The sequence below is a fragment of the Hibiscus syriacus genome, unplaced genomic scaffold (genome assembly GCF_006381635.1).
Source record: "Hibiscus syriacus cultivar Baekdansim isolate YM2019G1 unplaced genomic scaffold, ASM638163v2 tig00110279_pilon, whole genome shotgun sequence".
In the NCBI taxonomy this organism is placed as follows: Eukaryota; Viridiplantae; Streptophyta; class Magnoliopsida; order Malvales; family Malvaceae; genus Hibiscus; species Hibiscus syriacus.
Window position 1 is genome coordinate 221,850 of NW_024062659.1, and position 242,786 is coordinate 464,635.

A 242,786-nucleotide genomic window follows, 5' to 3' on the forward strand; every position below is an offset into this window, starting at 1 on the left:
AACAAAATCAACCATTACATTTCAATCAATTAAACAAGCACAAATAAGAATTATGTTCACATCAATTAAACAAATCAACTTTTACAAATCATCTTTTACAAATCAATTAAACAATCAAAAAATAAGCAATAATTCTTATTTCCTCATCTACTATTGAATCAACTTTTGCAACCATACATCATTTTCACGCAGCTCACTTCTGAGATTAACCTGCAGAAACCAAACATTTGCTCAAACAACACTTTCTACACATCTAAACCTACAAACAACAAATTATTGAATTCTAGGTACTTAACCAAACATTTTCAAACCACAAGCCTATAAACTTACCAATTGTTTATGGACATTTTTATAACGTGGATGCAGGTAGGCAGTGTCTCGTATATATCGATCTAGCCATATAATGCCGAAACCACAAGCCTACTGCAGCTCTATCTCTATCGGTGGGAGGTAGATACTTTATACTTTCTGTGATCAAACGCTCCAATGCCAAGCGTACGAGAGGACCACAATCCCCTCTGGGTCCTTTCGTTTATTGTGGTGCGGTCTCGTCTCTGCTAATTGTAATATTGAGCTTCTTTGGCTTCTTGTTTCCAGAACGAGTCCAATAATTTATCGCATCCAAGAATTTAGCCAAATGAGAGCTCCATCCCTTAATAATATCTCTTAAATCAGCCAATGATATGTAATTTATCATGATGACATATACTATTGCCTTAAGGGATGGGAGCTGAAGCTCGACGAGAAGCCAATGTTTACGTTCCAAAACAGGGATAAACACCTGCAATCATAAGTAATAATTCATTCATTTGCGCACTTATTTATGAATACCTTTAAACTCAATCTAAAATAAATACTAACCTTATCGACCTCCCACCATGCAGGATAAAGTTTAGCTTGTCCATTGTCCAACGCAAATGATTCATCTCGTTGATTCTTCAAGTGAACGGCGTTAAAAGACGTCGACATAATTGTATATTTCTTTTATTTTCCTTAAGTTTCCTAATTATTAGAAGACGTGACACCCACGCATCAATATACTGTTTTACAAAAAAAGACATATATTAGTAACTTACATAAATTTAAAAAAAATAATCAAATTGAAATATAAGAAAAATATAAGACTTACCCCTCCATCGAAATAGCCATTGTCTTCGACCCCTAATAATACGCCCCACCAAGACCGATCAAGTAACAAATAGATATCATCGTTGAGCTTGTATATGTCAGTGAAACACCCCTGGCTCCTCTCATGTAGATAAAAATCAACTGCGGTCTTAGCCCAAAGGGTGTTATCCAGAATTGTGTCTGGTAGTTGTCTCCTCTCCACTTCAGATACTGGTATGGTACTGGCCGGTAACTCATACGAGAGCCAACTTGAATCCATCATGTCCGGCACGTCAGAGGGTTTCTCAAGAATCTTACATATGACGCCATGTGAATCGGGCTCTTGAATGGTGGGAGGGACCTCTTCAACGATGACAGTGGCCTCTTGAACGGTGGGAGGGGGAGAAGGAGGCTGCTTGGAGCAATACGAGGGGGCGAAGGCGCGATTGGAGGCTGCTTGTGAAGTGAGGAAGAGGAGGATGATAAGGCCGGTTGTTAGTTTTAGGGATTGGGATTCGAATTTGGAAGTGAATTTGATCATAGGGTTGGATATGGGGTTTGCATTGTCTGATTTCATCAATATTCTTCAAGAAGAAGGAGCTGATATCTTAAGTGCAACTTGCCATCATGTTGGAGATAGGGCAATATACACAATCCTTTCTCAGGTACATGCACACACATGAATGCATGCATGCATATTAAGGTTTTCATAAAGATTTGGTTAAAAAGATTTCACAAACTCTGCAATTCATTGTCTCAGCTTGAGATCATGTGCATGCAACCCTCCTTTCCTTGTTCACTATATATATATAAAAATATTTTTTTCAAAAAACTACTTGAGATTATTTTATCAAACATTTTAACCTAATCTTCATGAAAACCTCAATATTAATCCATGTTATATATATATATATATATGGATGGACCGACGGGTCGGGTGGGGCAGACGTCCCTCTGAAAATTTCAATTTCTCATATATTTTAGATATTTTCTTTGTATTTTCTATTGATAATTTATTTTAATCACCTAAAACTTTATAGATATGTCCTTAAAATTTTATATAATTTCATTCTCATAACATAAAATGTTAAGTCCGTCCTTGTTAATATAACATATATATATATACTATGATAGTGTATTTGAGTGACTATGCACCTCATATTAATGTTTTCATAAAGATTGAGTTAAAAAGTTTGATAAAATAATCACAATTAGTTGTTTTTTTTAAAGGGGTAAGTTTCCATAAGGAATTAATATTAAGTGTTGTCAAATACCTCTTTTTATCTTAATCTCAAACCCTAAACCTTAAATTTTAAAATCTAAAATCATGAACTCTTAACTCATCATAAACACTAAACCTCATATCATAAACCCTAAATTCTAAAACTTAAATCTTAAATCTTAAAGCCTAAAAAGAAAAAATAGTATTTTATTGCGAGTTAAAGAAATATTTATTTATGAGTTATAAATTCAATTAAATTTAAGTTTATTTATCTATTTAAATGATCATAAATTAATATAAAATTTATTAATTTTACATAGCGTAAGTGAATCCTAAATATATATATATATATATATATATATATAATTATATAACTAATGTTATCTGTGTGATATAATGCATGCAAACTTTCTTTTTCTTGTCCGATCCTTATATATATAATATGCGAAAGCTTTGTCAAAAATGAATCTCATAGGTTTTGCCATTTAAATCCTTGTTTTGCAGGCTATCTATCCTAGAATTGGTATTGCAACTTCAAGTGTGCATGAGAGGTTGAAGAGTTTAATATGTTGAAAATATATATATGGATGGATCGAAGGATGGATGGGACAGACGTCCTCTCTGAAAATATTAAATACATCATGTTTAAATATTAATGTTATTCTCTAATATCGTACGGAGTAAATGTTTAATTAATACATTAATAATATATAATTTTATGTAATGTCAATAAATCAGATGATAATATGATGATGTTTGATCTTTTGATTTCATTGACGGTGCATAAAATTATATTGTCGGTTCATCAACTATTGATCCTTGTAGCAGAACAAGCATCTAATGTAATTGATAGAGTATTGGAATGGAGAATGTTTTGTTTTTCTTTTTTGGTGCAATATCAAAACTCTTAACTTCACAATGATAAATATCATTTATTTCCTCTTTACATGCCTTAGTTTATAGTATTTTATATAAAAAATTAGGGTAAGGTATACAAATGATCCCTTGATTATAGAGCGGTGTTTTATTGAGTCTCTAGACTATTAAAAGTTACAAAATAATCCCTCGACTAGAGAATGTTGCTTTTTAGTCCATCGACTATTAAAAGTTACAAAATGGTCACCCAACTATTCATTATGTTTCAAACTCGTCATTTTTCATTAAAAATGATGACAATCTAAGTTGGAAGTTAACATGTTGACTATGATATGATAGTCTGTTTGAGATTTTGGATCAGATTTTATCATATCTCAGTCAGCAGATTAATGTACAACTCAAAATTGCCAGTAATTTTTTAGCTAAAATGACGAGTTTGGAACACGATGAATAGTCATGTGACCATCTTGTAGCTTTTAATAGTCAGGGGATTCAAAAAAGCAACATCCTATAGTTGGGGGTTATTTTGTAACTTTCAATAGTCGAAGGACTTAATAAAACAATGCCTTCTAATCATGGGACCATTTGTGTATTTTACCCAAAAAATTAATATATGTGTAGTTCCCTTATGGACTGACATTATGATTTGCTTTAGATGTTATGAAAATAACGTGGAGGGAGAATAATAAGAACTAAAATATTGGAGGTGATGATCAATCATGTTGGATGAGGAGGTAACGTAGTTATCGATTGTTTGACGTTGATGATTTATAAGATAATACATGTTCAAAGATTATTGATCATTTTATAATAAATATTTATGTTTTTGTATATGTAGTGTTCGAATCCGAGACTTCAGTGATAATAGCAAATCCTTTAATCATTCAAGATTGCTCGATTCGTGCTGCTACCTATATTCATTCAATCGATTTTTGGACCATTTTATCCAGACTTTACGAGTAAAACTTAAAAGACTTCATGCACCAGTAAAATTTAAAGATTTCATGCACCCTTAAACCACAAGTGGTAGATAATTTATGCATATGATTTAGATATTAACCTTTTCATTTTTATAATTGGATTTCTTATTTTTTTTTGCTGTCAAATCACTGATTATGCCCTTACATACGTGGTTATTAGATACCCATGGGGAGGCCCATTACAGTACTTGTATGTTTCTAGCCAAAATTTTATTTAAAATGGGAGCATATGGATTAATTCGTATCAATATGGAATTATTACCCCATGCTCATTCCATATTTCCCCTGGTTGATAATAGTGAGTACAATACAAATAATTTATGCAACTTCAACATTTCTTGGTCAACGGAATTAAAAAAAAAAATAGCCTATTACTCCGTATCTCATATGGGTTTCATAATTATAGGAATTGGTTTTATAATTGATACGGGACTCAATGGAGCTATTTTACGAATGGGAAGAAGCACAAAAGGTGAATATTGATATGCATGCTCCATAAAAAAATTTCTTATTCTTTCTTAATTAATCGTTTCTGATTCACTGTCTCTTCGCTCTTTTGATTGAATGATTGAAAGGGAGCAATAAAAACATCAAGATATTACAAAGTTAATGGAATTTTCTATTCTTAATTTTTCAATCTTTCTCGATTAATTCTTTTCTATTTACAATCCGTAATAGTGCGAAAGGAAAGCATTGCTCCAAGTTGTTCAAGAATAGTGACATTGAGTTTCTTGATCCTTTGACTTAGGATTAGTCAATTCTATTTCTTGATGAGGCAAGGAAGGGATATAACTCAACGGTAGAGTGTCACATTGACATGATGGAAGTCATCAGTTCGAACATGATTATCCCTAAATCCAATGTGAGTATTTTTATTTTGCCTTTCTCACCCGTCGTGATCAAATAAGAATGGATAATAGGCTCGTGGAATTGTCGTGGGGGGCTTAAAGGTCAATGTTGTTTATATAAATAAGTTCAATTTATCATTTCGTCATTATTATTATTATTATTATTATTATTATTATTATTATTGCATTAGTTTAACCTTCGCTAAACCTTAAACCATAAATCAAGAATCTATTGTAGCCCTTGATAAGATTCCAATGACAAAGGATTCATTAAAATAACCTGAAATATCCTAAACATACCCAAACAACAATGATATAATTTGCACTACCACAATAACACATGATTCATTACATTTACCTTGAACTCTGAACCTAAGGCTAAGTTACTCCTGTGTCAGTGTCAGCTCAGCTCCCACTAGTTCTTCACCAGCAAGTAAGCAATTTCCAAAAAAAGCTTGCTTTCTTTTCTTTGATCTGATCATAATTTACAGCTTAAGTCCTTTGATTTTACATTGTTCTTGCAGAGATCCTTTATGGGGTTTTCTCTAAATCTTTGTCTGCTTCCATGAAATGGCTATGGTCACTCAAAACTACAACTTATACAGGTCTTTTTTTTTTTGTAGATCTCTTTACTATTAGAACCTACATTTTCTTTCTGTTTTTGGTGTCGATAGGGTGATTTGCATGTGATTTATGTGTTTACAGCCATTACTGGGCGTTCAATGGTGAAGTTCGAGAGTGGATACACTGTGGAGACTGTGTTTGATGGAAGTAAGCTTGGGATTGAGCCGCACACTGTTGAGGTTTTGCCTAATGGGAGCTTCTGATTTTGGACTCCGCTAATAGCAACTTGTATAGGATTTCTGCTTCTTTATCTTTGTGTAAGTGAATTTCTTATTTCTTTGTGAGATTATCTCGGTCGAATTACGATCCTAGTCTCTTTACTATGATAAAATTCTGAATTTAATCGAAATACTTTGATTTATCCTAATTCGGTTGTGTTATATTATCGGTTGGACTTGATTGATTGGATTTTCACGATGGCCTTGATTGTGTGCTTGGATGATAGTTAAGAAAATTTCATTTCATCGGTTTAACGGTAGCGGTTACCAGTGATATCGGTTTGGATCTACTAATAACATTATAAAAGCATAGGGACTAAATTATGACAAATTAAGATATAGGGGTTAAACCTTAAATTTCATCATAGTTATAAGGACTATGTATTGTGTCAATACTAGTATTGCCCTGTACATAGATTTGTTCAATTTGTATTTGGAGGATCATATCTCTATATCCATGTCGATATATGCATCGGAAACGAGTGCCGTAGATGGGTGTATCGAGGCAAAACGAAGAGTCGGAGCAACTTAGGTTTTGCCTTTTGCTGCAAATAAGATGGAAACGAATAGATCTGTGAGTTAATGGAACCTCAACTACCTCAACTTGTTGTGCTATTGCTCAATGTTATTCTTAGTTTTTCATGCTTTATTTATTCACTGTGATTCTTAAGCGAATTTCGCTTGGTCCGTGTTACTCTTAATCGGCTTAGTGCATGGTTAAAACGTCTGGTAAGATCGATCACAAGTAAAGATATAAGTATTCACTGATGCAATTCTATAGTTGTGCTATGATTTGATTTTTCCCTGAGAAACTCTTTTATTGTGATTGTTTTATGGGAGAACTGCAGATACTAGACCACGGCTGGTTGCGGGATCTCCAGAAGGATACCCCGGACACATAGATGGGAAGTCCCGAGAGGCGAGGATGAACCATCCTAAAGGGTTAGCTGTAGATGACAGAGGGAACATTTATATTGCAGACACTATGAACATGGCAATAAGGAAGATAAGTGATGCAGGTTAGCAATGTAATCACCGAGTTATCCGTATCCTATGTTCTTTTTTTAAAAGTGTGAACGAGAATCCTTCGGTGAGATTAGCAGCCATCATATGTTGTTGATACGAGCGGAATCGTCTTCAGGTGTTACGACAATTGCTGGTGGAAAATTGAGCCTTGGAGGGGGACATGTAGACAGACCAAGTGAAGATGCAAAGTTTTCTGATGATTTTGATGTGGTCTATGTCGGAAGCAGTTGCTCCCTTCTCGTTATAGATAGAGGAAATCGAGCAATCAGAGAGATTCAACTACATTTCGACGACTGTGCCTATCAGTACGGAAGTGGTTTTCCTCTCGGTAAGTTGATCCCCTCGAGTCGATCTTCATTTATTGTCGGTATTGGAGCTTTACACTCGATTTTCTTTTGTTCCAGGAATCGCTGTACTCATTGCGGCTGGATTCTTCGGTTACATGCTAGCTCTGCTGCAACGTAGAGTGGGCACCATCGTATCGTCCCAAAATGTGAATGTTCGGCGTTACTATTTATATACTCTTCTGCTTTGCCCGAACGTTGCATGTAAAAGTATTTTCTGTAGCTGCGTATACTGGTATCCGACACTCGTACTCGATTCCAGGTAACTTAGTTCTCATTGCACAATTCACCACTGAAATGAAATGTTTAATTCCATGGATCAGGGTTCAGTTCAAGTGAATGCTGCTGTATCGAGTCCGAATCAGAAGCCCGTGAAATCCGTCAGGCCACCTTTAACTCCAACAGAAGATGAACACGAGAGGCAAGAAGAAGGCTTCATTGGCCCTTCGGAAGCTTGTTCTCAACGGCGGAGTGTCGGTTCTCAAATCATGGGAGGAGTATTTCCTGGTTTTAGAAAGAAGTCACTGAGCCCACGACCTCAACAACCGATGCATTCGACGCATTGGCCTGCACAAGAGAGCAACGTGATACCGGACAAAGACGAGCCCCCCACTCCGCGGAAGACATATCCTTTCATGTCCAAAGATGCAGAAAAGATCCATCAGTTGTGTCAAAGTCGGGTCTTCTACCACGGATGGGATGCCGATGTGCAGCATCAGGATCACCTCCAGAAGCAGCATCGCTATCAATCATCCGCCCCGCATACTTACTATGAGCAGAGCCATGAGAAAACCAACGAGGTCGTTTTCGGGGCAGTTCAAGAGCAAGACAGGAAGCGCGAAGCTATGCTGAAAACCGCCGCTGACGGTGACAACACCTATGATCGTCACAATATTTGCTTCCAATCGAATTCGAGTTTCCATCATGGCTATAAAATACACAACAGAGATAAATTTGGGGTAGAGAAAGTATTATTGTAAATGTTGAGAGTCAAACTCTAAACTTGGTAGATGATTATATAATCAATTGATTTAAATTTTGGATTTTATTGTCACCAAAGTTTCGTTCACAAATGAAATGAGCGTTCGTGAACCATGGTCATTGTATGTGATAATAATCCGTACATTAATTTTTTTCTTTGGTTCAAGTTAAATAAAAACGGCAAAATGACACCCGTAATCCTCGTACTTTCAAAAAGATAGCCCTTTAATCAATGTTTTCCGTCATTGATCAACGGTTCTGTTAATTCCTACTGATGTGGCATCAAGCAGGCCAATGCTAGTGCCTTTTGGATTTATAAATTGGGTAAATTGCACATTCATACTAAACTTTAAAAAAAATCAATTTAATCACTCAATTTTTGAAATTCTCATATGTTAATCATCATGACTTATTTTATTAATATTTATGTATGATGCGTCATTTATTATTTTATTAATATATGATTAAAATAATATTAATTAAATTAAAATTTTAAAATTGTATTTAAATCAAAAATATATTCTCCAAAATCCCAAAGCACAACACCACCGTCACCCTCACCCTCATCGGCCTCTCCAACCAGGGACAGATCTACATGGTGCCTGGGAGAGCCAACACCTCCCAAAATTTTAGTATAATAATATTTTAGGTTTTTTTAGTTTAAATATTAGTTGAACAAGCCTTTGTCCCTCAAATTTTAGTTTTAAATACTTAATAGATTATTGTTCTTCTGATATAAAACTATTATTGCCCCTTAACATTTGATCCTGGTTCCGTTCCTGTCTCCGATCAACCTCTTCCTTTCTGACTGCCATCCAAAATAGGGTGTCGTGTGTAGGGATAGAGCTCTATAGGGAGTGGGAGGGCTATTGTCCCTCCAAAATTTTTGATTTAATAGCATTTTAGGTCTTACCAGTTTAAATTTAAGTAAAATTATACTTTTGTCCCCCAAAATTTTAAATTAAATACATAATAAGTCCTTACTATTTTGAAATTAAGTACCTTGCTCCTCCTAATATTTGATCCTGGCTCAGTTCCTAGTCGTGTGAGAGATGTTGCAACTCCTGCAATATCACTAATAAACACTCATATCCACCACCATTGAAAGTAGAGGTGCTTAATGAGTTGACATCTCGTGAGCAACTCGAACTCGACTTGGTCAAAATTCGATAAAAGCTCGACTTAAATTGACTCAACTCGAACTCGAGCTTGGCTCGAGACCTTAACGAGTTGAGTCGAACAAACTCCAACTCGACTTGACAAGTTCACGAGCAACTCGTTAATTTTTTTATAATTTTTTAGTAGTTATCTTAAAATATTATTTTATTCAAAAAATTACTAATAGTTAATAAATGACTAATCTATTATTTTTCTAATAAATAATTAAAATATTAAATTAATATTATTTTACTACACCCAAAAATCAAACCCTAATTATTATTTTAATGTAATTGTGGATTGTTATTTTGGAGTTTAGACTTTCAATTTGTTTTATACACTCTTTTAATAATTTTTTTGTTAAATTTATTAATTTATATTAAGCTCTATATAATATTAGTAGATTTTATCTAATGTTAAAAAAATAAGATAAAAATTTTGTTGAGCTTAACAAGCAATAAGACGAGCAACGGACTTAACGAACTTACAAGAACGAGTTGAGCAACAAATTTTTTAACGAGCACGAGTCGAGTAAAATTTTAACGAACTTAACAAGCACGAGTCGAGTTGAGCAATAATTTTTTTTAACGAGCACGAGTAAAGCACTGCCCAACTAACGATCGACTCGCTCGATAAGCTCCCTAATCGAAAGTGCTGTAAAAATCCATTTTGTTATCCTAAACTGTTGTATTCTGAATGCAGACATGAAAGAATTCATTGAAATCTTAAGGTCCACATTAGGGTTAAAATGACATAATTAGAGACCCATCTCTTGTCCTTTTCAAAATAAATAATCATACAACTTTAGCACCAGAGCAAATGACCGAAAGCACCCTCTCAACGGCTACTCTCACATCTCAATCACCTTTAAAAATAAAACACAGCCATCATGTATTTGTTGTGTTTTCATTATTTTAAATGTTATAGTTGTGTACACTTGTATACTCGTATAAATGGTAAAACATCAATAAGTTAGATTTTAGGGTAAAGTACCTAAATGGTCCCTGACTATAAGTATTATTTTATCGAGTCTTTGTTTATTAAAAATTACAAAATGATCTCCCGATTGTTCTTTTTTAAATCCCTTGATTATGAAAAGTTATAAAATGATAACGCAATTCGAGTTGGACGTTAACTTGTTGATTGATATATGATATAATATGATCTCAGAATCTCAAACAACTATCATATCATAGACAGCAAGTCAGCGTCTAACTCAAGCTACTATCAATTTTTAACAAAAAATGACGACTTTGGAACACAATGAATAGTCGGGTGGCCATTTTAAACTTTTAATAGTTGAGAGACTAAAAAGTAATATCTTATAATTAGATTTTATGGTTTAAAATTTATACTTAGATTAGGAGTGGACAGAGGCTCTACCTCCTATTTTCTTGGAAAATTAACATTTAATCCTTTAAAAAAATTAAAATATATTTTGGCCCCTTCAAAATATTAATTTTTTTATGTTTTAATTTTTCTAAAATTTTAGTAATTTATCTCCTATAACTTTTGAAAGTTCTCATTAATCACACACTTTTTGAAAATTTAACCACCCCAAAACATGTTACCAAGATTTGTCATTGACTCGAGTATTATGTTCGTTGGATATATATATATATATATTTCATATAATTAGGGTAAATTATGAATTTAGTACTTAAATTATTAATTTTGATTTATTTTAGTACTTAAACTTTTAATTTTTTCAAAATCATGCCTAACTTTTAATTTTTGTTTCATTTTAGTATCCACCATAAAAACTTAACGGACGGATTCGTCGGTTGTCACGTCTACTGTCGCCGACCATCGCATTCGTCGATTGATGAAGCCCAAACTTTTCCACCCACACCTTTTTAACCCTTCGTTTCATCGGAAAATCTCAATCTCTCCAAATCGATGATGGACTCTTCGACTTCTTCATCTCCAATCTCTGTCGTCAATAGTTTGATGGGAATGAAATTTGACTATGTTGGTCGACTCATCATTCTCTCATGGTCCATCGTTCAAATTTGTCATCCGTCCACTAAAACTATACCCCGTCAACCGTCTGTTAAGTTTTTAACGGCGGGTACTAAAATGAAAAAAAAAACATGTAAGGTATGTTTTGAAAAAAATTAAAATTTAGATATTAAAACAAATTAAAACTGATAATTTATATATTAAATACGTGGTTTACCTAAAATTATACGATCAAATCGATCGGATTTGGAATTATGGGTTGTAATCAAATTTAGGTAGGGGAAGAAATACCAAATTCTATGTTTCCTTTCAACAGCATTTTCTTTTCCTTCAAGTACATCTCTGTTCGCTGTTGCTGTGCTGTTTGAGTAGTTTCTAAATCTAACCTCAATTGCTTAACACGTACTCTATACGAGCAGATTCCTCGAATATCTCTTCCCATTCCTTCATATATTCTTCTCCAGCATCAGGCTAAGAATTTGATCTCTTTTTTCACCTGTTCTTCGTAACCAAACTCATGCAGCCCAACTGTTCGACATATTGCCCGTGTGATGTAATATAATCTGTCTGGTCATCAGCACGAAGGATCGATCCGAGGAAGCTTAAAACGATGCCTTTCGGGTTAGTTTCGGCTTGGAACAAGCGACGGAGAAGCAAATCTCAGGATCATACCGACCCATGTACGTTGTTTTACTTCATGCGATGCATATGTGTATGTTGATGATTATGTTCATGGGGTGTAATCAGACGATGGGTCTGTGTTTTTAGGCTCCAAACTATGTTGCATGCCTTCTTTTTCAGGGGTTTATAAGCCGGTTGAGTGCTGGCAGATTGAGGAGAATCAGATTCCCAGGCCAGGAAAGAGACGACAGGGATCATCGGTGTTCACGCTCAAGGAGATGGAGGAAGCGACGCGTTGTTTCAGTGATGAGAATCTGCTTGGGAAAGGAGGGTTTGGCCGAGTTTATAAGGGCACTCTTCGATCAGGAGAGGTATTTATAAACTTGGTTTAAGTATTAATAATTATTTTGGATAAAATACGACATGATTTTTTAAAAAACAATTATAAGTTTTGATTTTTTTAGTACTTAAATTTTAATTTTTAAAATTATGCCTAAAGTTTTGTTTTTGTTTCATTTTAGTATCCCGTTCAAAATTTAGCATTAAGTTTTGGAATTTTTTTTGAAATTTTAGGTACTAAAACATACTAAAATTGATAGTTTAGATACTAAATGCATCAAGTTTTTAACGACAGGTACTAAAATGAAACAAAAACTAAACGTTAGATATGATTTTAAAAAATTTGAAAGTTTAGGTACTAAAATGGATAAAAACTGATAGTTTAAATACTAAACATGTAGTTTACCAAAAAAATTTGTTGGATGAGTTTTTTATGGGTAAATTACACGTTTGGTAACTGAGCTTTATTCTCTCTCTTATTTCACCCATTATACTATCAATTTTTTTAATTTATTCACTGAATTTTATAGATTAATTTTTTTGTCACTCTGCCGTTAAATAATTAAACGACATTAAGACATTGCAACTTACATCAAAACGACGTCGTTTAGATTTCATAAAAAAATAAATTTTAGACTAAAATGTCATTGTTTTGATTAAAATACAACCATGTCATAATGTTGTTAATTATTTAACGGCAGAGTGAAAAAAAAATTTAGTCAATAAAGTTGAGTTAGTAAATTGAAAGTACAATAAGTGAAATAGAAAAAGAGTAAAATTCAGTTGTCAAACGTGTAGTTTACCCTTTTTTATCCTAGCTATGACCATCTTTCTTTTACTCTTTATATTTGACCGTAAAGATTGACAGAAAAAAAAATAATACAAATTTCACCTTTTTCTTGCATTCCGAAGGTTGTTGCAATCAAGAAGATGGATCTTCCGGCATTCAAAGAAGCCGACGGAGAACGCGAGTTTCGCGTAGAAGTCGATATCTTAAGCCGACTTTACCACCCGAATCTGGTGTCATTGATAGGTTACTGTGCAGACGGAAAACACCGGTTTCTAGTCTACGAATACATGCAGAAAGGGAACCTGCAAGATCATCTAAATGGTAGAGTTTTTGGAGTTGAATTTTTTTTAATCAAATCCCACATAGAATCACAACATATACGTATCGACTTTGAAATCGGTTTGAATAGGTATCGGTGAAACGAAGATGGATTGGCCTTCGAGGCTGAAGGTGGCCATCGGAGCAGCTAGAGGGCTTGCTTATTTACATTCCAGTTCTGCTGTTGGGATCCCTATTGTTCATAGGGATTTCAAGTCTACCAATGCTCTTCTCAATGCCAACTTTGAAGCCAAGGTAAGTCAATCTTAGCTACTTTCGCATGAATTTTGATAATTTAAGTTGTAAATATGTTTGGTTAAGAAATTAGATTGAATCGGTTGGGTCGAATTGAAAATAACCGGAAAAGTATTCGGGGACAGAACTAGGGTAAAACTTTAGGGTGATAAATATAAATAAAGTAAAATGATGGTTAGAGTCTAATTGATAAGCTATCAATTTAAAATTAAGAAATAGAAGTATAGGATCAAATTTATTTAATTTTGAAATTGAAAGGACCTAAAAGTATTTAAACCAAAAAAAATATAGGCCAAGGTTTAATATGTCTAGTTTCAAACCTAAGAGGACCTAAAAAGTAATCGTACTCGAAAGGGGCTAGATCTAATTCACATAGTTTCAAAATTAAGAGGGACCTATAAAGCAATTATATCCAAAAGGGTGCTAGGATCTAATTCACGTATTTTCAAAATTAAGAGGACCAAAAAACAATCGAATAAAAGAAATTAGAGGACAAAATTTAATTTGTCTAGCTTTATAATTAGAAGGATCAAGAAAACAATTAAACCTATTTTTCCTTGGAGGTTATGACCCCTTCTCCTTTCCCATAGCTTTGTCCTTGATTACTATATTAAAATAATTTATTATATTAATAAAAAAATAATTTATTATAACCTAAAGACGAATTAATATAACTATAATAATAATTTATATTTTAGTCAACCATCAATTTTTGCCTTTGTCACAAATTTTCATTTCATAAAACTATAAATTGATCTTTTATAATTAACAAGAATAAAGAACGCATGTAGTACTTAAACTATTAGTTTTAGACTGTTTTGTACTTAAACTTTTTTTTAAATCATACCTAAAATTGAGTTTTTGTTTCATTTTAGTACCATGCCGTTAAAAACTTAACGCGTTTAGTACCCAAACTATCAACTTTGGTCCGCCTTAGTACATAAACTTTCAATTTTTTCAAAATTTAATGTTAAATTTTGAAAGGTGTACTAAAATGAAACAAAAACTAAGAGGGTGTTTGGATGGAGGAATGTGGGATTCCCATGGGAATGAAATCTACATTCCCCTGTTTGGTTAGCCCGGGGGTAATGTAAGATTACCAATAGTGGATTTTTTTGGGTATATTACTGGGAATGTCATTACCTCCATTTCCTTAGGTATTGTTGGATTCCCGGCGTTTTGGACTAAAATGCCCTTAAATTTTTTTTAAATATATTTTTTCTGTCATTGAATAATAAAAATTCTACGAATGTTAAATTACAAATTTATCCTTAAATTATTTTAGATTTACAAAAAAATCTATAATTAAAATTTTATATGAAGTTCAGGGGTTAAAATAAAATTTTACCATTTCATTAAACCTTTTTATATTTTCAATTTTGTAAAAAAAATTATATAAATTTTATGAATTTAATTTTTTAAAGAAAATATATAAATATTTTCCACCTTGTTAAAAAAACAAATATATAATAAAGACAATTTGGTTAAATATACATTCCAATAATCTTTTATTCTTTTAACCAAACACGGTAATCTTACATTCCTGCGAAGCCAACCAAACACAAAATACAACATTCCCAGTAATCTTATTCACTGGTAATCTTACATTCCCATTGTTTATCTTTCATTCCATGAACCAAACGCACCCTAAAGGTTTTAACGGCAAGTTGCTAAAATGAAACAAAAACTAAACTTTAGGTATGGTTCTAAAAAAGTTAAAAGTTTAGGTACTAAAATAAATCAAAACTAATAATTTAGGCACTAAATGTGTAATTTACCCAATTAACAAATTAGGTCACTTCTTTTAATTCCATTGAATACTTTTAATGTAAAACTAAGACCCAATATTGCTATTTTTCCCACAGATATCTGATTTTGGATTAGCCAAACTGATGCCAGAGGGTCATGACATTTATGTGACAGCCAGAGTTCTTGGTACATTTGGCTATTTCGATCCCCGAATACACTTCGGTACGTATTTTTCGTCAATTTTATAATTGTGATTAAAAATTGTCATATATTTTAGGATAAAATATAAAAATGGTCCTAACTATATGATATTATTTTATTAAGTCTATCGACTATTAAAAGTTATAAAATGGTCACCCGACTATTCATTATATTCCAAACTCGTCATTTTTCATTAAAAAATTTAACCTCGTCTAAGCTGGATATTAACATGATGGCTGAGATATAATAGTCGTTTGAGATTCTTGGATCGGGTTTTATCATATCACAAGCAACATATTAACATTCAGCTAAGGATGTCGTCAATTTTCTAACGGAAAAGGATGAATTTGAAATATAATGAATAGTCAGGTGATCATTTTGTAACTTTTTATAGTTGAGGGACTCAACAAAACAACACTCTATGATCAGATGACTATTTTATAACTTTTAACCATCAAAGGATCATTTGTATACTTTATCCTATATTTTATTTATTTAAATTTCCTTTCCTAAATAATCGTGTTTTTCATTTATCTTCGACGACAGACGGGGAAATTAACTTTACGAAGCGATGTTTATGCGTTCGGAGTGGTTCTCTTAGAGCTTTTAACCGGACGCCGAGCTGTTGACATAAACCAAGAACCGAATGATCAAAATCTTGTCCTCCAAGTAACTTAACGTTCTTCCTTTTCTTCATTTCTCTTCAAATTTATGGGTAATTTATGAGTTTAGTACCTAAAATCTTAATTTTAGTTTGTTTCAGTAATTAAACTTTCAATTTTTTTAAAACTATATTTAAAGTTTAGTTTTTTTTTCGTTTTAGTATCTGTTCAAAATTTAACATTAATTTTTGATTTTTTTTAAAAGTTTAGGTATTAAAACCGACCACAACTGATAATTTATATACTAAATGCGTTAAGTTTTTAACGGCGGATACTAAAATGAAACAAAAACTAAACGATATGTATGATTTTGAAAAAATTGAAAGTTTAGATACTACAACAGATCAAAATGGATAGTTTACGTACTAAATGCATAGTTTACCCTAAAATTATTTGTATCTAACACTTATTGAGAATAAATTAATAAGTGGATGATACATGTTTTAGGTTAGACACATATTAAATGATCGGAAGAAGTTACAGAAGGTGATCGATCCAGAGATGGCTCAGAATTCGTACACCATCGAATCCATCGCTATGTTCGCGAACATGGCATCCCGCTGCGTCCGTGTCAAGAGCGGAGAGCGACCATCGATGCCGGAATGCGTGAGGGAACTCCAACTGGTTTTTTGCACAAATGAAAAAGGCATAGGCATGGGTTTTAGGATGCGTTAAGAGTTTAAGGAGTTGGCAGAAAATTGTATCATATCAACAATAAAGATGCTCTGAATCACGAGTAAATCATTAATACGAACTCAATTCGATAAAAGCGGTTAAAGAAAATACGAGTAGAAACTGTAAACACATGTTTTTTGTTTGGAGTCATTATGGAGATGATAATATATCTTGATATGTGTAGGCCAAATCTAGCATCACTTGATTGTTTGCTAATGGTTTTGCCTATTGCAACTAATCCTATGTGTCATAACCATTTTTTAAAAAAATAATTAAGTTTAAAAATAATTATGACTTTGAAAAAATTTGATGATTTATGAATTAGTTTGAATTAAATTGAAAAGAGTCGCCATCGACCTTTGGGTTAAGTAGGTCGAATAACTAAAAACGTCTTTTAAAACAATTTTAAGGAAAAATTATTTTTTAAGACAAAAATTAGTATGTGTTTACCAAAAACTCGATTTTAACGGGTCCGGGAGTCGATTACACGTGGGGAAGGATAAGCAACCCCACAGCGCCCAAAAACTGGTACTGAATCTCTTACACGTTGTCGTAAATGGTAGAAAGTATGAATCAAATATAAAGTAAAAATATTATCCATTTATTAAAGTGTGATTAATTTGCTCTGAATTAACTAGTTAGAGAAAATTCTTTAACTTAAAAAGAAATATCGAGATTTGCAATCCTCCATCGGGAAAGTTATCTTGTCTATTTCTTATCTGTAAAGAATATTCTCTCCTCAATAATTATGCGTATTAAATACAAACCGGAAATTAACATTTGCGTAAAACAAAATAAATTGCTACATAAAACGCATTGAATCGTAAAAAATGATAAAAAAAAATAAGCAAGATTTATTTCAAGTTCCCATTTTGTTCGAATGTCGTATCAGATTGTACTACTTCGATCAAGTGATACTTTTCACACCCATTCTACAAATATCGTTCGCGAAACTATTCGAATAATATTAACAGCTAAAAAAATACAATGGAAACAAACACAAATGGAAATATGTGAAATAAAACATATACAATAAATAGAGTCAATAATATATATATATATATATATATATATATTACAAATAACTACATAATATGCAAAACATATTCATACATAAATGACTAAAATAAAAATAAGTGAACATTACAAACCAAAATACAAACAATAAAAATAAGCACATAGGTGATTTCAGGGACCAAAATGGTACTTAGCAAAAACTTGAAGGGCTAAACAGTAATTACAAATAAACCAGAGCCAAGATTAGATAAATTAAATAATACAGGTGCTGGAAACGAAAATAACCCATAAATACTATTAAAGACTAAAATATAATGAAAGTAAAACATAAGGAAAAATTCAGGATTTAACCCAAAATATAGAACATTGACCAAAATGTAAGTTTCACAAACATCGATGACAATGTCTAAATTTACAAAATATTAACAAAACAGTCAAGTGACCAAGATACAAGAGTTATAAATGTGATGCATAAAATATAAAATGATTAAAATACAACAAATGATTATAACATAAGGTTACAAAAACTCAAGACCCCATTACATGATTTACCCATACGCTAAACTTACACTCAGACCCCTATCCAAACGACACTGTTTCGATCGGGGAATATAAGCCCAAAACATGGGCTTTTCTTTCTCATTCTCTCATTTCTCCTTGCTTTGAAAAACACACACAAAGAGAGAGGGTTTAAGAACTCTCTCAACTCTCTCATCGGGAAAAAGAGAGACCACCACCGCCGGTGGCGCTCACGGTGGCCGGAGAGACCTCCCCCCAGAATGCTTCTCTCACCTTACTCAACTCGAAACCCAATCCCGTTTGGCCTAAAAATAACCCTAGCTCCCTAGATCTAAAGGTTTACCATTCGAAACAACAAGGATTCGACGACCTTAAAGCTTCCCACTGTTCCTCCGATCAAATGTAAGGGCTTCTCTCTTTCTATTTTCCTTTTGATCTTTTTCTCTCTCCCTTGTTTCGTGTTTTTCCTCTGTTTTTTCTCTTCTAATATTTTCCTAAATAGTTCTCTGGGTTTTTTTTTCTGGGCTCCTTCTTGTGTGTCTTTTCTCTTTCCTTCTATGCTTTTATGTTGCATGTGGGTTTGGTGGTGATTGATACAAAATAAAGCTGCAACTGAGATATGCTTTTGACAGATTAGGATTTCCTCGGGATATCATTGATTTTCTTCTCCATTTATTTTTATTTTTTTCTACAGTGAATTGTTTTCTTTTAAATGATGGTGCCTCTGTCACTGTTGATGACAACATCGGGCGGTGGGACATTTAGCGACGACTCAGGAGTGCTCGGCGATGGCTCACGCAGCGAGGGGAACGAGTGATGGAGTCCACGCGCCAATGGGAGTTGAAACATTGGCAGCGACAACTATTGATTAGGGTTTAGAAACCCTAATTTGTTTGGGTTACAAACAGGTTGGTTCAGGTCGGATTTGGGTTAGACCTTGGGCATGGTACTGGGCTTCGGGTTGTATCTGGTTTAGGCTTGATTTGTTGGATTGGTAGGTTTGTAATTGAGTCTGCTGAGTGGGCTTCGGGTTTGGGCTTGTTTAGGTCTTTTGTTGTAACATGAAAAATGTAATTAAAATAATTAATAATAATATAATAATAATAATAATAATATTTTTTAAGATCCTGACAAAAACGGGTGTCAACACTATGCAATGCATTGTTTGTATAAACATTGTGAAATAAATTAAATTATGAGTAAATTTGCATATTTAGTCCTTTTAAATGTTAATAATTTCATTTAAGTTTTTCTAACATTTATGTTTTATTTTTGCTCTCAAACATTTCATAATTGAAGCTTAAAATGGGTAATTTTGTTTTAATCTTAATCATTTATTTATATTCGTTCAATGGTCATAATTTTGTATAAAATTAATAAGTTTTACATTGTATAAACGAATTTTATTTCATATAAAATTTTAATACTCTAAAGATATAAATATGACATGAAAAATAATATAAAAACACAATATAAATACATTCATGTATCAATGATACTTGAATTAGAAGGATGTTATTAAGAGAGTCTTAAAATTTTTAGTTGATGAATGACCTTATAAAAAGTAAATGATTAAATTATATTAAATTAAAGTATGGAAAATAAATTTTAAATTTGAGCATAATATAAAGACCAATATATTATTTGGTAAGTGATATTGAATGATACTTATTTAGTATAATCACCGGTATCAGATCTATTGACTGACTAATCCGGATCAGGTACTGTAGTGGCAAGGGCGATCATTCCAACCCAATTTACTCCATTCACAATGACCAGGACTCGAACTCTTGATTTTACTTAAGTGATCTAGTATCTAATCATATTAAGCCAACTGATAGTTGATATTGAATGATATTTATTATCTGTAAATATAATATGCAAATATAAAATGATGTTTTGTTGTTTGTTAATACAACACAGATCAATATGAACTACTTGTTGTTTGTATTATTTGTTTTTAAATTCCTAAAATAAAATTTAAAGTTGTTTGTATTCGTTACTCGCTTGTAAAATGTATATTCTTATTAAATTAATATTCTTTAATATTTTGTATTATATTCCTCTATTTACAAATATTGTGAAGGTTTCAATCATTTGTTTCAGATTAATTTTCATTTGATTATTATATTTAATGTTTGAATAAAAAAATTTTAGACATATTTAGATATTTCTTTAGATTTTCTTTCTGTAAATTTCAAGATTAATTTATCACTATTGATATAAGCACTTAACCTATTTGTATTGCTCGATCAATTTTTTATATGATTCACATGCTCTTTTATTTTTCTTATTGATTATTAATTTTATTTGTTAGTTTGAATTTTTTTAGATAAATGCTTATATTATATCCAAAAAAAAACTAAAGAAAATTGTATAAGAATTATTCACAAATCATCCATTACTTAAAACACACAATCTTCAATTCTTATATCAAGAATGACTAATCTGCCTAACCCTCACACAATTCATGCTCTCCACCTAAAGTCTAATTAATTTCTTAAGACGACACAAAAGTCCTCCTTCAGACGTAAATAACTCACAAAAAATCTTGTAATTTTTTCTTTTCAAAGCAACATCACACAACAATTTCAAACAAGCTTAAAGATAAAGGAAGGCAAAGACTTACCTTTTATATTACTTCACGCACACTCAAGTTCCCAATTCTAATACATAATTGGATTCATTCTTTTTAAGAGTTTTTGTTTTTTCTTTAAAGTAGAAACTTTGATTCATTCCTCTTAATTATACTGAGTTCAACTCTTATAGTCATCAAATCTTACCTACTAATTATAAACTAGGGAATATAAAATTACTAACTAATGGATAAGTGATCATAGTCTATAAATAAGTAATGAGGGCAGTAATATAGAGTATAGGGTGTAAGAGTAGGTTTTAGTTATCTAGAGTATAAATTTTAGGTTTGGGATTTGAATGGATATTATTTAGGGTGAATTAGAGGTTTGAATGGTATGAAATAGGGTTTGTGATTTTGAATTTAAAAGTATTTATTTTAAAATACATTTGGTATTAAATTATTATAATAAAAATAATCCTTTTCACAAAAAATATCAAAACATAAATAATTTAAAGTTTTGATAATTATATTAAAAATTTTATATTTTGATAATTAAGATGAGAGTGAAAAGATAATTAAATAATGAAATTTACCATTAAAAATCATATTACCTTTTTCATCCCTCAAACATGCAGACAGCCATTGATCGAACAAGCTTTAGAAATAGTCATGGAAAATAGGGTAGAGGCGTCAGATATCAACACATGTTTCAATTTCCTTAATCCAAGTGTTGCCATAAGCAACAATTTGATTAGTTAGCTATATCCACCTTCCTTCATAAAATTAGATTCCTTTTTTTCATCTTTGTTTCGACTCAAAACCCTAAAGTTACAACCTTTAATCCTCTCTCCTCTTTGTTTCACTTCGGGGTCTGATTCAAAGAACACATTTTTAACAAGCTGACTTGAGCCAGAAGAGCTCACCGAGTTGAGCAATGGGGGTGACGAGTCCACTCAAAGGCCATTCTTACCCTCATTCCCTCGTCAAGAAGCTTTTGCCTTGTTCTCTTTATCCCCTTTATGTTCTTCTTCCCATGGCTCTCTTCAGCTTTTGTCTTCACGTTTTTTCATCTACCCCGAGCCTCATCCATTTACCTTCCTCCAACGGTAACACAATGACTCACTGACTCACTGACTCAAATTTGTGATTTTGTGTCCTTTGATATGGGGTTTTGTATTGGATCATGGGATTTATTTGTTTTTAATTTTGCAGGAGAATTGATACGAAATGGACGATTTTGTAACTACAACAATGGCAGATGGGTACATGATAAGATGGGGCCTTTGTACAATGGCTCCACCTGTGGCACCATCAAGGACGGCCAGAATTGTTTCTCCCACGGAAGACCTGATCTTGATTACCTCTATTGGCGGTGGAAGCCGAGGCGATGCCGGCTGCCGAGGTTCGATCCCGGCTCATTCCTGGCCTTACTTAGCAACAAACACATAGCTTTCATCGGTGATTCCATGGCTAGGAACCAATTGGAATCGCTCCTATGCATGCTCGCCACTGTCTCCGAGCCTAACTTGGTTTACACGAGTGGCGACGACAATAAGTTCCGGCGGTGGCATTTCGCGTCTCATAACATCGCTGTATCGGTTTATTGGTCGCCGTTTCTAGTTAGGGGCGTCGAGAAATCGAGTTACGGTCCAAATTACAATGAACTGTATGTGGATAGTGTTGATGAGAGGTGGGGAGCTGATTTGGATCACATTGATATGATTGTACTATCAATAGGTCATTGGTTCCTCCATCCAGCCGTTTATTACGAGGGTGGTTCGATATTAGGTTGCCATCACTGCAAGGCATTGAATCATACCGAGACAGGGTTCTACGGTGCGATGAGGAAGGCCGTAAAGACGGCATTGAAGACGATAATCGAGAGGAAAGGGGTTAACAATGGTAACGGAGTTGATGTGTTTTTGACAACGTTTTCACCTTCACATTTCGAAGGAGAATGGGACAATGCCGGTGCTTGTTCGAGGACGAAACCATATAGGAGAGGTGAGAGGAGGCTCGAAGGAATGGATGCGGAGATGAGAGCTATCGAGGTCGAAGAAATGGAAGCCGCGAGGCTGAGTGCTAAGCAGATTAACGCCCGGGTGAGGCTAGCGATATTGGATGTGACCAAATTGTCACTACTTAGGCCGGATGGTCATCCGGGGCCTTACATGTACGCATTCCCGTTCGCTAACGGGGTTCACGACCGAGTTCAAAACGATTGCGTCCATTGGTGTTTGCCGGGTCCGATCGATACTTGGAACCAGATAATGTTACAAGCTATCAAGAGATGGAATGCTCGTTCAAGGATAGTAGTAAAGCTAATACCATAAAAAAAACCATGCCATATTGCTAGGTTTAGATGATTGCTTTAGGCTGCCATTGTGTTGGAACATAGTGTGGAGTTCCTTTTTAGGCTTAATATTCAAAATTTTCCCTAAAATATACTCTTTGATACCCAAACTTTTTTTCTGTTCATTTTGGTATATAAACTCTCGATTATATTCGAGGTTAAGTTAGATTGATTTTCTAAATAAGATATTTATATATAATATTCGAGGTTAAGTTAGATCAAATTTCTAAATAAGAGATTTATACATAATACTCGAATTTGAGATTTTCTATGAGGTACATGCATTAGTAACACATTAGATAAACTTTAGGGTAATTACTTCAAATACTACCAATCTTTAAGTGTTGACTCATTTATACCACCAACTTTTCAATAATGTCAATTTTAACACTAACGTTTACTTTAAAGTGCAATTACGTCACTCCGTGTTAGTGATTTAATGACATGATGACATGGCAGCACCCTAACGTTGTTAATGTGGATGGCTTACCAAAACGAAGTCGTTTTGACACAACTGTTTTAATATTTAAAAAAGTCAAAACGATGTCGTTTTATTTTTAAAAAAAATACTTCTTGTTAGATTTGAATCGTAAACGAACCAATTCTAAGCACCCAACCACTAAACTAATTTAAGGATTTATTATATTTTTAACAAAATTAATATATATTTTAAATAGTTGATATTCCATTCCAGTGTCTTCCCACTATTTACTCCTACCCAAACGGTTTTTTCAATCGGTCTTGTCGTTGGTTACCATTGTCTCCTTCGCCAACGACGCTCAGTCGAGGAATGCGGTGTTGAAGAAAGTCGCCGCTTGTCGACCTTTCGTTATCCAGAAGAGTTCGTCGGGGCGTTTAAGGATACGCGTGTCCGATGAGTTTATACGGACGTTGATGGAAGAAGGGAGAGTGAAAGAGGAAACGGAAGAAGAGAGCGGCGGGAGTAATAATAATAGACTATGCAGCACACCGCAGTTGCAGAAACAGTACACGCAAGAAACCGAAGCTGGAGACGATATAGGAGACGGAGAAGAAGAAGAGGAATATTCTGTCGTCTTTCAGAATGAAAATTAAGGCGAAAAAATCACAGAATTCGCAGTCGAAGAACAACAACGTAAAGGGTTCATTCATCTTATAGATCTAGTGTAATTAGTAGTGCCAACATTCCTCCATCTAAACCAAAGATTAAGATCATTAAACCATCAAGAAAATGATGAGAAAAGTTACAGTGTTTTCTATTTGATTTTTTTTTATAAACAGAATTTGAAAATGGCCTAGATTTTTGGAATCAATGAAACGGTTTTTAAAAATGGCTGAGCAGGAGACTTTCGGAATCCGAAAAAGCTACAAAGACATTATCTCTAATGAAGGAGATTACTCAATACTTCCATGGGAATTTACAAAAGGAAGAAGCTCACCCATTTAAAATATTTTTGGCGGTGAGGGATTTCCTTGGAGTTCCGGTGAACCCAATGATGCAACATTATTTCCCATTTAAATATTTTTTGAGAAGATAAAAAATATATTTCGTAATTAATTTTATTAAACCATCATTAAAGGAGATCAGAGTATTAGAACATTAAATCCCTAAATTTATTTTTATTAATTTAAAGTGAAATTCGTAAAAAATTAATCCGATGAGAAGAAAGACGAATGAATTGAAAATATTTTGATATCAATATTTCTACGAATGACAATCAGTGACAAACGACAATTAATCAACAGTGATAATCAATGAAATTAATAATTTTCAACATAAAATAGAAAAAAGAATAATCTCGTTGATGATTGATAAATAAATAAAAAAACCAATATTGAAGTTTTTTAAGTTCGGTAACAAAATCAATATATACACTTAATTAAGTGATCCAGTTAAAAAATAATAGATTAATGGTCAGATTAAAAGTTCCCATAGTTGAAATGATCACCCATGTAATTTACCTAAATTTTGTGGAAATTTTCATAAATTAGATTTTCACCTACGGTGTGGCTTTTTCTGTTATTAACAGAGGAGTGATTAGAAAATCAAATATATAAAATTCAGTGATTAAATTTATAATTTACCCGTTAAAATGGAAAACAAAGTCCTTATAGAAAGCTAAACCCTTCACAATCAGTTTCTTTACCACAAAATTGATATTCACCACCACTAAACTCAGTTTCCTTGCCCATGAGCATGTCTAGTGGGAGACCTCATCGGCCAGCCAATGCGAGAAGGCGAGCCTGGAGGGCTCCCATCCCGGCTAGGAGAAAAGAGGCTCAGTTCCACGAATGCCTCAGCTGAGGTCTCGTCTCTTAAGAAAGTCCGGAAAGAAATCGATCCACGCTTAGTAGAGGCATCGGAACTCCACTCGAGGCTCGTTGCAACGCTTCCTTCAAGATGAACCCGGTTAGCAAACAGCGAAGCAGTGTCATTATGGTCGTCGAGAACAACCCTTCTCCGGGCCTCCAAGTCTGTAAGATTCCCAAGGGCTAGACAATCCGCCACCGGGCAGTATACAAGTATGACAACACAGATCACAGCAGAACATAGATGGACAAGAAAAGATGAGAATGCAAGAGCTTCGAACAGAAATTGCTCTGGTTTAGAAAAAACAGACAAACCAAGTAAAATAATCCTTAATGGGAGGAAAGTCGAAACCGAGAAAATTAATGTATAAACTCTCTTCTGCAAACCCTTATTGATAACCAATTTCAAAATTCGCCTTCCGAGCCATAATAAATAGGCAGTCAAGACGGTGGCAGAAAGTCCGAGAAGAATAGTATTCAGTAATGGGTAAGTGCAAAGAGTTATGTCATCAGAATTTTGCATCCCTGGGGTATCTACTCTAGTGAAATACGGCAGTAACTCTCTCCTAACCTTGTGTAACTCGGGTCCAATCAAAATGAGAAATAGTTGAAGAACAAAAAATGGGAGGCAGAAGAGGAGAACACAGCCTGCTGTTTTCCCATTCCAATTTCGGCTGAGGATTCCTGTGTCTACATTCTGTAAAGGTGCACGGAGAAGAAACACAAGAGTGAGGAAGAGGCAAGGTTCCGCAAAACCTAAATTTGAAATGATGTAACATCTGCAAATATTTTCTTGCCATTTAAAATCGAGTTCATTAAACACTCTTCCTTGCCTCCTTAGAAAATTTAGCCGTAGAATTTCACCGAAACCCCACCAAATGGTAAACAATACAAAAGTGATTCTGATTATCCAAGGACCACTGAAGTAACTGAGCTGATTAAATCCTTGTCTAAGAACACGCGAACGCAAGTAAAATGTGTATCCGATGCACACCAAGCCAAGAAGAATCAACAGAGAAACTAGACAAATTGTCAACACACCGAATGCTTCGGCAAAAATTCTCGTCAGGGGCATTACCCGAAACACAGATTCCACGCATTCTCTCTGCTAGCACGGACACAAAGGATCTCTGACGTACAAGCAACCTTCTGAGAATTATATCTAGAAACTACTACTGAACCAGTACTGGATGACTACAAAGATTAACCACCTAAGAAGAATAAGCAGCATAATCGATAGAACTTATCTTCTTGCTGGTTCAACAGATCCATGTGAGTCAAGCATTAATCAACTCAAAACTAACAAATATCACACGTAAACAGCTGTTTCACCAACTAACCTTCATGTTTTCGCTCAGGCTTCGATTATTTGATCCAAGAACCTGTGGAACAAAAAAAAAGAGTGAAATCTATAACAAAAGAAAGATTTCAAAGTATGCTGAGAGGTTAGATGAAATCTATAATGAAACAAAGATACACTTTCAGATGCATATGACCACGAAGCAAATCAGTGAGACAGAGATGCACAATCACCTAATACACAAAACATCCTCATGGAAAAAACTTCAAATGTGTTAGATGATGGCCCAAGTAAGATCACTTATATAGCCGTCCATATGTGAACAGATATGAATTGTATTAATTACAATTTGTGGCAGAAACGCCTTACAGGTCATGTTGCACTGGCAAACTAATCCAAACTACCATATAAAAACGTAATGCCTATTTCATTTATACAAAGAAAAAAATAAGAAAACATTACCAATTTTAGCTAGTACACAAGTATTCTTACATGTTTGCTAAATTAAAAATTTGAGACAACAACCAGTGACAGTTCAGGCCATAAGTTACCACATCAAATATTAGCAAAGGTAACGCATCAACGTTAATGTCTATGTCAGCATGACAGCGAATTCCAGCATGTCATCTTAATTATACATTCGAGAATCGTGACCACAATCAATGACAATACAGGCCATACGTTTCAGCATTAGCATAAGAAAAAGTAACACCTCACTATTACCGTGTCATCTAAATTAAACATTTGAGACACCAATCAATGGCAATACAGGCCATATGTTTCCAAAAAGCATAACCAAAAGTAACACATCATATTGACTAGACCAAAAAAAACAGATATTAGGTAAGAACTTAGATATTCAAGTAAATAATCACTGTGTAAGAAAGACAAGTTCTTACAAGATTAGCAAATCAAAAGCTTCACTTTACATCATTTAGAGAAATATACTAAAATCAATCCCTAATAAACTATATCTGATGTTCAATCAAAATATCAACATAAGTATACAAGCAAAAAGGTTATAAAAACTTCAAAGGGAATGATCAAGTAACAACACACAGCAAGCAGCTCCATTTTTATCATACAATAATCCTATTTAACACAATATGGAAAATATCCTACGCATGCCCTTGACGACAAAGAAGATGAAATATACATAGCCCTAACATATCTTCTAACATTAGCATACTAAGCACATTATACTTAATGCCCCCTTATAGAAAATGCCCACTGTAATAAGACAGCAACTTAGCTTCTCACAGATAAATGTAGACTGAAAGCTCTCCATTCTTTCTTTATGCAACTAACCCACTGGAACATGTATGATTTCTTCTAAGCTTAATATAATTCTCAAGGATGAGTTGCAAAATCTATACATTTATTTCCTGTTCTTTTCCCTCCGTTTGTCATCAACTACAAATTATTCAAATAAATCCCAAATTACTATCTTTAGCAAAAACAATCCAAATCTAGGCATTCTTTTTTTCCAAAGAAAGAATGAAATACACAAACTAAACGTCAAATCTTCAACATCCATTTCCATCAACGGTGCATGCAGTATAATCATTAAGCTAAAAGTCCCATAAGATTAATAAAAAGAACAGTAACTTCAATAATACCGTAGCAAACTCCAAACGGAACCAAAATGAGTGAAATTTAGGTCATCGGAGAGCTTGCGAAGCGGAGAGTCTTAATGCGTCGAAGTCGGGAGACGAAATGCAGAATCAAGCAAAGTGAGATCGAAGGGAAAAACCCTAAAACTGGATGTAAATTGAAAGCCAAGATGCGGAGAGAGGAGAGAAGTTAGGGGAATAGGTGAGTGGGGATTTGTTGGTGACAGGCTGTCTCCAGCTATGTTATCCGAGCCACTTCCTCCGTGAATTATTCGTTCGGGATTAGGTTCGGTGTGTTTTCCGAGCCTACGTGACTTTTTCTTGTATTGCGCTTCAAGGCGCCGTATTCTTTTTTTGATCCTGGGTTAATTCAATAAAACATCCCGATACTATTGTACGAATTCGAAATTGGTCTCAACATTTCAAACTTTTAAATTAAGTCTTCAAAATACGACTATATGAGTGTAACCCTTAGTTGCAATGTTTTTTTATATACATAGAAACCGTTAATTTTATTAAAAAGATAAAAGAATCAAAATTACAATGAATGTTTACGATCATAAAAATAAACTAATCACATAATTATGACATTTTCTTATAATCATTAACACAAAAACTAACCATTTAAGATCATACAATGACCATACAAGGAAAAGGTTAAAAACTTGACCAAAGAACTCAAACAAAATATAGATACAAACAAATTTGAATGCATCGACAAAATGAACCACAAAAAGAGATAAATTATTGAGAAACCACCGACAAACTGCAAATCAGAATCAAGTGAAGTAAACAAATTAGTCACGAACGCAAATTGCGTATTCAAATCCAATCTGAGGGTCCAAAGCAAGAGAAATCAACACTATAATAAATAAGTGTCATATTGATTAATCATGAAGATGTCAAATTCAACCATAAAACAAAATATAAACTAAAACAACTATCAAATGACCGAAAAACGTGCATAAAGACTGAAGACAGATAAAAATATACCATAAAGATAGAAAATATGTACCATAAAAACATAATTATTAAAAAAAAAACTGATGGTTGCAGATGATATGCGACTAACACAAGGCTACCATTGACATTACACCCTACTCGAATATGAAATATATTTAAAGTATTTGAATTAAATAATACATATGTACTTATTACATTTATAATTTCTCATGACACATGATAGGCTGACATATAAATTAAAAATGTATCACATCAAATTCATAATAGTACTAAATCATTAAGTTAGTGAATTTATCGGATGATTTGGTAGTAAAAGAGAATGTTATTATCTCTAAAGAATTTGAATTTAAGTAGTTGTATCTACAAGATGTGTACGTATTTTTAATGAAAATTTTGAATACATAATGCATATATTGCATTGTAATCTCCTCAAACTATTTTAAAAAAATTAATGAAAGTATTTAATTGATATAATATTAATATTTTAAAGATTTAATTAGAATATTTTAAATTTCATAGACCACTTTTAACTTTAGGTCATAGTTTAGGGATGCTTGGTGAATTAACCCTATTTTCTCTCCTCCTCCCCTCCTTATGTAGAGCGTGATTTTATTTTAAGTTCTTCATAAATAAAATCAAGATTTTCGTTTTCTTCTTTTGGTATGTAATCTGATAAAAGAAAAAAAAAGAAGCGATAAATTATTTACTTAATAAGGATATATATATATATATATATATTATTAGGGTAAATTACATATTTAGTATCTAAACTATCAGTTTTGATATAGTTTAGTATCTAAACTTATATTTTTTCCAAAACCATGCCTAATGTTTTGTTTTTATTTCATTTTAGTACACCGCTATTAAAAACTTAACGAATTTAGCGTCTAAACTATTATTTTTTTCAAAACTTAATGTTAAATTTTGAACATGAGTACTAAAATGAAACAAAAACTAAACTTTGGTATGATTTTGAAAAAAATTAAAGTTTATGTATTAAAATAAACCAAAACTGATAGTTTAGATTCCGAACAGACAATTTACCCTTGTTATTATACATACGAGTACAAATCATGTTATAAGGGGATGATTGTTATCTTTATATAGTGTTTAAACGGATAATTTGGTTAATTGACCGAACTAACCAAATTTTATTAATCGATTTTTTTTAACTTTAATCGTTAATCTAACCATTTTTTTAAAAAAAAAATTAACCAAACCGAACTAATTTTGATTCAGTCGGTTAATTCTATTTTAACCAATTAGTGGACACCCCTATCTTTATAGATTACATGTTCAAGTATTAGTAAGAGTGTTTAAGTCTTCATTATCAAATTATCGATAATATTTAAAACACATATTATATTGTAATCATCCTAGATTAATTAAACATTATTATATATAGAAAACACTATATTAGTATTTATTATTATTATTATTATTATGCATAAATCAATATAATTTAAATACGAACTAGATCGATTTGACACAATTGAAGAAAAGTGGAAAACCTTGCATGGATCGGTGAAAAGATAGGACTATTCCTTTATGCCAGCATGGTCATACGTTGAACAAGCTTCTTCACGTAGGAGGTCTTAGCCCTGGAGTCTCATCTTGTTCTCCTCGACAAGGCTGGAAGTGTCGCCCTTGATATATATATATATAGTTATGCAAAGACAAAAACCCTAATTAATAAGTTCAAGTAACAAACAGTTTGATGTGGTTTAAGTAGGTATCGAATTTAAATTTTTGCATTTGTAGAAAATTCTCGTTGGAGACTCATCTACCAAAACAAGATATGCGACCCGGATCAATCTAAATTAATTAAGACAAAGCCTTACAAACTGGAAGAGCCACAACCCGAAATCGTGTTATAAACTTTTCAAATCAAACAAAATTCGTATTATAATCTTTTCAAATCAAACAAAATTCGTATTATAATCTCACCATTATTAACTAAAAAAATCCATTAACAACAAATGTTATCAGTTCAGCATATATAGCTGGCAAAACAAAGTTCTGGTTAATTTGTTCTTGCCTAGGCTTTTTTGTTGCATGAACACTTGTTTTTCATATCCTGTCTTAAACAACAGAATCGTAACATATTTTTACCCGAAAGAAAGTTATCCATTTCGTTTTATTTTTCCATTTATGGTAAACTTTACCTGCAATTTAGTTTCGATTTGTTTTGGGGTTCCATCATTTGGTTTAAGGAAGACTATTTTCCTCAATTTCCATGGATCCGTGTTCTTGTCGAAATGCAGTGTAAGTTCATCGTCGAACGAGGCGAATTCGCAGTTCGTGAAATTTCGGACCATGGGTTGTATCTGTTGGAAAGAAACTCAATCGAATGGACATGTCGAGGGTAATAACCATGGAGAGAGAGAGAGAACATATTAGAAGAGTCCAATGAGTTGTGTTTCCCGGAGAGCGACAATGTCAAGGCGGAGGCGAGGGTCGCTGCGTGGTTGATATCGAGCCAGCAGCCGAGTCAGAAGTCCGGTTCCGACGACGAGGAGAACAAGATGGAATTGGCGGTCGTCGAGAAGTTTAAAAACACCCCATCACATCTTCAAAGGGGACAGTCCTTGGATGCACGGGCGAGGGGTGGACAAGGGCGGCAGACGAGGTTTTCGAGGCTCCTCAGCGTGACCGGTGGCGAGAGAGGTGGGCAGATCGTTGCCGGGTGGCCGTCGTGGTTAGTATCCGTCGCCAGAGAAGCCATCAGTGGGTGGATTCCTAGCAAGGCAGACTCGTATGAACCGTTGGAAAAGGTTTGTTTGTACCATATTTATATCCCAAATTTCGAGCTTTCTTATGTATGCTTACTTTGGAACTTATATCATACATGCTGCCTATTCTTGTTATAACTATATAGATCGGTCAAGGGGCTTACAGCAGCGTGTACAAAGCTCGGGACGTTGAAACGAACAAGATCGTCGCATTGAAGAAAGTTCGATTTGGTAATATGGATCCTGAGAGTGTTTGATTCATGGTGAAGGAGATCATTATTCTGGGCAGGCTCGATCACTCGAATGTTAAGAAGCTTGAAGTTATAATCACTTCTAGGGTGTCTGGAAGTCTGTACCTTATATTCGATTACATGGAGCATGATCTTGCAGGGCTTGCAGCAATGCCGGGGATTAAGCTCACTGAGGATCAGATATGTTCGAGTGCTTAATGTGCACAGGTTATTCATGTTTGTTCGAGTGCTGAAATTTTTGAGATTCCGGCGCAGATCAAGTGTTATATGCAGCAGCTGCTCAATGGACTCGACCATTGCCATAGTCGAGGCATTCTGCATTGTGACATCAAGGGCGCAAATCTCCTGATAGACAATAATGGTAACCTCAAGATTGCTGATTTCGGACTGGCAACTTTTTCCTGTGCTGATGAGAAGCAGCCTATGACGAGCTGCGTCGTAACTTTGTGGTACCGCCCTCTGGAGCTTTTGCTCGGTTGTACAGACTATGGAGCTGCCGTTGATCTGTGGGGCGCTGGTTGCATTCTTGCAGAACTATTTGCTGGAAAGCCTATCATGCCTGGAAGAACATAGGTACTTGTTGCTCTGCCAATAAGATGTTTATTCGAATTTTTGTAGTACGTCGTCTTACGAGGTGTGATGATCTCTGGATTTTATTGCAGGTAGGTGGAGCAACTGCATAAAATCTTCAAGCTCTGCGGATCGCCTTCCGAAGAGTATTGGAAGAGATCGAAATTACTGCACGCGACCCTTTTCAAACCTCAACGACCATATAACCGTAGCATTAACGAGACATTCAAGGACTTCCCTGCTTCTACTCTGGCCTTGTTGGATGTTCTTCTTGCAACAGAACCTGAGCTTTGTGGAACTGCAGAGATAGGTAATCAATCTCTCTGTTAGTCCAATTGCTTCTGTTTATGTCGATTCCTCGAAAATCGACATGTTGCTGAACTTAACCAGATTAGTTGCATATGGCTTATCCAACTTCATTTTGTTCACAGTTCTTTACAACAAATCCTCTCCCCTGTGATCCATCAACTTTGCATAAGTACTGACCTAGTAAAGAGTTCGATGTCAAGCTTCAAAACGGAAAATCTATAACGTATTTTCCGGCTTGCGGGAAAGTTTGCGAAAACAATTCCTTTATAAAGCTTTCCAGAGAATCGACAGCGATTCTTGATCCCGAATTCGATGCCAGGTTGCAGCCATCTATTCAGGTACCTCTTAAGCTGTAAGATTTATGTACTCATGCATGTTTATTATAGTATGTTAATGTATCTATGGTGCTTGATACAGAACCGGCAATGGCAGTTGAATACTGAAAGTTTCATTGAAGTAAATCGTCGAGGCTGCCCTACCGAGCCTCCGAAAGGAATGCCGAGATATGTATACTCTCATTCCAGCTTGTCAATGCACCGTGGTAACTTCGGATCATCACCGATTATGAACAGAAACCAGATCCCTCTATCATGGCTAGTGCTCGACAATTCGGAGCAGCGGAATTGTCCTGATTTTCTAACTCGGTTGCTGTTAGAGGCCATTCACGGTTCCATATGACCGGTCCACAGTGGCCCGAAGGGCATTTTAAAGACGGATTTTGCCATCTCGATAACGATCAACCCTCCCATCGTTTATTTAATAGGCCAAACGCTTCGCACCTATCGTCCAAGGAATCGGCGATAAGGTAATGTTATGTGTTAGCCATCCATGAAAAGTTGGTACCATATGCTAACAGTTCTGTAACACAAACAGGGGAAGGTTTATGCTCCGAACGAAAACCGAATCCATTGTTCGGGGCCATTGACTCCTCCTGGTCCCGGAGAAAACCTCGACGAAATGATGAAAGAGCACGAGAGACAAATGCATCATGCCGACCGCAAATCTCAGTCGGAAAAGACGAATACAATAGCAGAAAACGAGTTTGACCATAACCGACGGACGGAGTCGGTAATTTGCCTTGCAAGGAAAGAAAGGTGACAACACAACCGGTTTTGTTATCCGGTGTTTTGTGTCATCCCAAAGCTCAGCACCAGCAGGCAAATGTATTACATATTAAACCTTGTAATGTTTGTTTTCTTCTTCAAAATTAATATAATTAGAAAGAGTTGGATCTTGTAATACAATAAAATTAAAATAATATTAAATATATATTACTTTTACAAAATTGCATGCTAAAATTTTATAATTTTTTATATATTTTTTCATCAAGTATAATTTGAATTCCATTTTGATACTAATTTTGCCGCAAAAGACGATTGGAGTTTGGTTATCGACGTAGGTCGAAAAGTACAATATCAAAAAATAAATTGTTTAAAATTTTATTGGTAAAATCGAGACACTCCTATAGTTTAGTGTTTAAAAAGATGTTTTAGACATTAAAACAATCACACCAAAATAATATCGTTTTGGTGTGATAGACCACGTCAATAACTGTTATTCATATCATTGTTCCAATATTGACTTGAGGATAGAGTTACATAATTAAATATAAAACTAAAATTCAGTGTTATAGTTGATAAAATTTAACGATATAAACTAGTCAAGGGACAAAATTTAGTGATATATGATATAGTTTAACTTTAAAACAAAAGGGTAAGTTATGCATTTAGTACATAAATTATAAGTTTTGATCCGTTTTAGTATCTAAATTTTTAATTTTTTCCAAACCATACATAACGTTTAGTTTTTATTTCATTTTAGTATCTCACCATTAAAAACTTAATGTGTTTAGTACTAAACTATCAGTTTTGGTCTGTTTCAGTACCTAAACTTTATTTTTTTTTCAAAACTTAACATTAAATTTTGAACATGATACTAAAATGAAACAAAAATTAAATTTGAAAAACTGAAAGGCTAGGTACTAAACGTAACAAAACTGATAGTTTAGATACTAAATGATTAATTTACCCAAACAAAACCTCTATTAGAATCCGTACCCGTTTGAACTCCTATTGGATCCAAAATGATTCTCAAGTATATACCCTCTTCACTCTACAAAAGCCCTGGTCGTCTTCCTTAATTTTTCCTCTTTTCACACTCTCCTGGCGGCTTCTGTAATATTATCTCTCATTTCTCTTCCTCTAACGCTTTCCTTTTAGATTATTACTCATAGATTTTCGTTTTTTTTCGTTTTATGTTTTCAGTTCTGAACTCCGAATCTCCTTGTTGTCAATCTAGCCATGGCTTTGGTGAGTTTTCTTTTCCTTTTTTTTCCTCCTTAATTCATCGAATTCGGTAAGTTAGCTGTTAAACAATAATCGGAAACGAAGCGATTACGAATAAGTTGGAGACTTGATCTTCGATTGGAATTCGAAGTGCAGAAAAATTTGAGTAGCATGTTCGATAAAAATGAAGTAGAAGATTGAATATAATTTTTTACATTATTTTGCTCGTATTCGTAACTTAGTGGAATAGTTGACGATTTTGGCTAATAGTAATATCGTTCGCAAATGGATTTCAACTTCACGGCTTTCCGTTTCCATTGAGATTGATTGACTAGCAACAAGAAACGAGTCATACTGCAGGGAGTTGTGTTAATATCGACAGTGATAGGTTAACTGTGGATAATAGATGGAGATGCTAAGTATTATTATCAGATTTAGAATGTGAAAATAGTGAGATCCGGGCTCAGATTTTATATGATTATGTATTTGAAAGATTTAACAATATCTTCAAGAATTTCAAATCTACTACTAAATTCGCATTGAGTACATCCATAAATGTCAGATTTATACTAGATATGTTTTATTTTGCAATTGATGCTTTTTATGATCCAAATCCATTTTTTGAAATCCGATTTAAAAAAACACTACATAAAAGAATTCATGCTAAAGGAAAACCGTCTTTTGAGTGTGGTGTTGGAATTATTTTTGTGAACCTTGTAGATATTTGATTTACATGCAGGTCTTGCATGCTGGAAACACAAACAAAAATGCCTTTAAGGCCCTCATTGCCGCAGAATACAGTGGCGTGGAGGTCAATTTGGTTCAGAACTTTGAGATGGGCGTCTCGAATAAAACTCCCGAGTTCCTCAAGATGACCCTATTGGAAAGGTAAATATGTTTATTGATGGATTAAATTTTCAGAGAATACTTTTGTATTTGTAGGTTGTATTATTTTTCTTTGAATTCTCTGAGACGAATATCTGTGACTTTTATATAGGTTCCTGTGCTGGAAACACCTGAGGGTCCCATATTCGAGAGCAATGCTATTGCTCGTTATGGTTAGAGGAGACAAACTGACATCTACATTTTCTTCTGGTGATGATTGTTTACTTATTGATCTCCTTCCCTTTGCAGTTACTCGCTCAAAGGATGACAACCCTCTATTCGGTTCTACATTGATTGATAATGTGAGTTTTCTCACAACTGGTACCATGATCTTCTTGGTCTTTTGGCATCGTTTAAGTTTAATTTAAACTATTATGCTTAATGCACATACATATTTGCTTGATTTTTCTCAGGCTCGTATTGAGCAGTGGATTGATTTTGCATCCATGGAAGTTGATGCTAATATTGCGAAATGGCTCTATCCAAGAGTTGGTTTGTCTGTCTACCTTCCTCCCGTAAGTTGTATACATAGTAGCTTTTGAGACAATTTTTCTTCAGGTTCTTCCGTCATAGTTTCTTGAAATGAATGAATCCAAGTCATTTTGGTTCAGGAGCATCCCCGTTGGATTGACTAAGATGACTGTGTCTTTTTCTTGTTTATTTTGAAGAGATTAAGCTGTTTTCTATCCAATTCCTTTGATGCTGTCATTCTTACCCGTCTAATTTTAGCTGAACTCATTTATTTGAGTGATGTAGGCCGAGGAAGCTGCTATTGCTTCATTGAAGAGAGCACTGGACTCATTAAGCACTCACCTTGCTTCTAACACCTACCTGGTTGGGCACTCAGTCACCCTTGCTGACATTATCATGACATGCAATCTCTATACGGGTTTTTGCCATATAATGACGAAGAGTTTTACCTCGGAATTCCCTCACATCGAGAGGTACTTCTGGACCATGGTTAATCAGCCAAATTTCAAGAAGATTATCGGTGAAGTAAAGCAGGCAGAGACCGGTCCACCTGTTGCATCAAAAGAAGCTTGCAACTCAGCCAAAAGAGAGTAAACCAAAAGCCAAGGCCGAACCAAAGAAAGAAACCATAAAGGAGGCTGAGAAACCGCCGTTGAAGGCTGAGGCTGCTGAGGAGGAAGAGGCACCAAAGCCCAAACCGAAGAATCCTCTCGATTTGCTGCCTCCCAGTAAGATGGTACTCGACGATTGGAAGAGGCTGTACTCCAACACAAAGACAAATTTCCGTGAGGTTGCAATCAAAGGTATCCCGGTTGATTTCATCACTCATTTTTTTCGCATTGTGATATCCAGATTCTGATTTATTTTCTCCCGTATCTATTACAGGATTCTGGGACATGTACGATCCCGAAGGATACTCACTCTGGTTCTGCGACTACAAATACAACGAGGAATACAGTCTCATTCGTCACCATGAACAAAGTAGGAGGATTCTTACAGAGAATGGATTTGGCACGCAAGTATGCATTCGGGAAGATGTTGGTAATCGGAGCCGAGCCTCCATTCAAGGTCAAAGGATTATGTCTTTTCCGCGGGCAACAAATTCCTCAATTCGTCCTCGACGAATGCTACGACATGGAACTGTACGAGTGGAAGAAGGTCGATATCACCGACGAAGCCCAGAAGGAACGGGTGAGTCAGATGATCGAAGACTGCGAACCTTTCGAGGGAGAGCCTCTGTTGGATGCCAAGTGCTTTAAATGAGAAGTTAGCAATCTCTCTTCCCTTTAGCTTATATTTTCTATGGCTATGATATTTCAATTTTTGGTAGACTCGTGTGTCATTACAATCACCTCGCCGGGTTAGCTCAAACCCATTGATTAACGCACACTCATCTTGTAGGCACATGTACATTCATCCTACACGTGTAGTTTCGAAAACAAGATCTCAAAGAGACATCTTTTGATCACTGACATCTTTGATCGACTGAAAAATTACTGAGACCACTCGACCCTCTTAATTACTGAGATCACACGACGGGTTTGTTCATGAAACTACCAGCATTGAAGAAGTTTACCATGATCGAGGCAATATTATAAGACGATTGTGAAAAGTATACACCAGTAATACTGCTGTGTAATATTATATATAAATTTTGATTTAACATACTTTTATTTTTAAGATTTTAATTTTATTTAATTTTCATACATTTAATTTAAATATGTATTTTTATTTAAATGTGTATAGTTGAATCAAAATCAAAGATTCATATATACATTTAAGTTATAAAAAAAATATTATATGTATATAATAATATCAAGTCAGAATTTATTTATCAAATTAACAATTAAATATTATGTTAAAGTTTATATATCAAATTATATATTTAAATAAAATTTAAGAAGATTTTATCAAACAATTTTAGTGGTTAAAGAGGCTTTTTTCTATAAGTCCGGGTTAAAATAATGACATTTATAGGATGTATGTATGATTATTGTCAATTGGTTGAAAGAATTTTGAACAAATAGTTAAATGTGTTAATATTTTTTAAATAAGTAAATATGTTATTAATTAATTAAACAGAAAATATAATTATTTTCTTAAATATTTAAACAAAAATAAAATTGATCGAAAGCAACATGAATAAAATGGATTCTTTGGTAAAGAAATTTTTGTTATTCCTTGAAGACCCGAATTCGAGAACTATAGATTGAGTGTGAGCCTTCAATCTTAAAAGTTGCCTACTCGAGTGGCTCACAAACCTAATCAAACTTTTCGAATTTAATATAGATACTTGGGTAAATTATATATTTAGTACCTAAATTATTAATTTTGATCAACTTTAGTATTTAAACTATTAATTTTTTTCAAAATCATACCTAACGTTTAGTTTTCATTCATTTTAGTACCCCGCCGTTGAAAATTTAATGCATTTAGTATCTAAATTGTCGGTTTTAGTCCGTTTAGTACCTAAACTTTCAATCTTTTCAAAATTTAACGTTAAATTTTGAGCGGAGTACTAAAATGAAACAAAACTAAAGTTTTTTAACGGTGGGTGCTAAAATGAAACATAAACTAAACCTTATGTATAATTTTGAAAAAATGAAAGTTTAAGTATTAAAAGGGACCAAAATTGATAGTTCAAGTACTAAACTTATAATTTATCCTATATTTTATATTATTAAATTATATTTCTAGCCTTATTGTATATATATTATTGGATATGAACGAGGTTAATCAAATTCAAGCTCGAGCATTTAGTACAAAAATATGATAAATGACTTTTAGTCTGTTATTTTTCTTTCTATTGACATATTTTACCAATGAACAATGATTTTCTTATTTCTGATTCAATCAATCGACCGATCTAATTCTAATAACACTCGAGTTGGAAGGAGTGCTTTTAAGGGGGAAATCACATCGACATTGTACCCGCAACAATTTAAATTAACTAATAATATTATAAAGATAGAGGGCCAAAACCATGATTTGACCAATTATTAGAATAGAGGGTTCGATGCATGGTTAAATCGTTGCCTTTCTTAGGTTAAATTACACTAATGGTCTCTGACTATAAGATATTGCTCTATCAGCTATTAAAATTTATAAAATAGTTAATTAGCTATAGATAGTTGTTTTATTTAATCCCTTGACCGTTAAAAATTATAAAATAGTTACTCAACTATTCATTATTTTCCAAACTCGTCATTTTTCGTTAAAAAATAATTATTATATGAGTTAGACGTTAACATGTTGATTGAGATATGATAGTTGTTTGAGATTATGAGATTGAATTTTATCATATCTCAATCAGCATATTAACGTACAACTCATATTATTATCAAATTTATAATAAAAAAAAGGACGAGTTTGAAACATAACGAATAATCGAGTGACCATTTTATAACTTTAATAGTAAGGAACTCAATAAAATAACTTCCTATAGTCGGGGACTATTTTATAACTTTTAACATTAAGGAACTCAATAAAAAAATATCTTATAGACAATGACCATTTGTATATTGAGAAAATAACCTCAGTGACCGAAAATGCCTTATAATATACGATTTCAACCAACTTTTTTGGATTTGCCAAAATGATCAACAAATTCGCAACGCGAACTCCAATTTCGCAACCCAGTTTCCAATTTCGTAATGCGAATATGTAAATCGCATTGCGATTTTCCAAATTCGTAACGTGAATATGTAAATCGCAACGCGAATTTGTAAATCGCATTGCGAATTTGTAAATCGCATTGCGATTTTTCAAATTCGTAACGTGAATCTGTAAATCGCAACGCGAATTTGTAAATCGCAACACAGAAGTCAAATTCGCAACGCGGTAGTCAAATTCGCAATACAAAAGTCAAATTCATAACGCGATAGTCAATTTCGCAACGCGAAAGTCAAATTCGCAACGCGAAACACAATATTAACACAAATGTAAACAGTATTATCACAAATTATAACCTAAAACCCTAAATCACAACTCAGTCTCATCTCCATCTCTCACTCTCTACGGCGACATCCGTCCCCATCTCCGACGGAAATCCGTCTATCTCCATCTCTCAGAGCAACCCTCACAACCATTCACGGTCAGAAATGGAAAATCAACCACCGAGGGTTAGTTTTTTAATCTCTTATTTTTAATTTGAAAATTTTGTATTATTATTAGATTTTTCTTATATTGATGATAAATTTACTGGTAATTTCAATATATATAAAGATTAACCATTTCACCGAGATTGCTTAGTAAATTCATTCGGCTGCTGCCAATACTGCTAAACTGTTTAGTCTTTAACCCTGTGAAGTTAGTATTTGTCTTTGTTTTGTCTTTTTGTTGAAGAAATGCAATTCATTCAAGTTTCAATTTGCAGAAGAATAGTTTTTGAAACTTAAATTCGCAACACGAAAATGAAAATCGCAACACCTGCGATTTTCATTTTCGCGTTGCGAATTTAAGTTTCAAAAACTACTATTATTCTGCAAATTGAAACTTGAATGAATTGCATTACTTCAACAAAAAGACAAAACAAAGACAAATGCTAACTTCACAGTGTTGCTAATTTAAGTTTCAAGAATAAACTACTACTCTTTATGTTGTCCTTGAACCTGCACTAAACATATATGTTGTCCTTTTAAATGTTTATATAAGTGCTTACTTCTGGAATGTTATTTGATGCATTTTGTGAACTATGATGGAATAATGATAGCATGTGAATACCGTGCTAGTTTGAAACATATTTGGCTTTGTTTTCACTGTTTAATATCATATATGTTTATAATGTATAATTTGTAGTTTTTGGTATATCTAACTTGATATGTTTATTGTTTTTGTAGAAATTTGATTGGGATTTGGATTAGAAAAAGGTTGTGGGTTTTGAGATTGTGTTTGATATTGTGTTTGGTATTGGAAATGTGGTGAAACAAAATTTTCTTGGTGATGAAATTGTGGTGGAACCATTAAATTTTGAGGTTGATAACAACGTTGTACATTGTGAGCACCATAAACTGGGGTTGAAGAACTTAGTTGATTAATACCCGTTACTGACCTAACTTCACTACTTCTAGGTTCAACAACATACAATGTAACATCATCTTCTTGCGAAACACTAATGTAAGCAATGAATCGTTCAACATCTTCATTGTCGGTTAACAAATAAACTTTACATTTTCTCTGATAAGATAGCCTAAATCCACTTAGAGGCTCTAAATTCAATTTCTTTGCAACACGTAACATTAGAGTTTCATAAGTTAACTTTTTTAATGACAGTTTTAGTTGAAGATTCATGGGTAAAGGCATATATTGTAAAACACCATGAACATTCTCCCATGACCCTCCAAAACACGAATCTATCCAAACATGATCAACATTAGATGATTTCATTCTACAAATTGTAAATTAATTTACTAAACAAACGAGCTATAAACTAGATATCATCACTAACTTAGAGAAAAACATACCTATATTAAGTTGATAGTTGATAATTTGGGAGAAAAATCATTGAAAAATTATATAGAAATAAAATTATGTTAAAAAAATTAGAGATGAGGAAGGATGTCGTTAGATATATGAACGGATGTCGCCGGAGAGAGTGATAGATGGAGATGGAATGAGTTGCGATTTAGGGATTTAGGTTATGAGTTGTGCTGCTGCGTTGTTATATACCCAAAATATTTGTGTTGCGAAACTAAAACCTGTTGCAAAATTAAATTCGTGTTGCGAATTCGAAAATCTAGTTTCGAATTTGAAATTCAGTTGCGAATTTGAAATTCCGCGTTGCGAATTTGAGTTTTGTGTTGCAAATTTGACTATCGCGTTGCGAATTTTACTTCTGTGTTGCGATTTACAAATTCACGTTGCGAATTTGACTATCGCGTTGCGAATTTGACTTATGTGTTGCGATTTACAAATTCGTGTTGCGATTTACAGATTCGTGTTGCGATTTACAGATTCGCGTTGCGAAATTGGAAACTGGGTTGCGAAATTGGAATTCGCGTTACGAATTTGTTGGTCATTTTGACAAATCCAAAAAAAATTGATTGAAATCGTATATTATAAGACATTTTCGGTCACTGAAGTTATTTTCTCTAATATATTTTACCCTTTTTTGTCGTATACTATAGACATCTTTTCACTCCATTTATCAATGTACAGGCTTTTGCACTTTAAACTTAATATCGGTGATATTGTGTGAAATTCTATACAGAGGAACCACTGATTCTTACAAAGACGGAATTAAGGAGAGATTCTGTTCGGACGACGAAAAAAAATATGTTTCTTGGATTTCGAAGGCCGTCGTAACGTGGAGTTTAATGTGATAGACAACAATGGCGAAGTGTGACCATTTAGTTGCTGTAAGAGGAAGAAGAAAACTACCCCAGGCTAGTTCTTAGCAAGGGATGGCTTCGATTTGTGCAGTGTCGGAAGCTGGAAACCGGTGATAAAGTGATCGTTTATAGGCAGACGACGACGGGGACGAAGCTGGTAAGGGGTTCTATACAATCGAAGTTGTAAGGAGAAAACATTTACATCTAGTTTGGAACCATGACGCTGACAGAGCCATGGCGGTAGCAAGCTACACTGATGATAAAAATGAGGCAACCACACCATCTGACAGCATCGAAAGAGCCAGGGCAGTAGCAAGCTGCACAGACGTTGAAGAGGAGTTAACCATGACCTACGATAGCACTGGTCAAGCCGTAACCTATGATCAGACTGGAGGGCTTCATAATCAACCTGGTTTCATGTCTGAATTTATTAGCCTGAAGCCAGATATACCAGTTAGTGAACCCAAAGTAAACTTGTCGGAATTAGGCTCACAACAATAAAAAGAAATGGATCATCTATGCATTCCAACTCTACAAAACAGTAGCACAGATGAAATTCCAGTTACCAGTTCCGTTGCTCCTTAAATTGAGTTCCTCCGAAACGAGAGTTGTAATTCCCTAAGGATTTAGTAAAATTACCAAGCACACGAGTTTTATCCGAAGAAAAGCTAACATTGTACGTTCGACCAGCGACTGTTTTTTCAACAAGTGCAAACTAGTATCTATACAAATTATTCCCAGTTATCTTCTCACATTCACATACAACAAGAGAAACATGTTCTCTAAATCATCATTATGGTTACAACGAGGATCACAATATCGGAAAAGGGAAAACAGATAAAAGAACAAGAGGCAGGATACAAAATCTTTGGAGGTTCTTACTCTTTCCGAAGTAGTGTCCAATCCACCTTGGTACCTTAAAGGCTTAAAAACTTCTGATATGAAATGCAAGTAAACCATCCATCGTACCCATCGTAAAGGACTAGAGACCAAGCTTTGAGAGAAGTTCCCTCCATCTTGGGGTCTCTTCATCAAAAATGTAGGTCAATGGAGAAATTAGCACTCCACTTCCTCCAATCTGCACCAGAAAACATTCAAATTCACAGGTTATGATGTGCACTGGTTAAACCCTTGTTCTTATAGCACCCCTCTGCTTTTCTTTTTTGGTGGGGGAGGGGGAGCGGACTGTTATATTCAACCATGTAACTGAGTGTAACTGAAACCTTAATAAATAACTTCTGGTGTCCAATTGGGTAGCATTGCCAAAAGCAAAAACAAAAATCCAACAAATTCTTATTTTCATGTTGGTATGGGCACCGGGAGGCAGGAAAGCGAAAAACAAAAGATGAGGTGGTATGCTCGTTAGAATACAGATCACACTCAGATTTAAACCCAAAATGATAAATTGTGATACGGATAAAGTCATGCTGCTAATAGTGCAAGCATGAAAAACCACAGTTTCCATAACATATAGGTAGTATTTATTACAATTCTTCATGACTCACCGCTCTCAACTGTTGCACAGATTTATATAGAGCTTTTTTTGGCACGCATATGACTATTGCATAGAAGTCCGCAGCTACTTTTCCACCGTGCCTGCTAAAAACTGGAGATATTGTGGGCCCCTGTAATATGCAAACATGAGGAATTTTAAGAGCCTTCTTAGATTTTGCAACAGTGTTTGGAAAATATTTAATTAATTCAAATTAAAATTTGTAATAATTTCATCCAAAAATGAGGGTCCAGAGAGCAAAATCATTTCAAACCTCACCTGCAAGCCAGACAATAATGGCTGGCTCAGGACTCGCTCAGCCACTTCCTCTGCGCTACTGCCCCTCATATTCGCAGTTACCTGCCGTAAGAGAATAAGAATGACGAATGCTGGGAGGAAACGAAAAAGATAACCACAAAGAATAAGAAATATGCATACCGTGAACTGACCAACTGCCCTCAAATGAGCCTCAAATCTTTCCAGGATCTCGTGTGTCGTGTCTAGTGCTCCCTTCCTCTGGATTAATGCTTTTCGGCTTGCAACTAGAACAGCCTGAAGAATAATGGACTAGAGATCAGGCAAGATATTCAAAAAACAAATCCTTTTAAAATGGCAGACTCCAGACAACAAGATACATGCTTGAAAATTGCAAGAATAAGAAAAAGACATATCGGTTTACCTGGCTTTCCAATACAACTCCACCTTCATTTCTTTCAAGTTGTTTTCCCTTAGTGTTGTCCCACTGCTCACAAGGTCCAAGATTGCATCAGCTATTCCCATCTATATTAATAAGAAATGGAGCGTCAATTTTTCAAACTACTTCACCAAATCTAGAAGTACTACACTCTTTCAAGTTCAATTAGGTTCAGTCAATATCAATTGGTGAAAGACAGAAAGGAAAGTACGGAAGGTAGAACATTGCACAGTACATTTAAACTTGTAAATTGAGAATATCTTCATATCCTCAACTTTAAGAAAAGGAGCTGCATTTGGATCAACTAACCAACTAATAAAGGCTTCCAACATGCCACCCTCCAAAAATGAATAAGAATTCATTATGGAATTTTTAGTTAGGCACCACCTTTTCAATTATTTGTTGCCTGGTAGCTTCTTTCGCTGATCAGAATCATAGTTTCTACACTAGTCTCATTACTATCTTCCTTTATTATTTATTCTTCCTTTTGCCATCTAGACGGCCACACTTTGCTTCATTAACTCCTTATATTTATCATCCAACCCCACAACAGAAAGAAACAATTTTTTCTCTCATTGCCTATCAATATGCATGACTATACCATTTAAATTATAGAAAAAAAAGAGAAAATAAAACAAACCCAAAGAAGAAAGAGAACCAAGCTATTTACGGTTTATGAATCCCGGAAACAATCTTAAGACTCTTAAGAAGTGCACCGATAACATAGATATTAACTGAAATGTATGGACAACTACATTCGGAAGACTGAAGTTTCAAGCAAAAGTAAGTTTCAGGAAAGCAATAATATGCACGATAAGAAGTATTCAGTAAGGTATAAAAAAACATTGATACACATAATTGTAGGAGGATGAGCAACTCTTTCATTCAATTTTTAACTTCAAACAAAAACTAAACTACAGGTACTCGAAGAGACTTTCACTCTTACCGCAGGAGCTGCCTCTAAGGCTCCATCAGCAGTTGAAAATATAACATGCTTCAATCCGTTTTCTTTCATAAATTTAGGACCAAGCTTTGTAGAAAGAACAGAAAAGAAAATAAGTCAAATAGAAGTGGTCAAAAATAAGTAATAAGCTAACCAAAGCAGATGGTACCAAAAAGAATTTCCAAAAATCAACAGGATTGTAAACAATTATTGCAGAAGATATCATACATAGGTGAAGCCAGTTGCAACTCTTAGAGGCCTATCAGCCGTCCACTGGGGCATCTGGGCTAGCTCCTTCAGTGAATTGATATTCTCAAAGATCCCATACCTGGGAATCTGAACAAACATATGCAAATCATCAATAGTGAGGATATCAGGAAGAAGCAGCCGGATAGGTAATAGTAACAAAGGGTTTGCTTACTGCAATGGATAAATAGCATTCTCCATACTCAAGGGCATCATGAACAATGATAAGGTCTTCGTCACCCTGATAAAAGTATTGAAACAATAAAGCTTTATTGTGCATTCATTTCTTTACAAGACAGACTCTTTTTGCATATTGGTATAAAAGGATAAGTTCGGTACCACCTACAAGGTTAAGTCTATACTCAAACGATAACATATAACTAGTCCTAAGATGGCATGCAAAAACATCTGCAAGGCTGGAATTCTAACATATTCACTGCATAGAATTAGACATTTGGATTCTAGTAACATTTTGATAATGACGACCAATCCAAAGAGTGCCGTTAGTGATAATGTCCTACACTTTAATACTTACCTCCCCATATTCACTGACAGTATCGAGCCCCACGATACCAAGATCTAAATCTCCTGATAACAATTTCCGGACAATGTCTTTGGGCCGCTGAAACCAAACTTCTAAGCTGGAAAGCTGGGACAAAACAAATTGTGCATTGAATATCAATCCTCCATAAATCATATTGGGTCCTAAGTACCAATGAAAATGTGAGAGAGAAAGATAGCACACACCTGAGGTATTTGTGCAACATACTGCCTAGGGTTGACCTGTTTAACCGACAATTGACAATCCTTTTGCCAGAATACAGAATAATGGTAGGGGTCAAGAACATAGAATGTAATGGAGTTTTTTTCTTCTTAGAACAAAGGAAGGATAAAATGAGGACATGGTGCATTATATTCAAACATAAAGATTAAAATTATGCAAATTTTTATTATCCAAAAAACGGATAAATTTCACATTTACACATTAACTTTGATACAATGTGATGATACATGAACTTTGATTTGTGAAAATTATATTGAAGTTCGATTTTGATCCAATTAAAATTACCTTGAAAATAAATATAATGCAAATTATTTGCAAAAACTAAGTCAAATCAAAATTTCATATATAAAATTACACGTTATTAAAGTTTATATCACATTGGACATACATTTAAATTAATTTCTCATAAACATAATTTATTTTTAATAAAACGCATTTTTTGCACACCAAGTGTCAATTCATCAGTTTTTCAATTTCAGAGATAAAACAAAAGAAATCCGGAGAAAATCAATCGATAAACAAAAATCCATCAAGGTTGAATCTAATTAACAAACAGAGAGTTAAGCCAATACTACCTTGAGTAGATCGAGAGTGTCAGCAGCCATCCGACCTTTGCTAGGCAAACCGAGACGAATCTCATCCCTTTCAGCGATTCTACTATCGAACTTCCCGTTGACAACATCCGTTTCGGACTGCAACGAGCAGCGATAGGTGAAGCTGCGGCGAGAAACCGATACGTAGAACGACGGAGGAGGAAGCAAACTCGAGAATGCCGGCGCGAACGCGGAGGAGAATTGCTGGAAACATGGCTGCAACAGAGACATCTTCGACGGCTGCGGCGAAATCAAAACCCCAGAACAGTTACCGGATCCGACCGGCGGAAAATCGACTTCTGAGAGTGAAATAATCAGTGATGAACGAGTAGCCACTGAGCGATGAGCTAATGCAAAACCGAAGCTTACGCGCCGTTTGTTTTAGGTATGTGGCTGTTGGTAGTGAGGCTGTGATTCTATGCGGTCGGATATATTGTATGAACATACCGTTGACATTTGTTTTAAAATTATTTGTGTTTGTGTTTTTGTTTATTTTTACTCACTGATTTCATAAAACATAATATATATGATCATTTTAGTTTTTATTTAATTAGGATATACTCACTTTTATTTTTATTTAATTAAGATGATATCACTAAGGGTTAACTAGACAACGCGGTATTTGACATAATCACACATTTGGTCTCTTTTATTTACATATTCTTTTAATTTAGTCATACTTTTAATAAATTAAAATAAATTTAATCTTTCAATTCAACGATGTCATGTGTCACTGGTGTCACATGTCGTGCCACGTTCATATCCCTCATCGTCTCATTGGTTGACATCGACTCTTATTATTTTGATGCCATATCTAGTATTTAGAGTTTGTCTTCATTTAGTTCTGCTCTCACGGCTTGCATCGAAATAGTGTTTTATTCATAGATGTCCAGTCAACTGTTGCACCTCAATGCGTTTGGGGGAGAAATAGCTAGCTCTTGGTTTGAGTGGTATTTCACCTCTAACCACATCTCATTCGTAAATTCTTCAACATTAGTCAGCTCAAACCTCCACTTAAATTAAAATAAATTTAATCTTCCAATCAAATGAAGATATGTGACACAACACGTAGTACTAGTGGCACTGTGATGTAATCCGATTCGATTGAAGACTTAAATTTATTTTAATTTATTAAAAAATATGATTAAATTGAGAGAATATATAAATAACAATGATCAAATGTGTGATTATACTAAAATATTTATCAATAGATAACTCGTGATGACCGCTTCTTAATTAAATAAAAACTAAAGAGATATATTATATTTAGAGAGATTTAATTCCATATGATATTAGTTAACTTTCAAATATTACAAATGGTTCCTACGACAAGTAGTAATAAATTTTAAAATGTTTAAGAATTATTTTGTAATAATTTGAACGTTTTGATAATATTTTTATAATAGTTCGATAAATTTTAATGATTATTTTGTAATTGTTTAAAAGATTTAATGATTATTTTATAATTAACAAAATTATCAACTAGTGGATGCACCTGCCATATATATATATATATATATATAATATGAACCGTACTTTCAAATCAAAATACAAAATAATTCAAGCTCAAATAATCGAAACTCAAAATAACTCAAACAAAATGAGAACCCTAAGATGACTTGTAAAAAAAATTGAGTGATATTTGTTTCGAATTTGATGAGTTGTATTTACCCGATCTGATAGGATTGAGTTTTAAAAAGATGAGATTTGAATTGGTCAAGGGTCAAATTTTTTGAAGCGTACGATTAAGTTAAGTTCATGATAATAAAAATCTGATTTAACTCGACTTGACCTGTGAATAATAGTATATATATTTTTTTATATTAACGTATGACTAAACTTTAGGTATAGTTTTTAAAAAAAAATTATAAGTTTAGGTAGTAAAACAAGTCAAAACTGATAGTTTAGGTACTAAATGAGTAATTTACCCTAAATTAAATCTCATTAGGTAATGGAATCAAGAGTATTAGGTAGATAAGGTAAGAAGATTCTCAATAACCTTAATTTCAATGAATTATCATGATCGAATAACATAACAATAACTTCATTTTATATGCATACAACACCATTAGGGATGCTGTGGGGAATTTATTACAAGAGAATACGAGCTTTCATGGTAAATAGTGAGAGTAATTAACCATTCCAACGGAAACAAATATCATAACTGGTCAAACAGGACCGTCAGACTTTACATTCCTTAGCAGTATCCCTCATCTCCACGTATAGTCAGTTGTCAAGTATAGTCAGATTCTTTATTTGGTAAAAGATTATTTTCCGTTATAATCAGAATTATGTAACTATTCTTTTGATAAAGGTTACTAGATTCTTTTGATGTTAACTGTCATTCTCAAGATAAGATTTCGTTTTTCTTCGTAGTATCTATTCAAAGATAATTCTAAACCATTTGACATCGAATGCTCACACCCTTGATATGCTTGATGCTCGAACCCAATACCTAAAGGAATAACAACAATTACTTTACGACTGAGGTCGCTTGATTCGTACCACTAAAACCACATAAAAGTTTTATTACTCTCTTTTATTCTTTTTAAAATCCTATCATTTATTCATCAAGTATTGTAATTGGTCAAACATGGACCATCGGGCTTTACGTTCCACACGCACCGACTACAAAGAGCCTTATCCCTCATCTCTACATATATGTCGAATCAATGTGTCGTTCCATCCCACTGAAAGCTGCAGTAAAACAAGGTGTTCATAAAGATGCTCGGCGGAAACTCGAACTCGAAAGAGTTTTAGACTTTTAGTAACCGAGACGTTGTTCGCCTAGGTCGTCGTTCTTCGATTTGCAAGGGACAGTGAGATCTGTCCTGGAGCCCACATCGTTATAGATTAGTACGTGCGTTTTGTGCGGGATCAACGAAAAGGCCTCGGGCACAACTAAAAGCAAAGATAGATGGAACAAGCAGGTGAAGGGAGGAGGAGTCATTTCTGGTTTTGATGGTCAGCATAATGACGCTTAAGCTTATTATATATGAATATGAAGCGTGATTTGGTAAAAGAAGATATTCATTTGATTCCGTATAATTCCAACAGGAAATGCTTTGCAAATATTTCATGCAGAACTTGGAACCATTTGGTATAATTTATTGTAATGATAAAAGTTACAAAATAGTCCTCCGACTATAGAATGTTACTTTGTTGACTCTCTCGACTTTTAAAAATTATAAAATAGTTGCTCGACTTTTCATTATGTTCCATTCTGAGTTTAATGTTAACTTGTTAGCTGTGACATGATAAAATCTAATCTCAGATTCTTAAACGATTATCACGTCTCAATCATCATGTTAACGTTCAGCTTAGGCAACCGCTAATTCATTAATGGAAAATGACGAGTTTGGAACATAATGAATAGTCGATGACCATTTTGTAACTTTTGATAGTCGAGGGACTTAACAAAGCAACACTCTATAATCGGAGGACCATTTTATAATCGTTACAATGAATTACTCCTAATGATTCCAAATCTGCATAAAATATTTGAATAGCATTTCCATGTTGGAATTATACGGAATCAAATGAATATCTTCTTTTACCAAATCAGACACTTCCAATTCATATATAATAAGCTTATGTGTCATTATGCTGACCATCAAAACCAAACATGAATCCTTCTCCCATCACCTGCTTGCTCTATCTATCATTGCTTTTAGTCGTGTCCGAGGCCTTTTCGTTGATCCCGCACAAAGCGCACGTAGTAATCTGTAACGATCTGGGCTCCGGGACGGATCTCACCGTCCATTGCAAATCGAAGAACGACGACCTGGGCGAACAACGTCTTGATTACCAAAACTCTTTCGAATTCGGGTTCAGGCCGAACATCTTTATGAAAACCTTGTTTTACTGCAGCTTTCAGTGGGATGGAACGACGCATTGGTTCGACATATACGTAGAGATGAGGGATAAGGCTCTTTGTAGTCGGTGCGTGTGGAACGTAAAGCCCGATGGACCATGTTTGACCAATTATGACGTTTGTTTCCCTTGGAATGCTTAATTACTCCCACTATTTACCATGAAAGCTCTAATTCACATGTATTAAATTTCCCACATCTCCTACTGGTGTTGTACATATATAAAATAAAATTGTTCTTAGATTACACTGGATAGTTCTATGGGGCATGAACTTGTCTATGTTAAACTGTTGATGAGTGTTCTGAATCGATAATATTTGTTCGTTAATTCTTCAATCTTATAAATTTATTACTGTTGATTTGGTTGTGTTATGCTTATTTTCGTGCAGGGCCATACTTTCTAGAATTAGTAGTAAAACGGGTGCATTCTGCATTTTTTTTTATTTGTTCACGGCTGAAGACATGGGCATAACTCTGGGCATGACACGGTCTGACGTGATAATTTCTAGAAGATCTAATCAGCACCTTCTTGAAGGTGGACGGGCAGAGATATCTTAGGAGATTTATTTTTAAATTTTAAAGTTTGAATTTAGAAAACATTTGGAATTATCTTTAGGATTTTTTTTTTGATTTCTATGTTTATCTCTAGGTTTTTAGAGGCTATAAATACCCTCTTGGGGTAAGCCTAAACACAACTCAGAATTTACTCTTCTTATTCTTTCTAGTTTTATAAAGTTATTTCTTTTATTTTCTTTTCATGTTTTCGTTTTCGTTTTCATTTTAAGTTTTTAAACATGCTAAGTATGACTTTTGTTATGCTTAGTTAATTTTCTCATTAAGCCGAAAGCTGAAGCGATGACTCAATTTCAACGTGAGAATTGAAAAGCACTTGAATAACTTCGGAATAACTCTCTCAATCTATGTACTTATTTTCAAAAATTAAAACGGTTTTCAAAATCAAAGATTGACTTTGGTCAAGATGTTGTTGCGATTAAATGTGTGGGAGGAAGGATCGACTTATTGAAAGCACATTCGACTTCCTGGGAACACACTTGGCGAGATTGCCTTGCCAAGAGGGAATTGAGATCAAAATTAGTAGTTATTGAAACAACAATCCGAGTCGATCTTCATGAATTTAAATGGTTATTGATCTATGACAATTGATGTTGATCATATCAATTTCCGACGCCGGAATCAAAGATTGCCTTGGGTATTCGGTATGCAAAGAAGAGTCACGAGGATTGCCCTTGTAGATAAAGTAACCGACGTAACTCTCTCTAATAGAAAATCTAATTCGATGATCCGAAAAAAATTGAGTCAAAGCAAGACTTGAGACCATTTTTTCCGTATTTATTTTCCACTTTACATTCTCTATTTTCTTTATTTTTACTTTAAATTGTTTTCTCTTATTTAATCCTTTTAATCAAAATCCTTCCTTTTTTCTTTACTACTTATCACATGGTTTAAGCAATTCAAACAGAAATTTAGGAAATTTCTAAGTTCCCAAGGATCGACCCTTACTTCTATTTACTACATATTTTTTTTATTTATTAATCGAGAAGAAAGAATTTATTTGACATCAAAACGATAGTTGTCAACTGTTTTCTCCAATTTTGGTTCATTTCATTGAAGCACACAATGGAATTCTTCATACAATTTCACCAAAAACTCCTTTTTGCACATTATGAATTCAAGAGGTTATTGTAAGTAGGTATCAATGAACTCTATCATCTGATTCGTTGATTACTGACGAGTAAACGATTTCTTCATACAATTTCACCAAAAACTCCTTTTTGCACATGTTTGTTCCATTTATATTATTAAGATTCAAATCCCTTACTTTACTTAAAAGATATAGCATCTCATCCCACTGAATTAACTAGTTGTTGTAGGGGTAAACATTTGATCGAGTCAAAAAATTTTGAGTTATTTGAGTTGACGAGTTACTTTTACAACTTGAATTTAACTTGAAATTTTTTTCGAGTCGAGTTTAAGAAATTTGAGTCGAGTTATTCGAGTTTCTATGTTAATTTTATTATAATTATTTGTAGTATTATGGTAAGGATTGATTTCAATTTTTCGACTTTCTCTAACCATATAAGATATATATTTAATATTCTTTTCAAATTATAATATTACTTAATATATCAAATACAATCTAAAATTATAATTATAAGATTTATTCACAATATTATATTTTTTATTTTGAAGGTAAAATATTGATGAGAGTATAAAAGAGTCAATGAATTGATGGGAAGAAAGAATTTGTTCTCCAAGTTCCACGATCATTACATTTTAGTCGCTTCCTTAATCTTTATGAATTATTTGCATATTTAAACCCTGTTACTTTAGTTTCTTTCAATTTACTCTTTAATTCAAATGCATTACTACTTATTTGGCCACTGTTTTTACTGTTTATTTATTTTATGTCCCTAAACTATTAATGTCATGTTTTTGAGTTCTTTATTTGAAGTATTTTATAATGTAGTCCTTTATTAGTATTTATTTTTATATTATTTGTCATATTTGTATATTATAATATTATATTTTTATATAGTTTAATATCATAGTACAGTACGATTATTGTATTATAATATATATATCATGTGTCAATGATTGACAAAATATTTATTCACCCATATTTTATTATGTTATTTATTTTTGCATGAATATCAATGTATTTTAGAATTATTTTACTCTACTATTTTTTAAGAATATTCATCGTAGAGTGGGCGTGAAAAGTACAACTTACTAGAAGTAGTACGATTCGATACGATACTCAAACAAAAAGTGAGCTTGAAATAAATCGAGTCCATTTTTATGCAATTTTGTGAAACAAAATAAATTAATCAATTTTAATATAAAGGATCATATTTTAATTTTTACTCGAATTTGTAATTTCCACTGTAACGATAATGTATAAGCGATTAGGTATCAATTTTAGACGTTGTGGGGTGTTAATCATTCCCCACGCGTAATCGACTCCCGTGCCATTAAAAATGAATTTCTGGTAACACGAAGACCCAATTTTTGTCTTTAAAATATTTTTTCTCAAAATTGTTTTGAAGGACGCATTTAATATTCCACCAACCTAACCCAAAGGTAGATAGCGACTCCAAATTCAAATCGAACCAATTTCCCCAAAATAAAGGCGTATTCATTTTAAACATTTTCATAAAAAAAATTAATGGGAAGAAAAATGAATGAGAGTATAAAAAAGTCAAGCAATTGATGGGAAGAAAGAATTTGCAAACAATTGTAGTCAAAAGATCAAATTGAATAAAATGCAATGTTAAGGGTTTAAATAAAAAAGAGTACATTTTTAGTAAAAAAAAATAAGAATTGAATTTACATAGGTATTTTATAGTGGTATATGAGCACGTGGTTCAAATTTGATAAAAAAAAAGACTTAAAATAAAGAATGAATTGAATAAATAAGAAAATTATAAAAAACTAAATGACTTAGCTGAAAAATAGAAAACTTGTTATCGAAAGAGGAATTGATATTTATAATTTTTAAAAATTGACTTTTAAAAGTGGTGTAGAAACGCTTTAAAAAATATAAAATTATAGTTTTAATGTGGCCGGAGGCGGATTCCTCGTGATCAGAGAGAGTTGCCGAATCCATGGAGCAACTGGGAAGTTGCAAAAGAATGTTTCACAACCAAAGATAAGGTCTTCTTCAGCCGTCCAAAATCCTTGGCCATAAAGCGAGCGCCGCGAACGGAGGCTCAACGGAGACATCGAAGGGGACCGAGATTTCATGGATGTCATGTTGTCTATCATGGATGAAAGCAACGTTCCATCTCAAGAGGCTGATGTTACCATTAAATCAACTTGCCTGGTATGTTATTGTTAAGTAGAATCATGCAAGTTATGCATCATCAGAAGACAGATAACCTTATCAGACAATTGTGATTGCAGAGTCTTGTCTTGGGTGGCATCGATACCAATGTCGTTACGCTTACATGGGCAGTCTCCCTGTTATTGAATAACCGCGACGTGCTAAAGAAGGCCCGAGATGAACTCGACATCCATCTCGGGAAAGAACTACAAGTGGAAGAGTCAGACATAAGCAACTTGGTATACCTGCAAGCCATAATCAAGGAAACAATGCGATTATACCCGGAAGCACCTCTGTCGGTACCGAGAGAAGACATAAAGGACTGCACAATAGCCGGCTTCTACGTTCCGGAAGGCACTCGACTTTTCGTTAACCTCTGGAAGTTGCAGCGTGACCCCAGCATTTGGCATAAGCCATTAGATTTCATACCGGAGAGGTTCCTCAGTGGCCATGCTAACATGGATGTGAGGGGTTAAAATTTTGAGCTACATTTGGTCGTGGTAGAAGGATTTGTCCTGGTATGACCTTTGCGCTTCGGTTCCAGCATTTAGTTCGTCGGTTTAACGGAGCTTTTGAGGAAATCTTGAAACTAGGGAAACCACCGTTTCTTTTGATCAACCAGGGATCGACGACGATTTCTTCCAGCAGCGAATTTAACCGTCTTGGTGACCGGTGAATATCCAATCACCCAAGACGATTATAGACTTGACCAGCCCACTTTTCGCTTTGAAACCAGAAAACTCCTTAAGAGTCTTCTACACACGGATGTTCTTGCTATCGGTGCCGGTGAACAACATATCACCGGCAGCGGCCAACGAGTAAATATGGCCATTTTCTTTCACGATGGACCCCATTAGTCCAGTTTCGCGAAAATCGTTTTCAACGGCACTCGTAGTGAAGTTCCATGGTGACATGTCAGGCGAACCCTCGCCGCCGTGCTGGAGTGTTCATCTTCATCTTCCTCGCCGCACAACCACCGTTGTTTATCGCGAATAATGAGCTCAGATTGTTTGGTCGGCCATGGAGCCTGGTCTGCTGCTCCATAAACATCGTTCCACCTTCATCAGTTCTCATTTTGATCACAGAAACTGAGTATTTTGATGAGAAAAACTGGAATATGGAATGCCAAAGTTGAATGCAAATTTCCGGGGAGAGGTTATATATAGATGGAAGATTAAAGAGTAAAGTACACAAAGGTCCCTCGATTATAAGATACTACTTTATTGAGTTTTTTTACTATTAAAAGTGACAAAATGGTCCCCTAATTATAGGGAGTTGCTTTGTTGAGCCATTCAACTATTAAAAGTTACAAAATGATCATTATGTTTCAAACTCATCATTTTATGTTTAAAAATTAACGGTCGTCTAAGTTGAACGTTAATATGTTTACTTAGATATGTTATTCATTTGAGATTATGATATCAGATTTTATCATATCTCAGTCAGCAGGTTAAAGTATAGCTCAGACTGCCGTCAAAATTTTAATGAAAAATAATGAGTTTGGAATATAAAGAATATACATGTGATTATTTTGTAACTTTTAATAGTTGATGGACTCAACAAAGCAACTCCCTATAGTTGGGAGACTATTTTGTAATTTTTAATAGTTAAAGGACTTAATAAAATATTTTTCATATAGTTGTGGTCGTGGGATCGAGTCTCACGGTGGGCAATTCATAATTCTGATTGCCGGAGGTCTTCCACGGAAACTGCTCTCAACCTGACGTTGGGGGCAGCTACTACCTTACCTCTCCTCACCCCATTACATATGGGAATATGGTCATGTACTTAAAAGATTAATTCTCCCACGCTTTAGTTAATAAATTTTTGTAAAAAGGTATATGTTCATGTACTTTCGAAAAAAAATCAATACAATAATCATATTATTTTCTCTCTTAATATGACATTCCAACTTAGAAAATAAACGTAATGTGGCCCTTTGACCAATTTTTTTTGTGGTTGACCGTTACAGTGCTGATGTGACAATCCACGATGCTAGCATGACAGTCTAGGGTGACAGATTAACGCGACAAATGACATGATAGATTGACTAAATTGGTAGCTCAAACATAGCAGATGGACTACCATGTCAGCACTATGTATCATCATGTTAGCACCATGAACTGACATGCTAGTATTGTAACGGTCAATAATGAAAAATATCAGTCAAAAGACTACATTGAGTTTATTTTCTGAGTTGAAGGATCACATTAAGAAAAAATAATACAATGGTTACATTGATTTTTTTTTCAAAAATATAAGGATGTGCGATGCCTTTTTACCTTTTTTTAGAGAAAATAATCTCAGTGACAAAAAATGCCTTATAATATACGATTTTAACCAACTTTTTTTGGATTTGCCAAAATGACCAACTAAATCGCAATGTGATCGATAATGCGCAACGCGATCTCCGGTATCGCAAATCAGTTTCCAGATTCGCAACGCGATTCTGACTATCGCATTGCGATTTTCCAAATTCGCGTTGCGATTTTCCGACTATCGCAATGCGAATATGTAAATCGCAATGCGAGTATGACTATTGCAACGCGAATATGTAAATCGCAATGCGATTATGACTATCGCAATGCGATTCTGACTATTACAACGCGATTCTGACTGTCACAACACTGAATTTCAAATTCGCAACAGATTTTAGTTTCGCAACACAAATGTTTTGGGTATATAACTACGCAGCAGAAGTAACTCATAACCTATATCCCTAAATTACAACTCATTCCATCTCCATCTATCACTATCTCCGGCGACATCCGTTCTTATATCCAACGACATCCTTCCCCATCCGGCAACAGGTTTTAGTTTCGCAGCTCGTTTGTTTAGTAAATTAATTTACAATAATGAAATCATTTAATGTTGATCATGTTTGGATAGATTTGTGTTTTGGAGGTTCATGGGAGAATGTTCATGGTGTTTTACAATATATGCCTTTACCTATGAATCTTCAACTAAAACTGTCATTAAAAAAGTTAACTTATGAAACTCTAATGTTACGTGTTGCAAATAAATTAAATTTAGAGCCCTTAAGTGGATTTAGGCTATCTTATCAGAGAAAATGTAAAGTTTATTTGTTAACCGACAATGAAGATGTTGAACGATTCATTGCTTACATTAGTGTTTCGCAAGATGATGTTACATTGTATATTGTTGAACCTAGAAGTAGTGAAGTTGGGTCAGTAGCGGGTAGTAATCAACTAAGTTTTTCAACCCAGTTTATGGTGCTCAAAATTTAATGGTTCCACCACAATTTCATCACCAAGCAAATTTTGTTTCACCACATTTCCAATACCAAACACAATCTCAAAACCCACAACCTTTCCCTAATCCAAATCCCAATCAACTTTCAGCACCAAATTTCGGTTTTCGTATTAACCAGTTAGAAATTGTGAGTACTAGTCGGTATTCGAAATTTGATCTTGGTCAATACCCGGACTTTGATCTTGGTCAATACTTGGATTTTGATGATGTTTTAGAAGAAGAAACAAACCCTGCGTGTAATGATTTTGATATTGATCAATACCCGAATTTTGATGATGAAACAGCCGCTGTCGAGGAAGATGTTGCTGATGATAATGAGGAGGAAGTTACGACTGTGAATGAACATGTTGAACATCCATTCTGTAATTCATATAACCCTGAAGAAGAAAAAGAAGAAGAAGAAATCCCCAAAGAAAAGTCCCCGAAGAAAATGCCACGGGAGTATAACTGGAATATGCCAGAATTACTTCAGATACCGGAAGAAGAGTTGGTAAAAATAGCAGTTGATTGTTACATAAAAATCATTCGTATCAAGAAAGATGATTGTTTTGATACAAAGGAAGACTTGAAGATAGCTTTGTATACGAAATGTGTGGAAGATGGCTATCAACTAAAAGTTAACAAATCAAGAAAAGATCGTTTCGAAACAAGGTGTATGATTGACAAAAACTATACGTGGCGTATGATTGCAAAGAGGATAAAAGATTGCGAAATGTTTCAAGTTAGGACTTTTATTGATAAACATACATGTTCAAGAACCCAAGTTTTTCCTCACCATAGATAGGCAAACAAAAAGGTTTTGGGTGGTTTTCTGGCTGAGTTAATGTTTTTGAATGGCAGGGTATATCGGGGACATAAAATTATGACTGACATGAATGCTCGGTTCAAGATTAGTATCTCATATTCTCAAGCTTGGAGAGCCAAATGTTATGCCTTGGAATTGTTGAGGGGGTCGCCAGAAGCATCGTTTGCCCAACTGCCGGCTTATTGTCACAATTTAAAGCTGAAAAATCATGGGTCGGTAACTCATATCAAAACAGATAGAGATGGACGCTTTGAGTTGCTGTTTATCGCCATTGGTGATGCGGTTAGTAAATCAATATAATTTTGTTGACTCATTTTTGTTAGTTACATGCATATCACATTTAAATGATTATATTTCTTGTGTATATGATTTTGTAGATTCGTTCGTTTATTACTTGCATGCGCCCAGTTATTATAGTTGACGGAGCACATTTAAAAGGTCGATACCTTGGAGTAAACTTATTAGTAGTAGCCATGGATGCTAACAATGGGATACTGCCAATAGCTTACGGGGTTGGCAAATCTGAAACCTCTGATTCATGGATATGGTTTATGGGGCATCTTAGGGATTACATAGGTCCTATTAGCAATCTGACAATCATATCTGATAGGGCAAACTCAATTGACAACGCTGTTAGAAGGTGTTTCCCATATGCTTTTCATGGACTTTGTGGTGTTCATTTATATAGAAATCTAAAATCAAGGCCTACTGGTATAAAAAATCACAAATGGACATACTGGAAGGCTGTAAAAGCTTATTGGGAAGTGGATTTTAATAAGCATATAAATTGTTTAAGACGTGTTTTGCCTCAGTGTGCTCAAACACTAGAAGATGTCGGGTTTGAAAGATGGTCAAGATTACATCAACTTGGAGCAAGATATGGTTTCATGACGTCTAATAGTGCAGAATCAATCAACGCTCTAAGTCGTCATTCCCAGAAATTACCCATTACTATGTTAATAGAGTTTTTTCGAGCCTCTATTCAACAGTGGTACTACAAGAAAAGAAACCATGCAGGTATTATTTCTTTAAATTCGTAACTTATCATATATTTTACTAAGTATTATTTATTTAAATTTACAGGAACATTGGAACATCGTGTTACACCATGGACTGAAAAAAAGATAACGAACCGTGTTGTGAAGTCAACGTCATGGAGAGTTGAACCATGTTCAAACACTTTGTTTGAAGTACTGGATAATAACTTAAATGGGCTTGTCGATCTAAATGCAAAGCTGTGTAGTTGTATGAAATGGCAAACATCTGGTTATCCGTGTGGCCATGTTATAAAAGTTGCTCTTCATCTAAACCAAGATGATTCAAGCGCATATGCTATGGATTGCTACACTACAGAAGTATATCGACAGACTTATGCCGAGATTATCTACCCTATTCCACATCCTTCTGAGTGAGACATACCAGATGACTTACAAACAGTTTTGCCACCAGCCATGGACAGAAGGGTACCTGGCCGACCAAAAAGTCACGATCGTATACCGTCTAAGGGTAAAGAGAAGAAGAGATTGACATGTAGTCGGTGCAAGGAAAGTGGTCATACAAGGTTGACATGTGGATCACCAGTGCCATCACAATCATCTTTTCCTCTACCAAAATATGGATCATCATCAAAATCCAAAGCTCATATGGTGTCAAGCAAAAGGAAATCAAAATCGCAATCAAAATCAAAATCCCAATCACAACCGGCTTCACCTTTTGGGACTATTAACTTAGGTGATTTTTAAATGCAAACGTTGTATTATGTGTATTTTATGTGTAAACTTTTAACATTTTCAGTTAGGCCCATGTATATTAGTAACTTGAGTTTGAACATTGCTATGATTTGTTCAATTGTTATCACTTATTACACATTCATTTGACTATCGCAACGTGAATATGACTATCGCAACGCGAATATGACTATTGCAACGGGATAATCGCAATGCGAAAATGACTATCGCAACGCGAAAATGACTATCGCAACGGGATAATCGCAATGCGAAAATGACTATCGCAACATAAAAATGACTATCGCAACGCGAATTTGACTATCGCAACTCGAAATGACTATCGCAATGCGAATTTGATTATCGCAACGGGAATTTGACTATCGCAACGAGAAAATCGCAAAGTGTATTAGACTATCGCAACGCGAATATGATGCAGATTGAAATAAACAAATCAACTTTTACATTTCAATCAATTAAACAAGCACAAATAAGAATTATTTACACATCAATAATCAACTTTTAATCAATTAAACAAGCACAAATAAGAATTATTTACACATCAATTAAACAAATAAGAATTATTTACACATCAATTAAACAAATCAACTCTTATTATATTATTTTTCTCATCAATTAAACAAGTCAGACTTTTAAGAATCAATTACAATAAAAAAAGTGTACCCCAGACAGTTGTTTATGCACATCAATTTCACGCAGCTCACTTCAGGATTAACCTGCAGAAACCAAACATTTGCTCAAATAACACTTTCTACACATCTAAAACCAACAAAAAGAAAATTATTATTGAATTCTAGGTACTTAACAACACTTGCATTTGACTTACAAATTGTTTATGGACACTTTCATAATGCGGATGCAGGTAGGCAGCGTCTCGAATATATCGCTCTAGCCATAAAATGCCGAAACCACAAGCCTACTGTACCTCTATCTCTATTGGTGAGAGGTAGAAACTGTGTACTTCCTGTCGTCAAACGCTCCAAGCACATGCATACGAGAGGATCACAATCCCCTCTGGCTTCCGGCGTTTGTTGTGGCGCGGTCTCGTCTCTGATAACTGTAACATTGAACTTTTTTGGCTTCTTGTTTCCAGAATAAGTCCAATAATTAATTGCATCCAAGAATTTAGCCAAATGAGAGCTCCATCCCTTAATAATATCTCTCAAATCAGACAATGATATGTAATTTATCATGTTGTCATATACTATTGTCTTCAGGGATGGGAGCTGAAGCTCGACGAGAAGCCAATGAGTACGTTCCAAAACAGGGATAAACACTTGCAATCATAAGTAATAATTCAAATTGCGCACTTATTTATGAACACCTTTAAAATATTTAAACAAAATAAATACTAACCTTATCGACCTCCCACCATGCAGGATAAAGTTTAGCTTGTCCATTAGCCAACACATATGATTCCTGTCGTTGATTCTTCAAGTGAACTACGTGAAAAGACGTCGGCATAATTGTATATCGCGTATTTTTTTTTCTTCAAAGCCCTTACTATTAGAAGACGTGACACCCATGCATCAATATGCTGTTTTACAAAAAAAGACATATATTAGTGAATTACATAAATTTAAAAAAAAATTAATCAAAATGAAATATAAAAAAAAATATAAGACTTACCCCCCATCGAAATAGCCATTGTCTTCAACCCCTAATAACACACCCCACCAAGACCGTTCAATCAACAAATGCATATCATCGTTGAGTTTGTATATGTCAGCGTAACACCCTTGGCTCCGCTCATGTAGATAAAAATCAACTGCGGTCTTAGCCCAAAGGGTATTATCCAGAATTGTTTCCGGTAGTTGTTTCTTCTCCAGTTCATCTGCCGGAATGGTATTGGCCGGTAACTTATACGAAAGCCAACAGTCATCCATCATGTCCGGCACGTGAGGGGGTTTCTCAATAATTCCATATATTATGCCGTGTGAATCGGGCTCTAGAATGTTGGGAGGGACCTCTTCAACGATGACAGTGGCCTCTTGAACGGTGGGAGGGGACTCTTGAGGGATGATAGGGGCCTCTTGAACGATAGGGGAGGCCTCTTGAACGATGACAGGTGAGTCGGGCTTTTTTTTACGGATTCTTCGCACTATTAGGGTGAATGGAGACTTAATGGCACGTGCACACCGTCTGATGCGTGAACTCCATCTGGCAAGAAAAACCCGACGTAGAGCATCCACCTTAGCGGGCCGCTAAAAATAAATTAATACATAAATCAGTAAATAAACAGACATGATATTAAACAGTGAAAACAAAGACAAATATATTTCAAACTTGCACGGTATTCACCTAAGTCATTATTCTATCATTGTTCATAAAATGCATCAGATAACATTCCAGAAGTAATCACTTATATAAACATTTAAAAGGACAACATATAGGTTTAGTTCAGGTTCAATGACAACATAAAGAGTAGTAGTTTATTCTTGAAACTTAAATTTTCAACACTGTGAAGTTAGTATTTGTCTTTGTCTTTTGGTTGAAATAATGCAATTCAATCAAGTTTCAATTTGCAGAAGAAGAATAGAATCTGAAACTTAAAATCGCAACACGAATGACTATCGCAACGCGAAAATGACTATCACAACGCGAAAATGACTATCGCAACGCGAAAATGACTATCGCAACGAGAGAATCACAATGCGATTTTCATTTTGCATTGCGATTATTTCGTTGCGATAGTCAAATTCGCGTTGCGAAAGTAAACTATTCTTCTTCTGCAAATTGAAACTTGAATGGATTGCATTACTTCAACCAAAAGACAACCAAAAACAAATACTAACTTCACAGGGTTAAAGAATAAACAGTTTAGCAGTATTGGCAGCAACCGAATGAATTTACTAAGAAATCTAAGTGAAATGGTTAATCTAAGTGAAATTACGAGTAAATTTATCATCAAGTTAAATATGAAAAATATTAAACTTACCTCATTGCATAAAGTATGAACCTCATTCTGCAACGATGCTACCATCTCACGTAGAGCGGCTACCTCACCACGTAAAGTAGACACCTCAACACGCCATGCACCATTGTCATCGCGTAAAGTACCGACCTCCTCACGCAAGGCATTGACCTCATCACGTAACTCCCCTAACTCATCCCGTGGAGGTGGAGGTGGAGAACAAGGAGATAAACGTCGTGGCATCTTTGTCGGTCGCCTATCATGAGGTGATGGTGGAGAAGAGGCTCGATGATGTGACAGAATAGGTGATGGCTCTCGTTGTGGAGGTATATAGTCGGGTCGATCAGGTGATGGCTCTGGGTGAGGTGATGGCTCTCGAAGTGGAGGCTGCTCATCATCCGTGCCATCAAAAAAACGCTTACTAGCTTGCCACCAATCAGTGGAAAGCTCAACTTCCGTGGATGTCAGCCTCTGTAATGGAGTGTTGGACTCCTAACAATATAAAAGCTCAAACAAAGTTAAACGTGTACTAGTAATAACTTGTTTATAAACATATGTTAGTATTTGTGTTAACTTACATTATTTATTGTCGTATACGGCAGTAAATCTTCCCATTGCTGCAAGGTCCGTTTCCTCTTCCAGGAAATAGCCCTAGGAATATCATTAGTAGTTTTTAATGCATATGTCTGCATGGCGAGAAAGGCCTCAAATATCCAAATCTACAAACAATATAATAACAAACATTAGTAATTGTTAAATAATAATTAATTATAATTTTGGAAACATTATATAAAAATTCTTACCTTAAAGGCCCAAATAAAGCCTGACAAAGTGTATTTGGAACCATCGCCACGCAAACTTTTTCGATCATCAAAGGCAGACGACAACTTATTCCATGTAGCTTTCCATAGATACGAACCCCACGGAAACATGTTTCATGCATTTAGGTCCTCTACCAATTTAATTAGATCATTAGGAATAGGTTGTCTGGCCTCTCTGCCTAAAAAGCCGGCATGCAAAAGTATTAGAAGGCATACTCGGACAACATCGACGTCATCCATCCGAGTAAAACCATCTTTCTTATTCAATAATCTCGTCAAGTCTTCCACGTGTAAATTCGGCTTCTCCATTGACAGCTCAGGAAAAACTCGGGATAACCATGATAGACGGGTAATATGTCTAGTGTACCGACCTACATCATCGTGTCCGAAGCGTAGACCGGTGATTAAGCAAAACTCATCCCGCCCAAAACACGTATACGCCGGTGGAAAATCAAACCATATCTCTTCATCACGACGCTGTATAGTCTCTGGTAGATCGCTAGTCATGGTTTGAAGAAACAGATGGGTCAATATAGCATCTCCACCCGGATGTTGTACTTTCAGCCATGGCCCGAAGCAAGTATCCTCAAATATTTTTCTTTGTGCAGGTGAAAGCTTCGACGCAATTGTTTTGGCCAGGCTTAATTTATTTCTTAAGGTCAATTGAGCCGAATAAAAGTTCTACAAAAACAATAAACATACCAAGTTAAATATACCAAAATCTACACTGTGAAGATATACCAAGAACAATAAACATAAAGAGTAGTAGTTTATTCTTCAAACTTAAATTTGCAACACTGTGAATTTAGTATTTGTCTTTGTTTTTTTGTTGAAGTAATGCAATTCATTCAAGTTTCAATTTGCAGAAGAAGAATAGTTTCTGAAACTTAAAATCGCAACACGAAAATGACTATCGCAACGCGAATTTGACTATCGCAACGCGAAATGAAAATCGCAACGCGAAACTAAAATCGCATTGCGATTCTGTCGTTGCGATTTTCATTTCGCGTTGCGATTCTCGGTTTCAAATACTAAAATTGAAACTTGAATGGATTGCATTACTTTAACCAAAAGACAAAACAAAGATAAATATTAAATTCACAGGGTTTAAAGACTAAACAGTTTAGCAGTATTGGCAGCAATCAAATGAATTTAATAAGCAATCTAAATGAAATGGTTAATCTATTATTGAAATTACCAGTAAACTTATCATCAATTTCAATATGCAAAACCTAATAATAATGTAAAAATTTCAAAATAAAAATAATTAAAAAAACTAACCATCGGTGGTTAATTTGGTTGATTTTCCATTTCTGATCGTGAATGATTGTGAGGGTGGCTCTGAGAGATAGAGATAGACGGATTTCGCCGGAGATGGGGACTGATTTCGTCGGAGATGGGGACGTATATCGCCTTAGAGAGTGAGAGATGGAGATGAGACTGAGTTGTGATTTAGTGTTTTAGGTTATGAGTTGCGATTACGGGATATACTGTGGACGGTTCAGTGTTCCGATATATTAATATTCGTGTTTGGAATTTGAAAAAAATACACGTTGTGATAATAATGGCGCTTTGAAAATCGCATTGCGATAGTCAGCATCGCGTTACGATAGTCAGAAATCGCGTTGCGATAGTCAAAATCTCGTTGCGATAGTGAGAATCGCTTTGCGATAGTCATACTCGCATTGCGATTTACATATTCACACTGTGATAGTCAGAAAATCGCAACGCGAATTTAGAAAATCGCAATGCGATAATCAGAATCGCGTTGCGAATCTGGAAACTAATTTGCGATACCGGAGATCGCGTTGCGAATTATCGATCGCATTGCGAATTATCGATCGCATTGCGATTTAGTTGGTCATTTTGGCAAATCCAAAAAAATTGATTTAAATCGTATATTATAAGGCATTTTTGGTCACTGCGGTTATTTTCTCTTTTTTTTTATCCATCACATTATCAGCCCAGATTTACCGAATTAATCCGAATATACACGTGGATATAAAATAAAAGAAAACTTGGAGGGCAAAAGAGTCATGTGCCACATGGCTTCCTCTATATAGCATTAAACCCTATAGCGGCTAGGGTTTAAGCTTCTACCTCCATCGACCCAGACTCTAAATCAAAAAGCACAGCACAACCCAAAACAGAAGCAGCGATGTTCCCAGGAATGTTTATGCGCAAACCCGACAAGGCGGCGGCCTTGAAGCAGCTGAAGGCGCACGTGGCTATGTTTGGGGTCTGGGTAGCCGTGGTTCGTGTCACCCCTTACGTTCTCCATTACCTCTCCGATGAAAAAGATGAGCTCAAGCTCGAGTTCTAGACTCAGGTAATTTAAAGGCTTCGACTCAGCCCAATTTTGGGGTCTGGGTATTGTTTTCTATCTGGGTTTTTACTGCTACGAATTGTTACTATCTGGGTTAAATACCAATTTTTGTGTTTGTCTAAGATAGGTTTTGTATGCTTAATACATGTTTATGGAGATAATCTGGGTGATGGCAAATGGAAGGAGATGTTTTGGTATGGGTATCTTTATGGCATTTTGTTTGTCCATTGGAACAGCCATTGAACTAGGATGAACATTTGGAGGGGCCAAAAATCTTAACTTTGAAAGAGCAAGGACCTATTAAGTATTTAAACCTAAACATTGAACTGAGACTCTGAGAGGGACCTAAATTGCTATTCCCAAATCCCAAACTTTATGTGGTTTGGTCCCTTTATAGGAAGCTAGACCAGGATGCATTGTCCTATAGATGGAGTATGATTGCCCTCAAAAGGCAGTTTCAGTTCCCTCATTGTCATTTTTGTTTATTATTTGGAGTATATTCATTGGCTTGGGGTACATCGATCTGTTTAATTTCCTTAAAAGTTGGTATTATCGTCTCGTTACTAGTCGAGTGTGTTACAATAGCTACGAAATCCATTCTTTGTATCCATTTACATAAGTGTGCTTGAGTGAGTGCCTTTCCCGTGCCAAATAGTATGACAACTGGTTATTAAGTAAACCTGTATAGCTGTAAATGAATCCCCATTTTCATTTCGTTTGTCCCGAATGATATTGTTATCGAAATTAGTTGCTTCGTGTCCAGTTGTTTATGATTACATGCCTGCATCGATGACAACTTATATGGTGCCAATCAAAACAGAATTCTGATCGTGGCATAAGATGATCTGTCAAGTGCACCTAAAATCAGTGCCTTTCGATTTGAATTTAGTGGTTGGGAAAACCGATTTCAGCCACACTTGACTTATCTTTTAGATGATGAAGTATTGTTAATGCCCTTAGCTTGTGTCCCTCGTCGTTTTGTATAGTTTGTTGCTGATTTCCCCCCGGTTTATGGTGCAGTGGGTCTACAAGGAGAGAACTTGATTAGAACATAAAGGAGTATGCAAGTTACGGGTTCGTTCTTGCTTTAGTACGAGGCCGAAGTGCAATCACAATAGGTTTTTTTTGTTCTTGCCTGTTAGTCTTATATTGAAGAAAAGAAACTTGACATATATACTTGAATATGCATTTATCTGATCATCTGATAGTATTTCGGTTTTGATTATTGGTTAATCCACGTCTGTTTAGATCCGTTTATATATTTTCATTTGTCGATAGTTTTGTTTAAATCCTCTCGAAAAAAAATCCGGCCCTTGAACATGCCTACTATCTTCATTGAACACAGAAAAACCCAGAAACAATCAGCAATAACTATGTTATCACCAGAGCCTTAAATCGTTGAAACTTGAAACCTAATCGAACCCAATCTAAGAACCACTTTAAGCTTGAGAGCAGGCCACCATTTCCGCCTTGATGGCCACAACCAAACGATCATATGCCTCACCCCATGCATTATTCTTCTTGGCCGACCACATTTCCGGAACCGCTTCCTTTATGGTCTCCGACAAAGAGAACTTCGTCACCTCAAAATGTTCGTCTACTACACCGTATTTGAAGTGGGTGCCCCCAGCTTCTTCAAAGTCGTCTCCCTCACTGTAACTCTGCCGGCTTTACGGAGTTGGACTGCGGACTCGCATGTCTGCAACGTCGACACGCTCGTAACAATAATTTAATCGTTCTACTTATGATTTCACTAATTGGTCCGGTACTTACCATGACAAAGACAGACATGGCATGGGGCTTGAGCTTTGTGTTTTGCTCCAATGGAACATCCGAGATCTCATGAATGAAAACAGCTTCTTGCCTGAGGGTGCAATCTCAAAAATCCTGCACCGCTCATTCAAAATCTTAATTAAAAACAAAAGGCATAACGTTAAAAAAATAAACAAAATGGTAATTTTTGTCCTTGTAATATATTCAACTTATCACTTTTGCTTATATCGTATTTTCACATCAATTCAATCCTCGAAGTTGTTCAATTGCATCATTCTACCCCTATCTTAAAACCTTAAATTATAAATCTTAAACTATAACCCCATAAACCCTAAGTCTTAACTTAAGGCTTATAACATAGGATTTTAAGTAGGAATAAGGTATAAAATGATGCAATTAAATAACTTTGAGGATTAAATTGATGTAAACATACAATAGGGGTAAAAATGATAAATTGAGCATACTACAAGAACAAAGATGACCCTTAAGTCTTTAAAAAAAATTAGCATCTAATACTTTTTAAGACAAAAAGGCTATGTTTGATTAAATAATTACTTTCACCTTTTTTTTCTTTTTGGATTATTTTGGTTTATACATTCTATTTTAGAGTAAATTACAAATTTAGTACATAAACTATCAATTTTGACATGTTTTAGTATCAAAATTTTTAATTTTTTTCAAAATTATACCCAACGCTTAGTTTTCATTTCATTTTAATATTCCGCTGTTAAAAACTTAATGTGTTTAGTACCAAAACTATCAGTTTTTGTATGCTTTAGTACATAAATTTTCATTTTGTTCAAAACTCAACGTTAAATTTTGAATATGGTACTAAAATGAAACAAAAACTAAATTTTTTTAATGACGGGCTAAAATGAAACATGATCTCTACATTTTATTTTAGGGCAAATTACACATTTAATACATATACTATCAATTTTGGCTTGTTTTAGTATCTAAATTTCTTTTTTATTCAAAACTCAACGTTAAATTTTGAACGGGATACTAAAATGAAAAAAAAGTTTTTAATGACGGGAGCTAAAATAAAACATACTCTCTATATTTTATTTTAGGGTAAATTACACATTTAATACTTAAACTATCGATTTTGGTCTGTTTTAATTCCTAAACTTTGAATTTTTCAAAATCATATCTAACGTTTAGTTTTTATTTTATTTAGTACCAACTGTTAAAAACTTATGTATTTAGTACTTAAACTAACTCTTTTGGTCCGTTTTGTACTAAACTTTCATTTTGTTCAAAACTCAATGTTAAATTTTGAACGAGATATTAAAATGAAAAAAAAAGTTTTTAATGACGGCTGTTAAAATGAAACATACTCTCTACATTTTATTTTAGGGTAAATTAAACATTTAATACCTAAACTATCATTTTTAGCCTGTTTTAGTATAAAAACTTCCAATTTTTTTAAAGTTATATTTAATTTTCATTTCATTTTAGTACCCTCTGTTAAAAACTTAATGTGTTTAGTACCTAAGCTATCAATTTTGGTATGTTTTAATACATAATTTTCATTTTGTTCAAAACTCAACGTTAAATTTTGAATAGTGTACTAAAATGAAACAAAAACTAAAACGTTTAACGACGGGTGCTAAAATGAAATATACTCTCTAGATTTTATTTTAGGGAAAATTACACATTTAATACCTAAACTATCGATTTTGGCTTGTTTTAGTACCTAAACTTTCATTTTTTTCAAAATCATACCTAATGTTTAGTTTTCATTTCATTTAGCACCCCTCTATTAAAATTTAATGTGTTTAGTACCTAAACTATCAGTTTTAGTCCGTTTTGTACTAAACTTTCATTTTGTTCAAAACTAAACGTTAAATTTTGAACGGAGTATTAAAATGAAACAAAAATTAAAGTTTTTAACGGCATGATACTAAAATGAAACAAAAACTAACGATTTTGAAAAAATTGAAAGATTAGAGACTAAAACTGATAGTTTTGGTACTAAATAACTAAGGATTTTCAGTCATGTAGTCACATTTTTTTTCCAAAACAAAGTATTAAGGGGAGAAAATACAATAAAAAAGGATTAAGGACATTTATGATTATTATACTAAAACAAAAACAAAACAAGTAAAGAAATAATTCAAGAAAAAATGCTTACTTCAAAAAGAACTTAAGACCCAATTCAGCTGAGTTCTTCATCACAGTCCATGATTTGACAACCAGAGCTTCTTGCTCTTCAGTGAATACTTCCCCTTCATAGGCAGCCATTGTTGTTGTTCAAGCACTCTGCAGAAATGTCTGATTTTTCCATAGTTGTGATCTCTGCAGTAATTTATATACCAGTCCCTGTAAAGATAAATATTATCTTTTCAAGCCCCTGAGGAGCCAACTTCTGTTGCAAACCACCATAAGCTATGCCATAGAGTTTCAAAACCAGGGGCCTGCCATTGTTTTGGTAGCTTTGTGTTGATGGCTTTGACAATTAGACACACAAAGTGTTGTCAAATTGGATCATTCATCCAATAAAAAACGTTTTCTAGTGGAAACCACCAACATTATGCAGCCTGCATCATCATCATCAATATCATCCATAGGATTGTCCAATGCAAGCTTGCATTGCATAATCAGAAAAGCTCACCTTGAGTAACAAAGACAATCTCTTCAGATTGTGTTTCGAAACACCGTTGACCAAATATGTCTTCATGAACAAAGCGAAATCGATATTTTTAAAGGGCCTAACTCGAAAATTAAATAAAATGAAGATTGGTATGTACAACATTACATCCATCTCCAGAGAATTGCGTACATTGATCCAGAAAGCTAGCTTTTCCTCATGTTCCATGTAGCGTCAAGTTCTTCCAGCTGATAAACATGTGACCTGTAATGTTGCAGCTTATGTTCAATATCTTGTAACGTTTTGCTGTCCCTGCAAATCCCTCGAACCTTAACCATTTCGATGGTCGGTCAGCTGGATCCCTTCGATTTCGCGATGTTAAAAGGGTTATCGAATTGTAAGTTGAAGGATGAGAATTTCTGACACAGTGGGGTTCTCCACATATCCTCAACTGATGATGAATAAGACATGGGGGAGGAAAAGTTATCATGGTTATTCAAAGGTGGGTCTGCAAGTTCACAATATATGGTTGAAATAGTCCTGATCATCTCCTTGGAAAGCTGGTTCGGTGTTTCGGGAATACGATCGGAAACGAAATGGTCTACCAGGCTGAGTCCATTCGAGGTATTTGTCTGAGCATTCTGGATAATTGAATGAAAGCAAGGAAAATCAGAAACCAGAAGGAATAAACAAATGAATTGACATGGATAAGGATTACCTCCAACATGGACAAAGGTAGAGTGTCAACGCACCTTTTCGTCCTACTAGGATTCAAACTCTTAAAACTAGGATAGAATTTTACTAGGATTCAAACTCATAAAAATATGATAGAGTTCTACTATGATTTAAACTCCTAAAGATATGATCCACAAGTACTATAAATAACCATTGTAACTCACTATTGTAACACACGATTTACAGAAAAAATATAGAGTAAAACACAGAAAATATAAAGGCAAAGATATTGTAAACGATTCGAAAAAGAAATAAAATGTAGCATTTTTTTGATTCGTTCATTTATCGCATGTGCACGTTATTTTTTTGAGATTTGGTTCGAATAACCCAAAACGTGGGTTGCGCCGATGACCAAAAATGGGTGGGGTTTCGAAGTTTCGAACCTAGATCTACCCCGAGGTGTGTTCATTTTTTTATCCACCTAATGCGTAATATCAACGTTAATTGTCTTTCAAATTTGACCCCAATCTTTATTTTTCTTTATATTAATCCTTTTATTTATTGTATAGATATTTTTATTTATTTATTATTTACATTATTGTCATTATATAAATATATATTCGTATGTTTTTTTAAATGATTTTCAATTGATTTTTTACACTATATATTATTATTATATATATACATATATTCTTTATTTATTTATATTCATTTGATTATTTTTAATACTATATTTATTATTTATATATATATATATATATATATATAATGTTTTTTAAATATTTTACTTATAAGCGTATTATTACTATATATATATATATATTGTAATTATCTTTATTTAGTTTTTTTTACTTTATCATTATACGTATATATGTATATTTTTAATAGTTTATTTATAAGCCAATTATCATTATATGTATACTTTTATATTTGGTTTATATATTTATTTATTTTTGTTTTTGGTTTTTTTATTTATATTATATTATATTTTCATATTATTATTATTATTGTTATGATTATTATTTTTCTATTTTACTCATTTATATATATATATTTTAATATTTCATTTATTTATTTATTTATTTATTTTTCCTTTTATTTTTTTTACTTATTTTTATTCTTCATTTTTTCATTTTTTCCCTCTAACACATCTTATGACTTTTTAAGGGTATTTTCGTCAATTAATCAGAGGTAAGTAATTCATGATCAAATTTTACCTTTTAATTTAAAATTACAATTTTCTTAATTAAGACAACTGGAAATTACGTAGTACCGAAAGAGCGGTTCAAGGGTGCTAATCCTTCCTTGACCGTAACCGACTCCCGAGCCCGACATATTTCTGGTAAGACGCAGATCAGGTAAGAAATAGGGTATCCAATCAAGCCATTTATTTTTAAATAAATGATCGGTGACGACTCCCAATCCACATTTTTCAAGTCGAAGCCCAATCCCGGGGCCCAACCGAAATACGGTTGCGACAGCTTGGCGACTCCGCTGGGGATTCTCAAGTGAGTCAGGCTAAGGTAATTTTCTGTTGTCTTTTTAACGAAAATGGTAAGTTTAAATTTTAAGGTAACATTTCGATCCTTATTGCTTACTTTTGATTATATTTTTTCGAGTAAATAGTTGTACTAACCGTTTTCTCAATGATTTCAGCCATTAAAGTCTTTTTTCATCTAAGGCTCTAAACCCGAGCTCTGAACCCGTTTTAAGTGGGGGTGAAAGCGACACATTCGTGTGAATTTATTCACCGCATATGCCTAGCAAGTAACATTCGGGATTTATATACCTTATGTCTTCGTGTGAATTTATTCTCCGCATAGACATAAGGGAATGTGTCCTCTCGAGTTTAATTTAGTCCACACAAGCCTGTGATGAGTTTAGGACTAAGGGTCTGACAAGCCCAAGGGGGCACCAGCAAGGAGAACTCGGGTACCATTTTTTAGCACCTAAACCGGGAGACTTTGAAGAATTAGAGCCTATCCCAAAACCTCATTTCAAACCCTAGGATGCCAGAATTATTTCATGCTTTACTTTTTGTTCAAAGCATATGAACTAGACAAATATGCGGTTAGGATTTTGTTTGAAATTAGCATGCAGGATAGAGATCATGTCCGAGTAGGAATACTAAGCATGTTCGGGTAGATATCATGTGGGGGTAGGATTTTTCATTTTATTATTTTGATTTACCTCACTAATTTTTTTATTTTGTCCTCTTTTATTTTGTTTTCATCATTTGCATCATAACAAGAGGCCATTGATCCCTAAAAAGGTATTTGTTACACAAAATAATCTGAATTAATGGATAAAGGTGTTGTAATACAAGAGATTAAAAACCCCGACGTACGACTATGGTCCGAGAAGACTCAGAAGGAAAAGGGAGACAGTCTTCAAGAAAGCTATGTGTCAGAACTGGTTAGCTACGCCTCTATTAGCCTAAAGCAGAACGACATGCAAGAGCTTCGGGACATCTGGGGCAGTTGGAAGAATGATTGGAAAAAGAAGTTCAGTCAACGATATGGTGACATTGCACTTTTGCTTCATGTTAAGACCGATGAACCCTTAATCAGAGCCTTGGTTGAGTGGATCCACATAAGGAAACTAATGAATGACCACCCTGATGAATGGAAGACTATAGACCTTTTTTTGCACTAGGTATGTATGGTTTGATCATCTTTCCGAAGATTTTGGGATGCATTGATGCAGCCATAGTGGAACTGTTTAAGCAACTTCCGAAACGGGTCAACCCAGCACCAACCATCTTAGCCGAGACCTTTCGGTCTCTCAACCATTACCGAAGAGCTGACAGAGGTAGATTCATTGGATGTGTTCAGCTCCTTCAAGTCTGGATTCACAGCCACTTCTGGAAGAATAATGGGGTTGCCTACCGCCGATTTAGAACTATGTATTCACCTTTGAGAGAGTTCATCACCATGAAATGGCATGAAGGAACTTCAAAAGAGAAGTGGATGAAAGTCTTCACTCATCTATCAAGACCGAGATATTACTTGGAGAGCCCCATGGTTGTTCCTCAGTGACGTTCTTTTCCAATGTGGGGACTCTGACACTATGACCTTACCTGAACTTTGGGATGCAGTTGGGTATGCTCCATTGTTAGCACTTAGACATTATGGGGCACGTCAGTTTGTCCCAGCAACATGCAGACTAGCTAAATCAGAGTTTGAGTATCACGGTGACAGTTATAAGGAGAAGATCAAAGAGATTGTCGATTCATGGAAGAAAGTGTTACGGATGGATATTGTGGCTGCTAAAGACATGCTTACCCCAGACTATTTAGAGTGGTGAAGATTGCGAAAAAATGACAACACCCTGGTGTCAAACTGTGAGGACACACGGACCATGGAGGAGTATCTCAGGCATGTCCCTTCTGGACTTGAGATAGCCAAAATAGAGTTTGAAGCTGTGAACAATGAGCTGGGGAAGAGGATAAAGGAACTTGAGGCTGAGCGCTATCAGTGGAATCTAGATGCCGACTCTCAGAAAGATTGAGCAGACAAACTAGAAAGAGAACAAAAAGAGTCCGTTTAGAGCTCGAAGACTTGAGAAAGGGGTATCAAGATAAAGTCAAGGATAACTCCAAGTCGAAAGTGGCTTTTAAATACTAGAATGAGAGAGCTTGGAAGGAACAGATAAAGACTGCCCAGAGGCGCTTAGCAGGCAGTCAGCATCAAAACCAATAGAATCTGGATGGCTGATCTGGAGAAACAACATGAGAGAGATGACAAAACAATAGCTGAGTTAGAAGCTATTGTAGATAGGTTCAAGAAGCAAGCAAGCAAGCTTTAGATAATGCCCTTCGACGGATGTTTACAGTGGCGTTTCCGTTGGGAACAAGCACAACAAAGGGTGAAGGCCAGAGACGCAGTACAGAAGGTAGCTCGCCATCTATACGGCCTGGCAAGGGAAGCTGGAATGGTCCAACAAGGCATACAACCAGTGACAGATGAAAACAGAATACTTGTCAACCTGCTGGAAGCTGTTCGGGGTCTAGAGGATTTAGTCCGAATGTACCTTTGATTGTTTTTATGTCTCTTACAAGATAAAATATTTTTGTCGAAATAAGGATTATTTATAATAATGGACACTTTTCTGGATCAATGCCTCGAACATTTTATGCATTTTTTTTCATTTTGCGTTGTGCATCTACATTTCATTTTTAAGCATTTTCATAAACATGAAATTTCTTCATGGAGGATTCGATGAAGTGGTTTTAACCACATGACACCACATAGAAGCAAAATTGTAACATCAAAAGAAAACAAAACTGAAAACAATACAGTGGGAGCCTGATCAGCTGATTGTAGGACAAAGCCTGCCAGGATGATCTAAGAAAAGAATTCTCATATCCTAAGGGCTACGATGTTGAAGCTGTTAGCTGTTACCATATAAGAAGCCCCAAACATTCCTCTGAAAACTATAAGGCGCTTGCCGAAGAAGGGGGCATGGCATATACCATTTGCACTTAGAGGATTGTTTTGTTTGAACACGTCTTTGATCTTTCATGTTTGCTTAATCTTTTAAATGATTGAATGATGCTTTCTAAGGTGGAGCAATTGAACAAATTTTAATCTTTAGTTCTTCGAATATTAAATGAATTAATGATTCTTTTAATTCTTCAAGAATTATAGATTTTTGACATATGGAAAGATTAGACCTTTCTTACCCTGTCTCAAACCCCAGAATAAAATACCTTGATTCTTTGCCCAAAACAACTCATGGTCATTACCAAAAGATAAAATTTTGACATTACATCCTTTTGAAATTCTTGAACATTGCCTTTATCTTTTTGATATACTCATACCTTTCTTTGAGTCAATAAGATCACACCACTGTCTTTTTTAGACTAAAAAATAACCTTTCTTACCATTAAAACCCAAGGCATTGAGTTGTTCATTTTAACATGAGCATTCTTCTAAAGAACCAACTTGGAGCATCTCGCGGGGAGCCTGAACATTGAGACATCTGGGAAAAAAAGAAGAAAAATTCATTCGAAATAATTCTATCATGCATTAATTACATTGTTTTCATGTGAATAGAATTAATCTTGAAAATCTATCCCCCTGGGGATACCTCTTCTGTGAAGATTTACATGTATGAAATGATGAATGGCTTTATTTATTTATCCCTTCACAACAGGAGAAAAAATATATCCCTTGTGTCCCCTTTTGAGCCTGTAGTATTTTTCTTCTAATTCAACCCTAACCAAGGATCACCCTCCACACTGGGGCAAGGTGGAAGAAATATGCTCACATGAGCGAAAACATTGATTCAGATAAGATACCAAAAGGTGAACCAAATGCCAAGTGCGAAGATTCAATCAGAACAAAAAGGGAAAAAATAAACAAAAAAGAAGAAAACAAAAGAAAAAAGAAAGAACAAAAATCAAAAAGAAAAAGGGACAAAAAAGCACATGCAAAGATTCCCTGAAAACAAATGACGCATCAAGCTTCAAATTATGAGATTGATCAAGCACAAACATTCCTGAATCACTCAATGACTTCACTCGAAGATCATAGAGCATCAAGAGAGAGACATTTTGAGCAAGACATGATTGAAGGCATCAGAATGAATTGATCATTGGTTCAACACCCTAAAACACTTGTTTGGGCCTATTTATCTTTTTCTTTCATAACCATGAACCCTGGCCTACATTACGTGCCTTAAAAGTCCCTTCTAATCATACATGGATTTCTAAACAGAAGAGACTATCTTCAGATTTCATCCCGCCCATCAGGATTAATCTTTGTTTGCAAAAAAACAATATAATTAATGCATGGTAGAGAAAAATAACAAAGGGGGGTTCAAGACGTAAATCATGAATAATGTCTTGAAACCAAATGAGGGTTCAAGTTAAAAACATGAAAAGGTGGCTCGAATATAAAAATTGTGCAACTGAGGCGGTCACATAAATTCCTTGATACGGCATCACACAACTCGAGTGTGACCACGAAGGTTAGGAGTCAGAGAACATTTCCAGTAGAGGAGCATGCAAGCTACCCCATCAAACCATTGAGCATTAAATGCCAAACCTATGAGCATCAAATGCCAAACCTTTGAGCATCAAATGCCAAACCTTTGACCAAACATAATAACCTGAGATTTGTTTTATCCTTTCCTTACTTAACCATTTCCCAAAGATAGCTTTGATCTTGACACTTGTCAAATAGCTATAATTTATTGAAGGATTAACATTGTAATTAATTCTTTGATATCCGGTGAACTCTAGTTTTATGATTCGTCTCAATTGTAAAACCGTGAAAGGGACAATATTTTCAAAACTTTTAATTAAACATCTTTCAAAACTCTTGATTAAACATCTTTTGAAACTCTTTATTGATATTTTCAGAACTTTGAAAATAAAAGAGAATTAAAAACATTTTTTTTAAAACAAGACAATCTCTCTAGAGTAGATCTTGGTAAATGACATGTGACTTTTAGACACAAAACTCATGCTCAGAATCAATATTGAAGCAAGAAATGAGGAACATTTGGGGCGTCTTTGAAGATTCAACATCAAATATTGGGGCATTTTTGGATTCAACATCCTAATACAAATTATCAGACCTTTTTCAGGAGATAAAATATAATCAATTCATGTTACATGCATCTTATGCATACATTTTAGAGCATCATATTTATCGTTTTCCACATACATAATTTTTTATAGCTTTTAGAGTCAAGTTTCGACTTCAAGACGAAGGATACTCGATTCAAAAGCACCTTTAAAGATTCATGTTGGTTGCTTAACTCAGCAGCAAGAAGCTATACTTTGACCAACTCGACAGATTGAAAGTTTCTCTTGAACTCACAATTTGCTCGAGAATAGATTTCAACTTCACAACGAATGATATCTAGCTCGAAGCCAAACATCCACGATTTCAAATCCACGACAGAGGATATCGTGCTACTCAAGACAACACAAGTTCAACTTCACAACGAAGGGACCGCTGGTTGTCAACAAACAACTTCTCAATTTCAGAGCCAATTTCAACTTCACAACGAAGAATATTGGACTCCAGACAATGCAAGTTCAACTTCACGACGAAGGGACCGCTGGTTGTCAATAAACAATTACCCAATTTCAGAGCCAATTTCAACTTCACAGCGAAGGATATTGGACTCTAGACAACGCAAGTTCAACATCACAACGAATGGACCGCTGGTTGTCAACAAACAACTTCTCAATTTCAGAGCCAATTTCAACTTCACAACGAAGGATATTGGACTCCAGACAACGCAAGTTCAACTTCACGACGAAGGGACCGCTGGTTGTCAATAAACAATTTCCCAATTTCAGAGCCAATTTCAACTTCATAGCAAAGGATATTGGACTTAAGACAACGCAAGTTCAACTTCACGACGAAGGGACAACTGGTTGTCAATAAATAACTTCCCAATTTCAGAGCCAATTTCAACTTCACAGCGAAGGATATTAGACTCCAGACAACGCAAGTTCAACTTCACGACGAAGGGACCGCTAGTTGTCAACAAATAACTTCTCAATTTCAGAGCCAATTTCAACTTTACAACGAAGGATATTTGTAACACCCCCAACCCGTATCCGACCCGAATACGAGTCCGAGGTGTCACATTGACTTTTCAAACATTTATTCGTATAAAATAGTGAGTAATTTAAAAACTTTTATAACATTTAACTTATTCAAAACGTTTACAAAATATATATCAGAGTTCATACAATTTATATCTTTAGACTACACGCCAACTACAGTCTATATACAGTACATATATTTTCTGATCTGACATTTGGTAAGGAGAACTGATCTGTCTTGCTCCGCATTACTCTTTACTCTTCTCGAAACCTACGTGTGAAACAATCACACGCTAAGTCGTTGACTTAGTGAGGCAATAAAACATATAATATAACCATATATCATTTCATATACATAAAAGACATACATATGCAAACACTATCAATAATCCTTTCCACTTGCCATATACTCATCATATAACACATATATCACTATACCCAGAAACACACATATCATCATATAATTCATGTATGTGCATTCATATCATTGAATCATGACATATCAATATGCATGAACCTATTGTATGATAACAATATACAATCAGGTCATGCACACTTGCAACTTACCTTCTTGTATCACTTTCACTTTCATTTGTCTTTCAATTTCATTGCCCATGTATATTATTGAGAATAGAGGTATGTGAATGCATTGAGGTTGTGCACTAATGCTGTCACCACAGCTCGTATCAATTCCCTCATGGGGCACCAAACCTTAGTTCAGTATTCGTCCTGAAGGACCTTTCCAGAGGTTACAAAGAACCCCGGTAACTATCCAGAGGTCATAAAGATCCTCGGCAACTATCTATATGTTCCTTTCAACATAGGTAAACCCTCGACTCTTGGCATGCCAACTATACCTATAGCTCTCGTATCATATACTATGGGCATTTATTTATACATTTCGTATCACTTGTTCTTTCTCTTCTGTCACATACCACATGTATGTGTAACCATATATCTCATATCATCTCACATGTATTATATATACATGTATTCACGTAAATCATTTCATATAATTCATATCACATATATCACATGTGCATATAAGCTTATAGCTTCTTTCACATATACATGTAGTCACATAGCTTTCTTTCATGTAACCATGCATGTCATGTCAAATAACATATATCATATGTTGCATTTTCACTTAAGCATATAAATAATATAACATAGCATCCATCTATTTCTATGTATTAATGCATACATGGTAATCACATAACAATTTAGAAGTTACTTCTTACCATAGTAACTCCATCACTGGCTCATCACAAGCCAATGTTAATTCAATAAAATAAGTACAAAATAAATTGCACTCACCTTAGCTTTGCTTTGATTCGATTCTAATTCCTCAATTGATTCAGAACGGGATCACGTTATAAATCTACATAATCATACATGGATGTATATCAGTATTATAACTAATATAATCTAATGTTTCACTCTTTAGACTAAGAGAAAAGTCAATTTCATCTTTTAATGAAGGTATGCATCGATGCATTACTGATGCATCGGTGCATAAAAGGTATTCGATGTAGTATTATTACTGGGATGCATCGATGCACTCCTTATGCATCGATGCATCAATTGCATTCGATGTTTCATTATTAACGGGATGCATCGATGCACTACTTATGCATCGATGCATGAATTGCATTCGATATATTTATTTTAAAAGAGTGCATCGATGCACTACCAATGCATCGGTGCACATTCAAACAAATTTTTGGGTTTTAACCTTGATGCATCGATGCACTATGAATGTGCATCGATGCACTCTGCCCAGAACCTCTTTTTGAACTCAAAAATCCATTTGTTTTGGATTAAATCCTTCATGTTTAATCCCCTTTTTCACTCTTAACTCTAGTACACATCCTTAAACCAATTTATACTCATTTATTTCATCTTTAACCTTTAAATCCTATCCTTCATATGAAATTCAAGAATTACATCAATAATCCAACATGTTTGAATTCCACTTTTAACACTGCATATATCTTAACTAGATTGATGACAAGTCAAATCCAACTTTAAATTCTACTTATCAACTCTTTTCCATAATTTCATATAAAAACTCATTTTCTTTAATCTCTTATAACTTCTTCATCTTTTGATTATAAGACAACTTAAGCTTTCCTTAAGCTTAGTTATCATCTAATGATCAAAACCTAATCTTTAATTTAACAAATAACCAACAATTTAGAAAACCTTACCTTTGCCCTGCACGTTGGAGAAGAAGAAAGGAAGAAGAAAGAGTTTTCAGAAACTCTTTCCCCAACTCATGTTTATCTCTTAATAAAGAGATAAAAAATATCTTTCATGCTAAATGACCATTTTGCCCTTTAATTCCTTTGATAATTACTAATAACTTTCAGGAAATATTTCCGAACAAATCATTGAACTAATCCATTCTTCTACTTTTAATCACCAAATTTCTGAAACTTTACCATTTAGTCACTAACCCATAGTTTGGGATGTTACAACTCTCCCCTCCGTATAAGAAAATTCGTCCTCGAATTTTCACTGCACATCTTAATAAGAACATATCTTCTAATGTTCTTATGTTGCTTCCCTGACTTATTCTTTCTTGTCATCATCAGAAACTTACTTTTCAATCCTTTAGTTTTCCAACTATCTTTTTCGTTTATACATTCATCTTCTGTTGCTTATCATATAAACGATAACCCGTAATACTAATCCATTGCTGTCTTTTCTCTTATTCAATTATGCATTTCTTCTCTGACCTTTCTAAAATTCCATATAATGTCACTCATCACGTTGACAGTAACATCCATCTCATCACTCTATATCAAAAATCAATCAATTGATTTCTTTCCTCATTTTCTAATTAATTCACCACAATCCAAACTTTTACGTATTCTTTCATCATTGTCTGTATTACGATACACATAATCTCTTCATATAACCTTACATACTTTTCTTACTTTTAATCAAACTTATAATATGCACTTCCTTATAACCCTTTATCATATTTAATCATTTAAACACCACCTTTTCATTTCTTTATCCATTTATCCTTTTATTATCAAAATCTTCTTATATACAAATCATATCTTTCCTTTCATGTTCACATACTCCTGTCTTATCACCTATATTCATCTCTGTGTAACCATCTTCATTGCATCCTCATAACTTTGATATCCCTATTTCTTATACAGAACTTTATTCTTTATCATCTCTTGTATTTGTATTTTCTTCTTTAAAGCCACTTTTAAAACATACCAATGCTTATCTCTTTGCCTACATCATATCGGTATGATCAAGATACATAACCACATCCAGATTCATATCATATTTGATTAACTCCACTTTATCTTTCCTCCAATCTTATAACTCTAGCACCTTTACTCTGACAGCTAGATAATAACTTTTGATCAATCTAGGGCACAAGCCCTATTATACCAATCATATACATCCTTTCCAATCTAAATTATCTCAAAATTCGCTTACTCAATTTATCAATTTCACCTCTATTCTCATACATCCTGAAATTTCTTTTGCTCAAACTCAATATTCTGACTTCCTGTGTCCTAAAATCTTATCATCGATATACACATTCTCAAACTCTTCTTATCAATCCTCAGCTTTACTTAAATATACAAATTCTTACTTCCTTTTCCTTTACTATACCACATTACTATGATCCAAATATGCAAATGTATCCAGATCCATTTCAGATTTAGTTATCATATCCTGACAATATTTTATAATCTTATAATTCCAGTACATTTTTATCACATACTCTGATTAGCCAACGCTAACTCTTTCCATCTTAACTGCAAACCCTTATCATAAACATACTCTTATTTATGCTCAATACTATCACTTCATTTCAAACTCATAAGCTCTGACTTTATACATCTTATACACTTGTCCCTTATACACTTATCCTTGAGTTCTTCTATAAGTACTCACCACGTCATTAGATCTTTTTAACATTCTTATGGTGACACTTGTTCACCATATTCTATCTTATCCACATATTAACAAGCTTCTCAATTTAATTTCTCCACTATGGAGAAATGAACATCTTCTAGCCTTATCTTCATATCATTTATCCAAAGGTCTGTAACAACAGAGCCTTTCTCAAATTCACCCTTGAGCTCGGTTGCTCATAACTCTTTTAACTATTTTAATACATTCGTTCTATGAGTTAACGAAGTATACAATTGAAAACACATCGGAACATCATTCAACATCATGAATCATTCTCTATTCTTTTACAGACATTCCCTGAGGTTTTCGCTCTTCTCCCTGCCTGGCCAGGGCAGGTTAATGCTATTACCTTCAGGTCTATCGTCTTGTATTTCACTTTACAACTCTCATATCATTTCTTCTATCACATATCATGTGTGCATATAATCATCCAATTCATATCATATAACATGTCATTTGCATATGTTCACATATCATCTATCATATCATATAACATATATTTATCTCAGTATTCATTTATCTTATATAACATAACTATTTAACTCTATTAACAATACAGCACACTCCTTACCCTATCAGATCAGATTTTTTTTTTCCACTTTGTGTTGGCATGGATACTTTTTAAAACACTTTTGACTTCGTTTTAAGCCTAGAATCGGCTAAACCGTAGCTCTGATACCATTAAATGTAACACCCCCAACCCGTATCCGACCCGAATACGAGTCCGAGGTGTCACATTGACTTTTCAAACATTTATTCGTATAAAATAGTGAGTAATTTAAAAACTTTTATAACATTTAACTTATTCAAAACGTTTACAAAATATATATCAGAGTTCATACAATTTATATCTTTAGACTACACGCCAACTACAGTCTATATACAGTACATATATTTTCTGATCTGACATTTGGTAAGGAGAACTGACCTGTCTTGCTCCGCATTACTCTTTACTCTTCTCGAAACCTACGTGTGAAACAATCACACGCTAAGTCGTTGACTTAGTGAGGCAATAAAACATATAATATAACCATATATCATTTCATATACATAAAAGACATACATATGCAAACACTATCAATAAATCCTTTCCACTTGCCATATACTCATCATATAACACATATATCACTATACCCAGAAACACACATATCATCATATAATTCATGTATGTGCATTCATATCATTGAATCATGACATATCAATATGCATGAATCTATTGTATGATAACAATATACAATCAGGTCATGCACACTTGCAACTTACCTTCTTGTATCACTTTCACTTTCATTTGTCTTTCAATTTCATTGCCCATGTATATTATTGAGAATAGAGGTATGTGAGTGCATTGAGGTTGTGCACTAATGCTGTCACCACAGCTCGTATCAATTCCCTCATGGGGCACCGAACCTTAGTTCAGTATTCATCCCGAAGGACCTGTCCAGAGGTTACAAAGAACCCCGGTAACTATCCAGAGGTCATAAAGATCCTCGGCAACTATCCATATGTTCCTTTCAACATAGGTAAACCCTCGACTCTTGGCATGCCAACTATACCTATAGCTCTCGTATCATATACTATGGGCATTTATTTATACATTTCGTATCACTTGTTCTTTCTCTTCTATCACATACCACATGTATGTGTAACCATATATCTCATATCATCTCACATGTATTATATATACATGTATTCACGTAAATTATTTCATATAATTCATATCACATATATCACATGTGCATATAAGCTTATAGCTTCTTTCACATATACATGTAGTCACATAGCTTTCTTTCATGTAACCATGCATGTCATGTCAAATAACATATATCATATGTTGCATTTTCACTTAAGCATATAAATAATATAACATAGCATCCATCTATTTCTATGTATTAATGCATACATGGTAATCACATAACAATTTAGAAGTTACTTCTTACCATAGTAACTCCATCACTGGCTCATCACAAGCCAATGTTAATTCAATAAAATAAGTACAAAATAAATTGCACTCACCTTAGCTTTGCTTTGATTCGATTCTAATTCCTCAATTGATTCAGAACGGGATCACGTTATAAATCTACATAATCATACATGGATGTATATCAGTATTATAACTAATATACTCTAATGTTTCACTCTTTAGACTAAGAGAAAAGTCAATTTCATCTTTTAATGAAGGTATGCATCGATGCATTACTGATGCATCGGTGCATAAAAGGTATTCGATGTAGTATTATTATTGGGATGCATCGATGCACTCCTTATGCATCGATGCATCAATTGCATTCGATGTTTCATTATTAACGGGATGCATCGATGCACTACTTATGCATCGATGCATGAATTGCATTCGATATATTTATTTTAAAAGAGTGCATCGATGCACTACCAATGCATCGGTGCACATTCAAACAAATTTCTGGGTTTTAACCTTGATGCATCGATGCACTATGAATGTGCATCAATGCACTCTTCCCAGAACCTCTTTTTGAACTCGAAAATCCACTCGTTTTGGATTAAATCCTTCATGTTTAATCCCCTTTTTCACTCTTAACTCTAGTACACATCCTTAAACCAATTTATACTCATTTATTTCATCTTTAACCTTCAAATCCTATCCTTCATATGAAATTCAAGAATTACATCAATAATCCAACATGTTTGAATTCCACTTTTAACACTGCATATATCTTAACTAGATTGATGACAAGTCAAATCCAACTTTAAATTCTACTTATCAACTCTTTTCCATAATTTCATATAAAAACTCATTTTCTTTAATCTCTTATAACTTCTTCATCTTTTGATTATAAGACAACTTAAGCTTTCCTTAAGCTTAGTTATCATCTAATGATCAAAACCTAATCTTTAATTTAACAAATAACCAACAATTTAGAAAACCTTACCTTTGCCCTGCACGTTGGAGAAGAAGAAGGGAAGAAGAAAGAGTTTTCAGAAACTCTTTCCCCAACTCATGTTTATCTCTTAATAAAGAGATAAAAAATATCTTTCATGCTAAATGACCATTTTGCCCTTTAATTCCTTTGATAATTACTAATGACTTTCAGGAAATATTTCCGAACAAATCATTGAACTAATCCATTCTTCTACTTTTAATCACCAAATTTCTGAAACTTTACCATTTAGTCACTAACCCATAGTTTGGGATGTTACAATATTGGACTCCAGACAACGTAAGTTCAACTTCACGACGAAGGGACCGCTGGTTGTCAATAAACAATTTCCCAATTTCAGAGCCAATTTCAACTTCACAGCGTAGGATATTGGACTCAAGACAACGCAAGTTCAACTTCACGACGAAGGGACCGCTGGTTGTCAATAAACAACTTCCCAATTTCAGAGCCAATTTCAACTTCACAGCGAAGGATATTGGACTCCAGACAACGCAGTTCAACTTTACGAAGAAGGGACTGCTGGTTGTCAACAAACAACTTCTCAATTTCAGAGCCAATTTCAACTTCACAACGAATGATATTGGACTCCAGACAACACAAGTTCAACTTCACGACGAATGGACCGCTGGTTGTCAACAAACAATTTCCAAATTTCAGAGCCAATTTCAACTTCACAGTGAAGGATATTGGACTCAAGACAACGCAAGTTCAACTTCACGACGAAGGGACCGCTGGTTGTCAATAAACAACTTCCCAATTTCAGAGCTAATTTCAACTTCACAGGGAAGGATATTGGACTCCAGACAACGCAAGTTCAACTTCACGACGAAGGGACCGCTGGTTGTCAACAAACAACTTCTCAATTTTAGAGCCAATTTCAACTTCACAACGAAGGATATTGGACTCCAGACAACGCAAGTTCAACTTCACGACGAAGGGACCGCTGGTTGTCAATAAACAATTTCCCAATTCCAGAGCCAATTTCAACTTCACAGCGTAGGATATTGGACTCAAGACAACGCAAGTTCAACTTCACGACGAAGGGACCGTTGGTTGTCAATAAACAACTTCCCAATTTCAGAGCCAATTTCAACTTCTCAGCGAATGATCTTGGACCCAAGACAACACAAGCTCAACTTCCCGACGAAGGGTCGACTGATTGTCAACAAAATTTCATTCAGAGTCAATTTCAACTTCACAGCGAAGGATATTGGACTCGAGACAACACAAGTTCAACTTCACAACGAAGGGATGGCTGGTTGTCAACAAATAATTTCCCGGTTCCAGAGCCAATTTCAACTTCACGACGGAGGATATTGGACTCAGAACAATGCTACTTACTTGGATTTAAACTTCACGACGAAGGATATCAAATTTCAGGCTCAACTTCACGACGAAGGGGCCACCCGCGGTTTCAACTTCATGACGAAGGGAATCGTGCACACAAGCATCATCCATCTTTAGATTGGATTTCAACTTCACGACGAATGATATCCAACTCAAAGAAGGAGTATCTGCCAACAAAATTCCATTCAGCTCGATGACACATTAATCGCACTACTTTCTGATTGCAGTCGAGGTTTTCAAGTCGAGAAGAGGACCTGGGTTAATCGTACTTTAGTGACAAGCAACCATTTTCAAGCAAAAGCTATCTGTCAATGAATTTCAAAGTTCGATTCCGATTTAAGGTCTTTAAACCGAGAAGAAGACCGAAGGGCAACGAGAAGCCACGTGCTGATTCAAATTCCGAATTACGGCTTCAATTTCATATCATTTCAAGATGAACTCGGCTTCACGACGGAGGAGACATCCGTAACTCAATTCGACAGGGAGTTATTGAAACATCAGAGTCAATTTTCAACTCCACTGAACGAAAAGTGTGTCTTTTAATCTTTGCCCTATCCCCGTTACACGACTATGGGCAAAGAGGGGCAGCTGCCAACACACTTTTTCGTCCTACTAGGATTCAAACTCCTAAAAATAGGATAGAATTTTGCTAGGATTCAAACTCCTAAAAATAGGATAGAATTTTGCTAGGATTCAAACTCTTAAAAATATGATAGAGTTCTACTATGATTTAAACTCCTAAAGATAGGATCCACAAGCACTATAAATAGTCATTGTAACTCACTATTGTAACACACGATTTACAGACAAAATACAGAGGAAAACACGGAAAATACAAAGGCAAAGCTATTGTAAACGATTCGAAAAGGAAATAAAATGTAGCATTTTTTTGATTCGTTCATTTCTCGCATGTGCACGTTATTTTTTTGAGATTTGGTTCGAATAACCCAAAACGTGGGTTGCGCCGATGACCAAAAATGGGTGGGGTTTCGAAGTTTCGAACCTAGATCTACCCCGAGGCGTGTTCATTTTTTTATCCCCTAATGCGTAATATCAACGTTAATTGTCTTTCAAATTTGGCCTCAATCTTTATTTTTCTTTATATTAGTCCTTTTATTTATTGTATAGATATTTTTATTTATTTATTATTTACATTATTGTCATTATATAAATATATATACATATGGTTTTTAAATGATTTTCAATTGATTTTTTACACTATATATTATTATTATATATACATATATTTTTTATTTATTTATATTCATTTGATTATTTTTAATACTATATTTATTATATATATATATAGATATATATATATATATATATATATATATTTAAATTTTACTTATAAGCGTATTATTATATATATATATATTTGTAATTATCTTTATTTAATTTTTTTACTTTATCATTATACATATATATGTATATTTTTAATAGTTTATTTATAAGCCAATTATCATTATATATTTTTATATTTGGTTTATATTTTATTTTTTTGTTTTTGGTTTTTTTATATTATATTATTTTCATATTACTATTTATTGTTATAATTATTATTTTTCTATTTTACTCATATATATATATATATATATATTAATATTTCATTTATTTATTTATTTATTTATTTATTTTTTCTTTTATTTTTTTTACTTATTTTTATTCTTCATTTTTTCATTTATTTATTTTTTCCCTCTAACACATCTTATGACTTTTTAAGGGTATTTTCGTCAATTAATCAGAGGTAAGTAATTCATGATCAAATTTTACCTTTTAATTTAAAATTACAATTTTCTTAATTAAGACAACTGGAAATTACGTAGTACCGAAAGAGCGGTTCAAGGGTGCTAATCCTTCCTTGACCGTAACCGACTCCCGAGCCCGACATATTTCTAGTAATACACAGATCATGTAAGAAATAGGGTATCTATCAACCCATTTATTTTTAAATAAATGATCGGTGGCGACTCTCAATCCACATTTTTCAAGTTGAAGCTCAATCCCGGGGCCCAACCGAAATACGGTTGCGACACTGAGAATGGTATAAATCTACAGCTTTATCTACATTCTTTTGTGGAGAAGTAACCGAATACGCCGATCCCCGAGAGAGTGAAGAATGGCTCCGAACAATGCTAGAATCTAACAGTCTCTTAGTGCCCCAAACATCAATGCATTCCTTTGGTGGATTTTCTTTATCTGACATAATATCATCTTCCGGAACCTCAGTAAACGTTTCTTTTTGCGCCACTGAAGTTGGTTTCGGATTCTCCTCTATGGTCTTCAAACACAAGAATCGTCGATTGAAAGTTTTTCTGTACAACAAGAGCAGATGGTTCTCCAAGTAGGCAATTTCCAATTCTAAAACTGCAATGTCCTTTAAAAATTTCTTAGCAGCCTGGAATTTACATGAATGAACTCATTAAGGGATGCAACAAGTTATCTATAATGTCATTATCCTGAAAATACATGCAACATAAAAGTTGATAAAAGCCCTATGACTTGATGCCTTGTCAAATGCATGCCGAGCCGCAGATTGGTCCTGCAATCGATCATGAAGGCGTAGAAGCCGCTGGAAAAAAAAACGAAACTATTCTAACGTAGCTTTGTATGTATATCCCAAACCTGCATAATCTTTGCATACATGGCGAAATTTACCTCTTGCTTTAAAGAGTTTCGAACTTCGGGGTCGGAAGTTTGATTCTCATTTGCTTCAGCATGGCTCCTTATTGTGTTATGAGATGGATAACTATCAAAACAAAAATGAATATACCAACCATTACCAGCTGATAATAAAGTCAGGTAACTCAATCACATAACCTTTAACAAACCAGAGAGCTTCCATGAACAGTAACGGAAAATTCGGATCGGAATGCTGGTAATATCAATGACTCCCCCTAGTGGAGATTATAAAGTTCACTGAAACAGCATTAAAATTTTCTAATCCCATCAAGAAAGATAGCCAGAACTAGAAGGAAACATCCAAACTCTGCACTAATAGTAGCAGAATATAGTATGAAATCTGCAGATATATACACAAGAAACAATCCAATGGAATGAGACTACTCACACAAATTAGCATTGAAATTGAATTGATAGCACTAGTTGCATAGGTCACTTTGATTCGGCTCCACTACAAAATGCTTTGTGCTTGCAGATTAAATGGCTTTTTAGCCGCTTCACGACAGAGATATGCAACAGAAAAAGTAATAATAATAAGTGCATGGATGCATGCAAACCATCATTCCTTGACTAAGCTAACTTTTATATTAAATCTACTTTTCCATTCATGTCTGCTCAATCATTTTATAACATGTATGGCTGGTCAAGAGATTGAGTTGAGCTATGTTATTTCAACTTTTTATTATGCATCCGACGCTCATATATCCGAATGTAAGTTTAAGATACTATCTTATATCCATGTCGAACATATATTCTAATCTCATATCTGTAGTCGGATTTGAGTCATAGGGTGGTGTGTTGCCATCCCTTTAAAATAGCCAAAAGGGAAAAAGAAAACAGACCTCAAAAGGGCTGAAAGTTGAAGGTCAAAGAATAAATGTATTAGACCAATGTCTTGATATGAAATGACTGCTTTTATGGGCTCTCAAAAGGGCTGAAAGTTAAAGTCAAAGAATAAAAGACTCTTGCTTTTCTCCTTTCTTGAAGAAAAAGTTTCTTGCCTTTCCTTTTCATGGGATATGTTTGCCAAGACTATGATTGATTGATTGATTGATCACTTCAACTAATTTAATCATACAATTTTGCATTAAACTATATGGCGATAAATGAGTTGCCTGCTTCAAACTTTTCAAGGAGTCTTGACCGATGCCGAAAGCATCAAATGGAGGACCGAGCTTATCCTTGTCGGAATCCAACATCATTGCCGGCGGGAACAAGATATAACTTCAGCAAAATGGCAAACATAATGAATATATGCTTTGATCTGTCGAACTTGCAGAACCTGTGGGAAACAAAACTTTGCAGGACCTGTAGAGGCCTAGAGAACAATTATGGAATGTGTTCTCACAGCAAAGCAAGGCATGACTCGACTCATGGACAAGTAGCATTGCCAGAAACAAATTTTAAATAAAGATCCAAGCAAAGATGAGCAATGAAAAATAACTTAAAAGGAGGAAACTTAGGACAACTCAGATCTCAAGTTTGAGAAATTACTCATAAATTCAAAAGCCTAAGGCTTCTTCTGTACATTAAATTGATTTTCAGTTCACACAACCTTTGAAAGATAAAAGAGAACCTATGAAAATCCAGAATTGATCTTCCAAAATCTCTCTAAAATAGAAAAGAAGCACAAAAAGGGCGACAAAAAACATGCTAAGCAGGGAAAGTTGAATCATTTGAGCTGGTTCTATGCTCAATCCATAAAATCATCAAATCCCATTATATAATGTGAAGGTCTCCAATTAGCTCTGTACATATTTACTTATCTAGAAAAAGCCTATTAGAGAGATCAATTCCTGTCGATAACTTCTGCTGGCAAGTTCAGATCAAAGAAACCACCTCCATAACTCTCCTTTTTAGGTTGTTTCGGTGATGGGCAACCACTGTCATCTGAACTCTCAAAGCTGAAAGATCGGTCCCGTTTGCCTACATTGCAACGAGTCAGTAAAATCTTTAAAATATGTATGTTTCAATAATCTTCAAACTAAATGAGTGTGTGTTGATCTCCAGAAAGATAAGTGCACATACCACTAGTGCCACAATCGGAGGGAAGGCAATTACCAGTAGTAGTACTGGCTTTACTATTCCGACAGAAAGCAAGCTCTGATGCTTTCTCAATGCCCTTAGATTTGTATGGAGCTATATTATGAGTATTTCGTTGGAGAGAACCCAACAAATCATTCTCAATGCATTCATACCTGCAAGCAATAGCCTCAGCACGAGAACTTAAAACTCTCATAAACATCAATTAGTAGTTGAAATGCAACAACTATACTTACATTTTCTTACAAAGGTTATCAATGATCACAGAAAGATTGATTACGTGCATTCGTATCTCCATTACTTTATCATCATTATATTGATCAAAGGGCTCTTCCAAAAACTTGGACAGTTTCTCAACATTTGCCTCAAGCTGCTGCTGCTGATCCTCAAATAGATGCTGTTTTATTTCCCTTTCCTCATTTGTCATCTCATCCTTGAATAATTCCTCACCAAACATGTAAAATGCAAACGGGTATGAATATGAAAGAACCCGCCTTGATCTGAAAAGTCTAAGAAGTCCGTTATTTACCCAGCTGAAATCTCTAAGTCTCGATTCCCTCTCTTCTGAAATTGATACCTTCTCCAGTATAGTCTCCTTGAGTTTACTCTCAAGCTTAAATGAATCTGTATGAGCTTTGTAACGGTTATGATAATGCATATAACGATAGAGATCTCGCTTTGCTCTTTCAGTTTTTTTCTCGCAGTCTTCTATGTAGCGACCGCAGCTGTGACCAGCAATTCTTGACCAAGTATGGTCCCGTCCAGTAGCACCGCCACACAGCCAACTGCATTAGTTGGAATAGAGAGAAATGTGATAAAGTAATTCATATTCAGCAGTGCACAAATCATGTAAACAAACCAAGTAATAGAATATTAAATAAATTAGACAGGAAAGGAGGAAAACAAGTCACTTGTGCTCTTCTTAATGTGGCAGCTTGTGCAAGTTCAAAAGCTTTGATTTGAAATTAACATTTATGCCAAAACCAAACACATAAATATAGAGAACTAATTGTCGCCACAATCAGGTCAGACAGATTTCAGAAATTTGCAAACAGTAGTTAACAAAAAGGAAATCCTTACCAAAATGCTTGTCCACAGATACAGCTCACAAGATTACATCCACCATTCTTCTCCACAGGTTTGTGACACTTCGGACAGGGCTTTGTATGAACAGTGATCCAATTAACTGTTTCTGATTCATCTCGGCACTTCTTCATCCAATGCTCCCACATCATACACGAACACGGTGAGTGTGCTTCTGATAAGCAACTAAAACAAAACTGTACACCACAAGAACATTCTACCTCACAAAATTCATCATCCTCAACGCGAATAGCATTTCCACAATGAGGAGTACTAGGGCACCATTTAACCATCCTATTATCTTCGATGTATGACTCGAGAAGAAAACGGTCAAATTTATCCGCTAGATCAGGATGCCTTCTACCAACTAGATTCCTAACAACAGCCTCATCACAAATAGCATTGCACTTGTGTGCCATGCACCTAATGCGCTTACTTTGACCCTCATTTATCTTCACAACAAATGTTCTGTCCAACCTGGAAAAAGGAGGAAAATTATCAACTCAATAGACTAAAATGTGCAAGCTGTTACAACTTCGAATACTTTGTGCACACATTACCAAATTTGAGTTGATTGCTCATTTTTAAGGGTCAATTTCAAGAGTTCTCGCATTGTTTACATGCTGGTGTTATATGGTACACATGCATACTTTAAGAACAAACTGCAGATTAAGGAGGATGCTTACAGTCATTGCAAAAGGCATGGCCACAGCCCATTTTCGTCATCTTATCACCAGGCAACTCCTCTATGCATATGTCACACATTACTACAGATGAAGAGGACATTGGTGTTTCTGTATCCTCACTCTCAACAACAGAAACACCAGCTTCAGAAAACAAGTCCGTTTTTCCCTTCTCCACGAGTACGGCGAGCAACTTCTCAACATCCCATCGGTAATGAATCAGTAAAGTCCGAGCATGGTGCTCCCTAAGCGAGAGCATCTCCATTACCCTCCGCAAATCTTCTCTCTACCAAGCCAAAACAAAACAATCATTTCAAAACTAAAAAAATAGAACATACATGCACAGGAAACCAAAAAAAAAGAGAAAGGGAATAGTTTTTTTACCTGAGCAGCTAAAAGTGATTCTTTTGTAATAACCTGCGTAAGTACCATAAAGGGTCACAACACAATTACGCCCATTCTAAGAATTCAGTACAAATAGGAACGAAAAGAAGAAACTATGTAACCTGTCCTTTAAGGTTTTCCCATCAAGATTAAAACTTAATTCTCCCCCAGTTCTTTAAGGGGAAAAGTTCAATACATACAATGCAATATAGTATAACAAAAACCAAAAACACATGCAATAGAGAGAGAGAGAAAAACCGATCAAATTCAACGATCAGCAGCACCTGTGCTTGTGAAACTAAAGAATTCCCTAATGAGCATGCAAACAACCATATACCCTCATTCTGGAGAAAACCCAAAACCATATTTAACCAAATTAAACAAAATCCAATCTTAAACCGAAAAAGCACTCAAAAACCCAAAACCAAAAGTCCACAAATCATTGACAAATCGGAACAAGAAACGTTATTGGGGAATAAATAAACCTTGGTGGTGGGACCCTTTGAAAGGGCCCACTTTAAATCGGAGTCCTCATTCTCGAGACCGTCGAGGGAGTCTCGATCGGACGAATAGTAGTAATCCTCGTCGCTGCTCCCACAATCCTCCATCGACAGATCGATCAATCAACAGAATCCCAAATTAACCGATTCTGATGATAAATATTATCGTTCTTGCTCGAAATGAATTGAATCGATTCGTTCCCCAGCTATAATTTTACTATCGATTTGAAGAGTGCAAGAGGAGGAGGAGAAGAAGCTGGATTGTAAAACGAAGTTTATAATAGAGAAACCCAATTAAATTAGAAACCGAGGGACAAGAGAAACGTCGTCGTTTCACTTTTTGCCCTTTCTTTTCTTTTCCAATTTTATATAATAATAATAATAATAATAATAATAATAATAATAATCGAATGATCATTTCGTAACTTTTTATATTCGATGACTTAATAAAGCAAAATTTTACAGTCGAATGATCATTTTGTAACTTTTAATAGTCAAAAGACTTAATAAAATAGCATCTTTTAGTCAGGGACCATTTATATACTTTACCCAATTACAAAACACAACAAAACTCTCCAACTCAAACTTAATTAAGCAATGATTTTAAATAATTAATATCTACCTTAAAGGCAATTAAATAATCCTTTTTCACAGCAGAAATCTTTGGGATTTTGTAATAGGTAATTAAATAAATCAACTATACCGGAAAATTTAATGTTAATTTTTTAGATGACATTATAAAAAGAGTTAATTGCATCATATCTCCCCGAACTATGACCCTCATTTTAAATTAGTTCTTAAACATTTAAAAATTATAATTTCATCCTCAAACTATGATTCTCATTCTGAATTAGTCCTTCAACTTTTGAACATTCCAATTACATCACCAAATTCATTCAAATATGTAATCCATTTCAACCATAGTTTAACCTAAATTTTATATTTTTGAACATATAATAATATGGTAAATTACACGTTTGATAACTGAATTTAGTCTCTCTCCTATTTCACTCATTGTATTTTCAATTTTCTTAATTTACTCACTGAACTTGATAGATTGATTTTTGTCACTTCGCCGTTAAATAATCAAATGATGTTAAGATATGGCAACTAACATCAAAACGACGTCATTTTAAGTTTCTAAAAAATAAATAAATTTTAGACTAAATCGACAGTGTTTTGATTAAAATATGACCATGTCATAACGTCGTTAATTATTTAATGACAGAGCGACAAAAAAATTCAATCTATAAAGTTCAGTGAGTAAATTGAAAAATTTGAAATTACGATGAGCGAAATAGGAGAGAGAGTAAAGTTCAATTACCAAACGTGTAGTTTACCCATAATAATATAACTTGGCCCAATGATTTTATTAACCAGAGATATAATTTAGGATAAAATTGAAATATTCAAAAAGTTTGGGAACCAATTTAGAATGAAGATCATAGATTGGGGATGAAAATGAAATGTTCAAAAGTTTGAGAGCTAATCATAGTTTAAGAATGAAATTGAAATATTTAAAAATTTAAGGAGCAATTTAAAACGGGAGTCATAGATTGAAAATGTATGATGCAATTAAGTCTTATTAAAATAAACACTAGTATATTTTGCACATAAAACTTACGTAGACTGCTATATTAATATTATGAAAGATGTAATGATATAGTCGATGCTTCAATTAAAAACACAATAATTTGATTAAAAAGAGTAAACTACACCAATGATCACTATTGTTTGAGTAAGATTTCGTTTTTTTCACTAAAGTTTCAAAAGTAAAAAATTAGTCATAACATTATCGATTTCTAACAAAATGATCACTCCACGGTCATCTCTGTTCAATTAATGACGTGACAACGTTAATAAAAATGTTAATATTTAGTTTTACCCCTAAAATATTGATAAAACATCAAATAGGTCATTAAACAATGACTTTATATCTAATTTACCCTAAAAGCTTTCTAATTTATATTTTTTTCACACCCCGCCACCACAACTATATCCGAACTACCTTCCTTACAAAACAAAAACCACACTGCATGGAGTTTTTCATTAAAGACAAATACATGAGTATTTAAAGCTATATATTCAATTAATTTTAATGTAAAAATAATGCTTTTCGGATGATTTTCGTTTTGTAAGGAAAATGGTTAGAATATTTAAAGACAAACAAGAGTTTGTTCAAGAATTGTTTTCGTTTTGTAAGGAAATTGGTTAGAATATAATTAAGATGCCGGGGTGTTTCAAAAACTGGAAATTAGAGAAATTTTATGATAAATTAAATATAAAGTAATTGTTTAAGGACCTATACTAAATATTAACCTTTTTATTAACGCACCACGTCATCAATTTAACAAAGATAACAGTGGAGTGATAATTTTGTTATAATCGTTAGTGACCATTTTATTACATATCGATAACGTTAGTGACCATTTTATTACATATCGATAACGTTAGTAGCCGTTGGTGCAGTTTACCCTTAAAAAGGATAAAGGTTCAAGTTTTAACAAAAATTCATAGCTAAATTAATGGAAGATGAAATTTATGAAATATTAAATTTATTATTATATTATTATAGCTTTAGAATTATATAATAATAATAATAATAATAATAAATATTATTATAAAGATTCTAATAAATGTAAAGTTGAAAATTTATTAATTGAACTAAAGTGTACACATTCTAGCTTACCATGTATATAATTACTTTAATCTCTTCCATTTTCAAAGAATACCAAATTCTCTCAAAGGTTTACTAGGTATAACAATGGCAACTCCGACCACCGCGACTGCCACCAGGGAAACTAGGGGCCGTCAGAAGATTCAGATAAAGAAACTCAAGAACGAGGCATCCGTCAGGTGACATTCTCGAAACGCCGCAACGGGTTATTCTAGAAAGCCAACGAGCTTTGCGTGTTATGTGGTGCGAACATCACAATCATCATGTTCTCTCCCAAGGGGAAACCGTTCTGCTTCAGTCACCCGAGCGTCGACGCGATACTAGATCGTTACCTCAGTGAAAACCCCCTAGAAGATGCTGACACCGACATTGTCCCGTGTTTCGAGGAGTTTAACGAGGAGTGTCGGGAGGCGTCGGAGAAATTAGAGGTCGAAAAAGAGCAGACCAAGGAGACCTATTGCTATTGCAATGGAGGAGCTGAGGAATAATGTGGCTAATAGGGCTAGTTTATTGATCGGAGAAGTTTTCGCCACCACGACCACCACCATGTGGCTAACCCGAGCGGCTTCGGGAACGGTTTTGCTGTCCAAAACGGCAGTTTTGCCTTCGGAGATGGTGATTTCGGTCTCGGAATCGAAGGTTTTAATTTTGGCCATGGTCCTGACTTAGATTATTGAAGGTATGGCTACTGTTTTAGTTACAAAATTAATGTTTAGTTTTTAATTATTGTATGAACATATATTGATTTCATCTTTATGCGATCATATATAATGAAGAACTCAATTTTAATTAGTTTTTTTCTCCTTTAATTTAACCCTTAAGTTTGAATAATTCGATTTATTTATTCGAATCTTTTCAAATTGAATGTGAACTGAATTTATTAAAATCGTTGACATATTAAATTAAAGGTAAAAAGATATAAGAGGTTTTTGTATTTCTGAAAAATATTAATGTTACCCTCGTATTATTTTTTCTCTCAATGCGATCCTCTAACTCAAAAAATAAATTCAACGTGACCCTTTGACCTACGTTTTCCGTTATTGACCGTTATAATACTGACGTGCTAGTTCACGGTGTTGACGTGACAGTCCACGGCAGCCCATCCACCATGTTATCCACCACGTTAGTCTACCACTTTGGATCGCCACATCAGTACTGTAAATTGTTACGTCAGCATCGTAACAGTTAACGACGAAAAAACGTTGGTCAAAGGGTTAGATTGATTTTATTTTCTGAGTTGGAGAGCCATATTGAGAGAGAGAAAAATAATACAATGACTACATTATTTTTTTTAAAGTACAAGCACCTCTAATATATTTTTACCTAAATTATAATTGATATTTTTCATACTAATATATAATAATATATTAATTTATAATCCAAAATCAAGTATCATGATGCATGATTAGTTAAATTAAAATAAATTTAGATATATCCTACATATAATGAAACTTAAACTAAATTATAATTGATATTTTTCATACTAATATATAATAATATATTTCAAAGATATTTTATATTTTAAATTTAACATAATTAGCTCTATTTATAACATTATATTTTAAAATATTATTTAAAAAAATCTAATATCTTAATGCTCGATTATCAATCAAGGTAGTAAGTACTTGAGGTGTTGGTTAATTCTATCCGGCTCAAAATTCAATCTAATTTTTTTAGATTAATCTGATATAAATATATATAAATTTATTTTGATCAGGTGAAATAGAGATTTAATTAAAAAATATAGAAAAATAAGTATCATAGTAATTATCTCTAAATATATAAAGATTAATTAGATAATTATTTTGGATCGAGTAATTTTTACCTTAAACCTGAACTCAATCTTTATCTTTTTAAAAATATCTCGATCCAAACTTGGGTAAAGTACACAAATGATCTTTTGGTTGTAAGATATTGCTTTATTGAGTTCATTGACTATTAAAAGTTACCAAATGGTCCCTCGACTATAGAGAGTTGCTTTGTTGAGTCCCTTGACTATTAAAAGCTACAAAATAATTACTCGACTATTCATTATGTTCAAAACTTATCATTTTCGTTAAAAAATTAACGGTCGTTTGAGTTTGATATTAACATACTAATTGGGATATGATAGTTGTTTGAGATTATGATATCAAATTTTATCATATCTCAGTCAACAAGTTAATGTACAACTCATATTGTCGTCAATTTTTTAATGAAAAATAAAAAGTTTAGGACATAATGAATAGTCGGGTGACCATTTTATAACTTTTAATAGTCAAATGACTCAACAAAGTAATTCCCTATAATCGGAAATTAATAAACGAGTTTCAAACGGCAAAGGTAGAAAAGGGAAAACGACAAAGAAGAAGCATAGAAGCATCTTGTGGTGGTTGACGTAATACGTGCGCATTGTATTCCATGATCATGTCTTGGTGTATAATAATAAACTCCCATGCAGTCCCCATTGCCCAATTTTACATTTTTTTTATCTTCCATTTGCAGATATCCATGACAGGGTCAAGTTGATGTCCTGTTCTAGATTCAGGGTTTTGTCACCTTAGCACTCGTGTTCGATTAGTTGATCAGTAAATCGGATTAGTAAGGATAATTCAAATTTAAATTCAAAATACGATATTAATAAAGACTTAAATAAATCGAAAATAATCAAAATTGTCTGCAGAAATCCACCTAATGTTACAGCCTGTTTTGGCATCTCTCCAACTTTGCATTTTGCTTATAGAGATCATCACCATTGTCTCTTCCATTTTGTCAGCAAACTCTTTTTTTTTGGCTCCACAAGCGCTCGATGGATCTGTGCCCTTTTGTGCGCATCCTGGTGGGGAATTTGGCCCTTAATGTGCCTACAAGGTCCTTACTGTTGGGGATCCATGACCCTTGTTTTTCTTGTCATTGTAAGATCAAGCTCACCTATTTCCCTCATCAAGTTGCTACAATCCCTTTGATCCGGTTGGGTCGAGACATTGGCGGCCATAGCCCGGAAAACGTACCGGTCGCGGCGTGTTTCAGTCTAAGCAAGTCGCAGATTTGTCTTTGGGGTTCATCGTACAAGCTGTCTATTGAGGTTTATGCAGATGGTAATGGTTGCGGTGCTTGTGGACTGGCATCTGGGAAGTTGTTGGGAAAGGTTTCAGTGCCTTTGGATCTCCAAGGAGCTGAATCGAGGCCGTGTGTTTTACATAATGGATCGGTTCCGATAGGTCGAAGGCGAATCGGGAAGAGCAGATCATGTATGCAGTTGTGTTTAACTTTCGGGACGGAACCTGACCAGAGTGCAGTCCTCAGGTTTTTCAGGTTCAGGGCTCTTTTAAACAGGCAGTCTTCACTTGTAAGTTTGGTTTCAGATCATCTTCGTCGGAATCAAACAGGTCCAGGAACTGGCTATCTTGTCTGAAACCCGGTAGAGACAAGTTCTCGAGAGAACAAAAAGGATGGTCGATTACAATCCACGACCTATCAGGCTCTCCAGTTGCAATGGCGTCAATGGTGACACCATTTCTCCCATCGCCTGGCTCGGATAGGGTCAGTAGGTCCAATCCCGGTGCATGGCTAATTCTCCGTCCAGGATTTGGAACCTGGAAACCCTGGGGTCGGCATGAAGCCTGGTGTGAACCCGGTTTCACCGACGCACTCGGCTACCGAGTCGACATCTTCCACGATAATATCACAACCACCGTTGCCAGTTCAACCCTCAGCACCCAACTTGGCGGGAAATTCACCATGGATATTACGACAACCAACATTGCAACCCCAACCCAAACTCCATTGATAAGCCCACAAAGCAGCAGCAACTTCGGGTCGGCAGGGTCACGTTCCGTGTCAAGACCAGTGTCCGGATCAGGGTCAGACTTTGGGTTTGGGGTGTTATCCATTTCTCCACGTAGCAGTAGTGGGTTTGTGATGTCATCAACCGTGGAAGGTGCGGGGTAATGCAGTAAACCGGAAGTGGAGATAGGGGTGAAGCATGTGACATGCACGGAGGATGCAGCAGCTTTTGTGGCGCTGGCTGCGGCGGTGGATCTAAGCATGTATGCTTGTCGGCCATTCTCTCATAAGTCAAGGAAAGAGTTGAGGCAGCAAACTTAGAGCTTTGTCGTTTAACATAGGTGGGGCCTTGTCGTTTTAGGTTGTTTGGTGTAATAAACAACTAATCAGATGACTTGGTTGGATGTGTTTTTGGATTGAGACTTGATGTAATAACCATCAGTTGTACAGATTTTGAGTTAGTTTTGTTACTCTTCGAACCAACATCGAATCAAGCACAGGTATGCAAGTATGATCCTACAGTAACAATACTGGTTGAAACCAAGTGTAATGCAAGCTGAATACAACACAAGAAGAGCTCACCAATGAGGTTAATTCAAGATTCCTCACCATAAATGAATCAAAACTACTAAATTGCTTGAGAAACACGGAATGAACACGATTTCAGTTTCGAATTTTAAGACGGTTAAGATGGGCTGCAAACAGGTCATTCCATGAATCTGTAACTCCAGGCAGGCACCAATGCATGCAGTCCTCGTGTTTCTTCCCTCCGGCAGTGGAAGGGTGAGCGTCTGCTCTGAACTCACTCATACGGGTAATATCCAAGATGAGGATACTAGACCCCTCGAGGGCCTCGTATAGGTTCTGATTCATGAGCCGTGTTTCCACGTTCGTCCCGTTATTCTTCAACGAGAAGAGCTCTTCCACCTGAAAGAGGGACAACCGATTTCAACTTTGATCCCGTCATTCTTTCTCCTCGGAAAAAGATGGAAGTAGTTCAGCTTATAATAAGATGCAAGTTTATTCGAAAGGTAGAACATTGCAAGCCGGCAGTTAGATTAACAAATATAGCGTTCAACATAACTAGTGAAGGGACTCACTTCTTCTGGTAACAAAGGCTGTAACCGTTGACAAGAACCACCTTGGTCCCAATCGCCTCCTTCAAAATGCCTGGGTGATTGCGTGCGAAACAATTTAATGGCGCCTGGTCGCATGGTTTTCTCCACAAACTGTGTCTGCAGATTGACAATCAGTAAGAACTAAGACGGGATATTAGTAGCTATAACTCTGCCAAATGCCGAGTCTTCTCTAAACAAAAGTTGCATGAATGATGAATGCCACTAAATAAGCTTTGTTGTAACATACCATGTGTTTTAAAACCTTATCCAAGCCAACAACAGGAGGTATGGGAGGGATCACAGGCAGACCCTTTTCAAAGAAAAGCATCGGTGACTTGACTGGGTTGAATTTCGAAGGAGCCCACCACCTATAAAAGAACAATCGAAATAGTTAATCCAAGCCCGGATATATTCGATAACAAACTAGAAATACATGGATTAGAATAACAAAAGAAATTGTGATCTGGAACCAACACAAAAAATATAACACAATCACATACAGCTTGATCCAAAAAGCATCGATTATTGCATATATAATTCGAAAACCACGTCGAACTATGCAACTTGTCATCTCATTAAGATCCATTTTCGGTCGATTTCATTCAACACGAAAATAGGATGAAATGCTAAAAACAACTTAAGAACAACAAACAAGAAAATAAAAGGTATGCTACCATACCATTGCCACCAAATGATGTCAACAACCAACCAACATAACGTTATAACACAACCACAAGTTACACAGCTCGAGCCTAAGAGCTCTGATGATTGCACGTCACTCAAGAACCAAATCCAAATCTAATCCACTTTCGGTTATTTTCAACCACAATGAACCAACAACTTAGGAAGAACAAACAAGAACATAAAGGCGTGCTACCATAAAATCACCGGCACTAAAAGATCGCGACAAGTCACCATGAATCGGCAATCTACAATTCTACATCATGTTCAATGGAAAGAAGAAAAAGACTACCAGTGTCCTGTGTTAAAGACCAGTATATCATGGAAGCTTGGAGCCTTTTCCCATGTGCTTTCTGGAATATCGACATCGACCCTATAACCCTCTGTATATCCAAGGGCTTCTAACTGACCACCATTTGCATTAGCTGACCACCTGCATCAAACAAGCCAAAGAAAACAACTTTAAACGAAATGAATTGGAAATTTATCAAAATGAACACAAAAGAGCCCCCAACGCAGCTTACCTAACATAACGAGCCAAAAGATTAGTTCGATGATAAGCAATGGTAAAATTATAGTGAACAAAGGTAAAACCACGATCAGCTCCGGCGGGGCGCCATTTCTTCACATCATTGGACGCGCGTTTCAGAGTGCAAAACAAAGAAACAAACATGTTTCTGTTCAAGGAATCACCAATAAACCCTGCACTGTTGAAGTATCGGTTAAGGCATAATTGCTTAAATTATTATTTTTTTGGTAAACTACCCATTTAGTACCCAAAATATTAATATATTTGATATTTCATTTTTGTTTCATTTTCGAACCTACTGTTCAAAACTTGATACTTTTGATGCCTAAACTATCCGTTTTTGTACCTATACAGTATCTAAACTTACGATTTTTATAATATGGTATTAAAATAAAATTAAAATTGAGGGATAATATGATATTAAAACGGATATAATTTATTAAGTAATAACATATTATCCTTATTTTTTCTCTAGTTTCAAATCTCGTGAGAGAGATGGGGAGGGGAAGTACCAATGTTGGTGTCTCTGTAAGTGTGAAGAAACTTGATCGGATCAAACGGCGGGAGATGGCAATCACGAGGCTTCCACTGCCACTTAACGATGTCTCCACCGTTGGATTTGTTGTTCAGAATGCAATTCCATCCTTTGAATATCTCCTTGCAGCTACTGTCGTACCTGTCAAATCTCGCATCTGGGTCATAAACCCACGACCCATCGGAGTAATCGCAGTAAGAATCGCCGGCTGCAGTCGGGTCGGATCGGGGTGTGGCGATGGGATCGATGGGTCTAAATTGGATGAACTTGGGCTGAGTAGCAGAAGAGGAAATGGAGGCTTTTCTGAAAATAGAGAGGAGGAGGAAGATGGAGACGAAGCAGAGGAGAGAGAAGAGAGGGAAAAGAGATGAAAGCTTCAGAGCTGCTGCCATGGCGGTCGAGCTAAGCGGGTAAAGCCCGAGGCTAAAAACAATGGAGATCTTAGCCTGAAGTGAAAATCAAACAAAATAGAGTAATGGGTCGAGTACTCGGGTCCCGTATCAGGTGCCAAAAATTTATCTTATTTAGACAATTTATTAAGGGTTAATACTTAAAATAAGTGTCTAAATTATATATTTATTTCGATTAGATGTTTAAAATATTTTTTAATATATTTAAATATTTAACGTTACAAAATTTATGGGAATAGAGTTTTACAGTAAATGTTTCTGAATTTGAACCTTGTTTCAGTCCAACTTCTGTTTGGGAAGAATCGTCTTCGTTGGAGGCCAAAGAGTCAACGACCTCCCTGCTAGCCACGGTGGGGGAGTTCGCTGGTGTCTAGCCGGAAAAAAGTATCTTCACCAGCAACTGAGGCTCAATAAGCAAATAGCTCTGCAGTAGCTTCATCGGAGTCAAATCGGAGCGATATTCTGATCAACAATTTGAATTAAATAATAGCCAAGTTCTAGAGGAGGTTGCAAAAGCTGTTTCAGTTTTCGAGAATTGAATCGACTCCAAAGAAAAATAGGATTGCAAGACCACTGCTACAAAAACAGAAAAGGTATGTATCCTTGGCAGCGATCCATGAAAGATATTTGACAACTTTCGAAAGGAAAAGAATACCTCGCGTAAGTAGAAAGAAGAAGAAACAAGTGATTGTGGAGGGACCCTCAGAGCTGGAAGGAAGATCTAAATCGGATTCTGACATTTTAGCTAGAAGATCGATCTTGTTAAGGGAAGCAAAAAAATCTCTGGAACTAGGCAAAGCATTGGGGTTACACTTCCGAGGATCCGAAAAGGAAGTAGTCCGAGAACTTGCTATGCTGGAAGGGTCGGATGGAGAGTCGATGGCGTTTTAACGAAGAATAAGCGTTCGTGGTCTTCAGCAGTGTGGGGGCAGAAGTTAATGATGAGGATTCGGGCTTGAACATTTGAGGTATGGGTTCCATTGTTAAATTTTTAGCTTTGAGAAATCTATAATCTCGATAAGAATAGATGTGACCTTCATTCAAGAAACATAGAAGGAGTGCTTGCGAAATTTAAAATTGGGGTCTTAAGTCTTTTCTGGAAGAGCTTTGGGTGCATAGGAATATGTTGAGCAGGGTGTTAGCTTTGGTTTTTAATGTGTTTAGGATTTGCTGTGAATTGATTGCTTTGTTGTTCAAGCTATAAGTTTGTGGGATGTCTTTGATTTCATAATGATTTTGGATAGTGGGGTGGTGTTTTGATAAGCTCGAGCTTCGTTTAGGTGGCGTATGACTTTTTATTTTTTTATGGATTAAAGTTATAGTGTGGGGTGGGTCAAAGCTCAGACTATTCTGGTTCTGCATAGTGATCCATGGAGGAATTGTTTTTGCAGTTCTTGTGTGTTACTGGTTTTAGTCCATGATTTCTCATGGTCATGGTTGGGTGAATTTAATCATAGTTTGGATCTTTCTCTGTTCTACGCTTGGATCTTTCTTTGGTGGAATGTGATCTTTCATCAGTGGAGTGCGATAGTGCTTCATCTTTGAAGCGTGTCAACCATGAGCAATAGTGGCATGGTGTTCTTCTTATCTACTGCATACTCAATCAATGGAATGAATGATCCTGATGTGCGAAAGTTGTTGTTTGGGCCAACATTGGCCTTGGGGGTTGTGGATTAGCTTTGAAGTGATCGATCGTTTGGTTTGCTCAATATAGTTGCATTTTGTCGGTTTGGTTTGCTCAATATGATAGTTGCATTTTGTCAGCCTTTAGCAAACATTGTCCAAGGACATTGCAAATTCTAGGGTTCTTTATAACTTAGCAAATAAGTAACATAGTCTCATACAATTCGCGATCGAGATCTCGATTCGAACAACTAGCTACCACAACACATGTTTCTTATTGATCCATGGAGTTTCTTATCGTACTTTTTTGTCCTTGTTTCCAGGAGGAGTTCTGTAATATGCGGGCACAGTTAGGGGGAAGAACATATGTCTCACTCCTTCAGACTGAATAAAAGGAAGAACAATGCTTGATCCAACCTGAAACACAGCAAATACAGAAAATGGCATTGGTAATCCATATGTTTATATCATGTTGGCGATTTGTTCGGCATAAAATCATACATCCATCACTGATCGAGCTGTTTAGTAGGTAAACTGACCCAAAGGAGTTTAGCTGCATTCCACAGGCGTTTGGGAGAAGGAAATGGGAGTAACAATCGGCAAACACCGTGTACCGCCATGGCTAAGAGATGAAACGCCAAGCTTAACGGCAGGGGCCATAAACCGACTGCACCGCCGATAGTCCATGTGCAAATACACCGAGTCTCAGAAACCCTAAACATGCCTGCTGGATATACTCGATTGCGGGATCGGACGAGGCGCTGAACATCTTCTGCATGACATTAGCCAGTGTGTTTATTGTAGATGACATCGGCTGCAAAATTAGATCATTTTCTTCATTTTTCTTCACTTTCAAAATGCATATGTCAAACATGAAATGCAGTAGTACCTTCCTCAGCACGTAAAAAGATTCTAGGTATCCGTACGTCGCAGATGCGTCGGATAGATCGTGCAACTGTCTCAGAAGATCCCTGACTAAAACGACATCCGATAACGCAACAGTCATTCCACCACCGGTTAAAGCATGACCGCACGTTGAGTGCATCGCCGATCAGAAGTGCACCGGGAGTCGGTATTGGACGAGCAGCCATGATTTTGTTTGCCATTACTCTTATGTTATCCTTCTTCTCTATTGCAGACACAAAGGCAGTGTGCAGTTCTGGTATGACCTGAAATGTATGAACCATATTGTTAATCCGCAGATTCTACCAAATTCACGTAATGAATTAATCAGTTCCGTCTCAAATGATGTGGAGGCCCCGTGTTACTTTTTAAAACGAACGTAAATATCGTTAGGGCACGAATACCTTGGGAGCCACCAGGTTCTTCAAGTAATGGCTCATTTCACCATTGGAAAGAGAGGGTAAATTTTGACTAGGAACATCCACCATGCAACGAATTTCAGTGCTGCTGATCAGATAGAACACCATAGGTGAAGGATCGGCTATTATGACACCTCCATAATTTTCATTCGGAACCTTACAGCCGGTCAGAACTAAACCAACAAAATAAGAGGGCCACATCAACCTGCAGAAACAATCAAAGACCTTTATATACATATCATATATATATATATATATTGCGTTATTTTGTTGAGTTCCAATTACTAAAAGTTATAAAATGATTCTCGATCAATTATAGAGTGTTGTTATGTTGATTCCCCTATTATTAAAAGTTACAAAATGATCACTGAACTATTCATATGTTTTAAATTAGTCTTTTTTCGTTGAAAAATCGATGATTTTTTGAGTTTGATGTTAACCAATTGATTGAGATATGTTAAAATCATATTTTAATGATATTTACATGCACCGTCGTTACTTTCAAGTACTTGCTTGACAGAATAATGTTTCAAGCACTAACTCGATAGTAGGATATAAACTAAAAGTCGATACACAAAATACAATTCAAACAGATTTGGGATCAGATATTATCATATCTCAATAAACAAGTTAATGTCCAACTCAAACGATCGTCAATTTTTTAACGGGAGAAAAATAATTTTGAAACATATGAATAATCAAATGATCATTTTGTAACTTTTAATAATTTGAGAACTCAACAAAACAATACTTTATAGTCGGGATCGTTTTATAACTTTTGATAGCTGGGGTTTAAGGTTTATGATTTAGGATTTAGAGTTTAAGATTTAGGATTGAGTGTTTATGGTTTAGGATAGGAGTTTAGGGTTTAAAATTTGAGATTAAGATAAAAATATATTTTATTTTCCTCTGAATTAAAAGATATTTGTTTACAGGTTATAACATTTAATTAAATCTAAGTTATTTATTTAAATTTAATGATTATAAATTATAGCAAAACTTATTAATTTTACCTATTAATACCCTTTCTCTATATATATGCTCAAAGCATAGAATTTGAAGCTTTTTTTCACCTTGGGGTTGCAGAGAGATCGTCTCAGATTCGACAAATAACCGTTGCATACAACGGTGAGCGGAGCGTAACCCGGCAGCAGTCGACCACACTTGTCTTTGTAGTGCACTCCTTTGACAGTCCCATTTTCTTCGATCAGAGATGTCACTGTCCCTTGTTCTAGACTCACACTACATCATCATCATACATATCATCGAACACATGATCAATTCTCGTGACATCAAATGTCGAAATCGAATAAAGATCGAATCAAGATCGAGACGAAGAAGATGAACTACCTGTGAAGAGATGCAGCCTTGTGCCTCAACCTCTGAACGAAACGGCCATTGTGAAAGAGTCTTCCGGCCACATGGGACTGATAGTCTTGCAGAGGGAAACTTATGGGGACTTTCTTTCCATCCTTGTATAGAACATAACCCAGAATCCTCTGAGCATCGATCTCGTCAACACAATATGCAGTGCAACAGTTATTGTTAACACTCACGTTGTAACGTTTCTCGAGGTCACCACGACACCGCGAATCGGATCTCAACATTACATCGGTGCATAAGCTATTAAAATGCAGGGTTTTTCTTGTTTAATTACCCTCGAGGCCTAACTCGATCAACTTGAGGTATCCCCCGGCAGTAGAACTTCACCCATGACTCTCTTGGGCTTGTTTAAGTCCCTCTCGATCACTCGTACTCGACGTCCATCCTGCAACATGCAACCAAATAAATGTAACATATATATGTATATATATATATATATGTATATATGTATATATATATATATGTATATATGTATATATTGACATATTGGGACCTTTCCAAGAGAATAGGCAAGAGCAGCACCGGCGACACCGGCGCCGACAATGATGATATCCGTCGTCCCAACAGCCTCAAAGTTTCCATTTTTGTGTCCACAATTCTCATTTGGAACCTCCATGGAATCTGATCTTTTAAGCTTTCTCAGTCCCCTGACTCTCCCAAAAAATACAAGCTACAGCACCAGCAACTGCAGCTATGTACTCCATGTTTACATCTTTAGGGTAAATCCCGTTTTTAAACCTCTAACATTTACCATATATTTGGAAAGATCCAAATTCAGTCATGGAGGAGTGATTAATTAATTATTCCGCAGTTGGTGTGATCTGAATTATTTTGATGTGCGTGTTCTGACATTGACGATTGATTAACAAGTGGAGAATAATTTATTCAGTTCAACAAGTTAAATGTCAGAATTTATAACAGTATGGCATGAATAATAAAAATACAGCCTCAGCTTCCGATTTGGAGCCTACTTACTTAAAATAGCCATTTACAGTAATTGTCTTGGTTCATGCATGCATGGCTTCTGTCTGTGTCAACTCGAATGGTATGTGACAGATCTAAAAATATTTTTTATGTTTGGTATATATATTAATAATATAATTTTTTTTAATGAGATAAATAACATTTTAAAGTAGATACCGTCAATTAATAAGATAGGTCATTTATTGACTAATTAGTAAGCGCACACATATTGAGTATTGAAATTATTTACATGAGTTGACACAAATAAAATTCTAAGGTAGATATACGTAATAAAATAAAAAATTAATATAAAAAAATTACATTTCAAAGTGGTCATGTGCCCACCCTCAGTATGCTTTGAATCCGCCATTGAAGTCATTAATCAAAAAAAAAATATAAATTTTAAAATAGATATTATAAAATAAATTATCAATAAAAAAATAAATTTTAAGATAAGTACGCATACACAGCCGTCGTATGGCTTATCGTTTGACTAGCAAATGGCTTATCAATGGGTCTACCAGTAGGCGTTGCTTTTGACTAGCAAATGGCTTATCTTTTCGCATCAAGTTGCAACCGGCACCGTCAAGGCGGCTGCCACATCTCTGACTCGATCTAAATATCCTTTAATCAATAATTAAAAGTTAGGGTAATTATATTATTGATCACTTATTATTAATATTTTTATTAGTTTAAGAGTTAATTATATCGTATGTCCTCAAAGTATAACTCTCATTTTAAATTAGTCTCTAAATTTTTATGTGTTTCAATATCATCCTAAACTATGATTATTAATCTAAATTAGTCCTCAAAATGTTGAATATTTCAATTTCATCCCTAAACTATACATATATACTAATCATACCCTTTGTTAATAAAATCGTTAGGCCAAGTTATATTATTATACATTTGGGGGGAAAACAAAATTCCATGTTAAACTATGGTTGAAATTAATTACATAATTGGATGAATTTGAGAATGAAATTGGACGATTCTAAAGTCCGGGGACCAATTTAGAAAAAGGGTCATAATTAAGGATGAAAATAGAATGTTCAAAAGTTTGAGGATTAATTTAAAATGAGGGTTATGGTTTAGGGACATACGATGAAATTAACTCATAGTTTAAAGTAATTATAAGATAATATATGTTTAAAAAAAATTAATCTATTGACAACGTGCATACACCCTACAGGATTTTTAGAGAGAATAAATAACATTTGATAAGTTCACTTACTGTTATAATTTAAAAGAGACTGATATGGTAATTAAAAAAATTATTATATAACACATTTGATTTATATTATTCTTACATTCTATTAATTTAAACCTAATTTTAATTTAATTTAAAAAAACTTACTCTATATGTGTCATAATATGTGAATGAGAGATGAAAAAAAAATTAAAAAATGTCATCGAAGAAATTTAAATGATAATATGTGTCATGTATGTACATCCTCTAACCACTAGATTAAATCTCTCATTCAATTTTTGTATTATAATATAAGGGGCCAAACACATTTAATTAAAAAGTCGGTGATCAAAGTCGGTCATATCGAAAATAGAAAGGACTATTATCGTAGTTTACCCTATAATTAGTGGAAGGAAAAAAATGAAAGTGAAGACTCAAATTTAGGAAAATTAGGGAGCATAAGAACATGTAAATGATTAAAATAAATTTAATAGTTTGTTTATAATTGAATATTATATATTAAATTGTAGTTAATGCCATATTTAGAACCAAAAAAATTTAAAATTTGGGTAAACTACGTATTTAGTACATAAACTATCAGTTTTGATCTGTTTTAGTACATAAACTTTCACTTTTTCAAAATCATACCTAACGTTTAGTCTTTGTTTCGTTTTAGTACCATGTCGTTAAAAACTTAACGCGTTTAATACCTAAACTATCAATTTTTTCAAAATTTAACGTTAAATTTTGAACGGGGTACTAAAATGAAACAAAAACTAAACTTTAGGTATGTTTCTAAAAAAATTGAAAGTTTAGGTACTAAAAGAGACCAAAAATGATATTTGAGGTACTAAACGCGTAATTTACCTTTAAAATTTTTATATTTCTAAACAATATTTAACTTTTTTTTATTATTTTTCACATTTATTTTCTTAGGTTCAAGTTCCCATTTATTTTCTTAGGTTCGAGCATCAGAGACTGTAGCATAGATGATTAAACGTTTATTGTGAAATGATTAAAAATATCTAAAAATTTTATAATTTTATTTTTTTATCATTAACTATAATATAAAATATATAAAAAAATAAATACGGAATATAAATGCCAAATGAAATATTTGTCCTAGCGTTAATGGCCCAACTTACCACTAGGTTTTTAGGTTTGATTCTCCTTAATGCTATTTTTAATTCAATTTTTTTTAAATTAAGATTAAATTTATAGAATATATAAGTAATAGAGATTAAATGTGTTTTTATGTTAAATTTTTATTTATCATATCAATCTTTAATTAAATGTTAACAATTATTAATTTTGATTGAAATCATTTAAATAATTAAATAATCTGATTGATAAAAATAAAAAAATAAAAAATAAAATTATAAATTTCATAGTTAAATGCTTTATTTAACTTAAAAAGCTCAGTTTAACTTTTTTTTCTTCTTCTAATTTTGAGTAGGGATGATCAAAATACCTAAATCCGATGGGTTTCGATCCGATCCTATAGTGACAATTTTTTTTTTAAATAGGTAAGTTTAAGGTGAAAAATCAGAGATCCTAGTGTTAGGATTTGGCCCAATGTTATCGATATTATCCTTTATGGTACCATACTACTATGTAAAGTAGTATCGGTACCCTTTTGGGTATCGGTACTTATTTTGTATTATGGAATTTGAGCAAATTAGTAGTATCGATACTACTTAGAAAGTATCGATACTTCTCTTACCTAGGGTATCGGTACCCATGAACAATATCGGTACTATATGAGAACATTATCAGTACTTTGTACGTGAAAAAAACTTGTTTTTGCTCAAATTCTAGTTTATTAGACTTTGAATTATTTTTGAAAACTTTGAACAAATTCAATTCAAGTTAAAAAACATTTTGTCTTAATTTGTTATATCAAAATATTATAAAACATGATTCAACATAAAGCAACAACCGGCTGACGTCGTATGTCGCCATGGCGAGGACATGAAAGGCTAAGATTAACGGACTAGGCCATAAACCGGAGAGCATAGCCGATACTCCATGTGAAAATGTCCCTCCAAGTCTCAAGTACGCAAAATATGCATGCTTCACGTCCTGCATTGTAGGATCAGAGTTTTGTCTTAATTTGTTATATCAAAATATTATAAAACATGATTCAACATAAAGCAACAACCGGCTGACGTCGTATGTCGCCATGGCGAGGACATGAAAGGCTAAGATTAACGGACTAGGCCATAAACCGGAGAGCATAGCCGATACTCCATGTGAAAATGTCCCTCCAAGTCTCAAGTACGCAAAATATGCATGCTTCACGTCCTGCATTGTAGGATCAGAGGATGCCCTGAACACCTTCTGTAGGACATTAGCCAGTGTGTTGATTGTAGATGACATTGGCTGCAATGTAGTTAAATTACAAACAAAATTACGTTGTTTTCTTCGACGTCGATCGCTTTCGAAACGTATATGGAACACGAGTCTAGCTTACCTTCCTCAATGTGTAAAAGGACTCCAGATATTCGCAAACGGCAGATGCATCAGATAGATCACGCAAGGGTCTAAGAAGATCCATGAGTAAAACAACATCTGATAGCGCAACGGTCATGCCCTCTCCGGTTAAAGCGTGACGCACGTTAAGTGCATCGCCGATCAAAAGCGCACCGGGAATCCGGCAAGGAGTAGCAGCCATGATCCTCTTCTGCATCACTCTTATGTTGTCCTTCTCTACTGCAGATACAAAGGCGGTGTACAGTTCAGGAAAAACCTGAAAGGTAGAAATTTACGTCAGGGGCTGCGAACATCAGATAACACGAATCGAATTTCGAGACGTACGTGAGGAGCCACCCGATTTTTCAAGTAATGTGCCATTTAACCATCGGAAACAGAAGAAAAATTTCGACTATGAACGTCAACCATGCAACGAATTTCAGTGCTGCTAACAGGATACAAAAGGAAAGGCGAAGGCTCTGCTACTCAGCTCCTTAATTTCGCCATTACTCGTATGTTATCCTTCTCTATTGCAGATAAAAAGGATGCCCGAAGTTCGGGAAGTACCTGAAATGTACAAGTCATATTGTTATCCCACATGATGCATACAATTCGCCTAATGAATTGGTAAAAGGAGGACCAATACATGCCTTAGGAGCCATCGGAGTTTTCAAGTAATGTGCCATTTCACCATCAGAAACCGATGGTACGTGTCGACTAGGTATATCGACCAAGCAACGAGTCTCGGTGCTGCTCAGCGGATAAAACAAAATCGGTGCAGGCTCTGCTAATATAAGTTCTCGATAATGTTCATACGGAAGCTTACAGGGACTAAACCAACAAAATGAGAAGGGATGTCAACCTGCAGAAATATTCAAGGCCTTCAAACACACACATATATACACTTCCTAAGCATTTGTCACAGTCCCATTTTCTTCAATCAGAGATGTCACAGTCCCTTGTTCTAGACTCACACTACATCATCATACGTATCATCAAACACATGAATTTTTGTAACATCAAATGTCAAAATCGAATAAAGCTCGAGACGAAGAAGATGAACTACTTGTGAAGAGATGCAGCCTTCTCCCTCAACCTTCGAACAAAACGACCATTGTGAAAGCATCTGGCAACCACATGGGGCTCAAACTTTTTGGACAGGGAAGGTTAATGTGACATCTTTTCCATGTACACAAGTCCCAGAGCATGTTGAACATCAATACTGTAAACATCTATTTTCTTAAAAGATAGAACTAGCAAGAGTTTCTCTTCTATGAGGACTTTTCCACCACCATATCTTTTAAAGCAACAACCACACCAACAAACGTGCAACAACCGAGCAAAGAGTCTAGTTGCATTAGGATTATATTGTTAATAGGATTCTAAAAATAGTTAGTTTTTTTCACTATAAATACATGTAATCCTCCCCATTTGTAACACACGCTTTACATACAAGATACAGAGGAAAGTACGAAAAAATACAAAGGCAAAGCTATTGTAAACGATTCGAAAAGAAAATAAAAGGTAACATCCTTTTTTACATTGATTCGTTCATTTCTCGCATGTGCATATTATTTTTCTTGAGATTTGGTTTGAATAACCCAAAACGTGGGTTACGCCGATGACAAAAAATGGGTGGGGTTTCGAAGTTTCGAACCTAGATCTACTCCCGAGACATGTTTATTTTTTTAAAGTATTTAATATTCCCCCTAAGTCAATCTTAATCTTTAATTTACCTTGAAATTTACCCTTTAATTTTACTTTTATATTAATTTCGTCCCCTATATATATATTTTTAATTATATTTTTTTATTTATTTACTATATTACTCTTTTTTTTATATTATATATTTTTTATTATATATATCTTATATCATTATATATAGTAGATGTATTAATTTTTCTCCGTTTACTATGTATATATTTGTTCTGAATATTATATTTTATACGTTTTTATATATATATTTTTTAATATTCTATTTTTGTTTTTATTTATTTATATATATTATATTTTTACTTTATTTATTTTTTCTATTATTTTTTTTCTTAATATCATATATATCTTTATTTTTTATTTGTTTTACTTATTATTATATATTTATTATTTTTATTTGTTTTAGTAAATACTATTTTATATGTACACATTATTTTTATTCTTTTTTAATTTCTTTTACCCTTTTTTTATTTTTTTACTCCATTAATTTTTTTCCCTTTATCTGTGTCTTTATTTTTTAACATTTTATTCATTTTGTTTATTTTTATTATTTTTTATTATTTTTTATGTGTTTTGTTATTTTTCATTTTTTCTTATTTTATTTATTATTCTCACGTTTGCACACTTGCTATCCTAATTCGATTTTATACTTCGCTACGAATCTAACATTTTTATATTTTAAGGGTATTCAAATTAATCAATTGTAAGTAATTTGAATCGAGTTTGTTAAATTTTAATTTTAATTTTGAATTTTCGCAACTAAGACAACCGGCAAATTAATTGGTACCGAAAGGGCGATTCAAGGGTGCTAATCATTCCTTGACCGTAACCGACTCCCGAACCCGACACATTTCTGGTAAAAACGCAGATTAGGTAATATGGTGTCCGACCTACCTAAATTCGTTTTAAAATAGTCGGTGGCGACTCCAATCCATATTTTTCAAGTCGAAGCCCAATTCCGGGGCCCAACCTAAAGACGGTTACGACATCTTGGCGACTCCGCTGGGGATATGTAAGTGAGTCAGACTGAAATTAATTTCCGGTTGTCTTTTTTAGCGAAAATTACAAGTTTAAATTTTAATTTATTTGTTCGATTCTAATTGTTTATCTTTGATTATTTTTCAAATAAATAGTTATGTTGACGTTTTTTAATGATTTCAGATTTTTCAAAATTTTCATCTCAGGCTCTATACCCGAGCTCTGAACCCTTTTAAGTGGGGGCGAAAGTGACGCCTTCGTGGGAATTTATTCTCCGTATGGGCCTAGCAAGTAATGTAATACCCCAAATTTTGGTTAGTGATCAAAATGTAACTTTTGAAAGTTTGATGGTCAAAGTATTAAACTTAGAAGAAATTTTAGGAAATTAAGTGGTAAAGTTCTTGAAAAGAATTTTATTTCATAAATAGATAGTTTACTCTTGAGAGTGGGGTTTTATGGAATTATATTTGGAATTTGGTAAAGAAAAATTAGAAATGGTTAAAACCGGTAAGGAATCGGTAATTTCAAATTGAATTGGAATTTTACAAAAATTTGAAGGATGTTATAAAATGGTTGGAAATATTATTTTAATATTTTGGATCAAAGAAATTTGGTCTGAAAATATGGAATTTTTCAGATTTAATTGAAACAGTGGAATTAGGTGACTAAAATGCAAGTTTTGAAATTTCATGGGAAAATTCGGAAATTTAAAGTCAAAATATTTCATCTTTGACTTTGAATTATGATAAGGATGAGTTGTCATGGTTTTATGGTAAATAAGAAGATTTATTAAGGGTAAATTGGTCTTATCCCAATTAAGTGAATATTATATTCATTTAAGTGGATTATAATGTAAAATATTATGATAAGCACCCAACATATCATTTCAATTGTTCATCTTCTTCTCTCCCAAAATCAGTCGTGGGTTTCTCCAAAGGTAAGAGAAAATTCCAACTCCATTTTCAAGCAATTTGATTCAATATTTTGTGTAAGTTGTAAATAGAAAATGGTTGTATGAGAAAAACTCTATCTTTTGGTATCAATATGGCATGGTAATCTTGTTGGTGTTCAAAGATCCTAAATTTAAGGGTTTGTGTTCATAAAAAGGGATCATGAAATTGATGATGGATTTTGATGTTTGTGAGGTAGTAGATTCATATTCAAGCATGTGTGATGATTAGAACATGTTTGATCTTTTGAGAATTTGTTCTATGAGTTTTGATCATGGATTTGTTCGAGTGAGAAAAATTATGGAAAATTTATATATGAGTTGGAAATGATGAAGGACGTATTATACAAGCCTTAGGAAAATTGGGGATCATTTTGTAAGTTTTGAAAAGTTGGAGATCAATTCGTAAATTCCAGAAAAATTGAGGGATTATTGTGTAAGTGTTTATATAATTGATGTGCTATACTGGAATTTTTGGTATTAAAGATTTAGGTGATAAAATGGTGAAGGACCATTTTGAGTAAATTGGAAAAGTTGGTTCCAATACTAAAAAGAATTAATAATGTTAAAGTAAATGGTGGTGAATAGTTTGAAGCATGATTATGGAATATATTTTGGTTATATTTATGTTAGTACAATACTAACATATATAAGTATGAATCTATATTTTGTACAGATTGTGATTTACTCGGTGTTCAAAACGATTCGAGTATAAAAGAAAAGGGTTATTGTGGACAATAGTGAGGCTTATTTTGGAAAATTATAAAGTGTCAAGGTGAGTGCAACACATGCATGAAATTATACAGATGTATTATACATCATCAGGAAGACTTGCGATAAGTCGATCTTGTTTTATCAGCATGATATTATATCATATTTTTATAAATTGATATGACATTTGTCATAGTATGAAATTGTAATGCTTTGATTTTTGAAAATGTGATATTTTACCATGAATGTTATTTCGGGTATGAACTGCCCAATGTTAAATTATAATAATATACTTTGCCATGGATGGATTGAATAAAGTAGACTATATGCCCGAATAAGTCACTGAGGGACAGGGTATAGTTGGCATGCCATAGAGTATAGCAGCTGCAGGTTTATATTAGCACTATAGTGTGTAAGGACACTAAGTGCAGGTTTATGTCCGGATTAGCACTATAGCGTAAGCTTAGTGTAGGTGGTGGGCACGATCTTATGTGTATTGTCCGGATTAGCACTATGGCGTAAGCTTAGTGCAGGTTTAGCACTACGGTGCATGTATTTTACTCGTATACCCAGGGTCCTCAGGGTTGTATATTGGGCTATTGTCTATGGTTTTATACATTATTGGTAAATAAATGGTAAGCATGAAATTAAGCTTACGAGCTTAAGAAATTAATGGCAAGTATATTAGTAAGGAATTTTATATTCAGTTATATTATTTTTGATCTAGTAAATATTGGATATGCTGATAATATGATTGTAAGGTATTTGGTTTTTATGATAAAATTATGCATGAATTGTATTGTACTGTAAAATGTTTTAATTGCCTCACTAAGTATATACTTAGCGTGTGATGATTTTCACGCTAGGTAAAAAGCTCGTAGAAGAATAGAGAGTTCAAGGCAACATCAAGTATCAAGAAGTATATTTCTTTATCAGTAAGACATCCTAAAATGTAATGTAGATTTAATTAGTGGCATGTAATTATTATGTAATTATTATGTTTTATTTGCTTTACTGAACAAAATTGGAAACAAGAAAATGGAATTTTATAAACTTATATGTATTTTCGCAGTTACTGTAGCAGTTACTATTCATTGCTACAATAACCGCGTTTTGGCAAATTTCCAGATTCCAAAAAGGGGAACCGATTCCCCTGTTACAGGGAATCGATTCCCCCACTATTCACTGTAACTGTTCACGGGAACTATTCACTATTCATATAAAATAAATCTTTTGAATTAAATTGGTTACAACGAAACATGATTTATATGACATGGTATTTTTATAATATTATTTACTATTTTAAGGAAATAAATTTTAAATAGCTTTTGAATTATGAAATGTTTTTTTTAATACAGATGACATTTATAATCTGTATAGGTATAATTATACGGGTTATGGGTGTTACAAGTAACCTTTGGGATTCATATACCTTATGCCTTCGTGTGAATTTATTATCCGTATGGGCATAAGAGAATGTTTCCTCTCGAGTTTAACTTAGTCCACACGAGCTTGTAATGGGCTTAGGACTAAGGGTTTGGTAAGCCCAATGGGGCACCGGCAAGGAGAACTCGGGTACCATTTTTTAGAACCTAAACCGAGAGGCTATGGAGAATTAGAGCCCACCCCAAAACCTCATTCCAAACCCTAGGTTGTTTTGTTTCATGCTTTACTTTCTGTTCAAAGCATGTGAACTAGAAATTTATGCGGTTAGGACTTGTTCAAAATCAACTTGCGGGATAGAGATCATGTCCGGGTAGGAATAATAAGCATGTGGGGTAGATATCATGTAGGGTAGGACTTTTTATTTTCATGATTGTTTTGATTATTATCTTTACCTTACTAACTCTTTTCATTTTTTCTCTCTTTTATTTTTATTTCAATCATCTGTATCATTCAAAAGAGGTGTTGATCCACCAAAAAACGTGTTTGTTAACCATAAATAATTTGTATTAATGGACTAAGGGGTTGTAATACAAGAGATAAGAACGCAGGGGTCCGACTATGGTCAGAAAAGACTCAAAAGAAAAGGAGGCCAATCTGCAAGGCAACTATGTGTCACATTCGATCAAAAAGACGTGGTGCCCACAATCAAATACATCAAAAGTTAACTTTTCAAAAATGGGTTGACAAAGGTGGTAGGGACAAGACGAGAAAAAGATTACTAACCTCTAGAATTCATTTAAAAACAACAAGAACAAGATGGCAAGTCATTGTCGACAAATTCAAAAAACAAGTAAATGAACTTCGGATAATCCCTTTGATGGAGGATTTCAATGGAGTTTCCGATTCAGCAAAGGTTAAAAGCCAAAGATGCAGTCATTCGATACTTTTGGGAACCAGTACAAAAAATAACTCAACATTTTCACGGTTCATCCAAAGAGGTCGAAGCGGTTCAACAGGTTATTCAACTGGCGAAAGACGAAGACAAATAACTAGTCAACCTGTTCTGGGTCTAGAGGATTTAGTCCGGATGTACCTTTAAATATGTTTATTGTCTCTTAAAAGATAAAACACTTTTGTCCCAATAAAGATTATTTATAATAACAGACATGTTTTTGGATCAATGCCTCGAACATTTCATGCATTTTTGCATTTTGCATCTCCATTTCATTTTTAATCATTTTCATAAACATGAAATTTCTTCATGGAGGATTCGATGAAGTGGTCTTAACCACATAACACCACAAGGAAGCAAGATTTTAACAATTAAAGAAAAAATTGAAATCAGTACAGTGGGAGCTTGATTAGTTGATTGTAGGACTAAGCCTGCCAGGATGATCTGAAAAAAGAGTCCCCATCTCCTAAGGGCTACGATGTTGAAGTTGTTTGCAGTTACCACATAGGAACCCCCAAACATTCCTCTGAGAACTATAAGGCACTGAAGCACAAGATCCAAAACCTGATGGCTTCAGAGGCATGGACAGCCGAAGAATGGGACATTGCATATGCCATTTGCACTTAGAGGATTGTTTTGTTTGAACACGTCTTTGATCTTCTATGTTTGTTTAATCTTTTAAACGATTGAATTTATGCTACTTTCTAAGGTGGAGCAATTGAACAAAATTTAATCTTTAGTTCTTCGAATATTAAATGAATTAAGGATTCTTTTAATTCTTCAAGAATTATAGATTTTTGACATATGACAAGATTTTACCGTTCTTATCTTGTCTCAAACCCCAAAATAAATACCTTGATTCTTTACCCAAAATAACTCATGGTCATTACCAAAAAGACCAATTTTTGACACTACCTCCCTTTGATTTTTTTTAAACAATGCCTTTATCTTTTTGATACACCCATACCTTTCTTTAAGTCAATAAAGTCACACCATTGTCTTTTTAGACTCAAAATTAACATTTTTATACCATTAAAACCCAAGGCATTGAGTTGTTCATTTGAACATGAGCATTCTTCTAAGACATAACTTGGGGCATCTCGTAGGAAGCCTGAACATTGAGACATGTTGGGGGCAAGAAGCAGAAAGAAGAATCCACTCGAAATAATTCTACCATGCATTAATTACACTGTTTTCATGTGAATAAAAATAATCCTGAAAATCTATCCCCCTGGGGATACCTCTTCTATGAAAGCTTCCATGTATGAAATGATGAACGGCTTTCTTTCTTTACCCCTTCACAACAGGAGAAAATATATATCCCTTGTGTCCCCTTTTGAGCCTATAATATTTTTTCTTCTGATTCAACCCTAACCAAGGATCACCCTCCACACTGGGGGCAAGGTGGAGAAAGTATGCTCGCATAAGTGAAGACATTGATTCAGATGAGGTACCGAAAGGTGAACCAAATGCCAAGTGCAAAAATTCAATCAGAACAAAAAGGAAAAAGAGAAAAAAGCAAAGAGAAAATAAAAAAGAAAATTGAAGAAAAAAGAAGACAAGATGCATATGTAAAGATTCTCTCGATTCAAACGACGTGTCGAGATTTAAACTATGAGATTGATCAAGCACAATCATTTTCGAATCACTGAACCACTTCATTTGAAGATCATAGAGCATCAAATGAGATTGATCAAGCACAATCATTTCTGAATTACTGCATCACTCTACTCGAAGATCATGGAGCATCAAGAGAGAGACACATACGAGCAGATTCAAATTGAGCAAGATATGATCGTAAACATCAGAATGAATTGATCCTTGGTTCAATCACCCTTAAACACTTGTTTGAGCCTTTTATCCCTTTCTTTTATAACCATGAATCATAACCTACGTTACGTGCCTTAAAAGTCCCTTCTAATCATACATGGATTTTTGAACAGAAGAGACTATCTTCAGATTTCATACCGCCCATCAGGATTAATCTTTATTTGCAAAAAATAGTGTAATTAATATATGATAGAGAAAAATAATAAATGGGGGTTCAAGACGTAAATTACTGAATGACGTCTTGAAACCAAATGAGGATTCGAGTTGAAAACCTAAAAAGGCAACTCGAATACAAAAATTAGGCAGCTGAGGCGATAACACAAATTCCTTGATAAGACATCGCACAATCCGAGCGTGACTATGAAAACTGGGAATCGGAGAACACTTCCAATATAGGAGCATCCAAGCTACCCCATCAAACCTTTGAGCATCAAATAAACAAAAATGCCAAACCTTTGACCAAACACAATAACTTGAGACTTTTTTATCCTTTCCTTACTTAACCATTTCCCAAAAATAGATTTGATATTGGCACGTGTCAAATAAGTATAATTTATTGAAGGATTAACAATGTAATTAATTCTTTGATATCCATTGAACTCTAGTTTTATGATTTGTCTCAATTGTAAAATCGTGAAAGGGGCAATATTTTCAAAACTTTTGATTAAACATTTTTCGAAACTCTTTTTTGATATTTTCAGGACTTTGAAAATAAAAGAGAAAGAAAAACATTTTTTTTAAAACAAGACAATCTCTCTAGAGTGGATCTTGGTAAATGATATGTGGCTCTCAAACAAAAAACTCATTCTTAGAATCAATGCTGAAGCAAGAAATCAGGAACAATGAGGGCATCTTTGAAGATTCAACATCAAATGTTGAGACATTTTTTTAGATTTAACATCAAATGTTGGGGCATTTTTTGATATTCAACATCGAATATTGGGGCATCTTTGGGAATTCAACATCCTGATGCAAATTATCAGACCTTTTGAAGGCATTTCCTCCATATGCAGGAACAAACACACAAAGCACGAGACTCCATCCAGGGGATAAAATAGAGCTAATTAATGTTACATACATCTTAGACATACTTAAGAGCATCGCATTTATCATTTTTTGTATACATAAGTTTTTGCAGCTTTTAGAGTCAAGTTTCAACTTCAAGATGAAGGATGCTCAATTCAAAAGCACATGGTGGTTGCTCTACCTCACAGCGAAGGGGCGACTGTCTGACAACAAAACAACTTTCCAGTTTCAGTCAGAGTCAATTTCAACTTCACGGCGAAGGATATTGAACTCAAAGCGACACAATTCGCTCAGATTTCAACTTCACGACGAAAGATATCTAGCTCGAAGCCAAACTTCACAATAAAGGGGTCATCCACGGTTTCGACTTCACGGCAAAGGGAATCGTGTCCACCTGCAACATATAATACTTGGATTTCAACTTCACAACGAAGGATATCTAAGTTAAGGCTCAACTTCAGGACGAAGGGGCCACCTACATTTTCAACTCCACGACGAAGGATATCGTACCCACACATCCACGATTTCAACTCCACGACGGAGGATATCGTGCCACCCGAGACAACACAAGTTCAACTTCACAACGAAGGGACGACTAGTTGTCAACAAATAATTTCCCAATTTCAGAGCCAATTTCAACTTCACAGCGAAGGATATTGGACTCAAGACACCACAAGTTCAACTTCACAACGAAGGGACGGCTGGTTGTCAACAAACAATTTCCCAGTTTCCAAACCAATTTCAACTTCACAGCGAAGAATATTGGACTCGAGACAACACAAGTTCAACTTCACAGCGAATGGACGGCTGGTTGTCAACAAACAATTTCCCAGTTCCAGAGCCAATTTCAACTTCACGGCGGAGGATATTGGACTCAGAACAATACAACTTATTTGGATTTCAACTTCACGATGAAAAATATCCAATTCCAAGGCTCAACTTCACATCGATCAGACCATCCATGGTTTTAACTTCACGACAAAGAGAATCGTGCTCACCATTGTCTCTCTTGAGACAGTTTCCAAGTTTTGTCTCTCTTGAAACAGTTTCCCTTGAAACAAAATCTTTGAATATCTTTTCCTTGAAACAAATTTCATCTCCCTTGAGTCATTTTCTTTTGGAACTAAGTTTTGTCTCTCTTGAGATAGTTTCTCTTAAAGCATATCATTTCCCTTGAAACACAAAATATTTGAATCAGTTCCCCTTGAAATAAATTTTGTCTCCCTTGAGACAGTTTCCCTTGAAACATAAACATTAAAAACATTTCCCTTGAAATGAATTTTGTCTCTCTTGAGATAGTTTCTTTTTAAACAAAATCTTTGAATCCCTTGAAACAAATTTCGTCTCCCTTGAGACATTTTCTGTTGGAACTAAGTTTTGTTTTTCTTGAGATAGTTTTTCTTGAAACATAAACATTAAAAACATTTCCCTTGAAATGAATTTTGAGATAGGTTCCCTTGAAACAAAATTTTGTCTCCCTTGAGACAGTTTCTCTTGAAACATAAACATTGAAAACATTTCCCTTGAAATGAATTTTGGTCTCTCTTGAGACAGTTTCCCTTGAAACTTCAATCTTTGAATACAGTTTCTCTTGAAACATAAAAAAACCTTTGAAATTGTTTCTCTTGAAACACAAAAAAAAACCTTTGAAAATGTTTCTCTTGAAACACCAAACCCTCGAGTTCGATTACACTCAGCTTCGAGGGTACATCATTTACAACATAACTCAAGGCTAGAAGGGTTATCTATCACCAAAAGACCTTCGAGTTCGACTATGCTCAGCTCTAAGGCACATCATTTACAACATAACTCAAGGCAAGAAAGGCTATCTGTCAATAAAATTACCGAGTTCGATTCCATTCAGATTGATGACACCTCAATCACACTATTGTCCGGTTGCAATCGAGGTTTTTCAAGTCGAGAAGAAGGTCTGGTTAGCCGTGCCTTAGTAGAAATAAGCCATTTTTCCGTCAGAATGGCTTAAGTCGAGAAAAGCTATCTGTCAGCGAAGACTTTTCGAGTTCGGTTTCATTCAGCTCGATGGCATATCAACCACATTGTGGAGTCAAGAGATTACTTTCCAGTCGAATTTTTAGCCAAGGTCTTTAAACCGAGAAGAAGACCAAAGTGGACTACAACGAGAAGTCATATTTTGATTCAAATCTTTTCAAGATGAACACGACTTCGCGACGGAGGAGCCATCCGCCCTTCAATTCGACAAGGAGTTATTCTTTAACTCCACTGAACGAAAATTTGTGTCTTTTTATCTTTGTCATATTTTTCGTTCCACGAAAAATGACAAAGAGAGGCAGCTGTAGACACCCATTTTCTTAAAAGATAGAACTAGCAAGAGTTTCTCTCCTAGGAGGACTCTTCCACCACCATATCTTTTAAAGCAACAACCACACCAACAAACATGCAACAACCGAGCAAAGAGTCTAGTTGGATTATGATTCTATTGTTAATAGGATTCTAAAAATAGTTAGTTTTTTTCACTATAAATACATGTAATCCTCCCCATTTGTAACAAACGATTTACATACAAGATACAGAGGAAAGCACGAAAAAATACAAAGGCAAAGCTATTGTAAACGATTCGAAAAGGAAATAAAAGACATCATCCTTTTTTACATTGATTCGTTTAATTTTCGCATGTGCATATTATTTTTCTTGAGATTTGGTTTGAATAACTCAAAACGTGGGTTACGCCGATGACCAAAAAGGGGTGGGTTCGAAGTTTGAACCTAGATACTCCCGAACATGTTTATCATTATATATATATATATATAGATGTATTAATTTTTTTCCATTATGTATATTTTTTTCTTAATTTATATTTTATACGTTTTTATATATATTTTTTAATATTCTATTTTTTTTTATTATTATATATATTTTTTATTTTATTTTATTTTTTCTATTTTTTTTCTTAATATCATGTATATCTTTATTTTTATTTGTTTTACTTAGTATATATTTATTATTTTTATTTGTTTTAGTAAATACTACTTTATATGTACACATTATTTTTATTATTTTTAATTTTTTTTATTTTTTTATTTTTTTACTCCATTAATTTTTTTCTTTTATCTGTGTCTTTGTTTTTTAACATTTTATTCATTTTGTTTATTTTTATTATTTTATTATTATTTTTTACGTGTTTTGTTATTTTTCATTTTTTCTTGTTTTATTTATTATTCTCACGTTTACACACTTGTTATCCTAATTCGATTTTATACTCCGCTACGAATCTACCGTTTTTATCTTTTAAGGGTATTCAAATCAATCAATTATAAGTAATTTGAATCGGATCTGTTAAATTTTAATTTAAATTTCGAATTTTCGCAACTAAGATAACCTGCAAATTAATTGGTATCGAAAGGGCGGTTCAATGGTGCTAATCATTTCTTGACCGTAACCGACTCCCGAACCTGACACATTTCTGGTAAAAATACAGATCAGGTAATATGGTGTCCGACCCACCTAAATTCGTTTTAAAATAGTCGGTGGCGACTCCAATCCACATTTTTCAAGTCGAAGCCCAATTCCGGGACCCAACCAAAAGACGGTTACGACAAATACCATCTAAACAATCTACAGAGCAAAAAAAATCGATGTCATACCACAACCGCTATTTAGATCCCGGATTTTTCCCTGTTTAATTACCCTTTAGGCCTAATTCGATCAACTTGAGGTAGCCTCCCGGCATTAGAGACTCGCCGACAATTCGGTCCGGCGCGTTTAAGTTATTAACAATGTATCTACTGAAGTGAGTCATGAGTCATTATGTTTATGTACATATCAGATGGAACATGAGTCATGACATTCAGATTTCAGACTTTTCCAAGAGCATAGGCAAGGGCGGCACCGGCCACACTGGCGCCGACTACGATAATATCTGTAGTTCCGACAGCCTCGTGATTTCCATTTTTGTTTACAGAGTTTTCCTTTGGAACCTCCATGGAAGCTGGTCTTTTATGCTTGCTCAGTCCCTTGAATCCTACAAGAGAATTGTAGTACAAGAAAACAAGGACCAAATTACAAGAGATATTTATATAACATCAAATCAAACCAAACCTTGATTATTAGGGATAATTTGTTTATTATTTCATCTTCATGTTCGCCATCTGTTTGTTATTAACAATGTATGGATAATCGTATCGTGTGGTAATTTAATTTAAGATTAAAGAATAACAGAAAATAATTACGATAAAAAATATGTTAAAAATATAATACTCTCGGTTGAGCGTAATTCAAAATGTTAATTTTTTATCGTATTTTTGATTCAATCAAGAAATATTATGAATAATGTAACATTTTTTTGTTGTCAACCGAAAATGTTACACGAACAAAAGATGTGACATTTTAGTAAATCCAATTTATTTCGCTCATATTGGTTTTTTTACATCAATTTAGCCCTCGAAGTTATTTAGGATATTCATCCTAGTCCTTGAAGTTTGTTGACATTTTTTATTAACAGAACTGTAAGTCTTTTTTCGTATGTGGATTAAGAGATTATGTTAAAATATTTATTAAACAAAATGATTAAAATAATTTCTCAAAATTTTATTATTTATTTCAGCGAGATTAAGGAATTAGGCTAAATTTTTTAAGATTTTTCTAACATTTATATTTAATAAATATTTTATTATTTATTTTTTAATACATGTCACTTCATCATCAAGCCACGTCAGTAATATTGATTTGAAAATTACTGGTGTTGATAAATGCAAAAGACTAACGATTCTGTTAGTAAAAAGACTAACTGATAAAAAACGATATGAGTGAAATTGATAAATTAAGTTTATTATAGGGAAGAAAATGACCCTTAAGCCTTAATTTTAATATTTTAATTTTTATTATTATACATTATAAATATTTTTTATTTTAATTTATTTTAATTTTTGTTTTTCTTAAAGAATAAATAAACCGTCAAACTTTCTAAAAATTTGATTAAACCCTCAAACTTAAAAAAATTAACAAGTTTCTTTGCCATATTATTAGTATTATGTACCACTATTAAATGATAATTTTCATTACTCAAAAGATTACATTATTATTTTGGGTAAATTAGGCGTATAGTACCTAAACTATCAATTTTTGTTCGTTTTATTATTTAAACTTTTAATTTTTTTAAAACCACACCTAACATTTAATTTTTGTTTCATTTTAATACTCTCACCATTAAAAACTTAACAGACGGACTTGTTGACGGTCATGTCTATAGTCCTCGGTCGTCGCATCCGTCGAATGTTGAAGCCCAAACTTTTCAGCTTGCACATTTTCACCAGAAAATGCCCCAATCTCCCAAAATCGACTATGGACTCTTTGACTTCTTTATCATCCAATCTTTGTGGTCAACTTTCGATGGGTATGAAACTAAACTATATTGGTCAACTCGTCTTTCTCTAGTGGTCCACTGTTCGAATGATCGTTTGTCCATTGGAGTTATGCCCCATCAACCTGGCCGTTAAGTTTTTAACGACAATGTAGTAAAATAAAACAAAAACTAAATGTTAGCTATGATTTTGATTTTTTTTAAAGTTTAGGTACTAAAACAGACAAAAACAAATAGTTTAGTTACTAAATGCCTAGTTTACCCTATTAGTTTTAGTTTAAGAGTCATATTGTATATAAAATAAGTTTATAGTTCACACTGATTTTTATTCAAAGTAAAAGGACCTAAAGATGCATTAAGCCATTTGTTTATGATTTCTCTAAAAAAGCGAATAAAAGGTCAGTTTATGATTTCTCTAAAAAAGCGAATAAAAGGTCAGCCAATCAATGCAAACCACTTGCTCAAAGAAAATAAGCGAAATAATCTGAAAAGGCCACCACTCCCCAAAACACTCCTCTAATCTCCAGATAGCATCGACAATGGCCGCAGCCGCCAGAGTGATAGCCGTTGCCTGCCACTCCACCGCCACCACCTCTTCCTGCCTGCTTTTGAAGACGTCGTTCGCTTTGAAACGCGGCAGCAACGCACTCGGCCTCAACAACGGCAGACGATTGTCGAAGAGATTGTTCTCTTGCAATGCCATTTGTAACCCCCAGTTTCAGATCAAACAAGAAGGCCAGCCCGAGACTCTCGACTACAGAGTCTTCTTCGAAGATACTTCGGGCAGAAAGGTATTTTCACTTCCCATCTTGTCCCCCACCCCTAACCATTTATTTGAAATTTGATTCATTAAGGTTTTGATTTGAGATTTGATTGTGGCCTTAGATATCTCCTTGGCATGATGTTCCATTGCATTTGGGAGATGGTGCTTTTAGCTTCATCGTCGAGATACCCAAAGAATCAAGTGCGAAAATGGAGGTCGCTACTGATGAATTGTACACTCCCATTAAGCAGGACACAAAGAAGGGAAAGCTTCGATATTACCCGTGAGATTTGTTTATTTTGATTATTTTTATTGCTCATTTCAATTCTTGGGTTGTTTTCAGCTTGGGTTTGTTGCAATTAGAATTAAAACTAATGATGATAGCTGATCGATTATCTATAATTTTGATTTTAAATATCGAAATTTGATATTAAATATGTATGTATATGTGAGATTCAGTTTGGAATATGGATATCAAGTGTTTATATCTGAACCCATTAATATGGCATTGCTATGTAGTATGTTAAGGAGTTTTCGTTTCTGAATGATTCAATCCATTGCCCCTCAGCTATAATATAAACTGGAACTATGGATTGCTTCCACAAACATGGGAAGACCCATCTTTGGCGAACTCTGAAGTTGAAGGAGCATTCGGTGATAACGACCCTGGTAATTCCGATTATTGTTTCATTACTTGATACTTCTCACAAGATTTTTTCTAAAATATTTATTTTTTTTGTTTCTTTAAATTCTTAGTTGATGTTGTTGAGATTGGTGAAACCCGGAGGAAGATTGGTGATGTTTTGAAGGTTAAGCCCTTGGCTGCTTTAGCCATGATTGATGAAGGGGAGCTTGACTGGAAAATAGTTGCCATTTCATTAGATGATCCAAGGGCTTCTCTTGTTAATGACGTTGACGATGTTGAAAAGCACTTCCCGGTATTTCCCTCTTTACTTTCTGGGTTGTGATATCGTTTTAGATTGCTACGTTATTTTACCATGACGACATGCATTTCAAGACGTCATTGCCTCTTGTTATGGAATTGGATTATTGATGAAGGTGAACTTGACTGGAAAGTAGTTGCCATTTCATTAGATGATTCGAGGGCTTCTCTTATGAATGATCTTGACAGTGTTGAGAAGTTTATTTCTCTCTATAAGTTGAATTCTTGATATTGCTTCCTTATTTTACTATGACAACATGCATGTAAAGACATAAGTGTTGATTGTTGTGAAATTGTATTATCGAGCATCCGTTGGGTGATGTTTTCAGGGGGACTCTCATTGCAATCAGGGATTGGTTTAGGGACTACAAGATCCCTGATGGAAAACCGGCCAACAAGTTTGGCCTTGGCAACAAAGCAGCAAACAAGGTAAGTATCGGTTTTATATTTACCCATCGCTTCATCCTGGTTCAACCTGCATGTGTTCACCCAAATATTATCTGTTTGATAAACAGGATTATGCTCTTAAGGTTATTGCAGAGACTAGCGAGTCTTGGGCTAAACTTGTCAAACGGTCAATTTCCGCTGGAGAGCTTTCACTCGTGTAATTGCTACCAGGAGCACTAGAGCAGCAATGCATTCTGTTTCAAATAATCATCTGAGTTTTTGACTTTAGGGTCTCGGTAATCCTATGAATTGATGCCAATGCTCTTCTTTTTGCTTATTTATTTGAGTAAACTAGTTAACTCTTTTGACTGGGGTTGTATTTCTTGTTCATATGGTGCTCTGGTGTTGATTAATAGGAGGACTTACGTGGAAATGACTTCCCTTTGCAAATAAACAATGAAAATCTTCCTTCATGTAATTGCTGAGAATAGTCAAAGTTTCGGTCATGTTGCTGTATCATTGTTATATTCTCCGTGGCATTGGAATTATAATCATCCATGGGAAAATAATGCAAGAGAAGTTGCACATTTATGATAATAAAATAACTAGGAACTGAGATTCCATTGAGATGGGCATTGGAATAATAACCCTATGAGGTTTTCTAGATCGGGTTTAAAGACTGGTTGTTAGATATGAGTTTAGAAAGGGGTTAGTGAATTAAGAGAGTGAAGTTGTGGCAGCCATGGTTCTTATTGAGTAGGTTTTATGAGGGTTTCATGGAGATCGGCTAGGATTACTATAGTTCTGTTCAGTTAGAGGGTCTACCATGGTATCTACCCTAGTGTTGTGAACCTGTTCACTGGTAATCATGTTATTCTGTCCTTCATCGACATGTTTGCAACAGGTGATGGAATGAATAATTGAATTTATTTTTGTTTGCATGTATTCAAGCTCCCTGCTTGTTTCTGCTCACCACTCTATAGACTATTGTTCTGCCATTGTCAAGAATCATCGTCTCCGACATGTCTGAAACTTTAGACCCAGAATTCTTTCCCAGGTGTTGGTAAATAAAGTCCTACTAAACACAACTTTTATTCTATGAGTATTGTTTTACTTCTCATTAGAGTACTACCTTCCGCTGCACTGGGGAGCTGCCGAAGATGATGATAAGCAGTAAGCCTTATTCAAAATGCAGCAAGAGCAGGCTTAGGCGGATCGACCAAAAAAATATCAAGAAGCTGATCCATGGTGTACTTGTAATCCGGATATAGACTTGAAGTTTCAAGGTCATCTTCCCCAAGGTCATAGTTCAGATCACCTTTTACAAATATGCTGTGAAGGATGGATGCTGGTACATTATCTGGAAATGGTAAGTCTGCATTCATCAAAAAGTTTATGATTATCAAGTAAGCTTAGCAGCGTTTTCGCCCTATTACTTAATACTACAGGTTCGAGATTCGAATTCGAACTTACTCTCCGATAGTTTCAGAAGTTCTTCCTCTTGTACGTGTCTTCTTGAAACTCCTACCTGTTTTTGTCTCCCATAGAAAAACTATTTCAATCTGGGACAAAACATTCTCCGGTGTCCGGTAATGTACAATCCGGTTGCAAGTTCTCAGATCGTTTTCTACTTTGATTGTGTACTCCGCGATAACTTCCTCATAATTATACAGCACTGAAACGAATCATATATAGAAAACGATTCAAAACTCCAAGTTAAAGCTTTGTTTACGTAGCATGAATTGAACAACTTTGGTGGTTAAGGAATAATTGTTGTCCCTAGAGATTTTAGGTTTGAGCACGACACCTACAGAGATGCTTAGACGTTCAATGTTAAATGAAAAAGCTTTGGTTATGTACCCTTTGCTTCACCGGATCCATAGATGATCATATCCTCGCGTTCTTCGTCTGGACGAAGCAAATAATTTACAAAGTAAGCAGCAAATAATTTACAAAGTAAGCAGCAAAACAATTTGCAGATATGTAAATGTAGGGTATACCACATGCTTCCACTGCCCTTCTTGTCTAAACAAGCTTAAAACGGTGGAAGAAAGCTTAGTCGATCCTCTTCGATGCCAAATTCCGACGGAATGAACCTCTACACAGATTTCAAATATATAGATGTATAAAACCAACTAAATTAATTTCAGCTGCACCAGTTTCTTCATTCTTGTATGAAGAATGTTTTTGACCTACCTTTATGTTACCTGCAACTTTAATGGCTTCAATGATATGAATCTGGTCTGGAACCTGAGGGAACGGTAACGATGAGATCACGATATCGACTCGACGAAGTGTTGCCACGATCTTTTCATGGTCGTCCAGCTCTCCCTGATTCAATATGTACTTGTCAAATGTGCGTACATACATATATATCTACGTACATACCTCAATGACGGTAACACCGAGGGATCGGAATTCATCATGCAAGATGATCTTGTGGGGTAATGGGGCGGGCATAAACGAATGTTTGCTGGCCTAACTTGATGCTTGCCTTCACCATATACGTGTGCCTAAGTAGCCAGTTCCCCCAAATATTAGGATTTTACTCTTACTTTCTTCAACACCACCATTGGCTTCATTACCCATAAATCCTATTTCTTGTGATCTATACCCTCTTCATGTGGCCATATTTATAGTCTAATCCCTAGGGAAGAATGTGGAATTTTATATCATAATAAAACTTATATGGAATTTTATATCATAGTACAACTTATAAAATTTTAATTAGCGGAAACAAATTATCAATAGAATATAAAAATTCGGGTCAGGTCAAAATCGGGTGGAGGATATGTATTTTCGAGTCGATTCAGGTTGGGTGAAAAATATATAATTTTTGAGTCATGTCAAGTTCAGATGAAAAATACATATTTTTTGAATCGGATTGACAAAAAACCCAACCCGACCTGAACTAACCCGACCATGCATTTCAACATCAAATTCACTTTCGAACATGTCAAAAAGATTTAAAATTTATTGATGTATTCATAATTATTTTTTAAAAATTTTGCCAATTCCCCAAATATTAGGGTTTTACTCTTACTTGCTTCACCGCCACCATTGGCTTCCTTATCTATCTTTTCTATTTCTTGTGATCCACGCCCTTTTGATGTGATCATATTTATGTTCTTAATCTCTAAATTTTCTTGTGATCCAATGATAACATGCAAATGCTCTTACAGAAATCACAATCGAGTCATTTGAATCGGATACAGATCGTATCATATTAGATCGAAGAAGATATTTAAAATATCATAATTAATAACTAATGTCCCTGAAAATTAGAATTTATTAGAGTTTATGATCTGAATTCCGCAACTTAATTTTGTGTACTACTGTTTGATTGAAAGTAAGAATTCGTATGAAATAAAACTCCTACATTATTTTTATCATGTAAGTAATCCTATAAACAGAATGTAAAGTACACAAATGATCTCATGACTATAGAATATTACTTTATTAAGTTCATCGACTACTAAAAGCCATAAAATGGTCCTCCAACTATAGAGTGTTGTTTTGTTGAGTCCCTCGACTATTAAAAGTTATAAAATGATCACCCGATTATTCATTATATTCCAAACTCGTCATTTTCGTTAAAATTTGACGGTATTCTGAGTTTAGCGTTGACCCACTGACTATGATATGATTTGATCCCAGAGTCTCAAACAACTATCATATCACAATCATCATGTTAACGTCCAACTTAGACAACCGTCGATTTTTTAATGAAAATTTATAAGGTTGGAACATAATGAATAGCCGAGTGACCATTTTATAACTTTTAATAGTTGAAGGACTTAACAAAGCGACACTCTACAATTTGAGGATAATTTTGTAACTTTTAATAATCAAGAGGTTTAATAAAATAATACCCTATTGTCAGGGGACAATCTGTGTACTTCATCCATTTATTAATTAGGTCTTAAAAATAGTCGCAAACTTCTTGTAAGCTATAGTTTGATTCACTATTATTTTTGTAACAAATTAATGTCAGAAAATTCAGATTGATTAACTCAGTTATGATAATGATGTTACTAAAATATAATATTATGTTACCAATCATCGATTGATCTAATGAGATGAGGTACTATATCTTTTAAAGTAAGGTCTAGGGATTCAAATCCTGATAATTATGAATGGAGTAAATTGAATTGAGAGAATCGCTCTTATCTTTGTAGTATCCGGTCCGGATTATTCGATCAATAGATCAGATATAAAAAATAATATTATGTATTATATTATGACGTCATATTTATACTATGACAAAAAAATGTATATATAAACGAGTGTCGCACGTGTAAGTTTAAACTATGTTTTAAGAATCGATAAAGTGTCGCTATTATGAATAATTGAGGAGAAGTGAATCAAATTTTTTAATCTCAAGTTGATCTGTACACGTAGAATGAAACAATTTGCATGAAAAAGGCACAAATTACATGCTTAGTACTTAAACTATAAGTTTTTATTCGTTTTAATACTTAAACTTTCAATTTTATCAAAATCATAACTTAGGTTTAGTTTTTGTTTTATTTTAGTACATGCCGTTAAAAATTTAAGGGAACTTTTGCACGTGACATTTTTATGGGTAAATTACATCATTCATCCCTTAACTATCTTCTCACTCTCATTTTGATTTTTGAAGTTTAAAAATTTTCAATTTAAGTACACAACTTTCAAATTGCTCATGTTTTAATTACTCTAATTTATTTTATTATTTTATAATATATAATTAAAACAAAAAAATGAAAGTTAGAGTTATTAAATTAGGAGTAATTTAAAAGTTAAGTAATTAAATTAAAATAATTAAACTTCAATGACCATAATAAGAGTGAGAAGATAGTTAGTTGAGTGATGAATGATGTCATTTACCCATAAAAAAGTGTTGTAACAGTGTTACTAAGTTTTTAACCACGGATACTAAAATAAAACAAAAACTAAACGTTAGACATAGTTTTAAAAATTGAAAGTTTAGATTACTAAAACGGATCAAAACTAATGATTTAGGTACTAAACGCGTAATTTACCAAAAAAACTATACATCATTAATTTTGTAGAAAATGTTTTTTTTTCTTAAAAAGAAAAGACATTTAGATAAACTAAATATTCATGTAGACTTGATATAAATATTTAATTTTTTTTGAATTAATCACTAATTACTTTATCAACGGAGCTTGTAGTTGTCGATCGAGTTTATAATTCGATCAATATTATTACAGGAACATTATATAAGAGGACGTGAAATTAAATATGCTTAATCGTTCAATACCATCCGAATTTAAAAGGTAGCGAGAGCCGGCTTAGGCGGATCGGCCAGAAAAACGTCGAGAAGTCGATCGACGGTGGTGTACTTGTGATCCTGATATAGACATGAAGCTTCAAGGTCATTCTCCCCAAGCTCATAGTTCAGGCAATCACCTTTTACAAATATGCTATGCAGGATGGATGGTGGTACATTATCCGGAAATGGTAAGCCTGCATTCATAGGCAAAAGCTTATGGTTACTAATTAATCGGTTCCGTAAGCATCCGACATGTTCGAGACTCGAATCCGAAGTACTTACTCTTGGCGAGTTCCACAAGCTCTTCCTCCGGGACGTGAATCTTCCTGAAACTCCTACCTGTTTTGTTCTCCCACAAGGAAATCAGTCCCATCTGGGACAAAATGTTCATAGGCATCCGGTAGATCACAATTCGGTTGCATGTTCTTGGGTCATTTGCTACTTTGATTGTGTTACTCCGCTGTATCTTCTTCGTAATTGAACAGAACTGCAAGAAACGATGCAAAACACATGTATGTGTGTACCATTAGATGAAACCTTGATGAAGTTTAAAAGCTCAAATTACGTACCCTTGGCATCACCGGACCCGTAGACGATCATGTCACCGTGTTCTTCGTGTGGACGGAGCAAGTGATTCACGAAGTATGCACCGAAACAATTTGCAGACACGTAAGTGTGGGGTATCCCACATGCTTCCACTGCCCTTCGGATCTTTCGCTTCTTGTCCAGACAAGCTTCGAACGGCGGCAGGAAGCTCAGTCGGTCCTCTTCGACCCCGAATTCCGATGGAATGAACCTCTACACACATTCCAAATATATATAGATATATACATAAAACAAACTTGACCAACTTCAGTGATATGAAGAATGTTTTTAACCTACCTTTATGTTACCTGCAACTTTAATGGCTTCAACGATATGAATCTGGTCAGGAACCTGAGGGAATGGTAACGTTGAGATCACTATATCGACTTGACGAAGTGTTGCCACGATCTTTTCATGTTCATCCAGCTCTCCCTGTTCCAAGATATGCTTATCAAACGTGCATACATGCATACGCACATACATACGTATGTACATCACTACAGCAAAATTGTTCTGTAGCGGCGCTTTTAGCGGCGTTTGGAAAGTAAACGCCGCAAAATTTAAACATATAGCGGCGTTTACAATCCAAACGCCACAAAATGATACTTTAGCGGCGTTTCTTAAACAAACGCCGCTATAGAGTAGTACTATAGCGGCATTTTTATATAAACGCCGCAATAGGTACATATGTAATGACGTTTTTCAACAAACGCCACAACAGAGTAGTACTTTAGCGGCGTTTTTATACAAACTCTGCAATAGGTCCATCTATAGTGGCATTTTTTTCTGACAAACGCCGCAAAAGATTTGTACTTTAGCGGTGTTTTTATAAAAATGCCACAATAGAGTTCTCCTATAGTGGCTTTTTTTCTAATAAACGCTGCAACATATTAGAACTTTAGTGGCGTTTTTACACAAACGCCGCAAAAAATATGTACTTTAGCGGCGTTTTCTTAAAAACGCCGCTATAAAATGATAAAAGGTGGCATTTGTGTCAACAAACGCCGTAATATATTTGATAATTTTAATTGTTCAAATCCCTTTCCCATTTTCCATCTGTTCCCACGATCCCCTTTTCCTATCAAATTAGAATCCTTTCTCAAGACTCGTTTTGTTTGTCCGCCGCTGCAAATGAGCAGCACGGAAGAAGAAACCACAAGCACAGCCAAACCCATCCCTCTATACGACGCCGCTTTACCAACCAAACCTCTCCTCTTCAAACCCACCACCAGCTCCACCTACCCATCTCCTCCAATCGAAGAACCACCTCAACCCGACCCTTCCGAATCCGACCCAACCCAGTTCATCCAGATCTCTTTCAATTACGGACCCAGACCTTTCAAAGACCTCCCTTTTCTCTTCCTCTTCCTTCTCTCGGTACTCTGCACTTTTGCTTTCGGTATTTTCTCAATCTTCCATCGAAACGACAGCTACTCCAACGTTTCGACCTTCACCTACGATTCCAATTCCACTTCTTGCGTTCAGGGCACTTCTTTTTCATCAAAATCAGTATGGGTTTTTGAAAGTTCTATTTTTTTGTTGTCAAGTTCGAGTCTTTGGACATATGTAGCATGGACCTTTGTCATAACTTTAGTTCTAAGTGTACCCATTTGTTTCCTTTTGCTTTTGTTACTCAAACACTACACCAAGCAGATAGTTTATGTTTTGCTTCCTTTCTTTGTAATTGTGCCGACTTTCTTTGATGTTTATTGGTTCGTTGCTTGTACCTTGAGCTCTTCTTGTAGCGACACTTTCCCTTTGGTCTATAGAATTTTGGTGCTTGTTTTTGTTTTACTTGGAGTTGGGGTTATTGTTTGGATCGTCGTGGCTAATTGGCATCGAATCGAGTTGACCGTGAGGATTATCGGGGTTGCTTCCGATTCGCTTTCGAGGAACTTAGGATTGTTCTTGGTGATACCGTTGTTGACCGCTGGATTGTTAGTTTATTATGCCCCAATTGTTGTGTTCTTGGTGTTTTCAACGTTTAATGGGAAAATTGTAGCTAAAGAATCGAATGGGGAGTATACTTGTGTTTGGAAACAAGATAGCTGGGTGCCGGCTTATTTTACATTGTCGATATTGACAATGTTGTGGTCCTTGACAACAATGGTGGAAGCTCAGGTTTATGTTATCAGTGGCACAATTGCTCAATGGTACTTCTCGAAGGATGAAGAGAAACCTCACCGTAGTATAAGACGATCTTTGAGGTAACATCCTACTGTTTTTCAGCTTTTTCATGATCTATGATTTTTAATGTATTAATATAGACGGTTTGAAATATATTGTGTTTTTGATAGGATGCAGCATGCTTACATCATGAGTACCAGATTGTGTTGATTAGTTATCAAAGATAATAGTGATCCTATGGGATTATAGGTTGGTAACATTGATTTTAGTATGTTTTTGGCTGCATGATGGATTCAAGTATAGTGTTTGTTCTTGAGTATGGAAGATCACTGTAGTGGCCATTCGCTTTGGTTTGGATTTATAGATTCAATTTGACATTGTTTTTTATTTGCTTGAATGGACTGAAGAATGCATTAATGATCTGGTGCCTAACAACTCTTCTAGAGTATGTTCCTCTCAGGTGGTGTTTCTCTGGTGCCATGAAAAGGGGGCTACTTCTCTAGTTTATTTGCTCAAGTTGCCATGTTGAATACAGCATGTTAATTTCTTTTCTAGAAACATTGAATTCTTTTGGGTCCTTTTCGATTGAGATTAGGCAGTCTTTTAGCTTCGTGTCCACTAGGCATAACACTATTCTTAGTGTCGGTAAGGTGGTTTCTGAAGGATATCTTAATGAAATATCTACAACATCGAGAATCAAGCTGGACATACTTTCAAGGCATCACCCATGTCTGCTTATTTTTAAACAGCTAGATTTAACCTTTCTAACCCTTTGGTTCTAAACACTTGCAAAAATGCATTTGGTCCTTCTTCTGGCACTGTCTGTCTATCTGGACTACTTATCTGTGTCGTTCGAGTGGTGTGTGTTGCTGTTGATAGCGCGAGAGAATAAGATGTTCCCGGGATAGTGAATCTTGTCCTCCGGTGTAGTGTTAATGCCCTAATGTCTGCGATAGAGTTTCTTAACAAGTTCACCATCAACTTCGCCTCAATAACTGGTGAGGCATATTGCACATCTGCGAGGATGACGTATGAGCTTCTAAGACGTAACCTGCTCTCTGCTGTTTTTTTGGAGACTATATCAACTCGTTTGTTAGCAGGACTTATTTTTTTCTTCTCGGCAGTTTACGCAATTGTGGTGAGTCTTCAATAAACTTCCTTGTTATCCTTCATCCTCTCATTTCCACGAATTACGTGATAACCGAATACATATAATGCAGGTATGTGCTATCGTAAAGGGTGTTAGTGATCTAGGGGATAATACATATAATGCTTTATTAGAAGGGATAACTCAAGTTCAACATTTCGATTGTAAATGGGTCTCAGTCACGTAATTTTTTCTTCTTGAAAATGTGTTTTTTTATTCTTTAAATTATCGGTTTTAACCTGGTAATTTGTTCATAAGTGATATTTATTTGTATGTTACGAAATATCCAAAAAAACATGAAAATACAGAAGGCACTATGGGTCTGGAGCTTGATTGTGGACAATATAACATCTTTATTGTGTGTATCATGGTCATTCTCTATATCTTGTTTGCCTATAATGTCTGCAAACTGGTAAGTATTTATTACAGAGTTTCGATTTATTCCTTTTATTTTTCTCCTCTATTTGTATGTCTCAACGTTCTTAATTATCATATTCGGATGTCAAATTGGATCAATCGTCACTGATATCTTTGCTTACGTTTATTTTGCCAGTAAATCCTAGTTTGTTTATTTAACGGCATTTGCTTTAGCTTATTCTGTGAACCTGGTGGCTAATTTTCTTGAATTCCTCGAAAATTCGATGTAATTGTTTACTGGAGAAAAGCTAATTTAAATTATTTCTGATTATAGTACATTTTATTCTTGTTCGAGTGAATTTTGATTTGTAAAATTGAAGGAATGATATTTACTTGCTGAGTGTGTGAAATTTGTCCTAGATTTGATTGAAATTATCTACATAAGAGGTTTAAATCTGATATTTTATTCTTGTTTGAGTGAATTTTGATTCGTAGGATGATGATGGAGGAACTGTAAGTGATGACATTGAGAATCCAAGAGGCACAGGGTTTCCAGGGGTTGGTATGTTTTGGTTAAAAGTGCTTGTTTGATTGCTATGCAATTTCAATTGTACAAAATTTCATCCTTTGTTTTACTCAATTCTGTTATGATTTCCATTGATATACAGCTTCCGTAAGAATGTTCCTCCAAGGGAACAAGCCAAGTGGAAACGCAAGTAAGATCAACTTACATGATTTGTTTTTCTTTTACTAATATTAGCTTTAAAAAAAACTGAGAAAGATAAAAAGTTGATGGTTTTTCCCACCTTGATTAGGACAATTGTTACACTTGCATTGACTTTTCTTACAAGTTCACAAGCAATACTTATTGTCTGGTCGAAGATAGCTGGGAAGTATGAGTATAATGTTACCACAGCGGACTTTATGGTGAGTAGAATAGTCATCTTGTGTTATGACTTGACATGGTGCCAATGGGATTGACCTTATACTGTTATTTCGGGAAACAGGTGGAGACTTTGAAATGTGCCTTGTCACTTGCAGCGTTGGCAAGAATATGGAAAAGTGAAGGTGTTACAGATGATAACAGGTAAATCTTACTTGCGATTGCTTATGTCTAATTTTTTCTATTAACATGGAGATGATGAACATACATTTTTCCTTTATTATTGAACCAGGTTGAGTACAACCCTCGATGAGTTGTCATATTTCCATCTTTATATCTTTCTGTTTGTTAGGAATGTAGTTTTGGAGCCTTTTTCTGGGTGCTATTGATTTAAAATATGTTTGGTCTGATAAGCTGTTAGAAGTTATCATGAAATTCAAGCTTGGATGTTTCTGCACAATTATTAAAATCTATCTCTATATTTTTGCTTATCATCATGATGGTTGCCCATGCCATAGAGTTGTTGACTGCTGGGACTGACTATGCAGAAATGTGTTGTTAACTTTTTTAACGTAAGATATAATGGATTTTCATATAAACTGATGATTTATTTGGATATGAAACTAGAGATCGGGTTTGCATTGACATGGATGGGGCCTTTTCAAGTGGTATGCCAATTGGAGTAATACCTCATGAAGCAAAATATTTGTGCAAGAAATGACAGGACGATACTAGCTCTGTATCATTGTTTTCCCATATAAACTGGATTTATCTCTTTGAATTTAAGCGCCTCATTGTGACGAAAAGTTTTGAAGAATGTGTAAGATTAGAAGCAAAAATATCTTAGATATTATTGTTTATTATAGTTAATAATGTTGAACTACATTATATTTTACGTTAATGTAAACTTTGATTTATTATTATGGATTTCATTTTTCTTGTTATGGATTTTAAGTTTGTTGTTATGGATGTCAAGTTTATTGGAAAATGCTACAGGTTAAATTTGGGTAATAAAAGAGTAGAAAACAACATTTGACAAATTAGTTTTAATTTGCAAAATCAATTTCTTTTAGCTATAGAGAGGTAATTAGCGGCGTTTGTATCTTAAAACGCCGCTATAGATATGACATTTTGCGGCGTTTGTTCTAAAAAAAACCGCTATATACCAGATCTTTTGCGGTGTTTGTGGGAAAAACGTCGCTAAATCTCAAGACCTATTGCGGCGTTTGTGGAAAAAACGCCGCTAAATCTCAACACTTATTGCGGCGTTTGTGGGAAAAACGCCGCTAAATATCAACACCTATTGCGGTGTTTGTTGGACAAACGCCGCTAAATATCAACACCTATTGCGGCTTTTGTTGGACAAACGCCGCTATATATCGTTACCTATTGCGGCGTTTTTTGTTACCAAACGCCGCGAACTTTGGCGACGCTATTTTCAGTGGCGCTTTTTGCGGCGTTTGTCATAGCGCCGCAGGTGTTTTTTGCGACGCTTAAAAACCCCGCTATAGGTATAAAAAAACGTCGCAAATGTACAGTTTTGCTGTAGTGCATACATACATACATACCTCGATGACAGTAACACCGAGGGATCGAAATTCATTGTGCAAGTCGTTCTTGTGGGGCGAGGATTGTGGGGTGATGGGGCGGGCGTACACGAATGTTCGATGTCCTAACTTGATGCTTGCCTTCACCATGTATGTTCCCAAGTAGCCAGTTCCACCAAATACAAGGATTTTGCTCTTGGATTCTTCACCACCACCACTGGCTTGCTTATCCATGTTTCTTGTGATCCACTCATCCTCTTGCTGTGGCCATATTTGTACTCTTATACCTAAGCTTTCTTTCTTGTGGTCCATGGTATCACATGTGCAAAATGTGCAAAATGTGGTGATTTTGATTCAAATGAAGGAAATGTACAAATATGTCACGTCAGAGCAACCTCGTGACTTCATGTAAGAACGGTAGCTGATGTTATAATTTTGATGTGTCCACCTACTAACGTGTGAGGAATCGTTTTCTCCCTTGTTTGTTTCTCGAGAAAACTGGGGAAAAAGTGTTGAAAGTCAAAACTTTCGGTGCATTAATGGTCCTATTTTGCTGCAGAGTGAATTTTCAAGATTCACGGCTGATTCGGTTGTCCAATTTGTTTTCATGTTTTCAGTAGCAATAGAACTTTGTGGAACTTTTATTTTTGGTTTATTTTGATCTCAATTCATGATTTCTGTCCAAAGTTTTTGATGTTTATAACTGGTTCGGAGATGAGTGATTGGAGATGCAAAGATGTAAGAGTTTCATGTTTTCATGGAGAAAATGCATGAAGAAGAGAAGTTACTGCTTTACTTGAAGTTTCTTGTCGTCACGGGTGTTTCGAATTTAACTCGGGGTAAATGAACTGCATTTTCAGATTCAGAAGTTCAAAAGTAAGGTGCCGAGATAAATTCCTTATCCGTGTGCTTGAATGACTTGCTTAAAGACTGTTTGATGATGAGGATTCTAAAGCCGACAGTGAACGACAGGGTCATGTATCATGCATCGATTCGGAAAATGTTGAAAGGTATTATATACTCTTCGGCACCGAATCTCATGTGTCACAGATTATGTTTTTCTAATGGTTAGAGTAAATTCTCCGTTCTTGCAGGCTTAGTGAGAAGACCTTCCCTAATGGAGATGTCTATGTTGGTGATTTTAAGGAAATTATTCCGCACGGGAAGGGAAAGTATACATGGTCCAATGGAACAGTATATGAGGGTGATTGGGAAGCCGGGAAAATGACGGGCAAAGGAACGCTACTTTGGCCTACAGTGATGATATCTCAGGGGGTTACCTTCATGGTTCTGGCGCTTTTACAGCATCTGATGGATTTATTTACGAAGGGCAGTGGAGGATGAATATACGACATGGATTTGGAAGGAAGAAGTATTCGAATTCAGATATTTATGAAGGAGAATGGAAGGAAGGAGTTCATGAAGTTAAGGGTGCATATTTTTGGAACGACGGTAACAAATATACTGGGAATTGGAAACGTGGAAAGATGCACGGTAGAGGTGTTATGGACTGGGTAAATGGTGATCAGTACAATGGTTGTTGGAGTAATGGCTTCCGACATAGGATATTATTTTGGAACATGGACCAGGGGCCTTAAGGATGGAAAAGGAGTATTCTATCCCGCCGGAAGTAGACGCCCCTCTCTAAAGAAGTATGTCTCTGGGATATGATAATGGAAATAAAAGTGTGTTATCACAATGTTCATCGCTACATTTGGAGAACCATATGGTCAAGAAACCGTGTGTATTTGTTGCATTATGTTCAGGTATCTAAGGGAGTTGTTCAAGCTAGATGCAGCAGAGTACATGATGCCCATTTGCGGTGATGATGGCCTGACGGAGATTTCTTCTCCCGGAAAAAGTGGCAGTCTTTTCTATCTATCTCACGATGATAAATTCGTATCTGCTCAGTTGTACTTGTGTTTACAAATCTCGATCGTGTTCATCAAATTTCTATCGATTTAAACGTTGTTGGGGAAGGAAACCTTAGCAGCTGCTTGATTTCAAGCAGGATCCGCGTTTTCTTAATGTAGGCCAATGTATACCCTTAGACCATGAAGGATGTCCTCTATGTTACACAAGGATCTTGATTTGTCATGAGTTTCTTATGGACAAATCATTGCGGAAATTCCTTTTTCTGTAAGTTCCTCATCTAGTAAATTGCAAACAAGCTTTAAGAAGGATGTTAAGCTCCAACCATAGCCCTATATGGTAACCCTTTTGGTAATATGTTCGGAATTTCAAGGTTCAAAGCTAAACAGCAGTGGCCGGTGTTCTGCATGTAGTTTACCATTCGGTGGTTGTTTTTAATGATCAACGTTCTTTTTGCTCGTGTTGCAGACAAATTACAGTTGACAGCGCATTCTTGAAATCCCAACAGATAATTGATTACAGCCTTCTTTTGGGATTACATTTTAGAGCTCCTGAGCAACTCAATGGCCTTGTAGAACCTCCCAACATGATGCTTAGCATGGAGAACTCTCTTCCCGGCCAAGGTAGGTGTCTCGTTCTCATTTGTTCATTTCATGGAATTGATATGGCTTGGCTACACCATAGAGTAAAATAACTTTCGAGTCGGATTAGAATGAAATGTTGCAGTCTTGGCATGAGAACTTACATGATACTAGACTTCGACTCTCCCGGATGCGTTTGATTATTATTGGCAATTTTGTTGTTCTGATATATGGGTGTGAATGACTTAGAAAATTAGAATACCAAGGACAAGGATATGCAGGTGATATGATATACAACCATGACCAGTAAACTTGTTGAAGAGTGAGAGGAGACATGATAATACAAGAACGTTGAACTATTGGAATGACTTCTATATTTCATTTCCGTGGTTATTTTCCGATGTTGGATTCCTTTTCTTTCGTATTATTAATCTCTTTAATGGCACGCACCTTATGCTCTGCTTTCACTAGGTGTAACTCTAGATGGTGAAGTGCTATTTCCTTCAAAAGGTTTGGTGTTGCTGGCTCATGAACCCAGCTCCGTTAACACCGATCCAGGTCCTCATATCAGAGGAAGAGCATTAAGAGCATTCTCTTTGGGAGACAAGGAAGTTGATGTTTTGGTGCCAGGGACCGGAAGGTAGCCGCTTTCATTCTCATTCATTTTGCACATTGGTGCATAGCCTGATTGTACTGTTTCTCTAGAAGGTTTTCATATTTTCCAGTCGATTTTATTCGGTTTACGACCGCTTTTTAACTCAGGTTACGGGTGCAATTAGGAGTAAACATGCCAGCACAGGCTACTCGGAAGCTTTCCCGAGATGAGTCCGATTCGGCAGAAGTTGTACTTTTTGAGGTATATGATGTGGTTCTCTATATGGGAATAATTGATATTTTACAGGAATACAATGCAAAGAAAAAGGCAGAGCATGCATGCAAATCGGTGAAATTCGACCCCACGTCGATATCTGTCGTGGAAACCGAGCTGTATGCTAAACGGTTCACCGATTTCTTGGAACAAAAAGTTTTCCCTGAACAACCATGAATACAAGTTGTGTACATTCATCTCTTGTTGCCATTGCTTCTTCATTCCTTTCTCTACTTTTTGTCCTTCTGACAATTCTTTTTCCACTTGTAAAATGATCGTTTTCTGCACCAGTTGTACTGCCATGGTAGAGTTCTTAGTAAATGAGTTCACATTTTCATCCCTTTTAACGTGTCATATACATGTATACGTATTGTATGCATGCATATTGTTATATATATATACATAGGACCACATGTATATATGTATTCATTTCTTTTTCTTTCATTCATTTCTAGTAGAATATTAGAATTTGGCTATGATCATGAAATTGAATCAAGAGAAATAGAATAATATTAATATTTTAAGGAACAAAGCATGTTTTGCATTCAATATTTGATGAACATAATAACCCTAATTAAATCGTAATTTAACAAACCAAACCAAAAAAGCACAAAATGGCAGATCTTCCATTTGAACCAGTCTCAGAGCTTCCTTCTTATCAAGCTGAGTGGCACTGGCAAAATGCGAATTAAGCCCCAAGCTACGAGTTTGAACCCCCAAGCCAGCAACTTCGATTCGATCATTTTGAACCAAGAGCGAAAGACAACTTCGGATGCAATTTGTTTTTTCCCAGTAATTTCATTTGATTTAAACGTTCCTCCTCTTCCTGCTGCTTCTTCCTCTTCATAGCCTCTTCCTTTTGTCTTTGAAGCCCCTCTAATTCCCAATATCTTTCCTCCTCCCTCTTCTGCTGTTCCAGTGCCTCTCTTCTCTGAGCTTCTTCCACCCTCTTCCGGTTCTCTTCGAGCATCTTTTCTAACTCCTCTTTCTCTTTTCGAGATTGTTCCTGCAAACAAAATCAGCCAAGATTGATCATGAAATGGCAGGACATAAAGTCGCAACTATAAGCCAGAAAGAGAAAAATCGATGAACACATCAACATGTATAATTAAATTGAAACAATCAACAGGCGATAAATCACATGATTTTGTCTTCGGATATTTACCTCCTTTTGCTTAGCCTCAAGAAGGGCCGCTCCCTTCTCTCTTCCAAGTTGAGCAGCAACTTCGTGGTTAAGACTTCTCCGTCCCTCCTCTAATCGCTTCTGAATTTCCTGCTTGATTGCCTCAGAGTTCAAGTACTCTTCGACTTTTTTCTGAATTGCTTCTTCCACTCTCTTCGCAGTCTCTTCTTCTATGAGTTTTAATTCTGTTTCTTGTTGACGCCTGTAAAACAAGAGAAATGTCAAGCAGGAAAATGGAACATGCATTCGGGGAAATATACAGAAACCTTTCATTACAGGTATCTTTCCAAACCAGACAACAGTACAAAAACAGCTGACATGTCATGTTCGCTTCAATTTTTGTTCTTTCTTTCTTTCTTGATCTCACCATCTTTCTGTGTAACTATAATAAATGGGAAAACAAACCTTCATGAAGACAAAGGCACTATATTATGCTATGCTTTTAAGGCATACCTCTAATCAAACCTGATCCAAACAAAAGAGGTACAAAATTGATGAACAGTAGGGAAATGTGCATTCAATCAGATCATCAAATATAACAAAGTTGAAATATAGCAGTATCTTCCTTCAGAAAATCCTGTGGAGAAGAATAGAAAGTAATTTGCCGCAGATTTATAACTAATCACCGTAATACTCCAAACCTTGCATCAAAATACATTTTTTGATGAGAGAGTTTATATCCTTCTATAAGATCATCCTTTTTTAAAGGATAGTGAATAATATTCAACTTAAAACATTTAATCAGAATGGCTCACTGTAAAATGCACTACAATTAGGAAGGTAAAGAAAAGGGGTTTCTGTACATGCAACTAATGTTCTTTGCCCATCAAGAATGAAATTTAAGACCAGGAAAATAATTCAGATTTTTGCAAGCATAACAACCCACATGAGAACTTTACTTTCATGTCTCCCATATGATTTGTGGTTATGTCGTCGTAGTAAACCAAATATCATATTGTTGTGACAAAAATTATACAATAATATATCAGCTCCAACCAGTGTCATGACTCCAAAGCACAGGCGAATGAGACCCAAATATTAATAAAATAAATAAATATTGAACATGTAGCAAAAGTTTAGAAAATTGCAATAAAAGTAGAGTGAATTCAATTCAAGAAGATCTAAAAGAACAGTGGAAAGAAAAATTAAAATAGCCTGCACAAATTCGATATACCTTTTCCTCTCCTCTTCTTTTTTCAGTTTCTCACTAGCATTTTTGTGGTCTATTGACCCAAGGTTTGGGTTAGATGATTTATGAGTAGGATACAATGAAGAACTCCTACTTCTTTGCCTCTTATAACGCATTGGAGTCGAAGAACGACTTTTATGGCGTCTTGCAGTTGGAGAACGGCTTTTGTAGTGCCGCGGACTAATGGAACGACTCTTTCTTCTGTACAGCAACACAAATTACTGAGCAACAGAAACAGAATTGGGACATACTAGCTAAAAAACTAAGAATGAGTAAAGCTCCCCATCTAGCAGAATAAATATAAAAGCATATACAGTTACCTCATACATTGTTAAGATAAGCATTGAGCTCCATCATTTATCACATGAAGAAGATATGGTTACATTCAAGCCACAAAAGGAACCCATCTGCACCCATCACCTGCTCACTTCCCATGTCAAGTGATGGGAGGAAACTTTGTCTTTAATGTTTTAATGAAGAGCATGCTTCCTATCACTTTCATAGACTTCTCTATACATTGCTCCAAGTGTTTTTGTAATTAGCATATTTGACATTTCCATTTTCCCAATCAAAATGAACATTCCTCGCATGTTAAATGCTCACTGAGATGTCGATTAACTCATAGAAGATATTGAATAATACACCATCAAACTTTATTGGAATAATTTCAGCTGCAAGTGGTCATTAACTCAAATCTATAATGTTGAAGGTACTCAAGAAAGTCAGGCAGTGATGCCTTCTGAACAGAAAAGTGCCAGACACATAACAAAACATAGACAACCAAAAGATTAAACTGCAATGTGAATGACACTGAAAACACCAGTCTAACAAATGCCAACAGCACACCCTCAACTGCAGGCTGCAGCAGCACTTTCCATTTGGTGCATTCAAAAATCTAATTGCCACTCCATATCAAATTCTTGTCTGGGTTCCAATTCTAGAAAAGCAACCATAATTGTAAACAGAAAGCAAGCTACATAGTCTTTCCAGTAAATCCGAAGGAGCACCAAAAGATGTACAAATAAGTAGCTTACAAAAACTTGAAGAATTTGTAATTCCAACCCGAAAACAAATTCCAGAGTTCCAACCTTTCTTACAAAATTCCTTACAGCAGCATCTTGTATGTTAACAAATCAACATAAACAGAATGAGTATAAACGGGATCACCTGCTATAAGAATACGGTGACCGGCTTCCATCCCTCCTGCTCCTCCTCCCATGCCTATGCCTTACGGGAGATGGAGAATGTCTATGCCTATATGAAGGCGAGCGAGACCGTGATCTTGACAAATCTCGAGGCATCTGCTATCAGTTAATCGCCTCAACGTTATGAAGTATCTGTTCACGCAAAATCACAATTAATATACAAACGTTTCTCCTGCAAAATTAAAATACTTCTAGCCAAGTCAATGAAACTAAAAAATAAAAGAATCAACTTGGATTCATCATCCTTAATCAAATTGACCTGAAAATCCAATATGGCTGATCGGAAAAATAAAATTATCAGCTTAACAGAAAAAGATTTCGGTTTTCGTCATTCCCTTCTCGTTCTCCCAAAAATTCACGAATTTTCTAGCTAAAAAAACAAAAACAAAAGAAATCAGATAAATTTAATGCAATAGAAGAAACCCTAGAGCAGGCCAACATGCGGACGAACACCGAAAATCTTAAGAATCCGCGCTTTACATGAAATTCACATTGAATAATAATAATAACTACAACATGTATAGCAAATCAGCACCGAGCCCTAAATTGGAGAAATAACGCAAATAACATGCACGAAAAGTAAAATTCGAGAGCAAATTTGTTGAAAAATTATATGATATTCCTTGGGCGAATTGTTCGAATGAAATTCAGTACCAGTAATTTAGTTGAATTTGATGAAATTGTCTCAATCTAAGTTCAGATCGGAGAAGTTCTGCATTTGCTAAGGATATAGCATTTAGTTTAGTTGAAAAGATATAATGTGTAAAGTATACCATACATCATTAAATTAAGCTTAAATAAATTTTTATTATTAAACTTTTAAAAATTATAAAATAATCAATAAATTCATCAAAATATAACAATATAACATCACGACGGCAAAACTTTCGAGATAATGTTCTGGAAAAAATTAATTCACGAGATAAAACACTCCCAAGATTAATTGTTCAAATAAGGTGAAATCCACAGTGTTGGTCGTAGGTCGCCATGCCTTCCGGGCGACCTATTAGGTCGCCATGTCTTCCCGGCGAGCTACAAGAGATTGTATGTGCCATGCACGTCCCAACACGCTGGGCATCCGACCGAGGCCATCCGAGAGCATCCGAGGTCATCCGACCGAGGCCATCCGAACGAGCTATGCGAGGGCAACCGAGCGAGCTATGCGAGGGAATCCGAGGGAAGCCGAGCGAGGGTAGGTCGCCCGGAGTGCATGGCGACCTACAAGGTCGCCCGGAGGGCATGGCGACCTACAAGGTCACCCGGAGGGCATGGCGACCTATGTGTTGGGACGTGCATGTGCCATGCAACACGTTCATTCTCTCTGTTTGAGCAAGGTTAGGTCGCCCGGAGTGCATGGCGACCTACGGCCAACACTGTGGATTTCACCCTATTTGAGCAATTAATCTTGGGAGTGCATTAGCTCGTGAATTAATTTCTTTCAGAATATTATCTCGAAAGTTTTGCCCATCACAACATTACAAAATAATTATTAAATTATTATAAAATAATTATTAAAATTATCAAATATTATTATCATAACTAAGTATGGGTTTTTTGACCTAAAAATCACTCTATGAATTAAATATTACTTGTCAGTCACCGTTTTCAAAATATTGCCCGATCTAACACCCATTTTTAAGAGAGAGAAAGAGACGAACGTGACCAAACGCGCCTTACCCAAAAAGGAGGAAAGGTGCGTGCCATGAAACGCGCCTTTTCGATCACGACGATTTTTGGTTTGTTTATGATAGTTTTAGGTTTAGGGTTTGTGTTATAATATGTTTAGGATTTTATAATTGGTTTTAGTATTTTTAGGGTTTTAAGGTTTAGGGTTTAAGCATAGGGAAGCGTGTCCTATAATACAAAAATTTATTTCATATAAATACATAATACAAAATAAAATAAAAGTCAAATACATAATCAAGAAACAATAAATGAAAAGATTATAGTTTTATTAGATTTATTGAGATTACAATTTTATTAGATCTATCGATGTCTCCTTTAATGTGTTCCGCAATATGCTAGTCATCTAGTTCGAGGAGGGTTTATTCTTATATGCTCCTCCTCCTCTTCACTCTCATCATCATCGTCGTCGTCATCATCCTCATCCTCATCCTCGTCATCGTCTTCCTCATCATCGTCATCACTCTCAACAACATTATCTCGATAAGGGTGGAATGGCGATGTATGACCTCTATAGAATAAGGACCTTGAAGGTGTTTGCTTGACCATCCCACCACTCGCTGAGTACCGCGAAAACTGTGAAAAATCAGACATCGGTGTTTACGACACATACTGCAGGTGAGGTGTTTGTGGCGGAAGACCACCCGCAAGATAATTCGCGTAGGAACTAAATGTTGGATCTGTAAGCATAGTCGAAAAATATCCACCAGTGGGCGTCATAAAACCCTACGGGCTCTGTGCGTAGCCATGCAGTGGTGGCATATAAACCGACAGATGTGGCATCTTAACCGGTTACGGGGGCATCTGAAAGTGAGGTAGTGTCCCCATGTAAGTTGGAGGGTTAGAGATGTAAACCTATGTCTCTAGTTGCCAGGCCCGGCCCTGAGGGTAGGCGAGAAGGGCGACCGCCTAGGGCCCACGTTTAGAGGGGGCCCATTCTTAAAAAATATTTTTAAATTTAATAATTAAAAAAATTAATTTTTAGACTAAATCGCAAATCCCAAATTTTTTGAGGGGCCTAAGTTTAATATAACACCATTTTTTTTATTGAGCACTACTAAAACTACCCGATATTACTAAATCTACCATATGTGGGGCCCTACTTATCTTTATAATATAATACCGTTGGTTTATGTTATGTGGATTTGATAATATGTATGCATATTATACTATAAATACTTGGGCCCCTAAAAAAACACACTTTTTATAATATAATATTGTTTTTATCCCTAAAGTCATGCATATTATAAATACTTGCCCCAACTTGTCTTTATAATATAATATCGTTGGTTTATGTAATGTGGGTTTAGTAATATGCATGCATATTATAAAAAAAGTGTCTAAATATATCAATAAATTTATTAAACACACGATTTTTTTTATTTTTTTAATAAAGTTTTCTTTCTTTAATAGTTAGTGGGTTTTTATTTAATGGGTAGCGGATTTTTAGTGGATGATTATTTAATAGGTAATGAGTTTTTAGGTTAGGTAATAATTAATAAAGGAATATTAATATTAATATTAATAATAAAAATACTAATAATAATATTTAAAATATTTTTTTCAGCCCGGACAAAAACGAGTGTCTACAATTGCCCCTCTTTACACATTCTTGTGTTAACAAGGATAAGACAAAGAAGAAAAAGATAACTAATTTTTGTCCGATAAATGAAACATGTGACATAAACAAATATTCTTGTGTTAATAAAGATATGACAAAGACGAAAAAGACAAACAATTTTTGTCCGATAAATGAAACATGTGACATAAACAAAAATATATCTGATAAAAAAATATATCCGATAAATTTTACTTTTTAATAAATAAATTAGAATGAAAGTTATTTCGATAATTAATGTTTTTGAATAAATTAGATAAATAAAAGAGAATTAGTATTGGGGTAGTGTTGAAAAAGATGACGAGAAGATAAGTAAAGCCTAATTCCCTTCCCAATCAATTCCCTTCCCAATCATTGAAAATGGGGTCCACACATGATATGTTTAGTAATACTCCCCACACTTGGTATGTTTAGGCCATCTCTAATCATAATCCATACTCTAGTGCATCTCTATCTCTACTCTAGACATTAAACAATAATTAATCTCCAGCGCTATTTCTGCATTACCATTAACTCTACTTTATTCACAATATTTAACTATTATAATATTAATTTTACAAATATAAAAAATCCAAAAAATTCAAAAAAATCCAAAAAATTACAAAAAAAAAATAATATGATTATTTATCTAATTTAAATATAATTTTATCTATCTTATAATTTAATATATTTTAACTAAAAAAACAAAATCTAACGCGAGCTACAGTACCGCGCTAGATGTGGCGCGGTACTGTAGCAAATCTGCACAGTGGCGATGGAACTGGCACAGGGCTGGAGCACGCTACAGTGGAAATATCTCCACTGTAGCACAGCGTTGGAGATGTCCTTAGTAATATGCGGTAGCTTTAGTAGTGCCAATTATAAATACTTGAGCAGATATCCATGCTCCACTATACACTAGGGGCCTAAATTATTTTTTTAAGGGTCATTATCTTTTATTTTACCTAGGGCCCCTAAAATATAAGGACCGACCCTGCTAGTTGCTGGTGTGATGGTTCCGGTGATATAGCTAAGTACAACCCGAAAGTATCTGCTCTTCATCCAATAGTGGGTGATGATGATGTTGTGACGTCGAACGTTTTTAACATCGATGATGTATTTGCCTCTTTTTGCTTCCTCTGAAATTAAGAATGACTTCATGTTTGCATTGAACCATTCAATATAGCCATGTGAAATCATGCAACCAATTTCTGATATATATTGTCTATGGGGCAAGCGTTGATGTCGGTTCTCCCACATCGCCAACCAGCCTCTATGCTTCACCAATCAATTGTCACTTAACCGAGAAATTTAACGATGGTTATGTCCCAGACACTTAAAGTGATAATATTTGTAACATTAGGTACCTGGATGTTTTAAAAAAAATTATACACCTATTTGAGAAAAGTGATATAATTTAGATATTTATTTTATAATAAAGCCTTTAATATATTGGAATCCATAAACAAATCGCACTCCTCTAGCCAGATGTAATTGCAGCGTAGGAAATGTCCAAATAAGGAAATGGGGGACGAACTCCTTTTGCCCCGCATCAAACGCGGCCAGTTGCTTTGGAAATCATCTTACGGCCAGTCGTTTTGGAAATCATCTTACGGCCAGTCAGCACCAGTGGCGAATGTATATTGTCGTTAGAATGAGTCAGTGTCTATCTTAAAATTTTTAAAATTTAAATTTGATTGTATTAATTCAAATATAAAAATTTTATATTAAATTTTTTTATATTAATATATATATATATATATATACACGTTTATCTTAACAAAATTTTTATATTAATATATATATATACACGTTAAGTGACATGTGTCACAATCTGGTAAATTTAAAATTTTTATTTAAAACTAAAAATTAAAACTATATATATTTTAAAAAAGAAAACATAAATTTTGAAATAAACTCAAAACTTTGAAAATCTTCATTTCAACCCCTAAACCTACGCCGCCTATCGTCTTTTGTCGTCGACAAAGCTCCACTCGATCTCTCCTCCCCTAGCAACCAAAACCCATATGAAATCGTGATCAATCGATGTTTTATATCATGCGAACCCTAGGTTGAAAATCGTGATCCCACGCGGTTCCGACGACCAATCGACGATAACTACTATGTCATATGACTAGAGGATGGCAAAGAATACGTCGACGGTAGTGATCGTGACCAAAAAGGGTGGTGGCAGGGGTTAAGTATTTGAGGAATTGAGGAACAACCAACGTTGAAGAACACCTCTCCCGCAAGCTTACACTATTGATGAAGCATGTTCTACACGTAAAAACCACATAAAATTCTAAAGAACAAAACATATTATTAATATTTTAAAATTTATAAGAGTGATTGTCCCTAGTCATCCCCTCGATCAATTTTTATATATATATGGTTCTTGTTATACTCGTTACAATCGTAATTGTTGATGTGAACAATATCACATTGAGATAATAACGGTCCTAAGCGGTTTACCTCTTTTGATTTGAACAAATAATTATAATCAATCGATTTAAGAAATTATAGAAGATATTGAATTAAAGAAGGGCGAGGAAGAAGATAAATAATCTAAAAGGTTCGACAGAGTATATGAAATATCATGACTATTCATATCCTGATAGAATTTATGAATACGACTGTATTTCAATATGCAGTCAGATGACAATTCAATTTGTATTGTTAAGACATCAAAATTTAAATTTTTGATGCCGCGTAAAAGATTTAATGTATCATTCCGCACTAATCGAATTAATTATGGTTCAATTAAAGATTATAAAGAGTGTTTCGAGTTTTACTAATACAAACAAGCATGCGATTGTAGCATTTAAAGAGAGGGTAAATTACACCATTCTTTACTTAATTTTAGTCTTTTTCCTATTTTGCTGCTGTACTTTCAGTTTTTCTAATTTACTCATTGCACTTTTGGATTGTTCTTGTTTTGATGACTTTGAATTATTTTATTATTATTTTTACATGACGAGATATTTTATTATTAGTTAATATAAAAGTAATTTAAAATATAAAATAAAAATATAAGGTGGTTGGACACCAATGTCTGTTGTCTTTGATCGCCATAGATGATGGTTGTTCGGTCTCAAATTTCATGGGTCGCTTCTCGCCTCAACACCTTTGAGTCTAAATCCGTCCTCCATTTTTTCAGAGCTTGCTCCAAAGTCTACAAATTGGAGATTGAAAATGAGGAAACTGAAATATTTCAATAAAGATTCACGGATTTTTCGAGACATTTTCCGGTGAAACAACCACCAGATTCGAATTCAAGAGATCGAGGCAAATTGATCCATAAAATTTGGGATCGAACGACTACCGTCTATAATGGTCGACGGTGATTGGCAGTGACATCCGACCATCTTCTATTTTTATTTTATATTATATACTAATAAAAATGTCACATCATATAAAAATAATAATAAAATAATTCAAAAATTATTAAAAACAGAAATAATTTGAAAGTTTAGTGAGTAAGTTATAAAAATTGAAAGTATAGCATTAGCCTACGTGTCAGTTTCTCATTGGACAGATGTACGGATAGAACGGTTTTCGACTTAGAAACCCTAAAGCCCTAATTCCCCTCTCCCCAAATATACACATCCTTCGTTCACCTTTTATCTAACTCGAGTGTTAATCCTAAACATATAACCTCTTTAGCCTTTGCCGCTCAGCCGCTTTGTTTCGCTCAGGTAACTTCTTCTTCTTCTTCTTCTTCTTCGTGCTCTTTGTTTTGGTTCTCTAACCCTAGATCTCGATTTCACGTTTTGATTTTGTTTTATTTGATGGAAGTTTAATCTTTGAATGATTTACAACCTTGGGTTTTGTTTTGTTTCTAAGAAAAACTGAGATTTGAAATGATTTTTTCGTTATTTTGGGTCCCGAAAGGATCATAATGGACCGGTACCAGAAGGTGGAGAAGCCAAAAGCTGAAACACCTATAAACGAGAATGAACTCAGGATTACAGCTCAAGGGAGAATGAGGAATTATATTTCTTACGCTATCACTCTGTTTCAGGTTCTTCCCCCCTTTTTTTCTAATGAATATTGGCAGCGTTTTAAGTTTATTCTAAGACTTTGATTTGATTTGTGGTTATAGAACATCCTATTGCAATCTTTGATTTCATGTTGGTTTTCTTTTCTTTTTGTCGTAGGAGAAAGGTGCCAATGAGATTATACTTAAAGCCACTGGCAGAGCTATCAACAAGACTGTCATGATTGCTGAATTAATTAAGGTTCTCTTATTTGGGTTTATGATGCACTTATTCTCAATCTATTTTGTTAGCTATTGTTTTATGATTGCTTAAGTGTGTAAATGAACCGAGCTTAAATGAATCGAGCTTGAATGAAGAAGATTATGTTTGTGTTTGTTTGTTTATCTTTGAAGGTGTTTATGTTTTGTTCGTGTTCGATTAAATTTTTAGTATTGTGGTAGTTCATTTATTGTTCACGAATGTGCTCGTTTATATGTTCATTTAATATTTGTTTAGCATTCATTTATCGTTTATATGTTCAATTTTTAGTTTTACCCTTTTATGCTAAAGAAAAATGATAAAATTACGCCATTAGTGCTTAAACTGTTTAAAATTCATAGTTTAAATTCAATTTTTATCACGTGTTCAATTTAGTCATTACTATCATCAATATTTAAAATGTGAAAAAAGGAAAAAGAAAATCGGGTACACGGGCTTGTTCATGAACATAAATAAACGATTCGATAAGCGAGCTAAAAAATGAGATTATAAACGAGCTCATATATGAGTTTATTCATGAACATAAACGAATCGAACATACCTCTTCTCATGTTCGTTCGTTTATTAAATGAACATAAATTTTTTGTTCATGCTCATTTATTTAGCTTAACAAATGAACATAAACGAACCGAACATACCTCTGTTCGTGTTCGATCGTTTATTAAATGAACATAAAATTTTTGTTCATGCTCATTTATTTAGTTTAACAAATGAACATAAACGAAAACGAATAGTTTGCCGAACGCTCTGTTCATTTACACCCCTATAATGCTGATGCCTTGCATTTTGTTAACAATAATGTATTCTAATGTTTGTGGAAACATGTTTTAATGTTATATATACGTGTGAGTGTGTATGCATTTGATTGTGTCTTGCATTTTGTACTGAACTGTATTAACTTTCTTCCAGAGGAGGATTGCCGGTCTTCATCAGAACACATTGATCGGATCGATAGATATAACAGACACATGGGAACCGCTTGAAGAAGGCCTTCTTCCGTAAGAAACCTATCCCTTTCTGTGCAAAAAAGCAATAATTTTCTTGCTAGAGCTATATGATTGTCACTAATGTTTGGCTTTTGCAGCATAGAAACCACTCGCCATGTTTCGATAATCATTATTACTTTGTCTAAGAAAGAGCTGGATTCATCTTCAATAGGGTGGGTGGCCTCTTTTTATTTGTATTTAAAAGTTAGCGATGTTGAAAGCAGTATCGTGTGCCGGTTCCTGTTATTTATTAATGATGTCTTGGCATGTTGCTTTGGTGGTCTGTTACTTTGATGTCAGATATCAGCCTCCAATTCCAGCTGATCAAGTGAAGCCATCAACCGAGTTCGATGACAACGAAGGAGGTGAGATAATTGTGTACAGTTGATGATTATATATTCCTGGTGTATGTCGAGTTTCGCATTAGTTGATATTTGTATTCCCATATCAATGACATTGGAGATCTCCCTTAACACCCAAAGCTAAGCACATGGCCACGTTTAATGTGGAGGTGTAGGCAATCAGCATATGTTGTATTGTACTAAAGTGAAGCGTCACATGAAGTATTAATGGTGTTTGAGCAAAAAGACTTTCCTTCTTTTATAGTACTTGGAGTCTTGGATACCATAAGTTGAAAATCCATTTAGAATTTCGGCTGTCATTTTGCTTTTGCAATGCAGGTGATATGAAGGAAACACTATTTTGGGAAGGCTAATTGAATATCATGTGTTTTTGGTTTCAAATTGTTTAGGGGACGGTAGATGTGACAAAGTTGACAGCAAGGTTGCTGTTATGTTTGTCGGTTACAAGTAGTTGCTAGTCTTTATAGCACATAGGCCACTTTCCGTAAATACTTCCATATCGACTGATGATTGAATCTATTTGAACACATATCGACCAACACTAACATAAGAATGTTACAATGTTACTCGTGCAGGCGATGTCAATGGTGTCATGGTGGATAACAGGAATGGAGGATATGATGGTGGGCAAGGTTATGGGAGAAGAGGTCGAGGTCGTGGTAGGGGACGTAGTTTCCGAGGGCGTGGGAGAGGGTATGGTGGTGGAAATATGCAACGGGACTCGGGATTTTACAATGGTAATGCCCCATCAGGACCACTGCCTGCCGAGGGTCATGGTAAGTATTTTATTCCAATGATTTCTCTCTATTTGGTGTTCTGGTGTACTGCGTACTCTGTTTTAGACACTTGACATACCCAAAATCAATCCATTCTAGTTTCTTACGTACTTAAAAGGAAGAGAAGAATATACATATATGTATGTATGCCCATCTCCAAGAAATGATTGCTGTCCTGGTTTATGGCTAATCAGTGATTATGACAGGTCGTGGACGAGGGAGGGGAAGGGGACGTGGGCGCGGTCGAGCTCGGGATTTCGTTTCCGATGGCCATTTCCAGAAAGGTGCTTGAGCAACAAGCACCAACCTAGATTCTTCTGTAGAACTATGGCATTAGATTGAAACAAAACAAGTGGATGGCTGCTGCTCTATTCCTCGCCAGTCTTTGTTTAAGAAAAAGAACCAAGTCCTTTTAGACATTCTTTGTTTGCTTGAGAAATTGTGTTGTAAGGGACCTTATAGAATTGGTTTTCATTCTAAGCCTCAATTTTTGTAGGAAAGTTGATAGGATAGTTTATCTCATCTCAGTCAATGTTGTATAATTTCTCAGCTTTATTTTCACCAAATAATAGAGCAGTAAATTTATTCCAAGTATTATACAGATCTTATACGAGTACAGATACGGATGCATATATCCATAACCCATTGAACTATGCTTTATTCAACATACTATAGAACATAGGAAGATACATGTATGTAGATTTTGAACATCCAGGTGCTAACCCAAATTCCCCTCTGCTGTGGAATCTGCACAAATTCCATAAAACCATGCGTTAATAGTGTTTATATGAATCTTTCGGTGTGCTCGATTATCGGATATTGATTTCGGTGTCCGATAATTGCATGTGATCGACAGCCTTACCTGGACCGCATCTAATCCGGCACTTGCCTTCACAACGCTGCCTAAGCCTATCTGTTCATCAATCAATCAAAACAATTCAAAACCCAGAAAAGAAGGCAATGGAAGTTCGAACTTTTCACAAGATAACACAACAAGAAAGTGATGAAAAAAGGGTTTTCTTTTTTAAGTACTTGCCGTTGGTTAGAGGGCAACCGGTAGAACAAGCGTCGAAGCAATCCACCTGTGGCTCGACGCGCTCCATTTGTGAACTGATAACACAGAAAATGAGAACTGCAACTATCATCACCTTCTTCTTCATCTCCATCTTCTTTCCTTCTTATCTTCTTTTGATGGATGATCTTTTCACCTTTGTTTATATAGTGGGAACTTATTGGAATAACCCATCAGCTTGCATTAAACTACATATTTGCCATGTCCATGAACAGCTTCCCTAGCAGCCACGCCAACAGCAACGTGGACCATTGGAACACACTTTGTCTTTGGCAATTCAACTCTAGCCGCCTACTTGAGTCAAATTATGCTTTTAGTCCCTCTATTATACTTAAATTTCATCTTTGTTGTAAAAGATTGAATGATGATGGTGATGGCAAACTTTCATTGACACTCAGTTAACAGATCATTTGAATTAAAAAAATTAACATAATAGTGAAATAATAACTCTTTAAATAAGAAAAATGAACACAATTTGACTTCATTTCCTGAACAAAATAAATCAACAGCAAACAATGCTGTGATTATGAACCTCTCTCACATTACATGTTCAATCACAACCTTTGCTTCTTTCTTTTCATCCACTGCCATTGTTTTACCTTCTTTCTTTTCACCCTCAACAATAGCTTCTTCTTTCTTTGTTTCTTCATTCCTATCTTCCTGCAAATCGATCCGTTACGAAAAATATATGTTATGATCATGGGAAAGTAAGCAATGCAGAAGAGATAATGAATTCTCTATATGATAAAAGATCATGAGTTCGAATCATGTCGTCGTAATGTCATGCACTGCTCTTTAATGGTACAATCAAATATGCTCTAAGAGAGAGAAAAAAGCTAGAAAAACGTTACATTGTCAAGCAAATAGCGAAGGGAATGTGGTCTGATTTCCTCATCTTCATTAGCCATGTTTTCCCCTACTTCTTCCTCGGCGGCCGGCCGGAGAGATTCCTCCTTGGCGGGTACGGGTTTTAGGCCGGCGGCCGAGTCTTCATCTTTCAAGACCTTTGGCTTACTAGCGCAAGCACCCATGTATTGAAAGATGAAGACGAAGAAGGAGAAGAAAACAAGTTATGAAAATGAAAGGAAATGAAGCTTCTCGTGATGATCATTAGGCTTAACATTGAGGGTCTTTTATAATGATTTTCAGTGGTGCAGATAGATTTAAGGGAGCCAATGGCTATATTTGTCTTGAACTAACTGAAATATTGTTAAGATTTTAGATTTTTTTTTTCATTTTTCCAAATTAACATGGATCGATTAAGTATTTAAATCCGAAAGTCGATTGAGTTCTTATCAAATTTCTAGAATGAAGTCAGTATGATCATGTATGGAAAGTAGATAAACCAGAATCAAGAACACAAGCTAACATGGACATGCATTGTCATTAAAAACAGCAGCCATTGCTAGAGAAAAAAAGAACAACATTGACGGATATACATACGGAGGGATATCAAGAAAGAGATATCTCGATCCCGAGCTTATGCCTAAGCCCTTTCGAGATCGGTTCTTCTGAGCTTAAGTAGCATTGCTATGCATTCGTTTCCAAGTTTCAGACGCTTGTTTCTCAGTCTCATCTTGTCAATCTTTTGTATAGAGATTGTAAATGACTATTAGAATAGTTACAACCTTTGATGATGTCTTTTTATCATAAAATATTACATCTATTCATCATGAATAATCATATTCATTCATGATAAATAGTTACATACATTCATCCTAATACATTAATGAATATTTACTCCGCATGTTTTTTTCTCGATTAATCAACGAGGGTTTCGAGAAGTTTTGAACACATGTTTTCAGTGGCTTGAATTGGAACAAAAAATGAATGAAAAAAATATCATAAATTAACATAAATAATATAATACAACAGCTAATTAAGCTATAAAACACAGTAATTGTTTTACATAGTAATTGTTTTACATATGCACCTTTGCACCAATTACCTATAGAGCAAGGAAGGTAACTTTGGGGAAAGTGTAAGCTCTAATGGTGCAGCTCTAGGATCAGTAGTTATTCCAGGGCTTTCACTCATGTCGATGGCTTCTTCTCCGACCGTTCCCCATTCAAATCCATGAATCAGTCGAGCCAAAGCTAAGTGCTGGAACCGAAGCGCAAAAGTGATACCAGGAACCTCACATCCATGTTAGCAGGCTCATTGAGGAACCTCTTAGGTATGAAATCCGGTGGCTTATGCTAAACGTTGTGGTCGGGTTGCAACTTCCAGAGGTTAACGAAAAGTCGAGTGCCCGCCAGAACGTGGAAACCGGCTATTGTGCAGTCCTCTATGGCTTCTCTTGGTACCAGAGGTGCCGCAGGGTATAACCGCAATGTTTCCTTGATAATGGCTTGCAAGTATGCCAAGTTAGTTTCCTAATCAAAGGCAATTGCTGATATAATTCCTTCAAGAAACTATTGATTTCGGTGTCGGGAACATGTTTGAGCAACTCGAGCCGACAACTAGAGAGGAGCTCAACCGAAACTAGTTTCCTAGTGCCCCATGAATCCCGAGACGGACCGTGAACGCCGGTCCGTACTTGTCAGCCATGTCTGCAAATGTTCTCAGTAGCAGCTGGTTTTTCTGAGAAGATGAAGATGACCGAGACACGGTAACGCCCCATCCGGCTCGGGTGGTCTCCTCTGCTGTTTCTAATTGCCTTTAACAAGGATGGTGGCCACAAATATGGTGATAATTATAGTGAAAAAAAGTGTAAAAAGGAGTTGTCGGTGAAATTGTATAGAGAATTCCATGGTGTGCTTCAATGAAATGAACCAAAATTGGAGATAACAGTTTGACATAGGCAAGTTCATGCCCCATAGAACTATCCAGTGTAATCTAAGAACAATTTTATTTTATATATGTACAACACCAGTAGGAGATGTTGTGGGAAGTTTATTACAATAGAATTAGAGCTTTCATGGTAAATAGTGGGAGTAATTACGCATTCCAAGGGAAACAAACGTCATAATTGGTCAAACATGGACCATCGGGCTTTACATTCCACACGCACCGACTACAAAGAGCCTTATCCCTCATCTCTACGTATATGTCGAACCAATGCGTCGTTCCATGCCACTGAAAGCTGCAGTAAAACAAGGTGTTCATAAAGATGCTCGGCCGGAACCCGTACTCGAAAGAGTTTTGGTAACCAAGACGTTGTTCGCCCAGGTCGTCGTTCTTCGATTTGCAATGGATAGTGAGATCCGTCCCAGAGCCCAGATCGTTATAGATTAATACATGCGCTTTGTGCGGGATCAACGAAAAGGCCTCAGACACGACTAAATGCAAGGATAGATGGAGCAAGCAGATGATGGGAGAAGGATTCATGTTTGGCTTTAATGGTCAGCATAATTACACATAAGCTTATTATATATGAACTTGAAATGTCTGATTTGGTAAAAGGAGATATCCACATAGTGAAGGCCATTAGGCAGATAAGGTATCATATTTCCTATGAAGTAGTAATTTGATTCCGTATAATACCAACATGGAAATGCTTTGCACATATTTCATGCAGAATTTGGAGTCGTTAGGAATATTGTAATGATCTATCAGCTAGGTTAGTAACTTATGCAGATAAGGTATCTTATGCATCTTTGCACCAATTACCTGTAGAGCATGGAAGGTAGGGTAAGAGTAGCCTCTAATCCTAGACCATTCCCCTTTCAAATCCATGAATCAGTCGAGCTAGAGCTAAGTGCTGGAACCGAAGCGCAAAGGTGATAGCAGGACAAATCCTTCTACCACAACCAAATATTGGTATAAGCTCAGAATTTTGACCCCTCACATCTATGTTAGCAATGCCACTGAGGAACCTCTCCGGCATGAAATCTAATGGTTTATGCCAAATGCTAGGGTCACGCTGCAACTTCCAGAGGTTAACGAAAAGTCCAGTGCCTGCCGGAACTTGGAAACCGGCTATTGTGAAGTCCTCTATGGCTTCTCTCGGTACCGATGGAGGCGTTGCTGGGTATAATCGCATTGTTTCCTTGATAATGGCTTGCAGGTATACCAAGTTGCTTATGTCTTACTCTTCCACTTGTCGTTCTTTCCTGACATGGATGTCGAGTTCATCTCGGACCTTCTTTAGCACGTCGAAGGTTATTCAATAACAGGGAGACTGCCCATGTAAGCGTAACGACATTGGTAATGTTGCCACCCAAGACAAGACTCTGCCATCAGAATTGTCTGATAAGGTTATCTGTTTTCATATGATGCATATAACTTACATGATTCTGCTTAACAATAACATACCAGGCAAGTTGATTTAATGGTAACATCAGCCTCTTGAGATGGAACATTGCTTTCATCCATGACAGACAACATGACATCGATGAAATCTTGGTCCCCTTTGACGCCTCCGTTCGCGATGCTCGTTTAGCCAGCTCCCGAGTACAATATCCAGCTCCTTTGCTGTCTTCTTTATTTTTCCTATGTTTCCGGTAACTACGTCGAGCCAACCGAGAAAAGGCACCGTATCGGAAAACAAGAACAACCCTGCCAGATAGAAGAAATCACACAAGGCCTTTTGGCATCGCCTTGATTCCTCGTTACAGCTTCCTTCTGTACCATAGTATCTTTTCCTAGCAACCATCCTCACTATTATGTTGGTTGCTAAGTCACCAATTCTTTCCTTCATTTCCACTACCGCAACACCTCCGTTTTTCGCCGAACGCTCATATAATTCCCTTATAAAGCTATTGATTTCGGTGTCGGGAACATGCTTGAGTACCTCGAGCCGTCGATTCGAGAGGAGCTCAACCGTAGCTAGCTTCCTTATACCGCGCCAATACGGTCCGTAAGGAGCAAAGCCTAACATGTTATGGTCATACCCCCTATGCTTTAGGAAGACCTTATCATTGTTTGTGAAACATTCTTTTGCAACTTCCCAGTTACTCACCACAAGTGCTCGATCAATCCCGAGACGGATCGAGAACGTCGGTCCGTTGTCAGCCATGTCTGCAAATGTTCTATGTAGCATCTGGTTTTTTTCCGAGAAGGTGAAGATGACCGAGGAACGATAACGCCCCATCTGGCTCTGGTGGTCTCCTCTGCTGTTTCTAGTTGCCTTTAACAAGGATGGTGGCCACAAATATGGTGATAGTAGTAGTGAAAAGAAGTGCAAAAAGGAGTTGTTGGTGAAATTGTATAGAGAATTCCATGGTGTGCTTCAATGAAATGAACCAAAATTGGAGATAATGATCTCATTTACTTAGAATGGAAATATCTTGTTTGTTTGAGAGTGACTTATTGTGTTGATTAGATCGAGGTTGAGAAATATATAAATAATTAGAACACGTGAAAGTAGTATCATGTAATAAAGAAGGGCAACTGGGCACGTGAAAGTAGTGTCGTGTAAGAAAGAAGAAAGACAGCTACCAAATACTGTTGCCAAGTCTGTCTAGGATGGGGTTCATGGAGCAATTGTATAGAACAAAAAGCTGTGGGAAAGAATAGCCACCAATCAAATCATTATTGGTAATATTGTTATCACATCACTCCGATCCAATATCGTCGAGAATGCAAACGCAGCAATGGTATTCCGATACCTCCCGTTACCGGTGGAAGGAACAAAAATCACAAAGCATCATCCTCTTAAAGTTCTTAAAAATTCAAAGCGTATGTACATAAGCAAATGCCAGAGATGAAATGATCCACAAAATGCATGCATAAGAGCCTAAACATCAACAAGTTCCAAGATGTCGGGTATAATATAATCGTGTTTACTCGGTTATTAAACACGTCCAAAACAAAGGAATCAGCAACGACTTGCCCCCATAATCTGTGGTTTGCTTTGGGCACCAACCCAATATCAACTAATCTTACATTTGAGAGTTTCTTGGTCAACTTTTTTCAAAAAAAGAGCATGAAATTTCAAGGGATCACTGCCCGGGATTTCCCAGAAGCCTCTCGACCGCAGCGTGGACGTTTCCAGCGGTAGCTCGTAGTGCTCTGATATTATCTTGCGTATCATAGAAACCCATTTCTTGGAGTTGCGATAGTTGTGTGGCATACAGTTCTTCTGGGGGAACTGGAAAATCAATGAAGGTGCCATTAGGAGAGACCCAAAAGTGCAACAACTCGGATAAATGTTCTCGTAAAGTTAAAAGAATGCTGACCATTGGATTGGTTGGGGACACCCACGCCACCGGCGCCTAGTCCGCCAAACATATTCATCAACAAGTCCAGATTTGCAGCTCCTGTTGCAGCTGAAAATGCAATCGAACAAAATGATGGGTAAAAACATGAACACGGATGGAAGCAGAGCAGTTAAAGGAAAGATAGAAAAATAAACTAGAGAAAGCCCTAGCAGTTCGAGGAATAACTACAGTTCGGAATTGTGTTTATCTGTACCTGTAATACCACCGGTCGGTGCTGAATCCCTGTAAGGAAGCCTTAAGTTAACATTGAAAGCAAGAGTATCGAAAGGCGATTGAAGTTTTAGTTACCAACAGAATAGACAGAGGTACTATCACTTACTGGGTTGATTGCAGTCGATTGAGAGACGCAAGGGACTGCTGTAAAGCTAGCATTTGCTGAAAGAAACGAAAGAAAAATGGGAAAGGTGAACATAGGTGACTTTTCTGTCGAAACAGTACTTGAAAGAAAAAAGCAAGGCAGCCTTAACATGCCTAGAAGGCCAAATCAGCTCCGACCAGCTTATATATACAACATACCTGCATTGTCTCGGGGGAAAACATTTGACGAAGTACTTCAGGGTTTTGCATCATTTCTCTCAATTGAGGATTCAAATCAAACATACTTTGCAGTTGGGGGTTGAGATTCATAATCTAAAAAATAAAGACAGATTGTTAACGAAATGAAAATATGCAAATGAAAACCTCGAATGAAGTGATTCCTCGAAATACCTGATTCATATATTGGGGATTGGACATTATGCTCTGCATCATCTGGGATATTGCTGGGTTTTGCAATAACTGAGTCAACTGAGAAGCATCCGGCATTCCATTCAACATGGGAGGCATATCCGGAAGTCCAAGGCCTCCTAAACCACCAATACCTAGTGTCCTGGAATCCGCTGCAGGATTTGGCCTTGCAGTAGTGGTGGTCTGGGTACCCCCTGACATTTTGCGGCACACAGCAATTCATCAGGAAATCAGGATCTAAAACACAGATACGATAGTAGTAAATTCCATTAAAAGAAAACAAAATATTTAGATGATCTAGTTTACTCAAAGTTGCCTTTCATCCGGCAAACATGGTAAAACGGTGCAGGACATATCGGTTTAAGTTCTCTCCTTTTTTTCCTAATAAGAAGGAATACCTCAATTATATTGGGAAAACCCAAAACAAAAAGTAAATGTAATTCATAATCATGCAGCATTCGACATGGACAAGAAGTTACGATTAGACGAGTCTCGAACGAATCATTCCTTCCACAACTAAAAAATATTAGTATAAACATTGTAGATATTCTAGTAAAGGCAACATTTCATTAGCGCTAAAATGTTGCGGGACACATTAATTTAGCTTTATGTGCAAAATTATCTAAATAAGAAAGAATCCCGCATCCATATTTCAAAACTCAAAAGATAATAGTACACGAGCATGCAAAATTTGAAAAGGGAAACAAATCATAATTACATGAATCTCAATCAAACCATTCACCCGACAACCGAGTGAGCTCAGAATAATGCTTTATTTTAAACATTGATCAAGTCTACATAATAAAAAAACTCAGACCATAAGCTTTCAGTATCATGACGACATAATTTTCCTTGTCAATCAGTGGCATTTGGAATTAGGCTACCAATCATCTCTGCAGCATGTGCGTACAATACAAAAATATGCACACTGGACAGAAGAGTATGGCTAGACCGAAATGCTTTAATGAAGTAAAGATTGCTTACCACCACCAACAGTGTTGCTCCAAGGATTAGGGAGCGGATTTGTGTTTGGAGCAGTTTGGCCCTGAGCGGTTTCGGAATTGGTTGTAGAAGTATTATTAGTTGAGTTTCTAGCTTGAGATACACCTTGATTGCCCAACAGAGCAGCGAATGGGTTCGAACCCGGATTATTTTCATTATTTCCACCCACAGTTGTAGCATTCAAAAATGGCTCCTGAACATTTTCATACATACGCCTAAGCATGTTAAATCCCTCGGGAGATGCTTCAATATTACTCATAGCCCTGTCAGTGTTCCGCATCATTTCACGCATGAGTTCAGGGTTTCTTGCAGCTTCTAATGTCTGCCGAAGAATGCTAGGGTCGTTAAGTATATGCCCAAGCTCCGGATTCCGATCAATAATTTCACGCATTTGAGGATTGCTCATGATCAAGCTGCGCATCAGCTCCGGGTTATTCATCAAACTTTGAATAGCAGGTGTATTCATTATTTCCCCCATCATGTTGGGATTTTGAGTTAGTTGCTGCTGAACTTGTTCGAATTCAGGAAGTCCAGATCCAAACAAACCAAAACCTCCACCGCCAGCAGCAGCACCACCACCACCAAGTGGACTAAGTCCAGGGAATAAGGAAGCCCCCAGACCAGCACCCTCCGTCGAGCCAATACCCCGAGTAACCCCGGGTGCAGTACTATCAGCTGCAATATTTGCCGTAGCCGCAGGAGGAGGAGACGATGAAGATGGGGCAAAACCACGAACCATGTGAACCATATGATCAGCTAGCAAACCTTCAATAGCGAAAAAGTCAATGATCATGTCACAATCTTCCTAACTGCAGGTTAAACAATCAAATATATAGCCGTCTAAACCAGCTCAACAAAATCAATAACATACCACAAAAATCAGCATATTCTCAATTAATAACCTAATTACCCATACCTAGAAAATCAATCATTTTCCTCCAAGTTCCAAAAACTTGTCACCAGAACCATTTTACTTCTAGAAATCCAACAGTTTTCCATAATTTTTTCTTATAATCCAATCAAAATATAACACACCCAGAAATGATACGGGCCAAAAAACATTTTTTTTTTCTGAAGGAAATTAAAACATACCATAACTTTTAAGAGTTTGGTCATCCTTCAAGATTCGACCTTTATAAATCAACCGTTGCTGATCAGCTGGGATATCGCAATTCTGAGCCAGAAGAGCCTTGAAAGATCCAACGCTGGATTCGAGGCTGGTCCTCACCGTAAATTTCGTACCGTTGGAGCACCGGATATTAACCACCGCCACTCCCTCTTCTCCTCCTCCTCCTCCTCCTCCACTGCCACCGACTCGTGACTCACTGGAATCGCCTTCCGCACCCATATTCCCCCTTCCCAGATCGATCAAAACCCCTAGAAAATTGGGGGCGTTGAAATTATTTCTAAAAAATAATTGAAAAAAAAAAGGAATTATAGAATTGAGGGAAATTTTTGGGGAAAAAATGAATCGTAAAAACAAAAAGGTGATTTCTTGAGACTTTAGTTTTGGAGAAAATTGGGGATTCTAACAGAACAGAGCATTACGGGTTTGTGTTTGAGGCCATAATGCCCGAATTGTTAAATTATTTATTTATTTATCAGGGTAAACTATGCGAATAATCTCGTATGTTTAGTATCTTACCGACTTTTTTCACTAATTTAAAAATTCAGGAAAAATGATCCAGAACGTTATTGATTCGTTCGATTTCAATCTATCATCCATTAATTTTTGTTAACCTCCTTTTGTTTAAGTCACTAACATGTCTGAGGGACTAAAATTGAATGGGAGTCAACGATCGAGGGACTAAAAATTGAATGAGAGTTAACGATCGAAAGATTAAAATTGAATAAGAGTTAACGATCGAGGGACTAAAATTGAATAAATCAATAATGTTAGGGACTAAATTTGAATGGAATGATAACTTTAGGGACCATTCCACTTAATTTTTATATCGAAAACCAAAATCGATCATACCAAAAACATAATGAACTACCTACATAATTTACCCTATTTATTATTATATTATAAGGTTTGTCATATGAACCAATCATATCCAGCCACGTTTCTCAAAACGGTACCCATTGTCTTTTAAGGATAAACCATATAAATGGTCCCTAAACCTTTATAACTTATATTTTAATCATCAAACCTTTTATTTTAGAGTAAATTACAAATTTTATCTGAACTCTAGAAGTTTTTATTTTCCTAATTGAATTTAATACATTGGGCTTTTTTTGTCACTGAACTTTACTCTCTCTTATTTTGGTCGTTCTATCGTTAAATAGTTAACGACAACGACATCGTATACTTAAAAAAAATAAAAGTTTAAGTGTTAAAACGAACCAAAATTGATAATTTAAATACTAAACAAATATATTTTAAAAAAATATCTCGAATTCATGTCTGAATAACCCAGATGTTTATTTCATCCAATTAAATGTTATAATCCACCTTAACTTTGCATTAAAAAGAAAATTAATATCAATCTTATGGCATATGAAAATTTTAAGATCGTTCTGGGATCAAACCCATTGGTCGAGAAGAAGAAAATCATTTTGAGATTCAGATCAGTCTAGCTTAGCGATGACTGCATCGACAACTTCTTGCGTTGAGCTATCACCGCCGAGATCCTTGGTCCGGTACTGGCCCTCCAAGATTATGCGTTTCACTGCATTCTCGAGTCGATCGGCGAAAGAAGGGAACTGTAGATGCCTCAACATCATGGCTGAGGAGAGGAGTAATGCCACCGGATTTGCTGTCTTTTGCTCTACTATCTTTTCTTTCCCCACGTTCCCCGCCGAAGCACCTTGCTCGAACACGGCAAATTCAGCTCCCACATTGCCTACAGTTAAGAGTATTGTTTAATGAAAGCTAGCATTATTACATCCATGCCAACAGAAAATTGCGAAAAACAGAAAGCCAACGCATGTTAATACGATCTGAACACATTGTCGAGTAATTGATACCTCCAGGCATGACACCGGTGCCTCCGGCTATACCGGCTGCTGTATTTGCAACAAGATTTCCATAAAGATTAGGAGTAACCTAAACACAAACAAAGAATGTTAAACACCACCAGACAAATAACATAGAAGGGACGATGCAACATAAAAGAAAGTTGCAAAAATCTCATGGGCAATAAAGATGTCAAAAACCGTAAATTTCCGATTCAAAGTCGAGATATTTGGGAGTCTCCACGATTATCTATATCTTCATGTTGAACAATTTTAAGACATTGTATGTATCACAAGAATACACAGAAAACACAGGCTGGTTATATCACACAATCAAAAAGAACTTTCAAAGGATCATATTCTAAGTACCATTTATCAATATTAACCTATGTTATTCGGACTCGGAGGAGAGAGTTGATTATATTGACATATATACAAGTTGGAACGGCGGAAGGCCATATATAGGGAAGAAAGTTTGCTTTCATCGGTCAGTATGTGAATTGCTAAAAGCTCTAAGACAATTGAGAGTTTCAGCAATCGATCTATAGTTCTATCCCACTCCCGATTCTCTCTCCTTCAATCGAGCCAGTTGAGAGTTCAATTTCAATTGATAAATCGAGCAAGTAGGCAGGAAGGTAAGGTTGCTAGTGCAGAAAGATCGTTCAAGCAAAGCAGCAGTCGTTTAACATATATAAAGCAACGCTAGTGCTCGATACCGGTATGTCCAATTCTGCCAAGGTTTTCTACATATTCTAAAGGTCCTTTTTTTGATAAGAATATTCTAAAGGTCCTTCAACGGCTATATCTTTAAACTCGTGTTCAAACATGCATCGGCCACAGGGACAAATCGAATAACAAGATATATACCAGAGAAGACGATCAAAACACCTAACTAGCCAATTATATATGCAATATCATTATTCAAAAACTTCCCCAAGTAAAGGAATTCATATACCATGACATCAAATTGCTCCGGTTTCGAAACGAGTTGCATACAGCAATTGTCCACAATGATTTCGTTATACTTGATGCCCGGATACTTAGTTGCTACTTCACGGCAAGACTCCAAGAACAACCCATCAGCAAGCTTCATAATATTGGCCTTATGAACAGCAGTAACCTTCTTTCGATTGTTCAAATAAGCATACTCGAATGCATATTTCGCAATCCGCTCGGAACAGAACTTGGTTATAACCTGTAACAAAAAAAAGATTACCCAGCATGAAAATTTTCAATTTTTTTCATAAGAAAAACAATTCAATTCCCCTTGGTTTACTCACCTTAAGGCTCTCGACGACGCCGGGCACGACCTCGTGTTCGAGACCAGAGTATTCGCCTTCGGTGTTCTCCCTTATCACGACAATGTCAACGTTCTCGTGTCTGGTGGGTAGTCCCGGTAAGTTACAGCAGTTGACCAAAGAAGCGTATAGATCCAGTTCTTTTCTCAGTTGCATATTCAAAGAACTGACTCCGCCTCCCATGGGCGTTTTCAGGCCGCCTTTAAGACAAACCTTGTTCTTCCTTATCGAATCCATGACTTCCGGCGTCACCCGCTTCATGTCGCCGTGGACTTCGTACTTCTCGAAGTAAACCGGCGCGTGCATCGCCTCCATCACTTGCTCCACCGCGTTCGTCACCAGTGGTCCGATCCCGTCTCCTGGGATTAGGGTCACGGGTCTCGGGGCGCCATCTCCCGGACGGGGCATGTAGGTCACGGTTCGGGTTTGGGTTTTTCCGGCCACAAGGGTTCTCAGAAGAGGAAGTGATCTGCGTGACGCGGCCATTGTTATGGCGGCGGAGGTTGGGGATCTTGGGAGTTTCCGACGATCGAATTAGGGTTTTGAGTATTGAGAGAGAATTGAGAGAAAAGGCCTCAAAGAGGAGTTGCAGAAAGTTCCACTGACTACCAGGAAAAGTAAAGGAAGAGAGAAGTGATAAATTTGCAACATAGTGCTTATAATTTAATGAGTATTTTCTTTTGGCACGTAGCTTTTATAGACCCGTAATTTGTAAGGTGACATATTTTGACTTCGAGCCTACTAAAAATTATGCTTTTCCATGTTTATCATAATATTTCCGAGTTCGTGTCTTTTAGATTTAAGGGTAAACTATACATTTAGTATTTAAACTATTAATTTTAGTATGTTTTAGTATCTAAACTTTTAATATTTTCAAAAGTATACTTAATGTTTAGTTTTTATTTCATTTTAGTACTCGCTATCAGAAACTTAACGTGTTTAGTGTCTAAACTATCAATTTCAGCCTGATTTATTACCAAAACTTTCATTTTTTTTTGAAAAAATTAACGTTAAATTTTGAACGGGTACTAAAATAAAATAAAAAAATAATTTTTTTAACGGCATGTACTAAAATGAAACAAAAACTAAACGTTAGGTATAGTTTTGAAAAAATTAAAAGTTTAGATACTAATACGGATAAAAAAATATAATTTAGATACTAAAAGCGTAATTTACCCTAGATTTAATTTTTTTTAAAGATTTGTATTATTTTATATTTAGATTATTCGAGTTTATCATTTATCAGATATATTATTCTAATTTCAAGTTATTTTAATTTAATATTTAAAAAATTTATTTAATCCTAAATTAATATCTATTTATTTTTTAATATTATAGTCTAGTCCCTTAGTTGTTTCTAAGTTATATTTTTATTAAACTACCCACAATCAGTTGGTCTAGTGGGATGAGGCACTAGATCCCTTAAGCAATGTCAGGGGTTCGAATCCTAACGTTTGCGAATGGAGCAAACTGGGTTGGGAGGGTCGCCCTCACCTATGCAGTACCCGATCTGGATTAATCGGTCAATAGATCGGATACGAGTAATTAATTAAAAAAATATTATTTATATATATATATATATATATATATATATATATATATATATATTCATAATAATATATAGACTATCTAAATTTTAATTTGTATAATCTTATCTTTTGATAATATACTTTATATAATACTATCTTTACTTTTTTTACATTAAAATAGACAATATCCTTTAATATTACACAACTTATGTATCATATAATTTTTATTAAAGAAACATATTAGAATGTAATAAAAACTATTAATAAGAATGCTAAACTTGAGCTTTATTTAAAAGATTTATAATTTTTTAATAATATAAAAGGGTTATAAAATAATATTTATTAAAGAAATGATAATATATATTTTTTATTAATAAAATTATTCGAACTTAAATTCTCTATAAAGGTCCACATTCATTTTATCACTGAATAAAAAAATTCGGGAATTTGGTATCTCTATCTAAAATGATAAATTCCATTCAATTTCAATGGGGTCACACAGTTCAGTGGAATGTCCTTGATTATCTTCATAGGATTCACACGGGTAAACTGCACATTTAATACCTAAATAATTAGTTTTAACCTATTTTAATACCTAAACTTACAATTTCTTCAAAATCATACTTAACATTTAATTTTCATTCCACTTTTGAACTCCAATATTAAAACTTAACGCGTTTAGTACCTAAATTATCAATTTCGATCCGTTATAATACCTAAACTTTCAATATCGATCCGTTTTAGTACCTAAACTTTTAACTTTTTTCAAAACTTAATGTTAAATTTTAAACAGAAATACTAGAATGAAATAAAAACTAAATTTCAAGTATGATTTTAAAAAATTAGAATTTTAAGTACTAAAATAGATTAAAATTGATAGTTTAGATACTAACCACAATTCACCTGATTTTCACTCCTGTTGGAATATAACACAACCCTAAATCCAAATGACGTCATTTTATTTTTCGGATAAATAAATAATATAGTATATATTTCGCTAATGGGTGTTAAATTGTTCTTTGACACAGATGCATGTTCAAAATTTGTTGAAAGTGGTATAAAACAGATCTACAGCTTCGTTTGGCAAAACATGGCATGGTCCACAACACAGCCTCCTCAACTGTCCCGGAAAATATCTCCGACTAAGACGAAGAGGGAGAAATCAAATCAAAAAAGGCCCCGAGCATCAGTTTCTGCAAAAAATGGACCGTTGGTTGAAGGCGGGTGAGTCGGTGACACCGCACCGAGGGAAGCAGACCTACCCATCTTGGCCACCGGATTCAAAAGCTCAAATACATTTTCATGTCTCAATCCATCCAAAAGTACATATATCTGGTTCCCTTGATGCAGCCCTTCGACTCTACAGGTCAGTTATCCGCAATAACCTGTCGATACACGATGTAACATAAAACACTTAAAACACGAGTATGAAACACGATATAGCATTGTTGTTTTGATCAGGGAGTAAGGATGCCACAACTAGCTGTACTCGGATTCTTGGAGAGTAAATGAGATGCAGATGGATAGCAGGGCTTCTCGATGGAACATTCAAGCTACCGAGCATTAAACAGATGGAAAAAGATATAAAACAATGGAACATACTTGGGAGGATACTATCGTATAAAGTGCATCAGTGCATTGCATATAAGGCGTGTTTAATAAACCGTGTACCATAATCGTGAGTTCATGTTTTGTTTAAGATCTAATGTACCTATTTCGCGTCATGTTTTAGATAATTTTTCATATCATAATCGAATTTATAAAGTTTTACCGGAACCGTTTCAACAAAAGCAGTTCAAACAATGATGATCTAGGTACTGAGGTTTTTATGAACATACACTAAGCTCACTTCTCTCCAAGTCCTTGTGCAGGAACCACCAAGGCCCGGTTTTCGATAGTATTCTGTAAAAACAAGCATATAATCAAAGATGCATAAATATTAGAATCCGTTGGCACAAAAATTTGTGTTTCGCAATACTTTAATGTCTTTAGACTCGGTCTTGGAAAAATAGAACATAGCTCGTAACATAAAATTCGTTCTTAAAAATTTTACCTGACAAATCCTGCTGTCATCCGCAGAGCCATAAATAGAGTTAAGCCCAACCAAACCCCTCGAAGACCGAGAGTCTTTGGGGCAAAGAGCAAAAATGCAGAAGAGACAGCACTCAGCAACATCTGGAGATCACATAACATACATGTTAGAAAAAGCAATCTATTTTTTTGTATCTAAAATTAGTCACTGATATTTTCAATAGGCATACCATAGAACAAGCTGCATAAGGAAAGTCCGACACGCCATAATGGAGACCATCAAATATAAACGCCAAGGCATTTATAGGTTGACTAGCACTGACGAACTACAATAATTTTATAAGAAATCGTTATACTGATCCGAGGACAACCATAAATGCAGAAGCAAAACAAAGGGACAAGCTTACTGGATTTTAATTTGAATACTTACCAGCACTCCAGTTCTAACAATCGCTAGAACTTCAGCATCTTTTGTGAACAAGGTCGCTAAAGAACTAAATGACACACCTAGGATTGCAGCCAACGAAATACCAGTGACAACCCCTATCTGTAAAGCCACGTGCATCAAGTTAGTGATTTGTATATCGCAAGCCAGATATCAACATAATAATTGGTGATAACAATTATGGGGAAATCCTGGTAAAAGCTTACTTTCAACACAAAGTCGGCAACTTCCTTCACAGTTTGTAGGTCGCCTTTAGATACGTAACTTGCAATCAATGCCTACAATAAGAAAAACGTCAGAAAGAAGGGCGGCATTATTCCTCGCTAATCTAGACAAGCAAAATAATGGTTTAGTCTGTGAGCACTAGTTTGTAACCATAAGGATTTGAATTTAGGGGCTCTCTCTCTGATTTTGATGATTGTTTTGGTTAAAATCTCAATAGGTAATATGAGTAAATGCGAATAAGTTACAGATATCCCCCCCGGAAATTATGTACCTGACCAGATGTTGCAAGCGCATCTGTTAGAAGAGATACAGCAAGCCATACTTGCATGCATATCTGATGCGCAGCCATGGGCAGTGAACCTTGACGAGCAGCCATAGAAGTCCCCAGAGTCATTGTTATTAATACTGAAAGAGTTCTTCCAATAAGAAAACCACCTGTAAAAACCATTTTCTGTAAGAAAATAAATAACTTAAAAATATATAGTCACCCAAGAACATAAATGTTAGACATCCTAAGCACACAAAGGATTATAAAATGGAGGGATACAATCAGAATAAAAAAAATTGTTCTCCACAGGCACATAGCACAATCTTTTCTTTTGAAACTAGTAAAAAAATTACCCGATTTTATGTAGCCACCAAATTGCAATTCCCCAATCTTTGGGGGCAATAATACAACTTTCTTGTTTAAATGCCTAATCATCAGAAAGGCAACAATGTACCTGACACAAGAAGATATTGTAGTATCATTTCCATGGAAACAAATCATTGAAGGGAAGAAGCAAATTAATGCCCAAAGCAGACTTGCATACTGAGATAAAACAGTAGAGAGAGCTGCCCCAGTCACACCCATTCGAAAGCCAAACATAAGTATGGGGAAAAAGAAGATGGATAATCCATTACCAACACCTGCATTAGAAGCAACTACACTAATTAGTCAAAAAAAGAAGAGGGATATCACAAAAGAGAAACCTAACACATTTATCATTAATACTGGAAAAAAGAAGTAACAAAGAACTACTGCATGCTTTAGACATATTGAATTCTCCCTTTCTTTTATACCACTAAAAGTGCTTCAATCTTCATAGTAACACTTAAAAGATGATAAATGATGTGGGGGAGGTGTGGGTTGGGGGGAAGGAGGAGGCAAGCAATCCGAACACACACATACAAGATTCGGTCAACCAGAAGAGTTAAAAGACCAAGAGAAACATAGATCATAATCAGTCTAAAATATTATAGACCATAAGTGGTTCTATTCCAATGGATAAATAATTACAAATTAACACATGTTAGGTCCTGATATACCCCTCCAACAACACCCAGAGAATGAAAAAGAAGGGAAGGACCAAAAAAGAGGAAAAGGTAAATTCCAAAACTATTACACAGATTTTTGCATCCTCGTGTCAGATTTATAGATCATCACTTAAATTTTAAATGATTTCTACACACTTAATGTTACTGATCATTGAAAGTCTATGAATCAGCTAGCTTCTTCTGCAGCTAAATGGTAAAGGAAGTTTGTTGACTTAAATTACAATCCATGTATTCTAATGTACGTGTTCAACAAAAAGTAAGTTTGTAAACCAAAATTACATTCCATGTATTCAAAGGTATGTGTTCAACAAAAAGTAAAGTAAACACAAACATAGCTCATTCCAGGCACAGCCCTTCCAAATGCTTACCTAAACAGAAAACAGGCGTCTGTGTATCTTTAAAACCACGAAAAATTCCTTGAAGAGCCAAAGAGATTACCACAGCAGGAGCCCCAAGAGCTCTAAGCGAAAGAAAATGTTTTGCCGGAACATGCATATCTGATGTCTGTTAAGAGGAGAAAAACAAGACAAGAAGCTTCAACATTAATAGCTAGCAGTATTTTAGCAAAGGAGGAACAGGAGAAAGATGACTAAAAAACAAAGAAAAATAAATCTACAATAAACCTAAACTTACTGAGGGTACTCCCATCAACTTAAGAAACAATCCAGATCCAAGAGATAATGCCAAAGCCTCAATGATGCCAATAAAAATTGCTAGAAGTAAAGCAGTGGACACTGATGATAATTGTTTTCTTTCAAGAGTCTTACCATTAGTACTCTCAGCTTCAAAATGAGAATTCAAATAGCCAAAGATCATGTGAAAATGTTCAATCATGTACATAAGTCAGGTAACATAAACTAGTGACAAGATTCACCAAAAACCAGCATGCAGCACCTATCTCTAAAATTTCACCTGCTGACAAATTTTCAATAGCATTCCTAGAGATGTCTTCAGCAACAAAGGAAGTCGCAACACTGAAGAGAGGAATATTGAACAACTTTGATACCACATTAAAAATCGATACAGAAACACCTGCAGAAGCTAATGCCATGGAACCTGCCAAAATAACAAAGAAACATCTCCATAAATATGATAAACCACTGGTTTCAAAAGTTGAGGAAGATTTTATCAATTTTCAAAATTCCAATTACATGAAACTGCACAAAATTAGCATAAACATACAAAATTATATTTTGAAGTTGTGTGCTGCAATTTGCAACAGAGAATACGAGTAATACACCCGTGCTTATAGAGAAGCATATCCTTCAGAAAACTATGATTATATCAAAAGACTAACAAATAAATCACAAGAAAAGAAACTGCTAAATATTTAGTCTATCGCCAAAGAACAAATGTTGTTTGCATGATCACATCAAATAACAAAAAGAAGGAAAATATAATTATTTTAGTGATTAAATCAATGGAACAAACTTAAAATTAAATTCATACTATATCTTCCAATGTATGCTGTCTCCATCAGTTGTGCAAAGGGATCAATAGCCTGTCCAGCAATCGCAGGCAGAGAAAGCATAATAAGTTCTCTCTTCACATCCACAGAAGTTTCTGTCACCTCACTGCATAGTGAAAATTCAAAGTTCACAGTACTGAAACTATTCTTGCATTTCATGATGATAGCATGAATGATACATGATTTTACAAAGTCGACTTATTTCACTTCCTCTATTCCTTAAAGCTCTATCTTACCACTATGCTAGAAGGGGAAGAAAACATTATATTCCAGAAATCAATCAATATGATTTTCATAACAATTACACAAACCGAACTACATCAAAACTTTAACAACATAACTATAAAATAATGAGACAATGTGTCACAAAAATCTTACTGGGCATCAACATTTTCAATTGCAATTGAACTTATCCGGGCAGTATCCTCTTGTTCATTCAACGTAATTCTCTCCTCGGCATCTTGCACACCAAAACCAGAACCTAACTGACTGTGAAGCTCTGGAGAACAGTGTCTTCTATGTGTCAGTAATGGCGACAACAATGAATTTCTATGCACTGCAGATAGGTGGCAGCTTCTCCGATCATCTTTGTAGCCTAGTTCCTTCCTAAATCTACAAATTTCATGCTGGTTTAACAAAGAATGAAAACTCGTATACTTATTTATCCTGTTCCATTCCTTTCTATGTGTCAGTCCACTTGAAATTGCGGAACCTCTGAAACATGTCTGTGCCATTCCACACGATTATCAGTTTTATAATCTACCAGACCTGAAAAAGACAATGAAAAAATTAGCTAAAAATCAAGTAATTCTTAATTTCCAAATGTTAGCAAAGCAAGATAAGCGGAAGGAACAAAATAAACAAATAAACGAAAATTCATCGAATAACACAAGCATATAAAATAACAAAGAATTAAACAAAGAGAAACGAGCGAAACAGAGCAAACCGCGAAAATAACCGAATTTCACGATATATTTCCAACATGCAATTACGAAACCGAATTTCTCTTCACAGAGCCTAGAGAATTTTTCTCTTTGGTTCTCGAGAAAAAAAACGAAGCAGCTGTAACATGAAATTACGGAAACGACGAGAAATCACGTTAGGAAATAAATTAAAAAAAAGGAAAGAAAATTACCTGTTCTAGAGGAAGTGAGTGAGTAGCGGTGGAGAAAGTTAAGGTCAAATTAAGAAGCTAAAATCATGAAATTGAACCGTCTAAAGCGGTGCATCGAATCATCGCCATTGATAAACTACGGAGACGTAGTTTCAAATTTAAAAAAAAAAACACTAGGGAAGTGAATCCGATAACCCAACTGTGGGCGTCGATTTCAATCTACGGTTCATTTGGGACTTCCTTTTCTTCGGCCCACTGTATTTTGAGCCTGTTAGCTTAGAGCCAAGCAAAGGGGTTAATGACGTTGGAGGTCCGCAAAGTGTAGTTTTAATTTCTATTAGTCCTAAAACTTTTAAATATTTTAGGCAAAATACGCATTTAGTACCTAAACTATCAATTTTGGTCCGTTTTAGTACCCAAACTTTCAATTTTTTCAAAATCATACCTAACTAAACGTGTTTAGTACCCGTTGCTAAAAACTTAACGTGTTTAGTACCTAAAGTATCAATTTTAGTCCATTTTAGTACCTAAACTTTTAATTTTTTTCAAAATTTAATGTTAAATTTTGAACGAGATACTAAAATGAAACAAAAACTAAACTTTAGGTATGATTTTGAAATTAAAAGTTTAGGTACTTAAATAGATCAAAAACTGGTAGTTTGAATATTAAACACGTAATTTACTTAGTAGAAGTATAAATATACTAATAACAATATATTTTTAAACATCTAATTTATTCTAAAATTATTAGATTGACGAAAGAAATTGATTAAAATGATAATGATAGTACCAGAAATAAATTGGAGTGATATGATAGGTAGGGACTGATTTGGAATCCAAACTATGCTTTAAGTACATTTGGTAGATAACCCTAAAATAAAAATAGGCTAAATAACATATTTAGTACTTAAACTATCAATTTTGATATATTTTAGTACCTAAACTTTCAAATTTTTTTAAAAATCATTCCTAAAGTCTAGTTTTTGCTTTATCTTAGTAACTTGATCAAAAAATTTTAGCATTAATTTTGAAAATTTGAAAGATTAGGTACTAAAACGGACCAAGATTGATAGTTTAGGTACTAAACGTGTTAAGCTTTTAACGATGAGGTACTAAAATGAAATAAAAACTAAATGTTAGGTATGATTTTGAAAAAATTAAAAGTTTAGGTACTAAAGTGAACCAAAATTGATAGTTTAAATACTAAATATATAATTTACCCTATAAATAATAATCTAATTTATTTCTTATGTGTTAACAATTTTTAAAAATAATTATATTTGAATACATTGAGTGATCTCTTTGGTTAGGAGTATTATTTTCCTTTGAGGTCTAAAGTTTGAACAATTTATGTCTGCAGGATATGTATATGTTATCAATGGTTTAGAAAGATTATAAAGAGTAGAGATATTACATTGTAATCAATCCAAACTAAGGATGGGCATGGGACTCGATCCCGACGGGTTCCGACCCGACCTGATCGGGTTATATTTTTTAAAAAAAATTGGGGTTGGGTTGGGTCGGGCTTTTTAAAGTGATGTTCGGGTCGGGTTTAGGGTGAAAAATACCTGACCCGACCCAAAAAAATATTGTAATTTTACCTTATATATTTAGTGATAATTGTAATAATACCCCTCTATATTATTTTCTTTCAATTAAATCCCTATTTTTATTGAATAAACATAATATTTTTAATAAATATATTATTTCGGATTGAGTCAAATTCGAACTTTATCTCAAAAAATTGGATCAGTTCGGATTAGGTTGAAAGGGTATATTTTCGAGTCGAGTTCGAGCCAAATTATGGTCAATTTCGGGTTGAGTGGAGTATTTAAAATTTTCGGGTCCGGTCGGGTGGACCAAAAATCCAACCCGACCCATGCTCATCCCTAGTCCAAACTATTCAAAATAAAGATATAACATTATAATTTTAGTTTTTTTACGTATATAATTATCAAAATTTAAAATTATCATATATTTTAGATTTAGACCCTTGAAAATTTAAGATTATCGTATATTTTATGTTTTTTTAAGTACTTTCTATTGAAAATCTGTTTTCGCCCTTTAAAATTTAGTGAGTTCAAGTTTATCCCCTAAAATTCTAAAAATTCAAATTCACCCCTAACATAAAATTCTATCTCCGTCACAAGATGCAACATCCAAGGGCCACAGGTTCGAAAGCATGTAAACACATATTATCTAGTTCCAATGTTACATTCTTCGTGCTTACACTAACAAGAAAACAGTAATAACTTTGACCTATCAACAATTTGAAGGACTAAAGATAAAAAAGGAGCAATCCTTGCATTAACCGAACAAAATGTACATCATGATAGTCACTTTTCTTCCAGTCGCCGAAGAACAGATTCAGCAAAGCTTTGTTGTCTGCGAAGTGCAACAATAACCCGTTTAGAATACCATTCGTAGATCGAAAGACGTCAACGTAAATAATGAACAGCATTCTTAGTTATTGATAACAAATACACATCTGACACCACTGTTTGAGTTACTCACGAGTTTTTCGAGTCGAATATCAAGTAGCTCGTTTTGGCTCGTTAAGAGTTTGAGTAGAGTCCATTCGATTCGAGAGTTGACCGAATTTTGACCGACTCGATCTCGAGTAACTCGCGATCTGTCTCCTCTCATTTACAACCCCTGATGAGACGTTAGATTTCTTAAACAAGACTCGTAGTTTGAATCTTAGTGTTATAAATGAAGAAAATTAGGTTGAGAAGATGATCCCATTCAATCTTTAAGATATTCGATTCGAGTTAATTTATATATGAATAAAGATACTAATAATTATTAAAATAATGAATTCAATTATGTTTCATAAAAAAAAAAATTGTGTCCAATTTTATGCAGAGATGTATCATTTTTGTACACAATTTGGCTAAAAAAAACTTAATAATAATAAGGGTAAACTGTCGAATTGGTCAATATTGTTTTATAGATATTCAGTTTTAACCATCAAATTTAAAAAATAATATTTTAATCACTTACGTTATCTATTTATAATGTTTTAGTCACTTATGTTAGTGATTTATAACATTTTGAAGTAGATATATGGAGTTTGTAACATTTTTTATGAAATAGACATTAGATTCACATTTGAAACGTCAGAAGGAATGAACTGCAACTTTTAAGGTTCAACTATTGTCAACGACGACGGTCAAATTGATATTTTATCTGAAGTTTAAAAATAATGTTCAACGGTCAAATTAAAAATTAGTTCTTTTTTATTAAAATGTCGTGTCATTAAACTAACAACATTTAACATCACAGTGACCAAAACGTTATAAATCTATAATGTAAGTGAGCAAATCATTATAAATAGATAATGTAGGTGATCAAAATGTACTAAACATTATTTTATTTGACCCGATTAAAAATTAATCCGGCGGTTGGAAATACAAGTAAACATATGAAATCAACTCAATACAAGAGGATAATCTTTGGACTAAGTTAGCCAAAACCCGAACGAAGTCTCAATAAAGGACCAAATTGAATAAACAACAAATATATAAGGCAAATTGTCATCTTGCTAATGAATCACAGTCACCTTATACTCAACAATGGCATCACCGGTCGTGAAATTGACGTAGTAAGTCTTAAGTTGTGCATATCCCTGTGCCATTCTGAACTTTCCCCTCCCTCCGACCACCGCGAGCTCGCGCTCCGTTTGGCTAACCGGATTCCTCGAGAATATACTGATGGAGCTGCCATTGAATTCGCCTACCGTAAACCCGAAGTCCATGTAGACCGTAAGGCACGAAACTTCTCTGCCAGTCGACACCCAGAGGCCTTGAGCATTCCCGATAACCCTCGACGTTACGTTGGGGCCGATGGTGAGTAGATCATCGGTCGCTACCACAGAGCCGAAGGTGTCGTTGGAGGCGGTCGTCACGTTCGGGCGTGCCACTACGACCGCACTATGTTTTGATTGAAGTTTTCAGACAACTTGTGTTTTGTTTAGGGCAAAGATCGGTTGGCGAATTGATATTGAAGTCAACTGTTTTGGTCTGAATTTTAGTAGGGATAGAGTGGACTTTCATCAAACTTATTTATATCTTATTGTTGTAAATATTTTAATCGAATCAACCGACCGATCGTATACCTTAATAACTATCGATGCTAATATTTTCAAAGATCGGTGATAGTAAAGGTGAAGTATTGTGAATATGTTTTGTCGAATGAAGTAATATCGTTTAGATGATTATTGCATTCTGAATATAGCTTGTTCGTGTTTATGTTGGTTTGTAAGATTGTTTTATTTATTAAGGTGTTATGAATTTTGTAATGAGTTTTGTTATCATATGTTGTGAGAATATGTCTATGTAGACGTTTCTTCTATAACCTTAATTACAATCATGTGCTCTTTTGTTTTTGGGTGGTCTAAGTATTTAGTATCAAACTATTAATTTTGGTTGTTTTAGTATCTAAATTTTTAAATTTTTTAATATCATACATAACGTTTAGTTTTTGTTTCATTCTAGTATTCTGTCATTAAAAACTAATAGCTTAAGTACTAAACATGTCAAGTTTTTAACGATTTTTTCACATGTAGTATTGTTTTATTGAGTCTCTCGATTATTAAAAATTACAAATGACCATTTAATTACTCGTGTTTTAAACTCATCTTTTTATATTAAAAATTTAATGATATTTTAAAGTAACTACGATAAATTTTGATTCTAAAATCTCAAAATGATCAATTTTTAACGAAAAATGAACTTAAAATATATCTAATAATCGAGTGACCATTTTAAGATTTAACAAAGTAACATTCTATAACCAAAAGAATATTTTATAACTTTTAATAACCGATACTTAATAAAACAGTACCCATAATCGGGATCATTTGTGTACTTTAGACTAAAAAACTGGAAATACTGTCATAGAACACTAACAAATCCTGCTTTTCCTATGCAAATAAAGTCCAGACAGGAATGATAACGTCCCGTTCCCATAGATGCTCAACACATATTAACCAATAAGCATTCGTTGCTTCGAAACAGAAAATAAGAAAGAAAAATGTTTCGACCGATTCTACGTCACGGTTTCGACACATAACTCGACTTTCGGAACAACGGTGATCTTAACTCGGTGAGAAATCAACGACACATTGACAGTTAACGGGACGTAGATTTTCACTTGTCATCTTTAGGCTGCTGCTCATCATCTTCATCCTTCTTTTGTTGCGACTGGTAGCAAGTAAAGGTTGTGATGACAGATCAGTTAACTATTAAGACGACGATCTAAAACACTACATGCATTTCATGCTTAGGTTATGCTAGGTTTAACGAAACCAACCTCGGATTGGCCCGGCAAAGATGCTAGCAGATCTTTCACACTTGGATCGTTTGGGTCGACCCCCGGAAGCTGTAAAAGCAGCAACACATCAGAATATAGGCACTCGCTGGGACTATCTACCTGAATAAGTTAAAACAACCAACAAAATAAAAGGACATACCCAAGGCCAGTTCCTGATCATCATTAGTTTCCTCGGACGTTTGAGCATCACCTGCAGAAGAATCAGATCCAGGGATATTCATGGACAATGCAAGGGCCTGCTTTAGCAAAGCATCATCCTCATCCTGCCATAACATCAATTAGCAAAACCCAATTCGAAACTCCAGTTGTATAGTCCAATGTTAACCGATAGTAATTTGAGGGATGGTGAAATAATAGATAGTAATTCGAACTCAAGGTAATACTTACCATTGGATCAGAAGTTTTTTCAGTAGCAGTTGAAGTTGCATTCTGAGAATCAGACTGTGGTTGGGCTTCCTCTCCTTTCTCTTGTCTACCGGCTTCCTCGGCAGCTCTCTTGGCAGCAGCTTCTCGCCTTGCTCTCTCCTCTTCCATGGAAACCCTTAGAGCAAGAGCCAGCTCGGGATCTATATTTGGATCCACATCAAAACCGAAGTCAGAAACACCGCCAGCTGCAGCCGCTGCAGCAGCAAAATCCATGTCAGAGATGGATGTATGGTTTTATGTTATGAGACGAATTTAAACTTATAAAATTTTAAGGGATGAAAATAAATTTTAGTATAAAATGCATAAAAAAATTTAAAATATATAGTAATTTTAAATTTTCGGAGACAACTACTCTTACCTACCCTTAGCTAAATCGAATATCAAATTCTTCTTCATTGGTAAAGGAATTTAGCTAGTGCGATTATTGAGTGGCTTATTGAATCCGAATTTATAAATAGACGATATATTCTTAAAAAATACAAACATGATCTAAAGGGGCTGCAGATGGAAGATACCTATTATTAAAACTAAGTCAACTATATTCAATCATAACTTCATCTAATGAGTTGAATTATGAGTGTAAACTAGTCGAGTCAAACTTGAATACTACTGAGATCGTTTCGATTCGAAAAGTGTAAAATTGAGTTTAGATCAACGCAAAAACTCACGAGTTTAGAATTATTAAGCTCGACTCGAACTCAAAATAAATAAAAAATTGAAGCTCAGCTCGACGAAAGCTCGCGAACTTAAAATTTTCAAGCTCAATTTGAAATTAAAAATTGAAGCTCGACTTGAGTTCGAAAATTTTTTGAACTTGAAATATTCTCAAACTTAGCTCGATTTAAGCTCAAACCTGAACCTTAAATACATGAAAACCTTATATTATGTATTTTTAAAAACATATAAATATTAATATTATTAATAATTTAATTAAAAAAGTATATATTTATATATTTTTTTGAGTTACTCATGAACTTTTCTAGTCGAGTATCAAGTAGCTTATTTTGGCTCGTTAAGAGTTTGAGTAGAGCCCATTCGATTCGAGAGTTGACCAAATTTTGACCTAATCGATCTTGAGTAACTCGCGATCTGTCTCCTCTCATTTACAACCCCTTATGAGACGTTAGATTTCTTAAACAAGACCCGTAGTTTGAATCTTAGTGTTATAAATGAAGGAAATTAGGTTGAGAAGATGATCTCATTCAATTTTTAAGATATTCGATTTGAGTTAATTTATATATGAATAAAGATACTAATAATTATTAAAAAAATGAATTCAATTATGTTTCATACAAAAAAAAATTGTGTCGAATTTTAAGCAGAGATGTATCATTTTTGTACACAATTTGGCTCAAAAAAACTTAATAATAACAAGGGTAAACTGTCGAATTGGTCAATATTGTTTTATAGATATTCAGTTTTAACCATCAAATTTAAAAAATAATATTTTAATCACTTACGTTATTTACTTATAATGTATTAGTCACTTATGTTAGTGATTTATAACATTTTGAAGTAGAAATATGGAGTTTGTAACATTTTTGATGAAATAGACATTAGATTCACATTTGAAACGTCAGAAGGAATGAACCGCAAAATTTAAGGTTCAACTATTGTCAACGACGACGGTCAAATTGATATTTTATCTGAAGTTTAAAAATAATGTTCAAGAGTCAAATTAAAAATTAGTCCATTTTATTAAAATGTCGTGTCATTAAACTAACAACATTTAACATCACAGTGACCAAAACGTTATAAATCTATAATGTAAGTGAGCAAATCATTATAAATAGATAATGTAGGTGATCAAAATGTACTAAACATTATTTTATTTGACCCGATTAAAAATTAATCCGGCGGTTGTAAATACAAGTAGACATATGAAATCAACTCAATACAAGAGGATAATCTTTGGACTAAGTTAGCCAAAACCCGAACGAAGTCTCAATAAAGGACCAAATTGAATAAACAACAAATATATAAGGCAAATTGTCATCTTGCTAATGAATCACAGTCACCTTATACTCAACAATGGCATCACCGGTCGTGAAATTGACGTAGTAAGTCTTAAGTTGTGCATATCCCTGTGCCATTCTGAACTTTCCCCTCCCTCCGACCACCGCGAGCTCGCGCTCCGTTTGGCTAACCGGATTCCTCGAGAATATACTGATGGAGCTGCCATTGAATTCGCCTACCGTAAACCCGAAGTCCATGTAGACCGTAAGGCACGAAACTTCTCTGCCAGTCGACACCCAGAGGCCTTGAGCATTCCCGATGACGCCCGACGTTACGTTGGGGCCGATGGTGAGTAGATCATCGGTCGCTACCACAGAGCCGAAGGTGTCGTTGGAGGCGGTCGTCACGTTAGGGCGTGCCACTACGACCGCACTTGGGTTTTCGCCGCTCATGATGTCCTGTAAAAAAAAGTGGAGATGGGTTACTTTCTTCGGAGCCGGAACATACGGCTCGGCACCGGAGTAATAGCCTCTGCATGGAGCCACCGCCACTGCGGTGCCGAGAACCAGAACCAAGGCCAATATCAAACTCTTCTCCATCGGTAATGTGATTCAGCTAATGTGATTAATGTTTACATACATAATATCTATCCGAGTTGGTCGGATTTATACAAAAATCATGCTGCATAATGGTAGGTGGTTTTCAATATTAAAAATGAAGTCAACTATGTTTTGATTGAAGTTTTCAGACAACTTGTGTTTTGTTTAGGGCAAAGATCGGTTGGCGAATTGATATTGAAGTCAACTGTTTTGGTCTGAATTTTAGTAGGGATAGAGTGGACTTTCATCAAACTTATTTATATCATATTGTTGTAAATATTTTAATCGAATCAACCGACCGATCGTATACCTTAATAACTATCGATGTGAATATTTTCAAAGATCGGTGATAGTAAAGGTGAAGATTTGTGAATATGTTTTGTCGAATGAAGTAATATCGTTTAGATGATTACTGCATTCTGAATATTTGAAGGGGCGGGTCTCGAAGGTTGTCTGTAAACAATATGGCTTGTTCGTGTTTATGTTCTTTTGTAAGATTGTTTTATTTATTAAGGTGTTAAGAATTTTGTAATGAATTTTGTTATTATATGTTGTGAGAATATGTCTATGTAGACGTTTCTTCTATGACCTTAGTTACAATCATGTGCTCTTTTGTTAAATATTAGTACGAATTAGAGGTTTTTCTTTGAAAATATTTTGAAATGTGAGGAGTCGCCACCAACCATTAAGATGTGATTGAAACACCATAAAATTGGATAATTTTAATAAAACATTTTTATTTTATAAAAATACCGAGTTTGGGGTCATCAAAAACTAGAAATCATGTTCGGGAGTCGATTACGCATAGGGAATGATTAGCACCCCACAACGCCCAAAAATTGATACCTAATTGATTACCCTATATTTAAAAAATTAGAAATCTTGAGTTCAAACTTTATTTAATAAAAATTCACTATGGATGCACAATTGAAAAGGATGTTCGTTTATTTAAGTCAATAGTGTTCACCCCTAGCATGAATGAGGGAGATCAACTATTATTCCCAATAATCGAACATTGCCTTGATTTTAAGAAATCATGACTCAATCTTGAAAAAGATGTCGACCTATTTCGGGAATCATCAGTAGACACCCCCTTAGCATACTTTCGGGAGATATACCATCGACTCCCTAATAAGTGAGCATTGCCTTAGGGTTTTTAAAAAAAATATAATCAAACAATCGATTAAAAGCCTAATTTTACTAGATGAGTAATTTAAGGGATTTCTTACCTAAAGTTGTCAAATTATGTATTTAAGGAATCTAAAGGACTAAATCTAAAATGAGTCTCTAACATTAACCCTAGCTAATTTTATCAACAAATTATTGAATGGATAATTTATTTGAGCAATCAGGTATTTTTTGCGAAAACTCAAATCGAATCATCCCCTGAGTAAAAGACTAAGATGAAATTAAAATGTAGGCTCTAATTGTTACCCTAATTGATTATGATAATTTAAAATTCTAATTAAAAGTTTAAGGACTAAAATGTGAGAACTCTAAACTCTAAGGACTAAAGTATAAAAAACTAAAGTCTAGGGACCTAAGTGTAAAAAACTAAAGTCTAGGACCTATGTGTAAAAAATCTAAAGTTTAGGGACCTAAGTGTGAAAAATCTAATCCTAGAGGGCTAAAATTAAAAATACAACTAATATAGGGACTAAAATAAAAATAGAATAACTCAGGGATAAAATTGTAATTAAAATAAATCAATTCAAAATTAGGGACTAAATTGCAAATTTACAAGATATTTAGGGGTTAAATAATAAATAATAAATAAATAAAATATGACTAAATTGAAATAAATATAAAAATTTGGTGTGAAATTACATAATTAGAACATGGACCTTAATGCAAAAATGAGGGTAATGTAGAGGGATATGAAACAATTAAACCAAGGATTAGTGTTAGAAAAATAAAAGTGGAAAATAGCTAAAAAAAAGGACAAAAATCAGAATAATTAAATGAAATAATAAAAAAAAGTAACCAAAATGAATAAGGAGGAGAAAAAGGGGGTTGGGCGCGTAGTTAGCCCCTCTGTCCCCAAAACACACAACATCGGGGGGAGATGCAAAAAGTCGTCGTTTAACTAGGTGCCAAAATGACATCGTTTTGTAATGTCTATAAATTGGCTTATTTTTTATTTTTTTCCCATTTTGCACATAACTTTCTGTCTCTCCCCACTACCTTTTCTCTGCCTTCTCTCTAATTGGGAGTGCCCGGTGGTCGCGCCACCCATTGATCACTACGTCTGCCGCCATTGGCCACCAAACTTTCAAGGGAGCTTCGTCTCTGTATGGTCAGCACGGATCCGACGTCCATTTCGCGAGATTCGGCCTCCTCCTCCGTGAAATAAGCCGAAACCCTTTGGCATTCAAGGCTCCGATCCGCCTCCGGTCGCCATTGGATCGAGATGATTTTTGAATATGTGATTTACTGGTGTCTTCTCTTCCTTCTCAACAATTTTCGAAAGGAAACGAAGCCTCCGGCCGAGAGGTAAAGTCCCCTCTTCTCTCTCTTCAATTTTTTCGTTCATTTGCACTTTTTTTGCTTGGTTCACATGAATATGAGGATGAACAAAGGTGCTTGGTTTCTTTGTATTTTTTGGTTAGTTTTCGAAAGGAATGCAAATAAAAAAATTGAAGAAAAAATAGATGTTGGAAATGAAGTTGTATTGCCTCTTTGAAATTGAATCGGGAGAGCCTTCTGCTACAAATGTGATTTTTTTCGGGGGCCTCCCTTACAATTGTGTTGTTGGGGTTTTTTATAACCCAATTACATTTGTTTTTTCTTGCAGGCTATTGTTATTTGTTGGGAGCTTAGTACAGGCGACCGGCGAGTCAGGCGCTGGTGCAGACAACAGGACAGCTAGATTTCATGGGATATGTTCCTGCTTTTTGACTTTTTTTGTATTTTTGTAACTTTTGTAATTTAATAAAATAATATATAATAATAATAATAATAAAATAAAAAATGGTGATTTCAGTAATGAATCACTGTTACGTTATACTCAACAATAGCATTGCTGTTGGTTAAATTAAAGAAGTAAGTTTTAATTTCTGCAAACCCTTGTGCCATCCTGAACTTCCCTCTTCCTCCGACCACTGCAACCTCGCGCGTCGTTTCGGAGATCGGATTCTTCGACAACATACTGATGGAACTACCATTCAATTCTCCTTGCGTGAACCCAAAGTCCATGTACTCCACGAGCGTTAAGACGTCTTGGCCGGTCGACGCCCATAGGCCTTGAGCGTTTCCGATAACCCCCAACGTTATTCCGGGGCCAAAAGTGATCGGATCATCGACCACCGCCACGATGTCTAAAGGCACCAACGTGTCACTGAAGGCGGTCGCCATGTTAGGACGTGCTACGAAGACCACACTAGGGTTATGTTCGGTGACGGTGTCGTGTAGAATCAAGGCCAATATCAAACTTTTCTCCATTGGTAATGGGATTTAGCTGCTGTGATTATTGCTTACATAGATAATATTTATACGAAGTAGGTGGATTTTATACAAAATCAAACTAAGCACAAACATGTTGCATGATGCTAGACATGGTTGGTAGTCCTATGTTATAATAGTAAAATAGGCCTTTTAAAACTAAAATATTAAATATATAAAGTTCACTAATATTTCAAAATTTATTATAACTATAAGAAAACGTTAAATAGTGGTAAAAATATCTTCATGTAATAAAGTGAAATGCAATATAAGCTATTCTCTAAATAATGTGGGCCTTAGACTTGAAAATTCTTGGGTCAAACATCCTAAATACACATATATACAAAAGACTTAAAAAAATTTGGAGGCCCTTACAAAAATTGGGCCCTATGCGGTTGGACAGCCTGCACAAGCCCAAAATCGGCCATGCTGTTAGATTTAGATGATTTTCAATATTAAAATGATGTCAACTACGGTTTCAGTATCAGAAATACCAAGGGTGTGAGTATTCAATGTCAAATGATTGAGTGTGAGTATTCAATGTCAAATGATTGAGATTTATATTTTAAATTACTATTTACTTTACTATTTATGTTAGTACTAACGGTGTGATTTTGTAGTCCATATTTCCAACAGTCCGAACACCACTTGCTGTCCGTCGAGCCAAGGTGTCTTGGTGGTGCAGATAAAGAACTGGGATCTGTTAGTCCCCGGTCTGGTGTTCGCCATGGATAGGACGCCGGGTCCAGTGTGTTTCTTGATGAAATTCTCGTCGGCGAACTTGGTTCCATATATGGATTCGCATCCGGTGCCGTTTCCGGCGGTGAAATCGCCTCCTTGACACATGAAGTTAGGTATCACACGGTGGAACTTTGAGCCTTTGTAGTGGAGTGGTTTGCCGCTACGACCGACGCCTCTTTTGCCAGTGCAGAGGGCTCGAAAGTTCTCGGCGGTGCGAGGAGTGACATCATAGAAAAGCTCCATCACGATCCGACCGGCGGGCTGGCCTCCGATCGTCACGTCAAAGAAAACCTTAGGGTTTGAAGGCGTTGTAAAGAAGGAACAAAACGATTTCTTTTTAGTTGGTAGAATGATAAGCTTGAGAGAGAGTTTGTTATATAGGAAGAGAGAGCTTATGATGATGATGAGAAACACATAATTAGAACCAAAATAACCATTTCAAAGAGTATTAATTTATGAGGTCCATGTACTTTTAAAAAAAATTTAATGTAACCCTCGTATTATTTTTTCTCTCAATATGGTCCTCTAACTCAGAAAATAAGCGAGACCATTTAACCAATATTTTTCGTCGTTGACCGTTATGATGCTGATGTGACAGTTCACCGTGATGACATTGCGGTCCACGGTGTTAACGTGGCGGATAACATCACATATAGGATAAATTAGTAATTCAAACATGGCAAATAGGTTGCCACGTCAGTATCGTAAAAAAAACGTTAGTCAAAGGGTCACATTGGACTTGTTTCTAAGTTAAAAGGTCACATTAAGAGAAAAATAATACGATGACCATATTAATATTTTTTTTCAAAATATACGGACCTCTGATGTCTTTTTACATATTTTATATTAACTTTTTTTCTATTATCCAGTACAGAACTCAAACCTATTAAAATTTCAAACCAAAAATTATAATATCCCTGTACTCAAATCTATTTTACATTTGTCGACCAAAATTATGAACGATCAATATTATTTTATTTAAAAATTTAGAAATCTAAAGATGAGAAATTAAGTTAATTTTATTTTACAAAATAAATTAAAATTTTGTACAAAAAGTTCTATCCTTTTCTACTTTCTCAAAAGATTCTGTATGGAAAGCAAAATATATGGCTGACTTGGTGACTTATAATTAAGAAAATAGAAGTTTGATCCCCTTGATTCGTTTATCAATCCAATTAGATTTGTTCGTATGATTCCTTATCAAGGATGGATATCAGTTGGGTTTCAGTCAATCCAACCCGACTTAAAAATTATGCATCCTTCATCTGATCTGATCTGAAAAATATACACCCTCCACTCGATCCAAACTTGACCTGATTTTTTGAGATAAAATCTGAACTCGATTTGATCCGACCCGAAATAATATATTTATTAAAAGTTATTATTTTTATTCAATAAAAATAGAGATTTAATTGAAAAATAATAATATATGGAATTGTATTATTATAATTATTCCTAAATATACAAAATAAAGTTATAATTTTTCGGATCGGGTATTTTTACCTTAAACCCGAACATAACCTCTAAAAGAACCCGACCCGAGCCGACCCCAAATTCTTTTAAAAACCCAACTCGATCTGATCTGGTTAGGTAGGGTCGAAACCCGTCTAGTTCGGATAATGTGTTCATCCCTATTCTTTATATGATTTTTGTTTGAGTTTTTTTATTTATAATTTAATATTTTTCTTATATGATCCTCGTATACAATTTTATCTTTGACACGTTGGACTCGGAAATCTACGCATCCATTATAAATCTTATATTTCGTACTCTAAATTTTTTCATTAAACGAATCATATTATAAAATTTTTAAATTGAATCAAATAAAATTTAGATTACAAATTCTATCCCACTTTATCAAGATAGGAATAAGGTCCTTATCAAAAAAAAAAGTTGAAAATAAAGAAATTCCATGAGTTCAAATGGGCAACTTACGCTATACTTTTTTTTATTTCTTATCTATATCCACTCATTTTACTATAATTAGGTCCGTCTAATTGCATGTTTATTCTGTGAGACGGTATAGGTCTTTAAATTTGAGACTTTACATATGAATATCATTCAAATTTATTCAAGTCAATAGGGACGGATTAAAGGGTGCGGGTGGAGACAATCATCCTCTAACATTTTACATGTCGTCCTCTAATATAAAATTTTACGTCTGAACTTACATGAACAAACTTTTATGCTCTAACGACATTTTGTTCAAAGTGAAAATAAACTTTCTGGTTACCTTCCGGTTCTCTTTTAATTGATTTTATACAAAACTTACTTAAAATCAACGAAAAAATCATATAAGGTTTACACGTTTTAATATTATGATATTGATATTATCATAAATAACGATCGATGACTAACGATTGTTGATCGATAACAACGATGATTTAATCGACAATGATTAAATTGATATGAAAATTAAATTTTAATATTTATACATAAATTAAAATTAAAAAAAAAGGCGAACAACAATATCACATCGTTAACAATTTAGCTGTCCAATTCTTACACTAAATGCTAAATTAAAGTTTAATATTAAATCTGAAATGGTCGAAAGTTCAGCGATAAAGTCAATGATAAATATTGTAATTTACCCTTTAAATTATTGAAGAAAAAAATATATAAACGGTCACTTAATTATAAGATATAATTATATTAAATCTTCGACTATTAAAAATTATAAAATGATCCTCTCTTAATTATAAGATATAATTATATTAAATCATCGACTATTAAAATTATAAAATGATCATCTCTTAATTATAAGATATAATTATATTAAATCCTCGACTATTAAAAATTATAAAATGGTCATCTAACTATAATATATTGTTTTGCATGTTATTTTGTTAGGTCTCTCAATTATTAAAAATTGTAAATTAAAATCGTCAAACTATTTATTAGGTTTCAAATTCAACTTTTTTCTTTAAAAAATTTGATAATTGTCTAAGGTGGATATTAACATGATAATTGGGATATGATATTTATTTGACAATGAACCGTGATATTCTCAACCTAACAATGAACGTTAAATCATCTTATTACAGTTGTTGGTGCTCGAACTTATGACCTATGAAAACAACATTAAATTCTCTAACCACTGAGATAAATTAACTCGTACAATAATACTACATACATACATACATAGATATAATCAAACTCTTAATCTTTATATTAATATAATAATAACATAGTTATATCAATTAAGGTAAACATGACAATTAAATTAAAGCTTATTTAAATAAATACTCAAATATGATGATGATAAATAGCGTACACTATTTATTTTATGGCAGTACATCAGAAAACGAGTTCCTCAAGAACCACCAAAACCCTAATCCAATGAACCAGAACAAACAGAAGACGAATACATGGAAACGAAACACAGATCAAAGACACAAACTCAAAGACAAAACAATTAATCCACTTGTTGTCGTTAAGATAACTGTCCACAGTCGGCAATAACCACCGGCTTCGATGTTCTTCCGCCGCTGGACCCGACCTTCTCGATGGCTCGAACCACGTCCATGCCTTCAACGACCTGTCCGAACACCACGTGCATTCCGTCGAGCCACTCGGTCTTGGCGGTGCAGATGAAGAACTGGGATCCGTTCGTCCCCGGTCCGGCGTTCGCCATGGACAGGATCCCGGGTCCGGTGTGTTTCTTGATGAAGTTCTCGTCGGCGAACTTAGATCCGTATATGGATTCGCCGCCGGTGCCGTTTCCGGCGGTGAAGTCGCCTCCCTGACACATGAATTCGGGGATCACGCGGTGGAACTTGGAGCCTTTGTAGTGGAGTGGCTTGCCGCCACGGCCGATACCCTTCTCGCCGGTGCAGAGGGCACGGAAGTTCTCGGCGGTTCGAGGAGTGACGTCGGCGAAAAGCTCCATGACAATACGGCCGGCGGGTTGGCCTCCGATCGTCATGTCGAAGTACACCTTGGGATTTGGAGCCATGGTTGAAAAAAATAATGAAGATTGGTTGATTCTAAGAATTTTGTTTGTGATTTAAGCAAGAGGGAAAGTGGTTTATATAGGAAGAAAAAGGACCGAAAGTTTACCTATTTGGACAGGACAAATTCATTTTGATTAGGATAGAATAGATTCTGTTCGCATCGAATTATTTTGTCAGAGGTCCTTGTACTCTTGAAAAAATCAATGTGGATCTTGTATTAATTTTCTTTTAATATAGTTCTCTAACTCAGAAAACAAACCCAATATGACTATTTGACCAATATTTTTCCGTAGTTAAGCATTACGGCGATGACGTGGCAGTCTACGATGGTTGATAACGTGACAGATGACTTGACAAATGAGCTAAATTGATAACTCAAACATGACAAATAGACTGCCATGTCCGCACCGTGGACCGTCGTGTTAGCACAGTGAATTGTCACACTAGCACCGTAACTATAAAGGACGGAAAAATATTGATCAAAGAGCCACATTAAGTTTATTTTCTAAGTTGGAGGATTACAATGAAAGAAAACTAATACGAGGCCACATAGTTTTTTTTTCCAAATATACATGGACATTAGGTACCTTTTTGCCTATTTTATATTATAATAAATGGTTAAAATTGCTTTAACTCCCGCTACTCTTTTAATTTTTGTAATTTAATCCTTCAACTTATATCGAATTTTTAAATATAAAAAAAGTGATATTAAATTATGGGTTAGATTTTAGTATTTGAGATTTATAATTTTAGATTTTAGAGTTCAAATATACAAGGTTCGATCTTCAAATATAAAACCATGCATTCGTCCCTGATAATAACCTTCCTTTTGGTTACCTTACAATAGGTTTCCTCTCCTTTAAACCTCTCTATAAGAATAAAGATAAATAAATATATACGAGTAAAATATAAAATACCATTAATTTATTAAATTGTTATAAAATAATTATTAAATTTATCAAATTATTATAAAACAATCTTTAAATTTATTAAAAGTTTACAATTATTATATTATTATAATATCACAATGACTGTTTTGTATCAGTTTCAAAAATGTAATGGCTATTTCGAAAAATGTAAATGCTCGATGACCAAAATGATCGTTTATTATAATCCAACGGTGTATGATGTAGTTGACCCTAAACATATAACAGTATTGCAAAAGGAAACTTCAATGAAATTGCAGCAACAGTAAGGGAATCAGGTGCGGTGCGGTGCGGCAGGAAAAAAAAATTAGCGACCATTATTCTCATATGCAATTGGATAAGAGAAAGATAAGATAGTAGACTGCCCCAACGCCAGGTTGAAAGCAGGTTTCGTGGCAGACTGTTTTAAAAATTATTTTTCCCACCGGTGAAGTTGACTGTTTTTATTATTATTATATTAAGAGTGGTTATAGGATGATATTAATTCGAAAAACTCTCTTTTATTTTATAATGAATACTCATGTATTTATGTAGATGTCGTGTTTGAACTCAAAATTTCTAAAGATAATAACTATTTTTTTAACAACGAGGTCGCTTGATTTGAATAAGATTAATATGAATGATTAAACATCCCTAAATATATCGTGTTCAAATTCAATATCTCTTAAAATAATAATTATTTTTTAATTATCGAGATCGTTTAGTCCGTAAAGATTAGTTATTCGACAAACACTCTAATTAAGAATTAAGATGCCATATTACATACTAAAGTAGTAATCTAGCGTTGTACAAACGCGCAGCAAATCCGGGTGGCTGCTTTATAGGCAAACTCTATTGGCTGACTCCATGTGTTTGGCATCTCCACCTTTATCTCTCATTCTTACACTTAGGGATGTAATTTAATCCGAAACCGACGGGTTCTGATTCGATATGATTAAAAATTATTAAAAAGATTTTGGGTCAGATTAGATTGAGTTTAGGTCATGTCGGATCAAAATTTTTAAGGGAGTGAGGTCGGATTGTGTCGAGTGAAGGGTGAAAAAACTCGACCTGACCTGACAAAGGGATAATAATGTAATTTTCTTAAAATATTTATTATTTGTTTAGTTAAGTCCTTATTTTATACTTGGTCAAGTCGAGTCAGGTCAGACCGGATTTATACTTCAAAAATTTGGATCGAGTCAAAATCAAATGGAAGGTATATAGTTTTCGAGTGAGATCAGATCAGTTGAAGGATACATATTTTTCGGATCAGATTAGTTGAAGGATACATATTTTTCGGATTAGGTATGGTTGACCAAAAACTCGACCCATTGCCATCCCTACTCACACCTCCCTTTTTATTTCCATTCTAGGGTTTGGTTTTGTTTGGATTAGTATATAATTGTGATTTTTTAACTTGTTTACCAAAAATCAAACCACCTTGAATGCATTTAAATATGGACTGAAACGGTTAATTGAGTATAGTTCGGTTGATAATATTTTTTGATATAATATACTTAAGGATGTGAAATCAGACATACTTAAATGTTCAATATCCTTTTATTTAGGTTTACGGTAAATATAAGTGTTCAAATTATACCTTAAATTAACTTTAAATATTAAAAAATTGTTGAAAATATGTGTCTGATATTTTCGATTACATTTTCAAGTGTCTACACCGTAACGATCGTTACAAAAAAAATTATAAAACGATATGTGTCACGTTTATACTTCTTTTGAAATTTTTATTTTTTAAACAATAAATATTTTGTTTAAAAATACATATTAGAAATAAATAATCCCCTCGGTCTTCTATTCCCCCAACTAACCCCACACGATTGGGATTGTTGGGATTAAATCCTAGTTAAATCTCCGTCCATTAAATTTGAGGTTTGAGATTTAGGGGTTAATGTATTTAGGGGTTTGAGATAATAGAAAAGGTGATGGTCGGTCAGTAGGTGAGCGGTGACAGAAACAATGACGGAAGATAACAGGCGATGAGTGGTAATGGAGATTGGAATGGAAAATATTAGGGTATTAGGGGTTTTTTTTTTTGTAATTTTAAAAAAATTGGGATTTTTTTAAATTAATAGTATTATTAAATTTAAAAAAAATGAAAATTCAAAAAAAAAAACATGACATGTCTCAGATAATGATATTTTTAACAACTGTTATGACGTAAGCACTTAAAAGTAAAACGCTGGAAAATGTTTGACACTTATTTTGAGCGAAAAATTCTTTAAGCACCTAAATTTAATTTTAAGTGTAATTGAGATATTTATTTTTACATTAAGCATTTAATTTATATATATAAAGAGAGGAATTTGAACCTGTAACCCCCACAGACCGATAAGGGTAACCAGATCCGATCCGGGGTGTCACATTTGGGCCACCGGAGCGACCCACTGTAAAAATAGCGAAAATTTTAAAACTTTTTAAATTACATGTAAACTAATAAAATCAGTTGTCACTATTTAAAAATAAAACAGATTTCCAGACTCGTATATAAATCAAAATACAATTACATGCCCCCTAATGACATGTACCATACTCTGTAACAACGCCGGAAGAACTCCCTTATTGAAGTCGATAGATGCACTGGTACAATTATTTTAACCTGAAAAGATGAGTAATAGAGTGAGATTCGAAAAGCTCAGTAATACAGAACTACCAGATGATGCTGAAGAACGTGCATATACAGATAAACATACATATCCTTATTATTTCCAAACATTTACAGATTTTTATGCTGAGCAGAGATCCTACTGATATTTCAGATGGTAACGGACAATGAGCTTTCAGTTCAGACAAATATTTCGGATGAATGAGTTCAGGAGATCAGAATAGATTATCTAGTGTGTTCCCATAAAACCAGTAAAAAGATACATATTTTTTTAGCATATATATATATACACCCCCATCCTTTCACAATCTGTTTGTGTAGGTTCCCCAGAACCATACACCCCACACAACCAGTAACAGTAAGGCCCTGAGCACACAACCGAGGAGCCTGCAGTAATCTTCCTCCAACAATAAACCCCCCAGATAAAACATTTCTCCGTCGGTAAACGGAGATATCAGAAATCAAAACAGAATTCATATCAGATATCAGAACAGAATCCAGATCAGAATCAGAACAGAATTCAGGTAACGTATCAGAACATAATTTAATTCGGAAATCAGATAAAATATTTATATAATTAGGGAACACACCAGAGTTTACATGTATTATTTAGAGGTATTGTATCAGGCAGAGAAACACATTTATTCAGTATGCCGATAGAATATCAGAATTCAGAATCACTATTGGAAAAGTTCAATAACTGACAAAATCATCAATTATTCAGAATATGACTTGAGCTGTAAGGAAGAAATGAAGATTCAGGACATTTACAATCTATGTCGATTGATCGGATTATCAAACAACTCTTAAATGAATAGCTCCCAAAATTAATGCTTGTCAATTGATCAATTCATTGTTCTTCCAGTGTATTTACTCTTTAATACCACAAACTCTTGTCCATAGATCATTTTCAGAATCATCACTGAATAGATCTTCCAATGTCTTTATTTTATTTTTACGCTTCAAATATATCATGAAATACTGACGTGCTTGATTTGTAGTTCATGATCCAGAAGAACATTACATTGTGTATGTTCATTAACGTTTCCAGACTCATTCACATCACTTACTTAATCTTTAGTGCTTGAGGTTGCTTAGTTCATTTAGCATTCAAGTCTATTCCAGTTACTTAGGGATTTTCCAGAGTAATTCCGTACGTTTCTGAATTTCAGATACATATTGTACTTCCGTTCAATTCAGTTTGGTCTTCGTGGTTGATTTGTCGAACAAATATCCAATTCTTAGTACCGAATGCAATCTAGAGTTGAGCTGAGCTGAATACTTCCAAAATTATCATTGAGCTAAACTTGAGTAGACGAACATGCATTCAAGTAATATCTATGTCATTCAGGTAATGACATATTATTACGGTTGATCGACTCACTTAAGTTATGTTCCATAACTTTTAAAGGTAGTCCAATACCTATGCTTATTTGGATTCCTTAATTAATCGAAGGTATTTACTTAGTTTAGGCCATAAGGTTATTTTGGTAATTTTTGTGTTCAGTTTTATTCCATTTATTTCAGAGCTCGAGGATATCCAATCATTCCTGAGCTTGGTGATATTCTTGGGTCATTTTCATTACAGGGTTATTTTGGTCATTTTACAGATCTACGGTATTTCAATCTTTTACTTCCATCCGATCTTATTATTTAATCCAATCTTATCATTTCCTTCAGTCCTTTCGAACAATTCTGACAGTAGAATACCCCCGATAAATTATTTTTTAGATATTTACTCATTACTCGAATATTTTCGGGTCAAGTGCCTTCTCAGATTTTACAAACGGAATATCATGAATTTTTCTGTACAAAGATAGGATCTTAACAATTAAATTCGTACTTAATCGAGTTAAGTACAAATCCTCAAAGTACTTTCTCATTCAGGGTCAACTCAGATTATTTTATCTCTCAAGGGCATTTTCGTAATTTCTTAACCAGATAATTTCGATATTATCTCTTAACGAAAATAATATAATTTAGAGATCCTATGATTAATTGCTTTCTTGAATACTCTCTGATCTTGAAACGGTTCTTTTAACAAACTTTTAGTATCCTTCACAAACTCTCATAGGATTAAAATCGGTTATCCATAACTTCCAAATAAAACTAACATTTCTTATGCACATCAATAGTTTTATCAAATCAATATGTCTGTAAAATCCTCTTATCTAACTTCCATATTCAAATCTTGTCTTTTTATAATATAAGGGTATTTTCGTAATTTTACCCTACCGGAGTATTCTCATAATTTCTCATCCAAGTACCTTTAACATTTAACATTTGATGAAATAAATTATAAGTTGCAGATACAGGGCTGATTTCTTTATCACTAATCACAACCTTGTAATTTAATCTAACAATTCCTCAATTTCTTATATTAGTCATTCGATCCGTAATTAGTTACAGAATTTCTATCACATCATATCGAGTGTATAAATTATTCAACTCCACCAAAGTGACCAACATTATCTTGTTCATGCATTTATCAATATAAACATGTTCCATAAAGCATAAAGAGGTAGTACAGTATTACCTCGATTTCCATGCAATACTGATTGACCATAAAAATTCCATTCGAACGCCTTTGATCTTCAATTTAACTTCCAATAATTCATCAGATACATATCAACATAAATTATATCAGAAACGGAGCTTATTTGCGATAAACGGATCGAATCGGGTGATAAATCAGTGAAAGACAGCTTACTGGGTTTGAATTTGGCGAAACAGACTTCGGATTCGGATTCAGGACGTCGAAAGAATAAAATATGACTTTTCGAAAATTTAGAATTTTTGGTCAAAATCAAAGTCAACATGTTTGACCGGAAATTTTGAGGCCTTCGGGTACGAATTTTGAAAAACGAACAGCGGAATCGGATTTGGAACGTCGAAAAATGTCAGGATAGGTATACTCGGTCGAAGTCAAAGGTCGTTTAATGCCCGGTCAAAGCCGGTCAAAGTTTTGGTCAACAGTGGTCAACGCCGGTCAACGGTTCGGGTCAACAGGTCGGGTCGGGTCAACGGGTCGGGTAAACGGGTCGGGTCGGGTTATGACCGATCAACTATACACCAAAAACCGGTCATTTTTGTCTTCCCCACGCGCAGTGGCGACGCGTGGGGGCGTGTGAACAGTGCCCTGTGTTCGCGTGTAGTGAGTACTATAAAATATACGCAAATAATGTGCAAGTATACACAATCACTCAAGTAATATAATGATGAGTGAGTATCGTCTCCACAGGGATTGGGTGAAATTACGAAAGTCTAACCAAAGCAACGCACTAAATTATCTAAGTATAGTTAGTCTTGATATATACAAATCTCTCGGCAATGGATATGTATATGCTGGTGGATGCGGATTGATGGTGTGATGGTGTAGCAAATGGAAATGCAGTGGCAATGATGGATGTTTAATGTTGAGTATGGTGAAATGTCAAGGCAATGAAAAATGGTAAAGACAGTAAATAAAAAGATAAATAAAATAAGAAGAAAATAATCCTCACGTGACAAGCTTCCAATGAAATAAATGGTAAGGATTGGTCTAAGGTTGATAAACTTATTTCCCAAGTATATTTAAGCTATCTTGTCTTTACTTACTCGACAGGGCTTTCCTAAGGTGTTCAAAAGAACCTAACAGAATAGGATGCCAAGGCATCTGCTCTCACTCAACGATGTTGGACAGCCTACCCTATTGATAAAGACACCCTTCTTAGTCGTTGAAATCCTATCCTAGTCTCTTCCCGAGATCTAAGGGATTAAGTTATAATATTCCTAGGTCGGTTCAAAGCCCCTTGAAAATACCATAACCCATTGCTTATGAGGATCTTATCTTGCGTTTCTTCCGAATACTTACAAGTATTTTTAGTTTAGGATTCTTCCGAATACCTAACCTTCATCTAAGAGATGGACATTTCCATGCCTCTTACAAGCCTAGATGGTGAAGCATTCATAAGCAAAGCAAATAAAGAACCAAAATAAACTTAAATATACCATTAAAAATAAAGTTTAAACAACCATTAAATCAACCACCACCAAATAAGTTAGTTCATGGTGGGGTTCAAAATATCCAAACACAAAGTCATGAAAATATTCGTTCCAACAACCCACAAAATAATATAAAAATAGCAGCAAAAAGGGAAGTGAGAAGAAGCCTTCGACGCGCCACCGGAGGTCTCCTCTCGGCCACCACGAACCACCTAGCTCGCTAGCTCCTTTCGGCGCCTAGCTTGCCACTCCTTGGAGCTTTATCAATGGAGGAATATCCCAAGGAAGAAGAAAGGAAAAGAGAAAATAAAAATGTAATTTTTCTATTATATGCGTGTGCTCTCTGTCTGTATCTATATCTCTCCCATGAGGTGTCATATATATAATAAAAAAAATATCTAGGGGTAATGATGAGTTTATTGGGTGCAAAATACCCCTCATACCCCTAGAATCACATGTTGTGCATGAACCTTATCCTCCAAGTGGCAGTGGTCCTTTGGCAGCTCTGGCAGGCGGTTACAGAAGTCCTTCACGTGCAGAGACAGCTGTCCAGTGCCAGCTGACCTTATGCAGAAATATCTTTTTGTCTTTTTTTGCGCCAGAAATGCCAAGGCATTTCAATCTGCTTTAGCAACGTGTGATGCCGCGGCATTACTTCCCAAAGAATCCTTTTTCTTGCTATTCCCTACACACCATAGACAAACTGCACCTTTCCCTCAAACAGCACCATTAAGAAATAAAATAGCACAACCACCACAAATGCAACTATATGCAACTACATGATCCTAAAATAACTAAAATGATCTTTTAAACAAACAATAACTTAAGTGAAAAAGGCTTTAAAAGTAGCATTTTTAGGAAGTTAACACACCCCCAAACTTAAGTTATTGCTTGTCCTCAAGCAATGGATAACAGTTACATAAGCATAATGTCATGGCAAAGTTCGATAGTAAGACAGTAGGACAAAATTGAATTTCAACCCTCAGAACGATAGGCTTCAACATGCTAGACTTTACCAAGAATTCAAGTACTTTTCCCTAGGTCAAAATCCTTTGTGGTAGTGTGTGTGCGTGATTGTATCGAATCTATACTTAGCGAATTTAGACAATTTCTAATCAAGTCCCCTAGTTTTTGTCAAGGCATTTACTTATCATTAAGCACATTTTTTTTACTCCCTTTTCTTTGATTTTTTTTTAAACTGTTACGAAGGGAGTCAGCTCATCACACCTACTCTCCCACACTCTAGATGAAAGGGAGCATACCTTCCATCCCCGAGCTAGTTAAGTAGAGTCATCCCGTGACTTTTTTCATTCACTCATATGCACAAGGCTTCCATTTATTAAAGAAAGTTCCAGGAAATGCCACGGCAAATAGGAGTGTCCCTCTACAGCTATGCTTAAGCATTTATTCACAGTTTTATTTCTAAGGGAGTTTGTTTTTTATTTTTCTTTTAAACACCATACTATATTTCAATGCCAAGACTAACTAAAGTTCCTTCATAAAAATTTCCTAAATTTTCTAAGTATAGAAAACATACAAATCGTGTAAATATTTTTCACAAAGCATCAAGCCCTAGAGTGAGTTCTATCATTCTCAATAGTCATTTACATTCAGATTCTAGCCTAACAAAATTATCATCATCGGGTATCCTCAAAACATTTCATCTAATTGTCCTACCATTTACTGATGCCATGGCATAATACTATGCTAATGTTATCATGCATATGACCTACCAAGAACAATACCTCCCCCAAACTTAAGGGAAACATTGTCCTCAATGCTTTAAAGAGAACTAAACTAACTAGAAACTATATGTTATGTAATGAAATGTAACTAAATGAAAATGGATGCAAGAGAGGTACCTCAATGTTTACGTGGTGGTGGTGCTTTGGAGGTGCTAGCAGCTCCTCGTCGGGTGCGCTTTCGGATAGGTGCTGGGCTGGACTCTGAAGAATTGGAGTAATAGTGCGCAATGCATCCAGCCGTGGTCTTGGTGCGACGACCACTACGTTGTGCATGAGAAGGATTGGGTGCTGGGACGAGGCTGGGTGTTTCTTCGACAGGGACAGTGGATAGATATTCAGGAGTTTCAAAACGGTGTGTATCAGGAGTAGGGTCATCAGCAGGAGGATCAGGTGCATCGTGCTCAGGCTCTGGAGATGCCTCGGCATTGAATGCCGACAGAATTTCGTCTGGGAATCCAGGAAAATTCTGTTGTCCGTGGGGAATAATTTCTTGAAACAACGATTCCACCACAGCATCTCTATGCTTCACGTATCCAAAGAAATTACGGATGTCACCGTGTAAAGCATGCAGTTGAGCTTGAGTCTGCGTCATAGCTTCCTCGAGAGCAAGTAACCTTGCCTCGGCATTCGATTCTGTAGTACCTGCATATTGCTCATGAACAGGGTCGTTAGACTTGGGATTTTCAATTCCCAACAACAGTGGAAGTCTAGCCCTAGTGATGCCCGATAATCCAGGTAAAATTTCATCAAAAGCATTTTCCTCAACCTTTTTCTTACGACATAAAGCGGTAATTAAATTAGGAAACACCAAAGCACTTGCCTTTTTACCCAAACAGTCGTGAACTTGCTGAACAATGATACGACCCACATCAATCGGACGGGATACCATTATAGAATATAAAAGCAATAAGTGTGAAAGTGATACCGTAGTGTTGTGGGAAGTGGGCATTAGTTTATGCTTGAGAAAATGATTCCATAACTTTGCGCGCGGCTGAAGATGTTCTCGGTTGACTGAGTATCTACTCGTTTGTCGTCTATTCCACTCAGTGTTTTCAAAACAAAGGTCCTCCAAGACCCCATCGTATGTGTTGCTATCGGCTTCCTCTTCGAACGTGGCATGGTTATCCACAACATCCTGCAAATGAAAATAACGATTAATAGCAGTGGATGTAAAACGGATTTGCTTACCTCGAACGAAGATGGAGTGTTGATTGGGCTTGGAAATATTTGCATAGAACTCCTTAACTAATGAGGCATTCACCGATCCAGGATGACGGGCAAACTTCTGCCACTTGAGTGGCGTCACGATGTCCATAACTTCGGGTCCAAAACCACCATCGGTTTTCTCAGTAAAAATAAATCCTAACTCAAAAAAGAGTTTTCGGTTCTTGAAGTTTTGGAACCGAGCCTTAGCCTCATCGTTCTCAAACTGTTGCCAAGCGGTCGTGTCGGTTGGAGCCGGTCTTGAGCGCACCATTTTCAGTGTTTTTGATGTAAGAAAAATGAAAAAAAGGAAGAAGCTTTTGAAAGGTTTAAAAAACTTGGATGTATTTCGACTATGGAGAGAATAAGGGAAGAAGATGAGTAAAAGAGAGAGAAAAAGTAAAAGTTAACATGAAAAAGAAAAAATGAATGAAGAAAGAGAAAAGAAAAAGTTAAAAATTTTGGGAGGGAAAAGGGGGTGATAGGACGGTTAAGAGAGAAATTAGTGGGTGGGGGCTGTGCGTGTATGGGGAAGGAAAAACTGCCAAAAAGCAATGATGATGATGGGACAAAAACTGTGGAAAGAGAAAAGTAAATGTCAGAAATTAAATTAAATAAAAAGAAACAAATCAAAAGAATATCTCTCCAATTAATGCTTTGTCCTTTCCTCCCTTTGGTAACCGCTCCTTGTACGGTTTGCAGCAATGTGGTTCCTATAAATCAGATCAAAAATTAATAAAATAAAATAAAACTAAAGAAAAAACTTGAATGTTAAATTTTATTTATGCACAGACACAAATTCCATGCCGAGGCATCGAATTTTGGTTCTCCTCTGGGCACGCTTCAGTATTGTGCAGCCGTAACACGTCCTTGTTGTGCGGTGGTGGAATTCCATTGTAGGCTTTTAGACGCTGGCCATTGACCTTGAAGATCTTCCCATTGTCTATTCTCTTGATGTCAACAGATCCATGGGGATAGACATAATGCACCTCAAATGGCCCTGACCATCAAGATTTTAACTTCCCAGGAAAGAGTTTAAGTCTGGAGTTGTAAAGCAAGACTTGGTGCCCCACATGAAAATGCCGTGGCATCAGTTTTTGGTCATGCCACTTCTTGGTTTTCTCCTTGTATATCTGAGCATTCTCACATGCTTGTGCTCTAAACTCTTCCATTTCATTAAGTTCTAATAATCTATGCTCCCCAGCTAGTTGAGCATCGAAATTCAATCGCTTGATAGCCCAATAAGCTTTATGTTCAAGCTCAACCGGGAGATGACAAGCTTTACCATACACTAACTTGAAGGGTGACATACCCAAAGGAGTTTTGAATGTTGTTCTGTACGCCCAAAGTGCTTCATCCAACTTTGGCGACCAATCCTTTCGCTTTGGGTTCACCACTTTCTCTAAAATCTGCTTGATCTCTCGATTAGATATCTCAGCTTGGCCTTTGTCTGCGGATGATATGCCGTGGCAATCTTGTGTCGAACTCCATATCTCAACAATGCCTTGGCAATCAACTTGTTATCAAAATGGGTTCCTTCATCACTGATGATAGCACGAGGTACTCCAAACCGAGTGAAAATATACTTGTGCAAAAACTTGAGTACGGTCTTGGAGTCATTCCTTGATGTTGCTATTGCTTCCACCCACTTTGACACATAATCCACAGCAAGCAATATATATAATTTTCCTTCAGAAGATGGGAATGGTCCCATGAAGTCGATGCCCCACACATCAAATAGCTCTATCTCCAAAATATTTTGCAGCGGCATCTCATGTCGTCTGGAGATGTTTCCAGTCCGTTGGCATCGATCACATCCTTTGTAAAATGCTTGGGCATCTCTAAACAAAGTTGGCCAGTAAAAGCCTGATTGCAGGACCTTAGCAGCAGTCCTTTCTCCACCAAAATGGCCTCCACTTGGGGCCGAATGACAATGGTACAAAATATCACTTTGCTCATCTTCAGGTACACATCGTCTAATGAGCTGATCGGCACAATGTTTGAACAGATATGGCTCATCCCAAAAATAGTGTCTTGCATCGTGCTTGAACTTCTTTTTAGCCTGACTATTCAAATCAAAAGGCACAATTCCACTAACAAGAAAATTAACAAGGTCAGCGTACCACGGGATTGCCGCGGCATATAAAATTTTCTCATCAGGAAATTCCTCTTGGATATCTACAGTGTCATGGCATTCAGAATTGTTTTCTAGCCTAGATAAGTGATCAGCAACTTGATTTTCAGTTCCTTTTCTATCTACCACCTCTAAGTCAAATTCTTGCAAAAGTAAGATCCACCTAATAAGTCTAGGCTTGGCATCCTTTTTGTTCACTAAGTATTTTATAGCCAAATGATCAGTGTGAACAATAACTTTAGTGCCTATTAGGTAAGGTCTAAATTTATCAAAAGCAAATACTACGGCAAGTAATTCTTTCTCAGTGGTGGTGTAGTTCAATTGTGTTTCATTTAAAGTGCGGTTAGAGTAATAAATAACATGAAAGATTTACCTCGGCGTTGCCCCAAAACAGCTCATACGGCATAATCGCTTGCATCACACATCAGCTCAAATGGTGATGTCCAGTCGGGAGGGACTACAATGGGTGTCGAGATCAGTTGTCGTTTCAGCTCAGTAAATACGCCGAGGCATAATTCGTCAAACACAAAGGGTTGGTTTTGTTGAAGCAATGTGCACAAGGGCTTAGAAATCTTGGAGAAGTTTTTGATAAATCTTCTATAAAATCCAGCATGTCCAAGAAAACTTCTTATTCCCTTGACCGAAGTTGGTGGTGGCAATTTTTCAATCACTTCAATTTTCGCCTTGTCTACCTCAATACCCTTGTGTGAAATTTTGTGGCCTAATACAATGCCTTCAGTCACCATGAAGTGACATTTTTCCCAATTTAAGACCAACTCAGCCTCTTCGCATCTCTTGAGAACTTTTGCTAAATTGCCGAGGCATCGTTCAAAATCGTCCCCACAAACAAAAAAGTCGTCCATGAAGATCTCCAGAAAATCCTCAACCATATCTGAAAATATAGCTTGCATACAGCGCTGAAATGTTACCGGGGCATTACAGAGTCCAAAAGGCATCCTCCTAAAGGTAAAAGTGCCATAGGGACAAGTAAATGTAGTCTTCTCCTGGTCCTCTGGTGCGATGGCAATTTGATTGTACCCCGAGTACCCATTCAAAAAGCAATAGAATGCTTTGCCGGCCAATCGATCCAACATTTGGTCGATGAAAGGTAGAGGAAAGTGGTCCTTCTTCGTAGCTTTGTTGAGTTTTCTATAGTTCATACATATCCTCCATCTGGTCACAGTGCGAGTAGGTAATAGCTCATTATCCTCATTCGTAACCACCGTCGTGCCTCCTTTCTTCGGAACATATTGGACAGGGCTCACCCATGAGCTATTGGAGATAGGGTAGATCACTCCAGCATCAAGCCATTTCAGAATTTCTTTCATCACCACTTGCTTCATAACAGGGTTGAGTCTTCTTTGTGGTTCAATTGAATTGCCGTGGCAATCTTCTAGCAGAATCTTGTGCATGCAGATCGTAGGACTAATGCCTTTCAAATCGGCCATAGTCCAACCAATTGCTTTCTTATGCTGCATCAAAACACTTAACAAACTTTGCTCTTGGTTAGCAGTAAGGTTAGCGGAAATAATCACCGGTAAAGTCTCATCGCTACCTAAGTAAACATATTTAAGATGCCCTGGCAAAGTCTTAAGCTCTAGATTGGGTGCATGCAATAATGAAGGCTTAGGAGAAATGAATTTATCAAAATTCAGAGGTTCAAAATTCATACCTGATCTAACTTGTACTAAGCTAGATTGCTCCTCCAAAATTGGCAAGTCGTCGGACTCCACTAAGCTTTCATCATCCACCCAATATTCATTTTCTGCTAGCTGAATGAAGTTGTTCTGGCAAAGATGTTCAGTCTCTTCTTCAATCATTGAGTTCAATTCAGAAATGCCTTGGCATTCTTCAGTGTCATCAACATATTTGAGCGTTCTAAAAACATTGATAGTCACACACTGATCAGCCACTCTCATGGTGAGTTCACCTTTTTCACAGTCTATTAAGATACGTCCAGTGGCTAGGAAAGGTCTTCCCAGAATGATTGGTGCCTTGGCATCAACTTCGCAGTCCAGAATTAAGAAGTCGACTGGAAACACAAACTTGCCCACCCTTACTATGACATCCTCGACTCTCCCTTCAGGTTTAACATGGGATTTGTCGGCAAGTTGTAAAATAACTGAGGTGGGTCTTGCATCTCCTATGCCAAGCTTCAAGAATATCAATTTCGGCATTAAGTTGACACTTGAACCAAGATCATATAAAGCCTTTCCAACGAAATTAGCTCCAATTGAACAAGGAATAATAAAGTTGCCCGGATCATTTCTCTTTGGCGGCAAATTACTCAATGAAGAACAAAATTCTGTTGCCGTGGCAACAGTCTCTACTTTCCTCTTCTTGGTACAGATGTACTTTAGAAATTTGGCATACATCGACATCTGTTCAACAGCTTCCAAGAAAGGTATATTGATATGGAGCTGATCAAGAATGTCTACGAACTTCTTGAACTGAACTTCATCATTGTGCTTCTTCAATCTTTGCGGGAAGGGTGGGGGAGGTCTAGCTTCCTTAGCTGTAGGAATAGAATTTTCTTTTGCCTTGGCATCAGAATCTGGTACCTTGGCAGAATCCTCCTCCTTGTCCTTCTCAGAAACTCTATCATCTTGTAATTCAGCTTCAGTAGTGGGATTATAATCATCTTGTTGTGGCCCACTATCCTTGACTTGTCGATTGATTTGTGTTCCACTCCTAAGAGTTAACACATTGCAGTGCTCTTTTCCAGGCCCTTTAGTGACTTCAATATCAGTTGGCAAACGTCCTTGCTGACGCTCTTGCAATGCCGTAGCAATCTGACCAACTTGACCTTCCAAAGCTCTCAGAGACGAGCTATGGCTTTGAAGTAAGGCGCATTGACTATGAAGTAAAGCTCCTTGATTCTTAATTGAAGTAGAATGGTCTTGCAGCATTGTCTTCGTAGTAGATATGAATTCTTGAATTGTAGCTTCTAAGGAACTTATGCTCGCTGAAGATGAAGCTCCTTTGTTAGCATTATGCCATGGCATAGCATTTTGGTAACTTTGAGGCTCATTGTGATTCTGCTGCCTAGTAGGTTGATTAACATTGTGGGCTCCTTGATTTCTCTATGAGAAATTAGGATGCTGACGCCATCCAGCATTATAAGTGTTTGAGTAAGGATTGTTGCTGCCTCGATTGTAATTACCAACAAAGTTGATGGACTCATGGTTGGTTGGACATTCGCTCTCGTGATGATTGCCTTGGCATAACAGACATGCCAGATTAGTTGTTTTCACTTCCTTCACATCAGTGGAACATTGTAAGTTCTTCAACATATTAGTAATAGCGGAGAGTTGAGCGGACACCGAATCTTTGGCTTCTAACTTGAATGCTCCAGGTGCTCTCCTCCCACTCCCAAGTCTTGAGGAAGGAAATTGATAATCATTGTTAGCAATTCTGTCCAAGATAGCAAACGCCTCCGTATGTGATTTGTCCAGCAATGTCCCATTTGCCGAGGCATCCAGTAACATCCTCGTGGGTGCATTGACTCCATTATAGAACATGACTACTTGAGCCCAATCATGAAAACCATGATTTGAACACTTTCGAAGCAAACTCTTGTAACGATCCCAACACTCATACATGGATTCGTCGTCGCCCTGACGAAAAGATGATATTTCATTCCTTAGCTGCGTATTCTTGTTTAGTGGGTTGTACCTCAATAAGAAACTCTTGCAAAGATCGGCCCATGATTCCATCGAACCGGCTGGTATACCACTCAACCAAGCTCTTGCTCGGTCACGCAATGAATATGGAAAAAGCTTTAATTTCAGAAAATCCTCATGCACTCCTTCTTGGCGGAAAGAATCACAAACTTCCAGAAAATTGCGAATGTGCTGCCTGGTATCTTCAGTTGGCATACCCCCAAACTGCCCAATGGAATTCAACATGTTGAACATGACTGGTTTCAGCTCGAAATGTGCAGCTTGAATTTCGGGTGCCACAATCCCAGGATTCAGATCATCCAGCATCGGATTTAAATGATCTCGAATAACACGAGGCCTGATAGCAGGTTCAACATTGTTTAATGCCGCGGCATTCTAATTTCCGTCATCTTAACCAATGCCTTGGTTTCCAATCTGATACATATTTCCTTGAGCACGTCTTCTTCTTCTAAAGAGTTTTCAATCTCAGGTTCTATTGGTTCCAAAGGCTCTTCAGAATTTCTTCTAGGCATACACTAAATAAACCTGAAAAATAAAACAAAAATATCAAGTAAACTATACAAAAAAATAAAAATGCAAAACAAAATAAAATAAAATGCTCTGGCAAAACTAAATAACTTCAGGCTGTCAATCCCCGGCAACGGCGCCAAAAACTTGTTCGCGTGTTGTGAGTACTATAAAATATACGCAAATAATGTGCAAGTATACACAATCGCTCAAGTAATATAGTGATGAGTGAGTATCATCTCCACAGGGATTGGGTGAAATTACGAAAGTCTAACCAAAGCAACGCACTAAATTATCTAAGTATAGTTAGTCTTGATATATACAAATGTCACGGCAATGGATATGTGTATGCTGGTGGATGCGGATTGATGGTGTGATGGTGTAGCAAATGGAAATGCAGTGGCAATGATGGATGTTTAATGTTGAGTATGGTGAAATGTCAAGGCAATGAAAAATGGTAAAGACAGTAAATAAAAAGATAAATAAAATAAGAAGAAAATAATCCTCACGTGATAAGCTTCCAATGAAATGAATGGTAAGGATTGGTCTAAGGTTGCTAAACTTATTTCCCAAGTATATTTAAGCTATCTTATCTTTACTTACTCGACAGGGCTTTCCTAAGGTGTTCAAAAGAACCTAACAGAATAGGATGTCAAGGCATCTGCTCTCACTCAACGATGTTGGACAGCCTACCCTATTGATAAAGACACCTTTCTTAGTCGTTGAAATCCTATCCTAGTCTCTTCCGAGATCTAAGGGATTAAGTTATAATATTCCTAGGCCGGTTCAAAGCCCCTTGAAAATACCATAACCCATTGCTTATGAGGATCTTATCTTGCGTTTCTTCCGAATACTTACAAGTATTTTTAGTTTAGGATTCTTCCGAATACCTAACCTTCATCTAAGAGATGGACATTTCCATGCCTCTTACAAGCCTAGATGGTGAAGCATTCATAAGCAAAGCAAATAAAGAACCAAAATAAACTTAAATATACCATTAAAAATAAAGTTTAAACAACCATTAAATCAACCACCACCAAATAAGTTAGTTCATGGTGGGGTTCGAAATATCCAAACACAAAGTCATGAAAATATTCGTTCCAACAACCCACAAAATAATATAAAAATAGCAGCAAAAAAGAGAAGTGAGAAGAAGCCTTCGACGTGACACCGGAGGTCTCCTCTTGGCCACCACGAACCACCTAGCTTACTACCTCCTTTCGGTGCCTAGCTTGCCACTCCTTGGAGCTTTATCAATGGAGGAATATCCCAAGGAAGAAGAAAAGAAAAGAGAAAATAAAAATGTGATTTTTCTGCTCTATGCGTGTGCTCTCTGTCTGTATCTATCTCTCTCCCATGAGGTGTCATATATAATAAAAAAAAATATCTAGGGGTAATGATGAGTTTGTTGGGTGCAAAATACCCCTCATACCCCTAGAATCACATGTTGTGCATGAACCTTATCCTCCAAGTGGCAGTGGTCCTTTAGCAGCTCTGGCAGGCGGTTACAGCAGTCCTTCACGTGCAGAGACAGCTGTCCAGTGCCAGCTGTCCTTATGCAGAAATATCTTTTTGTCTTTTTCTGCGCCAGAAATGCCAAGGCATTTCAATATGCTTTAGCAACGTGTGATGCCGCGGCATTACTTCCCAAAGAATCCTTTTTCTTGCTATTCCCTGCACACCATAGACAAACTGCACCTTTCCCTCAAACATCACCATTAAGAAATAAAATAGCACAACCACCACAAATGCAACTATATGCAACTACATGATCCTAAAATGACTAAAATGAGCTTTTAAACAAACAATAACTTAAGTGAAAAAGGCTTTAAAAGTAGCCTTTTTAGGAAGTTAACACCCTGATATCAGAAAATTCCCAGAAAAATTCCTAAAAATTATTTTAAGCGATTTCGAGATACTTACAAAGCTCAGTTCAAATTTTTGAACGGCGGAGAGCTCGATTTGAACGAATCGGAAACTTTGACCGCTTCACCTCCTCACGTGCCGCCGTCGATGGAGACCAAGGATGACACTGGCAAACTCGGAACGATGCAACGAACACGATGGTGCGAGAGGTGTCATAAACGGATGACCCGATCGTCGTGAATCGATGAAAAACCAACTAAAATCGAGTTATTACTGACGATACTTCCGACTGAAATTAACGACGAACGGATATGATTTACGACAAAAGGTTTGAGGGGTTTTGTTCCTCGGTTGACAAAGAACACGATGGTGGTTTCGGCTCGTCGATCGGAGGTCAGACGACGAGTAGATCAGAGTTGAAAGTTGGGTTGAGGGAGAGGGAAAACTGGAAAAATTTCCAGAAAACATACAGGGGATTGAGGTTTATAACATCTCATATTTAAAAATGGTTAAACCAAGAGTTTAGCCACTGAACTTCCTACACTTCATAAAACGGTTTGCCAACTTTAAAATTTTACAATTTAACCCACTGTTTCTTTCAAAATACCAATTAAATCCACCACTTTATAATTTCTTAATTTTAGCCCCTAAATTGGGGTGTTACAGAACCGTATAAATATTAATAACATTTTTTAATAAAAATATGAAGAATGTTAATCTTCTTAGGGGGTGTTTGGATTGGGGAATGTGAGATTCCCATGGGAATGGAATCTACATTCCCCCGTTTGGTTAGTCCGGGAATCTCATTCCCAGTAATGTAAGATCACCAATAGTGGATTTTTTGGGGTATATTATCGGGAATGTCATTACCTCCCTTTTCTTAGATATTGTTGGATTACCGGCGTTTTGGACTAAAATGTCCTTAAATTTTTTTTTTTTCAAAAATATCATTCTTCTGTCATTGAATAATAAAAAATTCTATGAATGTTAAATTACAAATTCATTCTTAAACTATTTTAGATTTACAAAAAAATCTATAATTAAAATTTTATATGAAGTTTAGGGGTTAAAAAAATTTACCCTTTCATTAAACTTTTTTATATTTTCAATTTTGTAAAAAAAATTATATAAATTTTATGAATTTAAATTTTTTAAAGAAAATATATTAAATATTTTCCAACTTGTTAAAAAAACAAATATATAATAAGGACAATTTGATCAAATATACATTCCAATAATCTTTTATTCTTTTAACCAAATATGGTAATCTTACATTCCTGCTAAGCCAACCAAACACAAAATACAACATTCTCAGTAATCTTATTCCATGATAATCTTATATTATGTGAACCAAACGCACCCTTAGAGATCTTAAGAATACTCGGCTGGTCTCGAAATTATTCTCGCCCATTCCCCATTCCCCATTCCCCATTCCCCATTCCCCATTCCCGATCACTTCAAGTGCTATAGCACCGTAAAAACTCGCTACAAACAGCAAGCACACGAGTGTCCTTCCTCGATGCACGTGGCTCCCCATCGTTGCCAACAATGGTTTGAATTATATCAGATATTGGGCACCAAAGCTCTTATTATATAATGGTCCAAAGGGCAAGATTCATAGAGTAACCGACACCAAGCTTAAATGCCCTCCACAAGAGGTTAGGGTCCCTTTGAGTATGACTTTGGAAAAGATGGTAATGTGCCACAACTAATGGCTTCATTTGTGCAAGATGTTGATGTCTTGGCCTTTTCATTCAATGTGCTGTCACATCTGCACAACAAACAGCTGAATGATGCTTTGGGTTTATAGTTTATGTTCGAGTTTTTTACTGTTTATCTCAACAATATCATCCCTTAAGTTTAAATTTGTATTCTAAGTAAGATCCGAGAATAAGAATAGTAAAACAATACATTTTGAACAAGTTATTGAAGCTTTTTTTTAAGGTTAAAACGTGACAAAAAGGGTAACTTTTGCTTCTGTAATAGACTCAATTTATCATTTTTGTCTCTATCGTGTTTTCGCATCAATTTAATACTCGAAGTTGCTCAATTACATCATTCTATACCCTATCCCAACTTAAAACCCTAAATCATATCCTCACAACTTCTAAATCATAAACCATAACTTAATGTTATCCTCACAACCCAAAAACCATAAACCATAACTTAGAGTTTATAATTTATGATTTTAAGTAGGGAGTAAGATATAAAATGATGCAATTGACAAATTTTGATAGCTAAATTGATGCGAAAATACGATAGAAACGAAAGTGATAAATTAAATCTACTACAGGGTTAAATATAACCCTTAAGCCTTAAAACATTAGTTGATTTGTTACGATTTTTCGAATGAGATTTGGGTATATCTAGATCAAGATGTAACGATCATTTGAGCATAATTCAATGACCCGGTATACTTGACTCTAATATTTAATAGTTAATGTGAGCAAGACGTTTAACACACCGCACTGATCAGACTAAGTTCATTCCCTACATTTAGTAAACAAAAAATCCAAAACCCGATGAATAAAGAAGCCAAGAAAAGAAAAATCAGCCAAATTTGTCCTTCTGCCCCGTATCAGAGTTAGATTTGCGTCTAAAAGCCGATGTGTAAAAGACTCGCATGCTAGAACAACAAAGATATGTGTCTATTTTCCTGGCCTAATTCTCGAAAGAACCCGCGCCTCCCTCACTTACAATTTCGAAATGCCACCGCGAGTGTTACAATAGCCTGATTTTGCAAGCATTTCGTCGTCTACTTCTTCTTTGATTTAGATGCCGACTGAGTATAAGCAGTTCCCTGGAATTTATGACAGCCGAAACAGGAAATTATCAGCAAGGGTCTTACAGGTATTGATTGATGAAGAACACATGATGCTTCTCGGGGATGAAAGAAGCGAAGAAAACTAAAGCTAAGAAATGGAAATAATGGGAAGTGATGATGATGTATGAACTAAGTCCTAACCTGAAGCCATTCGTCCATCGAGACATCGGTACTCCTAGTCCCCACTTCCACCTTTGGAGCCCTCTTTGTTTTCTAGCAAAATAAAGTCGAAACACATTAGCTTTATTCCACAAAAACATAAGATAACATGTACACAAGCACTTCTCCCTATGGCTTTTTCTCCTTACAAGTGTGCATGACACAATAAAGTAAAATTGCGAATTGAAGCTTTCTTCAACGCAAGAACAAAACATCACAAATATTTAACATTACCAGCAGAAGAGCTAGCATTAATGTTGAACATAGTTACTGCAATAAATTAACACAATTGAAGGTGGCACAACTAAAATACCTTGGTGATACGCTGAAATTGACCATGAAGCCACAAACCAAGGAGAACAAGAAGTGCAATCCCAAGGGTAACAAGAAAAACGGACTCGACGCTGACGAAACCACCGGCCTCAGCAACTTCAATGGTACCGTTATAGAATGTACTTTGGAATGGTTGCTGATCGATGTCATAGATAATCGTACCCACAAGATCAAAAGTTCCAGCCTGCATCAAAATTTTAGATGTGTAAGCTTCACTGCAAGATTGCTTCTCATTGAAAGAACTTAGATACAGTTTAAGGGCATAAAACTCCAAGAGTATTCATTTACCTGTAAGTACTTGCTAACAGCAAATATGTAAGGGAAAGTAGCTTGAACTGAAGGGGGCACAGTTGCATTGTTGAAGGCCTACATTAAAACACATACATATTCAGTTACAGAAACTAGAAACGTCTCAAGGCAGCTTTTTTGCAACAACATATACCCTTAAATTTTTTTTTCAAATAATGCAGCAACCATTTGATAATAATAATAAAAAAAACTTAGAACACAGAATAATCAAAAGCAACAGCACAGCATAATAGTTTCACAATGAGCAGGAATGCCTAAACTGTATATACACGTTCAATCTCATATCTGAGAATCATTGTAAGGTCTACACGTACGACTTAAGCTAAAACTCTCTGCTAATGTTTCTTAAATTGAGATATAACTTCTCAATGCAAGGTCAACATTCATCCATCATATTAAAAAAAATAACAGCTAAAATAACTGACTCGAATATAACTATTATTGTTGATTAGAGTAGGCATGCAGATGAAAGTGAGACACAAACTAAAGATTCACAATGCATAAAACTCATATCATTGACCATGTGTTTGACAATGGATATTTAAACATGCAATAAGATACCATATAAACATGAGAACATGCATGACTCAATGCCTTAACGCTGTAGACAACATAGGATAAGCAAGCAAACTTGAAAATGATCTAGAAGATCAAACTGAATGAGTGTTTAATTGTATTTATAAAACAATCTGACTGAATGATTAATTTTATTTATAAAACTAAAGGTCAAGATACTAAATTATGCAAAGTTTTTCAGCAAGGAAATAATTGAAATTAATCAAAATGTAAACTGAACTAACTGATGAATCCCAAGTATTTGAAAATGCTAACCAGAACAATATTAATGAACTCTATAATTACCTGCACTGTAAGATTTTGAACAAACATACGATGGTCAAAAGGGAAATGAACACTGGCTTTGATAGCAATGACGTTCACAGGTGACTCGCCTACAATTTAAACAAGTAAGCTAAGCACAAGAGGAAGGAAACCTCGAATGGCTAACAGAAAAGACTAAGCATTTAACAACAGTATACTAAGGCAAGATAAATTATGTGTTATTATTTCAACACTGTAATATTAAATTTCATCGTAAAACACATCAGAAGGTAGTGATGAAAAATTAATTACCAACATTTTCCATCCCCACGAGAAGCTCAGTCTCTTCTCCAGCCAGAACCACTGCCCAAGATTAAAAAGAAAAAAAAAGATCAGTCTCAAAAATCATACAATGTCAAAATCCCAGATGCAGCATCAAAAGGTTCTCACCTTTGGCGCTGTTTTTGGGGAAAACACAAACAGTTTCAATTCCTGGAGCTGGACCAAAATTGGAATCACCAAAATCCTGAACATCCTCACCAACAATCCCAAGATCACCTCCTTCAACAGCTTCTCCAACATCTGTCTCTGCTTCTGATTGACACCGAGCAACTATCAAAGAAAAGAAAATTCATGTCAAGGCTAAGTTCAAAACAATTTTGATAATTTATTTATTTAATATTCAACGACAAATTTAAAAAAAAGTAAACAAAAAATTAATGCAACAAACAGCGAGAGGAAAATAACTGCCTCAAGAAAGTTATTGAAAAGGACAGCAAACTCCCAAAGTACTCTTTCCTTGCCTTTTCTCAGAGAAAACTTAAGCTATGCTTTTATAAGTCAATATAGGTACCAGTAAGAACAGTTATCAAGAAGATGCCTAAGCTTCTTTCGGAATAAAACACAAAAAGGAAAGGAATTCAACTTTTCACAGCCATGCAAAGCAACCGTGAGCTTGAAAACAAAGAAATCACCTCAGATCCTCACTATCAAATCATAAAGCTAGAGAAATAAGACAATCTCAAATGGATGTAAAGTAAAAAAATGGCAACAAAAAAAACAATCACACACAGATATTATGGCAAAACGAAACGAATCTAATTTGAACAGATCAAATGAATCGGAGAAAGCATATAAGCATGAAAACAGTAAATCCAAAAGCAACATCGAAAATTCAGCAAAAAGGCAACCGTGAGCTTCTTTCGGAATACAGCACAAAAAGGAAAGGAATTCAACTTTTGACAGCCATGCAAAGCAACCGTAAGCTTGAAAACAAAGAAAATCACCTCAGATCCTCACTATCAAACCATAAAGCTAGAGAAATAAGGCAAACTCAAATGGATGTAAAGTAAAAAAAAAAAGAGGCAAACACGCACAGAGAGAGATATTATAGCAAAACGAATCGAATCGAATCTAATTTGAACAGATCAAATGAATCGGAGTGAGCATCTAAGCATGAAAACAGTAAATCTAAAAGCAACATCGAAAATTCAGCAAAATAATAATAAATCGGTAAGCATAGTTCTGTAATTACAGATCTTAAATATAAACAAGCTAATAAATGCAGGTCAAGCAAAAATAATATATCGTTATACAAACCTTGGAGCAAAGGAGAGGCCAGGAGGAGGAGACCAAAGAAGAAAACGCTGAGAATTTTCATAGCCATTTTCTTCTTCTTCTTCTTCTTGTTCTTCTTTTACTTCTTATTCGTCAAATGAGAGAAAGAAAATAAGTAATCGGTGTGGGAAATTGTAGTAGACAAAAAACAAGGGCTGGCGGGTTTCAATCCAACGGCTTAAATTTACGTAGAGCTCATCCGAACGAAGATTTAACGGTTTTGCTCATATGTCCCAAAGAAATATAAAACGGCGCCGTTTAGTCACTGAAGAACAATCTGGTAATTATATCTAGGGTGATGTAGATAAATAGTCCCGACTATAGATTGATGTTTTGTTGTGTTATTCAACTCTTAAAAGTTATAAAATAATTCATTTATTGTAGGGTGTTGTTTTTTCGATTATTAAAAATTACAAAATTGTTATTTGACTATTTATATATTCAATATTCATCATTTTTTATTAAAAATTTAACGATATTCTAAGTTGGATGTTAAGTTGTTGACTAATATATATGATAAAATTTGATCTTAGGATTGTTTAAATTGTATCGTTGTTTAAGATTCTAAGATTAAATTTTAGCATATCTTAATTAGTATATTAACATCTAGTTCAAATAATTATTAATTTTTTAATAGAAAATGACAAGTTTAAAACATATGAATAATCAGATACTCATTTTGTAACTTTTAATAATTAGGGAAATTAAAAAAGTAATATCCTACAATAAGATGATTATTTTATAACTTTTAATAATTAATAGACTTAATAAAATAATATCTTATTGGAGATCATTTGTTTACATTAGTCTTATAATTATTATTTTCTTTTGTTAATGTAATAAATAGGTTGCATCATTGGGCGTAATTATAAATAAAATTAAATTATAAAAAATAAGTATTATTATATAAATTGTGATATAATTTAATTAATGAGATAATTTTATTGCATGTCCTTAAAGAATGACTCTTATTCTATTTGGTCCTTAAACTTTTAAATATTTCAATATAATCTCTAAATTATGAATCATTCTAAACAAGTCCTCAAAGTTTTGAATACTCCAATTTCATCCTCAAACTATAACCCTCCTTCTAAATTAATCCCTAAACTTGAACCAAAACATAACTCTCTCTATATAATAGTATTATGTTGACATTGACTATAGTAATTCGTAAATTTAAATCAAATCAAAACTCAAAATATGCAATTACATATATTTAAAATTAATTTATCACATTACACATAAAAGAATGTGTAATTTTAATTTTTATGTCTAGAAATAATCTAAACAACTAAAGAGTAATTACTATGTTAGCATGTATACTTTAATATAATTAAGGGTAAAGTATACTAGAGGTCTTGAATTATTCTAGAATAATTATTTTAGAAACTAAATTTTTAAAAATTACAAAATGATCATTAATTTTATCAAACAATTATAAAATATTAATTAAAGTTGATTTATCCCATTTGACACGGGCTTGATAGTGACATAACCAAGAATCCCCCTAATCGAGGGATAAACTATTTAATAAAATTTTGTTAATTATATAATTTATTTAAATATGATTATATAGAATTTAATCGTGACGTTAAAAATGATTGTTGAGTTAACGAATACATTAGTTATTTTAAGTTTAATATCAGTAACGAATTGATCTTGTGAGACGAGACATTAGATACTTTAAACAATATTATGAGTTTGAACTTTGATATTATTAATGTAACAAATTGGTTCGAGAGTTGCTCTCATAATAGACTTTTACAGTGAGATTGAGATTAAATTATAAACTTTTAGCAGTATCAAAAGAGTAGTTTCACCATTTTATTGACTACAAAATTTTATAATTTTGGGGACTAAAAGAAAATTTTCCAACCTGAAGGATATCAAAGAGAAAATTTAGTATTTTATTTGCTAAATTTTATTAATTCGGAGATTGAAAGAATAATTTTACCAAATAAAGAATGATTATCTTACGTTACTCGGATCATACTTATAATCAAAGAATATTAAACATTTAAGCAAGTTTGAGGAGGAATTGGGCAAATAATCCAGTCGGGTGGATTATTTAGCCTAATAGGGTAACACGAAATTTATTTTGAGATCAACGGTAAATGATACAATGTTCATGGAACTCGTCACGTCAACATGACGAGTTCTATGAGATATATTTTTTAATGGGTCGTGTGTCTCACTGCCTGAATATATTTAATATATCCTAAGGGACTCGTTATGCCCATGTGACGAGTCCCAATAAAAATATATATTTTTTAAACATTGTTTAAAAAAATATATATTATTTTAATACTGAAGGATCTCGTCACATCGATGTGACGAGTTCCAACGGATATAATTTTGAATTTGTTGACAGCTGAAGTGACGTTGATTTAAGGTGATGCCAACACTGATATTGGTGTTGATTGAGCGTTAGAGGCTCGAAACACATACGTTTCATTTTCCTTGTGGTGAAGTGACGATAATATTAGAAGATGCCGCATATCAACTTGGCGTTCCAATTAATGGTATGCCATTGGTGCTTCGCAACACTTATTCGTGAGATGTTGTTATTTCAAATTTATTGGGAAATGAGGCTCCAGCCGATGTCGTTGATGGGTTACATATACAGATGACGTGGTTGGAAAGAGAATTTAGAGTAGATGAACAATCAACGGAGCAAGATGTGATATATGCAGCTCGAGCATATCTTATGACGTTGATTGGAGGGATTTTGTTGCTGGATAAATCTGGCAATTTGGTGCACATCCAATATATTCTGGTATTGAACGATTTCCTTGTATGTCGCCAATATAGTTTGGGTTCTACAATTTTGGTTTTTTTGTATCGTGAACTTTTCAAGGCAACCATAGTGGTTAGAGGGAAAAAAGTGGATGTAGCGGGTTGTTTAGTTTTGCTCCAATAATGGGTGTGGTATTGTCTCCCATTTTTTACGCCTATTACATCCGCTCCTATGGAGTTTTCTCTCGCCACAAGGTAAATTCCTATATTTAAAGTTTTGATATTTTATAATATTTATTTAATTATTTTTAAAATGACAACAAATAATGTAAATTTTTAGATGGCGACACTGAATAACCAATACAAAGTTATCAGGTGCAACCAAAGTAGATATTCGGATGAGGATTGATATCGCCGGTAGACATGCAGTAAATTTTAATATTTTTTGCATTAATTTTGAAATTGTAATATTAATTGTGTAATTATACTAACATAATACTTTTGATAGTTTAATTGGATACCTTATTATGAGTCGGATATCCAACGGTGTCTACCGCCAATGTTCTTTGAAGGAGCGGAGACATGGTGTGCCGTAACACCATTGCTCAATTTCACAATTGTTGAGATCTATGCCGCCGATAGAGTTTTGTGACAATTTGGGTTTCACTAACCGATAGAAATGTTCATATTTAACATGGACGATTTGCATAAAATAGATGCGTGTGGGAAGCATAGCGAATATTGGCCGAGGAAGCATGCTATATTCATACAACAATGAAAAAATAGACATTTACGATTGCCTAATCGTTCCGATGTACAACACGAAGATTTTGATTTCAATGTTTCTCCCTACCTCCAAAATTATGAACCAAATGGGAAATCACACTTGATAACGCCGGAGGAGCGGTCTGAGTAAGAAATAATGAAGGCAAAATATGGGGGGAAAATCATCATCTTCATCAACATTTTCATCTTATGTTTATGCCAATTATTATCCATCGCCAGGAAGTTATGGTGAATATGGTGCATATCAACTATTGATGGATAGTCGAGTGGCGTGGGAAGGAGATTTGTGGGATCAAGTGCCATCTTCACAACAATTTTTCTCAGAACCGGAAGAAATATGACGTCAATTCGATGGCGATATCGTTTTCACCTGAAGATGTAAATCAAAGTGATGGAGTAATGTTCAGTACACCGGAACTGGAAGAAGATGAAAATGACGAAGGTGGACGACCACGATGAAATCGACGACCACCACATCATTACTATTTCACCACTCCTCGATATTAGCAAGAATTGAGCAAATATAAGTAATAAATTTATTTATTTTTGTACTCAATATTTAATTGTATAAAAAAATCATTGATAAGTAATAAATTTGTTTATTCGTTTTCACCCTTAAAATGTTTAAAATTTATCAATAATTTTAGTTTATTTAACTTTGAAAAATATGTAAACAAATAAAATATTTAAGCAAAAATGAAAAAATCTTTAATTAAAAAATAACTTATGTTTATATGTTGGAATAAGGTTGTGGTCATTTCTAGCCGTTGGGGATGATTTTTAGCCGTTTGAGGATGTTTTCTTTGTAAAATAAAGTTGCCTAGTACAGGGAGTATCAGTACTCCTTGTATTTATATGTTTTCTACCGTTGGGGCTAATTTAGAATGATAGTCATAATTTAAGGATGAAATTAAAATGTTTAAAAGTTTAGGGATCAATTTAAAATGTGGGTTATAGAATGGGAACGTGTATATATATATATAAACTTTGGTATTTTGATTAAAGGGCCTTTGAGTTAGGCCCAAAAGTAATATGAAATTATCTCATGAAACTTGAAAGAGATTTTACTTTGGGCATATTTTGCAAACACGACGTCGTTTATGGACCACCCGGCCCAAAGGAACCCTAAAAAGATACGTGGCGCAATAGATTTGTGATGTGCAAAAACCTAAAGTTAAAGCGCATCGTAGGTGATTCCATCCCCCCTAATTACGTGTTCTCTCCTTCATCTTCTTCACTCTCTCGTATCTTTGCTTCACCGATCAAATATACCTTCACACGTCCGTCTCTCTCAGGTTCCTTTTTTTTCTCTGTTAATTATTATTGTTATTTTTATTATTATTATAATTTTAATTTTCTTTCAATTCTTGTATTTATATGTCTTAATTCATATTATTTAGATATGTTCAATTTCCCCTGTTGTTTGCCCTGCAAAACCCTAAATTCAGATATTTCTTTCGCTTTTGGGATGTAAAGGACGGAGTTTAAGTGATTAGTAACTGAAGTAAGGAAGAAAAAGTTTGAATTTCCGGTCCAAAATACGTTCTTTCCCATTCCAAATTTGAATTTTTGTTGATTCTAATGAGAAAGAATTGTGGGAATTGTGAAAATTAGTAATTTTTGTTTCGAATTTTTTTATTAATTTCAGTGAATTGGGTTGTATTCTTATGTTTGGACCTTTCTTCTCTTTTTCTTTTAGGGAACCTGAACGATAAGTTACTGGTTTGACCTTTCATAAACGATACAATATGGTATGATTTCTCTCCCTTTTCCCTCTCTATATTGGATCTAGTTTCAATGAGTGTTTTCGGGGTGATTTGTGTATTTTGTTGCTTAGCAATTATTTGCTTGATTTAGCTGTTTTTCGATGGATATGGAGTGATTTGTAGGTTTTCTTTTGGGTGGCTTTTGGATTGTTGTTTAACTCAATCTGTAATTTAGAAATTTGGGTTACAATGGATGGAAGATGAGTGTACATACTAGTGATTTTTAATTTATCCATGTTTGATTTTGCAGTTTTTCGATGGATATGGTTATCATGGGACATCATTCGAGCAGAGTTACCGTTGTTACCCTGCCTCTTTTATTGAAAAGGTTTGAAACAGTGGATTGTTATATTAGATGTTTCAATCTTGGTATCTTGTTATTTATATGGTCAATGATCCGCTTCCAATTTCTATTTTGTTTCCTTCGCTCGTGATTGTGACCATATATTTTTTTTATCCTTGTTTCCCTGCAGCCACAAATTGAAAGTGGAGATAAAAGTAAGTTTTAAGAACTATGGTTAATGCGATATGCTCCTTTTTCTGTGCTAGTTCCTAATATGTACTCTTTTCATTGTTGTTTCAGTTATAATGCCTCCGTCGGCCCTTGATCGCTTAGGTTGGTTGTTTTAGTTGCTACGTTAACCTGTTCAATTAGTCTCGGTTCCTTTTGAGGATTGTTCTTATCATCAGGATTGCTAATGTGTCAATAAAATCATGCAGCGTCTCTACACATTGATTATCCAATGTTATTTGAGCTTCGGAATGCTGCTGCTGAGCGTGTCTCTCACTGTGGAGTACTGGAGTTTATTGCTGAAGAAGGCATGATCTATATGCCGTATTGGGTAGGCAATGCATCTTTCAGTTTGTATATGCTTTGAATTATGAATACTCCTGTATTGCTTTTGCTACACTGAGATCTAAGAATTCTACTACTCATCTGATTCGCCCCTGTTGTTCTCAATGGGTTTCGTGTAGATGATGGAGAATTTGGTCCTACAAGAGGGAGATATTGTGAGGGTGAAAAACGTAACTCTTCCAAAGGGAACCTATGTTAAACTGCAACCCCACACGATGGACTTTTTAGATATCTCGAACCCAAAAGCTATGTGAGTGGATTATTTTCGAATATATGCATGCTCGATTCTTTTATGTTAATGTTCGGTTAAGAAAGCAATCTTCAAAACCGAGACATATGTTGTCATCCAGCGTATACTTTTCATAGATGTTGACAATATTGTGTAATTTATCATCATGCAAGCCAAATAAATTTTTGTATTTGGCATGGACTTCTTAGGAACATAGGTCCTTGAATCTTTATTTCGTTTCTTTCTTAATCTGGAAATTGCTTTCCGGGTTTATTTAGGCATCCATATCTTTTATTGTGCAGCCTGGAGACAACACTGAGGAATTATTCCTGTTTAACCACTGGAGATAGTATTATGGTGGCATATAATAACAAGAAGTATTACATAGATATCATCGAGACAAAGCCATCCAATGCAATAAGTATCATCGAAACAGACTGTGAGGTGGATTTCGCTCCTCCCCTGGATTACAAGGAGCCAGAAAGGCCCACGGTACCCACTTCTTCAAACAGGGCACCATCTCAAGGTGAAAAAAAAGGCTTAACAATGTCTTTTAGATCTCAAGGAATAGTTTATCTTGCTCTTAACTTGTTCTTCGACATCTTACTGTTTTATCGTAGTGTCGGTTTTCGTTTGGGTTCAATTTATGTGCTTTTTTCTCTTGTGGTATTATGCTCTAGTGCACTTGAGTTTATGCTAGATCTCGGTAATGCTTTACCTTCTGTTCTTAGGATCATCTCTTCTTTGTTCCTTCAGTTGAAGAAGCTCCCGCTGAGGCTGAACCAAAGTTCAGCGCCTTTACTGGTACGGCAAGACGCTTGGATGGGAAGCCTCTGAAGGAGCAGCCTCCACCAGTTTCTTCATCCGGGTCTAAAGACAAGGGGCCTGCTGTTTCTGATGGGAATAATAGCCGACCTTCTTCGGGATCTAGCTCACAAGCTTCTGCAGGCAAGGCTCAGGGGAAACTTGTATTTGGATCAAATGCAGGCCGTCCTAAAGAAACAAAACCGGTACTCATTTCCGCAGTATCTTTGTTTTGCCTATTTGCTTACCATTAGCTATTCTATGTTAAGGTCTTCTTTTATGGAATAATGAAGATATAAGATGTCCGTTCCTTTAATTTTTACAGGAACCTGGAAAAGAAGCTAAACCCGAGCAGGCTGAGAAGAAGGAAGAGCCAAAGTTCCAGCCATTTACAGGGAAAAAGTACTCATTAAAGGGTTGAGCAAATTTATCCATAAATTCATTTACCGTGCCTTAATTCGGTAAATGAAAACACCAGCATATTATCGAACAACCGAACTATAGGTTCTCATGTCAAAATGAAGAAGGGATTCTGTTATGAATTTTAAGATATTTCAAGTTTATTTTTATTTGAATCGTTTCGAATTCAGGTGAATTTTGGCTATTTCGGATTGCTTTTTTCTTTTGGCCGTTATTATCATGTAGGATAGATAATGATAATTCAGAAAAAACCAGAGTTGCTCTAATTTTACAAGCATGAAATGCAGATTCAAGCATTTTAGTATTGTGATAATGCATGCATGCATGCATACATATATCATTAAAAGTACATTGGAATCAAGAACAAAAATAGTCTCCATTAGCATTTACTTATCTAACAGAAGACAATACCCTGATACTCTTTGCTGTCACCTTATTGTTTTTGTTTGCAACAACTTAGTACACGTAGCCCTTGACAAACATTCCTTTCTTGGCCTCCTCTGATTCTCCCTCACCGGTGTATTTGCCGAGCTGAGCGAGCGAGTTAGCCTTGGCACGGACAAGCAGGGCATCCTGAGCAGCCTTAACGTTTTCGGGTCTGCCACCCCATGTTTTCAAGCAAGTGTTTTGGAGAGCTCTAGCGTAGGAGAACGAGACGTGCCACGGGTTGGGAGATTGGTTCATTGCATTCAAGTTGAGGGTTGCTTCGACCTCGGATTGCCCACCGGACAAGAACTGTTCAAAAAAAAATGTTTGATAATCAGTGTTCGGTTCCACCAACTCGAAAACGATTCCGAGATCGAAGTGGTGTTTATCGAAATGTACCATGATTCCGGGGACAGCCGGGGGGATTCTACGGTGGAGGAGCTTGAGGGTGTAGTCAGCCACTTGCTGTGGGGTGGCCTTGTCCTTGCATTCGGCACCCGGAGTAACCATGCTAGGCTTCAAGAGAATGCCCTCAAATAACACATTGTTCTCAGCAAGGTAAAAGAAAACCTCAGCCCAAACCTTCTGTGCTACCTCGAAAGTCCTATCGATGCCGTGGTCACCATCAAGCAAGATCTCCGGCTCCACGATCGGCACCAACCCGCTATCCTGCAAATAATAATCCACACATAAGATTTACGTTATCGTCATAGAAGCATTTATCCCGATTATGAACATAGTCGATGCTCTTTTAGACTTACTTGAGAAATGGCGGCGTAACGGGCAAGACCCCAAGCTGCTTCTTTAACTGCCAAGGCAGATGGACCATTGGGAATGCTCACAACAGTTCGCCTGGTTAATCAAAACAGAAATATGCGTTAAGTTACATAAAGAACAATATGATCGGGAAATTTTATCAAACACTTCGAGTACCATTTGGCGAATCGAGCACCCTGCTGGTAGTAGGCAGCTGTTCGAGATGAAAGACCATCGAGACCTTGGCACCAGGACTCGTTGTTGGAACCAGGAAGAGGGACCAAGCCCTGTTTTTTAATCACCATTGAACAGCGTACGTTTACACAATTTTGATTAAAAAAATGGTTAATTATATCGGAAGTCCTTAAAATATGGAATCAATCATATCCTTCCCTAACCCTAGCTATCAACTTGAACGTTAAGTGTTAAGTTGGATATAACATGGAGCCGAGCGTATTGTTATTTGGAATTTTACCTTGTCAACTTTGATACCGGGGACGATGTTTTGCTCAACAAGAACATCGACCATCTTTTTGCCCTCGGTGGTGGATTGGTAAAGAGTCTCCTCGAAAAGGATAGCACCGGAAATGTAGTTGCCGAGTCCGGGAGCCGACACGAGAAGGGTACGGTACGCTTGGCGGTTGGCTTCGGTGTTTTCTAGACCGATGGAATCAAGTCGCTTCCCGCATGTAGCGTTCGATTCGTCCATGGCCAAAATACCACGACCGGGGGACGCAATTGCTTTCTACATATTCCAAAGAAAACGTCATATGGTTTCTTGCATAGTCTAAAACATCCGGTTTCGGGTATAATCGTCAATACCGCATCGATAGACATTTCGTTTTTATTACGTTACAAGTAGATTTCTCGATATTTTTGTAAGAAATGTGCCCGAATGAATGCTTACCGCTGTTTTAACAAGCTCGTCAGCATACGAACTAGCACGGACAGTAAGAGCCGATGGGGATGTAGGGTGGCGCTGAACAAAAGTAGCCGATCCCTGACGGAGGGATTGGCCCTTAACCCACTCGAACTTGTCGATGACAGGCGACGATTTGAGGAGAGTTGCCGATGCTGCTGCCATTTTCGTTTACCTCTCAAAGCAGGGCAATAGTGACCTTATCTCCCACTCTATCCAAGTCCTCCTTTACCACACATGCTAGAGTCCTCCCTTCAATGAATTTATATAGTAACGTCGACATATGTCGTGTTTGAGGTTGTCGTTCATCGACCAATGCCGTCGTGCCATGTGGATGATAATTCTGCACCTTGCTTTCGTGGTCGATATTGATGGTTTTATTACCACCTCGTAAAGACCAAGATATTTTTCTTCTTCTTCTGGTTGTACTTTGAAGTTAGGGTTTAGACAAATGCGTCGCGTTTCACTATGCGTGTATGTCCAAATTAGAGGTGCTTTTGAGCGATGCGTTGTGGATGTAAACACTTGAAGGTTCTAGTTGGTCATGGTTTTGATGAAAAAAATATATGTGAATTAGTACTAACCCCATCTTGGACGGTCGATAATATGCCAAGTCATATGTTGATGTTTTGATTTTTACGGTCTTTTATTTATCCTAGATATATATAAAAAATGGGTAAACTGCATAAATGGTCACAAACTTTTAGGATGCTTGCATTTTGGACACTTAACTTTTAAAACTTGTAAAACAATCATAAACTTTTTAATTCGTTTTCAGTAAGGTCCATGATATTATCTCTCGTTAGTTTTATCTAACGTGGCACGTTACTGTTATTTTTAAGCTAAGGCATAAAAAAACCCCGATAAGACGTGCCCCTGGGAATGCGCCTTCCAGGGGTATCGGTAGTTTTATCGGGTGTGAGCGATTTTCAGCTAAAGCGTTTCCTACCAACCACGCCTTCCTCCTAAAGCGCGTTTCACCGAACGTGCCTCATTCTCAGTGTTAGATCATGTAATACTTGAGAAACTGTAACCGACATGTAATATTTTATTTATACGGTAATTTTTTATAAAAAAACGAGCTTTTATGTATAAAAGAAATTTTATTATAAGACTCACCTAATGAAATTAAATGTAAAATACTAATCTATTCAAACTAATTAAGATGAAACTTTAGAATCGGTTTAAAAAATATACAGTACATAGTGTGGCAGAAAATGAGGGGATCATGAGTGAGACAGTGATGGCGAATGTTCCCTCTTTCATTTATTAGACACGATGTTCTTCGTTCAGCCTGCCATAATTCTAGCTGCTCTCCCTCTGCACTCTACGCTCTCATCGCCCTTTCCTATTCCCCATTTCCCATCCATGCAGCAATTGCCGAGCAACCGATAGTTCTGTGAACGAATACGAACGGGATAGGTTTATGATCCTTCGTTTAATTTTAATCAAACAAACAATCGAGTACAAATAATTAAACATAGAAATTTTTTTATGTGTTTTTATTCATTAGGGATTATAATTCATTCGTATTCATTTATTTTTATTCGTTAAAATTATTAACGTACACAAACGAACGAATATAAACGAATAAACATAAATTAATTGAGTTTATATTTGAGAATAATTTTTTCTTTTCAAATATTTATAGGGTTTATATTTTTTGTTTTGAGTTTGGAAGGACAAATTTGAATCCTACACCGTCACTCTGGGGGACAATATGTGATTTCCTATATAAATTGTAGACACTCATTTTTGTCCGAATATTTTTTTAATTAAACTAATTAACATTTTATTGTTTATTATTATTATTATTATTATTCTAATTATATTATTTTGTAGGCCCGGTTCAAACCCAATTCTCATTAAGAGCCCAACTACAATATTACAAAGAACCCAGATAACCCAAGCCCGTGACCCATCAGACAACCCAAATCCATGGCATAACCTGGAGCCCAGATCCGACCCGACCCAGAACCTGAAATCCTAAACACATTAGGGTTTTTGTGTTTTGCTTCCAGCAGCCGCACGATCCACCATTAGATTTGGTGAGGATGGACGACCCAGATGAGATTATGGGAACCCTATGGTTTCATCATAACCCTAGGGAACAACTGCTGCCGCTGCCACCCCCTGACGCCGCCGTTCCAGTCTGCAGCAAAGTAAAATCTACATCAACAGTACAAAAGCAGACATAAAAGAAATGAAAGAAATCTAGAAAAAATCCTATAGTTGTTTATCAGCCAGAGAAGGACAATGATATCCTAGGTGTTCTGGGGGCAGTGAATTTTACGAGGGGAAAAGAAAATAAAAGGGAAGGGAGAATCCAGAAGAACCACGGATTCAAGCAGAGAGAAAACCCAGAAAAATTAGAAAAAGCACATAGAGAAACTAAAAAAACAAGAAAGGGAGAGAAGAAACCTGAAGCCAAAACTTACTCACGATCCAACCCTTAGTGACCTCGTCCGAGCTAGGAAGAATCAGGCTTGAAGGTAAAGTCTTTTCTTTGTTCTAGGGTATGTTAGGGTTCGAAATAATGGGGATTTTTGGGTTTGAAGTCGGTTAGGGAGGGGCTGTTATGGAGGAAAGGAGAGATGATAGGAAAGGATCAGGGTTCCGAAACGTTTTGCTTCTTCATGGCCACCGATTTGCTGTGGTCGGGGAATTAGGGGCATTCACCTTCGGCGGAGGATGGAGAGATCAAGACAGACGAGAAGAGAGAAGAGAGAAGAGAGAAGAGAGAAGAGAGAAGAGAGAAGAGAGAAGAGAGAAGAGAGAGTGTTCGGGGTTTTTTTTTGGTTTAGAGAGAGAGAAGGAAATGGGAAATGGGGGGTTCTTATCGAGTTTAGGCCTTTGGTTTGACCTTATAAACCAAGTCCCAAACGACGCCATGTGAAAGAGGGATCGGGGGTGTAATTTCAAGCGTGGGTAAATTACGTGATAGGGGCTTTCGGATTTTGTAAAATTTGTTTAAGCGTGGGTAAAATTCGCTAAATGTTCCGTTCGTTTATCGGCCTATCAACCGATTGTTTGTTATAAAGTTCATTTTTAAAAAAAAGTGTAAAATATACATTTAATATATAAACTATTAATTTTATTTTGTTTTAATATCTAAATTTTTATTTGTTTTAAAATTATATTTAACATTTATTTTTATTTTATTTTGATACTTCGTTATTAAAAATTTTAACGAAACTGTTGTACGTGACATTTTTTAATAGGTAAATTACATTATTCATCATTTAATTATCTTCTCACTCTTATTTTGGTAACTAAAATTTATTTTTTAGTTTAATTACTTAACTTTCAAATTACTCTTAATTTAATCACTCAACATTCAAATTTGTTTTAATTATATTTTAATAAAGTAATAATAAAAAATGTCAAGTCATAAATATTATTAATAAAATAAATTAGAGTTATTAAAATATGAGCAATTTGACAGTGGAGTAGTTAAATTAAAAAAATTAAACTTTAGTTACCAAAATAAAAGTGAGAAATGATATAACTTACCCATAAAATGAAGATTCGTTAAATTTTGAACGACGTGGTACTAAAGTGAAATAAAAAAGTAAATGTTAGGTATATTTTTGAAACAAATAAAAATTTAGGTATTAAAATAAAATAAAACTGATAGTTTAGATAATAAACATATAATTTACCTTCTAAAGTTAAATCAGATCAAATCGGGTCTTAATTTAAGATCAATCTTTTTATCTTATTTTTTGATTGGAAAGGAAATTAAGCAAAATAACTATATAGTAAACACATAAATAACTTTTTATCTTATTTAAGATAATAATATAATTATTTTTATATATTTATCCTGTAGGATATGATACTAAATCTAGTGGGTTTAGGCTCATTTGGTGGCCTTTCTATGCAATTTTGGGCTACCATATACCTAATCTCTGGACATGACAGTGGCATAGTTGTATTTAAGCTAGAGAGAGAGCGTCCTGCTTTTGCAGTGAGTGGCAATTCTTTGTTTTATGCCAAGGATCGGTTTTTGAGGCATTATGACTTCTGTACCCAGAGACAGACACAAGTAATTCCAATTCGACGGCCAGGTTCGACAAGTTTGAATCAAAGTCCAAGAACTCTCTTACAGTCCAACTGAAAACGCTGTTCTTATCTCCTTAGATGTGGATGGAGGATCATATGAATTGTACGTGATACCAGGAGACAGCATCGGTAGGGGAGACGGTTTTCAGGAGGCAAGGAAAGGTCCTGGCAGTTCTGCTTTATTTATAGCTCGGAACCGGTTTGCTGTTCTTGATAAAGGCAACAATCAAGTCTTAATCATGCAGTATTTTATGCTGGTACAGGTAATCCCTTGTGTAGGTCAGAGGATAGAGTAGTTGTGTTTGATCTCCAGTAGAGGCTTGTTCTTGGTGAGATTCATGCCCCGTTGGTGAAGTATGTTGTTTGTTCTAATGACATGGAGAGTGTTGCTCTGCTGCGCAAGCATACCATTATAATTGCTAATAAGAAGCTTGTGCACCAGAGCACTCTTCACTAGACAATTCGTGTTAAGAGTGGAGCCTGGGATGACGATGGTGTTTTTATTTACGCCACCCTCAACCATATAAAATACTTCCTTCCCAATGGAGATTGTGGAATAATTCAAACACTTGAGGTTCCTGTATACATGACAAAGGTGTGGCTCTCCATTTTGTGAAAGATGAGAAAACACACTTTAATTTGGCTCTAGAGTGGGAATATTCAAATTGCCGTTGCATCAGCTAAAGAGATCGATGACAAAGATCATTGGTATAGATTAGGTGTGGAGGCCCTTCGCCAAGGCAATGCAGGTATAGTGGAATATGCCTACCAGAGGACAAAGAACTTTGAGAGGTTGTCTTTTCTTTATCTCATAACTGGTAGCCTAGAAAAGCTGTCCAAGATGCTAAAAATTGCAGAAGTTAAGAACGATGTTATGGGTCAATTTCACAATGCACTGTACCTTTGTGATATAAGGGAGCGTGTCAAGATCTTGGAGAATGCTGTTCACTTGCCTCTTGCTTATGTTATAGCATCAGTCCATGGGCTACAGGATGTGGCGGACAGGTTAGCAGCTGAGTTGGGAGATTACGTCCCTCCCTTTTCAGAGGGGAAAAAGCCATCCTTTTGGATGCCTCCAACCACCGTCGTTTGCAGTGGTGATTGGCCGCTCTTGAGAGTTATGAAAGGCATATTTGAAGGTGGATTAGATAGTATTGGCAGGGGTGGTGCACATGAAGAAGAGGAGGGTGCTGAAGGTAACTGGGGCGAGGATCTTGACATTGTCGATATTGATGGCTTGTAAAATGGGGATGTTACCGCAATTTTGGAAGATCGGGAAGTGGCTGAAGAAAATGAAGGTGGATGGGACCTTGAAGACTTGGAACTCCCCCCTGAGGCCGAGTCACCATAGGTTTCTGCCAATGCTTGTTCTTCCGTGTTTGTAGCACCGACTCCCGGTATGCCCGTGAGCCAAATTTGGACGCAAAAATCGTCTCTTGCTGCCGATCATGCAACAGCAGGCAATTTTGATACAGCAATGCGTTTGCTAAGCAGGCAGCTTGGCATCAGAAACTTCGCTCCTTTAAAATCCATGTTTCTTGATCTTCACACTGGCAGCCATAGCTACCTTCGTGCATTTTCATCTGCTCCTGTGGTCTCGTTGGCAATTGAGAGAGGGTGGAGCGAGTCTGGTAGTCCTAATGTTGGGATGAAAAGCTGAAGGCTGGTTACAAGGCAACAACAGCTGGAAAATTTACCGAGGCTCTTCGGCTCTTTCTCAACATTCTTCATATTATTCCATTGATTGTCGTGGAATCGAGGAAGGAAGTCGATGAAGTCAAGGAGTTAATTATTATGGCTAAGGAGTATGTACTTGGTTTGCAGATGGAGCTTAAGCGAAGGCAAATGAACGAAAACCCGGAGCGCCAACAAGAGCTTGCTGCCTACTTCACCCACTGCAACCTTCAATTGCCTCACCTCAGACTCGTTCTGCTAAATACAATGACTGTCTGCTACAAGGCAAGGAAGCTGGAATATTACAGTTGAGCACGAACGGAATGACCTTAGTAATAAAGAAATTGTTGATATTTCTGGAGTCCCGAGTAAAAGTACAAGAAATATTAAGGGTGTGAGCGTGTAATATCGAATAGTTGAGAGTTTATCTTTGAACAAATATTACCTTATATTTACCTTAAATTATTAAAAAAAATTACATTAAATTTTACTCTCTCTACAATTATTTAGTTGAAGATTTCTCTGTATTTTTTTTATTTTTAAATTTTCTTTTTACAACGAGCAAATGCTTTTGAAAGAAAAAGAAATAGTCGGCTTGCCTTTTGCACATGCATCGGATCGCAAGTGGACCAAAATCGAAAAGAAAAAGCACCGACACTCCTTTTCTTTTTTGGGTAAAGTAAACATTTGGTCCCCAATTGTAGGATACAATGATCAAAGGATGTTGCAAGAGCCCGAATCTGATCAATAATGCAACCACCATAGGAATAGTCAACATGTGATGAAGCAACTCTGGATATTAGAGAATGTGAGTCTCATTCGACAACTAAACTTCGACACCCTAGACTCAAAGCCAGATTTAGTCCTTCCAAACACGCTAAAGATTCCACAGGGAAAGCATCCATTGCATGAGGAATCCCACTCGAACAGCCTGCTAAGAATTGACCAGTGGAATCTCGTAAAACACAACAGATACCTCCCGTTCTCAGATCTTTGTCATACGAGCCATCAACATTCACCTTGATAAAACCAGCCGGGGGAATAGTCCAAAGCCGAACAATCGGGTAAGAACCACATCCGGGCGAACCGACGCCAAAGAAAGATCCTCTAGATAGGTAGTCACAAACCCATGGATCTCCACATCCGAGGAAATATGGCCCTGGTAAAGCTGACGGTTCCGAGAACCACCAGAGAGACCAAAGCAACAGAAGTAGCTTGTGGGTTTTAGGTATGGAGAGATGAGACAACACAAAAAGCATACATTCCCAGAAGTCCCTTTCGTGACCCTAGGTGAACTGCTCCCAACCAAACAACCCCCACGTCGAGTGCAACTGGGAGCAACCAATGAGAGCACGCAAAACAGACTCTTGGCCAGTTCTGCACCGAAAACAACGCGGGTCAGGAACAACATGCTTCAAGTATAGATTGGCATAACAAAGAAGAAGGTTACGGATCGCCCTCTAAATAAAAATCCGAACCTTCTCTGGGACGGTTGTGACCGAAGCATTCTATAGAAATGAATGTCCCTGGCATCTGTAGTCTCTCGTTACGCATCGAGACGTAGAAGAAAATTATAAGCACTTCTGACAGTGAAATGTCCATGAGGCTCCAACCTCCAAACCATACGATTAGACCGGCGATCCACAGGTAAGGGGAGCGATTATATGGCACTAGCCACTGGCGCCGGAAAGAGAGCCTGAACCACATCAACCCCCCATGTTCCCAAAGAAGGATATATCAGATCAGAGACCGTGGACAATCTGCTAGGATCCATACATGATTGAAGAAGTTCAGCTGGTGAAAACTGTGGGACCCAATGCTCAAAGAAGATCGGAATAGTAGTGTCATCTTCCACCTGAGCTCGTAGGCATTGCTTAATCACCCCTTGCACCGATCAAATGCTCCGCCAAGTGAAAGACGGTTGCTCACCTAAGTCAGCAGTGAGGAAAGACCCATCCGGATAATACTTGGCTTTGAGCACTTGAGCCACCAAAGTTTTGGAGCCATTAAATAATCTCCAGCCTTGTTTACACAGAAAAGCTTGATTGAAAACTTCCAAATCCCGGATACCTAAACCTCCAATTGATTTCGGAAGTCGCATATTTGACATACCAAGCCAGTGGACTGCCTGCACGGATGCATCAGAACGCCACCAAAACCTTGCGATGGCAGAATTCAGCTCACGACAAAGCGAGACGGGGAGAGCATACAAACTCATTTGGTACGTTGGAAGATACTGTAGCACAGCTTTAATAAGCACCAACTTCCCACCTCTTGACAGAGTACGCACCGAAGGTTGGCTGATCCGAGACATCATCGATTCCTTTAATAACCTGAAAGTTGTCACGTTCAAAGTCAATCGCTTTGAACCCCAAATTGACCCACCAAAAAGTACGACAGTCAGAATGAGTGTTAGAGCTGAAAACAAAATTTGACTTAGTTTTCAACGTTTGCCTCTTCTTTTTTACATTTAATATAATATTTTTTACGACTTAGGCAAGGGTAAAATGAATTAATTTGATCTCTTTATTTTAAAATATTTTAATTAAATTTATAAATTAAATTATTTTTTCAGCTATAGAAAGTATTATATTAACTTAAATATGACCTAGTTTTATCTTTTTATAATATAATGCATATTTTTAAATATATCAAATCAAGAATAAACTAAGTGGTTTTCATAGTAAAAATTGTTATTCTTTGAAGACCCAATTTACACAGAGAATGTTCTCTGTTAGGGGTGTGAGCGTTCAATATCAAGAGATTAAGAATTATCTTTAAACAGATGTTTCTTTATACTTACCCCAGATTAATAAAAAAAAATATCAAATAAAAATTAATATATTTTTAAAGTTTATCATTAAAATGACAAAAAAATTGAATGAAAATATTTTAATTCTAGACATTAGACCTCATGTATGATATTCCAATCAGCAAATTATAAAAGAAATAAAAAAAATTAAAAAGATTACTTGATCTTATCTGAATTTATTGATAAGTTTTAAAATATTTTTTTAATCTAATTTAAATTAACTTATCAATAAATCTAATAAAAATAATTATAAAGGTAACTTATGTGTTTAGTACCTAACCTATTTTATTTTTTTTTATTTTAGTCATTTTTTCAAAACTATACGTAAAGTTTAATTTTTATTTCATTTTAGTATCCTATCGTTAAAAATTTAACATGTCTAGTACCTCAACTATTAATTTTTTTTCAGTTTTAGTTCTTAAACTGTTAATATTTTTTAAAACTTAACGTTAAATTTAAAATATATTAAAATGAAATAAAAATTAAACTTTAGATATGATTTAGAAAAATAAAAAAGTTAAGGTGATAAAACGGATCAAAAGTGATAGTTTAGATACTAATGACGAAGTTTACCCATAGTTATGAAAATACCTTGGTGGGGAGGAATGTTAAGAAGTTAAGTAAGTTAGGATTCACACGTGGCTTATAATTATTGGTTAGAAAGACGTGGACCAATATGCAAACGTTAATTCGTGATCCACAAGCATTATTTATAGAGGAACTTCCGTTCAAGCTACTCGATTACCATTTCAAATCAAAAAAAAAATCTCTGCAATCCCCCAAAAAAAAGAAGAAAAAGAGGTGAAAATGGAGAACCAAAACAAAGCTTATGTTGTTGTTTTACCTGCCATGAATGGAGATCCAGAAGAATTCGTTTTCATAGAAGAAGAAGAAGAAGATGACGATCTGTCCCATTGGGAATTCATTCACTCCTCCGATTCCGAAACCGATGATGTCGAATCACGTGCTCTGCCTTTCCCCCCTTTTCTCTTCTCCTCTCCGACGGCCGTCGACATGGTTCCAGACGTTGATTATCGCGGCTTCGATCATGAGCCGTACGATGATATGTACGGTGAGCCGTACACGCGCGATCAAGAAGATGACGATGATGATGATCTGGATGATGAGTTGATCCCGAGGGACTTGGCTGGGAAATTCGGGAGGCAAAGGATGAGGAAATTGGGGAAAAGGGCGTTTGCCAAGATGAACAATTCGAAGAGGTCGCCGCTCTTGTATGTGAAGCCTGGGTGCGTCCGTGGCAAGCACGGGCTCGGATTGAAGCACAGTTTCTAGGTGAACCGAATTTGCGTTTACTTGTTGGAATATTCGATTTGATTCTTAAGTTGTAATTATTAGGTTTGGATTGACGCACAATTATTAGGGTTTGATTTGATTGGATTTTACTGATTTTCTTTGTTAATATTTCCTAATTGAAGATCAATAATTAACATCCATAGTGAATATAAATGTGTATATGAGTCGGTTTTAACTACCGAGCTAGATCTGTTGGAGCGTAAAATCTTTTCTACGCCGGAAACCTCATAATGCGGCGGCTGTGGTAGCTGCTGTTGTGGCCTGTGACTGGTCGGCAGCTGAACCATTGTCATATACCAGTATTGTAAACGAACTGAACACATAACGATAAAATGTTTATGTTTGAGCTGTCATTTTTATTTTATTTTAATACTTAAATTTTCAATTTTTTTAAAATTATACCTTACTTTTTATTTCATTTTATATCTAAAATTAAATTTTTATTTCATTTTAATACCTCACCATTAACTACTCACCATTAACTACTTTTTATTTCATTTTATATCTAAAATTAAATTTTTATTTCATTTTAATACCTCACCATTAACTACTCACCATTAACTACTTTCTGCTTCATCTCACTATCTAAATTTTTAACAATATAATACTAA

At 35.3% G+C, this 242,786-nt stretch overlaps 25 protein-coding genes, 3 long non-coding RNA genes and 12 pseudogenes across 35 annotated transcripts; 17 read left to right on the forward strand and 23 right to left on the reverse strand.

Moving 5' to 3' along the window:
- Positions 1-1,517: 1,517 nt before the first annotated feature.
- On the forward strand, positions 1,518-2,905 carry LOC120115826 (transcription factor bHLH168-like). The gene is made up of 2 exons (XM_039136424.1): positions 1,518-1,772; positions 2,834-2,905. The coding sequence occupies exons 1-2, from the start codon at positions 1,587-1,589 to the stop codon at positions 2,900-2,902; spliced, it is 255 nt and encodes an 84-aa protein (XP_038992355.1). The 5' UTR covers positions 1,518-1,586; the 3' UTR covers positions 2,903-2,905.
- Positions 2,906-5,738: 2,833 nt separating this feature from the next.
- On the forward strand, positions 5,739-8,225 carry LOC120115964 (annotated as a pseudogene).
- A 3,598-nt stretch (positions 8,226-11,823) lies between these two features.
- LOC120115819 (probable serine/threonine-protein kinase PBL28) lies at positions 11,824-16,834 on the forward strand. The gene is made up of 7 exons (XM_039136419.1): positions 11,824-12,026; positions 12,148-12,338; positions 13,219-13,417; positions 13,506-13,669; positions 15,535-15,640; positions 16,166-16,288; positions 16,729-16,834. Exons 1-6 carry the CDS (start codon positions 11,957-11,959, stop codon positions 16,246-16,248), a joined length of 813 nt encoding a protein of 270 aa, XP_038992350.1. The 5' UTR covers positions 11,824-11,956; the 3' UTR covers positions 16,249-16,288; positions 16,729-16,834.
- Positions 16,835-22,004: 5,170 nt separating this feature from the next.
- On the forward strand, positions 22,005-23,441 carry LOC120115966 (protein ALTERED XYLOGLUCAN 4-like). Its single transcript, XM_039136566.1, has 2 exons — positions 22,005-22,176; positions 22,283-23,441. The coding sequence occupies exons 1-2, from the start codon at positions 22,005-22,007 to the stop codon at positions 23,401-23,403; spliced, it is 1,293 nt and encodes a 430-aa protein (XP_038992497.1). The 3' UTR covers positions 23,404-23,441.
- Positions 23,442-25,496: 2,055 nt separating this feature from the next.
- Positions 25,497-28,697, reverse strand: LOC120115844. Its single transcript, XM_039136450.1, has 2 exons — positions 28,632-28,697; positions 25,497-27,094 (listed from the first exon to the last, which is right to left on the reverse strand). Exon 2 carries the CDS (start codon positions 26,785-26,787, stop codon positions 25,579-25,581), a length of 1,209 nt encoding a protein of 402 aa, XP_038992381.1. The 5' UTR covers positions 26,788-27,094; positions 28,632-28,697; the 3' UTR covers positions 25,497-25,578.
- A 3,207-nt stretch (positions 28,698-31,904) lies between these two features.
- LOC120115967 lies at positions 31,905-34,496 on the forward strand (annotated as a pseudogene).
- Positions 34,497-35,708: 1,212 nt separating this feature from the next.
- LOC120115845 lies at positions 35,709-38,463 on the forward strand (annotated as a pseudogene).
- A 5,612-nt stretch (positions 38,464-44,075) lies between these two features.
- On the reverse strand, positions 44,076-48,512 carry LOC120115846 (annotated as a pseudogene).
- Positions 48,513-67,541: 19,029 nt separating this feature from the next.
- LOC120115821 (mitochondrial import receptor subunit TOM6 homolog) lies at positions 67,542-68,878 on the forward strand. Its single transcript, XM_039136421.1, has 2 exons — positions 67,542-67,775; positions 68,793-68,878. The coding sequence occupies exon 1, from the start codon at positions 67,605-67,607 to the stop codon at positions 67,767-67,769; it is 165 nt and encodes a 54-aa protein (XP_038992352.1). The 5' UTR covers positions 67,542-67,604; the 3' UTR covers positions 67,770-67,775; positions 68,793-68,878.
- Positions 68,879-69,211: 333 nt separating this feature from the next.
- On the reverse strand, positions 69,212-71,806 carry LOC120115822 (annotated as a pseudogene).
- Positions 71,807-72,488: 682 nt separating this feature from the next.
- LOC120115968 lies at positions 72,489-91,444 on the reverse strand. The gene is made up of 5 exons (XM_039136567.1): positions 91,431-91,444; positions 91,258-91,348; positions 91,109-91,171; positions 90,656-90,997; positions 72,489-72,779 (listed from the first exon to the last, which is right to left on the reverse strand). Exons 1-5 carry the CDS (start codon positions 91,442-91,444, stop codon positions 72,489-72,491), a joined length of 801 nt encoding a protein of 266 aa, XP_038992498.1.
- A 1,318-nt stretch (positions 91,445-92,762) lies between these two features.
- LOC120115847 lies at positions 92,763-96,214 on the reverse strand (annotated as a pseudogene).
- Positions 96,215-98,738: 2,524 nt separating this feature from the next.
- LOC120115969 lies at positions 98,739-99,328 on the forward strand (annotated as a pseudogene).
- A 2,111-nt stretch (positions 99,329-101,439) lies between these two features.
- On the forward strand, positions 101,440-102,737 carry LOC120115970 (annotated as a pseudogene).
- A 178-nt stretch (positions 102,738-102,915) lies between these two features.
- Positions 102,916-105,706, reverse strand: LOC120115848 (protein trichome birefringence-like 13). Its single transcript, XM_039136451.1, has 6 exons — positions 105,257-105,706; positions 104,740-104,917; positions 104,508-104,648; positions 103,782-103,902; positions 103,517-103,651; positions 102,916-103,343 (listed from the first exon to the last, which is right to left on the reverse strand). The coding sequence occupies exons 1-6, from the start codon at positions 105,669-105,671 to the stop codon at positions 103,080-103,082; spliced, it is 1,254 nt and encodes a 417-aa protein (XP_038992382.1). The 5' UTR covers positions 105,672-105,706; the 3' UTR covers positions 102,916-103,079.
- A 1,839-nt stretch (positions 105,707-107,545) lies between these two features.
- Positions 107,546-115,805, reverse strand: LOC120115971 (annotated as a pseudogene).
- A 14,207-nt stretch (positions 115,806-130,012) lies between these two features.
- Positions 130,013-131,838, forward strand: LOC120115972 (soluble inorganic pyrophosphatase 6, chloroplastic-like; the record flags this gene model as incomplete). Its single annotated transcript, XM_039136569.1, has 6 exons — positions 130,013-130,315; positions 130,410-130,570; positions 130,856-130,956; positions 131,044-131,225; positions 131,561-131,659; positions 131,746-131,838. Coding segments are annotated over 6 exons (939 nt in total), but the record flags the coding sequence as incomplete, so codon positions are not given.
- A 961-nt stretch (positions 131,839-132,799) lies between these two features.
- Positions 132,800-143,853, reverse strand: LOC120115973 (annotated as a pseudogene).
- LOC120115851 (eugenol synthase 1-like) lies at positions 133,631-134,173 on the reverse strand. The gene is made up of 3 exons (XM_039136453.1): positions 134,006-134,173; positions 133,814-133,948; positions 133,631-133,715 (listed from the first exon to the last, which is right to left on the reverse strand). Exons 1-3 carry the CDS (start codon positions 134,075-134,077, stop codon positions 133,653-133,655), a joined length of 270 nt encoding a protein of 89 aa, XP_038992384.1. The 5' UTR covers positions 134,078-134,173; the 3' UTR covers positions 133,631-133,652.
- On the forward strand, positions 138,597-140,515 carry LOC120115850 (CTL-like protein DDB_G0269978). The gene is made up of 2 exons (XM_039136452.1): positions 138,597-139,687; positions 140,400-140,515. Exons 1-2 carry the CDS (start codon positions 138,612-138,614, stop codon positions 140,497-140,499), a joined length of 1,176 nt encoding a protein of 391 aa, XP_038992383.1. The 5' UTR covers positions 138,597-138,611; the 3' UTR covers positions 140,500-140,515.
- On the forward strand, positions 141,626-142,306 carry LOC120115852. The gene is made up of 4 exons (XR_005515513.1): positions 141,626-141,673; positions 141,780-141,827; positions 141,927-142,198; positions 142,287-142,306. It is a non-coding gene; the product is annotated as an uncharacterized LOC120115852 (long non-coding RNA).
- On the forward strand, positions 143,852-147,204 carry LOC120115974 (annotated as a pseudogene).
- A 145-nt stretch (positions 147,205-147,349) lies between these two features.
- Positions 147,350-151,162, reverse strand: LOC120115853 (uncharacterized protein At1g10890-like). Of its 3 annotated transcripts, none has more exons than XM_039136454.1 (5): positions 151,094-151,162; positions 150,402-150,611; positions 149,220-149,435; positions 148,028-148,247; positions 147,350-147,868 (listed from the first exon to the last, which is right to left on the reverse strand). In XM_039136454.1, exons 2-5 carry the CDS (start codon positions 150,533-150,535, stop codon positions 147,602-147,604), a joined length of 837 nt encoding a protein of 278 aa, XP_038992385.1. In that variant the 5' UTR covers positions 150,536-150,611; positions 151,094-151,162; the 3' UTR covers positions 147,350-147,601. The 3 variants fall into 3 exon arrangements, with proteins under 3 accessions (XP_038992385.1, XP_038992386.1, XP_038992387.1); XM_039136455.1 differs by lacking the exon at positions 151,094-151,162 and adding an exon at positions 150,699-150,964; XM_039136456.1 differs by lacking the exon at positions 151,094-151,162 and having other exon boundaries at positions 149,555-150,545.
- Positions 151,163-157,307: 6,145 nt separating this feature from the next.
- On the forward strand, positions 157,308-160,502 carry LOC120115854 (ribonuclease P protein subunit p25-like protein). 2 transcript variants are annotated; one of them, XM_039136457.1, is made up of 8 exons: positions 157,308-157,414; positions 157,611-157,740; positions 157,877-157,957; positions 158,885-158,973; positions 159,060-159,134; positions 159,262-159,326; positions 159,899-160,099; positions 160,306-160,502. In XM_039136457.1, the coding sequence occupies exons 2-8, from the start codon at positions 157,618-157,620 to the stop codon at positions 160,389-160,391; spliced, it is 720 nt and encodes a 239-aa protein (XP_038992388.1). In that variant the 5' UTR covers positions 157,308-157,414; positions 157,611-157,617; the 3' UTR covers positions 160,392-160,502. The 2 variants fall into 2 exon arrangements, with proteins under 2 accessions (XP_038992388.1, XP_038992389.1); XM_039136458.1 differs by having other exon boundaries at positions 157,370-157,414; positions 157,606-157,740.
- Positions 160,503-160,631: 129 nt separating this feature from the next.
- On the reverse strand, positions 160,632-161,018 carry LOC120115855. Its single transcript, XR_005515514.1, has 2 exons — positions 160,962-161,018; positions 160,632-160,846 (listed from the first exon to the last, which is right to left on the reverse strand). It is a non-coding gene; the product is annotated as an uncharacterized LOC120115855 (long non-coding RNA).
- Positions 161,019-161,606: 588 nt separating this feature from the next.
- Positions 161,607-162,260, reverse strand: LOC120115953. Its single transcript, XM_039136559.1, has 2 exons — positions 162,023-162,260; positions 161,607-161,831 (listed from the first exon to the last, which is right to left on the reverse strand). Exons 1-2 carry the CDS (start codon positions 162,200-162,202, stop codon positions 161,709-161,711), a joined length of 303 nt encoding a protein of 100 aa, XP_038992490.1. The 5' UTR covers positions 162,203-162,260; the 3' UTR covers positions 161,607-161,708.
- A 3,068-nt stretch (positions 162,261-165,328) lies between these two features.
- Positions 165,329-166,342, reverse strand: LOC120115816 (cytochrome P450 CYP82H23-like). Its single transcript, XM_039136414.1, has 2 exons — positions 165,429-166,342; positions 165,329-165,346 (listed from the first exon to the last, which is right to left on the reverse strand). Exon 1 carries the CDS (start codon positions 166,204-166,206, stop codon positions 165,481-165,483), a length of 726 nt encoding a protein of 241 aa, XP_038992345.1. The 5' UTR covers positions 166,207-166,342; the 3' UTR covers positions 165,329-165,346; positions 165,429-165,480.
- Positions 166,343-167,056: 714 nt separating this feature from the next.
- Positions 167,057-170,601, reverse strand: LOC120115856 (ubiquitin domain-containing protein DSK2a-like). Its single transcript, XM_039136459.1, has 8 exons — positions 170,156-170,601; positions 169,046-169,828; positions 168,044-168,255; positions 167,852-167,965; positions 167,655-167,710; positions 167,529-167,557; positions 167,294-167,383; positions 167,057-167,205 (listed from the first exon to the last, which is right to left on the reverse strand). The coding sequence occupies exons 1-8, from the start codon at positions 170,409-170,411 to the stop codon at positions 167,057-167,059; spliced, it is 1,689 nt and encodes a 562-aa protein (XP_038992390.1). The 5' UTR covers positions 170,412-170,601.
- An 868-nt stretch (positions 170,602-171,469) lies between these two features.
- LOC120115859 (isocitrate dehydrogenase [NAD] regulatory subunit 1, mitochondrial-like) lies at positions 171,470-184,621 on the reverse strand. The gene is made up of 6 exons (XM_039136465.1): positions 184,616-184,621; positions 177,318-177,322; positions 173,302-173,821; positions 172,977-173,216; positions 172,034-172,112; positions 171,470-171,909 (listed from the first exon to the last, which is right to left on the reverse strand). The coding sequence occupies exons 3-6, from the start codon at positions 173,803-173,805 to the stop codon at positions 171,635-171,637; spliced, it is 1,098 nt and encodes a 365-aa protein (XP_038992396.1). The 5' UTR covers positions 173,806-173,821; positions 177,318-177,322; positions 184,616-184,621; the 3' UTR covers positions 171,470-171,634.
- Positions 175,918-181,083, reverse strand: LOC120115857 (protein DETOXIFICATION 45, chloroplastic-like). 5 transcript variants are annotated; one of them, XM_039136463.1, is made up of 15 exons: positions 180,713-181,056; positions 180,316-180,440; positions 179,779-179,922; positions 179,500-179,648; positions 179,235-179,370; positions 178,362-178,458; positions 178,171-178,271; positions 177,821-177,984; positions 177,531-177,602; positions 177,310-177,426; positions 177,110-177,205; positions 176,902-177,023; positions 176,698-176,750; positions 176,348-176,401; positions 176,217-176,236 (listed from the first exon to the last, which is right to left on the reverse strand). In XM_039136463.1, exons 2-14 carry the CDS (start codon positions 180,395-180,397, stop codon positions 176,397-176,399), a joined length of 1,338 nt encoding a protein of 445 aa, XP_038992394.1. In that variant the 5' UTR covers positions 180,398-180,440; positions 180,713-181,056; the 3' UTR covers positions 176,217-176,236; positions 176,348-176,396. The 5 variants fall into 5 exon arrangements, with proteins under 5 accessions (XP_038992391.1, XP_038992393.1, XP_038992394.1 ...); XM_039136460.1 differs by lacking the exon at positions 176,348-176,401 and having other exon boundaries at positions 175,918-176,233; positions 176,687-176,750; positions 180,713-181,057; XM_039136462.1 differs by lacking the exon at positions 176,348-176,401 and having other exon boundaries at positions 175,920-176,233; positions 180,713-181,055.
- A 2,256-nt stretch (positions 184,622-186,877) lies between the features above and the next one.
- On the reverse strand, positions 186,878-187,421 carry LOC120115975 (26S proteasome non-ATPase regulatory subunit 4 homolog). The gene is made up of 2 exons (XM_039136570.1): positions 187,170-187,421; positions 186,878-187,045 (listed from the first exon to the last, which is right to left on the reverse strand). Exons 1-2 carry the CDS (start codon positions 187,419-187,421, stop codon positions 186,878-186,880), a joined length of 420 nt encoding a protein of 139 aa, XP_038992501.1.
- A 1,787-nt stretch (positions 187,422-189,208) lies between these two features.
- On the reverse strand, positions 189,209-189,763 carry LOC120115861 (dirigent protein 4-like). The gene has a single exon (XM_039136467.1). It carries the CDS (start codon positions 189,761-189,763, stop codon positions 189,209-189,211), a length of 555 nt encoding a protein of 184 aa, XP_038992398.1.
- Positions 189,764-192,297: 2,534 nt separating this feature from the next.
- LOC120115862 (peptidyl-prolyl cis-trans isomerase-like) lies at positions 192,298-197,932 on the reverse strand. Its single transcript, XM_039136468.1, has 2 exons — positions 197,370-197,932; positions 192,298-192,310 (listed from the first exon to the last, which is right to left on the reverse strand). Exon 1 carries the CDS (start codon positions 197,898-197,900, stop codon positions 197,379-197,381), a length of 522 nt encoding a protein of 173 aa, XP_038992399.1. The 5' UTR covers positions 197,901-197,932; the 3' UTR covers positions 192,298-192,310; positions 197,370-197,378.
- LOC120115977 (dirigent protein 4-like) lies at positions 192,743-193,204 on the reverse strand. The gene has a single exon (XM_039136571.1). The coding sequence runs from the start codon at positions 193,202-193,204 to the stop codon at positions 192,743-192,745; it is 462 nt and encodes a 153-aa protein (XP_038992502.1).
- On the reverse strand, positions 193,805-194,280 carry LOC120115978 (peptidyl-prolyl cis-trans isomerase 1-like). Its single transcript, XM_039136572.1, has one exon. The coding sequence runs from the start codon at positions 194,186-194,188 to the stop codon at positions 193,805-193,807; it is 384 nt and encodes a 127-aa protein (XP_038992503.1). The 5' UTR covers positions 194,189-194,280.
- Positions 197,933-198,324: 392 nt separating the features above from the next.
- On the forward strand, positions 198,325-220,747 carry LOC120115863. Its single transcript, XR_005515515.1, has 3 exons — positions 198,325-198,335; positions 202,731-202,740; positions 220,499-220,747. It is a non-coding gene; the product is annotated as an uncharacterized LOC120115863 (long non-coding RNA).
- LOC120115860 (translocon-associated protein subunit alpha-like) lies at positions 219,021-222,702 on the reverse strand. Its single transcript, XM_039136466.1, has 8 exons — positions 222,595-222,702; positions 221,446-221,607; positions 221,308-221,358; positions 221,038-221,126; positions 220,156-220,233; positions 219,848-220,051; positions 219,517-219,588; positions 219,021-219,351 (listed from the first exon to the last, which is right to left on the reverse strand). The coding sequence occupies exons 1-8, from the start codon at positions 222,659-222,661 to the stop codon at positions 219,307-219,309; spliced, it is 768 nt and encodes a 255-aa protein (XP_038992397.1). The 5' UTR covers positions 222,662-222,702; the 3' UTR covers positions 219,021-219,306.
- A 4,669-nt stretch (positions 222,703-227,371) lies between these two features.
- On the forward strand, positions 227,372-230,366 carry LOC120115866 (ubiquitin fusion degradation protein 1 homolog). Its single transcript, XM_039136471.1, has 10 exons — positions 227,372-227,429; positions 227,834-227,885; positions 228,151-228,228; positions 228,374-228,398; positions 228,484-228,516; positions 228,621-228,742; positions 228,876-229,006; positions 229,288-229,511; positions 229,742-229,995; positions 230,115-230,366. Exons 2-10 carry the CDS (start codon positions 227,883-227,885, stop codon positions 230,208-230,210), a joined length of 966 nt encoding a protein of 321 aa, XP_038992402.1. The 5' UTR covers positions 227,372-227,429; positions 227,834-227,882; the 3' UTR covers positions 230,211-230,366.
- Positions 230,367-230,560: 194 nt separating this feature from the next.
- LOC120115865 (fructose-bisphosphate aldolase 1, chloroplastic-like) lies at positions 230,561-232,543 on the reverse strand. Its single transcript, XM_039136470.1, has 6 exons — positions 232,299-232,543; positions 231,867-232,136; positions 231,569-231,678; positions 231,397-231,487; positions 231,035-231,304; positions 230,561-230,944 (listed from the first exon to the last, which is right to left on the reverse strand). The coding sequence occupies exons 1-6, from the start codon at positions 232,473-232,475 to the stop codon at positions 230,666-230,668; spliced, it is 1,197 nt and encodes a 398-aa protein (XP_038992401.1). The 5' UTR covers positions 232,476-232,543; the 3' UTR covers positions 230,561-230,665.
- A 5,216-nt stretch (positions 232,544-237,759) lies between these two features.
- Positions 237,760-238,413, forward strand: LOC120115868 (annotated as a pseudogene).
- Positions 238,414-242,786: the final 4,373 nt, after the last annotated feature.

What these genes read in the sequence shown, in the direction of transcription:
- LOC120115819 (XM_039136419.1), top strand. Translation starts at nt 11,957, where the DNA reads ATGCCTTTCGGGTTAGTTTCGGCTTGGAACAAGCGACGGAGAAGCAAA. An exon ending in GCACTCTTCGATCAGGAGAG is followed by an intron (nt 12,339 to 13,218) that starts GTATTTATAAAC and finishes TGCATTCCGAAG; the next exon opens with GTTGTTGCAATCAAGAAGAT. An exon ending in ATGCCAACTTTGAAGCCAAG is followed by an intron (nt 13,670 to 15,534) that starts GTAAGTCAATCT and finishes TTTTTCCCACAG; the next exon opens with ATATCTGATTTTGGATTAGC.
- LOC120115856 (XM_039136459.1), bottom strand. Translation starts at nt 170,411, where the DNA reads ATGGGTGCGGAAGGCGATTCCAGTGAGTCACGAGTCGGTGGCAGTGGA. An exon ending in AATCGACTGCAATCAACCCA is followed by an intron (nt 167,558 to 167,654) that starts GTAAGTGATAGT and finishes GCTTCCTTACAG; the next exon opens with GGATTCAGCACCGACCGGTG. An exon ending in TGTCCCCAACCAATCCAATG is followed by an intron (nt 167,206 to 167,293) that starts GTCAGCATTCTT and finishes TTGATTTTCCAG; the next exon opens with TTCCCCCAGAAGAACTGTAT.
- LOC120115953 (XM_039136559.1), bottom strand. Translation starts at nt 162,202, where the DNA reads ATGGGTGCTTGCGCTAGTAAGCCAAAGGTCTTGAAAGATGAAGACTCG. An exon ending in TTCGCTATTTGCTTGACAAT is followed by an intron (nt 161,832 to 162,022) that starts GTAACGTTTTTC and finishes ATCGATTTGCAG; the next exon opens with GAAGATAGGAATGAAGAAAC.
- LOC120115821 (XM_039136421.1), top strand. Translation starts at nt 67,605, where the DNA reads ATGTTCCCAGGAATGTTTATGCGCAAACCCGACAAGGCGGCGGCCTTG.
- LOC120115860 (XM_039136466.1), bottom strand. Translation starts at nt 222,661, where the DNA reads ATGGCTATGAAAATTCTCAGCGTTTTCTTCTTTGGTCTCCTCCTCCTG. An exon ending in GGCCTCTCCTTTGCTCCAAG is followed by an intron (nt 221,608 to 222,594) that starts GTTTGTATAACG and finishes TTTCTTTGATAG; the next exon opens with TTGCTCGGTGTCAATCAGAA. An exon ending in AATTTCAGCGTATCACCAAG is followed by an intron (nt 219,589 to 219,847) that starts GTATTTTAGTTG and finishes TTATTTTGCTAG; the next exon opens with AAAACAAAGAGGGCTCCAAA.
- LOC120115861 (XM_039136467.1), bottom strand. Translation starts at nt 189,763, where the DNA reads ATGGAGAAGAGTTTGATATTGGCCTTGGTTCTGGTTCTCGGCACCGCA.
- LOC120115857 (XM_039136461.1), bottom strand. Translation starts at nt 181,068, where the DNA reads ATGGCACAGACATGTTTCAGAGGTTCCGCAATTTCAAGTGGACTGACA. An exon ending in TGGTGGCTACATAAAATCGG is followed by an intron (nt 177,985 to 178,170) that starts GTAATTTTTTTA and finishes TGGTTTTTACAG; the next exon opens with GTGGTTTTCTTATTGGAAGA. An exon ending in TTGCCGACTTTGTGTTGAAA is followed by an intron (nt 177,427 to 177,530) that starts GTAAGCTTTTAC and finishes GTGGCTTTACAG; the next exon opens with ATAGGGGTTGTCACTGGTAT.
- LOC120115978 (XM_039136572.1), bottom strand. Translation starts at nt 194,188, where the DNA reads ATGGAGCTTTTCTATGATGTCACTCCTCGCACCGCCGAGAACTTTCGA.
- LOC120115850 (XM_039136452.1), top strand. Translation starts at nt 138,612, where the DNA reads ATGAGCAGCACGGAAGAAGAAACCACAAGCACAGCCAAACCCATCCCT. An exon ending in AGTATAAGACGATCTTTGAG is followed by an intron (nt 139,688 to 140,399) that starts GTAACATCCTAC and finishes AAACACTTGCAA; the next exon opens with AAATGCATTTGGTCCTTCTT.
- LOC120115865 (XM_039136470.1), bottom strand. Translation starts at nt 232,475, where the DNA reads ATGGCAGCAGCATCGGCAACTCTCCTCAAATCGTCGCCTGTCATCGAC. An exon ending in GGTGCTCGATTCGCCAAATG is followed by an intron (nt 231,488 to 231,568) that starts GTACTCGAAGTG and finishes TTGATTAACCAG; the next exon opens with GCGAACTGTTGTGAGCATTC. An exon ending in GTTACGCCGCCATTTCTCAA is followed by an intron (nt 231,305 to 231,396) that starts GTAAGTCTAAAA and finishes TATTATTTGCAG; the next exon opens with GATAGCGGGTTGGTGCCGAT.
- LOC120115848 (XM_039136451.1), bottom strand. Translation starts at nt 105,671, where the DNA reads ATGGCAGCAGCTCTGAAGCTTTCATCTCTTTTCCCTCTCTTCTCTCTC. An exon ending in CTTTTGGCTCGTTATGTTAG is followed by an intron (nt 104,649 to 104,739) that starts GTAAGCTGCGTT and finishes TGTTTGATGCAG; the next exon opens with GTGGTCAGCTAATGCAAATG. An exon ending in GTCTTTAACACAGGACACTG is followed by an intron (nt 103,903 to 104,507) that starts GTAGTCTTTTTC and finishes GTTCTTTTATAG; the next exon opens with GTGGTGGGCTCCTTCGAAAT.
- LOC120115844 (XM_039136450.1), bottom strand. Translation starts at nt 26,787, where the DNA reads ATGCCCCTGACGAGAATTTTTGCCGAAGCATTCGGTGTGTTGACAATT.
- LOC120115975 (XM_039136570.1), bottom strand. Translation starts at nt 187,421, where the DNA reads ATGGATTTTGCTGCTGCAGCGGCTGCAGCTGGCGGTGTTTCTGACTTC. An exon ending in AAAAAACTTCTGATCCAATG is followed by an intron (nt 187,046 to 187,169) that starts GTAAGTATTACC and finishes ATGTTATGGCAG; the next exon opens with GATGAGGATGATGCTTTGCT.
- LOC120115853 (XM_039136454.1), bottom strand. Translation starts at nt 150,535, where the DNA reads ATGCCTCGAGATTTGTCAAGATCACGGTCTCGCTCGCCTTCATATAGG. An exon ending in TCACCGTATTCTTATAGCAG is followed by an intron (nt 149,436 to 150,401) that starts GTGATCCCGTTT and finishes GTTGCTGTACAG; the next exon opens with AAGAAAGAGTCGTTCCATTA. An exon ending in TTGAGGCTAAGCAAAAGGAG is followed by an intron (nt 147,869 to 148,027) that starts GTAAATATCCGA and finishes TTTTGTTTGCAG; the next exon opens with GAACAATCTCGAAAAGAGAA.
- LOC120115966 (XM_039136566.1), top strand. Translation starts at nt 22,005, where the DNA reads ATGGGGGTGACGAGTCCACTCAAAGGCCATTCTTACCCTCATTCCCTC. An exon ending in CCATTTACCTTCCTCCAACG is followed by an intron (nt 22,177 to 22,282) that starts GTAACACAATGA and finishes TTAATTTTGCAG; the next exon opens with GAGAATTGATACGAAATGGA.
- LOC120115977 (XM_039136571.1), bottom strand. Translation starts at nt 193,204, where the DNA reads ATGGAGAAAAGTTTGATATTGGCCTTGATTCTACACGACACCGTCACC.
- LOC120115859 (XM_039136465.1), bottom strand. Translation starts at nt 173,805, where the DNA reads ATGGCCGCGTCACGCAGATCACTTCCTCTTCTGAGAACCCTTGTGGCC. An exon ending in GCGTCGTCGAGAGCCTTAAG is followed by an intron (nt 173,217 to 173,301) that starts GTGAGTAAACCA and finishes TTTTTGTTACAG; the next exon opens with GTTATAACCAAGTTCTGTTC. An exon ending in CGGAGCAATTTGATGTCATG is followed by an intron (nt 172,113 to 172,976) that starts GTATATGAATTC and finishes GTTTGTGTTTAG; the next exon opens with GTTACTCCTAATCTTTATGG.
- LOC120115816 (XM_039136414.1), bottom strand. Translation starts at nt 166,206, where the DNA reads ATGGGGCGTTATCGTTCCTCGGTCATCTTCACCTTCTCGGAAAAAAAC.
- LOC120115851 (XM_039136453.1), bottom strand. Translation starts at nt 134,077, where the DNA reads ATGCCCGCCCCATTACCCCACAAGATCATCTTGCATGATGAATTCCGA. An exon ending in TCGGTGTTACCGTCATTGAG is followed by an intron (nt 133,949 to 134,005) that starts GTATGTACGTAG and finishes ATATTGAATCAG; the next exon opens with GGAGAGCTGGACGACCATGA. An exon ending in AAGTTGCAGGTAACATAAAG is followed by an intron (nt 133,716 to 133,813) that starts GTAGGTCAAAAA and finishes AAATCTGTGTAG; the next exon opens with AGGTTCATTCCGTCGGAATT.
- LOC120115866 (XM_039136471.1), top strand. An exon ending in AATTGAAAGTGGAGATAAAA is followed by an intron (nt 228,399 to 228,483) that starts GTAAGTTTTAAG and finishes TTGTTGTTTCAG; the next exon opens with TTATAATGCCTCCGTCGGCC. An exon ending in TGATCTATATGCCGTATTGG is followed by an intron (nt 228,743 to 228,875) that starts GTAGGCAATGCA and finishes GGTTTCGTGTAG; the next exon opens with ATGATGGAGAATTTGGTCCT.
- LOC120115968 (XM_039136567.1), bottom strand. An exon ending in GAAACTCTTTAAAGCAAGAG is followed by an intron (nt 91,172 to 91,257) that starts GTAAATTTCGCC and finishes TTTTTTTTCCAG; the next exon opens with CGGCTTCTACGCCTTCATGA. An exon ending in CTCGGCATGCATTTGACAAG is followed by an intron (nt 90,998 to 91,108) that starts GCATCAAGTCAT and finishes TGTAAATTCCAG; the next exon opens with GCTGCTAAGAAATTTTTAAA.
- LOC120115826 (XM_039136424.1), top strand. Translation starts at nt 1,587, where the DNA reads ATGATAAGGCCGGTTGTTAGTTTTAGGGATTGGGATTCGAATTTGGAA. An exon ending in TATACACAATCCTTTCTCAG is followed by an intron (nt 1,773 to 2,833) that starts GTACATGCACAC and finishes CTTGTTTTGCAG; the next exon opens with GCTATCTATCCTAGAATTGG.
- LOC120115862 (XM_039136468.1), bottom strand. Translation starts at nt 197,900, where the DNA reads ATGGCTCCAAATCCCAAGGTGTACTTCGACATGACGATCGGAGGCCAA.
- LOC120115854 (XM_039136457.1), top strand. Translation starts at nt 157,618, where the DNA reads ATGGACCGGTACCAGAAGGTGGAGAAGCCAAAAGCTGAAACACCTATA. An exon ending in CTTGAAGAAGGCCTTCTTCC is followed by an intron (nt 158,974 to 159,059) that starts GTAAGAAACCTA and finishes TGGCTTTTGCAG; the next exon opens with CATAGAAACCACTCGCCATG. An exon ending in GTTCGATGACAACGAAGGAG is followed by an intron (nt 159,327 to 159,898) that starts GTGAGATAATTG and finishes TTACTCGTGCAG; the next exon opens with GCGATGTCAATGGTGTCATG.